General features: G+C 35.3%; 2 protein-coding genes and 2 pseudogenes across 2 annotated transcripts; 2 read left to right on the plus strand and 2 right to left on the minus strand.

Moving 5' to 3' along the window:
• Positions 1-74,909: 74,909 nt before the first annotated feature.
• Positions 74,910-224,881, minus strand: LOC149156293 (protein RETARDED ROOT GROWTH, mitochondrial-like; annotated as a pseudogene).
• Positions 224,882-225,601: 720 nt separating this feature from the next.
• LOC149156294 (uncharacterized) lies at positions 225,602-226,225 on the plus strand. The gene is made up of 2 exons (XM_089444712.1): positions 225,602-225,646; positions 225,731-226,225. Exons 1-2 carry the CDS (start codon positions 225,602-225,604, stop codon positions 226,223-226,225), a joined length of 540 nt encoding a protein of 179 aa, XP_089300838.1.
• A 4,520-nt stretch (positions 226,226-230,745) lies between these two features.
• Positions 230,746-232,499, plus strand: LOC149156295 (GDSL esterase/lipase At5g45960-like). Its single transcript, XM_089444713.1, has 4 exons — positions 230,746-230,998; positions 231,224-231,361; positions 231,446-231,678; positions 232,428-232,499. Exons 1-4 carry the CDS (start codon positions 230,746-230,748, stop codon positions 232,497-232,499), a joined length of 696 nt encoding a protein of 231 aa, XP_089300839.1.
• Positions 232,500-241,956: 9,457 nt separating this feature from the next.
• On the minus strand, positions 241,957-243,174 carry LOC149156296 (importin subunit alpha-1a-like; annotated as a pseudogene).
• Positions 243,175-288,358: the final 45,184 nt, after the last annotated feature.

Here is a 288,358-nt window from a genome sequence, read left to right on the forward strand (position 1 = left end):
TTTGAGAGACGAGATTTCACACTGGATTGGTAAGACTGCTTCCAGGCCGTATACCAGTTGGAAAGGTGTGAACCCGGTTGCATTCCTTACCAATGTTCGGTAAGACCACAAAGCTGAGTATAGGATTAGGTGCCATCTTCTTTTGTGAACTCCAATCATCCTTTGCAGCATGCGTTTGAGGACCTTGTTGATTGCTTCAACTTGTCCGTTGGCTTGTGGATAATATGGAGTAGAGCTGTCGTGAGACAACCCTAGTTTGGCAGCTAATTCGACCATCATGTGATTGCGAAAATGCGATCCATGATCTGTGACTATAGCCTGCGGCACGTCGAATCTGGTGACTATGTGATTGAAAAAGAAGAGGGTGGCTGTTTCACCAGTATTATCTAATGTAGGCATCGCCTCGGCCCATTTGGTAAAATAGTCAACTGCGACTATGATGTACCCATGCCCCTCGGTGGAGGTGGGGTTACATGTCATGAAATCGTTGCCCCATTTGGCGAATGACCCAACAGCAACTATTGGTTGCAGAGGTGCGGGTGGTCTTCTGGTTTTGCTATCGAAAATTTGACAAGCATCGCAACTTCTGACTGCGATTATGCAATCTTTGAACATTGTTGGCCAGAAGTATTCTGCTCGTAAGATTTTTTGTGTCGTAGCATATCCAGATTGATGCCCCCCACACGCACCTGAATGACAATCATTCAGGACTTTTTCGGCCTCCTCATGGGTGAGGCACCTTCTGAGAACTGTATCGATACCACGACGGTACAGTGTATCACCGACGATCATGTAGTCTTTTGCTTGGTATCGAATACGTTTTTGTTTGGAGTGGGAGGTGTTTGGCCTCTATTTTTGCGTTTGGAGATAAATGATTATATCCCCATACGACTCATTTCTGGCAGATATGAGAAACAAACTTTCATCCATGATTGTTTCTTCGGATGTTTCATCATTGGACGACGATGGGAGATCGCACAATAATTTTGCGAAAACTAGAGCTTTCTTTGACTTGGATTTTACAAATTCCAGATCAAAATCTTGTAGGATTGTTATCCATTTTGAATATTTCCCCCCCAGCAACTGTCGCGAAAATATATAAGTCATGGGGTTGCAATCTGACAGAATGGTAGTTTTTCGAAAGAGGACATAGTTTCGAAATCTCTGTATCGCTTGAACAGCTGCGAGTGCGAGTGCTAGTGTTATACCGCGCTTGTTAACAGTTTACATCATTGACTGGTAATCAAGCAATGTCTTTCCATGTTCGACTTCAGAACATTTCTCACATGGATCGACTTGTACTTCGAGTGAAGGTCGGATGAGATTGAAGACCTCGGATCTAGTTTCATCCATCCGGGCTGCAATATATATTCAGGGAAATAAAGACATTAAATTTACAACATTGCAGCACAGATAATCATCCTACCAAAAGGATGATGGCTCTATCAGAATCATCAGTCTACACTCAGACGGTTGTCTGTCCTATGTACATGAAAATGAATTTATAAAGCTGAGCATGGGAATGCCCGCCTCAGCTAGATCATGAAAATATTATGAATATAATATATTGTATTGTATCTTATTGCAAGTCTGGGGCTTATCGGGGACATACGTTTTTACCATTCTACGACAACGTCGCCATTCATGTATATGATCAGATATGTGAGTGGCCGTCGTCTTTTTGAAATTGGTAAGAAATTCTGTTCCCGTTTCGTACCTTATTGGTAACTGAAAATGGGTTAAAGAGGTTGTGGCTAAGGTTGTCTTATCGAATCATCATTTAAGGTGTTTGATGAACACCATAGATGAAAGGTCATCACATGATTCGATGGATCTTCACCCAGATTTCCATTAAATTTAGGAATATCTGATGGAAGTTTATGCAGAATCGCTGGCCACCAAGGGGCGTAAGTAATTGGATCGTTGGTTAACCGGTTTAAATCAGGTAACTCCAAAGTTGCCACAAAGGGTAACTGCTGATTCAGGTTAGGCAAAGCATACCCAGGATAAGATGGGATTGCTTGAGCAGTTGGTCTTTGCATACGGGCATAATGCATTTGATGTTGGTATGTTTGGTAAGGTTGGTGGACATGACCATTGTAAAATGGTTGATTTTGACCGTTTTGAATGTACGACTGTCCACTGTTAGCAAATATTTGTTGCTCAAAACCTTGGTATACTTGTTGGAACTGCGGTTGCTGGTATTGCACCAGCCATGGTTGTGAAGCCATGTGCTATTGCCCTATACTAATAGTTTGACCAAGATGAGGGGTAATTGTACCCGTCTGAACCTGTGTCGTTCCACTAGTCGGCGATTGTGGTTGAGTCGCAGGGTCAAGGGGCTGTTGCATTAACCCCTGAGAAACCTGAGGTTGGCATACAACATGCAGCGCTTGAACTTGCGACACCGTCACAATAGCTGGCGTAGTCGAGATATTCGAAATAGGTACGCATTGTTGCATTGAGTATACAACTCTTGGTTGTTGAGGTAGTATAGGTACCCAACCACTTGAGGTAATTCTAGTATAACCTGAATGTTGTTGTGAACTCCCGTATGGATATCCTCCCAGAGGGGATAATGAAAGGATATACTTCCCCCCATATGGTGGCAATCTAGAACTCAAGGGAATTGTTTGCCCTTGGGGGCCGGACTGCCCAAATTGACCTCCAAATGGATCAATTTGTTGAGACTCAACATAAGAGTTTCCGGATATTATTCTAGATGAACAATCAGGAACAGACCATACTGTCGAAATAGCCTCTGAGTGGGCTCCTTCTAGCGGCTGAGAGCTAGTTGGGACAGATGGTATACCGGCGAACATTGTCGGAGTGATAACAGGGAGTTCTGCCGTCGCTGTGTCAGACGACACAGTCCTAGATGTTGGCGGTTGTTCAGACATTTGTAGTCTATCCAAAATATTACCTAGCGATTGTATAGGAGCTTCCGCTGGTGGTAGACTATCTTCTGACGAAGAAGGGTATAGAGTGATCCCGACTCCAAAGTGCGTTGGAGTACTTGTTTGAAGATCTTCTACAATTTCTTCTATGGTAATTAGACCAGGTGGAAGGGGAAGACCGTTAGGTCTGTAAAATATTTCTGGTGCCGAAGAAGGCGTGAAATCGGCAGCGACAGATGTTTGAAGAGCAAGACTCTCCGAACTGGTTATAGATGGAACTGGTTCGATAACACAAGTGTTTACTCTCAGACCAGGATCAGTATCACTGTCCTTCTGTGGCTACTGAACTTCTTCTGTAGAGGCAGGGATTCCAGAAATGTTTGGAGTAACCAGAGTCTCTAATGTTGTTGGAACACTTGTTCTAGCTTTAATAGGAGATTTGGAACCGGTTAAACGAGTTCGCTTTGTCCGTACTGGCTTCGATTCCGGAGACAAGGAAGGTTGACTCGTAAGCCTCCGCGAACGACAGGGTTTCAATTGACTTTCTTCCACGATTGCAGATTACTCGATGAACTAAAATAAAAGGGGAAGTATGTTTCCGAATTAAATGAATTTTAGACGCTTTGACACTCCTTGTTTTTTCAGTTTTTAAGAGTCGAGAAAAAACAAAAGGTGACTCTAGTCTCCTTCGATTTTTAATGAGCCTGAAGTGACAAGTGCTCAGATGGACCTTTTCCGTTAAGGAGTTTGAAAAGGAACGAAAGGGACTGCTCTGGAATTCTAGTTAGAGGGAGTACCCAACCAATCACAAAACTGCAGAATACTTTTTACGGTACGGCAGTCAATATTCCCGAATGTTGTGTTCAGTGCATTGCGATCGATAGGGTGGCAGACACGGCTTCCTATGGATAAAGGATTTAAGCCTATAGGGGTCTCCCAAAATATACTCGACGGTACATGGGAGCACAAGTCCGTACCAACACTTATCGTCTCAAAGTGGAGGAATCACCCAACCATCAGTGAGAAAAATAGTTACCAGGCTTTACGACGCCAGAATACGTCTTTAGCCTAGACCTCTCAATGTTGTGCGTTATGTTCCAAAGCGTTGTTAGATTCATTGAATTTATTATAAGTTGATCTTGTTTATGAAGTTTGCCTTTTGGGTTCACCACGAGATGTAGATGTAATTCCTAAAATGCAATCTAAAGATGATAAACAAACTTTTTATCTCTTTTGTGCAATGAAAATCCTAGCTACTAGAGAAAAGAAAGACAAAATCTTTTCACAAAGAGCGAAGAGCACACTGTAAATGCACTTTCCTAAATCAAGCCAAACAGAGTGTCTATATGCAAATGCACATGCATGTATTTTTTTTTCGACTTTATTAATATATAGATGCTAAAAAGAAAGTTGATGTACAAATCTGAATTTCTTTTCAAGCGACAAACATAAACAAGCTTCTTTTCGAAATAAAAAATAGAGATGATTACGACACCTTATGATTTTGAAATGAACACTCGTTCTAGACACTAGAAAATTACAAATTCAGACCAAAAGCAATAGTAATAGGATAATCGACCATCAACAGCAATCAAACTTTCTCCTATGATCGAAATCGACACTTGCGACAAATTCAAATCAAAGGACGACAGTACAACTATGCCACTTTTGCAAAGGAAAACTGTAAATGACTCAACAAACACACAAAAACATCTACAGTTCTTTTGTACAAAGGAGGCAGAATAACAGTAAGGAAAAGGAGTTTCAGACAGACATATACTGATCACAGGCAGCAAAATTCAGGAATAGAACTGGAAAGAATGAAGCACAGAAGCCACAGCTGCATAGAGCTAGTCTGATCAGTGCGCCTATAACACAGGGAATCTAAAATGCAGCGCAGGTTGTCCCTTCGGGAAGTGCACTGAAATTCAGAATCTCTGAACAGTACCTACGCTGGGCCAAAAACGAGACTCTGTCCGGGTTCCGGGTCACAGTTTACAGTTCAGTTCTTGGTGGCAAATGCAGTTCGAATGCTACCTGTAAGTTTATGAAACAAACAACAAAGACTGATAAACAAACAAACTAATTATCTCCCCAGCGGAGTCGCCATTTTGTTACAGGGAAAAGTGTCTATATAGAACTGCTCTATCCCACTAAGGTGTGACAGTTGCCTTAGAAACAAATAGAGAAAAGCTACTTTTGTATTTCCTTTATGAATTATAGATAGAGATGAATAGAAAGAACCAACCTCTGTCTTGTGCTAATCCTTTGATCCGATCCCTCTCTTCTTTGACAGTCTCCAGCTACCTGCTCCCTAGCACGCCCAGCTTCACAAAGTACCTACAAGATCACAGAAGCATAGCACTATACGAAGACATGGATCTATATTGATAAACAACTTAGGATCACATTTAAATTGACCATACAAATGTAACAAGAATCAATGATACAAAAGCATGGAGGAAAACTCAAATAGCTTTTATTGATAAACAAGAAAATATCCAAGAGGAGTTACAACCAGTGGTTTCGACCCAGCATCAACCTCCCAGCAAAGAAGCCCCTCTTCACCTCAAAAAAAACATAGATCACCCAACAATATGATGTTTGTCTCTAGAAACCAACAGCAATTCCTTACAATATGCAAAATTCCAGCCTCTGGATCTCTAGGATGAGGGATCCATATATAGATATCTGTAAGGAGGATGAGTCAACTTGTGATTTGATTAGTGTCTTCTCTCTGTCAGTTCTTGCTTCCACTTGGAGACTGAGGGCCTCTTACTCATCCTTGGTCGAATTCAGTGAGGCAAGTGTCACAGGAGAAGATTCTGGAAGCTTCCATTGCCTCACCACCTCGCGGAATGACACTTCCATTTGTCATTTCTCACCCATCGCACCCCACAGAAGGGAGATTTGAAATGTAACGCACCCTCACAGTGAATTTGGGTGAGATGCAATGCACCTAGCCAGTGGAGCAACTGCAATGATCTTGTTTTGACCAATTCTGAGCAGTTTCTGGTGGAGAACTTCTGGGAGAAGCTGTAATCTGTTGACCTTGTTCCTTTAGGGGTTAGAACAACACTTTTAGGGACTTAGGAGCCCTTGGTTTATGTACATTTCATGCTCGGAGTTGTAGGGCACAAAAATGTCTATAACAGTATACGTATGCACACACTTTCATAAGAGGAAATGCATGTATGGGATGGAAAATCAAGAAAATACAAGATTAAAGAATAGAAAGGGTCAATACTATGGTATTAACCCACAATATTGAGCATAGTAACAGTTATTTGATCCCATCTAAGAATACCATAGGTTCTAAGTGATGTTTTGGTCCAAGGTATTGAGAAAGGCTAAAACTATATAATGAATATCTTATGAAGTGTTAGATCGAAAGAAAATATGAATGTTATGGGTTTCTAATGCTTTGCTTGATCTGGACTAAGTATGCACCTTAGTGTTTTGATGATGGATAAGATCTAATGATGGAACCGGATCATAATGAATTATCATTATGCGATCTGATAATGGATAGGCTAGATCTAAATGCTAACGAATGTTTTATCCTTTGTATGCCATGATCTAGGTATGTCTGAAGTATAGAATGGATGCAAAGTTATAAGTAAGTAATTGAAAATATATATGCTGGTTCGACTTGGTGAAAGCGCATATACACACTGGTTCGACATTTTCAAGTAGCATATGCAAAAGAAAAGTCTTTTTTTCAAAGATGATTGATCTATCTAATTGGTACTACTATTTTATTGTTGTTTGTCAATGATGTCTTCATTAGATCTAAAAGTAAAATTGATTGTATAAGGATATTGAGTCTAGTTGATTGATTGATTGATTAAGAAGGGTGATCCTTGCGTCTATCTGTTTATAACTCTATAAATTGACCGTAGATCTTTAGAATGTCATAGATTGGTACAGTTTGTGGTTCAGAGGTTTTTCTGATTAAGTAATTTTGCAGGTATATGTAGGTTTTGTTAAAGGAGGTACTGTATACAAGTAGGTTGGCTTCATTGAAGTAGCGTATACATTTCGACACATGATTTTTGAGGTTACAATTGGTTTTGGTTGTTGATGCAGTGTTTTGGGTTCAAATTTGTGTACTGGTTACAGTGATCTATCTGCTCTGGTTGATTGGTTGAATTTTGATTAATGTTTGAATGAATGGTTGATTCAGTTGTGACAGAAGTTCAATGATTGTTTGATTTAGTGTATCATAGGTTTCAGTGATTGATTTATTCCGTTATGATTGATTCAGAGATTGATGATTGGGTTTCAGTTATATCAAAGATTGATGATTGAGTTTCAATGATTGGTTGATGTAGATGTATTTGATGGTTGTATTACAGTGATTATTGATTTTGAGCTTCAATGTTACTGATGGGTCCAATGTGAAAATTTGATGAAACGTTGCCTTCATATTGTGTTGTTCTGTACCAAGACTATCTAGTATGAAAATTTATGAAACGTGGTCCCTGGAGGATACTGAGGGTTGGGGCCTTTAGTGAGGAAGTCAAAGCTTCCTGCTAGTAGTGGCTAGTGATTAGATCGGGGGGATGGATCTCCCTTCCGGTAGCAGCTGGAGAATGAGTGAAGGTTGGAGCCTTTTGTAAGACGACAACTATGTACTAGTAAACATATCAACTAGTACAAGAGCTAGGGGTTGTAGCTCCCTTCCAGTAGAAGTTGGAGAATGAGAGAAGGTTGTAGCCTTTTGCAGGTGGGTGCCTGCGAATTGGTATGAGTCTACACTGGTACAAATTTTAAATAGATTATTCTTTATAATAAAAGAAGACAAAGACAACATCAGTAGGTGGTTTTTCTCCTGCATTAGGTTTCTACCTTAAATCTTGGTCTTCATGTGTGTTTCTTATGTGTGATGGTTTATTCTCTTATTATTGCACATGGTTACTGTTTAATGTTTAATAGAGTATTGATGCACTGATTAAATATCAACATATGATGAATTAACTGAATCATAAGTTCACTGGATATACGCTGGTTGCAATAACAATAGTTTCATGCACACGCATCATCCCTTCACTGAAGTAGTGTATATAAATATGATTATGGTAATTAAAAAGTTATTGATTTGTAAATATTGATTCACCCCCCTCTCTCAGTATTATTTCCAACAGTTAATGTAGGTGAGATGAAAAGACTAGTGAATTCTAGCAAGAATTTGTGCTTCCAATGATCAAACCAAAAAATGATATTGATAATGAAGCTTTTCAAGGTTGTGACTCAACATTGAAATCTGAATTGGTTGATGTTATTAACCAATATGATGAGATTTTTCAAGAACCAAAATGATTTCCTCCCAACAGAGGAATCCAACATGAGATAAAATTGCAACAAGATAGTCCTCTTCCTAACATTGGCATGTATAGGATGCCCGTGATGGCAAGTGTATAAATTAAAAAGAAAATTCAAGAGTTGTTGGATAAAGGGATCATCAAGCCAATTTCTTCACCATGTGGGTCACCTATTGTTTTGGTTCCAAAGAAGGATGGAACATAATGCATGTGTGTTGACTTCCGTGCATTGAAAAAGATTACGATAAAGAACTGTTACCCACTACCAAGAATAGACGATTTACTTGGTCAATTGAAATATGTCAAGTATTTTACTAAGTTGGACTTAAGGAGTGGAAACCATCAAATTAGAGTCACTAAAGGAGACATTTGGAAGACAACATTGAAGACAAAACAAGGTTCGTTTGAATGGATAGTTATGCCTTTTGGTTTATGTAATGCTCCTACTATCTTCATGCATGTGATGGATGATGTGTTGAGGTCATTTCTTGATGAGTTTGTTATAGTATACTTAGATGACATCTCAATTTTCAGTAAAACTCGTAATGAACATGTCATGCATGTGAGAAAATTAATTGATGCCTTAAAGGAAGAACAACTATATTTAAAGATGTCAAAGTGTGAGTTTGGAAAAATTTCTTTAGTTTACTTGGGTCATATTGTTGGAGGAGGTAAGTTGAAAATATATCCCTCCAAGGTTGATGTCATTTGAATTGGCCAAGGCCTAAGAAATTTATGGAGGTAATAAGTTTTTTGGGAGCAACCCAATATTGGAGGAAATTCATTGCTAATTTTTCTTCCATATCCGCTCCTTTGCATGCATTGAATAGTGTGAAAAATGTTTTTAAGTGGGAGGAAAACAACAAAAGGCCTTTGATGCATTGAAGGAAAAGATCAATTCAGGAAATGATACGTTCTCTTTGAAATTGAGCATCAGAGTTTGTTTCTCAAATCCGGCTCCTAACAATTAGTTCCATGATGAGAAGTATTTAAACGCTTGTGTTGATTTAGCTTGTCCCTACATAGGTACTCTAGATGTCTCCCAGTTAGTCGATTCCATTTGATGATTCAACAATTCCACTTGGTAATAAGGTAGGAGAACATCTTCTTTTCCAGCATTAAGTCACATCAATGAAGTGTAGATTTTTTCACTTAGTGCATGGGCTCGTAACTAGGGTTTTAATTCTTCTCCTTCTCCAACTATCAGTTCTTATGATTCTGAATCCCTTACTAATTTCGATCCCTTGGATTTTGACAAAGAATTCTTCTCCAACTGTGTGGTTATTCCTGATCTTTCTCAAGGGTTATTAGGTTTAGTAAATGATATTTCCTCTTTGAACTTGAGCATCAGAGTTTGTTTCTCAGATCCGGCTCCTAACAATTAGTTCCATGATGAGAATTATTTAAACGCTTGTGTTGATTCAGCTTGTCCCTACATAGGTACTCTAGATGTCTCCCAGTGAGTCGATTCCATTTGATGATCTGAAATCATCCCTAGGTGACCTCAAAAAATTAATGAAGGTATTGGAGACTCATGTGCTGGTGTGTGTGTGTCTATGTTATCTTCTACAATGGATGGATAAGATTGCGAAATACACAGACACTTGAAACAGTAAGAGATCACAGTAAGCAAACATAAACACAACAAAATTTAATAAGGAGTTCACCCAATCCTCTTGGGCTACGTATCTTGGTCCAACCTTCAGTGGTGGCCCTTTTATTATGTTTTTAAAGTAGAGTCTTACAATAAGGAGTTGAATTTGAGTCTCACTTGATAGAGGATGAATAGTAGGATGGCACATGGAATTCCCAAGTCCTTAGAGTTCACAGACTCCCCTTACCGAATTTCGACCTCAATTGGTCTCTGTCTGCTTGATGCTGCCCTTACTTTGATGGTCAGCTTTGCTTCTCTATCCTCTGCAACTTTGTCTCTCTTTCTATGTTTCTCGGCCTTCAGCTTCTTCACTGCTTCTCTGCCTCACTGTTCCCCTGCTTCTTGTCAGCTCGTGGCTTTAAGCCAGTTTATTTGTCCAACTGTTCATTTCTACTTCCGGCTCTCAGGTCGCTTACCTTTGTCCACTGGGACTCCTCTGCCTTGCATCATCATTTCTGTGTAACGCTTTGTAGAGAGGTGGCCACTTGTCTATTTGCAAATTGAGTGTCAGTTCTTCCTGAACGGTCGTTTTTTTCTGTTATTTCCCAGATGCCTGTGAAACGGATCCTTCTGTCGATTCATTGGTCAAATTAGACTTCAAATCTTATGCGTCGTAGTTTATTTATGCCTCGAGTTCAGCCATCCATCGGGTTGAACATCCGTCGTTGACCTAGAGCCCCTAAATCGTACGGTCTTCGTTCCTATCACACGATTGATTTGGTTGACCATTACTCCACGATGTAAGCAGTTTTTCTCTTCTCCCACTGTACACGCATCACTTGGTGTATGGAATCGCTAGGTCCTCGACCAAATCCACTTACTGCCCGAAATTCCTCTGATATTTCATCGGTTTTTAGTGCGAGACCCGCCTTGTCAGTGTTAGCGCTTTCCCACAGTTTTCTAGGTCCCCTTGTGACTGAGCACTCGAGGTATTTCCTTCTCGAGGGGTTTTTCCAAGTGATATAGAAATATCCTCCATTTCCGGATTTGTGCTTCCCAATTGCCATTTTTGTGCCATGCGTGGTATCCATGGGCCAATGGTCAATGCGCTTTGACCGAATGTCCTTGTTGCTCCATGCTGGCTGCAAATTTCCATTATTCAGAGGTTATTTCTCATAGCTATAAGATTTCTTGAAGTCTGTCATTCATTCTTAACAATCATGGAATTGTTTGAGGATCCAATTCGGATCACGGAATTCCCACTGAAAACGATTTTGGACCACCAAAAGTTAGTTTTCAAGCATCGACTAAGTGAGGGTACAACTTTCTCACTTGTCCAATCTCTATCCATATTCCACTACTTGGCTTTGAACCCCTGAGTCCAATTCTGAGGTACTCAACATCTCCCCTGCGCATTGTTCTCACCTTCCAGTCTAGAACTGTGTCTTCCTGCAATTCATTAAGATATTTAGGTAACAGGTCATCAATAGAAGGCAGTTGACTCTGCTCTTTAAGATCTTCAATTAACAAAGGTTCAAATAGTCTCAAGCTGTCTGCATTGACGACTGAGTAGATGTGCATATAAGCTGGCAAATCAAGGCAAAAAGCATTCTCGCCAATTTTCTCAAGGATCTTGAAAGGTCCATACCTTATTGGTTTTAGCCTTTTACCTTCACCTTGCATCCAGTCCTTGCTAATATACAGCGAGACTTGATCACCAACTTGAAAACTATGCTCCATCCGATGCTTGTCATGCCTTGCCTTGTATTTGGCCTGGCTCTTTTCTAGTTGTTCCTGTACTTCCTGATGGATCCCTTGAATTTGTTCAATGAACCTAGTTGCCTTGTCCACATCGCTATGTCCCTCAACTATTGTGTCCTTACCAAAGAGAAAATCCAAGGGAGACCTTGGTGTGAAACCAAAACAGGTCTCAAAAGGAGATCTTTGTGTGGAATAATGTTTGGCTCGGTTGTAAGCATGTTGCACATAACACAAATGTTCATCCCAAAGCTTGGGATGTGTGTTGCAATATCCCCTGAGCAACTCGATCACTGTCCTGTTGACTACTTCTGTCTGGCCATTAGTTTGTGGATGGAAAGTTGTGCTTTTCTTCAGTTTGGTGTCCATCATTTCCCATAGACTTTACCAAAACTTCCCCACAAATCTGGTGTCTCGATTAGATATAATGGAAGTGGGTAATCCGAAATGAACACATACATGTTGAACGAATAGTTTTGTTGTTTGTTCAGCTGTAATCTGTTTACTACAAGGCATCAAAATACACATTTTTCTCAACCTATCCATAACAACATACATATAATCATGACCCTTCCTAGATTTGGGCAGTCGTCCAACAAAGTCCATGGAAAAACTTTCCCAAGGATGAGAAGGAACTGGAAATGGAGTGTACAAGCCTAGTTTCCTATTGCTAGACTTGCTTTTAGCACACATAGTACACCCTCCTACATATCTAGAAACTGTCTCATTCATTTTTGCCAATAACAAAATCTTTGCAGCTATGAAACTGTTTTTCTTACCCCAAAGTGACCTGATATTAGAGAAGTGTGTGCTTCTTGAATTATCTTTACTCTTTAGGTTTGTGGAATGCATAGCTTCCCACAATGATACAAGAGTTGGTCCTTAATATGATAATCTAGTTCTTCTACTCGTTTTCCTTGACTTAAAGTTGCATATACATCTTTAAAGTCTATATCTTGAGCATAATGTTCAATGTAACTTTCATGTAATGTAGAATTATGCTTAAGTATAGTAGATGCATTTATAATGGGTCTAGATAACATATCTGCAACTTTATTATGTATGCCCTTTTCATATCTGATGACTAAATGAAACTGTTGTAGGAACCCCATCCACCTGTAATGTCTTGATTGCTGCAACTTAGTTTGGGAGTATAGATATTGAAGTGGTTGATGATCAGTATGGATAACTGTTTCTCTTCCCATTAAGCAATGTTTCCACTTTTTCACACTCTGTACTAATGCACACAATTCCTTATCATATGTGGGATAGTTAAGTACTGCAGAGTTAAACGTCTTAGAATGATAACATATGGGTTTACCGTGTTGTATCCACATTTCTCCCATGGCATAGTCACTGGCATCTATTTGGATCTCAAACGATCTTTGAAGATCTCGCAGTGCTAGTACTGGTGTTGTACTAATCTTTTCTTTCAAGGTGTCGAAGGCTTTTTGTTGTTTGCCTCCCCACTGAAATACCTTGTTCAATCTTGTTAAAGCATGTAAGGGGGCTGCAATTAAGGAAAAGTTAGAAATGGACTTTCTCCAATATTGTGATGCTCCTAAGAAGCTTCTAACTTCTGTAGTAGATTTGGGTTTAGGCCAGTTTACAGTGACTGCCACCTTAGAGGGATCTACCTTCAATTCACCACCCCCTACTATATGTCCCAAATAACTCAAAGATGTTTTGCCAAATTCACATTTTGAGAGTTTAACATAATGTTTTTCTCTTTTCAAAACATATAGTGTCTACTTAACATCCTCTAAATATTCTTCCCATGTTTTGCTAAATATAAGAATGTCATCCAGATATACAATAACAAAATCATCAAGAAAAGGTCTGAGCACATCATTCATTATTCTCATGAAAGTAGTAGGAGCATTAGTTAAGCCAAAATGCATAACCAGCTAGTCATACAATCCCTGCTTTGTTTTGAAAGTATTCTTCCATGCATCTTGCTCTGCAACTCTAACATGATGATATCCACTATGCAATTCTAACTTGGAAAAATAAACAACTTCCTTTAGCTGATCTAATAGATCATCTATGCGAGGAAGGGGATAACGATTTTTGACTATTATTTTATTCAGTGCTTGGTAATCAATGCACATTCTCCATGAGCCATCTTTCTTTCTCACCAAAACAATTGGTGACCCACATGGTGATGTGCTAAGTCTGATGAACCCCTTCTCAAACAACTCCTGCACCTGCTTCTTGATTTCTGCATTCTCTAAAGCAGATAACCTATACATCCCAATGTTAGGCAATGGAGCATCTTGCTGCAAATTAATATCATGCACTATTTCCTTTTTGGGTGGCAGACCTTTAGGTTCTTGAAACAAGATATCATACTCTGAAACAACTTTTTCTAAATCAGCTTGTTTTTTAGCATCACAACCCTCAAATACGTTGGTTTTATCAAGTTTCTTTTCCTTTACAACCATCAGCAAAAATTGTTTGCATGAATTTACAATTTGTTTCGTCTGCCCTGAGTTTATGAGAGTATAATTATACTTGAGCTTATGAGATATTACAAAGTATTCGATTCCATCTTTAACAAGTAGATACTTCTTCTCAGCTCTATAGAAAATGGCTTTTTTGTCATACAATTAAGGACTTCCTAAAACAATTCCACATATATCCAAAGGAATTATATCTAACTCAACCTCATCTATAAATGTTGACCCAAAAGAAAACTTGAGTTTGCATTGTCTAGTCACTTGTAGTTGTGTTTTATCACTTAACCAACCTAATGGGTATGGTTTCTTGTGAGGTGTAGTTAGTAATCCCAACTTCTTTACAATTGCTTCAGAAATTAAATTTACTTGTGAACCACTATCAAACAAAGTATCAATATTTTGATGTTTGGAAATAACTCGAATATGGAAAAGCTCATGTATTTTTTCTCTCATTTGCTTCATCAATAGTATATTGTGTAGAATTACTAGTAGATGCTTCAGAATTCTTACCTTTTATACCTGTCGCTGCAATGGTTGTTTCATCTCTTGAGTCCGACCCCAAATATTTCTGAATAACTGCAACAGGCTTCTTCTTCTTGCCCTCGAACTTCTTAGGTCTCAGCTCTGGATGCAGAATCCAACAGTGCTCATCATCATGCCCATCCTTCTTATAGTGAGTGCATGAAGACTTTCTTTTCTGTGGAGCGTTGGCCTTACTCTCTTTCCATTTCTGTTTTTTTCCCCTTATTCTTACTTGCAATGGGCTTGGATGATCCTCCAACCTCTGGGTTCCCATTCTTTCCTCTAGCTTCTAGATGCATAGCTTGAACAAATACCTCATCTATACTAGTGGGATTAAACATGAGGATAGTGTGCCTCATGTAGCTATGTAGACCACCGATGTACTTCAACAGAGTCTCAAGTGAGTCTAATGAGGTTCCTAGAATCAAAGCTCTCTTCCTAAATTCTTGGGTGTAACCTTGTACACTTTGCCCTTTCAATTGGAGAAGATTTTTCCAACTCATCATGGCTTGTTGCATGTAGGCCAGTGGATAGAACTGCTTTTTTATTGCAGAAACAAATTCACTCCATATAGAAAGAGTCTTACCATATCTCTTCATGTCAGCTTGGGTCCTGCCTTCCAACCAAACCAAAGTAGTGCCCCCAAGGCATAGGTTGGCTAGCTGAATCTTGCTCTTGTCTAAGTCGATACTTTGCACTCAGCAATAAACATCAATTTGTCTGATCCAATTGTCCAGCTTTTCTTCATTCAACTCTCCATCACATATTAGTAAATCAAATTTAAGATCTAGTTTAATCAAAGATGTATTCTTTTTATGTTCAGGGCTATTAGGAAGTGTGAGAAATTTTTCTTCTTTCCCTTTGCCTTTTGAGTGGTCATGGAGGAGAGACTCTTCTTCTCCTTTATCTTGTTTGGAGCCTGATGATTCCTCATCTTTATGCTTTCTGAAGTCCTTATACATTTCCTCTACCATGGATCTCATGGCCAGGAAACTATCTATAAATTGAGGGTCTGGACCCACAGAACCTTCCTCCAACATTGTCTTCTGAGGGTAGACTCTTCCAATTTTAGGATTAGTTTCAACCAACTCACATTCTCCTAATTTGAGCTTTGATCTAGTTAGCATTCCAGAGCTAAATCCAACACAAGCTTGTCTAACCTTAACAACCTATAGCTGTGATACCACTTGATCTAAAATCACCCCTAGGCGACGTTAGGAATTTAATGAAGGTATTACAGACTCATGTGCTGGTGTGTGTGTCTATGTTATCTTGTGCAACAGATCGATAAGATTGTGAAATACACAGACACTTGAAACAGTAAGAGATCACAGTAAGCAAACATAAACACAACAAAATTTAATAAGGAGTTCACCCAATCCTCCTGGGCTACATCTCCTGGTCTAGCCTTCAGTGGTGGCCTTTTTATTATGTTTTTAAAGCAGATTCTTACAATAAGGAGCTCAATCTGGGTCTCACTTGACAGAGGATGAACAGTAGGATGGCACTTAGAATTCCCAAGTCCTTAGAGTTCACAGACTCCGCTTATCGAATTTTGACCTCAATTGGTCTTTGTCTACTCGATGTTGCCCTTACTCTGATGGTCAGCTCAGCTTCTCTGTCATCTGCAACTTTGCCTCTCCTTCTGTGTTTCTCGGTCTTCAAATTCTTCACTGCTTCTCTGCCTCACTGTTCCCCTACTTCCTATCAGCTCATGGCTTTAAGCCAGTCTGTTCCTCCAACTGTTCGTTTTTTCTCTCGACTCTTTGGGTCGCCTACCTCTGTCCACTGGGACTCCTCTGCCCTACGTCATCATCGCTATGCAACACTTCGAAGACAGTTGGCCACCTGTATCTTATCGAACTGAGTGTCAATTCTTCCTGAACAATCATTTTTTCATTATTTCCCAGATGCCTATGAAACATATCCTTCCGTCGATTCATTGGTCAAACCAGACTTCAAGCCTTATGTGCCATAGTTTATTTCTCCCTCAAGTTCGGTCATCCATTGGGTTGAACCTCCACCATTGATCTGGAGCCCCTAGTTCCTACTGTCTTCGCTCCAATCACACGGTTGAGTTTCTCGACTGTTACTTCGCAATGTAAGTGGTTTTTCTCTCTCCCCACCGGACACTCATCACTTGTTGTATGGAATCACTGGGTCCTTAGCCAAATCTGCTTACCGCCCGAAATGCCTCCGATATTCCACCAGTTTTGAGCGCGGGACCTGCCTTGTCGGTTTTAGTGCTTTGCAATGATTTTCTGGTTTCCCTTGTGACCGAGCGCTCGGGGTATTTCCTTCTCAAGGGGTTTTTCGTATCGGAAACAACCTCCATTTCTAGATCTGAGCTTCCCAATTGCCATTTTTACACCATGCGCAGTCTCCATGGGCCAACGGTCAGCGCGCTTTGACCGAAGGTCCTCGTTGCTCCATGTTGGCTGCAAATTGACATTATTCAGAGGTTATTTATGATAGCTATAAGATTTCTTGAAGTCCGTCATTCATTCTTAAAAATCATGGAATTGTTTGAGAATCCAATTTGGATCATTTGAGAAGATGTTTTCTTGACTAAATTGGTTTCTCAGGTCATCAGTGGCAGTGATGTTTTAACCAAGCTTCCATCTAATGGATGTTTCAATTCTTCCTCTCCCCAGCATGATAAAAATAACTCATCCTTCAAAACATTGATTTATATTGAATCATGTCACCATCTCATGTCTCAATCTGACTCCTCTTTCAGTAGCACGGTCCCTTCAACACACTTGTCAAGTGTTCACCCTTCCCATGAAAACATTAACCCTTCTGACCAGTCTACCATCGAAACTTCATCTCATTCACCTTCATCTTATAACATGTCTGCCATTGACCCTTCCCATCCCAACGCTGACCCTTCCTCTCGTATGCATTCTTCTTCCAACATGACTAAACATCCTCCTCATCGCTATCGGTATTCCCTTTGATGCAGTGTCCATTCATCTCCCCATGTCTCTGTTCAATTGTATTATCACTCACCTTACCTTACTAGCTGTTCCAGACATCCATCGCCCGATCGACAAGTTTCACATTCCTTATCCAATTTTAGCTTTAATAAATAGAATCTTAGGTTTAATAATCAATCATCCCCTTATAATTCATTTTCCAATTGTTTAAGGGACAATTCTAATGAATTGTTATCTCATAATTATTTGATTAATAATGATTGGATTATTAAATATTTGAATAGTATAGACATTCGAAAAGATAGTAATAAGGATTTGAATAATTTGAATTTTATTAATAATCTCAACCTACTTTATAATGATTCAAATAATAATTATAATATTATCACTAACCATAGTAGTAATAATAATAATAACAACAACAATAATAATAAGTCAAATAATAATAATAATAATAATAATAATAATAACAATGATAATAATAATAATAATAATAATAATTTCTCTTCTCCTTTTAAAAATGTTATTAATCTCTCTAGTAAAAATTTTAGTCAATCCGTTTTTAACCTCTTAAATAAGGGTCTTAATTTTTCCCTTGCCCCTAATAAGATTCCCATTAATGACATTATTTGTAACATTGAATTTGGTATCAAAGACCTGCTTGATAATGTTAAGGAGGTTATCAGGCAAGACTATGCTATTGTTCTTAGGAAGGCTAAGCCTCCCAAAATAAACATTAGCAAATATGAATTTCTTGCCCTTAAATCTCTAAAGGAGGACCCTAACATTGTCATCCTTAAAGATAACAAAGGCAGAGTTGTTGTCATTCTTGATTGACCAAAATGATTGACCATGTCTATAATAGTGGTAGTTACATTAAGATTAATAACAATCCTATTTAAAAAGTTAATAAAGAAATTTTAACAGCCATTAATTCCATTAATTCCCTTAAGCCTCTCAGTAAGAATCTTATTGAAAGAAATACCCTTAACCCCAAGATTTATGGCCTTCCTAAGATTCAGAAGGTTGGGGTTCCCATGCGACCTATTTTTAACCCAATAGGTGGGCCTATGTATCTTCTAGCTAAATTCTTAGCTCAGAGGATCAAGTCCATTGTTGGTCGCATTGATTCCTTTGTTAAGGAATCTTCTTTCTTTGTTAAAGAATCGAAGGATATTAGACTAGATCCTAGTCATTTGTTAGTAATTTTTGATGTTTTTTCCCTTTATACCAATATTCCTATTCACGAGGAAATTGATGTCATAAGTCGGATCACTGACAATGAGATTGCCAATTTAGTTGGCCCATGCCTCACTTCTACCTTTTTCAGTTTCTAAGGTGAGTTATTTGAACAAACCTGTTGGGTAGCGATGGGTTCTCCTCTTTCCCTTATGGTTGCTAACTTATTCATGTAATATTTTGAGACTGAAGTATTAGACTTAGCCCAATTTCGCCCTAAGAAATGGAAGAGGTTTGTTGATAGTAATTGTGTCATTTGGCCTCAAGATCACAGAAAATTGGATTTGTTTCTTAACCATCTTAATTATCAATCCAACTCCATCAAATTCACGATGGAGGTTGAAGTGGATGGGTGTCTTCCTTTCCTTGACATCCTTATCTCTAGAATGAATGATGGTTTCATTTCTCACTGAGTCTTTCGCAAAAAAAATCACATGGAATAATATCTTCATTCCATTCCTCATCATTTCCGATGCAAAAATTCAGGGTTCTTAGTACTCTAGCCACCCATGCTTTAAGAATTTTAGATGAGAATCACCTAGAAGAGGAAAAATTTCATCTTCTTAAAGTTTTTGAAAAGAATGGCTATAGCAGATCTCTAGGCCTCAAATATTTTCAAAGGGCCCATAAATTTTTGAGGGTTAAACCTCTGCGTGATGACCCTATCTCTAAGGTACAATTCCCGTTTATCCAAGGGACCAAAGACAAGATTTCCCATATTCTTAAGAGGAATAAAGTTTTTTCTACTTTCAAACCCCTTAATACCATTATAAATTCTCTCAAATCCATTAAAGACCCTATAGACCCTAAAGACATGAAAGGGGTCTACGCGATATCTTGTTCATGTGGGATTCCCTACATTGGGGAAACAAGACGCTCTATTAAGCAGAGAATCCAATAGCATACAACGAACATCAGGCGTAACCAATCGCACTCATCAACTCTTGTGGAGCATGTAGAGAAATATAAACACCATTTTTAGATGGAGGAGGTGAAGGTCATTGCGTGAGTCGATCACTTCCAACACAGGAAGCTAAGGGAGGTGATTGAGAATGAAAAGAATACAATCAATCTCAATAGGGACGATGGGTGGAAACTATGTAAGATATGGGTTCCAGCTATTTCGTCATGATTTCCCACCATTATTACCCTCATCATTTCTTTTTTTACCCCTTAAGTTTTTATTTATAAATATGTGACCTAATATTGATCATAAAATACACTGAAGTAGAATTGATTATTTTCCAATAGTGAATTGATCGTTAAATTTAAGTATTGAATGTGGAATACTGAAGGAAAGTAGTTGATTTAAGACTTAATCAAGAACTTAAGAAGCATAGTTAAACATGAAGTTGCAACAAGAACAAAGATAGAAGACATAAAACATTGATTATGGAGTTCATCCCTAATGGGTTACGTCTCCAAGTCTGCTTTCAAGATGGGCATCTTCTTTATTAGGATTGATCGAAAGAGGTATTTTACACAATAAAAACACTAGAGTGAATGTGCATGCATGGACTTCTAGTCTTTTTCAAAAGAAAGCTCTCTCTCTTAGCTTTCCAATGCATGTCTTGGTTCGCAATTCCGCCTTGAGATGACCAAGATACATTGGAATAATAAGATCCTCCTCAATAAATCCTCTCCACTTGAAAGCTTTTGGACCACAAAAGTTTGATTTAAGAAGATATCATGTGAGGGTACATCTCCCTCACTCTTCGGATCTCCATCCACCTTGCCTTGCCAGGATTCATGCCCTTGAGTCCCACTCGAGATATTCAACATCTCCACGCCTTGAAGAGTGAACCTTCCTGTCCAAGATGGTATCTTCCTACAACTCATTCATATACTCAGGTGCCAAATCATCAACTTTCAGAATCTATGTATCTTCCTCGAGATCCATGATCATCGGGAGTTCATACAACTTTAGATTTTGTACATTTAAAATTAAGTAAATATGAATGTAAGGAGGTAAATGTAATCGAAATGCATTATTTGCAATATTCTCAACAATCATTAAAGGACCATACCTAATGGGTTTCATTTTCTTACCTTCACCTTTCAACCTATCTTTACTAATATACAACCATACCTGATCGCCGACCTAAAAATGATGATAGAATCGATGCTTGTCATGGCACATTTTGTACATGGCCTGACTCTTCTCTAACTGATCTTGCGCTGCTGCATGTATCTGCTATATCCGTTGAATTAACTTAGCTACTTTGTTTGCATCATCATGTTCACCCACTTTATCCTCTTCACCAAACATGAAATCCATCGGTCACTTTGGTAGATACCCAAAACATGTTTCAAATGGCGATCGATTAGTCGAATAATGTAAGGCTCAATAGTAATCATGCTACACATAAGGTAAAGATTCATCCCACAACTTAGGATGTTTATTGTAGTAACCTCAGAGAATATGTATGATTTTCCTATTCACCACATCTATCTCTCCTTTGGTCTACGGATGAAAAGTTTTGTTCTTGTTCAGCTTTGTGTCCACGAGTCCCCACAAAGTGGACCAAAACTCTCCTACAAAATGAGTGTCTCGATCAGAAATAATGGAAGTAGGTAACTCAAAGTGAACCCATACCTATTTGAAGAACATATTTGTTGTCTTTTCAGCTATCACTTGATTTTTGCACGGAACACGAATTCACATATTGCTGAATCTGTCAACCACAACATCCATGTAATCATGCCCTCTCCTGGACATAGGAAGTCCTCCAACAAAATCCATGGAAATGTTTTCCCATGGTCGCAAAGGAACTTGCAAGTGGCATGTACAAAGAAATATTTTGATTGCTTGGCTTTCCGGTCAAACACATCACACATCCTTTAATGTACTTAACGAATGTTTCATACATGCGAGGCCAGTAACAATACCTTTGAATTTTTGCTATTGTTTTTCTTACTCCAAAATGTCCTGAAATGCGAGAAGAATGTGCTTCCTGAATGACCTCGCTCTTTCTGTCTGTGGTATGCACAACTTACCTAGATGATATAACAACCTGTCATGAATATGATAATTGACTTCTTCCACCTATGCACCATGAGTTAGTGATTCATGAATATCTTTGAAATCAACATATATACTATATTTTTCTATATAACTTTCATGTTTTAAAGAACTATTTTGTAGCACTATTGAAGCATTCATAGACAGTTTAGACAACGTATCAGCTACTTTGTTTGTGACACCTTTCTTGTACTTAATTACTACGTGAAATTGCTGAAGAAATCCCATCCATCTGTAATGACGAGATTGTTGCAACTTCGTCTAAGACTGAATCTACTGAAGCACAGACGAGATTGTTGCAACTTAGTCTAAGACTGAATCTACTGAAGCGGCTGATGATTTGTGTGAATCATTGTTTCCTTACCCATTAAATATTTTTTCCATTTCTTAACACTTTCAACCAAAGCAAATAGTTCTTTTTCATATGTTAGATAATTCATTACTGCCTTAGAAAAAGTTTCAGAATGAAAACAAATTGGTTTCCCTTTTTGAAGTGATATTGCACCCATTGCATAATCACTAGCATCTATTTCAATTTTAATGCCTATTGAAGATCTGGTAAAGCTAAGATTGGTGTTGTGACAATTTTCTGCTTAAGTGTATCAATTTATTTTTTTTGTTTTCCTCGCCATTAAAAGGGAAATTTAGAACCTATTAAAGCATGTAATGGTGATGCAATCAAAGAAAACTGAGCAATAAATTTCCTCTGATACTGAACTTCACCTATTAAACTTTAACTTCAGTCACATTATGTGGTCTTGGCAACTTAACAATCACATCGATTTTAGCTGGATCTATTTTCAAAGTTCCACCTCCAACTATGTAACCAAGATAATTTAGTGAATTTTTCCCAAACTCACATTTGGAAAGTTTAAGGTACAATTTTCCCCTCTGCAACACTTCAAAAACCTATTTAACATGTGTAACATTCTCTTTGATACTGGAACTAAAAATTACAATATCATCTAAGTAGATTATGAAAAATTTATCAATGTATGGGCATAATACACCATTCATAACCCGCATGAAAGTTTCTAGTGCATTACACAAACCAAAAGGCATTACCAACCATTCAAATAGTCCCTACCTAGTTTTGAATGCATTTTTCTAGATGTCATTTTCTGCAATGCGAATTTGATGATACCCACTTCGCAAATCTAACTTAGTGAAATAAACAACATTTTTAGTTGATCAAGTAAATAATTTATCCTTGGGAGAGGATACCTGTTTTTTATTGTAATTTTGTTTAAGGCCCTAAATTTGACACACATTCTCCATGTCCTGTCTTTCTTAGGAAGTAAAATTATAAGTCAACCACATGGAGATGATTGGGTCGAATGAAACTTTTTTCAATCAACTCTTGGATTTGTTTCTTTATTTTATTGTTCTCTATAATTGACATGCGATACATTACGATATTAGGAAGTGGGGCATAAAACATCAATTGTATCTCATGTTGTATTTCTCTCTTAGGAGGAAGATGTTTTTGGTTTTTTAAATAGACTTGGAAAAGATTCTACCACTTTAACCAAACTATATTTAAACTAAGACTCACAACTTGAAAAAACATTATGTAGATCCTTATGTTGTTCTTTTACAACAATGAGTACATATTTCTTACTTGAACTTATTAATCGCTTCATCTGATTAACTGAAACTAAATCGAAAAGTGAGTTGAGTTTATGTGCCCTGAAAATATATTCAATCCCATCTTTCTTAAGGTGATATTTATGTTCTTTCCAATGAAAAATTGCATCGCGGTCATAGAGATAAGGACTTACTAGCACTACTCCACATATGTCTACTGGAATCACATCTAAATCCACATTATCAATGTAATTAGTTGTGATGGAAAACTTTAACTCACGCTGCTTTGTGACATTAATCTGAGTTTATTTATTTAGCCAACCTAATGGGTATGGTCTTGAATGATTCTGTGTCTCCAAACCTAATTTCTTAACTAAATCTTTAGATATTAAATTTGCCTATGATCCATTGTCAAATAATGTATCTATTTTCTTGTTCTTAGAAGTTATCCTTATATGAAATAATTCAACCCTTTTATCCTCATTCAGATGATTTATGTTTGAAGAAGGTGCAGAAGTACTAGAATTTGAACAAGTGTCTGAAGTTTTACCTCTCGAAACTGTTGCGGTTATTTTACCTTCATCACCTGAGTTGGAGCCTAGATATTGTTGGATTGCTACTTTAGCATTCTTTTCACCTTTCTTCTTCTGGAACTTCTTTGGTTTGAGTTTTGGGTGAAGTTTCCAACATTTCGATTCATCATGTCCAATCCTCTAGCAATGAGTACAGGTAGGTCTTTCACTTTCCTTCTGAACTGTCGTTGATCTCTCTCCCTTCAAATTGCTCTTCGTCTTGTTGTCTTTGGAATCCTTGATTTTGAATTGTTTGGATGGTTTCTGTGAAAACTTGAATGGTCTCCCACTTGATTCAATATGTATGGCTTGAACACACACTTCAACAAATTTGTTATACTCCTATAGCAATAGGTGTCATATTTCATGATTGACTGGTTGAGCTCTGTAAAATGTTCATCCTTTCCCTACTGTAAAGGTTTCCATATTATCAAAAAATCAAAAAATAAAAAAAATGTAAAGAAGGTATACCCTAAAAGAAAAATCAAAGGGTAAAAAGGATAAAATGGTCAAAAGAAAAAATGAGAAGAGATGAAGCCAAAACAAAGAAAGACCAGGAAAGTGTGAAAGTTTAAATGCCACTACTTTTTCATTTTCTGTAAATAAAGCATTGTGTGCAGCTTGTTGAACTTCATGACACAATTGATGAATGGCCAAACAGCTTAATCTTGGCAAAGTTCATGTTTGAATTTCCTGTTTTAGAGATAGAGAATTAAATCTGACCAAACTGTTTAATCTTGGCAGATAAGTAGATAGGTAGAGAAGTAAAGGAGCTCAAAGAAAGAAGGGCTTGCTAGTCTAAATGCACCCAAAGAAAGAAGGAAAAAATGTTAGGATTAAAGTAGGATGGGTAGGTAGATGGTGTTGCAGAAACATACTTGTGATTGATTTTGTCTCTAAAAAATGTGTTAATCTTATCCCTATCGGAAGTACAAGATAAATATTTCATCTTGGAGCAGCTCAAGCAAGGCAAGATTTTCATAACTAATTCCCCTTCATATTTTCCCCAAATCATTTACTAATTTCCCCCAAAGGTATTAAGATTTTCTTAATATCACTGAAATCACTCATTCCGTTTCAAAGTGATTTCCTAAGTAAAAATCTGTTTTACTTAGAGGATAACCATATTTCTCATTCATAAAACATTTTTCCCCTTTAGAGCCTAAGTTAAACGGCAAAAGACAAATTGTTTTTTAACTTGGCGCTTTCATTTTTCATCTTTTCATATTAAAAATTAACCTTTATTATATAACTCCCATGTAAACATTTCCCTTCCCCGTACTATGTAAATAAATTAAAAAATCCCCAAATATTAATATTCCCGCCCCGCAGTTAACTATAACCCTATTCACTGTATAAAGTAAGGGATTAATAGATTCATTCAAAATTTATTAATGACCTAAACCCACCGTGCGTTCAAAAGGATTAATTAACCTCTGGTTAATTAATAACTAACCATCCCCCGAACAATGAAATTACCCCCGATATGATTTATTAATGTTGATTATATCGGTCCCACACCATTAACTCTTAGCCATCACCGCTGAGCGCCCGCCGTCTAATCTGCCCCTGTTCATCTGACAGCCTACGATCACTTCGCACCACCCTCAATTGCCGAGCTTTAACTCCCAGGGAAACGACGCTTTTTGGCACCGTACCTCTGCCACGCATCGCGCTCCCACTGCTATCATTCACCCTCCGCCCGAAACCGCCCAAGCCCAAAAGTGGTGTAGGAAAAACCATTTACCAACCCCCTCGCTAATGTCACCCTTCCACATCACCTTCTACTGACGTCACTCCCACCTCATCTACCTCGTACTTCCGTTGACGTCACCCATCCGTCAAATCATGTTTTCCACTGAACTACATTTTGTCAAATAAAGGGTAAAAGCGCCATTTTTCTATAGTTTTCTGTATCATGCTCCAGGCGTAAAAGTGAATAAAATCAAATGATCTAGGTTCTCGACCGCCTCCCGACCAGGAAAAAGCTCCAGTAGACCTTTAGAAACATGAATTTCCAAAGAAAGGCGGTGAAAAGACACATTGGCAGTTCTATTTTGCCAAACGGCAGTGAGCAGGGGTTAGTACACAGCCAAAGAAGGTCGGTTCAGCATTAATGAGCATCAAAACAAGTCAAAGAGTATCAGTACAAGCATTGAAGTGTATCAGAGTGGAATTAAAGACATCAGATAAGAGTTAAAGACTAGCACATCAGAATTAATGCATAATTAAGACAAGCAGTCGGCGCGGAGCTACTACAGAAGATAGCTGCCAGCCGAAGTAAAGAGCTAGCCTCTAGCACAACATCAGTTATCTTTCTCGAGCCGCTTCTATGTTACTACTAAACTATTTTAGGTTAAAACTAGATATTATCTCACAACTGTTATGAGATATAGGTTGTACATATTTTGCTGTATAAATACCCCCTCCATGAGAGTTTTGAGAGGTCGGTGTTGTGTAGATTTTCTTAGACTGTGCTGCAATACTAAATATTATTGGAATATAAAGCCGTTGGAACCAACTGTTGTCTGGCCGATTAGATGAAAAATTGAAGCAGAGGACATGTCATAGAATTCTTGAATCAAACTCTGGATCAATAAGTCCCCTATATCTCATGTTTTACAGTTCTCTTGGTTACTATATCATCTTTGTTTCATAATCTGAATGATGAAGAAAATGGTTAATTCAAAATTCACTTGATTGCACTCTGTATTCAGTCTTTATTATTCTCTGTGTTTTCTTCAGAATTAGAATAAACGGTGAATTCTTAATTGCTCCTGTTTCCCGATTCTCTCATGTTGTATATTTGCTAAGGAATTCTTAACTGCTCCTTGTCATTAATCATCCACTTTCCCTCTATTCAATATGTTGAAGTATTCTTAACTGCCCTTCACCTATTTGAGTCCATTCCATCTGATTCCAGCCTTTTATTTGTTCCATGTTTGACTACCTTGCTCTATGATGCCATCCTCTATCATAAACCAAATCCAACAAACCTATCTTCTTTGACTCCATCATGCCCAATGGACTGAACTATTTTGTCTTACATGTCTGTTCTATTGAATTTCACCACCCAAACTCAAAACAAAACCCTTGAACTTCACAACTAGCCTAGTATCTTCAAAAAACAAAGCTAAATCATAAAGAGAGAGCCCTCTCTGGATACAGATTGGCTAGATTTTGTATCTAAAAGATTGTTCTGTGGTTACCTCGGCTGTATTGCCTTTCTTACAGCTTTTGGGAACAACCTAAGTGATAACATCAATGGCGACTCCACTGGGGAACTTGAATAATTGTTTGTTACTATTGTTTATTTCATAAGGTACAGATGGAGCCTGAAGTTAGCTAGGTAGCCTTTGAAATGCTCTTGCTTTGCATTTGCATGAGTAAATGAATGTTGCTTCAGTCTAACTCTGGTCTAGTTTATGTATCCAATATTTGGTTTCAAATACTTAATCAGTTTTTATATTTTATTTTTTTTAAATAAGTCTTTAAGAAAGTTCAAAACTCCCACACATAAAATTTCTTAAAAAAGAACTGTTAAAGTTGTATTGTTAAAACCATTCCAAGAAAAAACCAAAACGATACCTAGAAACTGGCTTTAGAAAAGATTCATTACACCAGATCAAATCCTGATCCAAATCCTCCACCTATGTTTGAAAATCCTAATCTGATTTCTAGGATTCTTAGAAGACAAGAGAGCCAAGAAAATTTTGCTAGTTCACACCTTGACAAACATTTGTAGAACTCCATTCAATTTGAGCTTACCATTGAAAGAACACCAAACCTTTCTGTGATTGCTACAACTTCTCCAAGTTCACTTCAAACTATCCTTTCCACTCCTCCATCTAAAACTCACATTTCCATTGTTATTCCTCCTCCTCCAGTTCTCACATCTATAACTACAACCATGGCAAACCGATATACTCCCCTAAACTTACCTGCCAATCCAGGGCTATGCCTCAAGACGGTCAAACTAAAATCCCTTCTTTTGACGGTACTAGTGCTTACATAGCTCAACAACATACCAAGAAAATGACCAACTATTTTGAAAGTTATGAGATTGATGATGATGATGTTCGGATGAAAGTATTTGTTCAAAGTTTAACTGGAGATGTTAGAACCTAGTTTAGAGCCCTCCCTGCAAACAATATCAATGACCCGCAAGCTCTTTATCAGACTTTCTTGAACATATGGGAAAAGAAGAACGATCCTCTCCACATTTTATCAGAATATGAAAACTTAAGAAGAGGCACACAAGAAACTGTCCAAGATTACTGTACCAGATTCAATAATGTCTATAATGCTATTCCTCAGAATCTTAGACCTCCTCCAGATTTGGCCTTGATCAAATTCCCTGATGCATTTGATTCTGATATGGCATATCAACTTAGGGAAAGATCTCCTCGAAACTTAGAAGAGATGCAGAGCATCGCTGTCAGTGTTGAGGCCAACCTGATATCTAAATGATCTAGAGCCAGAGCTGAAAGGAGGACACCTTTCAAAGAAGAACTTTCTGCCTTTAAATAGAAATTAGATGCAATTATCAAAGTAATGGATAGACTTGGTGATAGAGTAGAAACAATTGATAGAAAATCCCCTTGGGATGGTCAACCAAGAAACACTCAGAGAAATCCAAATTTCAGGAAGAACCAAAATCCTAACACTGGAAAGACGGGGCTCGACCAAAATATTAGGCCCCCATTTGAAAAAAATTATGCTGAAGCCTCAAATTCTGATGAACCAATAGAAGAAACTCAAATTAATCTTATGGGACTCAAAAATGAACAACAAGTTTTCTTGACCCAAGAGGATCAGAAGCTCACATCGTAAAACAATTCCAAACTCAGTCAGGTGAATCATATGACTTTAGGGAGGGATATGACACAACCATTTATGAAGTGCACAAACAATACAATCTAAGGAGCAGAAGGATAGATGCCCCTGAAATCAGCAAATAGAAAGATACCAAGCAGCATAACAAAGGTAAGATCAGTACCCCCCTTGTACATATTCTTGCTAAAACAGGTCCTAACCCAAATAACCCAATTGTTGAAGATATATCAGATGATCAAACACCTAACAGAAAACTTTCCACTTCTGTTCCTTCTAAAGAAAAGGTATAAGAGCCTATAGAAATTGATTTGGAAGCAAATTCAGCCAATCATCCCACTCCTGAAGAAGAGAAAAACGCAGAAAATTCAGCTATCCGAAATACAAAAACTCAGACCGAGAAACCTTTTAACCTTGATACAGAAGTAGGAAAACTAAAGATAGTTGTTCCATTATCAGAATTAGCTAAACATGATGTCTATAGAAGTCAAATCACTAGATCACTCAAAATTTCTATGAATGAAGATTCAGTAAATATTTTTGATGACCATCCTGAATTGATATTCGACCCTAAAGTAAATGCAAAAATAGCAGAGGGAGAAGTTCCTCCTTTCTATGTAGGTTTAAACATACATGATAAAATACTTCACAATGCCATGTTTGATTCCGGCGCTTCCCATAACTCAATGCCTAAATTTGTAATGGAGAAACTAGACCTTGACATCACCAGACCATATAAAGATCTTTTCTCTTTCGATTCAAGTCAAGTCAAATGTTTGGGTTTAATCAAAGATTTATGTGTGTCACTAGTCCAATATCCTACAAAAACGATCTTGATGGACATAGTAGTAGCTGATATTCCACCAAAGTATGGTATGTTATTGTCTAGATCTTGGGGTGCAAAGCTTTAAGGATATCTACAGTTGGACATGTTTTACACCACTATTTCAGTGTTTGGTCAACCAAAGAGACTATACAGAGAAACCTCAAAATTTCCCTATCTACTCAGTACATTTAGATATGGATTCTTTTATCCTTTACAATGCTAAAACTGATCCCCCTCATGAAATGAAAGGTTTAGCAGATAAAATAGAAAAAAGTGCAAATGAAAGGTCTAGGGTCCAAATCCAAGAAATGTTTGAAAATCATGAAACATCAGAGAAATTAGAAGAAACTAAAAAACTAGATCTCCCTATTAAATAAATCCAGGAATCTCCTGATATTAAGTATGAACATGAAATCCTTTGGTACTTAGAATTTGACGGTTCTGTGAACAAATTAGGAGATGGAGTAGGAGTCTGGGTGCGCAATCTTGAGAACAACCATGTTGAAGGTCATGCCTACAGATTAAAATTTAGGTATATGGCTGAATATGAAGCTCTGTTGCTAGGTCTTAAACTGCTAAAGAAATTGCAAGAAACTAGAGTGTTAGTCCTAGGCGACTCTGATTTAATCATTCAACAGATAAAAGGGAAGTTCTTGACGAATTATCCTAGATTGAGAGAGTACAGAGGAACAACCATACAGATCCTCAATACATTTCTAGAAACTCAGCTTGCCAAAATCCCAAGAAAACATAACTTGCAAGCTCATAGCCTAACAATGTTTGTTAGCACCTGTAGATTACCATTTCAACCAAATCATCAATTCACAACAGAAATTAGACATAGGCCAGCCATACCTGACAATGTAAAGAACTAGCAAGTGTTTGAAAGTGATAACCAAATCAACAATTTTTTAACCTTAGAAGAAGATTTTTCCAGCACTAATGTAGATGGAGTTACGGTTAGTGAATTTGGTCCAACAAACCAGATGGAAACAGACATTTCAACAGAAAATGCAACTCAAATGCTTCATCCAACACAATTCACCAAAGAGGAAACACAGGATCTTAAAGAAACAGATGTTGCAGAGATTATTGAAGGAGAATATGAAATTATCAATTTGAAAGACAATCATTTACCCAAAGGATTAACTCCTTTGGAAGATCTCTTTGATTTCAACGATATTTCAAAGAAACCTCAAATGGAACCTCCAGAAGCAGACATTGAAGACTACAACATAGGGACAAAAGAAAATCCAAAAATGATAAAATTGTCCAAATCTTTGCCCCCTGATAAAAAACTTAAGTATGTTGCACTGATCAAAGAATTCTAGGATGTTTTTACCTGGAGGTATGAAGACCTGAAATCTTATGACACCTCTGTAATTCAACATACAATACCCCTCAAGGAAAGTCAGAAACCATTTAAAAAAAACTCAAAAGAATCAACCCTGTACTGCTTCCTCTAATTGAAAAAGAAATCAAACGAATGCATGATGCAGGGATAATTGCTCCAATCATATTTTCAAAATGGGTGTCTAATTTAGCGCCTACCAGGAAGAAAACAGGAGAGATCAGATTATGTGTTGACCTAAGGAATGTAAACAAGGTTTCTTTGAAGGAAAATACCTTTACCTAATATGGATCATATTTTACAAAGGGTAGTAGGTGCTTCTAGGATTTCACTTTTGGATGGGTTTTTAGGTTTTAATCAGATTCTGGTTCATCCCGATGACCAAGAAAAGACTACATTCACAACACCATGGGGTACATTCAAATATGTTAAAATTCCATTTGGACTCAAGAACGTAGGGGCAAACTTTCTATGAGCAATAGAATTAGCTTTTTCAAAAGAAATTCACGATTTTCTGGTTGTATATCTAGATGACCTCACTGTATTTTTTAGATCAAATCAGCAACATCTAGATCATTTGAGACAAATGTTTTTAAAATGCAGAAAATATGGTATTTCATTAAATCCTAAAAAATCTTTGTTTGGTATTTCCAAAATCTTAGGCCATATCATCTCCAAAGATGGCATCAGAATTGATCCTGCTAGAATCGAATCTATCTTGCAAATACCCCACCCTAGAAATGTCAAAGAACTTCAAGCTTTCCTAGGGAAGATTAACCTTTTGAGGAGATTCATACCTAATTTGGCTGAATTAATCAGAGTGCTGAACAACATGTTCAAGAAGGATTCAAAAGTTAAATGGACAGTAGAAGCCAAACAAGCGTTTGAAGAAATTAAATTGGCTTTGACTAGAACACCAGTCCTCACAAGTCCAAAGTTTGATAGAGATTTTATAATTTTCTCATTTGCATCAGAACGCACCATAGCAGTTGCTTTACTGCAAAAATATGATCAAGGATGCGAAAAGCCCATAGCATTTTTTAGTAAAGCACTTAGAGATGCACCTCCGAATTACAAAATCATGGAAAAACAAGCTTATGCACTTGTGAAAGCTATTCAAGACTTCAGAGTCTATATATTGTACTCTCATGTAATAACTTATGTGCAAAATGCTGTTGTCAAAGATATCATGACTCAGGATGGAATTGAAGGCAAACGAGGTAAATGTATAGCTAAAATATTGGAGTATGACATTGAGATAAAACCTACAAAGCTGGTAAAAGGACAGGGATTAGCTAAACTCATGACTGAAACAAACTTTCAAGCCCTGGATATTAATGAACTAGATAACGAACAGGAGATGGAAACTCCACAAATCAGCCATGCCTTCTTAGAATCACCTTGGTATGCTGATATAATTCATGTATTATTAAACTTGTAGGCTCCTACAGCGTTACCCAGAACAAAGAAAATGTTTTTAAAGATGAAAGCTTCAAAATTCTGTATTTTAGATAATGATCTTTTTTGGAAAAATCATGAATGTATTTTACTGAATTGTTTAATAAAAGAAGAAGCTGACAAAGTTCTCAAAGAATTTCATGCAGGGGACTGCGGTGGACACCTGTACTAGAAATCAACTGCAGATAAAATCCCGAGGGCTGGATTTTACTGGCCAACCTTGTTCACTGATGTAAAGAAGTTTGTCACTACTTGCCACAAATGCAAAATTTGAAGGCAAAAGAAAACTGTTACCCTTACCCTTGAGACCTATTTCCACTAAAAAGCCCTTTCAATAATGGGGTTTGGACTTCATTGGAGAAATCCACCCTCCTTCTTCTGGACAACATAAATGGATTCTTACTGCCACAGACTATTTCACCAAATGGATAGAAGCCATTCCTTCCAAACAAGCCAATGATGTAGTGGTTATAGGATTCTTAGAAACCAGCATCTTATCTAGATTTGGTTGTCCTAAAAAAATCATAATCGATAATGTTGTTGCCTTCAAGTCCAAGAAACTGATAAATTTCTATAACAAATACCATATCACTTTAGGCCATTCCACAACCTATTATCCTCAAGGTAATGGTCTAGCTGAGTCCTCTAATAAAAGCCTGATTAACGTTATTAAGAAATTGTTAGAAGAGAACAAGAAAAACTAGCACAAGAAGCTTACAAATACACTATGGGTAGACATACTTACTACAAATAGATCTATTGGAACTAGCCCTTTTCAGTTATTTTATGGCATGGAGGCTGCCTTTCTTTCATTTTTGGGAGTTCCGGTGATGAAATTGCTGCAAGAAGCTCAGATGGAACCCAATGGAATTCAAAGAAGAATAAATTAGACCATCCCTTTGCAGCAGACCAGCGAAGAAGTGCACCAAATATCCCAAGTGTTACAAGAGAAACTCAAGAATATATTTGATAAAAGGACAAAAGCAAAATACTTCTACATTGGAGACAAAGTTCTAAAGTGGGATTCCAGGAGAGAAGACAAAGGAAAACATGGGAAGTTTGACTTCCTATGGAAAGGGCCATATATCATCCATGCATTGCAAGGGAACAATAATTACTTTCTGAAGAGCCTAGATGTTACAAAAACAGAAGAAGGACCAGTGAATGGTGGAATGCTGAAACATTACTTTGATCCAGCTTTTTGATGAATTTTGACTCTAACATGTACATACTATATCCTTGATGATGCCATAATTTGAATGGGATAGTAACTTGCTACAATTGAAGCCTGAAGAGAAGGCCCTAAGCTTCACAAGTGTGTTTTCATACATACAATAAAGCAACCAGCAAAGGAAGATTTCAGAGCAGAGCTAAAGTTATGCAGAAGGCCATCTGACGTAGTGTTCTTAACTTTCCACCAGGGAAAGCCATCCCCAAGTGGATCTAGTGTTATACTCCTATAGGAATATGTGTCATATTTCATGATTGACTGGTTAAGCTCTGTAATATGTTCATCATTTCCTTGCTGTAAAGGTTTCCATATTATCAAAAAATCAAAAAATTAAAAAATGTAAAGAGGGTATACCCTAAAAGAAAAATCAAAGGGTAAAAAGAATAAAGTGGTCAAAAGAAAAAATGAGAAGAAATGAAACCTAAACAAAGAAAGACCAGGAAAGTGTGCAAGCTTAAATGCCCCTACTTTTTCATTTTCTGTAAATAAAGCATTGTGTGCAGCTTGTTGAACTTCATGCCACAATTGATGAATGGCCAAACAGCTTAATCTTGGCTAAGTTCATGTTTGAATTTCCTGTTTTAGAGATAGAGAATAAAATCTGACCAACTTGTTTAATCTTGACAGATAAGTAGATAGGTAGAGAAGTAAAGGAGCTCAATAGTTTAATCTAAGCCCTTCGAAGTAATAAGTGCAGACTTAGGTAGGCTTACCATGGAAAAGAAAAGAAAAGAAAATTTGATGAGGGCTTGCTAGTCTAAATGCACCCAAAGAAAGAAGGAAAAAATGTTAGGATTAAAGTAGGCTGGGTAGGTAGATGGTGTTGCATAAACATACTTGTGATTGATTTTGTCTCTAAAAAATGTGTTAATCTTATCCCTATCACAAGTACAAGACAAATATTTCATCTTGGAGTAGCTCAAGCGAGGCAAGATTTTCATAACTAATTCCCTTTCATATTTTCCCCAAATCATTTACTAATTTCCCCCAAAGGTATTAAGATTTGCTTAATATCACTGAAATCACTCATTTTGTTTCAAAGTGATTATAAGTAAAAATCTGTTTCACTTAGAGGATAACCATATTTCTCATTCATAAAACCTTTTTCCCCTTTAAAGCCTAAGTTAAACTGCAAAAGACAAATTATTTTTTAACTTGGCACTTTCATTTTTCATATTTTCATATTAAAAATTAACCTTTATTATATAACTCCCATGTAAACATTTCCCTTCCCCGTACTATGTAATTAAATTAAAAAATCCCCAAATATTAATATTCCCGCCCCCCGGTTAACTATAACCCTAGTCACTGCATAAAGCAAGGGATTAATAGATTCATTCAGAATTTATTAATAACCTAAACCCATCGCACGTTTAGAAGGATTAATTAACCTCTATTTAATTAAAAACTAACCATCCCACGAACTAATGAAATTAACCCTGATATGATTTATTAACGTTGATTATATCGGTCCCACACCATTAACTCTCTGCCATCACTATTGAGTACCCGCCATTTGATTTTCCCCTGTTCATCTGACAACGTACGATCACTTCGCACCACCCTCAACTTTCGAGCTTTAACTCCCGGGGAAACGGTGGTTTTTGGCATCGTACCTCTGCCACACATCGTGCCCCTACTACTATCGCTCGCCCTCCGCCCGAAACTGCCTAGGCCCAAAAGCCGTGTGGGAAAACCATTTACCACCCACTGCTGATGTCACCCTGCCACATCATATTCTGCTGATGTCACTACTACTTCATCTGCCTCGTACTTCTGCTGATGTCACCCGTACGTCAAATCATGTTTTCCTGCCGAACTTCATTTTGTCAAATAAAGGGTAAAAGCGCCATTTTTCCATAGTTTTTGTTAAGTTATGGTATGTTCTATGCTTATAACAGTTTACTTATTTTTCCTATTATATTTCACCGATTAACAATCACATGTACATAAAGTAAAGTGCAGATAGAACATTAAACGAGCGACAGAAAACAAGCCAAGGCAAGAGACATAAGATGTGGCGGCTAGCCAGGGACAAACCCCACAATTTGTGGGGAAACCCTTTGATCAAATCTTCTTTTATCTTCAATAATTCAGTAGAGAGAAATAGTACAATAAATCTGATTCATATCAGCAGTAGCAAACCCTAGATCAGTAGCATCAGCATTAGCGGCTTCATTATCAAACTAGGGCAGACGATATCTCACAAACCGACCGTCAGATTGACTTCATTCCACCACCAAAAGTTTCGGCTTCCAGAGGAGGTTCAGATGAACCTACAGCGCAGTTCATATGAGGAGATCTTCTAGGCCACGCAAGTCAATCTTTGCTTCTGCAGTTGTAGCTTCAGTTTCAGTAGTTTCTGGCTTCAAACTAGTGCAGTCGATATCTTGCAAACCGTTCGTCGGATTGACTTCATTCCACCACCAAAAGTTGCAGCTTTTAGAGGAGGTTTAGATGAACCTACAACGTGGTTCAGATGAGGAGATATTCTAGGCCACGCAAGTCAATCTTTTCTTCTGCAGTTGCAACTTCAGTTTCAACAGTTTCCGGCTTCACATGTGAGAGAGAGAGAGACCCATTTCAGCGCAGTAGAGAAGAGACTCATATCTGCACAGTAGAGAGAGAGAGAGATGTGATGAGATGAGTGAGTTTAAATGAGGAAAATTCCTCTTATATTTATACACAATGTTGGTGGGTGAATAGATGCGACTGTTGGGCTTCTGAGCCTACATGAGTTGTAGGTTGGCTTGATAATAATTCCATAATCAAAATAAATTCATATCTCCATGAATACTTATCGGAATTGGATGATATTTATATCAATCCTACACCTCTCGACGAGAGGAATCTAATAAAAATATTATTAGCCATGAATAAGAGGACCCACATGAATTTTTTCCCTGGTTGCCAATTTTAACACTCCCTCTCAACCATGGAGAACTTCATCTGCAATCTGTCTATCGGTTGTTACTATTCATCGATCAAATGCACTGCCTTGTACAGCCTGACCCTTTCCCTGCTCTGCTCTATTTTTCCTGTTCTGCTTTGTCTTGTTCTTCCCTGCACAGATCTATACTGTTTTGTTATGTTCTTCTCTGCTCTTGCATTGTTCTATTCTACTCTGCTTTTGTCCGAATTATGAAGAAGAAGAAATGATTGAGGATGTATCATACTGACTCAAAGTCAGTCTCAGAGTATGTACCACTGGTCCCAGACCAGTCTCAACCAACCCAAAGTAAGTGTCATAGTGAGTACAACTCCAATGGTCCCAGACCAATATCATCCTCCACTGACTCAAAGTCAGTCTCAGAGTATGTACCACTGATCCCAGACCAGTCTCAACTGACCCGAAGTCAGCGTCATAGTATGGTACAACTCCTACCACTGGTCGCAGACCAGTATCATTGATCCCAGATCAATGGAGGTCATCCTAGCATAGGGAGTACGGTAGTTACAACGATGTGTCCATCGGTACTACTATGGTCCCTAACTTCATTTCCCTGCTCATTGATCAGATGAGAGGTACTTCCCATGAGTCCTAGACTGCATGGGTAGGATGCCTCGATAGGAGAACTAATCAATCTTGTCCTCACAAGAGAACACATCAATCTTGCTACAATTGCCATGGAGAACACATCAATCCAGGCCTCACAGGAGAACACATCAATCCTACTACAATTGCCATGGAGAACACATCAATCCAGGCCTCACAGGAGAACACATCAATCCTGCTACAATCGCCGTGGAGAACACATCAATCCAGGCTGCCATGGAGAACACATCAATCCAGGGCTCACAGGAGAACTAATCATCCTTCTACACAAGAGAGTGAATAATCCTGTTCCACAAGAGAGCGAATCATCTTGTCCCACAAGAGAGCGAATCATCTTGTTCCAATGTGCACCACCAGGGGAGGGTGAGTCACCCTGTGGTCATAAGTTGCTCCAGTAGGAACCACAAGCCCTCAGAGCTCCTAGAGCTCAATGTATGCAACATGCAAGACCCTTGTACAAGGGTTTCTTGCAGACTCCAAGTCGTTTACGAAAATCACAGATTAGATCTTTCCTCAGGGTTTGACAAGGTGTACCAACCTGTACATCATCTTAATGTGATGGAGCTTCCTTGCTCATCGACTTGCCATATCCCAGATGATGTCTATCTGCTGGAGCAATTGACGAATAAGGGATTCCTCAATAATCGAATCCCACCTCTGGTTGTTATAGAGAATCACAGTGGTATCCAATGTAAATCCAAACAGCTCACTGAAGAGCTTTCGGAACTAGACTGCCTCACACGAGGTTATGCTAGAAATAATATATCCTGCTTCGGCGGTGCTAAAAACCACCGACTTCTGCTTCCTTATAATCTAGGATATCAAAGCAGATCCCAAGGTGAAACAGTACCCATAAGTGCTCTTACGGTCCACCACACTGCCTGCCCAATCAACATCAGTATATCCAAGTAGTCTCACATCTCCGACAGTGTATCTTAATCCATCAGAGATTGTGTCCTGAAGACATCTCAGAAGATTCTTGGCATCAATCCAGTGAGGCTCAACCAAATATGAGCTCACAATGCTAACTGCAAAACATATGTTCGGACGGAGGTTCACCAAGAACATCAATGCGAATGAGTTTTTGAAACTCAGAGGCATTTCCCAAGTCTGGTCCGACATCACTACCATATAACTTCTAAAAGTTAAGATCCTCGAGGTAGTCACAGGCTTGCAGTCCATCATACCAAATCTTTCCAATATATTCACCAAATATTTTCCTTGAGATAGGAAAATTTCTCCTGGATTTTGCCACACTTCAAGTCCTAGGAAGTAGTGCATCAGTCCTAGGTCTTTCATTTCAAATTCAGAGGCCAGCTCCCTCTTACATTTGTGAATTAGAGGGTCTACACCTATTAGAAAGAGGTCATCCACATACAACACCAGTATGAGAGGCTTGTCATCTTCAACCTTAAAGTAAAGGTTAGGATTGGCTTCACTCCTAGTGAATCCCAGCTTCATCAAGTAGCTATCAATCGTCTTATACCATGCTCGGGGTGCTTGCTTCAGCCCATAGAGAGCTTTCTTCAACTTGCATACATGAGATTTTCGATCATAAATCTCAAATCCTTCGGGTTGCTCCACGTAGACCTTTTCTTTGATCGAGCCATGCAGGAACGTAGTCTTGACATCCATCTGATGTAGGTTCCATCCTTGTAAAGCGACAAGGGCTATGATCGAGCGGATGGTCGTATATCTGGAAACAGGTGCAAATATCTCATCATAGTCTATACCTCCCTTTTGGGAGAAACCTCGAGCAACAAAACAAGCCTTATACTTTTCCGTGCTTCCATCTGTTGCATGCTTTATCTTGTAAAGCCATTTGGAAGTAACAACAGTCTTGTCCTGGGGTCTGGGAACTACTTCCCAAACATCATTCTTTATGATAGACTCATATTCTTCGGTCATAGCATCCTTCCATACTTGATGCTTGACGGCATCTGAGAATGACGGAGGCTCATTTTGTATGATCGTGCTCATGATGGTCAGGTATCCTTGATATCTATTAGGTTTCTTACTTTCACGAAAGGTTCCTTGGGGTGCAACATGTCCTTCAGCATCATCAAGTAACCCCTTAAGCCATGAAGGCCTCTTCCTAGAAGAGGAAGGCTCATATGGAGGAGGATCAATCGGACCCATGGGTTCTTCTACATCAGGCATTGATTCATCATCCTTTTCTTTCGGTTCACTGGTGTTGGCTTCTAGAGAGCTACTCAAATTTAGTAGATTGTCCACCTTGCTGAGAGCCATATCTTTGTCAAAGGTGACATCATGACTAATCACGACTTCCCTTTGACCGGTGGTGAAGATTTCTTCAAGAGATTAGGAACCCAATGCTTGATGAGGGCATCAATTTTGTACATATATGGCAGTGATTGTAGTTTCAGCCCATAGAAACTTTGGAAGTCTTTGATCATGTAGCATGGCCTGGACATCTTCCATCATCATGTCGTTCTTCCTTCCTGCCCCACCATTCTTCTCAGGAGTATGTGGTGTAGTAGTCTCCCTCTTAATGCCAGCCTCAGATATGCGTAAGTGAACCAACTATAATATATCGGAGGTCTTGCTTTGGCTTGAGGGGAATGGTCCCCTTTTGAGCATTCCTTCAGTACATCCTGGACATACACCTTCTTTCTCTACTTGGAATTCAGGCATCCCTGTTACCATCTGTCTTACATCAGGTAGAGCTTTGTAATGAAGGTGGGCAAACCTCCGATGCCAAGGTTCGGATTGAAGAGTTGTGTCACAAGACATGACACCTAGCGGACTTCCATCGACCTGATATAATGAATCAACATTAAACCCAAGAGTAAATGCATATTTAACATTATTTTTCCATATACATACCTTGCCATTGCTGAAGGTTACCTTGTAGCCTTTGTCTTCCATTGTTGAGATGGACACTAGGTTCTTTTTGAGGTCAGGTGCATTTAATACATATGGAATTTCTAGCCTTCTTGAATGGTTTTCCTCTTCCTTGATCCGCAGCTCTCGTCTTACCTTTGCTGTTGAATTTGTCATTCCTTTGATTTCCATCAGAGGGATTTTGAGTTGCACCACTGCATACTATACCATGCTTCCCTAATCATGATTATCATCATGCTGCCCATGTCCATGATCTCATTCATCATCATTCTCATGATCTCATACATAATGACTTGCTTTATCGAAAATGTAACATCGTCAATTTCTTCCACCCTTAGATCCAGCCTTTCCTTTTGATTTAGTCCTAGAATTATTTATTTTCTTTGCATGAGAAGAAAAGGCAGCAGGAGGACCTTTAGGCATGGGCATTTCTAGCACTTCTTCCCTTGTTTCTTCTTGAATGCATCTAGCCATTAATTCCTCAAAACTAGGAATTACATTATAGTTCAGAAGAGTAGTCTTGAACACATACCATTCAGATGATAATCCTCCAAGAGTTATGAGTGCCATTTCTCTGTCAGTAATAGTTTCCCCAATAGATAGGAGATCATTCTTGATCTCAGTGATTCTTAAGAAGTATGCTTGCATACTTTCATCTTTACCCTTCTTGATTTCCCTCAACTTATTTCTAAGAAACAAAACTTGATTTGCATCATTAACTTTAAATAAACTCACCGGTCTGTCGTAGATTTCCTTGGAGGTGTGTAGATCAGAGATGTAGGCCACCAAGCGCTTGTCGATAGAGTCCCGGATGATCTTCTTTGTTTTGACTTCTCCATTTTTCCATTTGTTCCAGGCAGCAGAAGATGCATTTGATGAAGGCTCATCAATATTGCCTCTTACATGGTCCAACACTCCTTGATCTTCAAGGGTTAGATCGATAGACATCTTCCATCCATGATAGTCAGCTTTCTCACGAAGCTTGTCTTCGGCAGGACAGAGTGTTGAGGACCCCATAGTTCTTTTAGGATAGCGTTGCCAATCTTCTCTTCAATGATTGCTCTTGCTCTTGCTCGGGATTTTTCTTCACCTCAGCTCCGATACCATGTTAAGTTATGGTATGTTCTATGCTTATAATAGTTTACTTCTTTTTCTTATTATATTCCACCAATTAGCAATCACATGTACATAAAGTAAAGTGTTGATAGAACATTAAACGATCGACAGAAAACAAGCCAAGACAAGAGACACAAGATGTGGCGGCTAGCCAGGGAAAAACCCCACAATGTGTGGGGAAACTCTTTGATAAAATCTTCTTTTATCTTTAATAATTCAACAGAGAGAAATAGTACAATAAATCTGATTCATATCAGCAGTAGCAAACCCTAGATCAGTAGCATCAGCATTAGCGGCTTCATTATCAAACTAGGGCAGACGATATCTCACAAACCGACCGTCAGATTGACTTCATTCCACCACCAAACGTTTCGGCTTCCAGAGGAGGTTCAGATGAACCTACAATGCAGTTTAGATGAGGAGATATTCTAGGGCACGCAAGTCAATCTTTTCTTCTGTAGTTGCAGCTTCAGTTTCAGCAGTTTCCGGCTTCAAACTAGGGCAGTCGATATCTTGCAAACCGTTCGTCGGATTGACTTCATTCCACAACCAAAAGTTGTGGATTTCAGAGGAGGTTCAAATGAACCTACAGCACAGTTCAGATGAGGAGATCTTCTAGGCCACGCAAGTCAATCTTTGCTTCTGCAGTTGGAGCTTCAGTTTCAACAGTTTCTGGCTTCACATGTGAGAGAGAGAGAGACCCATTTCAGCACAGTAGAGAAGAGACTCATATCTATGCAGTAGAGAGAGAGAGATGTGATTAGATGAGTGAGTCTAAATGAGGAAAATTCCTTTTATATTTATACACAACGTTGGTGGGTGAATATATGCGACTGTTGGGCTTCTGAGCCTACATGAGTTGTAGGTCGGCTTGATAATAATTCCATAATAAAAATAAATTCATATCTCCATGAATACTTATCGGAATTGGATGATCTTTATATCAATCCTACACCTCTCGACGAGAGGAATCTAATAAAAATATTATTAGCCATGAATAAGATGACCCACATGAAGTTTTTCCCTGGTTGCCAATTTTAACAGTTTTCTGTCTCGCGCTCCAGGTGTAAAAGCGACCAAAATCAAATGTTCTAGGTTCTCGACCGCCTCCTGACCGGAAAAGCTCTAGCAGTGAGCTCATGGCCTCAGTTAACCCACCATTTCATAGTTTTCCTCCCCTTTAAACATAGTTGAACCATCACCGAGGGACTTCCGAGCTCGAAGAAGAAAGAAACAGAGATATACAGGGATATTTGTTACCCTAGCTAGTAGACCTTCAGAAACATGAATTGCCAGAGAAAGGTGGTGAGAAGACACGTTGACAGTTCTATTTTTCCAGACAGCAGTGAGAAGGGGCTTGTTCATAGCCGAAGAAGGTCGGTTTAGCATTAATGAGCATCAAAACAAGTCAAATAGTATCATTACGAGCATTGAAGTGTATCAGAGTGGAATTAAAGACATGAGATAAGAGTTAAAGACTAGCACATTAGAATTAATGCATAGTTAAGACAAGTAGTCGATGCAGAGCTACTACAGAAGACAACTGCCACCCGAAGTAAAGAGCTAGCCTCTAGCAAAACATCAGTTATCTTTCTCGAGCCACTTCTATGTTACAAGTAAACTATTTTAGGTTGAAACTAGATATGATCCCACAACTGTTATGAGATATAGGTTGTACATATTTTGTTGTATAAATACCCCCTCCATGAGAGTTTTGAGAGGTTGGTGCTATGTAGATTTTCTTAGACTGTGCTGTAATACTGAATATTATTGGAATATAAAGCCGTTGGAACCAACTTTTGTTTGGCCAACTGGATGAAAAATTGAAGCAGAGGACTTGTCACAGAATTCTTGAATCAAACTCCGGATCAATAAGTCCCCTATATCTCATGTTTTATAGTTTTCTTGGTTACTATATCATCTGTGTTTCATAATCTAAATGATGAAGAAAATGCTTAATTCAGAATTCGCTTTATTGCACTATGTATTCAGTCTTTATTATTCTCTGTGTTTTCCTCAGAATTAGAATAAAGAGTGAATTCTTAATTGCTCCTATTTCCCGATTCTCTCATGTTGTTTATTTGCTAAGGAATTCTTAATTGCTCCTTGTCAGTAATCATCCACTTTCCCTCTATTCAATATGTTGAAGGATTCTTAACTACCCTTCACACATTGAGTCCATTCCATCTGATTTCAGCCTTTTATTTGTTCCATGTTTGACTACCTTGCTCTGTGATTCCATCCTCTGTCAGAAGCAAAATCCAGCAAGCCTATCTTCTTTGACTCCATCATGCCCAATGGACTGAACTATTCTGTCTTACATCTCTGTTCTATTGAATTTCACCACCCAAACTCAAAATAAAACCCTTGAACTTCACAACTAGCCTAATATATTCAAAAAACAAAGATAAATCATAAAGAGAGAGCCCTCTCTGGATAAAGATTGGCTAGATTCTGTATCTAAAAGATTGGTCTGTGGTTACCTTGGCCGTATTCCATTTCTTACAACTTTTGGGAACAACCTAAGTGACAACAAAAGTCATCAGGATTAAACATCAATAATGTATGTTGTAAATATAAATGTAAACTTCCAATGTACTTTAATAAAGTTTCACATGTATCTAATGGAATAACAAGCACCAAAGCTTTCTTCTTAAGCTCCTTTGTAAACTCCTGAACATTCTTCCCTTTACCTTGCCTCAAATACTCCCAATCAATAATAACGTGTTGCATGTATCCCAAATGATAGAATTATTTTGTGAGAGCTTTTAAAAACTTAGACCATGAAGAGATCACTTCACCTTTTTGCTTTACATATGTTTTAGTTTTACTTTCCCGCCAGATTAAAGTTGTTCCCCCCATTGTAAGTGTAGCTAACTAAATTTTTGTTTTTTCATCAAAAATGTTCTAAATACGACAATACTCTTCTAACTGCTTAATCCAGTTATCTAGCTTTTCAGGATTCATTTCACCATCATAAATATGTAGCTCAAATTTTACATCAAGTTTCAAAAGAGATGAATTTTTAGGTTTCTTTTCTGTTTCAAAATCGGAATTGGAAGAAGAAGAAGAAGAAGATGATGATGATGGAGATGATGGAGGAGAAGGAGGTTTATCATCCTTGCCTTTTCCCTTGTGTTTCTTCAATGTATTTGAAGAAAAATCTGCATCTCTCACCTTCTTATCTTTGTATAGTTCTCCCAACATCCACTGCATGCTCAAAAACACTTTTTGAAACTATTCCTTGCTCATATTCTCTTCAGGAGTTTCACCTGCATTAGATCCTGTCATTGTCGATATATGAGCGACTTTGCGCGTTCCAATATCTAGATCAAACTCCTCAAGTGTTCCTTCTCCATGTCACCACCTTGTCTCGGTTAACATTCACTGGAAAAAATTCTACAAAAAAAAACATGCTCTGATACCAAATTATATGATCTAATATAGATCATAAACTAAACTAAATTAGAATTGAGTATTTTCGAACAGTGAATTGATCGTTAACTTTAAGTGTTGAATGTGGAAGATTGTTAGGTCCCCCTAATACTAGCGATTCCCCTATTACTATTGTCATTGTATCCCTTATTGTTATTATTGTGCCCCATAGAATCCCACTCTTGTTATTTTTGTGCCTTTATATTCTTATTGTTAGGTCGGCTTGGTTACATCTTGACCCCTTAAACTCCTATATATAGAAAGGAGTTTTTGTCATTTGTATCATCTAATAATTGTTCATTTGTGTAATGTAAAGGAGGTTGCCCCCTTGAAGAGGCTGAATTATAAGCCATTGATCAATCTTTTCTATCTTTTTGTGAGCTGGTTTCATAACATTTGGTATCAGAGGTTTGAATTCTAGGGCTTTGCTGCTTCAAAGAGGTCATTGTGACATTTTCGCTATAACTTTTTTTCTGTGATGTTTTAGAGGTGGAAAAGAACGCATTTGAGATGAAAACTTGCTGAACCTCGGGTCCAAATTTCATAGCTTGTCTCCCTATATTTTCGGAGATATGATCTGAGGAAGTTAGAGTTTGTGCAAGCTCCAGAATTTCATCTAAAACAGGTAATCGTGGAATGTTCGCTATAACGTTTTCTCTACGACATTTCAGAAGCTAATAGAAAAATACATTTTAAAAGAAATTAGTCTGAACGTTGGCTCTGAATTTCAGATCCTGTCTCGCTATATTTTCGGAGATATAATCTGCAGAAATTAGGGTTTTTTCAGATCCTTGAATTACATTCCAAATAGGTCACCTTGGGAAAAACGTCATAACTTTCTCTTTGAGAATCAGATTGAATTTTAGAAAGAATTTGTAGAAATAGGATGAATTGTAGTTGTTTGGGTACCATTTTCATAACCTAAGGTTGAAACAATGACCCGCGACACGTCGTACAAGTTAGCACTACTGAACAAGTCTATACTCAGGTCATCGTGGGAGATTTGGCATAACTCTTCATTGGAGAATCAAATCTTCATCAGACTTGTGGGGCTATAAATATTACTCAGAGGGTTACTGCATGAAGCAATTTCAAGCCTGGGAGACCCAAAATTATAGAGATAAATCAGATTCAATATCAAGCTCCTACAAAGTGAAAAACAATGTGTAGTTTTTTTTTTTTTTTTTTTTGCATAAGCTTGGTTTGAAAAAATTCAAAGGGCATGTTGAAGCATTATTATCAGTAATTGATGCCTCGAAGAGAGAAAATGGAAACACCTAGTAAGAAACCTTGAAGCTCTAGCATGAATCATGAATAAGGGGAATAAATGCAACATGATATATTAAAATTATGAGACCAAGTGCAACAAATTTCACTCACACAAAAAGTAACAGAAAATAAGATGGATTGTTTAAAGAAAGACGTAGAAGCTAAGATGGATGGTTTAAAGAAAGGCATGGAAGCTAAGATGGATGGTTTAACGAAAGGAGTAGAAGTTAATATGGATGGCATGGAAGCTAAAATGGAAGGCGTGGAAGCTAAGATGGATGACGTGCAAGCTAAGATGGATGATTTGAAGATAGATTTGAAGACAAGCATGGAAGATTTGAAGACAGATTTGAAGATAGATTTGACAAAGTTTCTACACAAAATTCTTACTAATGGTGAAAGGGTAGTAAAGGAAACTCATGATGAGAACAAAATAAATGTTAATAATGATTTCATAGACTCTAATGTTGGATCGAAGAACCACCATGTTTCAAAGATTGATATGAGGAAGTTTGATGGCAAGGATCCCAAAACATGGATATTGTAGATGGAGCAATTTTTCGATCTTCATAATGTGCAAAACATACAAAAGGTATGCATTGCAACTTTATATTTGGAACCAAATCAGTTTGTATGGTATCGATGGCTTTTCTCTCGTAAACAAATTGTCACTTGGGCTATTTTTACGGATGAAATGATAACACATTATGACGATACAAAAAGCAACACTTTTTTTAGCCAATTCATAAATATCAAACAAAAGGGTTCAATGATGGAGCACATTGAGGACTTCCAAAAATTTAATATAAGGGTAAAAGATATTCTAGAAGAGCATAGGATTGATCTGTTCATAGGGAATATAAAATATAATATCCAACATGAGGTTCGCCTTTGGGAACCAAATTCATTGGAGAAGGCATTCAGGTTGGCAAGAAAAATGGAAAGAAAAATTATGGTAAAAAGGAAGTCTACCACTCACAATCATAAAGATGGAAGTGTTGTTGCCCCTATCCATCCACAACCTATAAGGTTGACACCACACAAATTGGAAGAAAAAATAGCAAAAGAGCTTTGTTATAGTTGTGATGACAAATACACTAAAGGTCATAAGTGTGCCGAGAAGAAATTATTTTACATAGATTGTGAAGAGGAGGAAGAAAAGAAACAATAAATGTCAAAAGAAGAGGATATACACCACGAAAAAACCCTAGAAAAAGAAGAAATGAATTTGATCATATATTGTAATGCGTTGGCTCAAATTACCACTCCTAAAACTATCAAGATAGAAGGGAATATCAAGAAGAAAAAGGTAATAGTGTTGATTGATTAAGGAAGTACCCATAATTTTATTCATTTTAAGATAGCCAAGGAATTGAATTGCTTCCTATATCCAGCACCAGAGTGTCAAGTGATGGTTGCAAGTGGAGGAACCATAAATTTCTTAGGAAAGTGTCATGATATCAAGCTATCCATGGGAGAATATGTATTGAATAGCCCAAAGCATTCAATTCCAATGGGTGGTGCTGATGTTGTACTAGGAGTCCAATGGCTACAATCCTTGGGTACAATAGCTTTTAATTTTCAAGAACTTTTCATGATATTATTTGCATAAGGAAAGGAGGTTGAATTAAGGGGTATTGCAGGGAAATCAGGAAAGATAATCAGCTCTAACGAAATGACAATTATTCTAAACAAAGAACAATGAGGCATAATCACACAATAATGTTCACTAGATGTTCCCACATCAAAATCATCCATTTCTCTAGATCTCCAAAAAGTCATGGACAAACATTCCAAGGTATTTGAGACTCCCAAAGGCCTCCCACCTTTTTTTGATCATGATCATGCTATCAATTTGATTCCAGGAAGTGTTCCTCCAAAAATTAGGCCTTATAGATATCCCTATGTCCAAAAGAGTGAAATTGAATGTATGTTTGCAGAAATTCTAGAGGCGGGTATAATTCAACCTAGTCAAAGTTCTTTCTCTGCTCCAGTAGTATTGGTTCACAAGAAGGATGGATCATGGCGCATGTGTCCAGATTACAGTGGGCTCAACAAGCTCACTATTAAAGATAAATTTCCCATTCCTGTCATTGATGAATTGCATGGATCGATCTACTTCACCAAGTTGGATCTTCGTTCAGGATATCATCAAATCAGAATGAAGACTGAAGACATTCCAAAAACAACATTTAGAACTCATGAGGGTCATTATGAATTTTTGGTCATGCCTTTTTGCCTTACTAATGCAACTTCTACATTTCAAGGTTTGATGAATTCCATTTTCAAACCCTTCCTTAGAAAATTTGTGTTAGTATTTTTTAAGGATAGGCTAATCTACATCAAGTCTTGGAAGGATCATGTCCAACACATTGACATGGTCCTGAAACTATTGGAGGAGAAACAATTATATGAAAAAATCTCCAAATGTTTATTTGGAGTAAAAGAGGTGGAATATCTGGGTCATATTGCATCTCATGAAGGTGCTAAGGTAGACCCTAGCAAAATTAAAACAATTAAGGAATGGAAAATCCCCACATCCATAAAGCATCTACGAGGATTTCTCGGGTTGACAGGGTATTATCGCAATTCTTATAAGAATTATTGGAGAATAGCAGCACCTCTAACAACATTATTGAAGAAATATGCATTCGCATGGACTCCAGAAGCAATAAAGGCCTTTGAACATCTTACTGAGGCAATGTGCCAAGCACCAGTATTAGCTACACCTGACTTTGCAAAAACCTTTATTGTGGAATGTGATGCCTCAAGAAATGGAATTGGTGGTGTTTTAATGCAAGAAGAAAGACCCATTTCTTTCGAAAGTCATCCAATCAAAGGACAGTATTTACACAAACCTATTTATGAGAAGGAAATGATAGCAATACTACATGCACTTAAGAAATGTCGACCCTACCTAATGGGAAGACACTTCAGACTAAAAATAGATCATGATAGTCTTAAATACTTTTTAGAGCAAATATTATCTTCAGAAGAGCAACAGAAAAGGGTCACAAAGATGTTGGGCTATGACTTTGAAATCATCTACAAAAAAGGAAAGCAAAAAGTTGTGGCAGACGCACTCTCAAGATTGGATGAGGATTCGGAAGCATTTCTTTGTGTCATTTCTATTATCCAATTGGATTGGATAAAAGAAGCAAGGGATGAATGGAAGAATGATGAGGAAGTGTGGGCACTCATTCAAAAGATACAATAAGATCCCAGTACATCTGATACATTTAGCTGGAAAAATGATTCATTATGGCACAAGGATCGGTTATACCTATGTGATAATTCCCAATTCAAACAAAAGATTCTTAGGGAATTGCACACCTCTCCCTTAGGAGGGCACTCAGGATTTCTAAAAACCTACCACAGGGTTAAGAAGGATTTTTTTGGGATGGCCTTAAATTAGATATTCAAAAGTTTGTGGCGGAATGTTTGGTTTGCCAACAAAATAAATTTGAAACAATTAAGAGCCGAGGACTATTATAACCTTTATCGATGCCAAGCCAACATTGGGAGGAGGTTTCAATGGATTTTATCATAGGTTTACCCAAGTCTGAAGGAAATAGTGTTATCATGGTGGTATTTGACAGACTTACCAAGTATGTATACTTTTGTGCATTATCTCATCCATTTAAAGCAAGTATAGTTTCTACTGCATTTATGGAAACAATTTAAAAGCTACATGGAAACCCAAATATTATTGTAAGTGACAGAGATCCCATTTTCACTGGAAATTTTTGGACAGAATTATTTTCTTGTCTTGGTACTCAGTTAGCTCAGAGCTCATCTTATCATCCTCAATCTGATGGGCAAACTGATATGGTAAACAAATGTTTGGAAGGATATCTTTGTTGCTTTGTATCTGATCAACAGACACAATGGGTCAAATGGTTTCCTCTAGATGAATGGTGGTATAAGACTTCCTTCCATACTACAACAAAAATTACCCCATTTATGGGACTTTATGGATATCATCGACCATCCATCACATAAAATTTAAGAGAAAATTATAAGGTTCAGGCAGTGGAAGATCACATCGAGCATCAACAACAAGTTCTCCAACTCTTAAAGGATAATCTCACCTTTGCGCAGAATAGAATGAAACAGTAGGTAGATCAACATCGCAGTGAAAGAAGTTTTGATGTAGGTGATTGGGTATTCCTACGGCTACAACCATATAAGCAAATGTCCCTCAAGCAAGCTAAGAAGGATAATAAATTATCACCAAAGTATTATGGTTCGTACAAGGCGTTGCAAAAGATAGGTACTATGGCATACAAATTGGAGCTTCCTGCAACTTCCCGAGTGCACCCATTTTTCCATGTTTCATGCTTAAAGAAGGTTATAGGTGACAAGATTCTAGTTCAAACAATATTTCCAAAACTTGATGAGTAAGGAAAAATCATATTGGAACCTGAAGTAGTCAAAGAAACAAGAACTCGATAGCTACGAAATCAATCAATTTCAGAGTATCTCATCAAGTGGAAGAACTTAACCGTTGAAGCATCCAAAACTACTCAAGCGTTGAGGAAAACACTTTTTTGAAGGAGAGGGGCATGTTAGGTCCCTATAATAGTAGTGATTCCCCAATTACTATTGTCATTGTATCCCTTATTGTTATTATTCTTCCCCATAGAATCCCATTACTGTTATTTTTGTGCCTTTATATTATTATTGTTAGGTCAGATTGGTTATATTGTGACCCCTTAAACTCCTATATATATATAAAAGGTTTTTTCATTTGTATCATCCAAGAATTTCTCATTTGTGTAATGTAAAGGAGGTTTCCCCCTCAAAGAGGCTGAATTCTAAGGCATTGATCTATCTTTTCTATCTTTTTGTGAGCTAGTTTCATAACAAAGACTGAAGGAAAGAAGTTGATTTAAGACTTAATCGAGAACTTACGAAGCGTAATTAAACATGAAGTCATAGCAAGAACAGAGATAGAAGAAAACAAACATTTGTTATGGAGTTCATCCCTGATGGGCTATGTCTCCAGGTCGGCTTTCAAGATGGGCGTATGCTTTATTAGGATTGATTGAAATAGGCCATTTACATAGCAAAAAAAACTAGACTAAATGTGCATGCAGGAAATTTTGGTCTCTATCAAAAGAAATCTCCCTCTCCTAGCTTTCCAATGCCTATCTTGGTTCCCAATTCCACCGCCGGACGACCAAGATACACTGGACTAACAAGGTCCTCCTGGATAAATATGTTATTATAATTTCATATATATAAACTAATAAATAATAGTTTATTGTTATTAATAAGTAATTTCATATATATATATATATAAATTAAAAAAAGCTATTTTTGAATTCTATAACTAAAAATTAATAAAATATTATATTTATATATTATTATTATTTATTAAGTTATGGATTGATTTATTTATTTTTTATGATAGGTTAATTTATTAATTAATAAGAATATGTTTATGATTTTTTTAACTATATGATAAAATTGTTTATTATAATATATAAATAGTAATTTAATATTATTAATAAATAATTTCTAAACAAATAAAGGCTAGCTTATCATAACTAGTTTTTCATTAAAAATTAACAAATATTATTTTATTAATTAAATAATTAATTCCTAACAGTTATTTTCTAATGGCTAATTCTGGACTCTGATGCATCCTTGTTATTTATTCTTTAGGATCAATGGATTTTTTCACCTTCGTCTTAAGGATGAACCACATTAGTTGGTTCGAAACTCGACCAAATATTAATAATGTGATTAATTTGAAAGGCATTCTTGTGTATAAGAAAGGTATCTACAATAAAGTTGTCGATAAGCTTTCTAGGCCTATTATTAGTGCAAATACTTTACTCCAGCATAATTATGTTTTCATGAAGTGTATATTGAGCAGTATGCATTAGATAATGAATTTCAAGATGTTTATGCAAGAATTATTCAAGGTAACCAAGTAGAGAAATTAGATTATCATTTGCATGATAACTTGTTGTACCATCTTGTTAAGCTTTGTATTCCAAAGGGAGAAAGAGTCAACATCATAAGAGAGGTACATACTTCTCTTATTTCTATTCATTTTGGTGTAAGTAAGATGGTGGCACATCTATAAAGGTATTTTTATTGGCCTCACATGCTTGAAAGTGTGTCACATTTTATTAAAGGATGTTCATTATGTGAAGTTAGTAAGCCTAGAAATAAGAAGTTAGGATTGTACACACTGCCTCCAGTACCTTCACAACCGTGGGAGGGTGTTTCTATGGATTTTGTAGGAGGTCTTCCATTGTCAAAAATAGGTCATGATTATTTGTATGTAGTTGTGGATAGGTTCAACAAAATGTGTATTTTGATGCCATGTAAAAAGCAAATTACAGCTCAACAAATTGCTCAATTATTCTTTTAGAATGTATGGGTGCATTTTGGATTGCCCACATCCATTGTTAGTGATCGAGATTCTCGCTTTGTTGGGCAATTTTGATCAAGCTTGGGGGGATTTATGGAAACCAAATTGAAAAAGAGTACACCATTTCATTCAGAAATAGATGGTCAAACCAAGGTGGTGAACAAGACAATGATACATATTCTTTGTGGGTATTGCAATAAGCATTCTAAGTTGTGGGATGAACATTTGCACTACATTCAACATGCTTACAATCGGGCCAAGCACTCTTCTACTCAAGCATCACCATTTTAAGAATGTTTGGGATACTTGTCTATGTCTCCTTTGGATTTCATTTTTGGAAAGGATGTTGCTATTGATGGTCATAGTGACAAAGACAAAGAAAGAAGGTTCATTGAAAAAATCCAATTTACACACCAAAGAGTTCAAGAACAACTGAAAAGAGCTAAGGGAAGTACAAAACAAGACACGAAAAGCATCTGGTAGATCACAAGTTCCAATTTGGTGATGAAGTTTGGCTTCACATTAGCAAAGAGATAGTCCAAGGAGAAGGTAAAATGTTGAAACCAATTAGATATGGTCCATTCAGAATTATGGAAAATATTGGTGACAATGCCTTCAAGTTAGATTTTCCTTCATATATGAAAATTTATGTTGTTGTTAATGTTGGGAACTTAAGGTTATATGAGCCTCCTTTGATTGAAGATCAAGGAGAAAATGTTCAAATTCCTTCCATTGAGGATTTTTCTCCTAAATTCCTCGATGAACTACAACAAAACAACATTTTTGATAGAAGAACAAGTTCTTCAAAATGAGGGAGTGTGGATTACCTTCGAGTGGTGCTCAAAGGAAAAAATCCTTCAAAATCCGAATGGATTGAGATTGGAAAGGTGAGGAAACTATACCCTCACCTCCTGAACAAATGAAAGTGATATTTTGGGGTCCAAAAGGCTTCTAGTGGGGAGTAATGGTCAAGTGCTTAAAATTTTTCTCAAAATTCAAAGTTGTTAGATTGGTGTGGAACTTGAATCAACGTGCAATGCTCTTCATCTTGAATTGGGTTCAACTAGTTTCGCGTGAAACAAACATTGTATGCTCCCATAATCATGTATTATTCACTTCCCAAAAAGGCAATTTTTTTCAAAAATATGACAACCTAGTCAACAGTTTGTATTGCTGATGTGGCACTAACTGTACATGCCACCGTGGCATGGTGACTGTGAAAATGGTGGGTTTTTCCTCTAGCAAATGGCAAAGTGCTAAGTGGCACAGTTCGATTGGTACAAGATGGTGAGTTTTCATTGCTGCATAGTGTTTGGTGGTGGCCAATAACAAGCTGCCACGTGGCAGGGCTAGGGGCCGCCATGTGGCATCCTGAGGGCCACCAAAATGGGTTGAAGGTCCAAGCACTAGTAGGCGAGGTCTAACCAACGTCCTTCAAGTAAACAACATAGACTCCCACCAGTTGGGTTATCACACGGGTCTTAACATACAATGGTTCTGAATAATTATTATGGTAATGTTGTATGGCAGTTGGGGGAAAAGGGTCAGTGTCTAGCCCCAGTCGTGGTCACCAGGAGGGATGACCATAGATGAGAGGCTAGCCTCGTGCATTCCCCATTATAAGTATTGGCTATTAATAGTAACAAAACTGTGATAGAGGAGTGGGGCCCTGGCCGGTAGGGGCGAGCCATTGGCGTTAGCCCCGGGTACGTGGCCCCCCATGTGGCCACAAATTTCAGAATTGAGGTAATGGCAGGCTTTTAAACTACCCAAAAAAATATCCCTACAATAGGTGGAAATAACACTTGATTAGCGGAAATCTCTGTGAAATTGTGGGTTTTGGTGCCAAAATTTGGGGTGTTTGTAGAGGGAATAGCAGCCAAACTTGGGGAGATCATAACTTGATGAGTTTTTTACCAAATCAGGAGTAGAAAGAGGCTAGAGAGGCATTTTTGGGCATTTTGGAGCCATTGGAACATGTTTCAGAGCTATCTCAGCATTGTAAACTAATTTATTCACACTTTTGAGCATAATAGAGAGGGCCAAGCCATTGGAAGCTGGAACAAGGAGACGTAGCCCAAGCGGAGTGAATTCCTTCATCATGTGTTGTTGTGATACTATTTTGGTGATGTTAATGTCTGTTATATGCTATTGTTTAGTCATTGGTTTATGTTAATTTGCATACCCAATTTACATAAAAACACTCAAAAAATCATGTTTAAACTTGCAATTAACCTCATGAATCCTTAAGAAATTTTACATATTTTGAAGAGGAATTTAGCATAACAAAACTAATTTTCCCATTCAAATTAAATTTCCTTAGCCATAATAAACCAATGAACACCCACACTAGGATTTCTTGCCCAACATTTAGCTTGGAATAAGTGTCCCATCAACTGTGGTTATTATTTTTCCTTTATTAACTTTTATTACATGGAATTTTCACCAAGGCTGTTACAGAACCCTCCCCCTTAGGAGACACCATCCTTGGTGTTCCACCACAACTCTACCTCAACAAAACCATAGAAAATAAAACACAATAACCATGGAGCTTTATAACATAACTCGATGTAGTCTTTACGATGATCACCCTACTAAAAACAAAACCAACATGAAAACATAACAACATGAAAATTTTAAGGACATGATACTCATACCGCTTATTAGAGCTTTATAACATAGCTCATGGTGGTATTTACATCCATATACATATGTACATATACCAAACATCACCAAAACATGTACCTAAAACATATACCAAAGACATATACTAGAACATCCTCTCAACCAGCGAATAATTAAGGATACATAGCCGGCATATGATCCACTATATCTCATGTAGCTTCATTAGGCCAAAATTTCTTCCATTGCACTTTAACATACTTGATTTCTCAGTTCCAAAGCATGAACACCTTTTTCTGCAATATATACTGAGGCTCCAACTTGAATTCTCCATCTAGTTCCACCTACAATACAAACCAGTCAATCACATGATCAACATCCTTAACATACTTCTTAAGAAATGACACATGGAAAGCATCATGGAATTTTATTGTCGGTGGCAGTGCAAGTCAATAGGCTACTAACCCAATCCTCTCAATAATCCTGATATGTCAACATAACTGGGGTGCTATCTTGGCAGATGATCCAATCCGTAAGGAGCTCTTCTTCAGTTTGATGTGAAAGTACAATTGTTCCCAAACCTATAACTCCTTGAACAACCTATTCCAATATGCATAGCTCTTCTTCCTATCATGTGGTGCTTTTAATTTTTTCTTGATTACCTTCATTTCCTGTTCCATTTCCACCAACATGTCAGGTCCAATCAACACCATGTTAACTATATCACTCCAACTAATGGGAGTATTTCAACTCTGCCCATACAATGCCTCAAACAAATTCATATTCAAAGATTCTTGATACCCATTGTTGGAAGTGAAGTCTACCAGTGGACGATACTCTTCCCACTTCCACTGTTGATGCATCAAGAACATCCTAAACATGTCCTTCAATATTCTATTGAACCTCACAATATGTCCATCTATCTGTATATGACAAGTTGTACTGAAGGCCAACACTATGCCCAAACATGCAAATAACTCCTTCCAAATCTTGGAAGTGAACTTTGCATCCCTATCTGACATAATATTCTTCGAAACTCCATGTGATTTGACCACATCTCTAATGAATACATGTGCTACATCGCTAGCTAAGAATGTAGACTTCATTGGAATGAAGTGTGTAACCTTTGATAACCTGTCCACAACTACCATGATGGAATCATGATTCTTGACTGTCCTAGATAATCTTGTGATAAAGTCCATGAAAATGACCTCCTATTTGCATTCTAGAATCATAATCACTTATGGCATTCCATCTGGATTATTACACTCTACCTTCACTTGTTGACAATCTAAACATATAGCCACAAACTCTACTACAACCTTCTTCAAATTCGGATAATAATTAAACTTCTCCACTGCAGTCAGCATCTTTTGATAACCTAGGTGACCTGAATATGGTTTCACATGAAACTCCCTCACTATCACCTTCTTGAGCTTGTTTTTTTTTGACACATATATCATATCTCTAAACCTGACCAATCCATCTTCCATGAGACGATAGTCCACATCCTATACACATGCACCTATACCTATACCTATACCACTACATGTACCTGTACCTACACTATACCTATACCTATACCTATACCACCACCTGTACCTGTACTCTGTTACAACTTGTGCACAATATCCATATAACTAACATCCTGCTAACCTCCTTGCAAGATCGTAACCTGTAGATCAGTCCCATAGGAACTCATAGCTACTAAATGATTTACTTGTATCAACCTGGTAAGAGCATCTGCAACCCTATTCTCTTTTCCATTGATGGACTTGATCTCAAAGTCAAACTCACTAATCGTGGCCAACCATGTAGCCTACCTGGCATTCATATTCTGGTGGTGAAATAAGTATCTCAACCTGATGTGATCACTCATCAGTACAAACCTCTTGCCTAAAAGATCGTGTCTCCACATATTCAATGCATGTATGAATGCTACCAACTCAAGATCATGTGTCAGTGTTAGGTCCCTATACTACTAGTATAACCCATTATTATTATTAGTGAAACCCTCTTATTGTATTATTGTGGCTATATAGTCCCCATGTTGTTATTATTATGCCCCATAGAAGCCCACTACTTTTATTGTTGTGCCCCTACAATATTATTGTTATGTAGGCTCTGATTGTATTAGGACCCCTTAGATTCCTACATATAGAAAGGAGGCCTTGTCATTTGTATCATCCAAGAATTATTCATTTGTGTAATGTAAAGGAGGTTCCTTGCTTGAAGAGGGTGATTTTTAAGTCATTGATCTATCTTTTCTATCTTTTTGTGAACTCGTTTCATAACATTTGGTATCAGAGATTTGGATTCTAGAGTTTTGCTGCTCCAAATAGGTCATCGTGGTATTTTCGATGTAACGTTTTATCTACGAAGTTTCAAAAGATAAAACGAAAACCCATTTCATACAAAATCGTTCTAAATATCGGGTCCCAATTTCAGATCTTGTGTCACTATATTTTCATAGATATGATCTGTGGAAGTTAGGGTTTTTGCAAGTCTAGAATTCCATCGCAAACTGGTGATTGTGGAATTTTGACTATTATTTATATTTTATGACATTTTAGAGTCTGACATTAAAACCCATTTTAGCTGAAACCTTGATGAAGCTCAGACCTAAATTTCAAATCTTGTTTGTCTATATTTTTGAAGATATGGTCCAAGACATTTAGGGTTTTTGCAGGTTCTTGAACTACATCCCAAATAGGTGACTTGGGAAAATCATCATAACTTTCTCTTTGCGCATCAAATTGCAATTTCATATAATGTGATAGACAAAGTACAACCTGTAGTTTTATGTGTATCGATTTTAGGTCCTCATGTGGAAACAGTGACACGTGGCACTTCGTACAACTTTTCTCTATTGAACCAATCTATAATCAGGTCATCATGGGAGATTTATCAGAAATATTCCTTTGAGAATACAATATTGATCAGAATTGCAGGATTAGAAGGAGGCCTCGGAGGGCTACCACAGGAGGTAATTTCAGATCTTGGAGATCCGAAATTATAAAGATACAACAGCTTCAATATTGAGCTCCTACAAAGTGAAAAAAGGTGTGTAGTTTTTTTTTAAGCTTTGCATAATTTTGGTTGAAAATTTAGTTTGAAGGAGTTCAAATGGCATGGAAGCTAAGATGGATGGTATAGAAAAGAAAATTAAAGCTAACATGGAAGATTTGAAGAGATATTTGATAAAGTTGCTACACAAAATTCTTACTAATGGCGAAAGGCTAGTAAAGGAAACTCATGATGAGAACAAAATAAATGTTAATCATGATTTCATGGACTCTAACATTGGATTGAAGACCCACCATGTTCTAAATATCGATATGAGGAAGTTTGATGGCAAGGATCCCGTAACATGGATACTACATATGGAGTGATATTTTGATCTCCATAATGTGCAAAACACATAAAAGGCACACATTGCAACTTTATGTTTGGAACCAAATTAGTTTGTATGGTATCGATGGCTTTGCTCTCGTAAAAAATTTGTCACTTGGGAATTTTTTATGGAATAAATTGTTATGAAACCAGCTCAAGAAAAGATAGAAAAGAAAGATCAACACCTTAGAATTCAGCCTCTTCGAGGGGGCAACCTCCTTTACATTACATAAATGAACAATTCTTGGATGATACAAATGACAAAACCTCCTTTCTATATATAGGAGTATAAGGAGTCCAATATAATTCTGTCGACCTAACAATAATAATATAAAGCCACAAAAATAACAATAGAGGGATTCTATGGGGCACAGAAATAACAATATGGGGGTAATAGGGGCACAACAATATAAATAAGGGGTATAACTACAATAGTAATGGGGTAATCACTAGTATTATAGGGACCCAACATGCCCCTCTCCTTCAAAAAAGTGTTGTCCTCAACGCTTGAGCAATTCTGGATACTTCTGCATAAAATTCTCATCCTCCCATGTGGAATCTTCAGCGGATAAGTTCTTCCACTTGATAAGATACTCTGAAATTGATCGATTTCGTAGCTGTCGAGTTCTTGTTTCTGTGACTGCTTCCGGTTCCAATATAATTTTTCCTTCCTCGTCAAGTTCTGGCAATATTGTTTGAACTGGGAGCTTGTCACCTATAACCTTCTTTAAACATGAAACATGGAAAACTGGGTGCAATCGAGAAGCTGCAGGAAGCTCCAATTTGTATGCCATAGTACCAATCTTTTCCAACACCTTGTACGGACCATAATACTTTGGTGATAATTTATTATCCTTCTTAGCTTGCTTTAGGGACATTTGCTTATATGGTTGTAGCCGTAGGAATACCCAATCACCTACATCAAAACTTCTTTCACTGCGATGTTGATCTGCCTGTTGTTTCATTCTATTTTGTGCCAACACGAGGTTATCCTTTAAGAGTTGGAGGACTTGTTGTTGATGTTCGATGTGATGTTCCACTGCCTGAACCTTAGAATTTTCTCTTAAATATGATGTGATGGATGGTGGTTGATACCCATAAAGTGCCATAAATGGGGTCATTTTTGTTGCTGTATGGAAGGAAGTGTTATACCACCATTCAGCCAGAGGCAACCATTTGACCCATTGTGTCTGTTTATCAGATACAAAGCAACGAAGATATCCTTCCAAACATTTGTTTACTATCTCAGTTTGCCCATCAGATTGAGGATGATAAGATGAGCTATGAGCTAACTGAGTACCAAGACAAGAAAATAATTCTGTCCAAAAATTTCCAGTGAAAATGGGATCTCTGTCACTTACAATAATCTTTGGGTTTCCATGTAGCTTTTGAACTGTTTCCATAAATGCAGTAGAAACTGTACTGGCTTTAAATGGATGTGATAATGCACAAAAGTGTGCATACTTGGTAAGTCTGTCAACTACCACCATGATGACACTCTTTCCCTCAGACTTGGGTAAACCTGTGATAAAATCCATTGAAACCTCCTCCCAACGTTGGCTTGGAATGGATAAAGGTTGTAATAGACCCGGTGTCTTAATTGTTTCAACTTTATTTTGTTGGCAAACCAAACATTCCGCCACAAACTTTTGAATATCTGATTTAAGGCCATCCCAAAAAAATTCCTTCTTAACCCTGTGGTAAGTTTTTAAAAATCCTGAGTGCCCTCCTAAGGGAGAAGTGTGCAATTCCATAAGAATCTTTTGTTTTAGCTGGGAATTCTTACAGAGGTATAAGCGATCTTTGTACCATAACGAATCATTTTTCCAGCTAAATGTATCAGAAGTACTGGAATCTTGTTGTAGCTTTCGAATAAGTGCCCACACTTCTTCGTCATTCTTCCATTCCTCCTTTGCTTCGTTTATCCAATCTGGTTGGATAATAGAAATGGCACACAACAATGCTTCCACATCCTCATCCTTTCTTGAGAGTGCATCTGCCACCACATTTTGCTTCCCTTTTTTGTAGATGATTTCAAAGTCATAACCCAACATCTTTGTGACCCACTTTTGTTGCTCTTCAGAGGATAATCTTTGTTCTAAAAAGTATTTAAGGCTATCATGATCCGTTTTTACCTTGAAGTGTCTTCCCATTAGGTAGGGTCGCCATTTCTTAAGTGCATGGAGTATTGCCAACATTTCCTTCTCATAAATAGCTTTGCTTAAAAACTTTCCCTTGATTGGACGACTTTCAAAAGCAATGGGTCTTTCATCTTGCATTAGAACAGCACCAATTCCATTTCCTGAAGCATCACATTCCACAATAAAGGTTTTTGTGAAGTCCGGTGTAGCTAAGACCGGTGCTTGGCACATTGCCTCTTTAAGATGTTCAAAGGCCTTTGTTGCTTCCGGAGTCCATGAAAATGAATCTTTCTTCAATAATGTTGTTAGAGGTGCTGCTATTCTCCCATAATTCTTAACAAACTTGCGATAATACCCTGTCAACCCAAGAAATCCTCGCAGATGCTTTATGGATGTGGGGATTTTCCATTCCTTAATGGCTTTAATTTTGCTAGGGTCTACCTTAACTCCTTCATGAGATACAATATGACCCAAATATTCCACCTCCTGGACTCCAAAGAAACATTTGGATCTTTTTGCATATAATTGTTTCTCCTCCAATAGTTGTAGCACCTTGTCAACATGTTCAACATGATCCTTCCAAGACTTGCTGTAGATTAGTATATCATCAAAAAATACTAACACAAATTTTCTAAGGAATGGTTTGAAAATTGAATTCATCAAACCTTGAAATGTTGAAGGTGCATTGGTAAGGCCAAAAGGCATGACCAAAAATTCATAATGACCCTCATGAGTTCTAAATGCCGTTTTTGGAATGTCTTCAATCTTCATTCTGATTTGATGATATCCCGAACGAAGATCCAACTTGGTGAAGTAAATTGATCCATGCAATTCATCCAGTAATTCATCAATGACAGGAATGGGGAACTTATCTTTAATAGTGAGCTTGTTGAGCTCCCTATAATCTGGACACATGCGCCATGATCCATCCTTCTTGTGCACCAATACTACTGGAGCTGAGAAAGAACTTTGACTCGGTTGAATTATACCAGCCTCTAGCATTTCTGCAACCATACGTTCAATTTCACTTTTTTGGACATATGGATATCTGTACGGCCTGATGTTTGGAGGAACACTTCCTGGAATCAGATGAATAGCATGATCATGATCACGCATAGGTGGGAGACCTTTGGGAGTCTCAAATACCTTGGAATGATTGTCCAGGACTTTTTGGAGATCTGGAGAAATAGATGATTCCAATGTGGAAACATCTAGCGAACATAATTGTGCAATTACACCTCTTTGCTCCTTTTTTAGAAGCTTTGTCATGCCATTAGAGCTGATTATCTTTCCTGGTTTCCCTGCAATACCCCTTAATTCAACTTCCTTTCCTTCCACAGAAAATTTCATGAAAAGTTCTTGAAAATTAAAAGCTATTGTACCCAAGGATTGTAGCCATTGGACTCCTAGTACAACATCAGCACCTCCCATTGGAATGGAAAGCATTGGGCTAGTCAATACATATTCTCCCATGGATAGCTTGATATTATGGCACTTTCCAGAACAATTTATTGTTCCTCCATTTGCAATCATCACTTGACACTCTGGTGCTGGATATAGGAAGCAATTCAATTCTTTTGCTACCCTACAATGAATAAAATTGTGGGTGCTTCCTGAATCAATCAACACTATTACCTTTTTCTTCTTGATTTGTCCTTCTATCTTGATGGTTTGAGGAGTGGTAATTCCCGCCAATGCATTACAAGATATGGTCGGATTTATTTGTTCTTCATCTAGGCTTTGTTCCTGGAATATATCCTCTTCTTTTGACCTTTCTTGCTCCTTTTCTTCTTCCTCTTCACAATCTATGTAGAATAATTTCTTCTCAGCACACTTATGACCTTTTATGTATTTGCTATCACAATTGTAACAAAGCCCTTTTGCTCTTTTTTCTTCCAATTGTTGTGGTGTCAACCTTGTAGGTTGTGGAAGACTATGGGCAACAACACTTCCGTCTTTATAGTTGTGAATGGTATGCTTCCTAGTTGCCATAATTTTGCTTTCCATTTTTCTTGCTAACCTGAATGCCTTCTCTAATGAATCAGGTTCCCAAAGGCGGACATCATGTTGGATATTATCCTTTAAAGACCCTATGAACACATCAATCCTATGCTCCTCTGGAATATCTTTTACCCTTATGTTCAATTTTTGGAACTCCTCAATGTGCTCCATTATTGAACCCTTTTTTTGAGACTTATCAATTGGCTAAAAAAAGTGTTGCTTTTTGTATCCTCATAATGTGCTATCAATTCTTCCGTAAAAATTGCCCAAGTGATAAATTGTTTACGAGAACAAAGCCATTGATACCATACAAACTGATTTGGTTCCAAATATAAAGTTGCCATACGTACCTTTTGTGTGTTTTGCACATTATTGAGATCGAAGAATTGCTCCATCTGTAATATCCATGTGGCGGGATCCTTGCCATCAAACTTCCTCATATCGATTTTTGGAATATGGTGATTCTTCGATCCAACATTAGCATCTATGGAATCATGATTAACATTTCTTTTGTTCTCATCATGAGTTTCCTTTAGTACCCTTTCACCCTTAGTGACCATTTCTTGTAGAAACTTATTCATATTTATCTTCAATTCGTCCATGTCTGTCTTCAAATCTATCTTCAAATCATCCATCTTAGCTTCCACGTCAATCATCTTAGCTTCTATGCCTTTCTTTAAACAGTCCATCTTAGCTTATACACCTTTCTTTAAACCATCCATCTTAGCTTCTACATCTTTCTTTAAACCATCCATCTTAGATTCTGTTCCTTTTTGTACAAGGGACAGTTGTTGCACTTGGTCTTGTAATTTTGATATATCATGTTGCATTTCTTCCTCTTCTTCATGAGTCATGCTAGAGCTTTCAGGTTCCTTACTAGGTGTTTGCATTTTCTTTCCTCGGGACATCAGTTACCAATAATAATGCTCTACTATGCCCTTTGAATTCCTTCAAAATAAATTTTCAAACCAAGCTTAGGCAAAAATTTAAGAAAATCTACACACCTTTTTTCACTTTGTAGGAGCTCGATATTGCCTCTGATGTATCTCTGTACTTTCCAATCATCTAGTTCTGAATTTGTGATTTGTAGTAGCCTTCTGTGTCCTCTTTCCAATGCCACAAGTCTGACCCAAATTGGATTCTCCAAGGAAGAGTTATGTGAAATCTCCCACAGTGACATGCTTTTAGACTAGTTCAGTAGAGCGAACTTTTATGACTTTCCACGAGTCACTGTTTCAACCTTTGGATCTGAAAATCACATACACGAAACTATAGTTTGTCCTCTTTCTGTAGCTTCCTACGAAATTTCAATCCGATCCCCAGAGAGAAAGTCATGACGATTTTCCCCAGGTCACCTGTTTTGAATGTAATTCAGGAGTCTGTAAAAAGACCAACTTCCTCAGAGAATATCTCCGAAAATTTCGCGCAAAAAGATCTGAAATTCGGACCCAAAGTTCAGCGCGATTTCTTCTCAAATGGGTTTTTCTTGTGACTTTTGAAACATCACAGAAAAAAAGTTATAGTGGAAATTCCACGATGACCTATTTGGAGCAGCGAAACCCTAGAATCCAAAGCTCTGATACCAAATGTTATGAAACCAGCTCAAGAAAAGATAGAAAAGAAAGATCAACGCCTTAGAATTCAGCCTCTTCGAGGGGGAAACCTCCTTTAAATTACATAAATGAACAATTCTTGGATGATACAAATGACAAAACCTCCTTTCTATATATAGGAGTCTAAGGAGTCCAATATAATCCAGCCGACCTAACAATAATAATATAAAGCCATGAAAATAACAATAGAGGGATTCTATGGGGCAGAGAAATAACAATATGGGGGTAATAGGGGCACATCAATATAAATAAGGGGTATAACTACAATAGTAATGGGGTAATCACTAGTATTATAGGGACCCAACAGAAATGATAGCACATTATGACGATACATAAAGCAACACACTTTTAGCCAATTGATAAATCTCAAACAAAAGGGTTTAATGATGGAGCACATTGAGGACTCCCAAAAATTGAATATAAGGGTAAAATATATTCTAGAGGAGCATAAGATTGATGTGTTCATAGGAACTTTAAAGGATAACATCCAACATGAGTATTGCCTTTGGGAACCTAATTCATTAGAGAAGGCCTTCAGGTTGGAAATAAAAATGGAAAACAAAATTATGGCAACGAGGAAGCCTATCAATCACAACTATAAAGATGGAAGTGTTGTTTCTCCTAACCTTTCACCATCTACAAGATTGAAACCACAACAATTGGAAGAAGAAATAGAAAAAGGGCTTTGTTAAAATTGTGATAGAAAATACACTAAAGGTCATAAGCGTGCTGAGAAGAAATTAATTTACATAGATCGGGAAGAGGAGCAAGAAAAGGAAAAAGAAATGTCAAAAGAAGAGGATATACACCAGGAGCCAATCCCAGAGAAAGAAGAAATGAATATCACCATATCTTGTAATGCATTGACAAAAATTACCACTCCTCAAACTCTCAAGATAGAAGGGAATATCAAGAAGAAAATGGTAATCGTGTTGATTGATTCAGATAGTACCCATAATTTTGTTCGTTGTAAGACAACCAAGGAATTGAATTTCTTCTTATATCCAGCACCAGAGTGTCACGTAATGGTTGCAAATGGAGGAACCATAATTTCTCTAGAAAGTGCCATAATATCAAGCCATCCATGGGAGAATTTGTCTTGAATAGTCCAATGCTTTACATTGCAATGGGTGGTACGAATGTTGTACTAGGAGTCCAATGGCCACAATATTTGGGTACGATAGGCCTTAATTTTCAAGAACTTTTCTTGAAATTCTTTTGGGAAGGAAATGATGTTGAATTAAGGGGTATCAAAGGGAAAATGGGAAATATAATCAACTCTAGTAACATGACAAAACTTCTAAAGTAAGAACAACGAGGCGTAATTGCATAATTATGTTCACTAGAGGTTTCCACATCAAAATCATCTATTTCTACAGATCTCTAGAATGATTTTGACAATCATTCCAAGCTATTTGAGACTCCCAAAGGCCTACCACCTATTCATGATCACAATCATGCTATTCATTTGATTCCAGGAAGTGTTCCCTCAAACATTAGGCCTTACAAATATCCATATTCCCAAAAGAGTAAAATTGAACATATGGTTGCAGAAATGCTAGAGGTTGGTATATTTCAACCTAGTAAAAGTTCTTTCTCTACTCCAATGGTATTGGTACACAAGAAGGATGGATCATGGCACATGTGTTTGGATTATAGGAAGTTCAACAAGCTTACTATTAAAGATAAATTTCCCATTCTTGTCATTGATGAATTATTAGATGAATTACATGGAGTAATTTACTTCATCAAGTTGGATGTTCGTTCAAGATATCATCAAAACAAAATGAAGACTGAAGACATTCCAAAAACAACATTTAGAACTCATGAGGGTCATTATGGATTTTTGGTCATTCCTTTTGGCCTTACCAATGCATCTTCTACATTTCAAGGTTTGATGAATTCCATTTTAAAACCCTTCCTTAGAAAATTTGTGTTAGTATTTTTTGATGATATACTAATCTACAAGAAGTCCTCGAAGGATCGTGTTCAACATGTTGACAGGGTGCTCAAAATATTGGAGGAGAAACAATTAGATGAAAAAGGCTCCAAATGTTTCTTTGGAGCATAAGAGGTTGAATATTTAGGTACTCAGTTAGCTCATAGCTCCTCTTTTCATCCTCAATCTGATGAGAAAATTGGGATAGTGAACAATGTTTGCAAGGATATCTTTGCTTCTTTGTATATGATAAACATACACAATGGGTCAAGTGGTTGCCTCTGGCTGAATGGTGGTATAACACTTCCTTCCATACTGCAGCAAAAATGACCTAGTTTATCGTACCTTATGGATATCATCCATCGTTGATCACATAATATTTAAAGGAAAATTATCAGGTTCAAGTAGTGGAATATCACATCGAGAATCAGTAACAAGTTCTCAAACTCTTAAAGGATAACCTCACTTTGGCATGGAATAGAATGAAAGAACAGGCATATCAACATCACAGTGAAAGAAGTTTTGATGTAGGTGACTGGGTATTTCTACGACTACAACCATACAAAAAAATGTCCCTCAAGAAAGCTAAGAAGGATAATAAATTATCACCAAAGTATGATGGTTTGTACAAGGTATTACAAAATATTGGTACTACAGAATACAAATTGTAGCTTCCTGCATCTTCGTGAGGGCACCTAGTTTTCCATGTTTCATGCTCAAAGAAGGTTATAGGTTAGAAGATCCCAGTTCAAACAACATTTCTAGAACTTGAGGAGGAAGGAAAAATCATACTGGAACTAGATTTAGTCACAAAAACAAGAAATCGAAAGATATGGAATCGATCAATTTTAGAGTATCTCATCATGTGGAAGAACTTACCCACTAAAGATTCCACATGGGAGCATGAGAATTTAATACAAAAGCATTGAGAACTACTCAAGCATTGAGGATAAGACTTTTTGAAGGAGAGGGTAATGTTAGGTCCCAAAACTACTAGTGTAACCCATTATTGTTATTAGTGCAAACCCCCTTATTATATTATTGTGCCCATATAGCCCATATTTTTTTATTATTATGCACCATAAAGGCCCACTACTATTATTGTAGTGCCCCTACAATATTGTTTTTATGTAGGCTCTGATTGTATTGGGACCCCTTAGACTCCTATATATAGAAAGGAGGTCTTGTCATTTGTATCATCCAAGAATTGTTCATTTGTATTAAAGGAGGTTTCCCCCTCGAAGAGGCTAATTTTTAAGTCGTTGATCTATCTTTTCTATCTTTTCGTGAGCTCGTTTTATAACAGTCAAATAGTTTTTCTCATGTTCATCTAGTTTCCATGACTCATAGCACACTACCTGTCCTTCTTGCATAAGGACTCCACAAACTCCTCTCTCGGAATCATCTGTACATACTATAAACTATTTTTCTGGATGTAAAATATTTAAAACCAATGGATGTGTCAGCAACTTCTTAGCTGCTCAAAACTAGACTTAGACTCCTCTTTCCATTCAAACTTCTTACCTTCCCTTTGCAATGATGTAATAGGATAAGAAATTTATGAGAAGTTCCTAATGGACCTCCTATAATAACCTTCCAATCCCATGAAGGATCTCATCTCATCTACATTTCTAGGAGTTTTCCACTCCTTGATAACTCTTTCCTCCTTGGCAACAGCATGTCCCAAGTAATGTACGTTAGCCTGAAAGAAACTATAATTTTTGAGCTTAGCATACAATTGTTGCTCTCTCAATAATGTCAACATTGCTACCAAATGATCAACATTCTCTTCCTCATTTTAGAATATAACAATATGTCATCAATGAACACAATAACAAACTTATCCAAATGCGGATGAAACACAGTATTCATCAAGTACACAAATGTAGCTGGAGCATTTAGAATTTCCTGTATATTCACAAGCTCATGCAAATTACTAAAGCAGAGGAGAAGAATCTACTTATACTTTCAATCAATGAAAGCTAATAGATTGATGAAAGCAATATGAACAAGAAGAAGACAAATCAATGTCACATAACACAATAAGTTTTCCTCAGGAAAGCCACAACTCAAAACCCCACCTATTTGTATTGCATTAAATAAAAAATATGTGTGAATATACAAAGCTTGTTCTCACAAGAATAATTCCGGACAGGTATGCTCAAGTCTCTACCTCACAGGTTCGATATTAGCCAATACTTAGCCAATTTCCATTGCCTTCTAAGCCCCAATATCCTTGCGCAATTCCTAGGACTAAAAACTGGTATTTAAAGGGAATTCATCCTTCCAAAACTGCATAGTCCAAACTTAGGCCCTTCTCTGATTGCATGCATTATATTTACAACTCAGTAAATCATACATTTGATAGTACATTGTCCCAACACTCTAGTCTCAACTGGGTCTTTCTCTGAGCTAACATGCATGAGTTTCTGATGAAGGAATCTTCTGTTAACTAGAATAACACTTGTGGATGCACTAGTGCACCAACTGACTATTAGACCTCTATTAGTTCCATAAATAGTTAGAACTAATTTAACTGACCATGAGTCAATAAAGTGAGTTAATCTCCACTAAAATTTAGGGAGAACATATGCATGACTATAGAAATACTTCCAACTCAAAATTCCTAAGCTAATTAATTTAATTAAACTTAATTAACTATTTACAAGTTGCTATGAGAATAGAAATCAATTTTAATTCATTGTTTAATTCAAGGACAAATTAAACTAGAATTTCTTGTTTCCATTTCTCAACACTCCCTCTCAATATGAAATGGATTATCAGTTACCCTGATCCTATCTTTACAAAACTCAAATTTACATCTTGACAATTCCTTAGTCAAAATGCCACCATCTTGCTCCTCCGTGGGAATGTACTCTAACAACATGGTCCACCTCAATAGACAATCTCTCAGATGATGATATTGGATATCAATGTTCTTGGACCTATCATGTTAGGTCCCTATTCTATTAGTGTAATCCATTGTTGTTATTAGTGAAACCTGCTTATTGTATTATTGTGCCCATATAGTCCCCATGTTGTTATATTATGCCCCATAGAAGCCCACTATAGTTATTATTGTGCCCCTATAATATTATTTTAATATAGGCTCTGAGTGTATTAGGGCCCCTTAGATTGCTATACATGGAAATGAGGTCTTGTCATTTGTATCATCCAAGAATTATTCATTTGTGTAATTTAAAGGAGGCTTCCCCCTTGAAGAGGCTGATTTTTTGGTCATTTATGTATCCTTTCTATCCTTTTTTGAGCTGGTTTCATAACATTTGGTATCAAAGCTTTGGATTCTAGGGTTTCGTTGCTCCAAACAGGTCATCATCGAATTTTCGATATAAATTTTTCTCTACAAATTTTCAGAAGCTAAAAAAAACCATCTGAGCTGAAATTGTTCTGAACCTTGGGTCTAAATTTAAGATATTTTCTTGCTATATTTTTGGAGATATGATATGGGGAAATTAGGGTTGTTGCAAGCTCCATAATTCTATCGCAAACAGGTCATTGTGGAATTTTCGCTATAATTGTTTTTTTATGAAGTTTCTGATTCTGAAATTAAAACCCATTTGAGTCAAAATATCGAGGAAGCGTGGGCCCCAATTGTAGACCTTGTTTCACTATATTTTCATAAATATGGTCCAAGACATTTATGGTTTTTGCAGGGTCCCGAATTACATCCAAAAAATGTGACCTGGGGAAATCATCACAACTTTCGCTCTAAGCATCAGATTGAAATTCTGTAAAATGTTACAAAAAGATAATGGTCTATAGTTTTTTGCATTTATTGTAGGTCCTAAGGTCGATAGAGTGACACGCGGAGCTTTGTACAAGTTCTCTCTACTAAAATAGTCTATAATCATGTCATCGTGGGAGATTTAGCATAACTCTTCTTTCAAGAATCCAAACTTGATCTGCCTTCTGGGGTTGTAAAGAGGACTCAAAGGGCTGTTGTAACATGAAATGTCAAGCCTTCGAGATCCGATGTTATAGAGATACAACAGATTCAATATAGAGCTCCTACAAAGTGAAACACAATGTGTAGTTTTTTTAAAGTTTTGCATAAGTTTGGTTGAAAAATTAGTTTGAAGCAATTCAAAGGGTTTGGAAGCTAAGATGGATGGTATAAAAACAAAACATAAAGGCACAATGGAAAATTTGATGACATATTTGACAAAGTTTCTACAATCAATGCTTACTAATGGCGAAAGGGTAGTAAAGGAAACTCATGATGAGAACAAAAGAAATGTTAATCATGATTTCATAGACTCTAACATTGGATTTAAGACCCACCATGTTCCAAAGATGTATATGAGGAAGTTTGATGGCAAGGATCATGTAACATGGATACTACAGATGGAGCAATATTTTGATCTCCATAATGTGCAAAACACACAAAAGGTACGCATTACAACTTTTTATTTGGAGCCAAATTAGTTTGTATGGTATCGATGGCTTTTCTCTCATAAAAAATTGGTCACTTGGGCAATTTTTATAGAATAAATGATATCACATTATGAGGATACAAAAAGAAACGCATTTTTTAGGCAATTGGTAAATCTCAAACAAAAGGGTTCAATGATGGAGCACATTGAGGACTTCCAAAAATTTAATATAAGGGAAAAGGATATTCCAGAGGAGCATAGGATTGATGTGTTCATAGGGACTTTAAATTATAAAATCCAACATGAGGTTTTCCTTTAGGAACTTAATTCATTGGAGAAGGCATTCAAGTTGGAAAGAAAACTCGAAAGAAAAATTATGGCAACAAGGAAGCCTACCACTCATAATTATAAATATGGAAGTGTTGTTTCTCCTAGCCTTTCACCAACTACAAGGTTGACACAACAACAATCGGAGGAAAAAGGAGAAAAAGCGCTTTGTTACAATTGTGATAGAAAATACACTAAAGATCATAAGTTTGTTGAGAAAAAATTAATTTACATAAATGGGAAAGAGGAGCAAGAAAAGGGACAAGAAATGTCAAAAGAAGAGGATATAGATCACGAACCAATCCCAGAGAAAGACGAAATGAATCTTACCATGTATTGTAATGCATTGATAGGAATTACCACTCCTAAAACTTTCAAGATATAAGGGCATATCAAGAAGAAAAAGGTAATATTGTTGATTGATTCGGGTAGTACCCACAATTTTATTCATTAAACGATAATCAAGGAGTTGAATTGCTTCCTATATCCAGCACCGAAGTGTCAAGTAATGGTTGAAAATGGCGCAACCATAAATTGCTCTGGAAAGTGCCATAATATCAAGCTATCCATGGGAGAATATGTCTTGAATAGTACAATTCTTTCCATTCCAATGGGTGGTGTAGATGTTGTACTAGGAGTCTAATGGCTACAATCTTTGGGTACGATAGTTTCTAATTTTCAAGAAATTTTCTTGAATATTTTTTTGGAAGGAAAGGAAGTTGAATTAAGGAGTATCGAAAGGAAACAAGGAAATATAATCGAATCTAATAGAATGACAAAGGTTCTAAAGAAAGAGCAAGAGGGCGTAATTGCATAATTATGCTCACCAGAGGTTCCCACATCGAAATCATCTATTTCTTTGGATCTCCAAAATGTTTTGGACAATCATTCAATGTATTTGAGACTCCCAAAGGCCTCCAGCTTATTCACGATCATGATGATGCTATTCATTTAATTCCAGGAAGTGTTCCCCAAACATCAGGCCTTACAAATATCCATATTCCCAAAAGTGTGAAATTAAACGTATGGTTGCAAAAATGCCAGAGGATGGTATAATTCAACCTAGTCAAAGTTATTTCTCTGCTCCAGTGGTATTGGTACACAATAAGGATGGATCATGGCACATATGTCTGGATTATAGGGAGCTCAACAAGCTTACTATTAAATATTAATTTCCCATTCCTATCATTGATGAATTACATGGAGCCATTTACTTCACCAAGTTGGATCTTCATTCAAGATATCATCAAATCAGAGTGAAGACAGAAGAAATTCCAAAAACAACATTTAGAAACAATGTAAACTTTGAAACGGGAACTATAAACTCAAAACAGGAACTCTAGCCAAAAAACCCCGGAAAACATCAAAAACAGTGCTAAAAATGAAAAGTGTGTATACTGGAACGATGATTTTATTTTTTAGGGGTCAATTTTGAACATGTTTTAAAAATAGCAGTGACTATGAAATTTACTACGAAATTTTCGTGCAAAATATAGCTTCAAAACGAAAGTGATGATACTGGAACAATTATTTTTTTTTAGAGTCAATTATCAAACTTTTTAAAAAATGCTAGTAAAACCAAATTTTTATGTGCCAAACAAAGTTGTTTATGAGGAAAAAAACACATTAATGTTTTTGGAAGGATATCATTTTTCTTTCCAAAGTATAAATTCAACATGTTTTCAACCATAACATGCTAGATACAAAAGAAAAATGATTCCAGGAATTGCCCAGCCACTAGCCGGGTGGGCGGGCGGGTCGCCGGGGTGGCGCCAACCAGGCCACGCCACCTTGGCGGCCAGCCTGCCCACCCGGTTGGTGGCTGGCAAATTCTGGGAATCGATGAGGCACTAGCTGGGTGGGCGGGCAAGTCGCCCAGGTGGCATGGTTAGTGACTGCGTGATTCTCGAAATCGCCCAGCCACGAGGCGGGCAGGCAGGCAGGCAGTGAGTGTGGCGCTAGACTAGGCCGTGCCACCTCGGTGGCCCGCCCACCCGGTTGATTCCCGAAATCGCCCATCCACTAGCTGGGCGGGCGGCTCGTGGCTGGGCAATTCCTGGAAACGCCCATCCACCAGCTGGGTGGGCGGGCGGGCCATCGGAATGGTGCCAGCCCAAGCTGTGCCACCCCGATGGCATGCCTGCCCGCTCAGCTGGTGGTTGGGGGATTCCCGGAATCGCCCAACCACTAGCTGGGTGGGCGGGCGAGCCACCGGGGTGGTGCCAGCCCAGGTCGGGCCACCCCGGCAACCCGCCCGCCCACTCGGCTGGTGGCTGGGTGATTCGCGCCACCCCGCTTGCCCGGCTGGTTGGTAGCTGGGTGATTTCGGGAATCGCCCAGGCACCAGCCGCCCGCGCCCACCTGACTGGTGGCTGGGTGATTCCGGGAATCACCCAGGTGGCTAGAATCACCCAGCCACCAGCAGCCCACCCGGCTGGTGGCTGGGCGATTCCCGGAATCGCCCAGCCACCAGTCGAGCGGGCGGCCGGGCCATCGGGGTGGTGCCATCCAAGGCCGCGCCACCCTAGCGGCCCGCCCGCCCGCTTGGCAGCCACCAACCGAGCGGGCGGGCGGGCCACCGGGGTGACGCCAGCCAAGGCCGCGCCACCCCAGTGGCCCGTCTGCCCACCTAGCTAGTGGCTGGGTGATTCCCTCTGCCTGACTAGTGGCTGGGTCATTCCTAGAATCACCCATCCACCAACCAGGCGGGCGGTTGGGCCGCGAAGGTGGTGTAGCGGTGGTGCAGCCTAGGGTGGCACCACCCCAGTGGCCCACCCGCCCGCCTGGCTGGTCGCTGGGAGATTCCAGGCCACCCCACCCCGGCAGCCCACCTGCTCACTTGGCTGGTGGCTGGGTGATTCCGGTAGGCTTGGCTGGTGGCTGGGTGATTCCCGGAATCACCCAGCCACTAGCTGGGTGGGCAGCTGCTAGCTTGTTGATTCCCGGAATCACCCAGCCACTAGCCGGGTGGGCGGCTGGTTGATTCCAGGAATCACCCAGCCTCTGGGAATCACCCAATAACCAGCCGCCCACCCAGTTGGTGGTTGGTTGATTTCTGGAATCAACCAACCAGCAGCCGCCGACCTAGTTGGTGGCTCCGCTCGACTGGTGGCTGATTGATTCCGGGAATCAACCAGCCACCAGCCGGCCGGGAATCAACCAACTACCAGCCAGGCGGCCAGCTGGTGGCTGGTTGATTCCGAGAATCAACCAGCCACCAGCCGGCCGGCTGGCTAGTGGCTGGTTGATTCCTGGAATCACCCAGCCACCAGCCGGCTTGTGGATGGTTGATTCAACCAGCCATTCCCTGAATCAACCAGCCACGATCCGCCCGGCTGGTGGCTGGCTGATTCCCAGAATCACCCAGCGACCAGCCGGGCGAGTGGGTGGTGGCTGGTTGATTCTGGGAGTCAACAAGCCACCAGCCGCCCGCTCGGCTGGTTGCTGGGTGATTCCGGGAATCAACCAGCCACTAGCTGGGCTGGCTCCTGGTGGCTGGTTGATTCCAAAAATCAGCCAGCCACCATCCGCCCACCCGGTTGGAGGCTCCGCCCGACTGGTGGCTGGTTGATTTCCGGAATCAACTAGCCACCAGCTGGCCGCCCGGCTGGTGGCTGGTTGATTCCTGAATAAAGAAGCCACCAGTTGGCCGCCAAGCTAGTGGCTAGGTGATTATGGGAATCAACCAGCCACCAGACGCCCGCCCGTATGGTGGTTGGGTGATTCTGGGAATCACTTAGCCACCAGCCGAGCCGGGCGGGTGGCTAGTGGCTGGTTGATTCGCAGAATCAACCAGCGACTAGCCGGGCGGCCAGCTGGGGGCTGGTTGATTCTCGGAATCAACCAACCACCAGCCGGGTGGCCAGCTGGTGGCTGGTTGATTCCGGGAATCAACGAGCCACAAGTCGCCTAGCCACCAACTCGCCGCCCGGCTGGTGGCTGGTTGATTCCGGGAATCAGCCAGCCACCAACCGCCCGCCCGACTCCGCTGGTGGCTAGGTGATTCCCAGAATCACCCAGCCACCATCCGGGCGGGCGTCTGGTGGTTGGTTGATTCCCATAATCACCCAGCCACCAGCCGCCCGCATGGCTGGTGGCTAGGTGATTACGGGAATCAACCAGCCACCAGCCCGGGAATCAACTAACCACCAACCGCCCACCTAGCTGGGGGCTGAGTGATTCCAGGAATCAACCAGCAGGGAATTAATGAGCCAAAAGTGGCTGGGTGATTCCGGGAATCAACCGGCCACCACCCGGCCGCCCGGCTGGTTGATTCCCGGAATCACCAAGCCACCAGCTGGCCGGCCGGCTAGTGGCTGGTTGATTCCAGGAATCAACCAGCCACCAGCTGGCCACCCGGCTGGTCGCTGGTTGATTCCCGAATAAAGCAGCCACCAACTGGCTACCCGGCTGGTGGCTGGTTGATTCCCGGAATCACCTGGTTGATTCCCGGAATCACCTGGTTGATTCCCGAATAAAGCAGCGACCAGCTGGCCACTCGGCTGGTGACTGGTTGATTCCCGGAATTAACCAGCCACCAACTGGCCGCCCGGCGCCGGCTGGTGGCTGCTTGATTCCCTGCCTGGTGGTTGGTTGATTCCCGAAATCACCCAGCCACCAGCCGGGCGAGCGGCTAGTGGTTAGTTGATTCCCGGAATCAACTAGCGGCTGTTGGCTGGTTGATTCCCAGAATCACCCAGCTACCAGCCGGGCGGGCGGCTGATGGCTAGTTGATTCACGGAATCAACCAGCCAGTCGCTGGCCAGGATCAACTAGCCACGAGCCGCCCGCAATGCTGGTGGCTAGGTGATTATAGCCGATCGGGCGGTTGGTGGCTGGTTGGATGGCTGGTGACTGGTTGATTCCCGGAATCAACCAGCCGCCCGCTCGGCTGGTGGCTGGTTGATTCCCAGAATCACCCAGCCACCAGCCACCCGATGGCTGGTTGATTCCATTCCCGGAATGAACCAGCCACTAGCTGCCCGCCCGGCTGGTGGCTGGTTGATTCCCGGAATCAACCAGCGACCAGCCGCTCGCTCGGCCTAGCTAGTGTCTGGGTGATTCCTGAAATCACCCAGCCACCAGCCGGGTAGGTGGTTGGGTGATTCCTGAAATTACCCAGCCAGCAGTTGGGCAAGCGGCTGGTGGCTGGTTGATTCCCGGAATCAATCGGCCACCAGCCGGGCAGCCGGCTGGTGGCTGGTTGATTCCCGGAATCAAGCAGCCACCAGCCGGGCAGCCTGCTGGTGGCAAGTTGATTCCTGAATTAACCAGCCACTAGCCGCCCCCCCAGCTGGTGGCTGGTTGATTCCGCCTGGCTGGTGGCTGGTTGATTTTCAGAATCACCCAGCCACTAGCTGCCTGCCCGGCTGGTGGCTGTTTGATTCCCGGAATCACCCAGCCACCAGCCGCCCGCCCTGCTGGTGGCTGGGTGATTCCAGGAATGAATCAGCCATTAGCTGCCCACTCGACTGGTGGGAATCACCCAGCCACCAACCACCCTCCCAGCTGGTGGCTGGTTTATTGCCGAAATCAAAAGCAAAAGGAGAGATAGTTAACATTGATAAAAAACCACAATTATTGGTTAACTATCTTATAGACATCTGTTCAGATGAAGGAGATTGGGTTCTGGATTTATTTTTGGCTCAGGTAAGTTTTATTATATGGAATTGAATTTCAATATGTTATTTTTTAATTAATATGTCATTGTACTAATTTAGTTCATTATTTCTTTTGTGCTTGATAATTAGGTACAACGCTAGCATGTTGCCTTCAAAAAGGAAGAAATTGCATTGCAATTGAAAAAGATCCAGTACAGTGCAATTTCATTCAGCAAAGAATTAATGTTCTTCAATTTCTTCCAGATGTAATGCAAAAAATTGGGTTGAATAAAGGGGACTTTAGTGAATCACGTGTGGCAAAAACGGCAAAGGAACCCCAACCACCATTACATGGAATGTTTGGAAAGACATACATTGGGAGATTCGCAGACATCAAAGGCCCATTAGAAGAGGAAAGTGAGCAAAAGGAAACAGAAAATATTGTGGAAGAAGACAATGATGAAACTCTAGAGGACGAAGAGTTTGGATTACGTGACATTTTTGATTAAATTTAAGTTATGCTTGTAAATCAAGCTTTGCAATGTTTTGAGTTTGACATTTTATGAGAAGAATAAACACTCAATTAGGGTTGTTATACGTTCTATATTTGTAATATGTGATTTTCGCATTGATTTTTAAGTTAATCATTATTTTTTGAAAAAAACAATGATTATTATTATTATTTTGACATGAAATTCATAAAAAAAATATTATTTAACCATTTTTAGTTAAAATTATCGGATAAAAATTGTGATTTTGACATCTCAATTCTAGCAAAAAATTATCAAAACGTGTAGTTTTTTAGTTATATTTATGTTAAAAATGGTTATTTTTATGTCCATTGTTCAAAAAAATTGTTTTTTAGAAACAATTATTTCATGTGGATTGAAAAATTAATTAAGAATGTATAAATATGTAGAATATCGAAAATTCTAAATATCGACCTCCTAATTTAAAAATGCAAAACAATAAAAACCTCACTAAAAAAAAAGTTAAAATTAAAATAAAAAACAAGAAAATGTGAAGAAAACGACCACTTCAAAAAAGATCAAATTTACATAATAATTATTTAAATTTTATACATTAGAAAATTTAAAGCCAAAACACGGGTCTTTTAAAAAAAGGGGGTGATGCAGAATACTCAATTTTTTAAATCAGCATGAAAATCACTACCATTCTAAAATGATTCTAAAACGTAATGTACATAAAAAAATTAAAGTGCCAAAAACTATGCTCTAAAAAAAACATGTTCGTTCTGCATCACCCCTTTTCAAAATCGGGTCACTTTTTTTCTATCTCTATGAAACGGGTAACAATATCAATTCCCATTTCAAAGTTTACATTGTTTAGAACTGATGAGGGTCATTATGAATTTTTGTTCATGCCTTTTGGTCTTACTAATGCACCTTCTACATTTCAAGGTTTGATGAATTCCATTTTCAAACCCTTCCTTAGAAAACCTGTGTTAGTATTTTTTGATGATATACTAATCTGCCACAAGTCTTGGAAGGATCATGTTCAACATGTTGACAGGGCGCTCAAACTATTGGAGGAGAAACAATTATAAGCAAAAAGCTCCAAATGTTTCTTTGGAGTACAAGAGGTGGAATATTTGGGTACTTAGTTACCTCATAGCTCATCTTATCATCCTCAATCTGATGGGAAAACTGAGATAGTGAACAAATGTTTGGAAGTATTTCTTCATTGTTTTGTATCTGATAAACAAACACAATGGGTCAAGTGGTTGCCTCTAGCTGAATGGTGGTATAACACTTCCTTCCATACTGCAACAAAACTGACCCCATTTATGGCACTTTATGGATATCATCCACCATCCATCACATGATCTTTAAGACAAAATTCTAAGGTTCAAGCAGTGGAAGATCACATCGAGCATCAACAACAAGTTCTCAAACTCTTAAAGGATAATGTCACTTTGGCTCATAATAGAATGAAACAACAGGCAAATCAACATCGCAGCAAAAAAAGTTTTGATGTAGGTGGCTGGGTATTTCTACGACTACAACCATACAAACAAATGTCCCTTGAGCAACCTAAGAAGGATAATAAATTATGACCAAAGTATTATGGTTTGTACAAGGTGTTACAAAAGATTGGTACTATGGAATACAAATTGCAGCTTCCTGTATCTTCCCGAATGCACCTAGTTTTCCATGTTTCATGCTTAAAGAAGGTTATAGGATAGAAGATCCATGTTCAAACAATATTGCCAAAACTTGATGAGAAAGGAAAAGTCATTTTGCAACCAGAAGCACTCACAAAAACAAGAAATCAACAGCTACGGAATCGATCAATTTTAGAGTATCTCATCAAGTGGAAGAACTTACCTGCTGAAGATTCTAGATGGGAGGATGATAATTTTATATAGAAGCATCCAAAACTACTCAAGCATTGAGGACAACACTTTTTGAAGGAGAGGAGCATATTAGGTCCCTATACTACTAGTGTAACCCCTTATTGCTATTAATGCAACCCCCTTATTGTATTATTGTGCCCATATAGTCCCCATGTTGTTATTATTATGCCCCATAGAAGCCCATTATTGTTATTGTTGTGCCCCTACAATATTATTGTTATGTAAGCTCTAATTGTATTGGGACCCCTTAGACTCTTATATATAGAAGGGAGGTCTTATCATTTGTATCATCCAAGAATTGTTCATTTGTGTAATGTAAATGACGTTTCCCCCTCGAAGAGGCTTCTTTTTAAGTCGTTGATCTATCTTTTCTATCTTTTTGTGAGCGGTTTCATAACATATCACAAAAAACTAGATTTTGAAAGAGTTTGATACAACTCCGATTATCGCAGTAAATCATAGTTGGATGCATCTGCTGACCAAACAAACCAAGCACGATCTTCCTCATCTAAATGGCCTCAGATGTTTCCTGACTCGCAACAATGTAATCTACCTCTGTCGAACTGAGTGAAGTTGATCTCTGTTTCCTGTTGTAGCAGGAAACTGTGACTAACCCAATACTCAAGATTCTTCCTGATGTGATATTTCTGTCAGATGGACTCCCTTCCCAATCTCCATAAATGAAGCCTTGAAGCTTTACTCCCTTTTTATGTCTGTACCACCATCCATACTGAGAATTTCCCCCGAGGTATCTCAATACTTGCAGCTTTTTCGCCTTCCAATGCAACTTGGTAGGCTTAACCATTTCTTGACTCAGCTGGTTAACTACATCGCATAAATTTGGTCGTGTGTTCGCTAAGTACATGAGTGAACCCACAAGCTATTTGTAAACAATAGCTTCCACTACCTCTCTCGAAGTAGCATCCTCCCTCCTCTAGTTACCAGCTAGAGGAGTCTCTATAGGCTTGGAGCTCTCCACATGGGACCTCTTGAGTATCTCATTGGCATAGTTTCTTTGAGACACAAACAAATCCCCATTACCCTAGCATACCTCCATGCACTGAAAGTAATGCATGAGCCCCAATTCCTTCATCTCAAACTCTCTTGCAAGATTTGATCAGTTGATCATCACCTATAAGTATGAGATCATCAACATAAAGTATAATAATAAAAAAATTACCTTCTACCACTATGTGGTACAGGTTCAAATCTGCTTCACTCTTCATGAAGCCCAACCTATTGAGGTAGTTGTCTATCCTGGTGTACCAAGCACAAGGTGCTTCCTTCAACCCATATAATGCTCTCTTGAGTTAGCACACAATTGACACATGGTCGAACGTTTCAAAACCTTTAGGATGCTCTATGTACACGTCTTCCTCAATCGTGCCATTAAGGAAGGTTGTCTTTAGATCCATCTGATGTATCTTCCACCCCGTATGTGCTGATAGTCCCAATATAGATTTGATCAACAAGTACCTTTCAACAGGAGAGAGGCTCTTATCATAGCTAAACCCCTCTACTTGTGAAAAGACATGGGCCACAAATCTAGCCTCGCACTTCTCCACACTACCATCTGTTGCTTGCTTTACCTTGTAAAGCTAATGGGACCTTACCATAGACTTATCCTCTAGTCTTGGAACCACATCTGAAAAACCATTACGAACTATAGAGTCATACTCCTCCACCATGGCACCAACCCAAACCAGCTTCTACCCTGCTTCCTCAAAGGAAGATGGCTTTGTCACAACACATCCAGTCATAAGAGCCATGTATCCAATGTACATATCAGGATACCTCCTTTCTGTACATTGTGATGTGGGTGCTCCAACATTCTCTCTAGCATCCAACAACAATCTATCCATGTCTCTGGTGTTCTTTCTCCCATCTCTGGAAGACTCTGCCGAAGTGGATGTATCCACTCTTGGAACCTCTGCATGTGCCTACTCCACATCAATCTGAGGCTCCTTAACCTTAGGAGCTAAAATATTCTCAACCGCATGTTATAAAAGCTCCATCTCAAGGGAAACTCGCATGGCCTTCTCCTGATCGAATCTGACATGCCCATGAACAACCGTCATCCTGTAGATCGGCAAGTGCACCTGATAGTTGTGAGGTGTATCAGTGTACCCCAAAAATATCCCCAACTATTTTATCATCTTAAGCTTCTTTTGTGCATCTTTGGTTACTTGGAAATATGCCGATGACCCAAAAATCCTGAAGTGACCAACATCTGGCCTCTTACAGGAATAAGCCTCCTCTGGTGTCTTCATCGAAAGTATTTGATGTGGGCTATTTCTAAACATAAACCACTGTGTTGTAGGCCTAAGTCCACAAGTGTAGTGGGATACCCTAATCATGCAACATCACCCTCGCTTCCCCTACTATGCTTTTGTTCTTGCTCTCCACCACCCCATTCTGCTAAGGGTTATGGGGTTCTCTCAACTCCCGTTTAATCCCTTGAGCTACATAGAAGTTATTAAACTCATTGGAGACATTCTCACCACTATTATCACTCCATAGAGATTTAACCTTCTTTCTTGACTCTTTCTCCACCAATTCTTTAAACTCGCAAAACTTTGTGAAGGTTTGATCCTTTTTCTGCATGACAAATATCCATCATTTCGAGAAAATTCATCAACAAATATAACATAATACATGTGTTTGGCCAAGGATACTATCGAGAATGGTCCAAAAACATCTGAATTAACTCACTCTAGAATAGCCTTTGCTCGATTGCCTCTGTTGTGAAAGGAAGACTTGGTGTACTTAGCCAAGGTACACCCCTTTCATGTAGAAGATATCTCTAGCGTAGCTTTGGGAAAGCCGGTGGAGATTTGCTGCATGATCTTCAAAGCCCCATGATGCAAGTGGCATAATCGCCTGTGCCACAACTCGCCAATGTCTCGGCTCGGCACCATCTCTTCTCTTGTTCTCAAAGCAACACAATCCTCTACCTCTGGTTTATAGAGAATCCTCACCCAAATCCCTATCTTCTTTACTTTTCCCGTCGCTATGTGTCGAAGGAACACCTTTCCTTTCGAGAATATCACATCATAACCTTTATACTTAAGCATGGAAATGGATGCAATTTATTCTTTGTCCCAGACACATACATAATATTCTTGAAGGTGAGTGGAGCCCCATGCTCCCTCTAAAAGGTAACTGTTCCCAATCCAGTAGCATTATACCTCCCATCATCACCCATCTCGATATACATATGGAGATCATTCTCCTCTAGGTCACTAAATAAATCCTTGTCCCGAGTAATGTGGAATGAAGCTCCACTATATAAGTATCATACACTTCCCATCATTGATGACACCATGTATGCAATGAGGGAAAAGTCCAATTCAAATTGAGAGGCCAAAGCCTCACCCACCACTCCTCCTAAGGACTTTGTCTTGGACTTCTTGAGTGGACAATTTGTAGAAAAATATCCCAAATCATGACAATGATAGAACTTCACTTTCATCATGTCTTTCTTCTTAACTCATTGACAAGAATCCAATTTGGAATGGGAAACTTTACCTTTCCTCTTCTTCACCTTAATCGCTAAGGCATAGTTCTCTTCATCATCAATCTTTGATCAAGAGCCATCCTTGGTGTCCCTCCTGATCTCCTCTTGCATCAAATCCAACCACAGTTGTTCCCAATTTGGAAACTTCTCCTGACCATTGAACGAGTCCTGATAACTATTCCAACTCTTTAGGAGTGCTAGAAGCGAAAGAATTACCATATCATCCTCAACAATTGTGATTCCAACACTTCAAATTTCATCACAACATTGAGTGAACTTGGTTAAGTATTTTGGAATAGTCTCACCTTTCTCCATCGCGATTTTTTAAAGATTGTCTTTTAGTGTGAATTTCTTTTGGTCATTGTTGTTCTGATACAAGTCCGTCAATGCTTTCCACATAGCATATAGAGTTTCCTTGCCATGGATATTTGAGACAATGTGGTCTCGAACTCCCTCAAGTATTATCTGCCTCGCCTTCACCACACACTTCTCCCACTCAACCATATTTTGTGTATCTAATGTTGCTGAGTTAGGAATTCCTTGATCAACAAATTCCTTCAAGCCATTATCTTCCAGGATAGCCTCCATTCTATCCCTCCAGGCTATAACATTTGAGCTTCCTTTCAAGGCATACTCGAGCCGCAAACCGTAGAATTCCATCTGCCAATCCTGAAGTATGTATTTCAAATTCGAATTTCACTTGTAACCCAAAACTTAAAACTTCAAAATATCCTCTAGTATATTGAGTTCAACTCTGATACCATGTAGAGTTTCCTATAGATTCACAAGCTCATACAATTTACTAAAGAACAGGATAAGAATATACTTTTGCTTTCAACCAACAGAAGCCAATAGATCTATGAAACAATATGAACAAGAAGAAGACAAATCAATGGCAAATAACATAATAAGATTTTTTGGGGAAATTCACAAATCAAAACCCTGCCTATCTGTATTACATTAAATCAAAAATATGAGTGAAGATACAAAGATTGTTCTCATAAGAACGATTCTGCACAAGCATGTTGAACTCTCTACCTCACAAGCCTACTGTTATCCACACTTAGACTATCTCCACTTCTTTCCAAGCCCGTATTTCCTTGCACAATTCCTAGGATGAATATCCCACATTTAAAATAAATTCATGCTTATGAAATTGTGCAATCCAATCATAGGTCCTTCTCTAATTGCATGCATGATATTTACAACTCAGTAAGTCATACAATTGATAGTACATTGTCCCTGCACTCTAGTCTCAATTCGGTCTTTCTCTGAACTGACATGCATGAGCTTCTCATGAGTGAATCTTCAGTTAATTGGAGTAACACTAGTGGATGCACTAGTGCACCAACTGACTGTTAGTCCTTTATTAGTTCCACAAATAGTTAGAACTAATTTAACTAACCATAACTCAGTAAACTGAGTTAATCTAATTACAAATCAAATAAACTCATCCCGGACTCCTAAAATTTAGGGAGAACATATACATGAATACATGAAGACTTCCAACTCAAAATTCCTAAGCTAATTAAGTTAATTAAACTTAATTCACTATTTACAAGTTCTTATGAGAATATAATTTGATTTTAATTCACTATTTAATTCAAGGACAAATTAAATTGGAATTTCTTGTTGCCATTTCTCAAGAGAGAATTAGTGAAACTGAATGGAACTACAATAAACTCATAATTCCCATACTAGGTCCAAAAAATTTTCTTCTGAATGTCCTCCTTTATAATGCATACTTGATGATATCTAGATCTTAGACCAATCTTTGAGAATATTGTTTCTCCCTTCAACTAATCAACCAAGTTATCAATCCTAGGAAATAGATACCTATTCTTGATGGTCTCTTTATTCAATTGCATGTAGTCAATGAATAATCTAAGAGTAACTTCCTACTTATTCACAAATAATAACAGTGCGCCCCAAGGTGGTACACTTGGCCTAATGTATCCCTTGTCCAACATTTACTTCAAGTGTACCAATTAAGGTGTTCTCATCCTGTAAGGTGCTTTTGATTTTGGAGCTGCTCGTGGCACTAAAACAATAGAAACATCTATTTCCCTGTGATGTGGAAGCTTTGAAATGTCTATGGGAAACAAATCCTAGAACTATTGTAGAACTGAGTAACTTTCAAAAACATCTGTATCCTCAACTTCCTTACCTTTGTCACTAGAAACATGCACTACAAATAAGACACACCCTTTTCTATGACTGTGCTTTGCCTGTATAGTTTTCACCATCCTAACTGATGTGGCTTTCCTCTTTCCCTGTAAGGATCTTGGTTCCCCATTATCATCCAAGCACTCAATGGCCTTGTCATAACAATCGACCTTATTCCTGTGAAGGTACAACCAAACCATACCCAACAACATATTTTATTATCCCAATGGTAATATATTCAAATGTGTCATGATAAGATTACCATTCAAATCAAATGCATAAGCTCTTACCCAGTGATGAACTCACTTCTTTCTAGTTGTAGCCAACTGCACTAACCAAGGTTATGCATGCACTTATTTATTAAAACCACACTTATCCACCAAGTTGGGACTAACATAACTATAATTAGATCCAGGATCAATATGAATATAAACATCTTGATCACAAGTCTTACCATTCATCTCAATGATAGATGGATGGCGGTCTTCCTGTATGTTATCCAATGTTATATAGATGTGAGGAACACTCTAACTAACATACCCAACAGTCAGCGCCTCCCGTGTAATATATATCTAAGGCCTACCACCTTGATTCTATGGACAATCTCTCTTAAGGTATTCCTTATGACATGTCCAACACTCCAACCATATAGTACCATCACCTCTATGTTGGTGTTGTGATCCATGTCCCTGTCTAGTTGTATTGAGCTTCTTTTATGGTTCCAAAGTTTCTTTCTCTGCTATATTATTAGGCCTTCCTCTTTTCGACTTCAATTTAACTTTACCTTTGTCTTTCCCTTTCCATCCTTTCTAATATTCATTATTATTCTTTGACGGTTCATAACAATTCTTCAATTTCCCAATAACTTCCTCAAGTGACCAAGGGTCATCATACTCAATTCGATCTCTAAATGATCATGGAAAACCATTGAAAAATTAATGAACTTTAGCTTTTTAATATTTAATATATGGTACAAACCTCAATAGCTACAGGAACTTGGTCATACACTCTTCATTTGTCATTGATCCCATATTTAGCTCAAAGAATTATTTGGCCTTATTGTCGTAGTACCTTTCTAACAAGTACTTCTTCCTTAAACGCCTCTTGAACTCATGACGACTCAAATCCTCTGCCCTGATGTCTCTAACCTACTTCACATATTACCACTAGATATCTACTATACCTCTCATGTTGAGGATAGCTACTATGGCCTTCATATTATTTGTGTAATCATGAAACTCAAAGAACTTGTTCATCCCAAGTATCCAAGCCTTTACATCTTCTGGTTTCTCCAAGTCCCCATCAAAAGTAGGTGGATTTTATTTCTTAAAATCATTGGGAATGTATCCCCTATCACACTTCTTGTAAGGATGATAACGATGATAATCATGATGCCTATCAGAACCAGAACTCGAATAATACTTGTATCCATAATCTCTCTTATCAAGAGTTTCCAACAATCTGCCATATCTGTGACCACCATGAGACCTACTGCCATATGCCCCATTAGTTCTATCCTCTTGTCTATGGCTGATCCGAAGTGGTCCTTTTCAATTCAATTCTGATAAAATATGAAGTCATATCACATTACCCTATGCTTGTTTCTCTTGTGCCTACATGACTTTGTCGTTGTCCACCTTACAACTCCTTATATATTCCTTCAAGATTCTCAATTTGTCTATTAAATCAGAAGAGTTCCCAACACCATTTTGCTCATCTGATTCATAGGGAGAATCATTGTAGTCTACCATATTGCTAGCCATTTTGATCTCTTTCCTGCAAGGCATACTATGTCAGCTAAACCAAATCACAATAAACCAACGTACCTTAGAAAACGTTCGGGAGGATATCTTGTTTACAATGTCAACCAATGAACATAGTATATGTAAAACATAATCATGAAAGGTTATATACATATACTACATAAGCATATAACCATCATTTTAGCTAGAGTCCAGTCATCAATGCATAACCATATCAACTACACATACCATGACCTCCTGCATGACAACGACAATGATACGAATGTACACTGACAATACACAAGCATAAACAACATGGAATCAATCATACACTCATGGTGACACACTTCACATCAAAAACATCCTCTTTCACATGGCGACGTCACTGCAACCATGATCGACACCATGCATATGCAACACGCATATAGACCACAAGGATGATTAACACACATTCAATTGACATGAATGCATGATTAACACACATCGTTCATCTAGTCCAACGGGCGAACCATGCTCTAATACAAATCTGTTACACTGTTCTCCTACATTTACCCAAGTATTCAAACAACTAGGGTAAAAATGTGACGAGAGGCTACTATGATGGGATCCAACCTTCTATATGACCTTAGGGAAGTGGAATCGATAGAAACACACCATATAGACCTTCCACATTAGTCTCAAGACTCCCAGGAACCATCCCAACCTCTTAGGTTACCAACCCCTAGGTCCCACTAAAGTTGTAGACCATTAAACTCCTAGATGCTCCCTTGATATGGGTGTGCATGCATGTAGAGGGCTATGGAAACTCCCATAATATGGTATGCTAGCATTTAGGGACTTTTTTTCCCAATTTTGTGCTTGCATCTTAGGATTTGAGACACTTTTTCAAACCCAGAGCCCAGATCACTCCCCAAAAATAAATGACACATTCACAATAGAAAGATAACAATGAAACGATGATACAAATGAAATTTATTGAACCAGGGATTGACTACACCGCTACTAGCCATGACAAACATTTCATCAAACATGTCACAAATATGTAATCCATAGGTGTAAATAATAGATCTGAGGATAGGGGTCTTATTCTTATCTAAGGATCGATAAGAAGCATTGTTGCCTTATATCATTAGTTGCATTATCATCTATTAGGTCCTAGATACATTGTTCATGCATTTACAAATCAAAACATTAGGAAAACCATACATCATCACTAACATAATACATGCTTATAACCAACATAATAACAACATAAATACCAAGGATACATCAACCATAGATTCCACATATAAATTAGTATAATACTAATGAATTACTAATAAGAAATAACCTCATATTAATGATGCAAAATGAAACTTAGTATGGGACTACGATGTTCCACTCGACCATAGAATGGGTGAGCCATTTCTCTCTTCATCCATTAACCCTCGTGCCATATTCCAAGCATGAATGTGGGACTCAAACCAGAAAAACCAACCAGGTCATCCTCAGGCTAAACCACCTCACCCTCATCAATAGAAACTAGGCTTTACCACAATCCATCCTGGATCACTAGGCCAACATAATAAACATGTAATAATAGGCTTTACCATGATCTCCACCAGATCACTAGTCTAAAACAAGCATGGATGCCACTGGATCTATCCACATACACCATGAGGAATTTCATGTCTCCTAGTCTCTCATGCTTTACCAAAATCCACACCAGATCACTAGGCCCTAAAATGAGACCAACTCTCCTATGTTTACTGCATATCCCATCCTAGGATTATTAGGCATGATGTAGAGCACCCACCTCTAGTCTTTATCGTATATATGGCCATTCACTGGTAGAGGATTCTTAGGCCCATGGAGGTAACACAAAATTTGGATTTACCACAACCCACAATCTAGTTCAAGGGTTACTAGGCCATATGTTCTATTATTCAGAGATCCACCTCACTTAGCTTCGAATCCATCTGGATAACTAGCTCAGCCAAAACATGAGAACCCCTTCACACCATGACTATTCGAAAATGGTAGGGCTAGGCTAAAAACACTGTCACACCAGGTAAAACCCATGCGATAATAGCAAAGAACCACATGCAATACCATGCATGCCAAATCTAACAAGGAAAACACACATGAAAATCAATACCTACAAAGAATCTTGTTGTAACTACTTGATCCTACTCTTCCTTGCTTGCTCCTTCCTTCCTCTTGCCTTATTTTACTTTTTTGATCCAATTTGAAAGTGCTCCAGGAAAACTCTAAGTGTCCAAGAGTGAGCGAGAGAGAGATAGAGAGAGGGAGAGAGAGAAAGTAATGAGAGAGCTCCAAAACTTACCTCAAAAAAGGTACCAACTCATCCTCAAAAACATTTTTATCAATTAGGCCTCTATTTTCTTCAATTTCCATTATTTTACTTCATTTTGCTCCTCACATGCAACTTGTGACCTTTCAACTTCCTTTTCTCCTATTTTCCATTTTTCATAAATAAATGTCCCAAAAATTCCATTTTTCATTTCCAAAGCCTTAGCCATTACCTTTTCCAATTTCCTTAGAAATAATAAACCAATGAACACCTAGACTAGGATGTCTTTCCCAACATTCAGCTTGGAATACATGTTCCATCAACCATAGTTATTATTTTTCCTTTATTAACTTTTATTACATGGAATTTTTACCAAGGTTGTTACATCATGGGATGTTGATGATGACCACAATGATAGAGTCTAGAATGAAATACCTTGCTCTCCATTTTTCTGCTATGTCAAGGGCACTCCCTTGTCAAATGTGGGGCAAATATTTTGAGCAACAAGTAACATAGGGTGCATTTCTAGTTGTAATTACTCAGGGTGGTATTGTAGACTTTGGGTTTCTCTTTTGGTGATGGGTTGGTTTTTTTTTGTAGTGATGGCTTGACATGCAGTAGAATCCTGGGAGGGTTAGAGTATGGGTTCAAAGGTCTCTATATTTATCACTAGAGGATAAGAAATAACAAGGGGAAACAATATAGGAATGTAAATGATACATCTCTTGTGTAACACCCTCCTTCCACATCTATCCATGTAACATTCCAACGAAGTAAACATGTGACAATAGGCTACTATGATGGGATTTAACCTCGTTGATGACCTTAAGGAAGTGGAATTGATGGAAACACACCATACAAACCTTCCACATCAACAACAATACTCCAAGGAACCATCCCAGCCTCTCAGTTAACCATCCCTTGGGTCCCACTAATATTTTAGACAATTAAACTCCCAAATGCTTCCTTGATATGGGGATGCATGCATCTAGAGGGCTTTGGACACTCCCACAATGTGGTATACTAGTGTCTAGTGACTTTTCTGCCAAGTTTTATGCTTGCATCCTTGGGATTTGTGCCAATTTTTCAAGCCAATAGCCCAGGTCACTTACCAGAACTAAATGACACCTTCAAAACAGAAAGTTAACAATGAGATGATTATACAAATGCGATTACTTGAACTAGGGCTTGACTGGATGCCTACTAACCATGATAGGCATTTAATCAAACATGTCACAAATATGTAATCTATAGGTGTAAACAATAAATCTAAGCATAGGGGTTTCATACTTATCTAAGAATTGCTAAGAAGAATTTTTCCTTATACCATTCGTTGAATTATCATCTATTAGGTCATATATACATTATTAATTCATTTACAAATAAAAACATGAGAAGATCCATACATCATCAGTGTCATAATACATGCTTATAACCAACATAATAACAACAAAAATATCAAGGATACAACAGCCATAGATTCCAAATATAAACCAGTATAATACTCATGAATTAATAAGGAGAAATAACCTCATATTAATGATATAAAATCCAACCTGGAATGGGAATACCACGTTCCACTTTACCATAGAATGGATGAGCCAATTCTCTCTTTAACCATTGACCACCGTGCGATATTCCAAGAATCAATGTGGGACACTAACCAAAAGAACCAACCAGGGCATCTTGAGGCTAAAGCACCTCACCCTCGTCAATAGAAACTAAGCTTTACCATAATCCATCCTAGATCACTAGGCCAACACAATAAACATGTAATAATAGGCTTTACCATGATCTCGACTAGATCACCAGGCTATAACAAGCATATATGCCACCAGATTTCTCCATCTACACCGTGAGGAATTTTCTTGTCTCCTAGTCTCCCAAGCAGTACCGCAATCCACACTGGATCACTAGGCTCTAAAATAAGACCCACTCTCTCGGATTTAATGCATATCACATCAAAAGATTACTAGCCTTTATTGTATATCCTACCATTCACCAATTGAGGATTCCTAGGCCCACCGAGGCAACAAAAAATCTGGCTCTACCACAACCCACAATCTTGTTCAGGGGTTATTGTGCCATGTGTTCTATTATTTGGAGATCCACCTGACTGAGCTTCAGATCCATCTGACAATCCAACTCAACCAAAACTTGAGAACCCCATCACACCATGGCTATCGGGAAATGGAAAGGAGAGGCTGAAAACATTGTCACACCTAGAAAAACCCATGCGATAACCACAAAGAACCACATGAAATACCATGCATGCCAAATCTTGCAAGGAAAACACACATGCAAATCGATACCTGTAAAGAATCCTGCTATAGTTGTTTGATCTTGCTCTTACATGCTTTCTCCTTCCTTCCTATTGCCTTCTCTTCCTTTCTTGATCCAATAATAATGTGCTCCAAGAAAAATCTGTGTGTCCAAGAGTGGGAGAGGGAGAGAGAGAGAATAATGAGAGAGCTCCAAACTGACCTAAAAAAAGGTACCAACTAATCCTCATAATCTTTTTTATCAATTAGGCCTCTATTTTCTTCCATTTACATTATTTTCCTTCATTTTCCTCCTCACATGCAACCTTTGACCTTTGACCTTCCTTTTCTCCTAATTTTCAATTTTTCATCAATAAATGTGCCAAAAATGCCATTTTTCCATTCCAAATCCTTAGCCATTTCATTTTCCAATTTCCTTAGCCATAATAAACCAATGAACACCCACACTAGGATTTCTTACCCAAAAATCTACTTGGAATAAGTGTCCCATCAACTGTAGTTATTATTTTTACTTTATTAACTTTTATTACATGGAACTTTCACCAAGGCTATTATAGAACCCTCCCCCTTTGGGGCATCATCCTCGGTGTTCAACCACACCTATACCTCAGCAAAACTATTGAAAAGAAAACGCACTGCCCATGGAGCTTTTTAACATGGCTCGATGCAATCTTTACAATGATCACCCTGCTGAAACGTAAACCAACATGACAACATAACAACATGAAAACTATAATTACATGACACACATACCACTTTTGGAGATTTATAACATATCTCATGGTAGTATTTACATCCATATAGGTATGTACATATACCAAACATCACGAAAACATGTACCCAAAACGTATACCAAAGACATATACCAAAACATCTACTCAACCAGCAAATAAGGAAGGATGCATAGCCCGCATCTGATCTTCCATCTCCCATGTAGCTTCATCAGGCCCAAAGTGCTTCCACTACACATTAACCTCCTTGATTTCTTGGTTCTGAAGCATGAACACCTTTTTCTGCAATATACACTGAGGCTCCAACTGGAATTCTCCATCTGGCTCCACCTAAAATACACATGAGTCAATCACATGATATACAACGTTAACATACTTCTTAAGTAAGGACACATGGAAAAAATCATGGAATTTTGTTTTCAAAGGCAGTGCAAGTTGATAGGCTACTGGCCCAATCCTCTCAATAATCCTAAAAGGTCCAAAAAAATGGGGTGTCAACTTGGCACATGATCAAATCTGCAAGGATATCTTCTTTGATTTGATGTGCAAGTATCATTATTCCCCAACCAAGAACTCCTTGAACAACCTATTTCGATATTCATAGCTTTTCTGCCTATCTTGTGTTGCTTTCAAATTTTTCTTGATTACCTACATTTCATTTTCTATTTCCATCAACATGTCTGGTCCAATCAACACCCTATTAACCGGATCAATCCAACTGATGGGAGTATGGAAACCTTGCCCATATAGTGAATGAAACAGACTCATCTCCAAAGGTTCCAGATACCCATTGTTGTGAGCGAACTCTAGCAGTGGAAGATACTCTTTGCACTTTCGTTGTTGATGGATCACATAAATCCTCAACATTTCCTCCAATATCCTGTTGACCCTCTCAGTTTTTCCATTTGTCTACAGATGATAATTTGTACTGAAGGAAAACTCTATGCCGAAACCTACAAATAAATCCTTCCAAAACATGGAAGTGAACTTTGCATCCATGTCTGACATAATCTTCTTCAGAACTCCATGCAATTTGACCACATCTCTAATGAATACATGTGCTACATCACTAGCTGAGAATATAGACTTCGTTGGAATGAAGTGCACAAACTTTGATAACCTGTCCACAACAACCATGATGGAATCATGCTACCTGACTGTCTTTGGAAATCTTGTCATAAAGTCCATGGAAATGACCTCCTATTTTCATTCTAGAACCGTAATTGGTTGTAGCAGTCCACTTGGATTCTTACACTCTTCCTTCACCTACTAACAATCTAAACATATAGCCAAAAATTCTACTACCTCCTTCTTCAAATTCGACCAATAATAAAACTTCTCCATTGTGCTCAATGTCTTCTAATAGCCTGGGTGACCTAAACGTGGATTCATATGAAAATCCCGCAAGATGACCTTCTTGAACTCACTCTTGTCTAACACGTATATCATGTCTCTAGACCTGACCAATTCATCTGTCGTGAGATGATAGTCCACATCATGTGCACCTGCACCTGTACATGTACCTATACCACTACCTGTACATGTACCTTCACTTGGTGGTGGTATTGGTGTCAAGTCAGCAAGATGTTAGGTGGTACAGGTGGTGGTACATGTACCTATACCACTACCTGTACATGTACCTCGCAAGCCCACTATTAGACAACACTTATCCAATTTCCATTGCCTACCAAGTCCCTATTTCCTTGCGCAATTCCTAGGATGAATAACCCGTATTTAAAGGGAATTCATGCTTCCAAAACTTTGAAATCCAAACATAGGTCCTTCTTTGATTGCATGCATGATATTTACAACTTAGTAAATATCATGCAAGTCAGCAAGATGTTAGGTATATGGAGATTGTGCATAGGTTGCAACAGAGTACAGGTACAGGTGGTGGTACAGGTGGTGGTACATGTACCTATACCACTACCTGTACATGTACCTCGCAAGCCCACTATTAGACAACACTTATCCAATTTCCATTGCCTACCAAGCCCCTATTTCCTTGCGCAATTCCTAGGATGAATAGCCCGTATTTAAAGGGAATTCATGCTTCCAAAACTATGAAATCCAAACATAGGTCCTTCTTTGATTGCATGCATGATATTTACAACTTAGTAAATCATAAAAATTATAGTACGTTGTCCTTTCACTCTAGTCTCAACTGGTTATTTCTCTGAATGGACATGCATGAGTTTCTCATGAGCGAATCTTCAGTTAGCTAGAGTAACACTTGTGGATGCACTAGTGAAACAACTGACTGTTAGTCCTCTGTTAGTTCCACAAACAATTAGAACTAATTTAACTGACCATAACTTAGTAACTGAGTTAATATAATTACAACTCAAATAAACTCATCCTGGACTCTTAAAATTTAGGGAGAACATATACATGACTACATAAAGACTTCGAACTTCAAATTACTAATCTAATTAAGTTATTTAAACTTAATTAACTATTTACAAGTTCCAATGAGAATAGAATTCGATTTTAATTCACCGTTTAATTCAAGGAGAAATTAAACTGGAATTTCTTGTTTCCTTTTCTCAATAGAGCATTAGTCAAACCAAATGGAACTACAACAAACTCATAATTCCCATACCCGGTCAAAAAATTTGTCTTGTAAATGTCCTCCTCTATAATGCATACTTAATTAAATATTTACAAGCTGCTATAAGAATAGAATTGGATTTTAATTCAATGTTTAATTTAAGGAAAAATTAAACTGGAATTTCTTGTTGCACTTGTCAACAAAGCATTAGTCAAACTAAATGGAACTACAACAAACTCATAATGCCCATACCCAGTCCAAAAAATTGTCTTGTAAATGTCCTCCTCTATAATGTGTATTTGATGATATTTGGATCTCAAATCAACCTTCGAGAATATTGCTGCTCCCTTTAGTCAATCGAACAAGTTATCAATACTTGGCAATAGATACTTTTTCTTGATGGTCTCTTTGTTAAACTGCATGTAGTCAATGCATAATTTGAAAGTACCTTCCTTCTTCTTCAAAAACAATACCAGTGCGCACCAAGGTGATAGACTTGCTCTAATGTATCCCTTGTCCAACATTTCCTTCAACTGCAAGTTCAACTGTACCAACTCAGGTGTGCTCATCCTGTAAGGTGATTTTGATGCTGGAGCTACCCCTCGCACTAACTCAATAGAAAATTCTACTTCCCTGTGATGTGGCAACTTTGAAATATCTACGGGAAACACATCCTGAAACTCCTATAGAACTGGGTGCCTGCTCAAAACATGTGTATCCTAAACTTCCTTACCTTTGTCGCTAGAAATATGCACTACAAATAACACACACCCTTTTCTGTGATTGCACTTTTCTTGCATCACATTCACAATCCTAACTAATGTGGCTTTCTTCTTTCCTTGTAAAACACTTTATTCCCCATTGCCATCTAAGCACTCAATGGCCTTGTCATAAAAATCCACCTTGGTCCTATGAAGGTACAGCCAATCCATACCAAGCAACATATTGTATGATCCCATTGGTAATACATTCAAATGTGTCACAATAGGCATACTATTCAAATCAAATGCACAAGCTCTTACCCAATGATGAACTCACTTCTTTTTACCTGTAGCCAACTACATTAACGAAGATTCTGCATGCGATTCTTTATTAAAACCACACTTATCCACTAAGTGAGGACTAACATAACTATAATTAGATCCAGGATCAATCAGAATAGAAACAACTTGATCACAGATCTTACCATTCATCTTAATGATAGATTCCTGATGGTCTACTTGCCTATTGTCCAGTGTTCCATAGATGCGAGGAACACTCTCACCAACATCCCCTGGCAGTCTGTGCCTCCTGTGTACTATATATCTAAGCCCTACCACCGTTATTTTATAGACAATCCCTCTTAAGGTGTTCCTTAGGGCATGTCCAACACTCCAAATATCTAGTACCATCACCTCTATGCTGTTGTTATGATCCATGTCCCTGTCTAGCTATATTGAACATCTTTTGTGGTGCCACATTTTCTTTCTCTTCTATGTTCTTAGGCCTTACTCTTTTCGACTACAATTTATATTTACCTTTGTCTTTCCCTTTCCATCCTTTCTAATATTCATTCTTATTCTTTGATGACGCATAATAATGTTTCAATTTCCCAAAAACTTCCTCAAGTGACCGGGGATCATCATACTCAATTCGATCTCTAAATGCTAATGGAAAACCATTGAAGAATCGATGAAATTTAGCCTTATCATCTTTAAGATTTGGTACACACCTCAATAGATCTAGGAACATGGTCATACACTCTTCATGTGTCATTGATCCCATCTTTCACTCATAGAATTATTTGGCATTACTACCGTAGTACCTTCATGCCAAGCACTTCTTCCTTAAAAACATCTTGAACTCATGCCAACTACAATCCTTTGTCCTAATGTATCTGACCCTCTTCACATATTCCCACCGGATATCTACTTTACCTCTGATATTGAAGATAGCTACTCTGGTATTCATATGATATCTGTAATCATGCAACTCAAAGAATTTGTTCAACCCAAGTATCCAAGCCTTTGCATCTTCTGGTTTCTCCAAGTCTCCATCAAAAGTAGGTGGCTTTTATTTCTTAAACTCATATTTTAAGTATCCCTTTCACACCTCTTATAAGGATGATAATGATGACAATCATGATGCCTATTAGAACAAGAACTAGAATAGTACTTGTATCCATCACCTCTCCTATCCATATTGTCCAACAGTCTGCCATATCTAACTATGTCTTCTCTATCTGATCTGTGACCACCATGAGACCTGCTCCTATATTCCCTATTAGTTCTATAATCATGTCCATGGCTGATCTGAAGTGGCCGTTGTAATTGCAATTCTGATAAACTTTGAAGGAGAATCGCATTAACCTATGCTTGTTTCTCTTTTTCTTGCATGATTTGGTAATTGTCCACCTTAAAACTCCTTATTTCTTCCTTCAAGCTTCTCAATGTGTCTACTAAATGAAAAGAGTGCCAAACATGATGTTTCTCATCTTATTCATGGGGATAATTTTTGTAGTCTACTACCTTGCTAGCCATTTTGATCTCTTTCATAGAAGGCATACTATGTCAGCTAAACCAAATTACAATAAACCAACTTACATTAGCAAACTTCGAGGAGGATATCTCATCTTCAAGATCAACCAGTCAGCATAGTACATGTATAACATAATCATGAAAGGCTATATACATATAATACATAATCATATAACCATATAACCATCAGTATAGCTATAGTCTAGTCATAAATACATGACCATATCAACTATACATACCATGACCTCATGCATGACAAGAACAACCATACCAATGTACAATAACAAGAAACAAGCATAAACATCATGTAACCAATCATACACTCATGACGACACACTTCACAACAATAAAATCCTCTTTCACGTGGAGACATCAATACAACCATGACCGACACCATGCATATGCAACAAACATATAGACCACGAGGATGATTAACACATGTGCAATTGAAATGAATGCATGAATAAGACACACCACCCATCCAGTCCAAGGGGTGAACCATGCTCTAATACCACTCTGTAAAACCCTCCTCCCACATCTACCCAAGCAACCAAAGAACTAGGGTAAACATGTGATGAGACGCTATTATGATGGGATTCAACATCCTATATGACCTTAAGGAAGTGGAATCGATAGAAACAAACCATACAGACCTTCCACATCAGTAACAAGACTCCCAGGAACCATCCAAACCTCTTAGGTAACCAGCCTCTAGGTCTCACTAATGTTTTAGACCATTAAAATCCTAGATTCTCCTTTGATATGGGTGTGCATGCGTCGAGAGGGCTCTAGACACTTCCAAAACATGGTATACTAGCATCCAGGGACTTTTTTTCCATTTGTTGTGCCTGCATCCCCGATATTTGAGCTACTTTTTCAGGCCCAAAGCCCAGCTCACTGCCCAGAACTAAATGGCACCTTTAGAACATAAAGATAACAATGAAATGATGATACAAATGCAATTACTTGAACCAGGGATTGACTCGACCCCTACTATCCATGACATACATTTCATCAAACATGTCACAAATAGGTAATATACAGGTGTAAACAACATATATGAGCATAGGGGTCTCATTCTTATTTGAGAATCGCTAAGAAGCATTTCTCCCTTATATCATTAGCTTCTTTATCATCTATTAGGTCATAGATACATTATTCTTTCATTTAAAATTCAAAACATGAGGAGAGACATACATCATCACTGGCATAATACATACCTATAACCAACATAATAACAACAAAAATATCAAGGATACATTAGCCATATATTGCACATATAAACCAATATAATACTCATGAATTACTAAGGATAAATAACTTCATATTAATGATGAAAAATCCAATCTGGGATGGGATTACCACGTTCCACCCGAACATAGAATGGTTGAGCCAATTCTCCCTTCTTCCATTCACCCATGTGCCATATTCCAAGCATGAATGTGGGACTCAAATCAAAACAACCAACTAGGGCTTCCTCAGGCTAAACCACCTCACCCTCATCACTAGAAACCATGATTTACAATAATACATCCCGGATCACTAGGAAAACATAATAAACATGTAATAACATGCCTTACCATGATCTCCACTAGATCACTAAGCTAAAACAAGCATGGATGCCACCGAATTTTTCCACCTACAACGTGAGGAATTTTCTTGTCTCCTAGTCAGTCAGGCTTTACCACAATCCACACCCAATCAATAGGCCCTAAACTAAGACCCACTCTCTAGTGTTTATCGCATATCCTATCCTGGGATTACTAGCCTTGATGGAGAGCACCCACCTCTAGGATTTACCATATATCTCACCATTCACTAGTAAAGGATTCCTAGGCCCACGGAGGAAAGAAACAATATGGATTTACCACAAACCATAGTCTAGTTCAGGGGTTACTAGACCATGTGTTGTATTATTCGAAGATCGACCTCAATCACCTTCGAATCCATCTGGAAATTGAGCTCAACCAAAACATGAGAACCCCATCACACCATGACTATTTCGAAATGGTAATGCAAGGCTGAAAACATTGTCACACTAGGCATAACCCATGCGATAACAACAAAGAACCACACGCAATACCATCCATGCCAAATCTAGCAAGGAAAATACACATTCAAGTCAATACTTGCAAAGAATATTGTTGTAGCTGCTTGATCCTACTCTTCCTTGGTTGGTCCTTCCTTCCTCTTTCCTTCTTTTCCTTTCTTGATCCAATTAGAAAGTGCTCCAAGAAAACTATAAGTGTCCAAGAGTGATAGAGAGAGAGAGAGTAATGAAGAAGCTCCAAAACTGAACTGAAAAAAGGTACCAACTGATCCTCAAAATCCTTTTTATCAATTAAGCCTCTATTTTCTTCAATTTCCTTTATTTTCCTTCATTTTCCTCCTCACATGAAACCGATGACCTTTCACCTTCCTTTTCTCCTAATTTCCATTTTTTCATAAATAAATGTGCCAAAAATGCCATGTTTCCTTTCCAAATCCTTACCCATTTCCTTAGCCTTAATAAACCAATGAACACCAAAACTAGGATGTCTTTCCCAACATTCAGCTTGGAATAAGTGTCCGATCAACCGTGGTTATTATTTTTCCTTAATTAACTTTTATTACATGGAATTTTGACCAAGGTTGTTACATCATGGGATGTTGATGATGACCACAATGATAGAGTCTAGAATGAAAGAACTTACTCTCCAGTTTTCTGTTGTGTCAAGGGCACTCCCCTGCTGCATGTGGCACAAATCATTTGAGCGATATGCAACATGGGGATTATTTCCGGCTACAAAAACTAAGGGTGGTGTTGCACACTGTGGGTTTCTTCTTTGGTGAGGGAGATGGTTTTCTTCCACAACCATGGCTTGACACACACTAGAATTTTTGGAGTCTTAGAGTCTAGGTTCAAGGGTCTCTAGATATAGCACTAGAGGCTAGGCAATAACAAGGGGAAATAATAGAGGAATGCGAATGATACAACTCTCGTGTAACACCCTCCTCCCACATCTAGCCAAGTAACCATCCAATAGAGTAAACATGTGATGAGAGGTTACTATGGTGGGATTCAACCTCCTAGGTGACCTTAAGGAAATGGAAATGATGGAAACAAACCATACAGACCTTCCACATCAATAATGAGACTCTTAGGAACCATCCCAACCTCTAAGGTAATTAGCCCATGGGTCCCACTAAATTTTTATACGATTAAACTCCAAGATGCTCCCTTGATATGGGCATGCATGCATCCAGAGGGCTCTAGATGCTCCCAAAATGAGGTATGCCAACATCTAGGGAATTTTCTTCCAAGCGTTGTGCCTGCATTCCTGAGATTTTATCCACTTTTTCAGGCCCATAGTCTAGGTGACTTCCCAGAACTAAATGACACCTTCAGAACAGAAAGATAACACTGAAATGATTATACAAATGCAACTACTTGAACCGGGGATTGACTAGATACCTACTATCCATGACAAAAACTTTATCAAACATGTAAAAAATATGTAATCTACAAGTGTAAATAACAAATCTTAGCATAGGGGTCTCATATTTATTTGAGAATTGCTAAGAAGCATTTTTCCTTATATCATTTGCTGCATTATCATCTATTAGGTCATAGATACATTACTCATTCATTTAAAAATAAAAACATGAGGAGAACCATACATCATTAGTGTCATAATACATGCTTATAACCAGCATAATACCAACAAAAATATCAAGGATACATCAGCCATAGATTCCACATATAAACTAATAAAATACTCATGAATTAATAAGGAGAAATAACCTCATATTAATGATGCAAAATCCAACCCAGGATGGGAATACCACATTCCACCTGACCATGGAATGGTTTAGCCAATTATCTCTTCTGTCATTCACCACCGTGCCATATTCCAAGCATGAATGTGGCAGTCAAACCAAAAAAACCAACTAGGGCATCCCGAGGCTGAACCACCTTACCCTTATCAATAAAAACTAGGCTTTACAGTAATCCATCCTAGATCAATAGGCCAACACAATAAACATGTAATAACAGGCTTTACCATGATCTCCACCAGATCACTAGGCTAAAACAAGCATGGATGCGACTGAATTTCTCCATCTACACCGTGAGGAATTTTCCTATCTCCTAGTCTCGCAAGATTTACCGCAATCCACACCGGATGACTAGGCCGTAAATAGAGACCCACTCTCTAGGATTTATCACATATCATATCCCAGGATTAGTAGGCCTGATGGAGAGCACCCACCTCTAGGCTTTACCATATATCTCGTTGTTCACAGATTGAGAATCCCTAGGCCCACTAAGACAACAAAAAATCTAGATGTACCGCAACCCGCAATATGGTCTAGGTGTTATTTTCCCAAGTGTTCTATTATTTGGAGATCCACCTGACTTAGCTTCGAATCCATCTCAACTGACACATGAGAACCCCATCACACCATGGCTATCATGAAATGGAAAGGCTAGGCAGAAAACATTGTCACACCTAGAAAAACACATGCCATAACAATAAAGAACCACATGCAATACCATGCATCCCAAATCTTGCTATAGCTGCTTGATCCCATTGTTCCTTGCTTGCTCCTTCCTTCCTCTTGCCTTCTTTTCCTTTCTTCATCCAATGCCAAAGTGCTCCAAGAAAAATCTAAGTGTCCAAGAGTGAGAGAGAGAGAATAATGAGAGAGATAAAAAACTAAATTGGAAAAAGGTGCCAACTGGTCCTCATAATCCTTTTTATCGATTAGGCCTCTATTTTCTTCAATTTACATTATTTTCCTTCATTTTCCTCCTCACATGCAACTTGTGATTTTTCACCTTCCGTTTCTCCTAATTTCCATCTTTTCATAAATAAATGTGTCAAAAATATCATTTTTCCTTTCCAAATCGTTAGCCATAGCATTTGCCAATTTCCTTAGCCACAATCAACCAATGATAATGCACACTAGGTTGCCTTGTCCAACATTCAACTTGGCATACGTGTCCCATCAACTGTGCTTATTATTTTTCCTTTATTAACTTTTATTACATAGAATTTGAACCAAGGCTATTACAGAACCTTCCCCCTTAGGGGACACCATCCTCAGTGTTCAACCACACCTATACCTTAGCAAAACCACTGAAAATAAAACACACTGCCCATGGATCTTTATAACATAGCTCGATGCAATATTTACAACGATCACCTTGGTGAAAAGCAAGACAACATGACAACATAACATCATGACGAATATAATGACATGACACCAATAACGCTTATTGGAGCTTTATAACATAATTGATGGTGGTATTTACATCCATATACATATGTACATATACCAAACATCACCAAAACATGTACCCAAAACATATACGAAAGACATATACGAAAACATATGCTCAACCAACAAATAAGTAAGGATACATAGTCTGCATATGATCTGCCATCTCCCATGTAGCTTCATCGGGCCCAAAGTCCTTCCACTACACTTTAACCTCCTCGATTGCTTGGTTCTGAAGCATGAGCACCTCTTTCTTCAATATACACTGAGGCTCTAGTTGGAATTCTCCATCTCACTCCACCTACAATACACACCATTTAATCACATAACCAACATATTTAACATACTTATTAAGCAAGGACACATGGAAAATATCATGGAATTTTCTTTTCAGAGACAGTGTGAGTCGATAGGCTACTGGAGCAATCCTCTCAATAATCCTAAAAGGTCCATAAAACCGGGGTGTCAGCTTGGCACATGATTAAATATGCAAGGAGCTCCTCCTCAGTTTGATGTGTAAGTACACTTGTTCCTCAACCTAGAACTTCTTCAGCAACCTATTCTGATCTGCATAGCTATTCTTCCTATCCTGTGCTGCTCTCAATGTTTTCTTGATTACCTGCATTTCCTATTCCATTTCCGCCAAAATGTCCGGTCCAATCAACACCCTATTAACCAGATCACTCCAACTGATCGGACTATTGCAACTCCTCCCATACAATATCTTCAAAGATTCCAGATACCGATTCTTGTAAGTGATCTCTACCAGTGGAAGATACTCTTCCCACTTCCACTGTTTATGCATCAAGTACATCCTCAACATGTCATTCAATATACTATTAACCCTCTCAGTCTGTTCATCTGTCTGTAGATGATAATTTGTACTGAGGGGTAACTCTGTGCAAAAACCTGCAAATAAATCCTTACAAAACTTGGAAGTCAACTTTGCATCCTTGTTTGACATAATCTTCTTCAAAACTCCATGCAATCTGACCACATCTCTAATCAATACAGGTGCTACATCACTAACTGAGAATGTAGATTTCATTGGAATGAAGTGCACAACCTTTGATAACTTGTCCACAACAACCTTGATGGAAACATGTTGCCTCACTATCTTCAGAAATTTTTTGATAAAGTAAATGGAAATGACCTCCTATTTCCATTCTGGAATTGTAATCAGATGTAGTAGTCCACCTATATTCTTACACTTTGTATTAACCTGTTGACAATCTAAACATATAGCCACAAACTCTACTACGTCCTTCTTCAAATTCTGCCAATAATAAAACTTCACTGCTACGTCAGCATCTTCTGATAGCCTAGGTGACCTGAATATGGTTTCACATGAAACTCCCTCAATACCACCTTCTTGAGCTCACTATTGTCTCACACGTATATCCTGTCTCAAAACATGACCAATCCATCTACCGTGAGATGATAGTCCACATCCTGTGCACCTCGACCTAAACCTGTACCTATACCACTACATGTACATATACATGCACTACTACCTGTACCTATACCTATACCACCACCTACAACTATACTCTATTACAACGTGTGCACAATCTCCATATACCTGACATCTTGTTGACCTACCTACAAGACCCTACCCTATAGATCATTCCCATAGGAACTCATAGCTACTGAATGATTTACTTGTATCTGCCTGCTAAGAGCATTTGCGACCCTATTCTCTTTTCCTTTGATGTACCTAATCTTGAAGTCAAATTCACTCATCATCACCAACCCTCTAGCTCGCCTGACATTCCGATTTGGCTAGTCAAACAAGTATCTCAACCCACTATGATAACTAATCAGTACAAACCTCCTGCCCAAAAGATACTGCCTCCACATCTTCAATGCATGGATGATCACTGCCAACTCAAGCTAATGTTTTAGATAGTTCTACTCATGTTCATTTAGTTTTCATGACTCATAGCACACTACTTTTCCTTCCTGCATAAGGACACCACCATGTCCTCTCTTGCAAGGATTTGTACATACTATAAACTCCCTTTTTGGATCTACAATATTTAAAATTGGTGCATCTGTCAACAGCTGCTTAAGTTTCCCAAAATGGGCCTTAGACTCCTTTGTCCATTCAAATTTCTTACCTGTCCTTTGCAATCATGTAATAGGATAAGAAATCTATGATAAGTTCTTGATGAACCTCTTATAATAACTTTCCAATCCCATGAAGGATCTCACCTCATCTACATTTCTAGGAGATGTCCACTCCATGATAACTCTTACCTTTTTGGGAACCGCTGTAATGCCCTCCTTGGAGACAAAATGTCCCAAGTAATGTACATCACTAGAAACTTCACTTGCTGAGATTAGCATACAACTAACTCTCTCTCAAAAATCTCAACATTACGACCAAATGCTCAGCATGCTCTTCCTCATTTTTGAATATACCAATATTTTATCAATGAACACAATAAAAAACTTATCCAAATATGGATGCAACATAATATTCATCAAGAACGCAAAAGTAGCTAGAACATTAGTCAAACCAAATGGAACTGCTACAAACTCATAATGCCCATACATGGTCCAAAAATTTGTCCTGTAAATGTCCTACTCTATAATGTGTACCTGATGATATCCGAATCTCAAATCAATCTTCGAGAATACTGCTTCTCCCTTCAACTGATCGAACAAGTTATCAATCCTCGACAACAGATACCTGTTCTTGATGGTGTTTTTGTTCAACTACATGCAGTCAATGCATAGTATCAGAGTACCTTCCTTCTTCTTCACAAACAGTACCAGTGTGCCCCAAGGTGATACACTTGACCTAACCTATCCCTTGTCGAACATTTCCTTCAATTGTAACTTCAAATGTACCAACTGAGGTGTGCTCATCCTGTAAGGTGCTTTTGATGTTTGAGCTAGCCCTGACACTAACTCAATAGAAAAGTCTACTTCCCTGTGATGTGCAACTCTTAAATGTCTACGTGAAACACATCCTGAAACTGCTGTAGAACTGGGTACTTGCTTAAAACATATGTTTCCTCAACTTCGTTACCTTTGTCCCTAGAAATATGCACTAAATAACACACACCCTTTTCTGTGACTGCGCTTTGCTTGCATACCTCTCACCATTCTAACAGATGTGGGTTTCTTCTTTCCCTGTAAGACTCTTGGTTCCCCATTATCATCTAAGCATTGAATTGCCTTGTCATAACAATCCACCTTGGTCCTATGAAGGTACAACCTATCCATACCCAACAACATATTGTATGATCCCAATGGTAATACATTCAAATCTGTCGTGATAGGCATACCATTCAAATCAAATACATAAATGCTTACACAATGATGAACTTGCTTCTTTCTACCTGTAGCCAACCGCACTAACCAAGATTTTTCACACACTTTTTTATTCAAAGTACACTTACCCACCAATTCAAGACTAACATAACTATAATTATATCGAGGATCAATCAGAATAGAAACAACTTGATCACAAAACTTACCATCCATCGCAATGATAGATGCCTGATGGTTTGCATGTCTCTTATCCAATGTTGCATAGATGCAAGGAACACTCTGACCATCATCCCCAATAGTTTGTGCCTCCTATGTACTATATATCTAAGGCATACCACCCTGATTCTATGTAAAATCTCTCTTAAGGTGTTCCTTACGGCATGTCCAACACTCTAATTTCCCAGTACCATCACGTCTATGTTGCTTCTGTGATCCATCTCCATGTCTAGCTATATTGAACTTCTTTTGTGGTGACACATTTGCTTTCTCTTCTATATTCCTAGGCCATGCTCCTTTCAACTGCAATTTACCTTTACATTTGTCTTTCCATTTCCATCCTTACTAAGATTCATTATTATGCTTTGATGGTTCATAACAATGCATAAATTTACCAATAACTTCCTCAAGTGACCGAGGTGCATCATACTCAATTCTATCTCTAAATGCTAATGGAAAACCACTGAGAAAATGTTCAAATTTAGCCTTCTCATCTTTAAGATACAATACATACCTCAATAGCTCTAGGAACTTGGTCATGCACTCTTCATCTATGATTGATCCCATCATTAGCTCATAGAATTCTTTGGCCTTACTGTCATTGTACCTTTATGAAAAGTGCTTCTTCCTTAAAAGGCTCTTGAACTCATGCCAACACAAATCCTCTATCTTGATGTCTCTAACCTGCTTAGCATATTCCCACTAGATATATTCTTTACCTCTCAAGCTAAAGATAACTACTCTGGCCTTCATATTATATTTGTAATCATGCAACTCAAAGAACTAGTTCATCCCAAGTATCCAAGCCTCTGCATCTTCTGGTTTCTCCAAGTATACATCAAAAGTAGGTGGTTTTTCTTTCTTAAAATCTTATGGAGTGTATCCCCTAACACACCTCTTGTAATCATGATAATGATGACAATCATGATGCCTATCAGATCCAGAACTAGAATAATACTTGTATCCATCATCTCTCCTATCCAAATTTTCCAACAATCTATCATATATAACCGTGTCATCTCTATGCGATCTATGACCACCATGAGACCTACTACCATACGCCCCATTAGTTCTATCCTCCTGTCCATGGCTAGTCCGAAGTAGCCATTGTCACTGAAATTCTAATAAACTCTAAAAGAGTATCGCATTAACCTATGCTTATTTCTCTTGTGCCTACATGATTTTGTCGTTGTCCACCTTACAACTCCTTATTTTTTCCTTCAATCTTCTCAATGTGTCTGCTAAATCAGAAGAGTTCCCAACACCACACTGCTCATCTGATTCATAGGGAGAATCTTTTTAGTATACCATCTTGTTAGCCATTTTAATCTCTTTCCTGGAAGGCATACTATGTTAGCTAAACCAAATCACAATAAACCAATGTACCTTAACAAAATTCGGGGAGGATATATCATCTTCAATATCAATCAATCAACATAGTACATGTATAACATAATCATGAAAGGCAATATACATTTAATACATAAGCATATAAGCATATAACCATCATTCTAGCTAGAGTCCAGTTATCAATGCATAACCATATCAACTACACATACCATGACCTCATGCATCACAACGAAAGCCATACCAATGTATACTGATAATACACAAGCATAAACAACATGTAACCAATCATACACTCATGATGATACACTTCACAATAACAACATCCTCTTTCACATGGTGACATCACTACAACCATGACTGACAACATGCATATGAAACAAACATATATATCACAAGGATGATTAACGCATGTGCAATGGACATGAATGAATGACTAACACACACTACCCATCCATTTCAAGGTGTGAACCATGCTTTGATACCACTCTGTAACACCCTTCTCCCACATATACCCAAGTAACCAGACAACTAGGGTAAACATGTGATGAGAGGATACTGTGATGGGATTCAACCTCCTATATGACCTTAAGGAAGTGGATTCAGTAGAAAAACACCATATAGACCTTCCACATCGGCAAAAAGACTCCCAGTAACCATCCCAACCTCTCAGGTAACCAGCCCTTGGGTCGCACTAAAGTTTTAGACCAATAAATTCCTGGACGCTCCCTTGATATGGGTGTGCATGCATCCAAAGGGCTTTGGACACTCCCAGAACATGGTATGCTAGTATCGAGGGACTTTTTTTCTAGTTTTGTGCCTGCATCCTTGGGATTTGAGCCACTTTTTCAGGTTCAGAGCCTAGGTCACTGCCTAAAACTAAATGACACCTACAGAACATAAAGATAACAATAAAATGATGATAAAAAGGCAATTACTTGAACCAGGGATTGACTAGACCCCTACTAGCCATGACAGATATTTCGTCAAACATGTCACAAATATGTAATCTACAGGTGTAAACAACAGATTTTAGCATAGGGGTCTCTTGTTTATCTGATAATCACTAAGAAACAGTGTTTCCTTATATCATTAGCTGCATTATCATTTAATATTAGGTCATAGATACATTATTAATTCATTCAAAAATTAAAACATGAGGAGGGCCATATAGCATCACTGTCATAATAGATACTTATAACCAACATAATAACAACAAAAATATCAAGGATACATTAGCCATAGATTCCACATATAAACTAATATAATACTCATGAATTACTAAGGAGAAATAACCTCATATTAATGATGTAAAATCCAACTTGGGATGGGACTACCACATTCCACCAGACCATAGAATAGCTGAAACAATTCTCTCTTTAGCCATTCAACCCCGTGACATATTCCAAACATGAATATGGGACTCAAACCAAAAGAACCAATGAGGGAATCGTTAGGCTAGATCACCTAACCCTCATCAATAGAAACCAAGCTTTACAATAATCCATTCCTGATCACTAGGCCAACATAATAAACATGTAATAATAGGCTTTACCATGATCTCTACCAGATCACTAGGTTAAAACAAGCAGGAATGCCAATGGACTTCGCCACCTACATTGTGAGAAATTTTCATGTCTCCTAGTCTCTCAAGCTTTACCACAATCCACACTGGATCACTAGGCCCTAAACTGAGGCCCACTCTTCAGTGTTTACCGCATATCCCATCTTAGGATTACTGGGCTTGATGGAGAGAACCCACCTCTAGGCTTTACCATATATCCCACCATTCATCGGTAGAGGATTCCTATGCCTACGGAGGCAACATAAAATCTGTATTTACTGCAACCCATAGTGTGGTTCAAGGGTTACTAGGCCATGTGTTCTACTATTTGGAGATCCACCACACTCAACTTCAAATACATATGAAAATCCAACTCAACCAAAACATGAGAACCCCATCATGCCATTACTATCCAGAAATGGGAAGGCTACGTTGAACACATTGTCACACCTGGGAAAACCCATGCCATAACAACAAATAACCAAATGCATTACCATGCATGTGAAATATAGCAAGCAAAACACACATACAAATCAATACATGTAAATAATCTTGATGTAGCTGCTTGATCCTACTCTTCCTTCCTTGCTCCTTCCTTCCTCTTACCTTCTTTTCCTTCCTTGATCCAATTCGAAGCTGCTCCAAGAAAACTCTAATTTTCGAAGAGTGAGAGAGAGAGAGAGAATAATGAGAGAGCTCCAAAACTGAATTGAAAAAAGGTACCAACTGATCGTCATAATCCTTTTTATCAATTAGGCCTCTATTTGCTTCAATTTCCATTATTTTCCTTCATTTTCCTCCTCACATGCAACCTGTCACCTTTCATGTTCCTTTTCTCCAAATTTCCATTTTTTCATAAATAAATGTGCCAAAAATGGCACTTTTCCTTTCCAAAGCCTTAGCCATTTCCTTAGCCATAATAAACCAATGAACACCCACACTAGGATGTCTTTCCCAACATTCAGTTTGGAATAAGTATGTCATCAACCATGGTTATTATTTTTCCTTTATTAAGTTTTATTACATGAAATTTTTTCCAAGGCTATTACATCCTGGGATGTTGATGATGACCACAATGATGAACATTGCAAGAGTGAGAGAGAATAAACTTCAACTGGCTCTCTCGACAACACAGGTTCATGCCTGGTGGGACAATCAAAATTAAGTAATTCTGTGTATGTCTAATTCCTTTGGTTTTGACAAATTATTCACTCATTTTACTTCTATTTTATGGGTGCTGGCATATAGTCCCCTAAGCACTGTGCGGGTGAGTAGTGGTTTTGAGGTTTTTTTCACTCAATGGTTGTTGGACCCTTCCTGAAGTATTCTACTTGCCCCACCTTTGATTTTGGTTTTCATCCAAAGTTGTCACATACCTCTTTGGTAATTTGTGCCCCTTTGGGTTTTTCCTTTTTTCTTGGTTTTTTTCATTTTTAATCCTTTTGGTTTCAGGGTGTTTTGGGTAAGAATTCTATCCTAGCCCTTGGTAATCATGTGTAACATGCTTCGATAGTGAATTCACTATCACCGAGGGTCTTGGGGTAAAGGTCCCCAAGGCTAACCATATGCCCAAGCCCAAGCTCAAGATGCCACAACCATTTTCAACTCCACCGCTCCTCGAGAAATTAAAGAGGAAATTTGTCAACTTTAATTCTTAACCACTAATGATCGACAAACCTATTCCGACTCAGAAATTCGAGTTGAAGTAGACAATTGGGTTGTTTACCCTAGACACACCAGGAGAAGACAGAGCCAATACTTGAACTCCATTACCTTATATTGGCAGATGAAGGCAATCTTGGGTAGGGTCATGAGGGAGAAACATGAAGAGTTCATTGATATAGTCTCCTCCCTAAATAAAATCAAGTGTCTAATGATACCAGAGCTCAGTCTTCCTAGTTTAGATGCTCAACTTGCTCATCTGGAAATCCTTCTCCAATGTGATTTGAAAACAATTGCATGAGCTCAAACCAACTCTCAAGACCCGATCCCAATTACTTCATCTAATTCTTGATGCTATGTTTAGCTAGTGAACAATTTTTTTCACTTTTTGTAGCTCACTTTATGTTAATTGTCATGGACTTTGTAGTGATAGTTGTTATCATTTTGATTTACTGAAATTCTTGTCCATGATCAACAAATTTGTTTTTCCTTCTAGCAAATTGTGACCAAACATAGAATGAACAATACTATTTTCTGTTGTTATATGAAGTAATACAAATCAAATTCACACACACACACACATAAAAATTAAATTTTAATAATAAAAATTATAATTTCAGAGATTATTTAGCTTAAAATTAAAAATGTAATGAAAAGTATTTAAATGTTCCTTATCAATGTTATGATGATAACATGAGGTATACAATTCTCATATAACATTAGGTATATAATTCTCATACAATGAATAATTTTTCCTGGAAAACAATAGAAATTCCCACAGAATTTTGAGAAAATTTAGTAGAAATTTTTGAAAATCAAAGTAATAATTGTCAAAAATATTTTTTTTTGTATCCCATAATTCATGATAGTGTTGAATCAAGTTCCGTAATAAAAAGAATTAAACACTCCCACAATTAAATTTCTTGAAGATTTTTTTACTTTGACAACCTCTATAAATAACGCCATTTTCATGTTTTTATTTTAACGTACTCCTTTAAACATCACTTATTAATTCACATGAACTATGGTATGTCAAGAGGGAATCTTAATGTTGGTATTAATATGCTCGGGTATTCCTCACGTTGTGTGCAACAACACATGTTAATGCTACAAAGTTGCTCATTCTAACAAAGCATGTGTGATTAGGGTTGGAATTTGGATTCCTCTTTACCCGTCCAACAATTTTTTTTGACATTTAGATCTTTATAGTACCTATCAAAGAACGTTATGTTAAAATTTTACCCTTCACTAGTGACGCTTTGATAATAAATTATGCATTCACCAAAAAATTTGAGTAAAAAATTACCCTTCTATAACACAATTATGTTAAAAATTTCACATATTTATCATAACGAAAAATACAAAATGACCATAACACAAATGAGTTTTTGAATCTGATTATTTCCATATAATTAATAATGATAACATATTTTCTATTTTAAAATGTCTTTTTATATCAAAATTTCTCAATAACTAAATTGAAAATCAAATTAATTGTTAAAAATTAAAATAAAAGTGATTCAATGCAAGTCTTGTGCACAAAATTATATAGTTCTTCATAAGTGAATTTTTGGTATTATGGACATTTTTAGACAACCATTTATTGTTTATTTAATTTAGACTTCACCATATTTTTAAATTTTTTTGTACATAGGCATATTATTATTTATACACATTGTTATTATTAATTCCAATTAGACTCAATTAAGTATCATTATTTACCTAAATTGCGAAATCCCAACCCTCATGAGGGCTACTAGGAGGACTCCACCCAACTAAATAAATCAATGCCTTTTGAAAACAAAGTTGCATCCTGTTACACAACCCTTTTGAAAATAAGTTCTATCCCATTATATCTCTTTCCAAAATGCAGCTAGTGAAACTATTAACATATATATACAATTACAAATGATTCATACATCATTAACTTGTAGCAAAAACTAGTCGAGTGAAAACAACCCTAAAATTGATTAAATTAAATTTTCAATTTCCATCGTACATTACAAGTTTATAGATTCTCTAATAATTTATGTCCTTCTTTCCCATACATTAAATAGTAAATCTATAGTCAATAAATACTCTATCCTCTTCCTCATATTTTAAAGTATCCTTACCCTTTACCTTGGGCATGGCTATTGTGTCACTCTCATGTAATTTCAGTCATCTCATGGTGCACATATTCTAATTTTCATGTGAAATTATAAGGTTTGCCTCTACTCCACTCCTAATGTCTCATCCTCAAAGTAACTCCCTTCTTTTTCTTTGTTTTGTGTGCTAATTTCTTATCATTTTAAACTAACTCCTTTTCTTTCTTTGTTTTATGTGGCAATTTATCATCATTTTAGAGCACAAATTGATATACTTCCTCTAAAATGCAACTTATGTAAATTTATCTCATTTTACATCGTAAAGTTTCAACATATTTGGGATGCTGGAATTCTTTTTTACTTGTGATTTTTCTGTAAAATTATATCTCATAAAATGCCATAATATACACTTTATACTCTATTGCTCAAACACATTTTCACTCATTTTCCTTCACTTTCAACTCCTTTATTTCATTTAGTTATTTCTTAGTGATAATTACAACTCATATCAAATTGAGAGTAAATTCAATTTAGAATTTCTTGGCAAAGAAATATTAATTAAAACTATTTTTTTTTTTCCAAAATTTATTATGACATGTTTAATAAACTTTAAATTAAACAATTTACATAAAAATAAAAACCAAAGGCTAGTGAAACTTATCACCTCAATTGGGATTTAATCACAAAATTATAATAAATCAGGGAAACTTAATCATCTCCTCATAATTGGAAGTTAATCATCTCCTCATAATTGGCACTTCACGACAACTTTATGATAAACCATACTTCATTTCAACACAATTAAAAATATGTTAAAAATTTTAATGGTTAAAAGTATAATTTAGAAAGAAGAATGAAAAAAAAATAAAAAAAATATTTGTTTATAGTCTTAAAAAATGAAGTAACAGTTCAATTTGTACTAAATAAACACCTGATGAAATTTATTTTTTATTTTTAATAATAAAAATAAATAATAATTTGCAAAATATTTATAATTAAAATACATTGAACAAAAATAAAAATATATGAGATATTTAAGGCCAAAAAAACACAAAAATCTAATAAAAAGATACCCAACAAAAGTAAAAATACACATGATGTTGCCGGCCAAATATACCAAATTTATCTAAACCATCCAAAGGTCACCCTTTATAAAACTTCCTATCCTAACCACAACCCATCTTTGCTAGTTCCCTCGTTTTGATTTATGTACTTCACTCGTTTTGATTTAATTTTCATTGCTACCAGATTTCGATATTTTTATTGGTTAATTTTTTAGTTAAATGACAATCAATAATGGTTTGGGTAGTTTTTAATTGGTAATAAATGCACATGTAATAACCTAAAGATACATAACTTAAAAATAGTTTTTCTAAGATAGAAAAAGCATAATATTATTTATATAAGAGATATAAAAGAGTCTGCATGATACATTCAGCCAGGATACATATGTGGCTGTGACATAGTAATTATTCATAACGAAGAACAAAACATATGTCCGATATATCAAATTAACCCAAAAAATAATTAAACTATTCATCAATGAAAGAAACAAAACATATCTCCAATACATCACTCCAATACATCAGATTAACCCAAAGAATAGTTAGACTGTCCAAATCCAATATCTCAAATGCTATGATGCGTCACTCGCCTGTCTAATTAATTCATTAGATACAACACAACACAGTGACCGACTTGGATCGCTACCGACTGCTGAAGGGTGGAATCGAATGTAAATTGGGGCATTAATTACATCGAAAAGCTGGAGCCTGCCAGAGCGTGAGAGGACACCTGTGGGAAAATATTGGTAAATAGGTGACTAGTATAAAGACGTTTTTGAAAAAAATTAAACGGTCAAAAAAACGTTCTGTAAGTTTCAAAACACATCCTGTGAAACGGCAATTTAAAATTATTAAACGTATTTTACGGTCAAAATGCCTTCTGACGGGCATTTTGCCCGTAAAATTCCAACCCTGTACAGTGCGATGATTCTACGAGTTAACTTTCCTTCATAGGAGAATTGGTATATAAAACATTCCTTTAATCTATTTATTAATAAAAAGATTATATATATATAAAATCTAAATCTATATGTATTATGTTATAATATAAATATATAATAAAGTAAATAAATATTGTATAATAAATACTATAAAATATAAACATTTTTAATTTATATAAGAAATGTTTTTACTTTTATTGTATTTATATATAAGATTATTAATTATTAATTATTTTTTATTTTTATTATATATAAATACAATATTATTAATTATTAATTATTTTTTATTTTTATTTTATATATATATGTGAGAGAATTTTTTTTTTGTTGTTGTTGGTATAATTAGTAATTAAAATAATTTTGTAATTTTTCTAAATTAAATTTAAAAATATTATAAGTTCAATCATAAAAGAAATATATAGCAATATAATATAATTATATTAAGATGATTAAAAAAATCTAAAGAGGGGAAGTAAATAGTGAGTATGATAAGAAATACAATAGAGAAACTATGATTTGAGTCCACAAAATAAAGAGTATCTTTTAATTGAATCCCCGAAAAAATGATGTGAACCTCCCATTATAAAAAGGAGAAAGAGAGGAAGTAAATAGTGAGTATGATAGGAAATACAATAGAGAAATTATGATTTGAGTACACAAAATAAAGAGTACCTTTTAATTGAATCCCCCACATTATGATTTGAGTACACAAAATAAAGAGTACCTTTTAATTGAATCCCCCACTTGGTGAATGGGAAAAAATGATGAGAACCTCCAATTATTAAGAAGGAGAAGCCTATTGTTTATTGTCGTGGTGGTTTAAGAAATGTCTAGTTATATTTATTGGCAAAACTTCACCAATACATGATTAAAAATGTTCCATGACTAAGAACATGTTATCCTTTACAAAGAGTTCATTCATTGAAAGAAAAAAAGAATGTAAATAAGTATACACATGGATGAGAAATTTTGGAAAAAAGACATATTTTATTCTCAAATGATCATATTCTAAAATGCATACATTTAAGTTTAAGCTTTGCATCCTTAGTGAAGTAAAATGCTACTAAGGATGCTAGACAAATTGTGAAATTAATTGAAAAACAAAAAACTAAACATGTGTTTGGTACTATGCATGAGGGATGACGACAAATACAAATGCTAAGAGATGGATAAGAAATGTCTTAGTAAATGTATACATTGTAGGGAAAAGTTTTTAGAAGGGCACAGGCACAACAAATCTAAAATCATGCCAGTATAGTGTGGAAGGATAATCAAATACTTCTACTAGTGACTCTAAGTAAGATGGAAACATGAAGGAAAGTGATTGGTTAGATGTAGTAAGAATTGGAATCCAAGTGATAGATGCATGCCCAGTGACTCATACAAATGGAAAAATAGAGATGGTTAGTAAGTAGAGGATTCCATTGAAAAAGACATGTTAAAATATAAAACAAACAAGAGCTCACTAAAGGCATCATTAGCAACAACCACTTGCACTAAAATAACCTTTCAAAAATAAGGATTGAGTTTCCTTAACTGCAACTACCTATGCTATAATATATTTCACCTCATATAAGGAACAATTTTACTATGAACACTTTTACTATCCACAATTATGAGGATAAAACCCGTGATATCAATTCTGGAAGTTATAAAACAATGGAACCAAGGACCCTACAACTAAAGGAGATCATAAAGAATAAAAATATCTCAATCCTAGTAGGCATTATACGTGTGCACGATTTCATTAATATTAACCTTGCAAAAAAACTATAATATTGCTAATCCAAATGCCTGAAATATTTCTTTACGGCCTAGGCTTAGGGTCTCTTCTCATAGGCATGTTCAAGGAGCTATGACCTAAAATCCTTCCAATAGATGCATATCACCTCGTAAAGGATACATATCTTTTAGAAAGATCCTATGTGGTGGTTCTAGTCCTCATTGTCCCTTTGGCCTCAAAAGCTACCTTTAGAGCTTAAGGACTAGTTTTCCTCCAACAAGCTTTGTCAAGGCTACTATGGATGGATGAAAGGTTTCCTTAGAACTTAATGCATGGCCTTCTTGTCTAGATCATTTCCAAGGCCCTCAATCACATACCTAAGTATCAAACTACATATTGGTTCCAACATCACTGTTTCTAAGACAAGTACACCCTTAGGATGCCATGCATGGTTGTTTAAGTCATCCGTTTTGGAAGTACATGAGTAGAAGATTCGTTTACACCTTAAGTTTCATGTTTCCTCCCTTGACTGTGATTAAGGCCCCAATAATGATCTATAAACCATCGTGGATATTCCATTGGTTAGTTCATCACTACCACGGGGTCTTCACTGTGGGAGCAATACCATAACATGTGCATTCATATTGGGGATATATATTGAGGAAAAAATGACATGATATATTCAGCATATAATAGGGGTTAAAGTGTTTTTGCATGGTGTATAAAAAATGGAGCTCAAAGTTAGTGAAAATATATAAAAGGAATAAAAAATGTTAATGAAAAAATGGATACCTACAATATTTAGTGAATGTAGTGGGTTTTTAAATTGGAAAGATGTATTGGGTTCATATTGGTAGGGAGTTAAATAAAGATATTTTTAGAGGTATTTTCCAATATGTAGTCGAATTAGGGATATTGTTTAGTATGCCACAAGTGCACTTGTTATGTTAGAGGTTCATTGAGTGAAGCCCCTATGATCATAACAAATAAGATAATTTTATACTAAAAATATGATGTTTATGTCATGAGGGTTATTTTACTTATACTTACGGATTTATTAAATTATTATTTTTATGTATGTGAAATAGAAAATGTAGAACCCACGGGGCTTTGGATTGACGGTGAATGGGTGCACTGTTAAGGCACTCCTTGCGATAGGTCACCGGTTCAAATCCCCCGTGGGTACTTAGGTTAGTCTTAACTAGAAAAAAAAAAAAGAAATAGAAAATGTAGAAATAGGGAGAAAACAAAAAAAGAATCACGTAAAACAATAATAACACAAGATATGACTTAGGAAACCCTTTTTGTAGAAAACCTAGCTAGAAGGTAAGCCTATTATACTCTCTATTTATCTAAATGGAAATGGATCCAACTACAAATAAGTGAGGCCTATGTCCTGTGGGGTAATACAATGCACAAACCATATATATTTTCCCTGTTTTTATCTACTGTTGTCTACTTTTCTCATATACGAAACAAAATGTACTTGAATAGAATCAAATAATTTCCCTTTTTTTGGCCCTATTATAACACATCTCCATAGCCTACTAGTGGTTAAGTTCGACTCCTTGAACTCTTAGCTAGAGTTACAACATCAACTCTTCTATAGTCTTCTTCATTATGATCACATGGTTAGCCACTTTCCAATGAATAATGGGGGATGACATGGCATCATCTCGAATCATGGTTCACAAAATAGGAAGGTCAAATTATATGTGTCATAAATTTTGCATATAGACTTCCATTGATGTGATTCATGCATAATTGCAAAGATACCTATGAACAAAATAATTTTGAGAGCCATTGATGTGATTCATGCATAATTGCAAAGATACCTATGAACAAAATAATTTTGAGAGGCCTGGCATTAAATAAACAAAATTTTATCCCCAAAAAATGTTTTTTATCCATCTTGCTTTTAGAAAATTTCATACCCTATTTTTCCAAACTAAAACACACCAACAAAAACGGTCCTTAATTGATCAATCTTGTGCAGTTGAAGAAAAAACAACTTAACATTAAAAAAAACTTATACATATCAATAAAGAAAATACTTCAACAAAATTGTCCCCAACACGTGATTTCTCAGAGCTCTATCCTCCCACAATGGCTATGGAAAAAGCTGCACTCATGATCTCCATGTGTGATATACTTTTGATCTTGTTCACTAGTGTTATTAAGATATTCATGGATATATATAACAAGATCAGTGGATTCCAAAGTGTCTCCTCTCATATTCTATCGTTTTTTAATTTAAATCAATAAAATAATGTACAAAGTAGGAAAAATAATAGATTGCTTCAGAAAAACGGTCATACCGCAAGCGATTTATAAGGCTTTCTCTAAGTTTAATTCTAGCTTTACCTATTTCTTTCTTTAACCTGAGATGGGTTGGTCAATTGTTCGAATCATGTAGCTCTTTACCAACGATGAAATATTGTACAGAACACAAAAAAATTAAGGAAAAAATTGGTTCAGCGAAAAAAAAATCATAACCCAAACCATTTATCAGGCTTTCTATACTCTTATATTTTGTTTTTTTGTTTTTTGAGCTAAGATGGATGACTCAATCACTCGAATTATCTCGTTCTTTACCAGCAATATAATATAAATAAATAAAGTACTACATGGAAACAATTTTTATTCTAGTTTTGGCCGAACAGATTCTATCGACTGGGGAGTTGAGGGTGAGTTTTAATATCAATGTCACTGAGATACCGCGTACATTAGCAGTTTACCTCAAACGAGGATTGTATATATATAATTATAATGTGTGCCTTCGAGGCGATTTATTAGGCATAAACCTTTACGAACGGCTATTCATTAGGTATAGACCTATATGAATCTCTACTGATGGTAATCGTCGTCTTCTTTCCCTGCGTTTCCCACCATAAAAAGCATACGGCGCTGCAAAGTGAAAGCACATTTCGTATTAATGTAAATGTGTAGATGATAAATAACCCATCCTTCAGATTATTACCTAAAAACCAAGGCCTTTAGCAAAACCCCGTGTCCCTTCTGGTGAAGATTTCGGCTTTGGGAGGCGGAGCTTCAACTGGCGTGACGCAAAGTTCCTTCTTGGCAGCCCTCTCACGTAAGATCCTCCCAGCCCCGCAACCATTATTGTCTGTATCTAAATTTAACTTTAAATTTATTTCCGGTCATTAGAATTGAGTTTATTTTTCTATCATCTAACATAATTACATTTACTGTAAATGTAATTGATAATACATTTAAGGTATATATCACTCACATGAACAACTATATTAGTAAATATGGTGAATAAACATAGATATAACTTAATAATAATAATATTAATATAATTAATTATTAATAATGAGTTAATTAATAATTAATTAGTAAGTAATGATTATAAATTAATTAACAAATAATTAATAATTAATTAATAAATAATAATAATCAAGTAATTATTATATATATATATATATAATCCCTTTATATTAATTATTGTTAATTAATTAAATTAAAGGGATTTATATTAAAATTCAAGGGATTATAAATGAGAGTTGAGTGCGATTTTTCGGACTTTACGGTGCTGGAATCTGGTGGAAAAAATTGAGGTGAAATCCTGATTTATGTTATTTAAACTGGTTTTTGGATTCTATATATGGATTCAACACCCTCAAAATCCCTTAAAACACTTCGATTATGCAAGGGTTACCCATTAAACTTGTGATTTCAATAAATTCCTATCGGATTTTAGAGATATTAGACCAAAAAAACCCACAGGAAAAACTTTCAAAAAGTCACACTAAAGATGCCTCGTTATAAATCGAAGGAAATAATATTAAACCCAAGGGATCAATATTATAAACCCAAGGTATATAAACCCTAAGATAAATATTAAACCCAAAGATTAGTATTATAAAACCAAAAGGTTAATATTAAACCGAAAGATTAATATTATAAACCCTATGAATAATATTATACCCTAGGAATATGAGCCCTTAGATTAATAAACCCAAGAGATTGATATTACAGACCACGGGATTAATACTAAAAACCAAAGGGATTGTAGATACAAGAGAATAATATTAAACCCAAGGGATAAATAGACCCAAAGTATAAAAACCCTAAGATAAATATTATAAACATTAAAATAAACATGGTTGACCATGGTTTACCATCATTGATTTTCATACTGAGATAATCTTTGTTACAATTCAACGTTGGACCATGGTTTCCCATGATTGATTTTCATATTGGTACAATATCTGGCACAATGTGGCATTGTACCATCATTAATCATGGTTAACCATGATTTTAAGAGAAAGGGATTTATCTCAAATGTTAGGATTAATATTATAAACCCTATGAATAATATTATATGCTAGGTATATGAACCTTTAGATTAATAAACCCAAGGGATTGATATTATAAATCGAAGAGAATAATAAACCCAAGAGATTAATTCTAAAACCCCAAGGTATTATAAACCCAAATGAATAGATAAAGCACAAGGGATTAATATTATAAACGCAAATATAAATATTATAAAACCTAAAATAAACATAGTTGATCATGGTTGATCATGGTTACCATGACTCATTTTCATATTGAGACAATCTTTGTCACATAGTGACAATCATGGTTGAACCCTTAGATTAATAAATATGATGGTTTGGTATTATAAACCTAACATGATATGAAACCCAAGGGATTAATACTAAAACCTCAAGGGAGTATGAACCCAAGGGAATAATATTAAAGCAAAAGGATTAATATTATAAACCTAAGGTATATAAACCCTAAGATAAATATTATAAACCTTAAAATAAATATGGTTGACCATGGTCGATTTTCATATTAAGATAATCATTATCACAATGTGACGTTGGACCATGGTTGACCATGATTGATTTTCATATTAAGACAATCTTTGTGAGAACGCGACATTGGAGCATGGTTGACCAACGCTAATTTTCATATAGAGACAATCTTTGTCACAATGTGATGTTGGACCATGGTTGATTTTACAAAAAGGGGTTGACCTTCGTTGACCATGATTGACCATGTTTAACCATGATATTATAAACCCAAGGAAATAAGAAACCAAAGGGATTATAAATCCAAGGAAATAATATGAAACCCAAGGGAATAATATTGAACCCTAGGAATATAAACTCTTAAATTAATAAACCCAAGGGGATAATAAACCTACAGGAATAATATTAAACCCTAAGAATATAAACCCTTAGATTAATAAACCCATGGGATTGATATGATAGACCCAAGGGATAATAAACACAAGGGAATAATATTAAATCCCAAGGGATTATGAACCTAAAGGAAAAATATTAAACTCAAAGGATTAATATTATAAACGCAAGGTATAGAAATCATAAGATAAATATTATAAACCCTAAAATAAATAATGTTGACCATAGTTAACCATGGTTGATTCTCATATTGAGAAAATCCTTGTCACAACACAACGTTTGACTATGGTTGTCCATGGTTGATGAAGATTGAATTTCATATCAACACATTCTTTATCAGAATGTGATGTTGGACCATGGTTGCCTAAGGTTGATTTTCATATTGAGACATTCTTTGTCACAATACAACGTTGGACCATGGTTGGCCATGATTGACCATGGTTGACCATGATTGATTTTATAAAACATGGTTGACCATGTTTGATCATGATTGACCATGTTTGACTATGATTTATCATGGTTGGGCATGACTGGTATTATAAACCCAAGGGATTAATACTAAAAACCTAAGGGATTTTAAACCCAAGAGAATAATATTAAACCTGATGGAATAACATAAACCCAAGGTGTATAAATCCTAAGACAAAAATTATAAACCCTTAAATAAACATGGTTAACAATGGTTGATTTTCATATTGAGACAATTTGTCGCAATGCGACATTGTACCATGGTCAACCATGGTTGAACATTTATATTAATAAACCCAAATGACTGATATTATATACTAAGGGGCATAATAAACCCAAGGGATTAATACTAAAACCCCAAGGGATTATTAACCTGAGGGAATAATATTAAATCTAAGGGATTAATATTATAAACCCAAGGTATATAAACTATAAGATAAATATTGTAAACCCTAAAATAAACATGGTTGACCATAGTTGATCTTGGTTGATTATGGTTGACCATGGTTAACCTTGGATGATTTTCATATGCAACGTTGGACCATGATTGACCTTGGATGATTTTCATATGCAACGTTGGACCATGGTAGACAATGTTTGACCATCATTGACCATGATTGATTTTCATATTGAGAAAATACTAAGATAAACCCTAAGAAAAATATTATAAATAAAAATATATAAACCCTATGATAAATATTATAAATGGTAAAATAAACATGGTTGACCATGGCTAACTAAAAACCCATGTGATTATAAACTCGAGGGAATAATATTATAAATTGAAATGATATAAACCTTAAGAAAAATATTATCAACCCTAATATTAATATCATGAACCTTGTGATTAATATTATAAACCCAAAGGATTAATATTATAAAACTTGGGCTCAATATTAAACTTTGGGAATATAAACCCTATGATTAATTTTATAAAAACAAGAAATTCATATTGTAAACCGAAGGGTTTATAAACCAAGGGATTTATATTAAGCCCTATGATTAATATTATAAACCTATTAATACTATTATACCATAGGAATATGAACCCTTAGATTAATAAACCCAATGGATTGATATGATAAACCCAATCGATTAATATTATAAACCCAAGGAGCTAATAAACACAAGGGATTGATACTAAAAACCAAAGGGAATATTATTAAACCGAAGGGATTAATATTGTAAACCCAAGGTATATAAACCAAAAGATAAATATTATACACACTAAAACAAACATGGTTGACCATGGTTGATTTTCATATTGAGACAATATTTGTCACAATTTGATGTTGGACCATGATTGACCATGATTAATTTTCATATTGAGAGAGTCTTTGTCACAATGCGACGTTGGACCATGGTTGACCATTGTTGACCATGATTCACCATGGTTGAGCGATTAATGTGACGTTGGACTATGAGACAATCTTGTCACAATGTCACCATGGTTATTGACCATTGTTAGCCATGATTGACCATAATTTAGCACAGTTTGTTTTCATATTGAAACAACCTTTGTCGCATTGCAACGTTGAAACATGTTTGACCATGTTTGATTTTTATATTGAGACAATATTTGTCATAATGTGACATTGGATCATGGTTGACGATAATTGACCATGGTTGATTTTTATATTGAGACAATATTTGTCACGATGTGACATTGGACCATGGTTGACCATGATTGACCATGGTTGCTTTTCATATTAACCATGATGACCATGCTTGACTATGATTGAGCATGATTGAGCATGCTTGACAATGATTGGTTTTCATATTGAGACAATCTTTGTCACAATACAATGTTTGACCATGGTTGATTTTCATATTGAGACAATCTTTTTCTAAATGTGACGTTGGACCATGGTTGACCATGATTGACAATGGTTGACGATGGTTACCAATGGTTGAACATGGTGGATTTCCATATTGAGACAATCTTTGTCACATGTGACGTCGAACCATGATTGACCAAGGTTCACCATGGATACCCATGGTTGTCAAAATGTAATGGTATACCAAGAGACAATATTTTTCATAATGTGACCATGATTATTGACCATGGTTGATCATGATTAACCATTGTTGACCATGGATTATTTTCATAGTGAGACAATCTTTGTCGCAATGTAACATTAGACCATGGTTCACCATGATCACTTTTCATATTGAGACAATCTTTGGGACGATGTGACATTGGACCATTCTTGACCATGCTTAACCATGGTTGACCATAATTGGCCATGGTCGACTATGTTTCACCGAAGTTGACCATGATTGATTTCCATATTGAGAAAATCTTATAATAAACCCTAAGATAGGTATTATAAACCAAGATATATAAACCCTATGATAGATATTATAAATGATTAAATAAACATGGTTGACCATGGTTGATTTTCATTTTCCGACAATCTTTGTCACAATGCGAGATTGGAGCATGGTTGACCATGATTGATTTTGATATTGAGACAATCTTTGTCACAATGTGACATTAAACCATGGTTAACCATGCTTGATCATGGTGATTTTCATATTGAGACAATCCTTGTCACAAGTTGACATTGGACCATGGTTGACCATGATTGGTAATGGTTGACCATAATTGATTTTCATATTGAGACAATCTTTGTCACAATGTGACACTGGACCAAAACTCCATGCAATCTGACCACATCTCTAATGAATACAGGTGCTACATCACTAACTGAGAATGTAGATTTCACTGGAATGAAGTGTACAACCTTTGTTAACATGTCCACAATAACCTTGATGGAAACATGTTGCCTCACTATCTTCAGAAATTTTGTGATAAAATACATGGAAATGACCTCCTATTTTCATTCTGGAATTGTAATCAGATGTAGTAGTCCACCTAGATTCTTACACTCTGTATTAACTTGTTGACAATCTAAACATATAGCCACAAACTCGACTATGTCCTTCTTCAAATTCTCCCAATAATAAAACTTCTCCGCTACGTCAGCATCTTCTGATAGCCTAGGTGACCTGAGTATGGTTTCACATGAAACTCCCTCAATACCACCTTCTTGATCTCACTAATGTCTCACACGTATATCCTGTCTTAGAACATGACCAATCCATCTACCGTGAGATGATAGTCCACATCCTGTTCACCTGAACTTGAACCTGTACCTATACCACTACATGTACATATACCTGCACTACTACCTGTACCTATACCTATACCACCATCTACAACTATACTCTATTACAACGTGTGCACAATCTCCATATACCTGACATCTTGTTGACCTACTTGCGAGACCCTACCCTATAGATTATTCCCATAGGAACTCATAGCTACTAAATGATTTACTTGTATCTACCCGCTAAGAGCATCTGCGACCCTATTCTCTTTTCCTTTGATGTACCTAATCATGATGTCAAACTCACTCATCGTCACCAACCATCTAGCCCACCTGACATTCTGATTCGGCTAGTCAAACAAGTATCTCAACCCACTATGATAACTAATCAATACAAACCTCCTGCCCAAAATATACTGCCTCCACATCTTCAACGCATGGATGATTGCTGCCAACTCAAGCTAATGTTTTGGATAGTTCTACTCATGTTCATTTAGTTTTCATGACTCATAGCACACTACTTTTCCTTCCATCATAAGGACACCACCATGTCCTCTCTTGCAAGGATCTGTACATACTATAAACTCCTTTTTTGGATCTGCAATATTTAAAATTGGTGCATCTGTCAACAACTGCTTAAGTTGCCCAAAATGGGCCTTAGACTCCTTTGTCCATTCAAATTTCTTACCTGTCCTTTGCAATAATGTAATAGGATAAGAAATCTATGAGACGTTCTTGATGAACCCTTTATAATAACTTTCCAATCCCATGAAGGATCTCACCTCATCTACATTTCTAGGAGATGTCCACTCCATGATAACTCTTACCTTTTTTGGAACCGCTGTAATGCCCTCCTTGGAGACAAAATGTCCCAAGTAATGTACATCAGTAGAAACTTCACTTGCTAAGATTAGCATACAACTCACGCTCTCTCAACAATCTCAACATTACGACCAAATGTTCAGCATGCTCTTCCTCATTTTAGAATATACCAATATGTTATCAATGAACATAATAAAAAAATTATCCAAATATGGATGCAACATAATATTCATCAAGAACACAAAAGTAGCTAGAACATTAGTCAAACCAAATGGAACTACTAAAAACTCATAATGCCCATACCTGGTCCAAAAAGTTGTCTTGTAAATTTCCTCCTCTATAATGTGTACCTGATGATATCCGGATATCGAATCAATCTTTGAGAATACTGGTTCTCCCTTCAACTGATCGAACAAGTTATCAATCCTAGGCAATAGATACCTGTTCTTGATGGTGTGTTTGTTCAACTACATGCAGTCAATGCATAATATCAGAGTACCTTCCTTCTTCTTTACAAACAATACCAGTGCGCCCCAAGGTGATACACTTGGCCTAACGTATCCCTTGTCGAACATTTCCTTCAATTGCAACTTCAACTGTACCAACTGAGGTGTGCTCATCCTGTAAGGTGCTTTTGATGTTTGAGATAGCCCTGGCACTAACTCAATAGAAAATTCTACTTCCCTATGATGTGCAACTCTTAAATGTCTACATGAAACACATCGTGAAACTGTTGTAGAACTGGGTACTTGCTTAAAACATATGTTTCCTCAACTTCCTTACCTTTGTCACTAGAAATATGCACTACAAATAACACACACCCTTTTCTGTGACTGCGCTTTGCTTGCATAGGTCTCACCATTCTAACAGATGTGGGTTTCTTCTTTCCCTGTAAGACTCTTGGTTCCCAATTGTCATCCAAGCACTGAATGGCCTTGTCATAACAATCCACCTTGGTCCTATGAAGGTACAACCTATCCATACCCAACAACATATTGTATGATCCCAATGGTAATAAATTCAAACCTGTCATGATAGGCATACCATTAAAATCAAATGCACAAATGCTTACACAATGATGAACTCGCTTCTTTCTACCTGTAGCCAACCGCACTAACCAAGATTTTTCACGCACTTTTTTATTCAAAGTACAATTATCCACCAATTCAAGACTAACATAACTATAATTATATCGAGGATCAATCAGAATAGAAACAACTTGATCACAAAACTTACCATCCATCATAATGATAGATGCCTGATGGTTTGCATGTCTGTTATCCAATGTTGTATAGATGCAAGGAATGCTCTGACCATCATCCCCAATAGCTTGTGCCTCCTATGTACTATATATCTAAGGCATACCACCCTGATTCTATGTAAAATATCTCTTAAGGTGTTCCTTACGACATGTCCAACACTCTAATTTCCGAGTACCATCACGCCTATGTTGCTGCTATGATCCATCTCCTTGTCTAGCTATATTGAACTTCTTTTGTGGTGACACATTTGCTTTCTCTTCTATATTCTTAGGCCATCCACTTTTCGATTGCAATTTACCTTTACATTTGTCTTTCCATTTCCATCCTTACTAAGATTCATTATTATGCTTTGATGATTCATAACAATGCTTCAATTTCCCAATAACTTCCTCGAGTGGCCGAGGTGCATCATACTCAATTCTATCTCTAAATGCTAATGGAAAACCACTGAGAAAATGTTCAAATTTAGCCTTCTCATCTTTAAGATACAATACATACCTCAATAGCTCCAAGAACTTTGTCATGCACTCTTCATCTATCATTGATCCCATCATTAGATCATAGAATTCTTTGGCCTTACTGTCATTGTACCTTTATGAAAAGTACTTCTTCCTCAAAAGGCTCTTGAACTCATGGCAACAAAAATCCTCTATCCCGATGTCTCTAACCCGCTTAAAATATTCCCACTAGATATATTCTTTACCTCTCAGGCTGAATATAACTACTCTGGCCTTCATATTATCTGTGTAATCATGCAACTCAAAGAACTAGTTCATCCCAAGTATCCAAGCATATGCACCTTCTGGTTTCTCCAAATATCCATCAAAAGTAGGTGGTTTTTCTTTCTTAAAATCTTATGGAGAGTGTCCCCTATCACACCTCCTGTAAGCATGATAATGATGACAATCATGATGCCTATCAGATCCAGAACTAGAATAGTACTTATATCCATCAGCTCTCCTATCCAAATTTTCCAACAATCTCTCATATCTAACCGTGCCATCTCTATCCGATCTATGACCACCATGAGACCTACTGCCATATGCCCCATTGTTTCTATCCTCATGTCCATGGCTAATCCAAAATAGCCCTTGTCACTGAAATTCTAATAAACTCTAAAAGAGTATCGCATTAACTTATGCTTGTTTCTCTTGTGCCTATGTGATTTTGTCATTGTCCACCTTACAACTCCTTATTTTTTCCTTCAATCTTCTCAATGTGTCTGCTAAATCAGAAGAGTTCCCAACACCACACTGCTCATCTGATTCATAAGGAGAATATTTTTAGTATACCATATTGTTAGCCATTTTAATCTCTTTCCTGGAAGGCATACTATGTTAGCTAAACCAAATCACAATAAACCAATGTACCTTAACAAAATTCGGGGAGGATATATGATCTTCAATATCAACCAATGAACATAGTACATGTATAACATAATCATGAAAGGCCATATACATATAATACATAAGAATATAAGCATATAACCATCATTCTAGATAGAGTCCGGTTATCAATGCATAACCATATCAACTAGACATACCATGACCTCATGCATCACACCTCGGAAAACGCATGCCATAACAACAAATAACCACATGCAATACCATGCATGTGAAATATAGCAATGAAAACCCACATACAAATCGATACATGTAAAGAATATTGATGTAGCTGCTTGATCCTACTCTTCCTTGTTTGCTCCTTCCTTCCTCTTACCTTCTTTTCCTTCCTTGATCGAATTCGAAGGTGCTCCAATAAAACTCTAATTCTCCAAGAGAGAGAGAGAGAGAGAGAGAGTAATGAGAGAGCTCCAAAACTGAATTAGAAAAAGGTACCAACTGATCCTCATAATCCTTTTTATCAATTAGGCCTCTATTTGCTCCAATTTCCATTATTTTCCTTCATTTTCCTCCTTACATTCAACCTGTCACCTTTCATCTTCCTTTTCTCAAAATTTCAATTTTTCATAAATAAATGTGCCAAAAATGCCACTTTTCCTTTCCAAAGCCTTAGCCATTTCCTTTCCCAATTTCCTTAGCCATAATAAACCAATGAACACCCACACTAGGATGTCTTTCCCAACATTCAGTTTGGAATAAGTATGTCATCAACCATGGTTATTATTTTTCCTTTATTAACTTTTATTACATGAAATTTTCGCCAAGGCTATTACATATTGGGATGTTGACGATGACCACAGTGATGAACATTGCAAGAGTGAGAGACAACAAACTTCAACTGGCTCTCTCGACAACACAGGTTCATGCCTGGTGGGACAATCAAAATCGAGTAATTCTGTGTATGTCTAATTCCTTTGGTTTTGACAAATTATTCACTAGTTTTACTTCTATTCTATGGGTGTTGGCATATAGTCCCCTAAGCATTGTGCGGGTGAGTAGTGGTTTTGAGGTTGTTTTCTCTCAATGGTTGTTGGACCCTTCCTGAAGTATTCTACTTGCCCCACCTTTGATTTTGGTTTTCATCCAAAGTTGTCACATACCTCTCTGGTAATTTGCGCCCCTTTGGGTTTTTCCTTTTTTCTTGGTTTTTTCATTTTTAATCCTTTTGGTTTCGGGGTGTTTTGGGTGAGAATTCTATCCTAGCCCTTGTTAATCATGTGTAACATGCTTCGATAGTGAATTCACTATCACCGAGGGTCTTGGGGTAGAGGTCCCCAAGGCTGACCATATGCCCAAGCCCAGGCTCAAGATGCCACAACCATTTTCAACTCCACCGCTCCTCCAGAAATTAAAGAGGAAATTTGTCAACTTTAATTCTTAACCACTACTGATCGACAAGCCTATTCCAACTCAGAAATTCTAGTTGAAGTAGACAATTGGGCTGTTTACCCTAGACACAACAAGGGAAGACAGAGCCAATAATTAAACTCCATTACTTTATATTGGTAGATGAAGACAATGTTGGGCAGGTTCATGAAGGAGAAACATGAAGAGTTCATTGATATAGTCTCCTCCCTAAATAAAATCAAGTGTCTAATGATACCAGGGCTCAATCTTCCTAGTTTAGATGCTCAACTTGGTCACCTGAAAATCCTTCTCCAATGTGATTTGAAAAAAATTACATGATCTCAAACCAACCCTCAAGACCCGATCCCAATTACTTCATCTAATTCTTGATGCTATGTTTAGCCACTGAACAATTTGTTTCACTTTTTGTAGCCCACTTTATGTTAATTTTCATGGACTTTGTAGTGATAGTTGGTTTTGATTTACTGCAATTCTTGTCCATGATCAACAAATTTGTTTTTCCTTCTAGCAAATTGTGACCAAACATAGAATGAACAATACTATTTTCTGTTGTTATATGAAGTAATACAAATCAAATTCACACACACACACACATAAAATTTGAATTTAATAATAAAAATTATAATTTCAGAGATTATTTAGCTTAAAATTAAAAATGTAATGAAAAGTATTTAAATGTTCCTTATCAATGTTAGGATGATAACATGAGGTATACAATTCTCATATAATATTAAGTATATAATTCTCAAACAATGAATAATTTTTCCTGGAAAACAATAAAATTTCCCAAACAATTTTGAGAAAATTTAGCAGAAGTTTTTGAAAATCAAAGTAATAATTGTCAAAAATATTTTTTTTTGTATCCCATAATTCATGATAGTGTTGAATCCAGTTCCGTCATAAAAAGAATTAAACACTCCCACAATTAAATTTCTTGAAGATTTTTTTACTTTGACAACCTCTATAAATAACGCCATTTTCATGTTTTTATTTTAACGTACTCCTTTAAACATCACTTATTAATTCACATGAAGTATGGTATGTCAAGAGGGAATCTTAATGTTGGTATTAATATGCTCGAGTATTCCTCACGTTGTGTGCAACAACACATGTTAATGCTACAAAGTTGCTCATTCTAACAAAGCATGTGTGATTAGAGTTGGAATTTGGATTCCTCTTTACCCGTCCAACAATTTTTTTTGACATTTAGATCTTTATAGTACCCATCAAAGAACATTATGTTAAAATTTTACCCTTCACTAGTGACGCTTTGATAATAAATTATGCATTCACCAAAAAATTTGAGTAAAAAATTACCCTTCTATAACACAATTATGTTAAAAATTTCACATATTTATCATAACGAAAAATACAAAATGACCATAACACAAATGAGTTTTTGAATCTGATTATTTCCATATAATTAATAATGATAACATATTTTCTATTTTAAAATGTCTTTTTATATCAAAATTTCTCAATAACCAAATTGAAAATCAAATTAATTGTTAAAAATTAAAATAAAAGTAATTCAATGTAAGTCTTGTGCACAAAATTATATAGTTCTTCATAAGTGAATTTTTGGTATTTTGGACATTTTTAGACAACCATTTATTGTTTATTTAATTTAGACTTCACCATATTTTTAAATTTTTTTGTACATAGGCATATTATTATTTATACACATTGTTATTATTAATTCCAATTAGACTCAATTAAGTATCATTATTTACCTAAATTGTGAAATCCCAACCCTCATGAGGGCTACTAGGAGGACTCCACCCAACTAAAGAAATCAATGCCTTTTGAAAACAAAGTTGCATCCTGTTACACAACCCTTTTGAAAATAAGTTCTATCCCATTATATCTCTTTCCAAAATGCAGCTAGTGAAACTATTAACATATATATACAATTACAAATGATTCATACATCATTAACTTGTAGCAAAAACTAGTCGAGTGAAAACAACCCTAAAATTGATTAAATTAAATTTTCGATTTCCATCCTACATTACAAGTTTATAGATTCTCTAATAATTTATGTCCTTCTTTCCCATACATTAAATAGTAAATCTATAGTCAATAAATACTCTATCCTCTTCCTCATATTTTAAAGTATCCTTACCCTTTACCTTGGGCATGGCTATTGTGTCACTCTCATGTAATTTCAGTCATCTCATGGTGCACATATTCTAATTTTCATGTGAAATTATAAGGTTTGCCTTTACTCCACTCCTAATGTCTCATCCTCAAAGTAACTCCCATCTTTTTCTTTGTTTTGTGTGCTAATTTCTTATCATTTTAAACTAACTCCTTTTCTTTCTTTGTTTTATGTGGCAATTTATCATCATTTTAGAGCACAAATTGATATACTTCCTCTAAAATGCAACTTATGTAAATTTATCTCATTTTACATCGTAAATTTTCAACATATTTGGGATGCTGGAATTCTTTTTTACTTGTGATTTTTCTGTAAAATTATATCTCATAAAATGCCATAATATACACTTTATACTCTATTGCTCAAACACATTTTCACTCATTTTCCTTCACTTTCAACTCCTTTATTTCATTTAGTTATTTCTTAGTGATAATTACAACTCATATCAAATTGAGAGTAAATTCAATTTAGAATTTCTTGGCAAAGAAATATTAATTAAAACTAATTTTTTTTTTTTTTCCAAAATTTATTATGACATGTTTAATAAACTTTAAATTAAACAATTTACATAAAAATAAAAACCAAAGGCTAGTGAAACTTATCACCTCAATTGGGATTTAATCACAAAATTATAATAAATCAGGGAAACTTAATCATCTCCTCATAATTGGAAGTTAATCATCTCCTCATAATTGGCACTTCACGACAACTTTATGATAAACCATACTTCATTTCAACACAATTAATAATATGTTAAAAATTTTAGTGGTTAAAAATATAATTTAGAAAGAAAGATGAAAAAATAAGAAAAAATATTTGTTTATAGTCTTAAAAAATGAAGTAACAGTTCAATTTGTACTAAATAAACACCTGATGAAATTTATTTTTTATTTTTAATAATAAAAATAAATAATAATTTGCAAAATATTTATAATTAAAATACATTGAACAAAAATAAAAATATATGAGATATTTAAGGCCAAAAAAACACAAAAATCTAATAAAAAGATACCCAACAAAAATAAAAATACACAAGATGTTGCCGGCCAAAATATACCAAATTTATCTAAACCATCCAAAGGTCACCCTTCATAAAACTTCCTATCCTAACCACAACCCATCTTTGCTAGTTCCGTCGTTTTGATTTAATTTTCATTGCTACCAGATTTCGATATCTTTATTGGTTAATTTTTTAGTTAAATGACAATCAATAATGGTTTGGGTAGTTTTTAATTGGTAATAAATGCACATGTAATAACTTAAAGATACATAACTCAAAAATAGTTTTTCCAAGATAGAAAAAGCATAATATTATTTATATAAGAGATATAAAAGAGTCTGCATGATACATTCAGCCAGGATACATACGTGGCTGTGACATAGTAATTCTTCATAACGAAGAACAAAACAAAACATATGTCCGATATATCAAATTAACCCACAAAATAATTAAACTATTCATCAATGAAAGAAACAAAACATATCTCCAATACATCACTCCAATACATCAGATTAACCCAAAGAATAGTTAGACTGTCCAAATCCAATATCTCAAATGCTATGATGCGTCACTCGCCTGTCTAATTAATTCATTAGATACAACACAACACAGTGACCGACTTGGATCGCTACCGACTGCTGAATGGTGGAATCGAATGTAAATTGGGGCATTAATTACATCGAAAAGCTGGAGCCTGCCAGAGCGTGAGAGGACACCTGTGGGAAAATATTGGTAAATAGGTGACTAGTATAAAGACGTTTTTGAAAAAAATTAAACGGTCAAAAAAACGTTCTGTAAATTTCAAAACACATCCTCTGAAACGGCAATTTAAAATTATTAAACGTATTTTACGGTCAAAATGCCTTCTGACGGGCATTTTGCCCGTAAAATTCCAACCCTGTACAGTGCGATGATTCTACGAGTTAAGTTTCCTTCCTAGGAGAATTGGTATATAAAACATTCCTTTAATCTATTTATTAATAAAAAGATTATATATATATAAAATCTAAATCTATATGTATTATATTATAATATAAATATATAATAAAGTAAATAAATATTTTATAATAAATACTATGAAATATAAACATTTTTAATTTACATATAAGAAAGGTTTTTACTTTTATTGTATTTATATATAATATTATTAATTATTAATTATTTTTTACTTTTATTATATATATAAATACAATATTATTAATTATTAATTATTTTTTATTTTTATTATATATATATATATATATATATATATATATAAAATATGTGAATTTTTTTTTGTTGTTGTTGGTATAATGAGTAATTAAAATAATTTTGTAATTTTTCTAAATTAAATTTAAAATATTATGAATTCAATCATAAAAGAAATATAGCAATATAATATAATTATATTAAGATGATTAAAAAAATCGAAAGAGGGGAAGTAAATAGTGAGTATGATAAGAAATACAATAGAGAAACTATGATTTGAGTCCACAAAATAAAGAGAATCTTTTAATTGAATCCCCGAAAAAATGATGTGAGCCTCTCATTATAAAAAGGAGAAAGACAGGAAGTAAATAGTGAGTATGATAGGAAATACAATAGAGAAATTATGATGTGAGTACACAAAATAAAGAGTACCTTTTAATTGAATCCCCCACATTATGATTTGAGTACACAAAATAAAGAGTAACTTTTAATTGAATCCCCCACTTGGTGAATGGGAAAAAATGATGAGAACCTCCAATTATTAAGAAGGAGAAGCCTATTGTTTATTGTCGTGGTGGTTTAAGAAATGTCTAGTTATGTTTATTGGAAAAACTTCACCAATACATGATTAAAAATGTTCCATGACTAAGAACATGATATCCTTTACAAAGAGTTCATTCATTGAAAGAAAAAAGAATGTAAATAAGTATACACATGGATGAGAAATTTTGGAAAAAGGACATTTTTTATTCTCAAATGATCATATTCTAAAATGCATGCATCTAAGTTTAAGCTTTGCATCCTTAGTGAAGTAAAATGCTACTAAGGATGCTAGACAAATTGTGAAATTAATTGAAAAACAAAAAACTAAACATGTGTTTGCTACTATGCATGAGGGATGACGACAAATACAAATGCTAAGAGATGGATAAGAAATGTCTTAGTAAATGTATACATTGTAGGGAAAAGTTTTTAGAAGGGCACAGGCACAACAAATCTAAAATCATGCAAGTATAGTGCGGAAGGATAATCAAATACTTCTACTAGTGACTCTAAGTAAGATGGAAACATGAAGGAAAGTGATTGGTTAGATGTAGTAAGAATTGGAATCCAAGTGATAGATGCATGCCCAGTGACTCATACAAATGCAAAACTAGAGATGGTTAGTAAGTAGAGGATTCCATTGAAAAAGACATGTTAAAATATAAAATAAACAAGAGCTCACTAAAGGCATCAGTAGCAACAACCACTTGCACTAAAATAACCTTTCAAAAATAAGGATTGAGTTTCCTTAACTGCAACTACCTATGCTATAATATATTTCACCTCATATAAGGAACAATTTTACTATGAACACTTTTACTATCCACAATAATGAGGATAAAACCCGTGATATCAATTCTGGAAGTTATAAAACAATGGAACCAAGGACCCTACAACTAAAGGAGATCATAAAGAATAAAAATATCTCAATCCTTAAATAAACGTGGTTAACAACGATTGATTTTCATATTAAGACAATTTGTCACAATGCAACATTGTACCATGGTCAATCATGGTTGAACATTTAGATTAATAAACCTAAATCATTGATATTATATACTAAGGGGAATAATAAACCCAAGGGATTAATACTAAAATCCCAAGGGATTATTAAGCTCAGGGAATAATATTAAACCTAAGGGATTAATATTATAAACCCAAGGTATATAAACTATAAGATAAATATTGTAAACACTAAAATAAACATGGTTGACCATAGTTGACCTTGGTTGATTATGGTTGACCATGGTTAACCTTGGATGATTTTCATATGCAACGTTGGACCATGGTTGACCTTGGATGATTTTAATATGCAACGCTGGACCATGGTAGACCATTTTTGACCATCATTGACCATGATTGATTTTTATATTGAGACAATTTTTGTCACAATGTGATGTTGGACCAGTGTGGATCATGGCTAACCATGATTGACCATAATTGACCATGGTTAACCATGATTGATTTTCATATTGAGAAAATCCTAAGATAAACCCTAAGACAAATATTATAAATAAAAATATATAAACCCTATGATAAATATTATAAATGGTAAAATAAACATTGTTGACCATGGCTAACTAAAAGCCCATGGGATTATAAACTCGAGGGAATAATATTATAAACTGAAATGATATAAACCTTAAGAAAAATATTATAAATCCTAATATTAATATCATGAACATGATGATTAATATTATAAACCCAAAGGATTAATATTATAAAACCTAGGCTCAATATTAAACTTTGGGAATATAAACCCTATGATTAATTTTATAAAAACAAAAAATTTATATTGTAAACCGAAGGATTTATAAACCAAGGGATTTATATTAAGCCCTATGATTAATATTATAAACCTATTAATAATATTATAACATAGGAATATGAACCCTTAGATTAATAAATCCAATGGATTGATATTATAAACCCAAGTGACCGATATTATAAACCCAAGGCACTAATAAACACAAGGGATTGATACTAAAAACCCAAGGGAATATTATTAAACGGAAGGGATTAATATTGTAAACCCAAGGTATATAAACCAAAACATAAATATTATACACACTAAAACAAACATGATTGACCATGGTTGATTTTCATATTAAACCAAATAATATTAAGACAATATATTAAATATTTTAAGACAATATATTAAATAATAAATAACTAGATTCATTTAATAAGATACTCACAAGTCCAATGGAATAAAAAGCGTTTATATTATAATACATAAAAGAAGACATCAACATGTAAATGTATAAGGGCAATGGAATAAAAAGCGTTTATATTATGATACATAAAAGAAGAGATGAACATGTAAATGTATAGAGGCGTGTAGGTATGTCCACGTAAGTGGTACCAATTATGTAAGTCAAAATTTGAAATTTCTTAGGTCGTCGTGCAAGAGATATCCACGGATGCATTATCTTTCTTTCAAAATATGAATCCAGGACGTGTTGAATACAATAAAATTCTGTGTGTCAAACTATAACCGGTGCTTTGGAATCAATTCCTATATGTATTAAACCCTGTGGATAACGCTTGTTTCATGTCATGTGCGGTTAATTGCGCAAGCTGCATGTTGGTGGAAATTATCGTTTGAGTGGCGTTCCCATCACCAACAACAGGTTTTGATGTACTTTCCACTCAAACGATATTTTCCCAGCAATCGCTAAAATTATCGTTTGAGTGGAGTATCAGCGATTGCTTTCTCTCCGCCATTGATATTGCTTGTAACATCCTTCTGGGAAGCCAGAGAAAACCGCACGAGATAATTTGCGGGCGGAGAACTCTATGAGAGGGCATGGACAATAACACTATAATGTTACTTGCAGCTGCTGAAGCACTTATATCTATAAAAAATATGATATGAATCTTATGCTCATCTTCTTCTTACTTGGCCTTATGATTTCTATTGAGATTCTACAACTTCTGATATGGCTGATTAATGCCCTAAAAAACTGCTGAAGGAATGAAATTGATCTCTATTAGAGGAAGGAAACAAAATATTCCTACGCTCTGTTCGCATTGCGTAGAGCAGAGGTTCAACCCATTGTGCGTGCACTCTATGCAGCATAGGATAATTAACTTATACCCAAATATTTCATGACAATAACACGACTTCTTGTACATTCTCCATCGCTTTCTTGCGTGGGTAGTATAAATGTAGAGAATTTTCCTTGTTCATTGTTGTTGTCTTCACTACTGGAATCTATTATAAAATCTGAGCCCTGGTTCAAGAGGTGCCACTATAAGATCATGTATGTAAAACATTGCTTTAATTCAAGAAGCATAATAGACCACGATGAAAATATTTGAAAGTGAGAACGTAAAGCTAAAATTGTTGCAAGCGAAGATTCAGTGATCTTTATTTAATGCTTTTCTAATACTTTTCTAATACTTTTGGTATATACTATGTTCATTCTTGCAGCATCTTTGGAAGCAAACCTCCACATCTCCATTGTTGCAGGCTGGAAACAAACCGCTGCACTCTCATCCTTGCATGTTCGAAATAAACCGCGACAGCACTATCCCACCTGTCAAACAATTGCAACCATGTAAATATCAATGAAGTGGTTTTAGGTTGTCTTATTGGTAGGGAAAACACATTTAGAATGTCAATCTTTCTCGTTTTAAATATCAATGAAGTGTTTTTAGGTTGCATTATTGGTAGGGAAAACACATTGAGAATGTGAATCTCCGGAAAAACGCCTTCCAGACATGCATGGAGGAATGAGTTATTTTCGAAATGTTTGACACTGATCTACTTTGTGGTTATGTGCATGGACGACACCAAATTGAAATGTTAAGTGATAGGCCAGGCGATCTGATTGAACATAAACCGATAAACTATTAAATGTATGCGGCACGCGCAATCGGGCCTATCGATTCAACTATTGATTCAATTAATTGTTTTTAAGTTGTAACGCAGATGAGGAGAGCGTACCCGCGAATCTTAGCCGTAGATGTTACATTCAAACGAAGCATTTTCCCTACAGACTTGTTGAAATATTAAAAAAATAAAATTCAACATGGGCTCATCCACTGACGGTCGAAATAGAAACGCCTTCGGTGAAACATTCGACTGATTTTTCCAGAGGACTTTGTTCTTATAATTTCCGAAGGGCAGGCCTTTGCTTCCTTTTTCCTTGTGGTCTCGCACATTTTTGTGACACATTTTTTTTTAAAACTAAAAAATCCTTTTCCTTTTTCTGTTGATACATCATAACGATAAGAATTATAATCTAGTTGGGAAGAGAGGGGTAGGAGGGAAGAAAATTATAATGTCATAGTTTACTGTCATGGTTTACTAATACCATGGGCCATCTAGATCTTTGATGATTATGTTATGAATATAGGTTTTTAATTATTCTGTTACAATAGCATGTGTCAATACCATGGCTTATCAATACTACATGCCCAAACCATAAGTTATTTCAAAATCAAAATATTTTACAAATACTTTTGAGGTATATCCAAACCATCTATCCTAACTACTACTAACAATATTCCCATAGAGATTAACTCGAAGTTTTAATAAATTAAAAAATGAGCATACTTTTATATATACATATGTGAAATCTATGTGAAATCTATATAATATAAATAATATTACATAGATGCATCTTAAAGGATCCAAGTGAAGTGAGAAAGCAAAGTGATTAACAATGATAGAGAAAAGATAGTGCATGATTCTTTAAAGTTTTTTATTATTGTATTTTCTTTAACATGATTAATCCAAAATATAGGTTTAATATTTTACAACCAATTATGTTTTTTTTGAGTTTAGATACTTTCTTAAATACAATACAATGGGATTATATTTAAGAAAGAGAGTGAGATGGAAGGGGAAATAGAGTAGGGGAGAGAGACATAGAGGTGGGAGAGAATGAGAGAGAGAAAGGAACAGAGAGAAGAGGGGGAGAGATGGAGGGAGAGAGATCGATTTGGAGGGGCAAAGAGAGGGAGTGAAGAAAAAAGACATTGAGAGATAGAGGTGGCGAGAGAGAGAGTGTGTGACAAGCGAGATATGACGATGAAATGAGGGAGAGAGGAGACGAGGGAAGAGAATAGAAACGCCTTCGGTGAAACATTCGACTTTCTAGAGGACTTTGTTCTTCTAATTTTCGAAGGGCAGGCCTTTGCTTCCTTTTTCATGTGCCGTCGCACATTTTTGTGACACATTATTTTTTAAACTAAAAAATCTTTTTCCTTTTTCTCTTGATACATCAGAACAATCACAATTATAATCTAGTTGCGCAAAGAGGGAGAGGAGGGAAGAAAATTATAATGTCATGGTTTAATGTCATGGTTTACTAATACCATGGCCCATCTAGGCCTTTGATTATTATGTTATGGATATAGGTTTTTAATTATTTTGTGATTATTATGTTATGGATATAGGTTTTTAATTATTCTGTTACAATAACATGTGCTAATACCATGGCTTACCAATACCACATGCCAAAAAACCATAATTTATTTCAAAATCAAAATATTTTACAAATACTTTATTTTAATTTAATTTTATAGCAATTTTTAACTAAATCTAAGAGCAAAAATTTTATAATTAGTTTCGAGGTATATCTAAACCATCCATCCTAATTACTACTAACAATATTCCCATAGAGATTAAAAAGAAGTTTTAATAAATTTAAAAATGAGAATATATGTGTGTGTGTGTGTGTGTGTGGGTGTGAAATTTATATAATATAAATAATATGAGATAGATGGATCTTAACCAAGATCCAAGTGAAGTGAGAAAGAAAAGTGATTAACAATAATAGAGAAAAGATAGTTCATGCTTCTTTTAAGTTTTTTATTATTGTATTTTCCTTAACATGATTGATCCAAAATATAGGTTTAATATTTTACAACCAATTATGTTTTCTTTAGCTTAGATACTTTCTTAAATACAATACAATGGGATCATATTTAAGAAAGAGAGTGAGATGGAAGGGGGAATAGAGTGGGGGAGAGAGACATAGAGGTGGGAGAGATAGTGAGAGAGAGAAAGGAAGAGAGAGAGGAGGGGGAGAGAGGGAGGGAGAGAAATTGATTTGGAGGGGGAAAGAGAGGGAGTGAAGAACAAAGACATTGAGAGATAGAGGTGAAGAGAGGGAGAGAGATTGACAGGGGAGAGATGATGATGAAATGAGGGAGAGAGGAGACGAGGGAAGAGAGAGAAAAGGAGAGGATAAAGATAGGGAAAGAAGGGTAAGGGAGAGATAGGGAGACATAGATACGGAGGGGGGAGAGAGGGGGAGAGAGAGAATGAGAGAGGGAGGTGGGAGAGAAGGGGAGAGAGAGGAAGGAAAAAGAGAGAAGGGGAGAGAGAGATGGAGTTGGAGGGGGAAGAAAGACATAGAGAGAGAAAGGTGGAGAGGGAGCGGGAAGGGAGAGATGGAGGGCTAGTGAGGGAGAGTTAGAGAGAAAGAGAGAGAGAGAGAGAGAGAGAGAGAGAGAAATGAAGAGGTAAATATATATATATATATATATATATATATATGGGGAGAGAGAGCGTGACATGTGTTTAGGGGGCTCAGATAGAGAGACATATAAGGAGAGATGGGGACATGTAGATATAGATCATAGGGGGAGAGAGGGAGGGGAAGAGATAGAAGGAGAGGGGGAGTGAGATATACATAGAATGGAAGGAGGAGTGAGAGGGAAGAGGAAAGAGACACACAAAGACGAATACATACATAGAAGTTAGATCTAGAAAGTGATGAATATTTTGGATTTTCACTAAAATAGATGTATTGATTTAAATGTAGTTTTTTATTTCTAATCCTATTTGATCACATGCACTATATGCATTGATTTAATTGTAGATTTCAATTTATAATCCTATTTAATACCTTACACTATATGCATTGATTTCAGTGTAGATGTTGATTTCTACTCCTATTTGATTGCTTGCACAAGATGCATTGGCTTGTAGATATTTATTCCTAATCCTATTTGATCACTTGCAATAGATGCATTGATTTCAATGTAGATGTTGATTTCTAATCCTATTTAATACCTTACACTAGATGCATTGATTTCGACGTAGATGTTGATTTCTACTCATGTTTCATTGCTTGCATTAGATGCATTAGTTTCAGTGTAGATATTGATTTCTAATCCTATTTGATTTTTTGCACTAGATGGATTGATTTTAGTATAGATGTTGATTTCTAATCCTATTCTATTGTTTTCACTAGATGCATTGATTTTACTGTAGATGTTGATTTCTGATTTGATGCAACTAGATGCATGATGTACATTAATTTCAAAGTAGTTAGATTAAACATGTGCATTGATTTGAGTGTAAGAACATCTCTTTCCCCTCTATCTATATCTCTATCTCCCATTGTCTCTCCTTCTCTATATCTCTATCTCACCCCCTAAACATACACACTCTCTCCCATATCTATCTATCTCTCTCTCCCTCTCTCTCTCTGTCTCTCTTCCCGTTCTCTCTCACTAATATTTCTCTCTCCATATATATATCTCTTCCTCCCTCCGTGTCTTTGCCTCCCTCTTCTTCCCTCTCTCCCCCCCCTCCCCCCATCTATATCTCTATCTCTCCTTGTCTCTCCTTCTCACCGCTAAGACATACCCACTCTCCCTCAGCGTTAGCACATAAAAATTATTCATGACATGTATTGACTTATGTGTCATAGTAATTCAACCATAAATACAATACTTGAATTTTCATCCTAAATAAAATGTTTTCTTCTTGAAACTATAAACTATTTATAATTGGCTACATTCTTATTATTCCCATATTCCATTAATCAAAATTATTAATTACTTTGCATTTAACTATGATAATAGAAAATAACTACCATTGAAACTTATTCGGGGTTTAACACTCCATAAGTCGCAATGATTGACTTTGGAGAAAACTACTATTAATATTGGAGAGAAATAGAGAAAGGGTATCTTGTTTACTATAGTAGCTCGAGTTAAATATTTGAATGGTTGGTGATTCCAGCTGCTCTTTTCATATGGTCAATATGAGAAAATGGAAAAACTAATAGGTGTGATAATAAGAACAATAGATGAGAATAGTTTTAGATTAATCACAATGAAGATCGTTTGTAATTGACTATATTCTTATTGTTCACATTTTCTATCAATCAAAATTGTTACATTGACACTTTGCACCCAAAATTTTTATTTCATCAATCTTCATCATGTTACTAACAATCTCTCTCATGTCAACAAACTAAGGTAACTAAGAAAATTTTAAATTAAATTGACCAAATTAATCTTATACATATTTAGCATATTAAAAAAGATCAAAATAATTAGATGTTGATCAAATTTTGTATAACCTCACATGAATGAAACCAACAGAGATCCATCTCAACACCGGATCTATCAAGCACCGAGAGGGATCAAATCCATCAAGGTGCAAACCTTTTCTCACATTTTGCACTAAAAAAATAGGTCTTCATCTTCAGAGATTTGATCTCTCTTGGCGCTTGATAGATCCGGGGTTAAGATGGATCTAGGATAGTTGGAATGAATCCAATCCTTATATATGTAAATTCTTAGAACCTCTACAAAACCCAAATTGATAAGTCCCCGGAGGATTCAAAAATAGATTCAGATTAAGAAACCTATGAAAGTCACTCTTGTATATCAAGAAACATAACAAAATCTCTGTTCATTTATTGCATGGAGTTTCTTCCTTGAGCTCCTTAAATTCCATTTGGTTTTTAGGAGCAAACCATGTGTGTCAGCGATTATGACTACAGGATGATGTTTGCTAATCAACCTTAATGTCAATCTGCAATATGGTAGGCTAGAAATGACTTTTAGCAGGTAGAAAAATAGATTTTTTTAAATTAAATTTTTATTCTTTCATTTGAAACAAAAATCCCATTCAAATACTTTTCATATTATCCATCGGATAATGTATTACTTGAAGAATATTCTCTTCAAATAAAATGTTGCCCACTCATTTATTTAAAAATTAAAATTCATCAATCCCAATTCGAATATAGACCACACCTATGATGTAATTAGAAGGAATTGGTTGAATTATGTTTTCACAAATTGATAGCTAAATGGTTGAATAATTATAAGAAAAATAGATGAGAAGTTAGCTATTTTTTCTTTATTATAAAAAAAATTGATAAGAATTCTATTGTGTAGTGGAGAATAATAATTGGATGTATCTTTAATTTTTCTTTCTAAGTTTTTCACATTTTAATATATATCAATTATTCTTAGTTTTTGTATATTAGGTTTAAACAAACTTTGACATAGACCCAAATTTCCCATATATTCAAACTATTCAAATACAAGTGATTTTATTTGAAATTTTTTACTATTTTTTGTTTCTCCTAATATACAAAATCTTAGTATATTTTCGAAATTCCTCATCATTTAATACCCATACCCCCAAATGCATTTGCATCCCCATATTTATTAATTCTAACTTGATTTCTTTGTGGAATTTTTTGTTCTAAATTTTATTTTCCAATAAATCTGTTATATTTTCTTTAAGATAACCCATATGGTATCTGGGCCAAAGTTATTTGTGGAAAAGTGTTTTACAATCAAATAATTGAATGCCCATATTTTGGGATTTTTCATTATAAAAATCTTAAAGTAAAATATAATAATTTTTTTAGAATTGTTTTCTTCACCACATATTTAGTATTTGGTTCCTTGTGAAATGTCACATTTGAAAATCATTCCAGACTTCTCGATACTTGGATCATCCAAATTTATATCCTGAAATGAGAATTTATTTTGCATTTAATTCAAATGTGATGGAAAATATAGACTTTCCTTAGGTGCTAAAATTCTATTTACTTAGAAATTTTTGGGGGATTTTCTAAATATCATTTAGGAAACCCATTCAAACCTTAATGCACTCAGAAAAATTCAAAATTTAAGAATTTGTTTTTCATTTCCATGTTACAATAACTTAGTTTCTTATAGAATTACTATTACAGAAATCATCATCATGCCTAGTTAGTATCTTGTCTTATTTTACCTACACACTTTCTCTCTTTTTTTCTGTAATCAATCTTTGTATTTTCTTAATGAATTATGGTTTTCTTCTACACAAGAACAATGGGGTGAAGTAGAAAATCCAAGGCTAGCAAGCCTCTTATGCAAAAAATCAAGACAATGTTTAAATTAATGTATTTGAAATCTTATTTATCCAAGGAAAATAAACCTATTTTAGTCTTCTATTATGATACAATGTTTAGAACTCAAAATGGAGAATCTATATCTTGGAGGAAATCTATTAATTTTTTTATAATGATGAATGGAGAAGCACAAAAGGAAATGGATCAGATGAGGATTCATCTTTATATTCCGGTGATTTTGAAGCCATTAAGAAGACTCATGTACATAAATTTTTTATTAAGCCATCAATCCTTCCATACTATGATATGATGAGTTGAATAATTTCTGATGCTCATGTTCAGTAGTAAATCATGTTGGGAATCACGATTGTTGTTCGACCAAAACCCGCAGGTGTTAGTCAATGATCACATCGCCATAGATAAGGATCCATTAGAGGCGGTTATTCCATGTCACCAAACACATGGGGAGATTTTGTTTATCCAATGTCTAACAATCTCCCCCCCAACAGGAATCAGGTGTGTATCGAACTTGTGACCTATGCTCTAATACCACTTGTTGGGAATCACAATTGTCGTAAGACCAAAAGTTGCAAGTGTTAGTCAATGATCACATCACCAGAGATAAGCATCCACGAGAGGCGATTAGTCCATGTTGCCAAACATACATAGAGCGTTGTTTTATATAATGTGCAAAAAATCATTCCAATAATGCCATAGCTTTCTAGAAACTAGAATTGTTACAGTAAATATATAAGCTTAGCCCCCTGAAATCTATCTCAAGAAGGATTATTTAATCAACTTTGAAATGAATGTATTAAAGAAAGAGAAACAAAGATTTGGTTTGATGCATTAAGGAATGGGTAGAGGATTCAAAATGTTTTAAGGCTAATTCAACTAAACTCTACCCAATTGCACAATGTAAAGGGTTCCCTTGGTCCATGGCATTATGAATAATTCTAAAAGTTTAAAATGGGTAGATATTTTGTCATAAAACCTATCTAATGTCAATATAAGATCAAAATCACCCCCACCAAGGTTTTGTCCAAGTTTCTACATGTCATCATGTATAATGGACATAGCAATAGTTATAGTGTCCTTCCTAATGATGGATTGGAATGATTCATAGTGAAAAACTTATTCAACAATTTTGTTCCATACATTGCGAAAGTCATTACAAAAATCAATTCCATGATATTTTTAATAAAATCATGATACATTTTCATCATTTTATTTTTGGGAAATATTAACCAATAATCAATAAAGGAATTCAATCAGGTGTACAAGATATTGGAGACTGGTTTTAGAGGAAAGATTTTATTTTTTAAAAATTATGGTTGTGAGTTTATCCCTCACGTCCTTCGAATGTTCATCCCTAAAAGAATTTCAATTAGAGATATACCTCTCAAATGGTATTAAATGGAATTACTGAGCTTTTACATAATAATTCAAAGAATCTTTGGCCCAATTTTCCTACTAAAATTGGCCAAATGACACTTAAAGATATGGGACATGCAATTGTTGAGGAAAATGACCTAAAACCAAATGGTTATATTCCCTCCCCTTTAACAGATATTACCTTCATACATTGTTAATGTTCATATAAAATATATAATGTATTTAAGGAATTATATTCATCACGACTCATTATTTGAATATGTTTTAATATAGGTTGTCTCTTTGGATGAAGTTGTTTGAAGAGTTTTTTTTCATATGAATCTATAACAATTTTTTTTTATAAGAATTAAAAAAAAATACTTACCTTTATTATCACCAACAAAGGAGAAAAATTTGAAATATTTCTTTATAAAAGTTGTAAGAGATAGAAGTTACAAGTATATCTTTTGTAGATACCAACATTGGACTTGTATTAATGTAGAATTTTCAATCTCAAAAATCTATTCAACAAGAAGATGTGCAAGAATAGATCCATTAGAATTTATTCACTAAGAGGCTCACAAAGACAATCAATAATTTCACAAGGAGCAGCATTATGTAGAAAAGGAACCGAACTAGCGAGTGCTTATAGAGTAACGAGAAAAATAAGTTGTTTGTTCTTTTCAAATGGAAGAACTTGAAGCACAAGGCATCATTACAAACATGAAATTTATTTAGGAAGTTGAAGAATCATAATGTAATGTGCATAAGCTTGATGATAATAAAATTGATGATGAAGCATAAAGGTAGCCAAAAAGGAGGATCAACTTGAAATCCATCAAAAGGATCTTTCCTTAGAAATTTTCCACATTATAGTTCCCTCTCTATAGTTAATTGAAGTAATCACCCCATGAGTGGTAATGAATCCTTTAGCATCACACATTCCATATTTTTCATCTCTACTAAAAAATGTCGATGAGGTACAACGAGTACAAGAGGCAATAATTCCTATCAGGGATTATTTTTATAATTCTCAATGTAAATCTATTGTAAACGGGGTGAGAAAGAGAAAGGTAGAGTCATATATGATAGGGATAATATCAACAATGATTTGACAAGCCACAAGTAACCCAAAAGAAAGAGTAGTGGAGATAACATCAACCATTGGGGCCTTTGCTTCAACAAATTAGGGTATCATACAAGTACTTTTAGATGAATTTGATAAAACCTAGAGCATAGTTAGTATTACAAAATGACTAATTAGTTATTAAAAATGACTAAAATTTGCATATAAATGAAATTTTTTAGTTGGTGACCAATATTAGCTAATTTACAGTATCTTATAATGCAACCAACTTTTAGTCATTTTTAGCTTAGTCATTAATTGGTTGTCTCAATTTTATCCTCTAGTAGTATATTTAGTCATGAATTTGGTCAATAATTTAGTCATTAATTATTGCATTAATTGCCAAATATACAACAAAATATATTACTATATGATTATCCAAGAAAACCAATTAATGACCAAATAAATATGACTAAAATGTTGGTTGCATTATAAGGTATTGTAAATTAGCTACTAATAGTCATATATATGAAAATTTTAGTCATCGTTTGAAACTAATTAATGACCAAAGAATCATGACTAAATTTTGGTTGTGTTATAAGATACTGCAAATTAGCTACTAATAGTCATATATATCCAAAATTTAGTCGTCATTTGTAATAAAAATTTTATCATTTGTAGTAGTCATTTATCTTTTTTTGGTAGTTTCGTATTCATTATATAAACGATTGATTTAGTAGTTTCTATTCATTTCATTAATAACCATTATAAACAACTAATTTAGTCATATATTAATTGTATTTGTGTTCGTCATTAATCAATATAAACTACTAATTTAGTAGTTTTAGATTGATTTTGTGTTCATTATTAATCAACATAATTAATTAGAATGTTTTTGTCACTAAATTAAAAAAAATGTTATACAATGTGCATGTTCATTTAATATTAAAATGCAAAGTTACATATGTTAACTACAATACTAAATAATTTCATATGCAAATATAAATAATTTCGACCACATAAACTTTATTATATAAATTGTCAAATATTACAACATGAGTTTCCAACTTAATATTGGTTGGACTACATTTTACACATGAAATATTGTTTTATCACTTTAGAACATTATCACTATCTTGACAAGACATTGCAAGTGAATTCACCAACTCTGAAAACTTGACCATTAGTCTCTATGTGTGTGTCTTATGCAGGATATTCGCTTTAAAGTTTTCACTGGACCAGTTCTCTTCTCTCTCTTTCTTCATTTGTCTCTCTAGTTTAATTTCTCTCCTCTTTCTTCAATTCTTGCTTCTTACCATCAATATTGAGTTCCTCTCCTGAAAATGAAAGACGATACAATTCCAAGTATAAGACATGAAAGACAATGAATACTTGAATATAAACTGAAATAGGCTATAAAAGATTTATATGACGTACATCTCAACATCAGCAATGTCAATGCCATTTTGCCCCATAAAGCAAGAAAATTGGTCAAGTTTTTTTTATTTGGGAAATAGTGGCCACTATGTCGCCAAATGACCTATATAAAAAAAACAAATAAAACATCACCATAAAAAAGAACACTATAGTAACTTAGTATTCAACCTTTAGAGAAATCTTAGGAACAATCATGTCATCTAAGTTACATGCTAAAAATCTCGGACTGTAGATAAATTCTTAAAACAAATAATATTAGGTGAGATGTCTAATCCTTCTCATTTTATTCACAACAACATTTCATTCTCTAGCGCATGAACTTGGTCAAGTATATAGACAACCTATGCCCAAATAACAAGATGAAAGTAAACATTTTTAATAGTCATGAAAATATTTTAAAACAAAACAACTAAAACTATTTCAATTAGTATCGTTTAATACTAAACTTGTCTTCAAGCTTTGAATTGTTTTTAAATGTACATAATACCAAGTATTTTCAATTTCATAGTTAAAAGAAAAACCAAAATGAAAAGAAACATTACAAATATAATCAAGCAGTATAGAGAGGATATCATGGAATGAAAATTACAATTATTAAATTTTTTTTTTCCTATCCACTAGTGTCTTTTCTAGTATTCCTAAAACATTTGTTTACCCAACATAACCATGAGGTGAAAGAATCACAATATTAAAAACCGCAGGAATCCCTACTAGAAACATTTCCAAATTTGATGGCTCAGGTGCCTGAAGGATCTTAAACAACAAATGAATCATATCCAAAACATTCTCTACATTGTCTCCCCATCCTTTTTCCAATCCCATTTTCGGTAACTTGCCCACACTAGAGTCAAGTAATAATCAAATGAAGGCATTGATATATATATATATATATATATATATATATATATATATATATATATATATATATATATATATATATATATATATATATATATATATATATATATATATATATATATATATATAGATATATATATATATATTATCATTTATATCTATAAATTTTGAATTTGATTTGTTTCAAGAACATATTAATTCATATTTAAAACCTTCATGTCATGAGAAGGTATCAATCAAGGACATCAGAAAAATCAGCCTTAATGAGGTCCTCAAACAATTCCTACAATATCAATATTTTTCTTGTTGTGATATCTTGGGTAGAAAAATAACATATATGCAAAAGAAAAATCCATATATTACTTGTGTTTAAACTTTGTATATGGTGTATTCTTAGGCAGCTTTTTAAGATGTTCCTTTGCCTTTACCAAAGAAGACTGTAGCTTGGTTAAACTCTGTATCCTTTCATTCAACATCAATTTCTGCAAGATAAATGTCATACATTATTATTTCCCATTTCTCAACATGCTACAAATGATAAATTGAAAGTCACATAAAACCAAGAGCAAAACCTTTTTTCTAACCAAAACAAACAAACAGTGCCTCTAATAAAACTTCACACCTCAAAAATTACTATGCCACGTGCTTAGTCTGAAGTTGAGATTATTTGAACCATATTTAGATCATACTTAATGGGATATTCATAAGTTTATTGTGATGTCAATTTGGTGTTAAAATAAATATATAAATCTGGGTTATTATCAGTGAAATTCAAGTATAATTTAGAGAAAATAATAATAATAATAAATAAATAATGTCATTGCAAGGTAGTGGAGAGAAACCATCACATATCTTTGTTAAAAGAAATAAGAAACAACAGAGAAAGGATCAGATGGATGCTTCCCTCGTGCCAATACTAGTCCAAGGATGCTACAATAAGATTGGCAGAGAAATAGAAGTACAGGGAAGAAACCAGGATGGATAGATGACACATACCCAAATATCACTTCAACTTCTAGAAAAAGAGGGAAAGGAAAGCTGTGGTATTAGAGAGGTCGCTAACATCAAGGGCCTAGAATCATGCCCAAAAAAATAAAAGTAATGTATAAGGTAAGCACAAGACTGGTTAGTTGGTCACATTAAACTTCAACTAACCACACAAATTAAATTTCAGTGACAAAGCCCACAACGAGCCACATTCTAATAGCATCCTTACCATGTCATTATGATGAACTAAATTTCCATATTATAGTATTAGTAAGTTGCGTAAAGCCAAATAATCCACAATTATTATGTCAAACACAATATCTTCTATAGTGCCCAAAATCCCCTGTATCAACTTCACTCCAGCACTAGAGCAAGATGCAATTATCATCATGACCCTCTCCAATAATGTAATAATGGCATAAATGTCCATTAGAGTAAATTTTATAGATGTATTGTGGTTAATTAATGTAAAGTGGCCCAATCATTAATAAAAGCCTACTATGATGGTTAATAAATAAAAGTCATTATATTCATTATGTAAGGTCCACTAATGGTGGATTAGTGAAATAATAGCTAGAGTGGTTGTAACTAGTGATGGAGTACTCCTCATGTAATCAAGGGATTTTTATCTATCATGCTTTGGCACTCGTATTGGAGGTCATCCCCTTTGAAGTGGTTGGGAGAGATTGCCCTCACTTGATTAGTGTGGATAATAGAAATCCGTTGATGTCCAATTGTGTGTTCCTTCTATTCTTGTTATTATTATGCACTATCGATCTTAACAAGTAGTATCAAAGCAACAATTTGAGTCATGTGAAATCATTTTGTTTTGTTTTTTGCAGATTATCTTGCGGTAGAATTTATCCTTTCTTGGAAGCCATATTGTAGTTGCACTAAATGTCATCACGTGTAGTTGTGTCACCATTTTTGAAATGGGTTATAATTGCAATTATAAGTCATATCGAGGAAGTTACAACCATTTTAAGTTGCACTCTCAAAACCGTATCCAAAAAAATGAGATCAATTAATTGTTATATTGCGGCGTGACTTTAGTGTTTATTTTCGTTTAGGATCCTGATTGCAATCACACCAGTGTTATCCAAAGCAAATTTTTTATGTCATTTTTATATTGGGTTCATCATAGCAATTTTAAGTAATATTGAGGAATATATACCCTTAAAAAGTCAACTTTATAGCTCTACAAGTTTTGGTTCTCAAAACAAGAAACTTTTCTCGTGGGTTGATTTTCTCTCTACTTGTTAACCAAATTGAGGTCATTCCAATGCCACTTGAAGAGATGCATTAATTTCATTTCTAATTTTGGCTCATCATAGTTATTCTAAGCAATATTAAAAGAGTTGCAATTACTTTATGTTGTTCCATTCAACCACAAAAGCCTAGTGGAAAAAGGAGATCCATTGAATATCAATATATTATTCCCCATCATTGATGAATATTTGGATTTATGGGAAACCTACATGGAAGGAGCCCCTGAAAAAATCTTCTAGAGCTTATGAAGAGTGTAATCAAAAGTGTTTAATATAACTTGAAGAAATGTTCAAGGAGAACCATGATTATTCAAGCATTGAAGTCATTCAAAATGAAAAACTACTTGTCATTCACCCCATTACACAAAGGACATAACCCATGTACTCTAAATTTTAGTGATAGTGAGACAACAAATTTGAAATTTTTAAGTTAATTTCAATAATGGAATGGCATGAGAAAACACTACTTCGAATTCCACCTGTTATCATTTGAGGCTTTTGAAAAACAGAATTAAAGAACATCCTTGTTGACATGAGCTTGAAAACCGCTTAACATGGTCAAAACCCTCTTGACCATCACTACGGTTGCAATGGAAGAAATAAATGACATCTATCGAGGAGTACTCAAGCTAGGAGGCTAAATGAACTTTGTAAAATAAAGTTACGTCTTACATGGTGACTAAGTAATAGGAGACAGCCAAACAAGCGTCATATCTTGTATCCTAGTGTCGAACACCAATACACGAGGATACATGTATGACACGTTTGGCACATGTTTGACACATGCCATAAATAAAAAGGAACCAAATGAAAAATATAAGATAGACAGTCATGGGAAAGAAGGAAATCACGTCATATCCTTCGGTGAGATTCCTGGTATTCCCATGTAAGAAACTTAGAGAGGTAGCAAGGTCAATAGAAACATCCTCATATATTATCAGTGTCAAGACTATCTTGGAGTCTACCAAGTACCCTAGAATGAGCAACAACTAGCCCAATTTCTTAGCTAAAGACATAGAAGTAGGGTAGGTGCAATATAACATCTCATAACGTAAATAAAAGACTGGAAAATTGGAGGAAACCAATACAATGTTGTCCGGGTCAATGATGTGCTTGAAGGAGAAGGTGAGGGAAGTAGAAATCATGCAGAACATCAACCTCCATTCACAAGTTGAGTAGCAAAAAAAATTGGATAGCTAAAATAAAGGAGAAATTGAGCTGTTGAGGAGTTGAACCAACCCATGATAGACCAGATTAGTGAGATCAAAGAGGGCCATGATAAACCCCCACATAATAGAGAGAGTAGAGTGAGTAGCATATGGAAAATCTGCCAACCAAGAAATCATGATTGCTAATCATCATACAAAGCAATAAGCTAGTCATTTCTAATATCTAAGTTGTTTTGTATCTTAGCAAATGTTGGAATTTTGTATAAGGCTCTGCCTTCAGTTTGTCTATATCTTCATCTACAGGAATGATAGTCAAGTAGAAATGGGTTATGATTCCCATCTTGTAGTTCATAGTAAGAACCATAGTAAGTTGCAGGCATGAGGAATATCTATTACAAACAAAGATAGCAGACGGATACATTGGGGAATTCAAGAAGGGGGTTTTCCATATGGAATTACCCTCGCTAATGAGAGTAGAACTCATAAATTGATGGTGTTGGTATCACAGAGAAAAAGGTAATGAATGTGATTAGGTGAATATCGTAACCATTTTGAATTAGTAGAAACCTTTGTGTATACGAAATGAGTATAAGAGCCTGAAGCAAAGACTTAATGTGGAGAAGGGCATGATTTCAAAGCTAGGAATTATGAGATGAAATACTAGCATACAAAAAGAGAAACCTCTATATTAGAAGGATGAGAGGAAAAACTTTAAAGGATGCCTAGTGTTCCAATTAGACATATGTCTTGGAAATGTGAGATGGACTCAGAGAGGATAATCGATTTGTGATATTTGCAATAATGTTTTAAGTATAGAACTTGAATTTCATGTTGTATAATGTCCCTGTGAGCTATGTTGGAGAATTCATGGTTCGATAGTTGAAGAGATTTTGCTTCTGATGTTTGTTGATCACAACAATGAATATGCAAAAACGACCATACAATAGATGTGCGTTGGAGGGAAAATCACATAGTATGTAATTTAATTCGAGAAAAGAGATTGATGTTAAAAATGAGCTGAATGGGTTGAGATCCATTGCAAAATATGTATAGGAATGCGTTGGAATTTTACAATTCCATTATTAAATTGATTTTCTGGAAAGTGTGGCATCTTGTGTTCTCGCTAGACATTTCACCTAATGATTTTGATAACTCCAATTGTTGTTGGAATTCTGAAATCAAAAATGTGTGCAAAGACTTAGAACCTCATTATTTGTGAATTGTGCAAGGGTTGCGCTGAGTTCCAAAGGAGAGGGCATAATTCCTTTTTGGAAATGGGTATGGTATGGGAATTACCTCTGGATATAAATATTTCTGAGGTAAGATGAATTAATATTTTATTGCCTTGGTTCAAACTAGAATACATTGGTTTGTATGAAGACATGGACTTCACGATGTGCCCATAAGGTGGTCTTCTATATAAAGACAACAAGGAAAATGAACAAAACCACTATAGCATGGTTGCAAGCATATCTATGTAAGATGTGAAAACACCCATTTTGAGTGTATTGGAGGGAACCAAGTTCAAAGTGGAATATCAAGGAAGGTACATATGTATAAATGATTGAATGCTAGTAGTTTAAAAATCTTGCCAACGTTTTGGGTAGCATCACGATGGCATCATTTCCTCTTTTGTTTGAGTTGAAAGCTCTCATGTTGGTGCCAAAAAAAGTATTGTGTCCCATCTAAATGTTGTTACAATGGCGTCGAAGATGAATAAATGTGGGTAAAAGATAACTTGATGTTTTCCACGAACCTACTTGGCAATGCCTACTATGTCCTAATTTTGCATAGCAATAGGCCATGACTCACACCTCTAGAAAAGAATCAGTCCTTTGATATAATGTTAATGATAAACACAATAACCTCTACTATGGATGAGATAGAGTTTGGCTCCATGTGGAAAGCTTTAGGATGAGGCTTGGTCTACAACTCAGAGAGTCTCAGCCTTAGAGAAAAGCGAAAAATCAGTTTGAAAGGATTGTCAGGATCTGCGAATGATATAACCCTAAATTTTCCTCCTCTAATGAAGAGGGAACTAAGCCAAAAACCACAATCCACTTCCTACAACAATATTTTAGCTTATAGTTGAATTACAAAAATTCCCTCAAGATGGAAGGAATAGGCTACTGAAGATAAGGGAAATTTGACCTTCTAATAATGATCAAAATTTACTAAATTCATCCCTTCTTAAGAGAGGAACTTGACCCTTCTAGGAAATAGGAGATTTCAGTTTCAATTTATTAATGAAACACATCTAGAACTAAACTTTCTTTTCAATGGTTGCCTAGTGTAGAGTATTGATGATCACAATGCAGGTTCAACAAAAATTATCCTGCACTAAGAAAACTCAAGGTGGACTCATCAATCGAACTCTAGTTAAAAAGAAGCTAAAATCCTTAGAGTAGATGCAATGTTTCCTTCTATTTGTGAATTCCATATTCACCCTTCCAAGGAAAAAAATATTCTCCAAATGCAAAAAAATCGCAAGCTAAATTTCACAAGTCAACATCACTAAAAAGTACAAGCATCCTTTGAGGCATGCTTATGTTAAATTAGCAGAAAAGGTGCACATACACTAGTCTGGAAAAGTTGAATTGATATCAAATTGCACATATTTCACATGCATGAGGATAAAGGATAAACATTAAATGCTAATAATCAGATGACTGTTGACTTCTTTAGAAGAGCAGTCAGAAGTCCTGATCCGATGGCGAACATCATTTACTCAATCAACAACTCCTGGTTTGAAGCAACACCAACACTACAAACACATAAACATGTTCAACTTTTAGAGGTCCAAAATGAAGATGATCAGATTTGCTGTAGATACAACCTATCTTGTTAAAAACAATTACCAATGACCTTTCGGGTGGCTTGTTACGAGATGGAGCTTCTGATGGTATTATTGGAATTTTGGTTGTTCCTCTTGTCTGCTTGTCTTTCCGTGCTTTGTTAAATATAGGGTTGCTTTCACTCAAGGCTCCAACACTAGGGATGGGTGCACCTCTACCAATATGAAACATGCTAAATAACCCTTACATTAATTAAATATATATTTGTTCCTTGGAGAGATTTATTGCTTTATGAAATCTTACGTTACTGCCATGAACATTGTAGCAAATATTCATGGTGCTCAATCAATTTTCTTCAGCAAAGAATCTGCCTAACCAAATATTAATGATTCCTCTCACTTGTCAGATAATAAGCAATAATATTTTAATATTTTCCTAGAAGTATAGGAATAAAAGATATCCATTTTACATATTTTGATGCAAAATTAGGCCCTGCTAGTACCTACTTTAAGAAGGCTTCACAAAGACCTATATTGTCTCATAGAAGGTGAAAAATTGTTGAATTGAGGTTTCTGTGATCCATATCAAGTTTAAGAGAAATTCTTCGGCGTAAATAACAAGATAAATCATTTGTCGATGCGTTTCGAACCAACTAGTGTGGTTCATCATCATGACAATTTGAAGAGACAGATCGAGCTTAGCATGTTAAATAGTTTGAGCAGAGCCTCCAACAACTATCTCGACTAACGGCTACTTTTGACGTTAGGACCAGAGTCAAAATTATTACAATTTAATGGAAATTAGTTATATTAGGTGACCAATAAAAAGTATATAAAATAATTTAAATGGTATTTAAGGTTAGTTAAAAAGGGTATTGTTTGTTAATTAAAAATGATCAATTAGCTAGTATTAAAAGGGAATAAGTTATATACAAGACCTTTCCTTATAATAAATGTATAATTATATGTATATATATCTATATAGATGCAAAGTAATATATAAAAGTTAGTTAGAGTTAATAAAAATAATGGAATGAGAAAATTAAGTTAACCTAAAAAATTAAAAATAAAAAAAATAAAAAATAAAAAATAAGAATACAAATAAAAATAAAAGTAAAAAATTAATAAATTTTTTTACTTTTATTTTTATTTTTATTTATTTATTTTATTTTTATTTTTTATTTTATTTATTTATTTATTTATTTTTTTTTTTTAATTTTTAATTTTTTAAGGTTAACTTAATTTTCTCATTCCATTATTTTTATTAACTCTAACTAACTTTTATATATTACTTTATATTTATATAGATATATATACATATAATTATACATTTATTATAAGAAAAGGTCCTGTATATAACTTATTCCCTTTTAATACTAGCTAATTGATAATTTTTAATTAACAAACAATACCCTTTTTAACTAACCTTAAACACCATTTAAATTATTTTATATATTTTTTATTGGTCACCTAATATAACTAATTTCCATTAAATTGTAATAATTTTGACTCTGGTCCTAAAGTCAAAAGTAGTCGTTAGTCGAGATAGCCGTTGGAGGCTCTGCTCAAACTATTTAACATGCTAAGCTGGATCTGTCTCTTCAACTTGTCCTGATGATGAACCACACTAGTTGGTTCGAAACGCGTCGACAAATGATTTATCTTGTCATTTACGTCGAAGAATTTCTCTTAAAGGTGAAAAATCATTGGAAATTTTAGAATAATGAATTTCAACAATAGATCGTGACAAATGTCTTCAGTCAACCTAAAATCTTTAATTTCAAATGTTATAGATGAAAAGGCCTTTATTTTAGTCAACCTATGAGATTAATAATTTCTCAAATCAGTTGTGTGCAGATTTCGTTCATAAGTGCCTAAGCTTTGTATTCATGGCTTGCAGGATGCTGAAAATTTTTGCATGTCCATTCTCCACAAAGATTGTAATTTCATGTCTTAATTTCTAAAATTTGCATGAATGTAATAGCATACCTTGGTCCTAGACACACAAATTGGGAGTAATATTTATAAAAATATTTATAATAAATTATTTTGTTTAGAAAATATATCTATCAATCCAAGATCATGGCTATTCAAGCCACAAGAAAAAAATCATGCCATTTCCCAGTGTTATTGACAACTTTATCCAGTGACTAATTAGAAAAATTCCAAAATTTTGGCTTATTTCTACATTTGGAACTATTATATTAACATGTATCCTAACATTATAAATTATGGTTTAAATTTGAATTATGTCAGTTTTGACTGAAAGAATTTCACAAGAAGGAAAAACAATGAAATACTTAGAGTTTCATTGGTTTATATATTTCTAGCTTGTGACTCTTGCCTAATTGTTGAAGGTGGTAACATGCGCTCTGCTCCAGTTTTGTTCCCAAATCTTTGGCATCTTAGATCGTCATCGTCCTTGTTAGATTGTTCTTCATGGCCAAGCTTTACACCTCTAACAACATGGGCTTTGTATCTTATTTAGTATTCCATTTCTCAAACTTCAGAACATGTGTTCGTCATTGTTGTAAACAAATACAACAAAAACACCCTAAAAGTGTCAATCTATAAAAACGCATACAAGAAAACAACTATAGATATCAAAGTTTACAAAAGAGAGTGGAACTCTAGAATCCATTTCCTTCACCTTTTAGGCTACCAATGTTGTTTGTTTGTTGTAATCCTTCATGTTCCATGATGTGCTTATTTGATCTATCAAGTATATACGCAACATTTCTCAACGAAAAACAAGAGAGGGAGACCTTCTATGTGACAAAATAATACTTCAAACTATGTCAATGGGACTAGGAGGACACCATTTGACAAAAACAATAAGGAGACCCTAGAGCATCTATTAACCAGTCCTAAAATCTAAGAAGAACAAATGAAGAGTAGCTAATAAAATAGAAAAGGAAGGGAACCCAAAAGAGTATCCCTAGAAAGTGGATTGATAATAGATAATAATTAAGAAAGAAAATCGTCCAAGTCATGACTAGTCCTCTCAAAATCAAAGAATATGGAGGTGAGGAAGAGCAACATCCTTACTAGCATTTGAAAGAAAGAGGATCGATCATCATCCACCACCATAAATGTGTCAATTTTGACACAGTTACCCCTTAGTTTGTGCAAGAAATCACAGGGCTAATTGAAGGTCTAAAGGATTTTTAATATCTTTCATAAGGTGAATGAAAAAAATATGCAAAAGGGCATATGACTCTTATGGTTCTCAATTCAAGTCAAGCAACATCAATGGGTCAAATGTGCATAAGGAAAGTTATATGGGTTTTGTTTCAAAATTGACTTTGGAGTAGCACTTGCAGAGTTTTCATGACATACAAAACTTAAAATTGGAGGAAATTTGAAACTTTGATGCCATAGAAGAATTCAAAGAAAGACTTTATGAATGTGTTCACAAACGTTCTGTGTGCTTGGATCATTTGTTTCGAAGTAGAGGGTGATAATGTCCATATCAAACTAGGATACTCTACAGGATACTCTTACATTAAAAAAAATAGCATTCTTCAGCACACAAGTCAAAGTTTGATAGAAAAGCCCAAAGGCATTAAAAAAACATCAGATTGGAAATGGTGTATATAAAGGCAAGTGACCTATCAAGCACTTGAAAATAAATAAGGAGTAAACACATGAAATTTCACTTGAATCAGTATAAACTTGGTGGAGAAGGACATCTACAAATGGTATCCCAGCAATTAGGAAACAAAAGCTGGGAAGTGGAGTCCCTATGGGGCCTTGGTAAAGACTGCATATGCCATTCATCGAAAATAAGGAATAAAACACAACATTTACTGGAATGGATTATGGAGGATTGCAAGAGCCCTAACTTATGTACAACCCTGGTATGAAAATTTTGATCTAGCATTCACATCTAGATTATACACATAAATATCCTCTCGAGCATATTTATGAGATAGATATCATTAGTAAAAGGATAAGCAAAGTTCCATCCTATGAATATGTTTGTGGATTTTCTCCAAAAGGCTTATAGCATGAAAAATATTTATTTGTAAGCAGGTGTCCTTTTTATCTATCCTTGGATTATTTCAGTGTGGTTGAAGGCATTATATATGCTTTGAGAATGTAAGTTTTAACCCGATACAATTAAGTTTTAACCTTGTACCATTTAGCATTCTAGGTCTTGTTCTAGGGTTTCACAAACCCTTGGGAACAAGATTTCAATACAAGTCATATCCTTCTAGACTTCTAGGGTTTGAAAATTTCATTGACACCCTTTGTTAGTCCAACAAACTTGTCATGTGCATCCTGCTATATTCATGGAACCAATCATTGTTCCCAAAAAATAATTGACATTGATCCATTACAAGATGCCATCATATCATCTCAAACCTTTGAAGATCATTGATCACATTGAGGAATCACTAGCTTATGAAACTGAGAAAAAAAAGGCTTCAGGAGAATGTTGTCCTTTAGAGGCCTCAGGCTACACCAATTGGAGTCCAAGTATGACACTATCATTAATGCTATTTGGGGCATTGAACTGGAAAATGAGGAAGAAATGGAGAAAGATACAAAGGCATAGGAACCAGCAGTGAAAAATGATGTTGGTGTTCTAGCACCAAAGGAAGAAGACTAGGCCAGGGAACCAAGAAACACTTCCACAACTCCAATTGATGTGGATTCAGATTGTTGTAACAAAGTCTTTAAGAGCTAAAATGTAGAATATTTTTGAACTGAACTCCAACTAGGAACCATGCGAATATAATTTCTATTACCATTGTATATGAAAATGGTCTCAAGTGCTTTCTAACTAACAAAGTATGTCCTTTCCACATCTACCTTTACCTCTTTGCAAGATGCAAAGTATCTCAATAATGCAAAATTTTATTACTCCAACATTTCAATTCCATTGTGCCTTAAATTTTCCTGCAAAGAGCTTTGCCTTGTCAGAAGCACAAGTCCCAGATTAAGAGTCTATTCTGAGCCTCTAGATGTTGCAGTTAGCAATAATTAGGCTTTGGGGCACTGGAAACAACATGAGAATCTACCAAGTAGTTATTGGTTGCAATATTGGATACACTGAGAGCTTCAAGATTTGATGCAAGAAGAGGACGTGGACATTGCTATGCACCATGACCTTGGAATTTTTTAATCTTTCCAAAGAAGGAAAACACAAAAGAGTTCGACTGGTGAATTGGAATTAAGACATGCACAATTCGATATGTCCAAGATCTAGTATCTTCGAGTTTGGACCCTAGCTTCAATTTCCCATTCTCCCGATATTGACAACTTAAGCGATTTTTATTTAAAATTCAGACTGATGGTTCCAATTGTTATACATGGATTCAAAGAGAACACACACATGAGAAGTTGTTTGAATACAAGGTCAATACCACCCTTTCTAAACATGGACATCCATAACATTCTGGGCAACAGAATATAGGTAAATTGACACAAGGTATGATGGGGTTTGAACAAGTGTACAACTTTTGGAAACACAGATTTAGCAAAATCATCAGGATGGATCATTCACCTACAATACCCATTTGTTTCAGTTTTAAAGATATATCAACTCTCTCTTTTCAAAAATATTTAGAGTTAAAATCGCATAGACATCCTTCTAGCAAATTGTAATGATCAGTTGAATTAGCGAATCCTATATCTGGACAAACACCATTTTAGGATCCAATGGTCAGAGGAAACTAGGACATGTTGAGATTTGGGGGCTCAAAATATCGAAAGAGCTTATATGCAGGGATTGAAAATCTCAAAAGAGCTTAGGCCCATGCTTTATATATATTAATAGTTTCCCTATTTGCTGCAGAGGGTAGTTTGATAAATTTGTAAAAGGATTTTTTTTTCTTGACAGGAACAGTGAGAAGGCTTATAAGAGTTATGAAATATTGGAAAGGTCTAAGAAGTGAAGGGAAATGATCCAACGAATTTACAAGAGTTTGGGAATTAAGAAGATGGAAGCAGAACCATTGTTCAACTTTTAAAACTATAACATGGATTCAATAGGCACTCATATCCACCATGTAAACTTCTCCCACCTTATATCTTATAGAGGAACACATTTAATAAAAAACATCAAAGCAATTGGCAAAAATTCAGGCAATGTGGTACCTAGGCATGCCTCTATTTAACAACCATTTCTTTTCAAACGAGAAAAGTGTAACAGGCCATGTAACCCATTATTAGTCAGAAGAATTTAGTGCATTTAAGAAACGTCTTAGACATATCCATGAAAGCCACGTGCCTGTTTTCAATCCAATCTCTGAAAACAATTTCCCACAATGAGAGAGATTTACAGAGTTTCCATTAACACCTTGCTGCTCTTAGCATTACCTTGCATGGTAAGGTATATGCAAGTTGAAGGATTCAATTATCTATTAATGTTGGAGTTTCCATTGTTAATTTTTCAAAATTTTAGTAGCATGGAAAATCTTAGGGGCTAATATTCACCGAGTGGGCTAATTTTTAATTATTTTTCCGCAAAAAAGATTTGCCAATTTCCAATTTTTATAAAAGATGATTCGCCCAAATTTTAGAATATAAAATTATCTTACCTTAGAAATCGCCAAAATTATATAGAGACTATATATAGAATAAATATAAATTTGAATAATTTTATAAATATATCAATAAATATTTTATAGTTTGCATATTAGGGATTAGCGACATTCGCCAATGTTTTTAAACTTCCAGACAATTTTCCATCCTTAAAGTTTTCCTTGTTTAGCAATATATAACATCCCATACAAATGGGTTACTAATGAATGGCAAGGACTACTTAGGTGGGCTCACAAGAAGACTTTTAAACTTCATTTCAGACCATAGATTAAGAATTACCATGTCTTGTATTTGTGCAAGAATGACAATTTCCTCTACTCGAAAACTGTGAAAACATTGATAAAACAACATTGTGGACAAGAGAAGTCATTTACATACCATGAACATGGGTGTGAACTGCAACCAGGTGTAATGAAGATCCAAGTAGATAAATGTGCATAGCAAAAGAATGGAACACCATGGAAGAAAACATTGTGTGCCAAGCCTGTTCTACTTTGAGACCCAAAATCAGAGATATGTAGGATACCTAAAATTATAGCGAAGTTGGAGCCAATTACACAATTTTTTTATAGTAAACCAGTTCACTGTTACCAGAATATGTTTTACATCATCGTGATGAAAGCAATACAAAGAAAGGTAGGTAGGAAAACCTTCTAAAGTTGGTGTAATTTTAGGAAATACTAAAAATGGTGTGTCTTGGGAATTGTAAAAAGAGTATAATGTTTGGGATCATGACTTTGTGGGCTAAGTTTTGTATGAAAAATCAAAAAGAGCGGTGCACATTGCAGCCCCACCATAGAAAGCTTTTCTTTACTCTTGAATTTAGCCACCTTCTTTCCCACTACATCCCTATGCTTATCATCTACAACTTTGGCTTGACCTAAGAGATGATTTTAAAAATCTTAATAAAAACATAAATGGTATGTGATATTAGCTTTCGATCGATCATGTTTCTTGTCATTTTAATTTTTTTTCTTTTTTCTTTTTGGAGGGTAATTTCTTTTACAAAATCAATCATTTTATAATTTTTTTCTTAATGGAAGGTATAAAAGGATATGCTTGATGAATATAGGATAATCACAGTTTTCTAGGAGTTCAAGGCGTCGTTCTACTCAATGATTGAACTCACCAGTAATTGAGTTTGAAATAGAGGATTCTCACATGGCTATGGATGGTGGGGGGAAGTTGTTACAAGGAAAGTCATCACTAGTTGTGAGACGTCATATGAGATGGGGTCATCCTACAAGGAAGAGTAAGGAAGACAAGAAGAAGAAGAACTCTGATAATTCTTCACATCTAAGAATGCATTTAGATTTTGTATTTTGTAGTGCTAATATCCTGGTTGTGGAAGTTGAAAGAGGGTGGAGAGAATGTGGTGCTCAAGTTGTGCTTGAAGCTCCAGATGAGAATTAGTGGATGTTGGCTATGAAACTATATGGATTTACAAAATATACCTCTAAGGCAGAAAAAATTATTCAATCGAACACATGCTAGAGAATTATATATTACAGAGCAACGAAGCACATAAAATATATTGCAAAAATACAAACACAGAAAACACATAAAACAAGAGAGACATAGATATATGTGGTTCAACCAATTTGGGCTACATCAATGGAGAAACAACCAGTCCTTCCTTTTATATTATCCAGCAAACTGAAGAGATACAACCTACAACAGATCCAATGTAATTCCCTCTTCTCTCGCTCAATCTCCTCTCTCTTCTCGCTCAAAATACAAATCCACATAGATGCAATACAATTCCCTCATATATAGCGAGGGGTTGCCTTCTAGGGAAAAAAAACCTAAATTAAACATAACTTCTACCCTCATATCTCCACCTAATGAATGACCCATATTGACTATGAAATTACAACATTTTACAAGGAAATTTTACATCTAATTTTAGCTTCGGGGGTGCTTCCCCCAATCCCCCGCTTGGGGGGGGGGGGGGGGGTGGGGCTCCCAAAGATTATTGTTGCCCCCCTGGACCCCCCCTATAGCATATATTTTACGGGTGGCATTGCTGCCACATTACGAATTGGGGTCCAATGTGGCAATACCTCTAAATAAAGAAGATAATCAGGCTCCACACCTATCAATATCCCACTTAAAGACTGATTATAGCAACTCCACCACTGCTTCATTTGCTAGACAATGACTCCACATTGGACCTGGATGCTTCTCATCTTCTTCATCATACTTGAAGACCAATTGGAACTGAGCAGATTCTCAGTTTCTCCCTGGTTACAACTTTTGTTAACATATCTGCAGGATTCTGGCTAGTTTGTATCTTTTCCAGCTTCAACTGTCCATCTTCCAACGCTGACTGTATGAAATGGTACATGAGCTGTATATGTTTAGCCTTGGAATGAAATGCAGAGTTATTTGCAAGATGTATGGTACTCTGGCTGTCACTGTATAACCTGCCCAACTCCCGCTTCTTACCCAATTCATCTAGAAACCTTTGTAACCAAATCATTTCTTTACTATCCTCTATAACAGCAACATACTCTGATTCTCTTCTTGAGAGTGCATCAACACTATGCAGTTTTGAGACCCAAATGACAGTTTTTCCACCTATAGTAAACACATACCCTGTTGTGCTCCTCTTTTTATCTCTATCACCCGCCATATCTGCATCAACATATCCCTGTAGAGCAATGTTTGAACCACCAAAGCATAACACTTGATTTGTTCTACCTCTCAAATATTTGAGAATCCACTTCACTACCATCCAATTTTCTTTTCCTGGATTGTTCATGTACCTATTTACAACTCCCACTACATGTGGAATGTCAGGCCTTGTGTAGACCATTGCATACATTAAGCTTCCAACTGCTAATGCATATGGAACTTTAGACATACGAGCCATTTCTTCCTGAGTCTTGGGACACTCCTCCTTACTTAATTTGAAATGGCTAGTCAAAGGTATACTAATTGGTTTTGCATTCTGCATATTACACCTTTTCAACACCTTTTTTATGTACTCACTTTGAGACAGTGTTAATTGTGATTCTTCCTATCTTTGGTTATTCTCATACCAAGGATTTGTTTTGCAGCACCCAAATCCTTCATTGCAAATGAGTTCAACAATTTTCTTTTGAGCACATTTATTTCCAGCATGTTAGAACCTACAACAATCTTGTCATCTACATACAATAACAATATAATATATCTTCCATCGTTTTTCCTTTCGAGATAAACACACTGATTAGGGTGACATCTAGTATAACTCTGTTCAGACATAAACCTTTCAAATCTTAAATACCACTACCTTGGAGCCTGCTTTAAGCCATCCAGGCTCTTCTTCAACCTACACACTAGTTTCTCCTTCCCTTTTACCTCATATTCTTGTGGCTGCGGCATATATATCTCTTCCTCCAAATCCCCATGGAGAAAGGTTGTCTTTACATCTAACTGCTCAAGAGGAAAATCTTCAGCTCCTGCTACACTTAAAACAATCCTAATTGAAGTCATTTTAACAATCGGAGAAAATATCTTATCAAAGTCTATACACTTTTTTTGTGCAAACCCTTTCACCACAAGTCTAGCTTTATACCTTTTTCCACCTCCATCTTCTTCCTTCAACCTGTAAGCCCATTTATTCTGCAATGTTTTTCTAATTGAAGGAAACTTGAATAAGTCCCAAGTCTGGTTATGTGCTAAGGATTCCATCTCTTCTTTCATGGCTTGCTCCCACTTCTTCCTAGTTTATACCTGCACTTCTTCTTCATAACATTCTGGTTCACCCGAATCAGTCAACAATACATAATATAATCAAGGAGAGTATTGTTCAGGGGGTCTATATATCCTGGTAGGTCTTCTAACACCACTTTTAGGTGCTTGAGGTGCGTGTTATTGTTGTGATAGTTGTCAATGTTATGGCTATTGATCATTATGATTTTCACGCACCATCACGTTTTCTGTGATCTCTTCAAGAATTGTGTATTCTCTATTTTATTTTTCTTGTTTCTTTTCATGCAGCTGATCCTGATACAAAACCTTTTCATTGAATATGGCATCTCTACTCCTAATGATTTTGTGCTTTTCATAATCATAAAAGCGATAACCAAAATCATTAACACCATATCCAATAAAGGCACATTTCTTTGATTTTGACTCAAGATTTTTTCTATTTTCTTTATTAATGTGGACAAAGGCTTCACAACAAATAGTTTTTAAAAAAGAGTAGTTTGCCTTTTTACCTACCCATGCCTCCTCTGGAGGACCACCATCCAAGGAACTTGAAGGCCCTCTGTTTATTAGATAAACATCAGTATCTAGAGCGTCCACCCAAAATTGTAAAGGAAATCCTGCGTGCAATCTCATGCACCTTGCATGATCCATGATTGTCTTGTTCATCCTTTCTGACATACCATTTTCTTGTGGTGTTCCTGCTAGTGTCCTCTCTAAGTGAATTCCATCCTTTGAACAGTACCTATCAAATTCGTTGCTGCAATATTCACCTCCATTGTCTGATTTGAGACACTTCAACCTTTTTCCTGTCTCATTTTCAACCAAATTTTTCCATTTTTTGAAAGTATCAAATACATCAAATTTATTTCGAATACAATAAATCCAGGTCTTTCTGGTTACATCATCAATAAAAGTAACATAGTAATGAGAGCCATCGAGAGATGATACTTGAGTAGGTTCCCATACATCTATATGCACAAGCTCTAATTTTTTTCTCTTCTTTTCTTTCCCAACTCTGAGGAATTAGACACTCTTCTATTTTCCATAAACATAATTCTCACAAAATTTTAAATCAACATGCTTCAAACCTGGCAACAAATTTCTTGAGTGAAGCATATGCATCCCCTTCTCACTCATGTGCCCAAGCCTATGATGCCACAATGCCATATCTTCTCCTGTAGAGATTAAATAATTAATAAAATTAGAAATACCATTGCATAAATAAAATGTACCAATGTTTTCTCCTTTTTCTATTACCAAGGCTCCTTCAGTGACCTTCTAGATTTTATCTGTGAAAGTAGTTATGCAACCTTCACCTCCTAACCACCCTGTTGAAATTAGATTTTTCTTCAGATTTGGGACATGCCTTACCTCCTTCAATAGCCATTGATTTCCATTCTTTTGCTTTATGAAAACTGTACCCATTCCAATGATTTGACAGGGTTTATCATCACCCAATTGAACATGTCCAAAATCTCATTGAACATAATCATGAAAATGTTTCCTATCAGGTGTGGCATTGAATGAGGCCTTTGAATCTACCACCCATGCATAAATAATATTTTCTAATGAAATAGTCAAAGCATATTGCAACACATCACCTATTACATTCCCTTCAAGATTATTTTCTTGCTACGTGTCTCCTTCTTTTCCCTTCTGAGACTTGCAGTCTTTCTTCAGGTGTACTTTCTTCCCACATTTCTAGCACACTATCATCGATCAAGACTTGGATATGCCTTTTATTGACTTACTACGATATCCAGGGCTCTTTCCTCTTTCCATTTTTCTTCCCCTAGTCTCTGCAGTCAAAGCATCACCTGATGTCACACCGGAGCATTTTTGTCGCATTTCCTCACTAAGGATTGCACTGACAACATCATCCAACTTTAAAGTACTAGATCTAGAGACAGAGTTACTAATGGCCATAACTAAACCATTCCAACTTTCTAAAAATGAGCACAGAAATAACAAAGCCCTAGCTTCATCATCAAAAGTTACCCCTACAGAACTTAACTGACTTGTAACTGTATTAAATTCGTTTAAATGATCAGCAACAGATCCACCTTCTGACATCTTCATATTAAATAAATGCTTCATAATAAATATCTTATTTGAGGTTGATGGTTTATCATATAGTTTGGCCAATTTTGACATTAAACCCTCTCTTTTCATTTCCTTTGAAATATTAAATGCGACCAACGCCGCTAGGCACACTCGTATTGTTCCAAGTGCCTTTTTTGTCGAGAATATCACATTTTGTGTCTATCATACTCATTGGCTTCTTTTCCTTTCTTCTCAATGGTTGGTATAGATCTCTTTGATACAGATAATCTTCCATCTGCATCTTCCACTGCTGGTAGTTTTGGCCGTTAAATTTTTTGACCCTAAACCTACCATCTTCCTCCATTGCTCCCACTCGAGCCAGGAACCCTTGTCTCCTGTATGTTTATCAGCCAAATAGAACTTCGGCTTTGATACCAGTTGTTAGAAAATTATATACTATAGAGAAACATAACACATAAAATATATTTCAAAAATACAAACACAGAAAACACATAAAACAAGAGAGACAAAGAAATAGCCAGTCCTTCCATTTATATTATCTATCAAACTGAAGAGATACAACTATAATAGATCCACTGTAATTCCCTCTTCTCTCTCACTCAATCTCCTCTCTCTTGCCGCTAAGAATATAGATCTACATAGATGTAATGCAATATAATTCCCTCATATATAGCGAGGGGTTTCCTTCTAGGAAAAAAAACCTAAATTAAACATAAATTCTACCGTCAGATCTCTGCCTAATGAAAGACCAAGGTTGACTATGAAATTACAAAATTTTACAAGGAAATTTTACATCTATTTTTAGCTTTGGGGGTGCTTCCCCCGATCCCCCGCCAGCAGGGGGGTCCCAAAGGTCTCAGCTACCCCACTCCCCACCCCCCTTTGGACCCTCCCTTGTAGCATATATTTTACATGCAGCGTTGCAACCATATTATGAACTAGGATCAAATGTGGCGATACCTCTAAATAAAGAAGATAATTTGTCTCCACACCCAAAAACACAACAAATTGTTACACCCATGCTATGATATGGAGAGGTGGGCAGGATTGGAGCTTGGAGTTTCTTGATAGCAAGAAATGGGCTCTATTGAAATAATTTCATGAAGAACACCATAATTTGATTTTTCAAGCTACCTTAGTAAAGAACATACCAAAACGTATGTTGAGTTCCAAACTTGCATCTTCCCTATACACATTTTCAGCCTTCTTTTCCATTTAATTGACCCACCAAGTTGTCAAATCATTGCATATTAGTTTAAAAAGAGCTTATAAAATGGTTTCCTAACTATGTCTTGTGATTTAGATTTTTGTTCAATCAGCTGCGGAAACTTGTCACTTTCCACAGCCAGCTCAAGTTTTCGCAACCATTTTGTTGAAGACTATTTTACAGGTGTCCACTGGAGAATCCGGTCACATGGGCAAGCTGCAAATGACATGTACATGGAGTGTGTCCCCTTGGTTCAGCCGAGTCACTCACAAACAGCCATGGTCAAGGACGGTCAAAGGAGTGGTCAAACCAAGAGTTTTGTGGTGGCACGACTCTGTTTTTACCACGTGAAGTTTTGCGTGGCAAGTTCCTCAATCTCCGGAGGTGTGCTAACACGTATGGATCAATCCGTGAACTAAATCGAACAGCCACCATTCCATAGATTTATTTGTCACGGCTACCATACTGCTAGATCTCTGGACGTGGATATTTACGTGTCTGTTTGGCAGCGCAGAATTTAGCAATCAGTTATATCATCTTCAGTTATAAATAATGCGTTATCATACGCTTGATAGTTAACCTTTTATATGTAACCTTGACTATTTTTACAAGCCCACTGTGCCGTCCTATATCTTTATCTTATAACAACATTTTAATATATGAGAAGACAACATTCTTAAGTTCAATTCGTGACTGAGTATTGATTGGCCGTGGTTGCAGAGGGCCCCTGTACAACAAGGCTCTGTATCTATTGTATAGTTTCTTGCTTACTTTCATTATGTTACTGTTTTTATAATCATTTGCTTGTATATATTACACCGTTCTCATATTCATGTTAACTGCTGTCCATCTTTTCTTTTATGCTTTCTCATGATTCTTAACTGATCAATGTTTTCTTTCAGGTTCTTGTAGGCAGCCTGGGCAATTTACATAGTTTTAATGACTAATGACATGAAATCATCTTGTCCTTTCTGCTGATTTATTTTCTAAGTTTTAATTCCATCATTGTCATTTCTTTCAGTTTTGTTTTTCTCATTTAGTTTCATGCAATTTAGATATCATATTACTCCATTTGTTTATGATTACCTCTTATAGCCAAGTGACTCAAATAGTGAGGAATCAAAATATTATTTGATGTAGTATGATTTAGTTTACTTTCCTGCAAGTTAGTGATTAGATTACTTATGTCATTTTTAGGGATTGAAGTATGAATGAGTAGTTTAATCTAAGTTTCATTTTATGCAATTTCATTTCCTGCAATTTAGATATCAAATTACTCAATTTGTTTATGATTACCTCTTATAGCCAGAGCGAGTCGAAAGGTGAGGGGTCAGAATATGAGTTGAAGTAGTGTGATTTAGTTTGCTTTACTTACAGTATTTGAATTGCTTTGAGTTCAGTTTTTATTTTCTTTTCATACAGCAGTAAGGATACTGGGCTTGATTGTCACTAGTTCACTATTTTAGTACCGTTTTATTTTCTTTTGGGAATTGATTTCATCATAGCACGTTTTGTAGCCTTTTTGAGAACTTTAAAGTTTGGAAAATAATTGTAGAAGTCACCATTGCCATCCATACTTGACTTTCAATTATTCCATCTCACATTAGGGAGTCAACAGAAGATAAACCCAAAAACAAACCAAAAACTCAAAAACGACAAAGAAACAAGAAATTTGTTATCTTGCATATACAGTGCACTTCACTTCAGCAGTTTACGAATCTCAAATTTACATTTTAAATATCAATTTAGGACACACTAAATTGACCAAAAAATTTGGCGTCGTTGCCAGCGAAGTGAAACTAGGTAGCCAATTTCTTAAAAAAAACAAGAAAATTTCAAGGAAGGTAAAAATTGATAACTTCTCAAAGTATGCTCTCCTCTTGCACCTAGTGTGATCTGGAGGATCAGAGAAGAGAGTTATTGGTTTAACAATTTCTTGAGTATGCTCTATTCTTGCACCTACAGTGACCTGGAAGATCAGAAAGAGAATTATTAGCCCGAATTGAAGAAAAATAAAAAAAATGACATGCATAGAGCAAGAGATTCTAGGGGAAGGTTTTTAGCTAGGGCCAAGAGTTCGATTTTTACAACTCCATCTACTTCAAGGAATAGACAAGAAACACCTCCATCATCTCCAACTCACACTCCTAGCCTTAGGATTCCTGGAATTCAAGAGGCAGTAGTTGAATTAGGAGACTCTCTCACACTATCCACCAAATTTGAGTTAGGAAGAGACCCTTTCTCTACTTCTACAGGAAAACCCATTGTAATTAAGAAAGTAGAATCACCTGAAGAAGAAGAGGGAGAAATTCCTCCTCATTCGCCATTAGTGGAGGAACCAGAAGACTCTGAAATCTCTGAGGAAACTATCATGGCAGAAGAAGTAGTAAACGGATTTGGTAGAGGAAGAGGTAGAGGAGGAGGAGGGAACAATGGAGGAGGTAGAGGTAACAATGGGGGAAATAGGGATGGAGATAACTCATTCGGATTTCCTATAGCTGATGAGGATTCTCGAGCAACAATGAAAAACATCTCACCATCTGTCCTCCCAAACTTTCATGGGTTACGAAATGAGGATCCTGAAATATTTCTATTTGAGTTTGAAGTCGTGTGTCGAACTTATGATTATCTGGAAGACTCTCAAAAACTCAAATTGTTTCCTTCAACATTGAAGGGATCTACTTTGAAATGGTTCATGGGATTAGTCACTCAATCCATTAGGACTTGGAATGATATGAAACAAACATTTTTGGACAGATACCTGGACTATTGTATGCCCACCAATCATAAGGATGAGGTATTCAAAATGGTACAAAGAGAAGATGAAAACTTGGAGGATTTACTCGAAATATTTCAATACAACCTGAAAGGAGCAAAAATGAATAACTTAGATGAGGAAACCTTGAAAGCCCTTCTATTAAAAGCCATTAGAGATGAATGGATAGATATTTTGAACATGATGGGAAAAGGAGATATATCTCAACTTCCACTTCATGATATAGCAGAGCTATGTGCCAAGGGGAAAATCTAAAACTGGAAAAGGGCCTAGAGATCCTTCTCTCATTAGAGCAAACAAATCTGCAACTAGATCAGTAAGTAGGGCTGAGATTGGAAACATGCTTGATGAATTCAAAAATGATATTTTAGGGAGTCTTAGTAAGCAACTAGACACCCTTAAGATACAAAACAAGCAGAAAGTAGAAGCTGAAGCTTTGGCCATCTTTTGTCCAAAATGTAGGAAGAAACATACTCTAGGGGAATGTCCCTTGGATGCAAATGTTGTAGAAACATGTGTGATTTGTTCAGAAAACCATGAGACGAAGGATTGTCCTTCAATTCCTGGGCTCAAAGCTGTCTTTCAAGAAGATCCAAATTCAATTGAGTCTCTATGTTTTATTGCAAGGAGACCTTGGTAGGGGCAACAAAATCAAGGGTTTAACAACTCTATGAACTTTCAACCCCCACCAAATTGGAATCCTTGGCAACAACCTTGGTCCCAACCTCAAAATCCTTTTCAATCATGGGTACAAGGTATGCAAAATCCTTATGGGAGATTTGCTCAATTTTATCAATATCCTCCATCTTTTCAAAATCAACAAGCTCCACAACTTCCAAATCAAAATCCACAACTATCATTGCCATTTCCACAACAACAAAAACCTTCTCAACAAAATACAAATTCTCAACTCTTACTTCCATTCCAATAGAAGACAAATCAACTACCTTCCCAGCCATTGCCGAACCCCAACAATAAAAACCCTCAAAATTCTTACATGGTAGAAGGACAACAATTTCCTACCTATATTATTGTTCCTCTTAACGATGTACAACTCAAATCTGGTAGAGTTTTAGAAAAGCCTTCTATAGATGCTCAAAAGCAAAGCATTTCTAAGGAAGATTCTCTTGAAGCCAATAAAGGTTCTGAAGCACCTCTTCAAAACCCAAGCACTCAAAAAGAAAAAGAAAAAGAGTCAACCCCTACAACTCCTATACTTGAGCAACCTGCATCTTCATCTACACCTCCTTTTCCTGAAAGATTACAAGTTGATAACGGGGTGGAAAAATAAATCTTGTTGCTTGACTATGAGTTTCTAGATGAATTAAAGAATGTCTGTATCAAGATTCCCTTGTTACAAGTCATTAGAGAGATTCCTATTCTAGCAAAAATAATAAAGGAGTTGAGTCTTAAAAGACTAGAAAGGAAACCAAGAGATACAAGAAGAATCCACTTGGTAGGAAAAATTGCAGATATCATGATGGGAAAAATTACTATGCAGAAGTATGGGGTGGAAATTCCAAATAATTTGATTGATTTAGGGGATGCTATCAACATTATGAGCAGACAGACTATGGAACAGCTAAAACTTCCTAATCTTCTTTTTACACCTACTTTACTGCAACTTGCAGATCGATCAATTATCAAACTAGATGGTGTATTAGAAGACATTTCGGTCTCCTTAGATTCTTGGGAATATCCAGTAGATTTCATGATTTTAACTCCCAAGAGTAATCTAGGAGGACACCCTCTCATCTTAGGAAGACCTTGGCTAGCCACAGCTGATGCTTTTATCAGTTGTAGATCTAGGGATATGTATATTTCTGATGGTAATTCAACGAATAAATTCAATTTGTATCCTCCAGCAAAAGAAATTATTGAAATAGGAGATAATGAGTGGGTTAATGATGAGATACTGTACAACTTGTCTTTACCATTTCTGAAATCAGTGAAGATAGTCAAATTCTGAACACATTAGAAAACTTTGAAACATCTTCAGAATATGGCCACACGCAATTTCAGTTAGATTCTGACATTGAGTATCTATCATCTAGACAAATGTCTCTTTACTCTATGGAAGATTTTTGTAGTTCCGCCATTGAGATCTTTCCAAGTAAAACATTGAATATCAACAAAAACTTGGAAAAATCACAACAAGGAGAGCTAACCAAAATCTTGCAAAAACATTCTACTGCAGTTGCATGGGAGTATACTGATATGAAAGGTATTGACCCTAAGACTTGCATTCATCACATCTACATTGAGGAAAATAGTAGACCAATCAGACAACCTCAGAGAAGGATGAATCCAAACCTTAGGGAGATAGTGAAAGAAGAGCTCCAAAAACTACTCAATGTAAATTTCATTTATCCAATTTCAGATAGCCGATGGGTTTCTCCTTTGGTTATAGTACCTAAAAAGAATGGTAAATGGAGGGTATGAATTCATTACAGGGAATTGAAAAAAGAAACTTTGAAGGATCACTTTCCTTTACCCTTTATCGATAAGGTATTAGATACTTTAGTAGGCAAAAAGTACTTTTCATTTTTGGATGGTTTTAGTGGCTATAATCAGATCCAGGTAGCACCTAAAGATCAAGATAAGACCACATTTACCTATCCATGGGGAACTTTTGCTTACCAAGTACTTCCTTTTGGATTATCTAATGCACCCACAACATTTCAAAGGGCAGTACTAGGAATCTTTTCTGATCTAATCCATGATTGTGTAGATGTTTATATGGATGATTTTACAGTTTAGGTGATTCATTTGAAGAGGCATTAGAGAATTTGGAAAAATTCCTTATAAGGTGTAAAGAAACAAACCTTTCATTGAGTCATGAAAAATGCTTTATGATGTTTACTGAAGGTATTGTTTTGGGACATCATATTTAAAGGGATGGGATTAAAGTTGATAGATCAAAATTTGAAGTCATCTCCAAGTTGCCTATTCCAAATTGTCAAAAAGATGTTAGAAGTTTTCTGGGATTTACTGGATACTATAGAAGATTTATAGAAAACTTCACCAAAATAGCATCTCCACTCTTCAAATTAATTACAAAAGACTGTGAATTCAAATGGGATCATGATTATCAATCTGCATTTGAAACTTTGAAAACAAGAATATTTGAAGCACCTATTTTGAGAGGGCAAAATTGGAAACTTCCTTTCCATATTTCTACAGATGCTTCAGATACAACTCTAGGAGCTGTGTTGGGTCAAAAGGATTTAGTTCCTTATGCCATTTACTACACCAGTAAAAATTTGACTCCTACTGAGTTGAACTATACTATGACTAAAAAAGAGTTCTTAGTTGTTGTTCATGCAATCAATAAGTTTAGACATTATATAACAGGCTATGAAACTTTTGTCCATACTGATCATTTTGTAATTAGATATATAATGAACAAACCTGTTACTAATGGCAGAGTTACAAGATGGCTCTTAATTTTACAAGAATCCAATATTACTGTATTGGATAGACCAAGGAAACAAAATATAGTCGCTGATTTCTTGTTTAGGATCCAAAATACTAATGAAGATTCTCCTGTAGAGGATAAGTTTCCAGATGAATATTTATTTGCAGTAACTAGTAAGACTCCTTGGTATGTATATATTGCTAACTATTTGGTTACAGGGAAGCTACCTACATATTTATTTCCTAGTCAAAAAAGAAGAATTATTCAGGAGAGTTCAAATTATTCATGGATTTCGAACGAATTGTTTAAAATAGGGCTAGATTGTGTGATCAGAAGATGTGTTCGGGAAGATGAAATGCCTGACATCCTCAAGGCATGTCATGATGAACCATGCGGTGGACACTTTACTGACAAAAGGACGACCTATAAATCCTTCCTTTAGGATATTGTTGGCCTTCCCTCTTCAAATATACAAAACAATATGTTAGAAGGTGTGACAGCTGCCAAAGAGTAGCGAAACCAACTCTTTCAAATGAAATGCCATTACAACCACAGGTACTCATTGAACCCTTTGAAAAATGGGCTTTAGATTTCATTGGACCCATTAATCCACCATCTAAACAAAAGAAGTATATATTGGTATGCACTGATTATGTCACTAAATGGGTAGAAGCGAAAGCATTACTTTCTGCTACTTAAAATTCAGTTGTTAATTTTCTTTATGAGGATATTTTTACTCGTTTTGGTGTCCCAAGAGAAATTTTGACAGATCAGGGAAGTCAATTTACATCTAACTTGATGGAGAAGTTGATGGAAGAATACAAAATCAAGCACAGAAAATCTACTCCTTACCATCCGCAAGCAAATGGCCAAGTGGAGTCTACAAAAAAAGTTATTGAGAACATCATCACCAAAACTGTTCATCTACATAGAAGAGATTGGGCAGAAAGGCTTCCTGAAGCCTTGTGGGCCTACAAAACTACATGGAGGAATACAACAAGACATTCTCCCTATGAACTCGTTTATGGGAAAGAAGTCCTGCTCTCCATTGAGTTTCATTTCAAGACTTTCAAGATGGCAGTTCAGTTGGGGATGAATCTATCAGAAGCCCAAAGCACAGAATGGAGCAGCTGAATGAGCTAGATGAGATCAGACGAGAAGAAATTTTAAGAACTGATCTAGTTCAACATCAAAGAGCTAAGTGGCATGACAGAAACATCAAAGAGAAAAAGTTTCAATAGGGAGATTGGGCACTACTGTTTGATTCCAAGTTTAAAGACTTCAAGGGTAAATTTCAGACCCATTGGCTTGGGCCATATGAGATTGACAAAGTCTTTAGCAATGGAGTGGTAAGAATCAAGACCATTGATGAATTTCAAACTCCTCTTATTCTGAATGGCCACAAATTGAAAATTTATCATAAGCCACTCTCAAAAGAGGAATTTGTCAAAATATTTCAAGAGAATTCTGCAATAAGGCTGGTGAAAAAGAATCCTTCTTCCCCACCAGCCTAGCCTTTATTTCTTTTAGTTAAAAAAAGATAATAATTAAAAAAAATAATAATAATAAAAAAAATAAAAAATAAAAAAATTGTATAAGCCTGAAAACCAATCACTGATTGGTGGTCTTATACACAAAATGTAGAGTGAAAATCAGGGACACCCGACACTCTATATTTTCCAAAAAAAAATTCTCCTTCTTTTTCATCATCACTCCACTTCATTTTCCATTCCACTCCATCTCCATTTCATTTTCATTTCACTTCACTCTGCTTCATCTCATTCCATTTCATCAATAAATGTCTCTTTCGAGACCATTTTCACTCAGTTAGTTGTTATCTAACTATCTTTGTTCAGCCAAGTGTTTGTTGTGTCAGTTTCCGCAGCTGGAAGCAGTTTCCGCAGCCAGAAGCAGTTTCCGTAGCCAGAAGCCGTTTCCCCAGCCACCACTCTAATTTTCAAATTTACAGTCAAAATGTTAGTGCAATAATCATGGAAATGCAGGTGTGACTGAGCATATATGCTATGAAGACATGGAGCATCTCCAGAAATCAATGATGAACAGTTGGTTAAAGGCTAATGGACAACAAATGACAAGGTTTCCAAAGGTATGAGCAAAAATTTCTTTCAAATAGCAATTGAAGACACAATTTTGCATAGTTGTCAAACCATAAAAGCTCTACTATGTGCAATGATTATCACGATAGCTGCATTACCCATTACCATGCCACGACATTATTCCGCACAACATGAATTTATTCCTTAACGGTCTTATGATTGATTTTCAGTTTATAACTCATAGTCGACTGCACTTTCATACACCACTTGTAATCATGAGATGTGACCTATTTCACTACGGCTCCTCTCCACCGCATTTTCCACAGCAATTCATTAAACGTGTAACATTTCATACGCATTCGTTCAATTCAAAATCTCGACTCCACTTCATTTCCTTACAATTCTGTTAAAACCATCTTCTTCACATACGTCTGCACTTCATTTTGTGAACTCACCTCGGCTGCTCATCCTCTGTTTCTGCTTGCATTTCCGGAACACACCCGTTCCCTGTTATCCTCCAATTGCAGCCACTGTATCTTTGCCATAAACCCTGCAACCGAACCACCTTACCTCTACTAAACCCTCACATGCAATTGAATTTTCAGTTGAATTTCAAAACAAAGGAAAGGATGGGACGATTACTAAGGGAAGAACCGGAAGGACCTAAATATTTATAAGGTTACCCTCAAGCAAAAGATTTGCTGAAGAAAGCAAAATGGTTACGCTTCATCCAGAAATTTAAGGGCCATAACAAGGAGGTAACGAAAGCCTTTGCACGGTGTTTTGACGACTAGATGGTGGAAATTCGAGACTTAAAGCTCACGGTCACTGAAGCAACAGTAGCAGCTACCACAGACTTGCCCCAGGAAGGTGAGCGATGGTTTAAAAACAAAAGTGTGGACGAACAGGCATGGAGAATTATGCTACGTAACCAAGGTATGGACGTTACATTGTTTACAAAAGGAATTCCTGTTCATGCATTGAAAGAAGAATGGGCCAGCCTACTGTTAATTATCAAAAAGTTTATCACTTGCGAAGGACGCTTTGGTTCAATGTACATGTGCCATGCTAGGTTATTGATGAACTTCTTAGAGAGTCAAACTCTTAATTTGCCTTATTTCTTACTGCTGAGTTTGAAAAAGATGAGTACCACAGTCCAAAAGCACATAGGAAATATAGAACCTCATCTATATCATCATGGACTTGTAAGGATTCTCATTGAAGACCAAATGAAGAAAAACGAAGATACTTGGGAACAATTCTGAGTAAGAAATTACTTTCAAGAGCCATCTGAGGCACCTGAAAGTAGTACACCAAATACACCGAGAAGGAGTAGGAGAAAAGAAAAGAGTGCCATAGTCCAAGACTCTCCTATTACCAAAACTCAAGAATTTGGTCGAAAAGAAAAGGAGAAAGGAACTAAGGACAGAAAATAGAGAAAATTGAAAGGCAAAAGAAACATAGAAAAATTCAACCAATCACCAGATCCATCTATAGAGGATGACTATCAAACATTGTCTGAGAGATTAGTTCATCTTCAAAAACAAACTACTACAGCAAAGAAGAAGGAAAAAGGAAAACAGAGCATAGAAGAAGGGAGTACTAGTCCACCGTATTTAAGAAGAAGCAACAGGCTTAGAGGAAGAGGGATTAAAACACAAGTAAAACGACCCCACTTCATTGACTTGGGTGGGGAAGCACCCGAGAAACCTCCAGCTGGCCATAGTCCATCTCATCCTCAGCCAACTATGGAAGCTAGTCCTCCACATGTTGATGAAAGACCTTCTCGACCAGAGCTAGAAAGCAGTCCTCCTCCTCCCCAAGACTTTGAATTCAGTCCAAGAAAAACACTCGAAATAGATCCAAGTCAACAGGAGGTGTATGAATACCTCGAATCATTAGAAAAGACAACTGTAGGCCCGAGTACCACTCTACCTCACATGACACAAGATGCAAAAGTCCAATCCTTAAAGCAAGAAGTGTTTGAATTAGAGGTTCTAAACAGGCATATTAAGCAAGAAAATGAAGCACTTAAGGAGCAGAGCAAAGTGGACAAAATTATTCATGATAATACTATGCTTCATTTGGGACTATGGCAAAAGAAGAACAAGAAACTAAAGAAAAAGTGCAGAAAGTTGAGCAGAGAATTGATCAATCTCAAATTCAGATGTCTGATAAGGAAACCCAGGATGGTGGTAGCACCAAGATAGAAGAAAATAGGACTCGATGTACTAGCAGAGGCTTCAGAACATATGGATTAAAGGGGAATGACTAAAATTTTTGTTGCATGAGGACATGCAACACCTTCACAGTGGGGGTATGTTGAGTCCCAAACTTACATCTTCCCTATGCACCTTTTCAGCCTTCTTTTCCATTTACTTGACCCACCAAGCTGTCAAATCATTGCATATTAGTTTAAAAATAGCTTATAAAATGGTTTCCTAACTATTTCTTGTGACTACTATTTTATTTAGATTTTTGTTGAATCAGTTGCGGAAACTTGTCACCTTCCGCAGCCAGCTCAAGTTTCCGCAGCCATTTTGTTGAAGACTATGTTACAGGTGTCCACTGGAGAATCTGGTCACATGGGCAAGCTGCAAATGACATGTACATGGAGCGTGTCCCCTTGGTTCAGCCGAATCACTCACAAACCGCCATGGTCAAGGACGGTCAAAGGACTGGTCAAACCAAGAGTTTTGCAGTGGCACGACTCTGTTTTTACCATGTGAAGTTTTGCATGGAAAGTTCCTCAATCTCTGGAGGTGTGCTAACACCTGTGGATCAATCCGTGAATCAAATTGAACAACCACCACTCCATAGATTTATTTGTCACGGCTACCATACTACTAGATCTTAGGACATTGATATTTACGTGTCTGTTTGGCAGCGCAGAATTTAGGAATCATTTATAGCATCTTCAGTTATAAATAACGCGTTATCATACATTTGATAGTTAGATTTTTCTATGTAATCTTGACTGTTTTTACAAGCCCAGTGTGTCGTGCTATATCTTTATCTTATAACAACATTTTAATCTATGAGAAGATAGTGTTCTTAAGTTCAATTCGTGACTAAGTATTGATTGGCCGAGGTTGCAGAGGGCCCCTGTACACCGAGGCTCTGTATCTACTATATAGTTTCTTGCTTACTTTCATTATGTTACTATTTTTATAATCATTTGCTTGTATATATTACACTGTTCTGATATTCATGTGAACTGCTGTCCATCTTTTCTTTTATGCTTTCTCATGATTGTTAACTGATCAGTGTTTTCTTTTAGGTTCTTGTAGGCAGCCCGAGCAATTTACATAGTTTTAATGACTAATGACATGAAATCATCTTGTCCTTTCTGCTGATTTATTTTCTGAGTTTTAATTCCAGCATTGTCATTTCTTTCAGTTCTGTTTTGCTCATTTACTTTCATGCAATTTAGATATCATATTACTCCATTTTTTTATGATTACCTCCTATAGCCAAGCGACTCAAATAGTGAGGAATCAGAATATTATTTGATGTAGTATGATTTAGTTTACTTTCCTGCAAGTTAGTGATTAGATTACTTATGTCATTTTCAGGGATTGAAGTATGAATGAGTAGTTTAATCTTAGTTTCATTTTATGCAATTTCATTTCCTGCAATTTAGATATCAAATTACTTAATTTGTTTATGATTACCTCCTATAGCCAGAGCGAGTCGAAAGGTGAGGGGTCAGAATATGAGTTGAAGTAGTGTGATTTAGTTTGCTTTGCTTACAGTCTTTGAATTGCTTTGAGTTCAGTTTTTATTTTCTTTTCATACAGTAGTAATGATACTGGGCTTCATTGTCACTAGTTCACTACTTTGGTACATTTTTATTTTCTTTTGGGAATTGATTTCATCACAAAAAGTTTTGCAGCCTTTTTGAGAAATTTAAAGTTTGGAAAATCATTATAGAAATCACCATTGCCATCCATAATTGACTTTCAATTCTTCAATCTCACATTAGGGAGTCAACAGAAGATAAACCCAAAAACAAACCAGAAACTCAAAAACGACAAAGAAATAAGAAATCGGTTATCTTGCATATACAGTGCACTTCACTTTAGCAGTTTACGACTCTCGGATTTACATTTTAAATAGCAATTTATGACACACTAAATTTACCAAACAACATGGAGTGCGCAAGATAGATAATTATGATTGCAGTTCTAATTTTGTCTTCTTTACTTCAAGATATATCTCACAATTAGAGAGTGAAGTTGAAATGGCCTTGGACACTTTCTGTGTCATGTATGGCATGGAAAGTGAGGATGAGGAGTGGCTTAGTGACTTAAACAATATGAGGGTTGGTGATGAAGGTTTCCAACCGATTCAAGTATTGGAAGAAACATTTGGGAGAATTATGGATTTACTAGAGAAGGCCTTCACACACCAATGTGAGCTATTGAATAATGATGTAGCTAACTTCTGTTGGGATATTTCACCTGTGGAAGTAGTGAAATCCATTCATGCTCATTGGCAAGAGAAGAGGTGGAAGAAAGGCATGACTTTTGTTCGACATTTTCAACCTGATTCTTGGGAGTTCTACCAGCAAAAAACAAATGAATGTGAGTCACAAATCAGTGAATTACAAAACTCACTAGCATCAAACAAGAATTAGTTAATGCTGGAAAGACCATTATTTTTTGCAATTTTCCTAAAACCTAGAGGATTGGAAATTCCAAACAAGACACAAAAATAGAGACCTCATAGGAAATTCAATGCAAGGAAGTAAATTACTCAAGAGATTAGGAGAGTAGCATTTGCCCATCTACTAGGAAGTAGGGTTGGATGAACATTGAAGAGGACAATTCTTCAAATGAATTGGGTTATCTATATAGCTCCATTCCTCCACACATTGACATTCATTCTCAACCTGGTAGGTATGAACACGATGCTTATGAATTTTCACACACAAGAAGTTGTAAGGGATGCTCAAATAGAACTTGGGGATCTCTACATTGATATATAGGACACAAGTCTTGAGCTTAAAACTTTAGATGAAACTACATAAAATGATAAAATATTGTTTTGTCTTAGATAAAGAATAGAAAGTGTCTTGGAAAGAAGAGGTAAAAATGGTGATCTATGGCACTCTAAATTTCAATACTTTCTAGTGATGGTGGGTGAGGTTGCAAAAAAAAAAGGATGTAAAATTTATAGGTTAGACTCAAACAAACATTAAAAATTCAAGAGGTTTTCCTTCCATCTCTGAACATGCATTGGGTCCACTTGGCCCCATGTGGTCCCACTTCTCAATAAATATTATATTTCAAGGACCATTTGGGAATCCAAGTTTCACAAAGATTATATGGATTAAGAACCTCATTTATAGGCCTATCCTTTCTCCCTCAACCCTCCAATCCTCACTCCTTACCCCTGGTTGACCAAGTCCCTTGCTTAAAGAGAAAGCAAGTTCCATTCCTCAGTCCATCCTTGGGAAAGGGTTTTCAAGGTCACTTCTCACCTATCCATTGACATATACTTTACAAGTGATAACTACACTACTAGAACTCCTCCCATCGGTGAAAGTCCATAAAGAGAAAGGAGACTTAGTTGTGGTTATAATGGGCTAAGCCTCCACTGTTGCCCTTAACCTAGCAGTTGCCCTCTTAGGAACCCCTTTAGATCCCCTGCTGCTTTGAGTGGTAACAGGGCCACATCTCTGAACATGCCTCTTGCAAAAAGCTCTGTCGTTAACATTGTTTTAAAAGCCACTTCTTCTAAAACCATTTCTTATGCTGTATTTATTTCTTCTTCCTCCTGTCATCCTACTTCTAGCTATAATTTGACATCCAACGAGCCTCTAATATATGCATCTTATGTTTGACATGAGTTTTTCTTTGTATCCTTATTATTTTGGAGTATTAAGGATTATCTTTTGGTTTTCTTTTTGTATATTAGGGTTACGAGTTTCTTTTGCACTCCCATTATGTACTTGCACTAATTTCACTAATTCTACTTTTGAATACCCCTAAGTCTTGTGGTCATTAGTTGGAGGTTAAACATAATATTCTATTATATTATCTATAGCTGCATTGCATTGATCTTAGTCGTTATCACTTTAACAAATACTTTAGCACTTATATTCCTTCATGTACTTATAATTCTTTCTCCTTTTGTTCTAGGAAATGTCTTTCACACTCCCACATTGTCCTTTTGTTTGTTGGATGTATTGTTCAGTCCCATTGAGTTACTCTTGTGATCATTTATTAAAAATAAATAAAATCACCTTATTTAATATTATATGGTATTGAACTGTGTGTTAGTGAGCCTAATAGATTCAAGTTAGTTTATGGTAATTCAATGTTAACATAAAGAGTATATTTTCAATTTTGTCTACTATTAAAGAGGAATCAATATTTACTTGAGATAATCGGTTTTCAAAAATACATTCTTCCAATAGAATGGTGCTTTATCGAGTAAAAAATATCAACAACTACGGCTTGGGGAACAACCACGAAACAATCAAAATACTTAAAAAGGAAAAATGGTGTTTGATAAAATTTAAAAGGGCAAGTACTTTATAGGAAAGAAAATAATGAATGGCCAAGGTAGTTGCCTAGGACATTTCCATTTTCAGTTTTGGTAAGGAAAATTGTATGTAAAGGTAGTCTTCAGACTTCATCTAAATAAAGATTCATATTTTGTATGTTTTTGGACTGTTACATTATTAAAAAAAATGTATCACTAATCTGGAAACAAAACGACACCACTCACACTTTATAGAATGTAATAGAGAAACTCCTTTGGAAAAAAATAACCATGAAAGGAAATATCATGAAATAGTGTCCATGAAAAACATTTATTATCCATGTATAAGCAAAAGACACTAGACTAGTTGGTTGAATTAATCAGTGAAACCATATTTGAAACTATCTATTTTGAGGTGAATGGCCTTATATTTCTGAAATCCTACTCACTGTAGTAGTAGCTTCCTATTGGATGGTGTTGGGATAGTAGCTACTAGTGCCTAACAATAAATAAATGTTAACTTTGAAACAATTCATCGTTGAAGAAGTTGCAACTGAAAAGTAAAAAATAAACATGAGGATGGTCAACTTGAATCCTGCTACATGCAGTTCGCGTTGCAATTTCGACTCCTTCACTCTTTGTAGGTTCCTTACCATCACTCATGGTTGGATCTATATTAACATCTACAAACACCGCTTCACGACTGGTGGTCATCCTCAACGTAGACTGAGACTGCACTTATATACAATCATTCCCCCTTGTGCATGTCTTCTACCATGGTCATGCTCTCTTGCACCTTCCTTGCCCTTCTAATTATCTATTTCAATTATTTCTTTCATTGCCCTACTTTTATCCAAATTAAGAAAGTCATAAGCATCCATTGGCTCTGCCTTTATGCACTTTTTTTGCCAAGTCTGCTGTGAATTTTGCCTTGTTTGCCTCAGTCTCCTGGGCTCAAGTGGGTTCTGGAACCCAACTGATTGAATTCCATGTTGTTAAATGGATTGTTGGTGGAGTTTCTATTGATGCAGACCTTATTTTTGGAAGGCCTATTAGTGGGCACTTCCAGAAGAGGGAACTAAGCTCTAAAAATCATTCACAAGCAACACTACACTATCTATATACCTCTCACTACTATAGTTGCTGCTATTATTATTGTTACTGTGGGTCTTTGCCATATGTTGTGCTACGCCATGAGAAGGTGACATACTTGAATTTTGATCCATTAGATGATTATTGGAAGTAGAACAATCCTTCAAGGCACTCATTCCAGAAGATTTCACCCTCTACTGTTGTAGTGAGGACGAGGATCAAACATGAGGGTCCTGATTCTGCGCAATACTGCTATTTTTGGATGCAGATTGTGAGACTCAAAAAACATTGAGGACTAGCTTATCTTTCACCATGACTCATAACCACATCAAATTCATCCACCTCGCCTCACACCAACATCTAAAGAACAACAAGGCCAATTTTCCATAGCTAAAGCCCACATCAAATCATCAAAAAATGTTGACCCAAATCACACAGGGTCCACTTCTGCAATCAAACATGGATTGAAAATGCAACACCACACGAAAAATTTATCATACTTCCAAACATGGAGAGGACCAAGACAGACATAGCCAATGATAGTGAAAGGCTGAAATGATGTTGATGTGGAATTTAAGCAATAGGTAGCTAGAGATATGCCATACAATTTATAAAAAGCAATGCAAAAACCCAAAGAAGAAGGAACTCCAAAGGAAACCACTCTAACTCTTGAGTTTGTCACTAGTCAGTGGCAAAAGTGGGATTCCGAGAAGGAGCAAAGGATCCATACCAAAGATGAGGGTTGTATTGTAGATTAATGCCTTTAGTCAGTCTCCTCTATTCACATGAAGTCCACCACAAATAATTTTATGGGCTTCATTTCTTTAGGCAAAGGTTTATTTAATTTGTCCAACCTTGTACCAGTGGTGTATCACATGAATGAGTTATACTAGAGATATTTCAGTCTCCAAAATAAAGTTATACATTGTCCCGAACAATATTATAGATATAAATAACTATCGCTGCACTTATCAATATTATGATAAGCAACTCCAAGAAGTTAGAATACCTTTTTTTCATTATTTCCAGGAAATAGTGAACATTATTCTCTACAAACATGAGTTTAATGTCAAAAATGCCAAGCTTGCTGGGTTATCTCATATTCATCTCGAAGATACTACCAAATTTGTACATAGTTTGCATTTTTCTAGGAAATATATGACATTTCAAAAATACCAAATTTAAGAATTACATCAACGAGATTGGAATTTTTATTTCCTACAAGTTGAAAGAGTTTCTCTTTCTTCATGGTAAATGCGCGAGTTTTTTCCATTATTCTATTTAAATATATAAACTCTTCCACCATATTATCAACGTGTTGAACAAAATAGTCAAGAGAATTACTTTGTCGAAGTACAATTCCAATGATATGAATTCCATCAATATCAAAACTTTTTAGAGCTATATAGTCTGGACAACCTTGCATCCATGTCTCCAAATATGGCTTCTCCACTATAGCATAATCATTCTTTCTTGCCTTATAAAGTAAACCTGAAGCATATTTTTTAGTAATTTATAAATATCCTTCTTCCTCATGGTCAACAATGTTTAAAAATACAACAGATCCATATTGGAAGACTACCATATAATGGAAATTTCTCAAAGACTCCCTTCTCTCTTCATTGTCATTCACAAGTACATGTGATGTATGGAACTGTAAAGTGCTGCTATACTTGAGTATGGCATAATTTTAATTTCGTGTAGTAGGGGGCACAATGTCAAAAAAGTATTGCTCCACTCGAAAGCTCTTCAAACTAACAGTAGTGGACAAGAAGAAAGCCTTGACCAGAATATATTTAGTGTTTTCTTCGTGATGGACTCTAGTTATGGACTTGCAGCTCAAACGATCAATTTATTCTCTCTCATGGAATCCAGTTCACCTTGTCTGTGGCTAGGAAACAAGACGAGAATCTGACACAGTCGACCCAAAACTTTGCACAACTAGCACTGTAATTTCCCCGACGCAAGGAATAGATGATAGCATCTATGGTGTTGCTTATTGGGGGTAGGAATCAAACCTCTGCTACTGACAGTGGTGGAGAATTTAAAGTGCTTAATCCCTTTGATCCTGCGACATGCGACCAAACGCGTGAGAGAGAAGGCACCAATGGTTGGCCTGTGTCATAGCCTTGTAGAGTAATCAAGGATGGCTTTGGGTTCGCAATGTTGGCCTTCTTCACTGCATATACCCTTTGATGCAAGACGAACATGAACAAAAGGCCTTTGTTAGGAATGCGTTTCACAGGATGCATGCTTGTGCCTGCAAGATCTTCGTTGCATATACCCTTCAATGCAAGAGGAACATGAACAAAAGGACTATGTTAGGAATCTATTTCACAGGATGCATGCTTGTGCCTTCAAGTCATTCAGGGACATTGGGAGTTCCACTGGGAGCCCCTCCTATAGAATAGATTTCAAATATGGTGGGTATGCTAAGCCGAAAGTGGCATCGACCCTCGAGCATTCCAAATGTGCCCTTCCTTCCCCTTCTTCCCCATTGACAAACCTTTCAAATGAAATGAAATGAACAATTTTAATATTTGAAAGAAACAAATCCATGAAACCTTAAATGAAAATAAAATGAAATTCTCTTGTGTTTATAAAGGGAGTTAAATTCCATTAAATAAAAGGTTGAGTCTTTTCTTTTGTTTAATGGGAGGTATTTTTTATTATAAATAATTATTAATTTATGAAAAATTTAGGTTTTTGTGTCACTAAATATCAATTGATGGGGTTTTATTTGATTTATTAAAAGTGAATTATGGTGATATCAAAACAAGTTGTGTGTTGTTAAAAAGTGCAGAAAAGTACTAATGTCATAGTAATGATCAATATTTATTTCCAATTAAATGTTTGGTATAATAAGGATAATTAATTTATAGAGATTTCTTATGATTTTTAATAGAGGGAGTCAACATGGGAAAGGTAAAAATTTGGCTCTCACATGTTTTAGAAAATTTATATCTCTTTGTCCATGAACATTAGGGGTGGAAAAATAACATATCTTCTAGTTTTTTCCAACTTAGCGATATCTTCAACCAAAAATTGGTGTTGACCTCATGGATATGATAGAAATTTGGAGTCTTGTAGGGTAGTATTGTAGACATCAAAATAAGCTTGGTGTGGTCAAAGAGTATAGTGAAGTAGTAATATCATAGGATTAATGATTATTTCAAATGAAATGTTTGTTTTAGTAAGGATAACTAATCTATGGAGATTTTCCATGATGTTAAATATAGGGAGTCAACATGGGAAAGGTGTTAGTTTGACTCCCATATGCTTCAAAAGCTAGTCTCTTTGTCCATAAACATTAAAGGTAGAAAAAAATCCTAGGCTCTAGAGCTAAGTTTGTTCCAAATTAGCTATATCTTGAACCACAAATTGTTGTTGACCTCATGGACATGACAGAAATTTTGTGGCTTATAGGGTAATCTCATCATGAAATAATGTTGTCACTTATTATCTAGTCATACATTTTAATCCTAAACTAAATTGGTCATTTAAGTTAGTTACTTTTAGTTTAGTCACTTATTAGTTAGTCATATATTTTATCCCTAGACTAAATTAGTTGTTTAAGTTAGTCATTTTAAGTTTCGTCACTTAAAATTGCTCAAATTTAGTAGTACGTTACTTGAAATAATTGTGATGACTAAAGTTTTTAGTCACCTAGTCATTAATTTCATCACTGTCTACTAATGAATCAAGTAACTTCAAATTGAACTGGAAAACACTAATATTATCCATGAGAAAGAGTAGAAATCCCATGCCATTGTATTAAGAGAGGGTTTTTCTCTAGCCATGGAAAAAATTGAGGAAGAACATCTAAAAGAGAAATATGAGGTAGAAGAGAAGCATAAGAAAGGAATTTATGTATAGCATAAGGAACATGGTCAACATATAGAAGACTTAAGCCACAAACTCGATAAGTCAAGACACTGAAGGAAGAATTTGAGATAAAAACTCAAACATTTTCTACAGGATTTGAAGCTCACATTGCCTCCATAGAGGAATAAATAAATTGAAAAAGAGACTGTAGAAATCAAAGTTTTCAAAGATTATTTTGTTGTTGTAAATTATCAACTTAAGGAGGTTCAGATAAAATTCTTAAAAGAGTTGAATTTTTTTTTTATAATTTTCATCACAACTTGATTTATTTTATAGATTAGGTTGATATACTAATGAAGGATGAAAATGAAGTTCTTGGTAAGTTTTCTAAAATTGTAATGTGCGAGAAAATAGAAAATTATGGTTCTTTGGGAAAATCTTCTAAGGAAAAAAGAAATTAATGTAGATTTACCTAGATCAAAGGAAATATAAGTGAATTACTATAAAGGAATATATCAAAGAATATTTTGTTTGGTTTGATTAGTTGTGGGACAATGCATTGGATATCATTAAATAATTCACTATGCCTCATTGAGGTGGAATTAGAGAAGCATTGCATTTAACCATTTGCATACAAATGATCCATTATAACATAGAGTCCATTAATGATAAAATTCAAGAAATTAATAACTTGAGCACTAATGATATTATGAATTTATTTCAATTAAATTCCTCACAAAATTTTGAAATTGATTTCCAAATTATCCTCTCAGTACAAGCAGGAGAAGAGGTGCAATGAGAAGTGTATTGGTCAATGAAAGATCATTCTTAGAAATATCGTCCTTATTTATTTGCTTCAGTTATATGAGAGATAAGTTCGATGGGACGAGTACATTAAAGATAAAGAGAAGGAAAGAACTCCCCTAAAATAGTAGAAGATTTAGTTTTATTGTCTCAATAGATGGAGGAAGACTAGCAGCTAACATAGCAAGGATATTATCTAATTTTAGATTAGCAAGATAATTTTTGTTCCTTTTGTTGGCATTGTAGTGTTGGAATTGATGTCAAAACTGTCTGAGTATTGTTTGTCATATGCTTGATGTCACCCTGATGATGGTAGTCCTCATAATTGTGATGAGTGTTCATTGGTTTGTTGTAGAGGTGTTTTGATGTAAAAGTGAAATTTCAGGATGAGGAGGTTGACCAATGAGGTATTCATGTTCCTGATTAGCTCTTCATGTTGATGACATGATGCAAAGGAATTTTGTGTGTTCTTGATGATGCATATCAATTAGAGAATGATCTACACATGATAGTGTTAGTTGGACAGGTGCTAGATATATTGATCCTTGTCACGAGGTTGGAAGACTAGGTCTTCATGTCCCTAACTTGTTGTAGAGATGTATAGATTTAGGATGACATTATTGTTGATGCATAGTAGTTATATGGAATGTTACTGATGTTTTGAAGGTTGTACATGTGTAAGACAAGTTGTGGAGATGTTTGGGCTGAAAGGAGTTAAATTTTGTTACGCTCTACAATAGTCACTAGGAGAGAGTGTCCTAAATGTAGTTGTAGATTTTCAACCATTGGGATGTAGTGTAAAGATTTCAAATGTAGCCAATAATTTCTAGTTCACTACCTCGGATCGTGGCCTAAACTAGAAATTCTTCGCATTCCTCATGCATCTCAAGTATTTTATTGGTTTTTCTGATTGTATTGTTCGAGACGTTTCATTAGAAGGTTGAAAAATGGTTCAATAACTTTTGAAAGATGGTTAAAGTGAAGAATATCTCCCATTAAGTGAAGTTAGTGGAAATATCAAGTCAAGGGGACAAATTTGGATCAATTAAAGTTCATGAATAGAGTTATTGAGTGCTCCAACAACTATAGCATTTATTGATTTAATCATCTCAAAAAAATTATAAATAGGAGGATGCTATGAGGTTATTAGGTTGGTTATTGTGTGTGTATGAGAGCATGCCATTGCGAGGGCATTCAGAGAGAAATGATATAGCTGAAGTTGCTCACACAAATTATCAAAGATGTATTAGATTGATGTATGTAGGTAGCATAGATTAGATTTGATCCAAAATATGAAGATGCTATAACACAGCCTAATTAGAGGGAGATTTAGTATGGAAAAGAGAAGCTACACTATTTTGTATTGATTCACCCTTCCCTCTCAATAGTGCTTTACATTTATAACAATTGGTATCAGAGTGGGGCGCTTGATTGTAGCTTCATCATTGAAGAGTAGATCTAGGGAGTGTTGGCAGAATTTTTACAAACTTTTGGAAATTGACCTAAAAGGAGTTTTAATTCTTCACGAAGGTAAATTTACAACATGGGAGGTGAGATTAAATATGTATTTGTTATCTCTTGTGGAAAATATTTTTCTATTAGTGGATTATGGAATAATGGATGAATTTAACGATATGGCTAAAGAGATTATTTTGCATGTGATTTCAAGATCTGATGATCTTTATGTTAGACATTGTGAGACTACAAAAGATATGTTGGACATGTTCCATATTTGCTGTTAATTTGGAAGATCAGTGACAAATTTCAATCATGGGACTAGATTCATCTTTTGGAGAGGATCAATTTTGACTTTTTAAGAACTTGATTTGGACAAGGGAAAGTGTACTTTTTAATTAAAGACCACATGCACACAAAAGGATAGGTTGACCCAGGAGAAATTGAGCACCTTCAGATGGATATAAATAAAAGTCCAGTGACCCTCATTTGGAAATCATCATGATCATTCTTCTTTCATTGGTTTGGCTCGGACAGGTTTGTGATGGTTCCTAGACATTCACTCGCATAGGTCTGAAATTGTACCATCTCAAGCTTGCACGTGAGATATAGGGTTTTGGTTCCCAGTCATACGGATGCTACATGGTATTTTTGGTCAAACCGCAAAAAGACAAGCTCATACATGCCATTGGAGGGATTCAACCCCACACACATACTCTCTCTACATGTGTTGGAATCTATGGTTTTAATTTTGTAGTTGATTGTAGATTTAGTTAGTTGACCACAGAGTTTGGTAGTTCATTGTAGGATTTTGAATCAAGGTTTTGATTATTAGAATTGTTGGGTCCATCCCTTGGATGTTGATTAGTTTATTTTACAGGATATTGTTTTGGTTGAAGGTATGGATCATTGTACTCTCTCTCTTTGCTGAACATTTTATGATAACGTAATAAGAAGAATAATTTGAAAGGGTTTTCCCCATCGTGAGGTTTTCCCTTGTCTTCGAACAATCCTGTTGCCTCTATGTGTGAATTATTTTCTTCTATTTTTCCTTCAAGTTCCACTGCATTGATGATGATATTGTTATTTCTATATCATTCCATATGTTATTGAATAATGTGGTAAAACTTAATAATGTTATGATGTTGTAGGGTGAATTTAATATTAAAATGAAGAAATGCAATTATCTAAACCAAGGAACAATAAAGCCCTAAGAAATATTAACATGGTTTCAGAGTTGGGATGAAGAAAAGTCATTGACTATCACCCCTATGAAGGCATCATTGATGGAACCAATAGAATATGTAGGAGACATAAAAGAAGGCTAGGGTTTGAAGGAAACCCTAAGATATTTTTATTATTATTGTTTCATAGATATTATGAGGTTAGGGTCTTGAGGAAACCTGATATTATGAATTTTTTTTTAGATATGCTCGGCGATGTTCTAACACTTGTGATAGGTTAAATGTAGCACTAGATGGGATAATCTCAATTAGTTCTGTTTGTTGATGAATGTGATTGAAATATAAGAAAGGAAACAATGTTATATGGACAATGGACAATGATTACTCTTGAATACTGGTTCAAGTTGGAGATGATTGCCTCTCATTGTAGAAAAGTACTTTTTCAGTTTATGTTACTTCTTTATGTCTTTACTTTTGTCTAAATTTATTGATTTGACCATTAACTATACTTCCTACATGTATATTTGAGTATTTGGATACTTCTGACCTCTTGATAAGATGTGATAAGTGGATAATTTTTAAGGATAATTCGAGGTGCAGGAAAAGATAACTAGTGACAGAAGAGAAGAGCTACAGTTTCCCATGACAAGTAAGTGATACAAAGTGAAAATGTATCTAAATATTATAAGGCATGTATAGTATATTTTATCAGCTACAATATTAGATGACAAGGTAAGCCCTAAGGCATTATGGGAATATCAACTTCATGAATGACTCATATATGAATTTTTTATCTATGGTAGATGTGATATATTGGTGCACTTGATGTTTGACAAGTATCTTGCATTTTAAACATGGATTTCTTGATTTGATGAGGCATGCTAGATACACTATTTTTTTATATGTTGTGACTTGATACTATTGTTAATGCTTGTGATAAGCATGATAACCTTGATGATAAAAGTGTAACAATAACATTGATATTGAGGACCTTCTTATTAGGTTTTGAAAAGTTAAGAAAATATGAATAGATATCTTGACTTACTTAAGTGATGTAGTGATTATGACCCTTGAAGTATTATTATACACTTGTCAGCTGCCCTACTTATATGACACTAACCCTTGATGATAGTTTGATGTCATATTCATATGTAATGATAAAGTAGTTGATGCTAACATGTTATTGCCATGATTAATATGTGTTTTATAACTTGATATAGTTTGGTTTCATGATCTAATATTTTTTCTAATGCATGACAATATTATTATAGATAAGTTGATTTTTTGAATGATGATGTCTGAAGTGGCTTCTCATTTAGAGAGAGAATATTTTCATGAGATTTTAACACCAATTATTGTTTGAAAATAAGACACTTGACTATTGGAGGAAGGATTCTAGACATTAATAAACATATGATGTTACGGAAAAAGGTTTTGGCAGGTTCTAATTTTGGTAGGCTCTAATTTTGGTAGGCTCTAATTTTAACAGAGAAGTGTTCTCCTAGTCTAAGCCCCAACCGCACAGAAGACAACTTAAGGGTTTAGTTGTAAGCCTCCCAACCAAATGGAAGAATTCCTATGGGTGTGGTTGTTCCTATAGGACACAAAAATGGAAGTGTTATGCATGATATTAGGAGCACACTAGAATATGAAATTCCTATAAATAGAAAGCCGACAATAGAAAGTCCTATGTGCAGGGAAGTTTGAATGTTTGACTTACTATAGAGAATGTGAATTTGTTGACTAAAATTGTGTTTGCAGGGAATTGGAATATGCATATCAATGTGCTATTTTGATTTTATTATTGAAGCTAGTATATAATAACATTTTATAATAGTTGCAAGTGTTTGACAAAATTTCACCTATCAATTTAATATACATGAGTAGTATTGGAATTTTGATATGATGCTTGATAATTCATAGATATGTTTTGACTTATGGGTTGATTGAATTGACAGTGATAAAAAAATAGGATTTTGATTTGATAAATGATGATTTACATTTATGAAAGTACTATTTGGATATAGTGACTTTGAATGACTAATATTAGTATTCAATAGTGATTCAATGTTTCCATCATTGGATTTGGCACATTGGTTGAAGTATAAACAATTGTGATTCAATATGCAATGGTCTAACAATGAATACATGAAAATTATATGACTTATACTTGATATATAATGACAAAAATTTTTCATATTATGATTATGTGGATGGCATGATGGAGTTTGATATTGCTTAATAACAATTTGCTAACATGACAATAGATAAATTCGTAACTTGGTATTTGAATGTGAGCTCTACCTTACACTTGGTTTAAATAGTTTGTTACAGTGATATTGATAGAAACTTTGGTGACTTTCATATTAGTTTTTATCTAGAATGTAAGGCTTGATTAGATGACTTAGTTGATTTGATTGCATAGTATTGATTTGTGTTAGGCTAATTATATTGGTTTGATCAGTGTAATTTTTGCAGATATAATTGTATGGTTTTTAGCAGGATTCCTAAGCATGGCATGTCTGTATTGAGAGTTACCTGGTGAAGCCAAGAAGGTGTGTCGATCCAAATATCTACTTCAAAGTGGTCGAAGGTATGTCTTTTATTTTTTGTTTTATATTTTGATGATCTATTCTTGATAGGTAACAAGACTTTGATGATCAAAGGAAGAAAGAGATGTCATTTGAAGTTTGAAATAAAGAACTTGAAGTGATGAAGTTTGGAAAGGCGAAATATATCATGAAGATATTAAAGAAATTTCGAGAAAGGTCATCCGGATTAATCACTTCATAAGGAAGGATTGGGTCGACGTTTCGAATCTTGTCCTGTGGATGAACCACATTAGTTGGTTCGAAACATCGACCCAATCCTTCCTTACAATGTGATTAATCCAGAAGAGCTTTCTCTAAATTGATGGATCACAAAAGTATTAAATCTAACATTAATGAAATTTTTTTAAGTGGGAATGCAAATCCTTAGACACCTCGATGGAATTAAATTTAAAAAATTTATGTAGAGATATTGTTGGACCTAACTTGGCAACCCCAAGCAGATTCAAGCATTGATGTTCCTTGTAGCATCCATATAGATAGATGTTTTTTAGAGAGCGACCTGAGTGAAGTCATGATTAAGTCGAGTCACACACATTGGGTTGCCAAAAAGAAAATTTTGAGATATTGACATGCGATGATCAATTTTTTGTCTGAGATATTCTTCCTATGATATATGCCTCCATGGATGTATTGACATTGTTATTGATGAGATGAGCACATCTGGGTAATTGTTTCGTATGAGATCTGCCATGATATTTAATTTTGTAGCTTTAAGCATGAATGAGGTTGAGTATGATGTTGCTAACTGTGAGGAAGATTGAAAAAATTATTTGAGAACTACTTTAAACATGTTTTGGATGTGACAATGATCCGTTGCAATAATAAAGAGTGGGATCTAATTTCGAAAGAGATCCCATACATATAGTTGAGATTGAGGTATCTTTATATATTGAGATAATGTTGTTGTATGAGACCAGGGAAAATTTTAAGAACCACCATAAATTTATATGTATAATAAATGGGCGAATCCCCATGATACATATGAAAAATTGAAGGTGATTTTATCACTAATATAATATGTATGTATGTGTATATATATATATATATATATATATATATATATATATATATAGATATATGTATATGTATATGTATATGTATATGTATATGTATATGTATATATATATGTATATATGTATATATATGGATATATATATATATATATGTATATATATATATATATATGTATATATATATATATATGTATATATATATATATATATATATATATATTGGCGAATCTCTCACCAGATTATATTATCTTCTAAAGTCATGGCGAATCTTTCATTGAATTATAAAATCTTGTAAGATCTTGGAAAATATTTCACTGAATAATAAAGCATTGTGAAGTATTGGTGAATGTTTTGTTAAAAGTATGAAACCATATATGATAATAATAAAACATATTCATTAAACTGTAATATATGAACATATATGTTTGGAAAAAAAAAAAAAAAATTACTTCCTACAAACAATGTTGCAAGTTTTAGTGGCCATGTTTGTCATGGTAGGAGAGATTAATGTTTTCTCTACCACTTTTGTCAAGCTACCACTTTTGCCAAGATATAAAATTTCTTTCTTATTCCATAGACTCCAACTGCAAGATAAAAAAAAAAACACATCAAGTTTGTTACCACGCCAACAAGTAGCAAGCCCCAACTATATAATAACTATATAATATAATGAAGTAGTAGGTATCCCAAAGGCGATGGAAAAAGCCTTCCAATCAATATATAAATATATAAATGTAGATTTATTATTATTTTAATTGGAAATCTTCAATTAAATAATAAAATTTAATTACGTCTCTCCCAATCTAAATTTATTATTAGCATAATTCACTACCTTCATACCATTTTTAACAGGGTTGCAACATGTGGATTAATTTCTTTTTGGTGCACAATCTCCACCTTTTAGAACAATATGGTGCAGTGACCCAACCCCTATAATTCATTACGACAAACTAAGAATAGCAGAGAAGATGAAAGGTTGTACAAACCAGCACATTTTTCAAACAACTAATCCAAGATCAGTACCTTCACTTTTTCATGAAGATATCATACTAAGAATGTTTGAAAAATGGTGGGAACTCTGGGTAGAAACAATCTCTTTTTTGCGAGGGTGATGCAGAAAGAGTTAAGATTTTATTGTTTTGAATTTTTTTTTGTTAAATCAGAAAAACCAATATTAATGGAGATATTGGTATTTTTTACTAAATTTTGTGAAGTGGCTAAATGTAGCTTTAACCATTCACCTTAAGGTTGTTTTTACAATATAATTTCCTAAGGCTATTCAATATCTTCATTATCATAAAAATCAATGTATATCCATCTTAACTCCACATCTACCACACTTAGAGGGATGAAATCTGTTTATCCCTCCCAGCACTTGGTAGACCTAGAATTAAGATGGATCTAAGTTGATAGAATTTCCCCTTTAAATAGTCTATGCTCACAAGAATACCATGGTATTACCATGGATCAATACCATGGGTTATCATAAACTTAGAGCTTAAAAATTACTATTAGTAATTTATAAAAATTAATAAAATTAAAATTGTTTTTTTTTTTTTTAACCAAGTTAAAATGTTTAAGTGACATTAAATTACAAGATCCATTTTTACTCTTGATCTACCAAGCCCCGAGAGGGATCAAATACTTTTTCACTCTATGTTAGTTTTCATGTCACGGTATTTGATCCAGAGTAAAGATGGATCTATGATAGTTTAATTCCCCCCTTTAAATAGGTTCCATGTGAATACCATGGGTCAATACCATGTGCCATCTTTATTTTTATTAATACTAATATTAGGGTTAATAATGTTTTTTTGCATGGTATTAATAATAATTTGGCCCATAGGCTTCACCTAAATATAACACATTTTTTGAGTGTTCATAAATATAAGGTGGCTTATGGAGTAAATATAAAAAATGTTTTATTTATTTACCATACCAATCATTTATTTATATTTTTATTAATTTACCATACCTATTTTATAAATATGGTATTTGGCCCAGAGGATTCAATTAAATAAAACCTATTTTTTGACCCTTCTTAAATAGAAAGACGGTTATGGACTAAATATAGAAAGAGGCTTTATTTATTTAACATACCTCCACTTTATTTATATTTTTATTTATTTACACACTTGCGTGTTCATAAATAGATAGTGACATATGGAGTAAATATAAAAAAACGTTTTATTTATTTACCATACCTCTCGTTTATTTATATTTTTATTAATTTACCATACCTCTTTTATAAATATGGTATGTGGCCCATAGGATTCACTTAAATGAAACCTTGTTTTTGAGCCTTCTTAAATAGAAAGAGGGTTATGGACTAAATATAAAAAGGGGCTTTATTTATTTACCATACCTCTAGCTTATTTGCATTTTTATTTATTTACCATACCTTTGGAGTAAGTATAAAAGGAGATTTTATTTATTTACCATACCTCCATTGTATTTATATTTTTATTTATAACTATCATAAATACATTTTCTTGGAAATGAGGGCGAATGGAAGATTGTAACTTCTAATTTCAAGGGCTAAATTTACTTTTTTTACCCTCTCCATTAAAATAATGTGGGCTAACCTCAATACCTAATTTTTTATAAGATAAATTTGAGGCGATTTGTAACAATGTACTATGATAAAAATATTCGCCCAATAAAAATATAAAACCCCTTAATTTCGACCAAGGGCGAAAATTCACCCCTAAAATTTTCCATGTACGAGACAAACTTAGGCCTGTGGTTTCTCCATCCACGAGAGGGAGGATGAATAAGGTATAATTTTACAATTATATCAAATATATATTTGTGTCTTGGATGAAAAGGAGATTGCTTCTACTTAGACATTATGATTGAACTCTTCAGTGTTTTATTTAAGCTAGTACCATATATGAGCACATTGATTTGTTTAGAATATACAAAGAGCAGGATTGATCAAGGAAATTGAGCCAACTCTTCCCCCCTGTCTAAGCTCCTAAGGTTTGGAATTTAGATAGAGGGCTCTTGGGGTTGAAGGATCTCTAGGAAATAGGCCGTTAAGCCCATGTTTTATGCATACAGTGGAATATTTTGCTCCCATATCTTGGCCTATGGAGAGTATACCTTGACATCATACCTAAAAGTCAGGCTTGTTTGGATTATCACTCCTCGTTTGGCCAATGGGTTGAGAGAGAGCTTGGAGGTGTGTAATCCTTACCTTTAGTAAGTTGTGTATCTTACCTAAGTTGATTATGATGCAATTGTTCTACCACACGACTTCTCAGGGTCATTGTTGGGAAGATCAACAAAAAATAGGATGTTTGTGATCCTTACCTAATATAGCAGGTGGTGTCTCACCCATTGATTGCACAAAGGGATGACTATGATCCTTGCTTGGCAATTTGTATACCACTTATTCCTTAATGAGATGACTTGGGTGAGAGTGTCCCATAAAACCTTCCCCACTGTAATAGACATGAGGTGAGAGTATCCCATAGGTCCTTCCTCACTATCATTGGATTTCAGGCTGATATGTGCTCCCCAATGTGGTTCCATGTTGAGCAAGCCTCCCTAATGATAAGCTGCCTAACGTTTCCTAGGTAATAGCATTGGGCTCCCTGCCAGTAGTGATTATGTGTGGTACTAGTGACTCCACGATGAATAAAGGGTGGTAAATTTAGCTCCCCTCAGATGTAAAATTATTCTTATTTTAGATGTGAGAATGTTCAACATAGAGGAGATAATCAAGAGATAAGCAGAGATGAGTAGAGGTGAGCAATGATGACATTTGATGAAAAGACACTTGAGATACGATATGATTTGGTGAAAGGATTCTTGTGATTATTACGTGATGCCGTAGGAATTTCTCCCTAGATGAGATGGAGTGTTAATTTGGAAGCTTAGTGACAGATTTCAATTATGGGACTAGATTCCTCTTTTGGAGAGGACTAATTTTGACTTTTGAAGAACTTGATGGACAAGGAAAAGTGTAATTTTGAATTGAAGTCGACATGTGCACCAAAGGATAGGCCAATCCAAAAGAGAAATTGAACACCCTCAGATAGTTATAAATAAAAGTCAAGTGACCCTCATTTTGACATCATCATGATCATTCTTCTTTCTTTGATTTGGTTCACATATGTCTTACATGGTTTTTGGAAGTTCGCTCGTAGAGGTCTGAAATTACAGGGTCCAAAGTGCACACGTTAGATATAGGGTTTTGGTTTCCAGCCGTAGGGATGATACAAGGTATTTTTGTCACAACCACGAGCATGTAGGCTCATGCATGTGGTTGGATGGATTCAACCACACACACATACTCTCTCTGCACGCGGTTGTAATTTAGGGTTTGAATGTTGCAGTTGCTAACATATTACTTCAATTGAACACAAAGTTTTATAGTTAACCATAGGATTATGAATCATGGTTTTGATTATTAGCATTTTTGGGTCCATTTTTTGGATGTTTATTAGTTGATTTTTATGGTTAATTTTGTGGTTGAAAATATGGATCATTGTACTCTCTTTCTCTGTTTAACATTTTATGACAATCTAATAAGAATAAGAATTTGAAAGTGTTTTCCCCGTAGCAGTTTTTTCCCTGGTCTTCGACCAATCCTAGCATCTCTATGTGTGAATTATTATCTTCTAATGTTCCTTCAAGTTCTATTGCGTTGATGATGATATTGTTCTTTCTATAGAATTGCATATCTTGTTGAATAATGTGGTATAAATGACTATTTTTATGATGTTGTTGGGTGAATTTAATATGTAAATGAAGAAATGAAAATATCTAAAGCAAAAAACAACATAGACCTAAGAAAAATTAACAGTTTGTATTGTGGAGTAAACTTGGAGATCTCAGAGAAGGGTGAAGGAACCTATCACTTATGTGTTGATAAGGAGAAAAATACAAAGGATTCTACACTTATAACAGTGGCAAATCAAGTCTCCTCACAAGAAGAACATGAAAGCACCACTCACTCACAAGATGAAGATAAAAGCACCAATGATAATAATGATGGATCAAACATTGAACTAAAGGGACAAAAATAATATATCGGAGTGGGAAATGAAGCATTAGCAAGGTTGGAAGAGTAATCCAAGATAAAATCTCTAGAAGAGAAAATTAAAAGGCTCATAGCTGAGAATAAAGATCAATGAATATTATCAAAAACTTTTGATGAAAAGGAGTGTACGTATAAAGAATAAATTTCATAATTGAAAACTTATCTAGAAGAAGGAAAGAAAATTAAAGAAGGAATGAGCAAGTACTATGAAGCGAAGTCATTTCATTGTGAAAAATTGGAAGGAAGTGGTTTCATTGAAATATGATCTAGAGAAGAAAACCACTCAGGTATGTCAAGAAAATTTCACTCAAACATATCCCTTACAAAAAGGAGAAACCAATTTAGAAGCTAGCAAGACAGAAATCAAGAACAAGGGATGTAACCGACGAGGAATGAAGAATAAAAGGAATGTTAAATCATCTAAATAAAAGGAGTAGCCAAAGGAGAACAAACCTCATACATGCATGCTAAGAAGATCAACTTCATCACAAAGTTCATCAATGGTTAGGTGCAATAGTCCTTTTTATGGTTATTGTTTCTTATGTAATTATTTTGGCCATAGGGCTATTGACCATATGGAATATTCAAGGAATAGAAATCCAATTCGCAAAAGATATCAGTCTACTCCTCATTTCCTTGGTCACATAAGGTGTTGTGTGTGTGACAATCTTGGATATAATGCCAATGATTGCAAGTTTCCCATGTATTACAAGAAATCTAGTCAAAGAGAGAATAAAATGCAAGGCCAACCACATAAGAAGAAGGAAGTTGATGTACATGACAATTACAAACCTTTCAAATTTTGGAGGAGAAAGGAGAAACAAGAGACTTCTACCAAAACGTTAGGCCTACATGGTCTCAAGGGAAGCATATGGTCACATCCTGAGTTGCATGAAGACCATTGGAGGTGCATCCATATTAGAAAGATTGCATAAAGACAAATATGCATATTATAAAAAACATGCATGTGTTCAGGGGGAGTTCACGAGGTTTGAAGTGTTATTTTTATTTCTAATCTATTCTTGTTTCTACATGATATTAGTTGGATCATCCATATTCGTTACTGATGACTTTTTAAGCAATTGTTTTTGAGTTTCCATTCATATTTTTGAAGATACACAAATCACGTGTTACTCCTATGCATATGGTCGAGGTTTGATGGAGGATCACACATTCACAGGGAGAATTTTTGCTTCCTAATGGACTTGAAAATTGTTGGCATTGTGCTAATGGTGGAGGAACATCTTATGTTCTTACTTGACACGAGTGTATTATAGGAAAATTGTTGAGTTAGGGTTTGTTGTTGCTCCCACATATTGCTAGAAGGATGAGATAGTATGCTTGCATAAAAAGTTATATGGTGCTAGTACTCATATTTGTTGAACACATTTATGTCATGTATTTCCATGCATGTGAAGTTTCCATGGAAATTATATGATGGTTTGTTGAAGTTAGCTTATCTAGAGTATATATATTATTGTTCATCTTCTATTTCTAGATGTATGATATATGCTGATGTTGAGATATTGTGCATTCATATGGTTGAGTAATAATAAGTTCATGCACTTGTGAGTTGGATTGGAGGAATATTGTTGTTGCTGCATGGAGAGAACTTTCTGATACATGGGATTTATGGGTATATGTATATTATCTATGCAATATGCATATACCCATCTTATATCTATATTATCAATTTTTGGTTCTAATCATTCTTTTGCTTGAGATGTATGTATCAGTCTACGAGGAGATGATGATTTTATGTGCTGCTGATGGTGCTATATTCACAAATCTTATATTTTTTTCGATGTTGCATAGATTAGTTCTCTATTATTGCCTCTAGGATGCATTGTTTATTTGTCCATGTATTGATGATGTTGGAGTGATTTCTTGTATTGGTTCATATGTTTCTAGTGATGTCGTTACTACATACTTATTTGTTGCTCGAAGCTAGAATTGGTGCTACAATGCTATGCTTCTATATTTTATGATCCTCATGGATGATTTGTGATGATGAGAATGTACATGATGCTATTATTAGGTCATTCTATTCATATTTCTCCTGTCAGATGATTATGCTGTAGATGCCTATGTGGAGCATGGTGGTTGTTGGTGGTTATCATGGTGTTGCTACAAAGATTTCATTGTTGGTATTAATGAAAGTTACCCGCATGTTGATGGAAATATCCTTGTTTATGGTTGAGGTGTTGATATTACCCATGAACTACTATATGCTATGTATAGTACTTCTATTATTACTGCTACATATAGAGCTTATGTCATTTCTCATGGAGATTTTGCATTTGATGCACATATCACATATTGTATATTCATTGTTGTTATTATATGGAGCGTATATTTTTTCTCATTAATACCATGCACTTATGTTATGTCATTGTATTGGGCGTGCATAGACGAGAGCGGAATTGTGTGCAGATGTAAGAGCCATGTATCATTATTGTTTTATCTTACTAATTTATTTCTCATGGAGAAACCCATGGTGTCTAGAATGTATTATAAATTTTGTCAAATCAACTATGTATGGGATAATGGGTGTCCAAGTTAGGTCTTTCTATACCATTGATGTCTCTCTATTACATTGGGTGAATGATGTAAGATTGGGTCCTTAGAGTCATTGGTTGGTGATAGGTATGTTTCTAGTGGACTCATATATCATTCTTATGTACTTATCACAACCATGTATTTACTCCTTGAAGCCTTGTATTTGTACAACACTTCATTGTATATCATTTCTCAAATTCATTTGGAGTCCTAATTCATGAGGAGTAGTGTCTTGCACTTGGGAAGGAGGTTTATTGCAGAGAAGTAGATAAGTTGCTACAATAACAAAGAGAGTGTGTTTGTAGCTCCATTACATTCTGAGGGGGAGCATGTTAAGTATGAGAGCATGTTAAGCATGACAAGTTTCGTGGTATTCACTAGATACACGTTTTCATATGAGTTCCTTTTTTTACATGCTTCTCTTGCACAAGTGACATCCTTCGTTTGTACCATTCATGTAATAGCATGGTGTTCAATATGATATGGGGGGTTGTTCTCTCATATGTCACATTATTGTCATTGTCATTTAGTGTTGGAATTTCCATTTTACATTGATGTCAAAGGGGGAGAGAATTTGGATTGTATTGAGATCAGCTTCATAGTTGTAGAGAGTGTGTGGATATTAGCCTCAGAGGTTGAAGATCAAGTTGAGGTTGACATCAATGCCAAAGGGTGATATTATTGGAATTATAGTGTTGGAAATAATATCAACATGATCTTATTACTGTCTCTCATATGCTTGATGTCAACGTGATGATGGTAGTACTTATGATTGTGATGAGCGTTCATTCGTTTGTTGCATAGGTATTCTGATGCAGAAGTGTTGTTTCATGTTGAAGAGGTTGACTAATGAGGTATTGATGTTCCAGATTAGGCCTTAATGTTCAGGACATGAATAAAAGGTTTTCTATGTATTCTTGATGATGCATAACATTTGGAAAAGGATTTACAGGTTTTGTAGTTAGTTGGATAGGTGCTAGAGATGTTGATCCATGTTGAGGAGTTTGGCAGACTAGGTCTTCATGTCCCCGACTTGTTGTAGAGATATCTATCTTTATGATGATGTTATTATATATTTTTTGTAGTTACATGAAATGTTACTGATGTTTTGAAGGTTTTACAGGTGCTCGAGAAGTTTTGGAGTAGTTTGGAGAAAGTCTGGGCTAAAGGAGTTGAATTTCCTTATGCTCTGTCATAGTCACCGGAAGAGAGTCTCCATAGTGCCACTGTAGCTTTTCAGCCGCTAGATTGCAGTGTAAATATATTAGTTGCAGCCAATAATTTCTAGTTCAGTCCCTACATCTGTGGCCTAAACTAGAAATTATTTGCATTCCTCGATCATCTCATGTATTTTATTGGTTTTTCCGATTGTATTGTTTGGGACTTTTCATTAGCAAGTTACACACATGTTAAATAATTTCTACAAGATGCTTAAAGGGGAGAATCTCTCTCATTAAGTGAAGTTAGTGGAAAGATTAGGTCAAGGGGATGAATCGATATCAATTCAAGTGTATGAACATAGTTGTTGAATTGTCCATCACTAGTAGCATTTACTAATTTAATCATCTCAGAAAATTTATAAATAGGAGGATGATATGAGGTTATTAGGTTGGTTCTTTTGTGTGCATCATAGCATGCCATCAAGAGAGAATTTAGAGAGAAATGATATAGTTTAATCTACTCACATAGAATATGAGAGATATATCAAAGTGTTGTATGCGAGAACCAGAGATCATATTTGATGAAAAATATAAAGAGGCTATTACAAAGGATTATTAGAGGAAGATTCAGTATGGTAGAGAGAAACATGATAGTGTAGCTTCTTTTTTGCATGACGCCAACATTTGTGATTGTAGGGGCATAATTTCATTTGAGTTTATATATGTAGTTGATAAGTTTGTGATCACATTAGTTGTTGCAGTGAGATTTTTTTGGAGTGCATGACTCAATGATTGATGTATTGATTGAGGTTGTGATTTAGATTGTGGTATTATTTTGCAAGTTTTGATTTTGTGCTTTGAAGAGATTATATTTGTGATTTTCATGTTGATTATTTCAATGGTTCAAGTCTGAAATATTTTGAAACAAGATCCACATAGAGGGGAGGAGTTGGTGAACTCTAAAACAATCCGTATATGGAGTAGTTTTCTCCATAGCCCAATAATATTTGGGAGAGGCTTGTTGGTTGTGGATGCTTCCCGCGAGTGGTTGTCCACAAAGTCGTGAGTTGACAAATAGACTTACTTACTAGTAGTAGCCAACTGGGATTTCTATGTAATGAATTTGCATGACAGATAATAAGAGATTTTGAGAAGTGCAACAACAACAAGGGTTATTTTTTAACCAAAGGGGGTTGTCTACTAGAAATATTTGTGTTTTATGTGTCGAACGTTTTATGGTTTGGTACTTATATTTTATGCTCTAATCTCTCCCTATGTGTGTTAGTTTTTGAATGTTTAAAGGATTAATTAATTGGTGATAAAATTATAATGAGCTTTATTATTTATTAACTCCCCACTCTCAGTAGTGTTCTACATTTCTAACACCTAAATTTCATTTGTAAGAAAATATTTGTACAAGATACAATGATTTTATATATTTAAAAAGAAAAAAATTGTCTCGTTGTACTATTATTATTTATACAACCCTCTTCATTGGAGAAAGGGTTGGAAATCCTTTGAACTTCAATCAAGCTAATATTTTTAGTCATAGTTGGAGTCAAAGTTTTTGAGACATTGGGATTTTATTTACAAGACATCATTATTCACAGCATACGCTCTGCTTTTATAATTTCTTTATATGCGTTTATGGTTCCATTTATGCAATCTTTTATTCTTCTAATCATTTCTTGACAGAGTATTTGAATGTGTTTTATGCATTTTTCCATTGAAATGATAAGCATAGCAATGTTTTGAGTTATTTGGAATGGTTATATTTATTTTCAACCTTTAAGTAAAAAAATATATATATTTTTAATATTTGAATGATATCTTAGAGACTCACTCTCATTCCTAAGAGAGTTTCACTTTTCCTCCAGGGTATAAGAGAACATTGCATGTAAACAAACTTAAAAACTTAAAATAATATAGAATTAAAGAAAAGGTATCTTAACAAGAGCACATAATTTTCAAGCAGCTGACTAAGCCCATATATTAGTCAGGAACGTTATTACCCCTAACAACTCCATAAATTTTGAAGGACATCATTTGGGTAATTTTTCCTCCCCGTGTTGATTGGATTATATAATCCCACCTAAAACCACATCCATTTGTAACGATTTGGTAATATTTTCTTGTAAATATATATATATATATATATATATATATATATATATATATATATATATATATATATATATATATATATATATATATATATATATATATATATATATATATATATATATATATATATATATGTTTCTTTCATACACTCTCCCTAGTTTAGATTAGTTTTAATCATTTCATTATGATTGACTAGGCCTATATTCATGTGAGTATTGCCACACGAAACAAATTTCAAACCTTGATTGAGTGATATATCCCTTGTTGTGGGAGGAATTTTTCCTCCTTTCAATAGGAAGAAGTAAAGAGTTTGATTTAATGCGATATATTGATGCAGATTGGGAAAGTATCATCAATGATAGGAAGAACACAAGTGGTGCATAATTCTTCTTGGGGAACTATTTGATGTCTTGGGCAAGAAAGAAGAAAAACTATATTTCTTTATCTAGAGATGAACTTGATTATATAGAAATAACTACTTGTTGTACTTATATCCTATGGATGAAGAAAACAGTCAAGGACATGAAGGTTTAATTTGATGATCTTATTCCCATCATGTGTGATAATACTAGTACAATAAGTATTTCCAATAACCCTATTATGCATTTAAAAATGAAGCACATTCCAATTAGGTATCATTTTTTGAGATATTAGGTTGTTGATCATGTGGTTAGACTTGCATTTGTTGCCACTAATGAGAATATTGTAGATATATTTACCAAACTCATTGTTTACTAACCATTTGAATACCTCTAACAACAACTTGTAGTGATATCTTGTTTAGTAAACTGGTTTAATTTGTATGAAGACTAGAAGCTATGAACTTGTTCATAACTTTAGAGCCTTTTAGAGCTTTGTATCATGTCATGGGAAGTTGTATGTTTCAAGGATATGAAGCATTCAAGGGAATATTTTAAATTTCCATTTAGATGGCATTTCAGTCGCACAATTAGATTGCAGGAGTCATCCATGTTTCAAGGGACCAAAGTCTATTACAATTCACTATGCATTAAACAATATGCATGGTTCCTAATTTTGCCCCTATTTGTTTTCAATTGGTTTCATTTGTATTTTAGGGAAAGAATGATCGAAGGGGGAGATTAAAAATACATTGGTGCCTTATAACCCATCTTCCATTCCTCAAATCATATAATTCTATTAGCCAATACCATTTCGGATTGATGTCAAAGGGAGAGAAGTGAAAGAACATTATAGAAAATGGAAAATGTGCAAAGGGGGAGTGTGATCATCCATTAGATTATTAGAAGAATAGGGAGAAAGTGAAAAAGTAGTATCATTAGAGAGTAAGCAACTTACACATCCTGTTAGGGGTAGTGTTTCTACATGATGGTATTTCCATCAACGACCTAGAATGTTTGGTCATGTTGCCATCAATGCAAAACGAGGGGATTATTGAGAAAATTACGAGCTGGTTGTCATTGATGTCAAGGGAATACAAGATCGGGGGGAGTTTGTTGAAGTTGTTAATTATCTAGTTTTGGTATGTGGAGTTTTTTGGTTAGTTATTTTTTATTGTATATATAGATTAATAGCCTATATTTGAAGGTATGTTGTCTACAATTGACTCATTCAAATTCTCTTGCGAGGTGTTTAGTTGGATATTCCTCTTAGATACCTTTCGAAAAGTGTAAGGAACTTGGTATAACCCTCAAGGGATAATAAGTTATCCCACTTTGAAGTTTGAGGAGAGTTCCAAGGTTTATGGTTCCCCCTAGCCATGTCAATGCACAAACAACAATAGTGGGAGACAAGTAGTGATGTGGTAGTGGCGAAAGGTGGTAGACTATGAGTGTGATGACAATGCTTTGGATGTAGAGCTTCCAATCAAGGCAAGGATAGGTAGAAGCGACATCACAAGGTAACATTTTTCGTTTTGGTTATTGTGTGAAAAAAATGTAAATAATCGAAAAACCATTCATTAGTCTACGTAGAAGTAGGAGGGCCCTAGGATAAATAAAAAATGTTTGATCTACAAGAATGATGAGATTTCACGGGAACACTTATAGATCTGTAAGAAAGTTTTTCACACGGGAGAAAAAATTCAGAACCCCCCCCCCCCCCCCCCCCCCCCCCCCGCCCCTAACCCCTCCCTTCGTTAATCATCGTATAGGCAAGGGTCCTTGGGATGATCCTTAGCCATTGATTAAGTAGGGGTGAAATCAATCAATGGCTAACCAATGTTGAATATGAGAATTGATTTTTAAATGACAAAGGCATAGGTGGTGATCTAGCATAGATGGTAGACTGGTCAACATTGATGAAGCAAATTACTCAACAGGATGAAGTGGTATAGATAATAGGATGGTGACACAACAAGACATGTGACATGTAGACCATATTTCAAAAAACACCTGGTGGAGGATGGAAGATGACACATGGCATGTCCAATTGGGATTTTTTGGTGTCCATGTGGGTTGATTACTAGTGACATATGGCATCACCTAGAGGATGCCACATGGCACAATGACATTGTCATGACATCAATGAAATATTTACCCTCAGATAATTAAGGACATGGTCATGTGATGTGGTCATATGGTTGATTTATTAATCGCCACACTTGAAGTTACACCTATGATTTCGGCCTGCAGTTCTATGTGGAAAGGAGTTATTAATCAAGTGTTAAGACCAAATTTTGGTGTTTGGGTGCCATAGAAACGAAAATTAAAATCCATAGGCTAAAGAAAATGAAAGGTCATACATCATCTAAAAATAATATTGTATGAAGATATTGAAATGTGAATTTCCCATGGACAAGTAAGAGTAATAAATAGATATGCAAGCTATTGTTTGTGTGGAGTTAAACATCGTGTTCAATTTGTATAAGAAAATACGACGAGAATTCTGATGCAACGTGAAAATAGTGAGCATATTGATAGTTAAAGAGGCTAATGTTATTGTTGAAGTAAAGAGAGATTGTACCCAATTGCAATGAGTTCCAATGTCGATCTAATTTTTTTTATTCAACAGTGTATTAACTTTTTGTTGTCTATGTTTCGAGTCTAGAACAAGACTCGTCCTCAGGACTGATTTACAAAGAAGAGAAGCCCTAGTTATAAATATGTTTCAAGGAATTGTAAAGTAAAGCCAACTAGTTCAATATTGTTAATTTTATTTTATTTTGATTATTTATTATTATTTTCTACATTATTTTATAAATTTCTCTATTATTTATTATGTTTTGATAATGATTTATTAATATATTATTATATCTTATGGTTATAATAATTGTGTTAGTAATATTCCTTAACTTGTGCTTTTTATTTGTAAGATTGTGTTATTAATATTCTCCTATTATAGCCAACCTCTTTAAGAAAATTTTGAAAAGAAGGCTCTTGGTACCTTCTGATTAAAACCTAATTTTTGGACCAGGTTTGTGGATGACACTAGTGTAGATTGGCCTCATGGGGATGAGGAGCTTAAAAAAAATTTAAACCATCTCAATAGCATGTCAGATGACATCAAGTTTACAATGGAGGTTGAGGAGAATGATTGCATCACATTCCTAGATATCCTCCTCATAACAAATAGTAATGGTTCCCTAGGACACAAAGTGTTTAGAAAAAAGGCACATACTGATAACTACCTTCATGCTGATTCACATCACCATCCAGCTCAAAAGATGGGTGTCCTTCAAACCCTCTTTACTAGAGCTTGTAGGATATCAGATGAGATACACACTGAAGAAGAGATTACTTACTTAAGGAAAATATTTACTAGCTTAGGATACAATAATAAAGACATCTTCAAAGCCATCCGAAAAGCCAGATCTGGAAACAAAAAAGATAAATCTAATAACCCTCAAACTGCTAATGCCTACCTTCCATATATTCGAGGAGTCACTGACAAGCTAGCTAAAGTTCTCATGAAGAAATATATTAAAACTTCATTCAAACCCATGACAACCATTAAGCAAAGAATGAAATCAGTCAAAGACAGCTCAGAACACCTCCAACAAAAAGGTGTGTACATGATCAATTGCTCTTGCGGGGAATGCTATATTGGAGAAATGGGCAGGTCGGTAAATATAAGGCTCAAAGAGCATGGTGCAGACATCCGAAATGAGAGAACTTGTTCTTCACATTTAGTTGATCATGCAGGTAAGACGAACCACCACATCTGCCTCGCAGACATGAAGGTCAATGCCAACAAGAAACACCATTTTAAGCGTAAAGTTGGAGAGGCACTTGAAATCATCAAATATTTCCATAACCCCAATAGGGACGGAGGCTTGGAAATTAGCAGAAATTTGACCTCCCTTCTCAACCCCATTGAATAGAAGGCTCGCTCATTCACATTAACCTTACCAATTTTCGTCACTCTCATCCTCTTAACCCCTTACCTCATTTTTAACCCCTCTCCTCTCAGTTCTCTTTTTCATCTTCATCTTCTCATAACTCCCCACCTTGGAGTTTAATTGAACCTCACTTCTTTGACCCTAATATAGGAGAAACATGTTTCCCCTCTCATAACCTTAATAAAATACAATATAATATCAGCGATTAAGTAAGGAAAATAACTCACTTATAATATAGAAAAAATTAAAAAAATTAACTAGTATAAATAAATAACACAATGTATACTCAAATCTTACTTCAATAAATCAACCCTAATTTAGAACAACATTAGGATTCATTTTAATAAATACCTTATGGCTAGACAATAGCATAATAAAAAATAAACCTAAGTCATATAAGCATTATAAGAATAATTCAACACTTTATCTATAATTGAATAAACCATTATAATCTAATTAGAATATAATTAAATTGCAATAAATTAACTTTATATTAAACAATATAGAGTGACTTTATTTTAAACACCTCACCCAAAATTAAATTAACCATTGAAATTTAATTAAAACATATTTAATTTTAATAAAGAAACTTTATATATTAACCCCTTACATATAATTAAACAAACTATAAAATTTAATTAGAATATAATCTCAATAAATCAAATTTATATAAAACACTTCAATAAATTGTCTTTATATAAAACAATATGAGGATTCATTTATTACCTTAGAAACTAACCATTAACATAAACAAAAATAAATCTTAAACCTATATGTCCTATAATAATAATTTATGACCATAGTTAAACAAACTAATGAAATTTAATTAGAATATAATTTCAAATAAATTAATTTATATAAAACACTTCTCATAAAAATAAAAAATTAAAGAAACTAATCTTACAAATAAAAAGCATAAGGTAAGGAATATTAATAACACAATTATTATAACCATAAAATATAATAATATATTAACAAATCATTATCAAAACATAATAAATAATAGAGAAATTTATAAAATAATGTACAAAATAATAATAAATAATCAAAATAAAATAAAATTAACAATATTGACCTAGTTTGCATTACTTTACAATTCCTTGAAACATATTTATAACTAGGGCTTCTCTTGTTTGTAAATCAGTCCTGAGGATGAGTCTTGTTCTAGACTCGAAATGTAGACAACAAAAAATGAAAATTTTGGAATATTCGAATTCTGAACCTCAGAAGCCACACCACAAAAATCTACAAACCATCAGTGTATTAACTACCAAGAGATCTTAGTATGAAAATGAATGAAATACTAATTTGACTAGGTATTGTACGTCGATACCTATAAATATCAGAGGTTGGTACCCCTAGAAAGTTTGGGCTTGCAAATTTGAGGTTTTTGGTGGCTCTTGTGAGTTGGTTCTCACAAATATTGATGTTACTAGGAGTTGGAGCTAAAATTTACATGATAAACAAAAAACCTTTGTGGTCTTCTCTCGTATGGGTTTACTTGTTAATTATTTGTGTATCGAATCTAATTTTTTGATGTTTTTCTCTATTATTTATTGTATTTAATTTATTATTTGAGAGGAGTGTAAAATTGTATAATACTAATCTACCCCCCACCCCTCTCAAAATTCTTTGATTATCGACAATGAGTTATGTATTTTTGGGCATGTGGTATTAATAAACCATGATATTGTAACAAATCCCATTTATAAGTTAAGAATATATGGCAATGTGAGTATTTTTTCCATCTCTTATGTAATGCATGAGGTGATGAGTTGTGAATGGTGATTTAAGAAATAAAAAAATTTGAAGTTTATATATGAAAAGAGAGATATCGAAAGCACCCATCCACTAATATGAAGTGTAAAATCGAGAAAATTGATGGCCATAATATTAAATGAAAGAATTTATAGCTTTTGTGATTTGACCATGAAACATGGTATGCCTAGATTAGAAGAGGAAACAACATACTAAAAAAGTCACCAAGATGAAAAAATAGCTATACTCCACTAATATTCTTCCTTGATGTAATATCATTTCATTATTGTGTTAAGTGTTGAGTGATAGGTGTAGAGAATGTAATATTGAGATGGATATATCGTTTATCTAGATTGTTTTCCTATAGAACGAGAAAGAACTATGGTTGGGTATCTAGGTGTCTTAATGGATGGAAATATGTTAGGTTGACATTAGAGCTTGAAGAAGAAGATGTTCTCATTCAATCCATTTGATATTGATGTTAATATTGGCTCCCAGTTTATATCGATTCAAGATAAAAGTTCTATAAGTGAATGGAGGAGCATGCACACCTTCAGTTCTAAGATGGAGGTGAGTTGTACTTGTCTTTTTAGAGAAACCAAATTGTTGATCATAAAATTAATTTTGATTTGTAATGGTAAGAAGGAAGGGAAAAATTAATGTCTTGAATACCAAAAAAACCTTTTTCAAAGTTTGGTACAAGAAAATATAGTGGTAGTTCTTGTGGAAATATTATGAAAATATTAGAGATTAAATGATGGTAGAAAATCAATGTGAATTTTATGAGTTGCACCGAATAAGGAGACTTGACCATATGGTATATGATTTTCACTTGACAATTATATAAAGTCTATAATGCCATGTTCTTTTAATGTATTCATCCCATTGAATGATTAATATTATGCCTAGTATCTCTATGATGAAGTATGTTAACTATCTGTACATGTATTTATGTAACATGTAAAGGACATATCATTGTAAGACCTATATTAGCATGGGTACCCCCTTTGCAGGTGTCCTTGATGATTTGTAGCATAGATACCTTTGTTTTAGAGTTCTTTAATATTTCGAGGAGTAAGGCAGTGTGTTGGATGGATAGTTTGTGAATGGACCATGTGGGTTGTATACTATAAAATATGTTCATAAATAATGGGTGCATCAATTCAATTAATTCACTCTTAGAAATTGATAGTGGAATTTTTTTACATTGAGGGGGAGTTCATCAAGAAGTTGAAGGAACCATTTACACAAATAACATCTTATTAGATATTTTGTTGCAACATTTAGGTATCCATGCATATCAATGGACAATTGTTCTTTTATAAGGGCATTGACAGTTTGGTAATGTCAACATCATCAAGGTAGAAGTTGAGAGTGGTTATTTGGACCAAATATGGGCTTTGCTGATAAGAACGTTCTTTGACTCACACAGGAGCATTTTTTGCCAAGGAATTAATGACGATTAAGAATTTACCTGATAAAATTTTAAGATGGGTAGTCATTAAGAGGGTTGTTGGAATGTGCTCATACTTTTCTTATCTATAATTATATTTGTGACATTGGTCATTATTCAGTAGCATTTATCTCTACAAAAATGTATATTTCCATTCTTTTTAAGATGGTAAGAATTAAATGAACTTGAATTTTTTTTGGCCAACTAACTACTTTCTAATTTGATATATATTTAATATAAATTATTAATTCATAAAACCAAAATAATAATGGGTTATCATTTCTAATTTTAAATTTCCTCGATAACAACCTACCCTAGTTTTAATTTTTTACTAAGAAACCTACAATAGTTTTACTTATTTTTCTTTGATCATTCGTAATGTAAATATTCGAGCTTCTCTAAATAACCACATCCTCGATTCTTTAAATAACCACATGAAAATCACATATTTTAAGAGTAACAGACGCACATAAACATAAAATTTCCCATATATCTCATGTGCATGTTAGCTCTTATCTTTTAAGTTATATAATTATTAAAAATACATAAATTTATATGTACAAGGATAGAGTCATCCTCACACATCATTAGGTTGAGTGGGAATTTTCCAGAGTTAAATAAGGTTACTAAAAAGCGCAGTGAAAAGATCACCTTAATTGATATGTAATTGCCACTACAACAACATCTCTCCCTCGGTTTGAAAATGATAATAAAAAAAAAATTTGTTTAGTTGTACACTCATTCCAAAGGTTGAAGATGTATAAATATTCATCCATCTCTATGAATATGAATAAAAATTGAGCATTCCTTTTCGGCCCCTCCCCACCTCAAATCTGAAGCATTACAGTGCAACAAAACATGCATTTAACATGATGTCTCGTTAGAATATAAAAGTATCATTTTAGATTGAATTTTCAATTTTACTGGATTTTCAAAATAAATATATGCATTTAACATGAAGTGTTCTTGGAATATAAAAGTATCATTTTAGTTTGAATTTTTAATTTTATTGATTTTCAAAACAAATGTGATATATCTTTAAAACAAATATGATATATCTTTAGCATTGTTATGTTGGCATGGGTGTTTATTTTTGAATAAGATTTTTATAATTTTAATTAAATTATCAATAATTATTAAGAGATTTATAATACCTTAGTGAATCATAAATATTTTAATTTAATTTTGTAAAGTTACTTCGCACTTTGGGTCATGATATGAATAAGTGATAAACATAAGTTTTTATTTTTCTAAATTTATTTACTAAATATTGTATATGGTCATCCACGAAAATTACACTGGAAAAAGAGGTTAAATGAGAGTTTCACATACCACAGAGTTGGAAAACAATTATTCCTCTCCCTAAGAGATAAATCGTCTCAGTTAGGGAAAAGGGATCAAAGAGTGTGAGAGAAAAAAATATATGTGGTAACCATGTGAACTTGGATCCTAGTTGGAGGGGGGCAAAAAGAGGGAAATGAAAGTTGTTTAGCTTGATTCCCTCAAGAGAGGACATTGTCGATGGAGGTAGGACGCTGTCAAAAGACAATTATTGCACTCGTTGGTAAGTGGAATTCAACACTGAACCCTGTGTGGTGAGTGAAACACTAAGTTGCACGTAGTGTGGTCAAAGAAGCATTTGGTGGACCTGGTAAGATCTCTATCAAAGAAAACGATTATGGAAATGAAACAAGCTCGAGGGGAGTTCTAGTAGAGGTTAGTGGTTCTCGTTGGTTGGGTGGAGCACTCTTCCCCCCTGTGTGATTTTAATGGCAGCCTAGACTGGTTAAACAAATAAGTGTTATGTGTATGTTTTATGTCAGGTATATTATTTCATTCCTAATGTGAAGTTGTTTGTCTAATGTTTTGAAATGTAAACCTTTTCTAGTGAAAATGTATTGTTGTGAATCAATGTAAAGCTGTGTAGTTAGAATATTTATCCTTAACTATGAGTCATGTTAGTCTCTAGGCTAAGCCAGGAAAGTCCCAACAACAGAGTGACACTCCTAAGCTTGAAATGAAAGTATGGAGAGGGCGGGCAGGTCCTGAAACTAGGCTCTACTGAGAGCTTCCAGACCAGGTAAAATATTTAAGGATTATCTTTAAAGAAAACATGAAGATTTTTTAGGCTATTTAATAAATATATGCACATGTAATGAAAGACTGTTCTATACCTATGTATATGTATGTAAAGAAACATAAACTTTGAACATCTAAACATATATATATATATATATATTAAAAAACTGAGAACCATAATGTTTTTCCAGAAAGGAAAATATGGAAGAAATCTCTCTAGAAAATTATAATATAAAATCCGTAAAAGTGCAAGGAAAAGATTAAACGAGTCATGCACTATCTAATACTTTAATACATAGTCGACCCTTAAAGAACCAGGTATAATAACACATGAGAATAACCCGCAAATAATAGATATTGAGACAATCGACATGATCATAGGGTTTGTAAAATTAAACAAGAATACAATAAGCAGAGGTACTGTAAGGGATTAATATGAAAAACTATATGTAAAAATTAATAATCAAAACGAACTGTATATATATACATTACCAAATTCAGCAGTAACTGTAAACATGCAAGATGAACAAGTTTATAAGCTAAAAATCTTATAATAGAATGTATGCTCTCAATACCCCGTAATCACATAGGGTAAGCCTTATAAATTCCAAGGGGGATTCACTCAGCGAACCTTTGACATATCATGTTCACAACATATTAAATAATACCATCAATATTACTACATATTGGAAAATCCCTTTAAAAATCACATTATTTAACTCCCTACCAATAGGAACTGAATACAACTTCTCAATTTAAAAAGACCCTACTTTCACTAGATATTGTACGTATCCATTTTTCATTAACATTTTGTATAACCCTTTATATTTTTTCATTAACTTTAAGCTCCATTTTTTATATTTTCCAATATAAAAACCATTTACCCCATATATATCCTCCAATATATTATTTCATGTTTTCCTTAATATATATCCCCCAATGAGAACCTACCTGCTATGATATTGTGCTCCCCCGGTAAAGCCGAGGTGGTAAATTCAGTATGATATTGCTCCCCCAGTGAAGCCCAGGTAGTAAAGTCTCGAAGACGCAGTGACTTTACCATATGCAAAAGGAAAAGTAAGTAATAAACTAAAAACAAGAGTTTCACTCCTATTGAAATGGAAACCGTGTGACCTCTCAATTAATCGTTGGAGGAGAATATGAAATTAAAGTTAGCAAGAACCTAGACCATAGAAAATTTATGTTTCAACGAGTTGAGATGAGCACACTCCAAATCCAACATGTGAACACTGTGCAAACTCTAACCCACGAAATGTTCGACAACTAGATAGAAACATTAAAACCTTATATGTTGTAAAAGGTTAAGAAAATTTGGAAGCTTTGAACAAATAGGAGTAAAGGAAACAATATGTATACCTATAGTAGTAACAACATCCTATTAAAATGGGCTGGAAACTTGAAACTGGAAGGAAAACATTAGGAAGTGACCCAGGTAATGCCAAATAAGCCAATAGGGAAACATATCCCCTTAGAGTATTTAGTGATGAGGAAGCCCAACATTTCAAATTACATATGTCATGATTTTTTCCCCAAATCCTAAAAAGGGTTGGCTGGTCTCCAGAGAGATGCATTGGGATAACCATAACTCACTGACTTCTCTAAAAGAAAAACCTAGGAGAAAAATTGTAGTCGAATGTGAAAAAAAATTCTAAGAAGAGAGAGGAAAACACCTCAAAAGGGCTATCTAGTTGTTGTATAAAGTGATAAGTGAATTACCTATATTTCCTCTGCAAAAATGTTGGTAGAATGGAAATAGTAGAGAAAATTCAATTAGGGTTGTTGTAGAGCTCAAGCAGAAGGCCGAGAGGAAAAACTACGAGAAGTAAGCGAAGGAAGAGTGGGAAAACTACCATCACGATGCTCACAAATGGAACACCATGAGATCAAAATCCTAATATCTTCACCATTCATCGGATGAAAGCTCATGGCATGAAACCCCATAATCACTATGTCGAGAGCCATTGAAAATATTAACCCAAGACATGTAAACAATTCGAATTTTGATTAATGTGGCCACCCCAATATCATTCAATTTTGCAAGGGATCGACCTATATTTATTAAAACATATATGGCATATATAACATTCAAAATATAGTAGATAATCTAGGTAGATGATATATCGATCAAATCATCATAGAATATTATAATGTTTCATACCATTACCCCAAAGGGTTCAGAACCTCCCAAACCAAGAATTTAAGCCACCATATTTAGTGTATAAGTGTGTGAGCCTCGCTAAAGACCTATATTTAGACATATTACCTCACAGTTTAATAAGTACTCTATAAACATTTTATTATGTAAAGAAGTATACGAAACAAGAACTTATTAGGAACACTTTGTAATTAATAGTAAATGTGTCATCAATTAAAAAAAAAAATTGAGTAAGGTGGTAGATATGTTACATGAATGATAAAGATTTAACCTACACGAATTGTTTTAGAATATTTGTAATAATAATCACATATGAAAAGTTGATATTTTATCTCAAAACTAGTTATGTCCTATCTATCCCATATCATTTAAATAGATTAATTAAAAAAAAAAAATGTTACCTAAACAAGTGTCAAATGAAATGAGTTATGGTTTTTTGGGCATGTAGTATTGATAAATCATTGTATTGGCCCATATTTTTAATAATAATGAGATATCAAAAGTTGATATTTCATCTCAAAACTAGTTATGTTTTATATATCCCATATCATTTAAATGGATTAATTAAAAAAAACATTTTACCTAAACAAGTGTCATATGAAATGAGCTATGATTTTTTAGGCATGTAGTATTGATATTTCATTGTATTGGCCAATATTATCATAACAAAGTCTATTTTCAAGTTAAAAATATGCATGGTAAAATGGCATGAATCTTCATGGTTAAATTTATTTTTTCACATCTTTTTAAATATATATATATATATATATATATATATGTTTAACTCATATATTAATTATATTTATAATTATACTAATAACAAACTTGAAATTTAGTTATTTTTTATGATTTTTATTAATCTTGGCAATATGAGATGTATACTGAAGTAATTGTTTTGATTTTCATCATACATTTATAACTATGAATAATATTTACCAACAATTTGATGATTTAATTTATATGACTATGCTAGTTTTTATGATTTCTTTTAATTTTGTTAATATAAAATGTATCTTAAAATAAGTGTTTAGATGTTTCTTATGAGCCAATACTTATATTATTTATGAGCCATTTAATATATACAACAACCATATTCCAATAATTAATTATAATAATTAGATTGTACAAGTAACTCTTTGGAGCCTTTAAACTACATCTCCCCGCCACACATGGCATGGCATGCATGCATGTAGCAATATTAGGGTTTATATACATTGGGTTTATAATATCAAATCCTTGGGTTTAGTATTTTTCCCTTGGGTTTATAATCCCTTGGGTTTTTAGTGTTAATCCATTACTTTTATTAGTCCCCTTGGTTTATAATATCAATCCCTTTGGTTTATTAGTCTAAGTGTTCATGTTCCAAGGGTAGAATATTATTCATACATCTTATAAAATTAATCCTAGGGTTTAATATAAATCCCTTCGGTTTATAATCATGGTCAACCATGGTTAATAGGGGTCCAATGTCACATTATGACAAAGATTATCTCAATATGAAAATCTACCATTTTCAGCCATCATCAACCATCGTCAACTATGGTCATTAATGGTCAACCATGGTCCAACATGACATTATAACAAATATTTTATAAATATGAAAATCAACCATGGTCAACAATCTTCAATCATGGTCAACTATAGTCAACTGTCACATTGACAAAGATTGTCTCAAAATGAAAATCAATCATGGTTAATCATGGTAAATATCAAAATCAATCATGGAAAACCATGGTAAACCATGGTCCAACATCACATTGTGACAAATATTGTCTCAATGCGAAAATCAACCATGGTCAGCCATGGTTTATCATTACCAGCCATGGTCCAACATCGCATTGTGACAAAGATTTTCTCAATATGAAAATAAACCATGGTCAACTATGGTCAATCATGGTCAATGATCGTCAATAGCCATGGTCACATTGTGACAAAGATTCTCTCATCATCCAACATCACATTTTCAGAACCATCGTCATCCATGGTCAACCATGATCGACTATGGTCCAACGTCGCATTGTGACAAATATTGTCAATATTAAAATCATCCATGTTGAACCATGGTCCAATGTCACATTATGACAAATATTCTCACAATATGAAAATCAATCATGGTCAACCATGGTCGATCATCACATTGTGACAAATATTGTCTCAATATGAAAATCAACCATGGTCAACCATGTTTATTTTATGGTTTATAATATTTATCTTAGGGTTTATATCCCATGGTTTTACAATATTAATCATTTGGTTTTTTGAGTTTTTAGAATTAATCCCATGTTTTTATTAGTGCCTTGGTTTCATAGTATTAATGGTTTTTTGAGTTTTTAGAATTAATCCCATGTTTTTATTAGTGCCTTGGTTTTATAGTATTAATGGTTTTTTGAGTTTTTAGAATTAATCCCATGTTTTTATTAGTGCCTTGATTTTATAGTATTAATCCCTTGAGTTTATTAATCTAAGGGTTCATATTCCTAGTGTATAATATTATTCATAATGTTTTTAATATCAATCTTATGTTTTAATATAAATCCCTTGAGTTTACAATCCATTGTGTTTATAATATAAACCCCTTGGGTTCATAATATTAACTATAGGGTTTATATTCCTAGGGTTTAATATTAAGCCTAGGGTTTACAATATTAATCCCTTTAGTTTACTAAATGTAGGGTTTATATTACTAGGGTTTAATATTCATCCTAGAGTTTAATGTTATTCCATTGGGTTTATAATCCCTTGGGTTTTTAATATTAAACCCTTGGGTTTATTAATCCATTAGGTTTATAATATTAATCATAAGTCTCATGATACGAATATTCAGGTTTAATGTTTATTTTAAGGTTTATAAAATTCACCATACGATTTATATCCTTTTAGTTTACAATATTAATCTCTTGGATTTAATATTATTCACGTGGGTTTATAATTCCTTGGTTTTTTAGCAAACCGCTTATGAGTTTCTTCTATTTTCCACAATTTCAATAAAGTTGCTCCCTATCATGAAAAGGGAAATTACATCCTCTTCAACCCCTGAGCTTCCACTCCAGAGAAATATCTACAATTTTGTCACAATCAAGTATCAAAGTATCAAGCATCAGGACAACCAACTAGTACCATCTAAATGTTCTCTGTTTCAGAGTCTCCACTGGTTCATTTACAGGTCGGGATTTACTCCTTCGCAACATCCTGCCAATTGTCCACACACCTTTCTTTCTATCTTTTCTACTTCGAGACACAAGAACCCTTTTTCCCGTTGAGATCCCTCTTTTCTCAAGGAAGAAAAAGGTAATTGTCATAATTGTCTAACAGTTGAAATTCGTTCCAGATCAGCACTGAAGAATTACAGAATTTATAATCGAATAATCATGATTGAATAAACAAATGTTTAAACCAAAACTCTACTCGCTGCCACGAGCCCCAATTACTATGGTCTGAATTAATTTGGTAATGTGAATGTTAGTAAATTGGTTTCAACGACGGGTGTTACAGAAATCAATTGAGATGTAAACTATTCATTTTGTTTAATAAACTTACTCAAATCTAATCTAAATTTATTCAATTGATATAATTCGTTTTAATTTAGAGATACATATACATGTTCCTTTTAATTTACATACGTGTTTTAAATCCACACATTTCTTTTTAATTCACACAATTCCTTTTAATTTACATAGTTTAATATTAATATCAATATTATATTAATCGTAATAGTAATTCGAATATCAATATAAATATTCATATTATACTCATATTACATAATATTCTAAATAAAATTAATATCAATGTTAAATAATAGTATTGTAAATAATATCAATATTAAATAATATTCTAAAATAAATGTCACGGTTCTAATAAAAGAAACTTTATCAAAATATATAGCACAAAAACATAATATGAAACAACTAAATTAAATTATAAATTATTTAAATAAGATTTTTTTGATTAATTATATAATTATTTCAAAATAATTCAAATTCGTTATTCTTGGGTTTTTTATATTAATATTTTGGGTTTATAATATCTACGGTTTATTACTATAAGATCAGAATGGTACAAAAATGTATCCAACATCACATTGTGACAAACCTTGTCTCAATATGAAAATAAGTCTAACAATCATTGTCACAATGTTACATTATATTGTGACTTATTCAATGTCGCATTGTTACATTACAAAACTTGGATTTAATACAAGGTTTATAATATTAAGGCCTTTTAATATTTTATTTATAATATTAAAGTTTAATATTAGGTTTATAATTTGTAGTATTAGAGTTTATAATATTAATCTTTGGGTTTACTATTAACCCATGGGTTTATCAACCCTTTGGGTTTTTAATATTAATCTTTTGGGTTTATCAATCCCTTAGATTTATAATATTGTCAGCCTTAGTATATAATCCATTGAGTTTATAATATTAGTCCCTTAGGTTATTAATTCCTTCGATTTATAATATTAATCTGTTGGGTTTATAATATTAATTCCAAGGTTTATAATATTAATAATAGGATTTATATTCCTAGGGTCTAATCTTATTGCCTTAGGTTTAAAATAACTTTGCTTTTCAATATTAATCCAATGGGTTTATTAATCCCTTGATTTTATAATATTAATCCTACGATTTCTAATATTAATAATAGGGTTTATATTCATAGGTTTTAATATGAAGCGTGTGGTTTATGATATTAATCTTAAGGTTTATGTTCCTACGATTTAATATTAGTATTTTAGGGTTTACTATTAATCCCTTGGGTTTATCAATCACATAGGTTTATAATATTAATCTTAGGCTTTATATTCCCAGGGTTTAATATTAATCCTAGGTCTAATGTTATTCCCTTGGATTTATAATCCCTTGGTTTTTTAATATTAATCTAATGTGTTTATTAATCCCTTGGTTTTATAATATTCGTCCTAGGGTTTCTAATATTAATCATAAGGTTTATATTCCTAGGTTTTAATATTAAGCCTATGGTTTATAATATTAATATTGGGGTTTAATATTAATCCAGTAACTTTATAATTCCTTTTGTTTATAATATTAATCCTTTGGTTTCATTAATCTTAGGGTTTGTGTTCCTACAATTTGATATTAATCCTAAGGTTTAGTGTTGTTCGATTGCGTTTAAAATATCTTGGGCTTTTAATATTATCACTGCAGTTTTTATTCACATACGTTTCTAATGTTAAGCCTAAGGTTTATAATATTAATCTTAGGTTTTAATGTTTATTTTAGGGTTTATATCGCTTTAGTTTATATAAATAAATCCTTGTGTTTAATATTATTCCAATGAGTTTATAATCCCATGGGTTTATCACTCCCTTGCGTTTATGATATCAATCCATTAGGTTTAATAATCTAAGGGTTCATATTCCTATGGTATAATATTATTCACAAGGCTTATAATATTCATCCTAGCATTTAATTTAAATACCTTTGGTTTATAATCCATTCGGTTTACAATATTCTATGAATATGAAAATCAACCATGGTTAAAGATAGTTAATCATGTTTATTTTAGAGCTTATAATATTTATCGTACAGTTTATGTACATTCGGTTTTTAATATTAGGTCCTTGGGTTTAATATTATTCCCTTTGGGCTTATAATCCTTTGGGTTTTTAGTGTTAATCCATTGCATTTATTACTCCCTTTGGTTAATAATATCAATCCCTTAGGTTTATTAATCTAAGGATTAATATTCATAGGGTGTAATATTATTCATAGGGTTTATAATATTAATCCTAGGATTTAATATAAATTCCTTTGGTTTATAATCACGGTCAACCATGATCAACTAGGGTCAAATGTCACATTGTGACAAAATTTTTCTCAATATGAAAATAAACCATGTTCAACCATTGTCAACCATGGTCCAACATCAGATTGAAACAAATGTTGTGTCAATATGAAATTCAACCATGGTCAACCATGGTCAAATATCGCATTGTGATAAAGTTTATATCAAAATAAAAAACAATCATGGTAAATATGAAAATCAATCATGTTCAATCATGGTCAACCATGGTCCATCATCACATTGTGACAAGTTTTGTCTCAATATGAAAATCAACCATTGTCAACCATGGTTAGCCATGATCAATCATTACCAACCATGGTTTAATGTCACATTGTGACAAAGATTGCCTCAATATGAAAATCAACCATGGTCAACTATGGTCAATCATGGTCAATAACCATCAATAGCCGTGGTCACATTATGACACATATTGTTTCATGTTCCAACATCACAACCATGGTCCAACATTGTATTGTGACAAAGATTGTCAATTTGAAAATCAATGGTCCACCAAGGTCAATCATGATCAACCATGCTCAACCATGGTCCAACATCACATTGTGACTAAGATTCTTTCAATATGAAAATCAATCGTGGTCAACAATGATCCAACGTCGCATTGTGACAAATATTGTCTCAATATGAACATCAACCATGGTCAACCATGCTTATTTTACGGTTTATAATATTTATCTTAGGGTTTATATAGCTTGGGTTTACAATATTAATCCTTTGGGTTTACAATATTAATCCCTTATTGAGTACATAACAATTTCTCTAGGGATGATGAGATTTTGATGGAAATTTTGGAGAGGAGGAACAAGCGAAAATTGCAGAACCCTAACCCTAGCATCGATACTGGCTCGTTTCTCTCCATGGCGATGAACGGTCTGAGTGCAGGAATCACGGACCATTGACTGGCAGCTACATGACAAGCATTCCACGGGTTTCTTGGCACTTGGGTTACTTTGCGGTCCCCTTCCATCCGTCATCCCAGCACACAAGTTTTCCTTACTTTTCGTCGGGCGGTCCCCTGGTCGGTCTTTTGGGGCATCTCTGTATTGACAGGCAGTATGGGTGAAGAGGACCTCATGGACTGCGAGGCAGGCCCCATGCCTCACCAGGACATCTGGGCATATAATAAATGACCTTCCATGAAGCCCCAGAGTATTGAGCTTGCTTCTGAGACAGCTGCCTCATCCTTACACCCGCAACTGTCGCACTCAGGGAAGAAGAAACCCTCGGACTTTCATCTGGCCGACCTTCCCGCCCTCGAATGCCCGCCCCTTTCACCAGCAACGCTCCATCTATTGGGTTCATGTTTGCAGACCTCGCCTTCATTTGATTCACCGCTACAGAACCCTTCTCAACCCTCCTTACCGACCCCCCCTCCGCCTCCACCGTCCTCACATCCTCCCTCCGTCTCATTAATGCTGCAGAACCCACTGGATACATTGCGTCCCCCCCATTCACTGCTCCCGGGCACAAGCAGTTTTGGCCCTCGCTCCCCCATCTGCTCGGGCTGTTTTAACACTCCGTTGCTCCAAGTTCGTTCTGCGGGATCCGCACAGCACAGCTCATCTGATCCGTGCCGCAAACTTCTAAAGGATATCACATTTGGAAAGCACTCAGAGAAACTGAAAAAGGCAAGAGCCTTCGCGCTATAGATTCTGATATCAACATCACATTTGGCGAAGACGCTCAGATGGCGGATGCTTTGGAAACTGCCCATAAAGTCTTGGTCGGTGGGGTAAGCGGTCGTACCTACTTGGTGGAAAGACTCAAGCTATGGATGGAGGAGATATGAGGCACTCTTCTAAAAGAACTCTCTGAGATCAGGGTCCTCGCGAGGGGCTGGTTCGCATTGCACTTCCACAGGCCTGAATACACCCAATGGATACTCTCCCAATATTGGAATATTGAGCTGGCACCAGTCCTGCTAAAGCGTTGGGATCCTCTTTTCGACCCGGAGTGTGAACAATTGGGGGCTAGACCTATCTGGGTTCGTCTTCCTGGATTGCCCATGCAATTTTGGACCCTGCAAGTCTTCAAGAGAATTGGCGACGCTCTGGGCACTTACCTGGAGCATGACAAATCCTATGAGAAAACTAGAATCATGACAATGGCTCACATCGTCATTCATCTTGACACCAGGCCGGGACTGGAGGAGAAAATCACACTGCATCACAGACATTTCTCGCGCAAGCAGCTACTGGACTACGAAGGTGTACCATTTCGATGTCGACGATGCCATAAAATTGGCCATCTCTACAAGGACTGCCCTCTGATTTCGGGGGTGACATCCGAGGATACCAAAGGCCCCAGATAGCAGCCTATAGTGGATCAAAACATAGGAGTAAATATTCCTATGGAAGGGGAGCCGACTCAAAATGAGACTCCAACAATGGTGGCCACTGAAGGAGCCAAGAAGAACACCAGAAGAAAGGCTACATCTATGCCTGCCCCGCCGCGCACCTGATCCAAGACGGCGGAGACTGTTTCATCTCATCCGGGGAAAGAAATTTAACTGCTGACTGGCTCTCGAAAGAAACGGCGGATCGTCCTTTAGGAGATTTGCTGATCGAGGAACACAAACAAGATGGGATGAACAGATTCTTCCATCGTCCATATATTGATGGCCTCCCTCAGGGTGGCGATGCCCCCATCTAATTTTTGCTCTTCTATGATATTTATTGTATATAACAGTTACAGCTCAGATGTTTTTATTGCACCTATATAGTGGATATACTTTACAAATCTGTTTATTGTTTTGAGACAATGCACTTCTCTGCGGGATACAGAACCACTGTATCCCTGTGGGTACTTATATGTAATTTTGTTTTTTGAACAGTGGTGAACACCACACTATAGCATATGCCAATGGCATCAACATCATGTAATTTCTTTTAATAGAAATTATGAATTCTCTTTCTTCGGAAAAAAAATATATTAATCCCTTATTTTTCTTATTTCCGTACGTTTATAATATCAATCCATTGGGTTTATTAATCTATGATTTCATATTCAGAGGGTACAATATTATTTATAAGGTTGATAATATTAATCCCAATATTTAATATAAATCCCTTGGGTTTATAATATAAATTCCTTGGGTTCATAATATTAATTATAGGGTTTATATTCCTAGGGTTTACAATATTAATTTCTTCAATTCATTAATTTTAGGGTTTATATTCCTATGGTTCAATATTCATCCCAGGGTTTAATGTTATTCTCTTGGGTTTTTAATATTAATCCATTGGGTTTCTAATATTAATGCATTGGGTTTATAACATTAATCGTAAGGTTAATGATATGAATCTTTAGGCTTAATGTTTATTTTAGGGCTTTATCTTACATTCTATAGTCCTTAGTTTTTTAATCTTAATCCCTTGGGTCTAATATTAGTCCCTTGGGTTTATAATCCCTTGGTTTTTTAGTATTAATCCCTTGGGTTTATAATACAAGCAATATGATTTATAATACTAATCTTATGGTTTATATTCCTAGGGTTTAATGTTAATCCTAGGGCCTAATGTTATTCCCTTGGGTTTTAGTATTAAACCTAAGATTTATAATATTGGTCATACAATTTATATTCCTAATGTTGAATACTAATCCTAGGGTCTAATGTTATTCCCTTGGGTTTATAATCCCTTGTGTTTTTAATATTAATCTAATGTGTTTATTAATCTCTTGGGTTTAATATTAATCATATGGTTTATAATATTAATCCTAAGATTTATAATATTAATCTTAGGGTTTAATGTTTATTTTAGGGTTTATATCCCTTTAGTTTATAACATGAATTCCTTGTGTTTAATATTATTCCCATGGGTTTATAATCCATTGGTTTATTGCATTTATGATATCAATATGTTTGGTTTATTAATCTAAGGGTTCATATTCCTAGGGTATAATATTATTCAAAAGATTTATAATAGTAATCCTTGGGTCTAATTTAAATCTCTAGGGTTTATAAACCATTGGGTTTATAATACAGATTCCTTGGGTTTATTAATCCCTTGGTTTAGAATATTATGTTAATGTTATACTTTGAAATATAACTATTAATATAATATTATATAAAAACATAGTATTATATTAACATATAGTATAATATTTATACAGGCTTTTGTGATCCATAATGAATTAAGAAAAGTCTTTCGATAGAAATCACATAAGAAAAAAATTTGACCGACACATTTCGAACCAACAAGTGTGGTTCATCATGACGACCACATGAAGAGGCAAACCATGGCAATGGCTTTAAAACTTAAATAGAGAGCAATGTAGAGACAAAAATATTTCAAGTAATGACTATAATTGAACAATAATATTCAAATTATGACATTAATTTACTAATATATTAAAAACAAATATTATTAAATAACCGCAATATTAAATGGTTAAGTTTTGAAAAATAATATTTATGTTATGATATTAGTTTATTAATTTATTAAAAACAAATATTAATAAGTAACGTCAATATTATTTATATCATTATTAACAATTACAAATATTTATTTTTTATAACTACTTTTACATTATATACCAAATAATTATTAATGCCTTTAATATAAACTTATGAAATTTATCTACCACATTTACTAATCTAGTTGTAAGTATACTTTAATATACACCTATCTAAATATATCAATTACATTAATAAATATAATTATACTAATATATATAACAACCATATTCTAATAATTAAAAATAATTAATTATAATTTATAACTGTACTAATATATATATATATATAGATATATATATATATATATATATATATATATATATATATATATAACAACCCTATTCTAATAATTAATTATAATAATTATATTGTACAAGTAACTCTTTGGAACCTTTAAACTACATTTCGCCATCACACATGGCATGGCATGCGTGCATGTAGCACTCTACATTACGCTATTGCGTGAGTCGAAGGCAGGAACGAGTTACGGAAAAATTGTGGCGTTGAAGTTTGAGTCATTTTCAAACTTAACTCGCCGTTTGAAGTATAAGGTAATTTAGTTGAGAGTCAGCAGAGCAAACGACGAAAAGTTTTGTGAGCGCAACGCCATGTTCAAATTTACGTCCATCATTTATGAAAGCTTTATATAGGAAAATACCATCTGTCTCCCTACATAAATACGCTCGGTTTACCTATGTACTATGTGGGATCGCCAAAAGCACACAACTACCACGTAGAAAATATGGCTACTTGTTTTTACATACATTTTTATTAAAATAGACAAGTGATGCTTTCTGGATGGAAGGTTATATGGTAGTTGCTTTTTCACAGATATTATTGTTCTTTGAATCCGAGAGGAATTCAACAGTAGTAAATCTCAGTTTTCGTAATGGCTAAATCTTTAGTTGTTTAGGTATTTTTACCTTTTTATAAATAGAACGTAACTTGTTTACAATGAACTTTAGATTTCTTAAAACTTTCAAATTTTATATTATTTTCATCACTAATTGAATTGCTCTTAAAATTTTAGAGTTATCTTGAATATTAAAAAAGAAATAAATAATTGAACTAGAAAAAATATATAATAATAAATTTTATAAATATTATATACATTATAATTTATAAATATTATACTAAAAATAATTATATTTTTTTAAATAATTCAATTGAGTTTAACATTTTATTTACATGATTAGATTACTTGCTTGACTAAAAAGTTAATATGTATTTACTCTTCTGAGTATCCCCTGACATAATGCATTATCAAAACACCATACTTAATACTTAATGTATACTTTCTATTACTTTTTTCTATTTCAAAATTGATATTCTTAATTTAAACTATCCAAATTGTTGTAAATAATAATACATATATTTTGATTTTATTTATATTATATAATTAATCATAATTAATAGTAATTTTATGATAATCATGTTGATGGTGGTTAACCCCCACTCACACTAAACTTTGGTCTATCGGATCTAAAGAGACGAATTATTTAGTTTGAGTTAAGATTTTATTCCTATGCTCAAAAACTTTGGAGAGAAGCCTCACGAGCTCACTCTAATTTTGACAACATAGGTATTGCAACAAAGATTTTAAAACCAAGATCTAATGTAGTTATACTCGAGATACTCTAAGAAAAAGAGATTTTCATCCTCAATAATGTTTCGTATATATATCATTTATTTTTATTTTTAATTTTAGTAAATTATATTATTTTTCCCAAAAATACGTTGCTATTAATTTATAAGTGAATATTTGATTATGGTGATACATATATATTTAAAATTTGACTAAAAAATTATAAAAATATGTGAAATAATAATGTCTTTTTATTATCCCTTCAATTTTGATAGTTTTAAATTTCGTTTTGATAATTTTAAATTCTCACGAAATTTGATAATAGTGATTAAACTCTTGTACATGTCATATAACACTGAACTTGCAAACCACAAATGAAGTCGCCCAACACTGCATGTAAACCTAGGTAATCCCTGAGGAATAATATAAAAAAATAATTGTTAATCTTTATAAACACAGCCCACTTTGTTTCCTCCTTTACTGCCCGTTGTTCCTATGTCTTTTCCCACGAAAAATTCACAATTGCGACTGGCAACATAGTGAATATGGACAGAGACGGTAGTTTAATAGAAGAAAGGAGGATCGAATGATTCCTGACCATCACTTTTGGAGGATCGAATGATGCTTTATAACAGATTTCACATAACCTTAATTAACCCAGGCTGGCCAACATTGATCGATGAAGTAGCATGGTGTAAATAATGCATATCAGCCAGCTATTATTTAAAGTGGTCGCGCCACTCTAATTCTCCAACCATCTTTGAGAAGTCCAGGCAAAGTATTGACCATGGAGGGGTGTCTGAAAGTTTGTATTGTAACATATCTCTATATTGTCTTGGCATTCTGTGAACCAAAGTTAGCGTACGCAAAGCCTATGGCCATAGCTCTGTACGTATTTGGAGATTCCACTGTAGATCCTGGTAATAACAATGGGTTTGCAACGATTGTGAAGGCCAACTTTCGTCCCAATGGCAGAGATTTCGTCGGCAGAAAACCCACTGGTCGATTTACGGACGGAAAATTAGTGACAGATATAATTTGTACTTTCTTTTTGCTTTACATAGTGAATAGAATGAAAAAATATCGTGGCTAGGTTTGCAGAGATCGATTTAGAAACTAACAGTAAAATAAACACAATTCTAATATAGTTGTTATTCTTTAGTAGCAACGCTTATGTCTAAGTTTTCAAATTATAGTATTGTTATCATCCCTGGGAAATAATATTCATGTTTAGCTTTTCCAATTGTATAAAGCTGGATTGTTAGGCCTACCTGATACAGTTCCCGCATATTTGGATCCTGAATTCCGAGGGCCACGGATTCTTAAAGGCGCCAGCTTTGCTTCTTCTGCTTCTGGATACGATGATTCTACCTCATTCTCTGTTGTTAGTACACTGTTTACACGTGATGGTATTGAGGATATAGGGATTTAGATATTTAGAAAGGCATTTCGTAGCCCAGATATAATTTGTGCTTGATTTCGTGCAGAATGTTCTAACTGTGAGGCAGCAGCTGGAGAATTTGAAGCTTTATCGAAAGCAAATTGTGAATATGGTAGGCGCGGAGAATTCCAGCAAGAAAATATCGGAGCCTTGTTTACGGTAAGTGCGGGTACCGATGATTTTGTCAATATTTATTTTCTCAATCCCCTTACTCGTGGACAGTATACTGTTACCGAGTTCCAAGATCTTCTTCTCCGCTCTCTCTCGGAATTTATACGGGTAATCATATGGTCTCTGCGTTGAGAGTGACGTTTCATGCTTCCCGATTTATCAATATTTTAGTATATGAAGCATTATAAGGAATTGGTTGAATTGTTTTTCCCAAATTGACAATTACATGGTTGAATTGTTATGAGGAAAAAAAGGTAAGTTGACAAATTTCTTTTGATTATAAGAATATTGGATGAAGATAACAGAATTTTATTGGGTGGTAAAAGGAATGATGGGAATTCAAAATAAAATGATTGTTATTCAGATAAATTTTGTTGTAATGACTTCACACTTTGTTGTAATGAATTTCAAACCTTGTTGTAATGAATATTTTAGTATATGAAGCATTATAAGGAATTGGTTGAGGAATTGGTTGAATTGTTTTCAACAAATTGACAATTACATGGTTTAATCGTTATGAGAAAAAATGATAAGGAGTTGCCAATTTCTTTTGATTATAAGAATATTGGATGACAATAATAAAATTTTATTGGGTGGTTAAAAAGAATGACTCTGTTTATTTTGCATAGTTAAGAATGATGGTTTGTTCTTTAATTATTATTTTTAATTTAAAAATTTTCGTCAAAATTTTGTTAGATGGGAAAGAAATGATTATTATCTTCCTTATATGAAAACAAACTTTGTTGTAATGACTTTTAAACGTTGTGATGGATTATACCTTGTTATCTATTATTGTCGATTAGAATTATCGATTATTCTAATAAAATTGTAATTGGAAATGACGATCTTTGTGACAGACCATTTACGAGGAAGGTGCCACCTTATTTGCCCTCGTCCGTCTGCCTCTTTTCGGCTGTTTTCCTCCATAAATCACTCTGCACAACTTGACCAGTAAAGCTTGAGTTGACGAGTTTAATGACGTTGCCATGTCGTTTAATCACAAGACTCTATCATTACTAGAGGCATTGTACCCATCAGTTCCTGGACTTAAGCTTGCTTATATTACCGTATATGATAAGGTGCTGGACTTCATAAAGAATCCCAGAGGGTATGGTAATATTCTCTTTCCTCTTGATTCGTTCACGCTTTAATAAGTTTAACAGCTTTTATGTGCAGAAACGGAGAGGTTGCTAACCATTGATAACTTATGAATAAATGTGTGGAAGGCTTTGAAGCAGTAAAGAAAGGTTGCTGCTGAACGGGTTTGCTGGAGACAGGTATACTGTCCAACCCCACGACTCTGGTGTGCCGCGATCCATGCAAATACGTATTTTGGGAATCTTCTCATCCAACGGGCAAAGCTTACAATATCCTGGCGCAAGACTATCAGAGAACACAGTAAACACTCAAAGCTGGCTCCTTTTATTACTAAACATTGTAATTTATATACATTTTTAGCTACAGACGTACAATAACTCTGCCAATGATATCTATTATCTGTTGACTCTAGCCGACTATGTTGACTACTTAACGTTGATTGGAGTCATCTGAACAGTGAGCTTCGTGGTTAGTGATTGACATCTTCCATTAATCACAATCTACATGTTAACTGCCCTGCTTCTCTTACAACATCACAACTTACTTCTACACATTTCAAATTTAGGCTTTCCAAGAGGCTTCGTGAATATGTGAGCCACATTTTCATTTGTATTACAATATGATAAGTCAATTTCTTTTGATTACACTTTTCCCCTTACAAAATGATGTTGTGTGTCAATGTGTTTTTTCCTTGCAATATATAAAGGATTGTTTGCCAATTTTATAGTGCTTGATATAAAGGATTGTTTGCCAATTTTATAGTGCTTTGACTATCATATCTGATTAGTTTAAGTGCTTGTTGTGTTTCTCCAACATCTTCAAATATCCTTCTAAGCCATATTGCTTCACATATAGCATTGCATAATTCTTTATACTCATGGATGACAAGGAAACAGGTGGTTGTTTCTTAATGCTCCATGATATTGGTCCTCAACCGATATTGAACATGTATCCAGTAGTAGATTTCATGTCATCTAGATTTCCAGCCCAGTCAGAATCAGAATAACCTCCAAACTTAACATCAAATTCATCAATATACATAATACCAAAATTAACTGTTACTTTCAGATATCAAAGGACTTTCTTTGCTGCTTTCTAGTGGCTTTCACAAGGCTTAGACATGAAGTGACTAAGTATGCTGACAGAATATGCTATATTTGGCCTAGTAGTGGTGAGATAGTTCAAACTTCCCACTAGTTGACAATACAAGGTTCCATTCACCTATTTGGTTCTATCATCACTGCACAATTTGACATTCTGTTATAAAGGAGTAGATATTGCCTTACATTCAATCATTTTGAACGATTTAAGGATTTCCCTTGTATATTTTCTTTGTGTGATTAGTGTCTTACCAATTTCCCTTCAAACTTCAAGACCTAAACAATAATGCAATTCACCAAGATCCTCCATCTCAAATACGTGTGACAATTGAATTTTAATTTCTTCAATCAACTTGCATGCATTCCCTGTTATGATAAGATCATCAACATATACAAATATCAAAGCAACATTCCCACCTTCATCTTCCTTGATGTACAAGTTAGGATAATTTTTGCTTCTCATAAAACCTTTCTCATAAAAGAAAAAATCAATTTTCACATACCAAGATCTTGGTGCTTGTTTCAAACCATATAAAGCTTTCTTTAACATGCAAACGAGATGCTTATGTCCCTGTTTTACAAACCCTTCAGGCTGAACCAAATAAACTTCTTCTTTTAACTAACCATTCAAAAATCTATATTTGAGATCTACCAGATGCATTTTCTAATTATATTTTGTAGATAACGTAATCATGATTCTAATTGTGTTCAACTCAGCTACAGGTGCAAAAGTATATTTATAACCAATTCCATCCTTTTGTGAATATCCTTTTGCAACCAATCTAGCTTTATTCTTATCAATACTTCCATCAACATTAATCTTGGGTTTATACAGCCATTTGCATCCTACGGGAATTTTGTTTTTAGGCAATTCTGTTAATTCCGATGTGTCATTCTTGATTATAGAGTTATATTCTTCATTCATTGCATCTCTCCATTCTTCATATTATTTAGCTTCCTCATAGCTTGAAGGTTCTACAACATTCATAACAAGAGATATTAATACATAATCTTTATACCTTATAGGTACTTGACTCTGACGTGATGACCTTCTTGGAGTTTTACTTCTTTCATCTTTCTTTCTGCTTTGCGAAGTCTCCTCTCCCCTTCTTGGAGTGTCATGACTGCTTGATGCTCCTTGCTGTTGAACTTGTACATGTTCCTGATTCCTGTTTCTGTTCTTTTTCAACACATGTATCTAATTTGACATAATCATCAATATCATGCCATACACGAGTATTATTCATTTTATCACCTTCATTTGCATTCTCATGAAACACCACATCCCTATTTGCAAGAAATCTATGAGTACTGCGATCAAACAACTTGCATGCTTTTTGATCATCACAATAACCAATTAAGATGCACTTAATTGACATTGCATCAGGTTTTCTTCTTTCATCTTTTGGAATATGAGCAAATGCCTTGCAACCAAAAACTCTTAAATGACTCACTTTTGATTTGTACCCATAAAATGCATAAAAAAGTGTTTTAAGCTCTAAAATTTTGGTTGGACTCCTATTTTTCAAATAAACAATAGTTTTAATAGCCTCAACCCAAAACCATTAGAAATGTTTTTACCTTGAAGAATACTACGTGAACATTCAACTAGTGTTATGTTTTTCCTCTCAGCAACTCCATTTTGCTGAGGTGTATGTGGCACTATAAATTTCTGTAGAATCCCATTGCTTTTACAATATTGATTAAATTCTCTTGATTTATATTCCCCCCCTAATTAGATCTTAGAATTTTGATGCAATTACCAGTTTGTTTTTGCATCGTACTCTTAAACTCTTTAAAGTACTCAAAAACATCACTCTTCTTTCTTATTAAATAAACCCATGTATACCTAGATCTATCATCCACAAAAATAAGAAAATATCATGCTCCACTGATATATCTAGTTTGCATAGGCCCACATGCATCAGTATGAATTAGTTTAAGTATTTCCTTTTTCCTTTTTCCCTTATGTATAGGAAATTCCTCCCTACGTTGCTTGTCAAGTAGACATGATTCACGTTCAACATGATCATTATTTAATACATGAAGACCTTAAACCATTGTTTTCCTTTGAAGCAATATTAAATCATTGTGAATTACATGTCCATACCTTTCATTCCATAACTCTATTGTTGATATTGTTGTAGATTCCAACGCTTGATGACTTTTCCTTGTCACATCCAACATCTACAAGCCTCCAACTCTGGTATTTGTGGCAATAACCTTGTAGTTATCTTGAATGTATTTCACTACACACTGTGATTTAAAAAATTCGTCATTCAAGTCTTGGTCAGCAATAGTAGAAACATAAATGAAATTCTTTTTGATACCAGGAACATACATCACATTATGGATCTGTCTCTCTTGTCGATTAGGAAAATTCACACCTATTACTCCATAACCTTGAACTTTAAGTGATCTGTTATCTCTTAGACAAGCATATGTTTCATCAATTTTTTCATAATATTCATCAAACCACTCCTTATTACAAGACATATGGAGTGATGCACCAAAATCAATGAACCAAACATTCACATCATCATTTTCCACAAACAATGCACCATCAGAGACAAAAAATTTAAAATTTTTAAATCCGTCATTGATTGAGGTGCCTTTGTCCACAAAATTTCCATTATGCCTTCTGTTGCTTTGCTTAGACCCATTATATTTCCTTTTATAGCAATATTTAGAATGATGCCCAGGTTTTCCACAATAATAACAATCATCATTTCTCTTATCATGGATTGGAAATTTAGATTATGTCATACCTTTCTGTTTTTCTTGAAACTTGCCTCCTCTGTTCTTGTCCCATGGCATCCCTCTGTATGGATGTGTACCCTTGGCTACCAATGCCAAATCTGAACAACTCGAGCCCAAATTAAAGCTCTTCATCCTCTCCACCTCTTGTAGAAGAATTATTTTCAATTCATCAAATGTAGGGGGCTTCAATCTAGCTGAAAGGCTTGAAACAAAATTTTGATAATCTTGGACTAAGCCATTTAATGTGATGGTGACTAAGTCAGTATTAAACACATTTTCACCAATATCTCCTAACTTAGCACTTAAATATTTGACACAAGATATGAAATTGCTTATATTTTCATTTTCTTCCATTTTTAGAGATAAAAGCTTAGTCTTCGAAAACAAGATCTGGTTGGTATTTGTTATTTTATACAAACCCTTCAGCACATCCCATGTTTCCTTTGATGTTTGCAATCTCTAATGTGAGGAAGAATGTTCTCCTTTACAGACATACACAACAACACCCTTTGATTTTGTCTCCCTTTTCTCCCAATATGGAATAGAAACTGAAAAAGTGGGTTTAGGCTCATCCCCACTCACAATGGACCACAATCTATAACCTTCTAAAATAGTAAGCAATTTCAATTTCCAATTCACATAATTTCTTCCATAAGTTTGGTGGATTCATTCAAATAAGTATCAACTAAAAAATTTGGCATGATAACAAAAAAAATCTTTCTTCAATCACCAAAATGCAATCAAATCCACCAGATCTAAAGCCAAATGCGCCGAAATTCACCAAATCTCAGAAAACTTTCATCAGACATGCACCATAAAAATCTTTACTAACTCCTTTTCACTATTAAGCATTTCCACCAACGCTCCTTTTTTTTAAAAGACCTTTCACCACTTTAAATAAAAAAAGCAAATACTTAAAAACCTTATCACTCCTTATGAATATCTTCAAATTAAAAACAAACACACCATTTTTAAAATTTTGCTCACCACTTATTCTTTCCACCGCTTAAAACAAAAGTGAATATTGAAAAAACCTTATATCTCCATAAATAGAAACAAACTCAAAATTTCAGTTGCCTTCCAACAAAAATTTTGGTTTTAATAATAACGTCAAATTTTTAAAGTAAAACAACGGAAGGCACAATGCTCCAACGAATTACTGCCACAATTTTCACGTTGGGTGCTCATAATATCATAGAAGGGCCAATGCTGTCGAACTAAAACACAACTACTTCAGGTTTAAGCAGAACAACTACAAAAAAATTACAAGTAACTACACTTCTACCACACATCAATACCCACCTCAAGAATCACGGTTTCCACAATAGACTCTCTCCACAAAGCTCTTTCACACAATAGTATCCACCTCAGGAATCATGCTCTGCACAGCAGACAAGCACACAACAAAGCCTTCACCACATTTTTGATGCAACTTTCACAACAATGACAACCTCACTTCTGCAACCCTCAAATTTCAATCGGACTTCACACTTCTTCACTATTGCAACCTCTACACGAGCAATCCCTCACCCTCTCGCTCTGATACCATATTAGAGAACACAATCAACACTCAAATCTTGTTGCTTTCATTACAAAACATTGAAATTTATATACATCTTCAGCTACAGGCGAACAATAACTGTGCCGAATGATATTTATTATCTACTGACTCTAGCCAACTATGCTGACTACTGAACAGTGATCAACATCGTCTTAACATTGAGTGGCATCATTTGTGATTAATATCCTAAAAAAAAGACATGTTCTCAAAGGTTTATTTGAGTCTTTTCGAGCAGTACAACTGTGAGCAATTCATGCAAAAGGACAAATTGTGATAAGTCAATACGAGATAAGAATCCAGTCTAATAAAAATGGAAGTCAGAAAAGAATCACTGTGTAATTAGCTCCGCATTACTATTAGGTACTATTTAATTGTAATCGGGGTAATTTCTGAATATACATTTACAAATTTTATCATTACGATCTAGTATCTGTATCAAGGGAGAAATAACAATCCAATATATGATCTTTCGTAGAATAATTCCACAACAATGGGTCTCTGAGATCTATTCTAAGATATTGCAGGGAGAGAACTTCGCCAATTGAGTTTTATTTCCCAATTAATTGTCCATAATGACCAAACACAGAGAAACTGTGTTTTGGGAGAATTGGACAACACCATAATGAGGTCCATGTGATATAAAGGCCAGCGAGTTGACATGCGAGTCTATGAGAATGAACTCCCAAAAAAAAGTTGGATAAATTCAAGCTCACTATGGGTACCAACGTAAAACAGTCTTCCGAAATGGAAAAAGTTGATTTCTGTTAAGGTTTAAAATTGGGTTTAGTCTAACAAGGTGTTTTTTTCCAAAGAAAACTTCTCTGGGTTGCTTCGAATTTAATCACTATATTTTGGGGGAGAGGGTGTTTTGTTATTTAAATTGTATTTTTTTTGGGGTTCTAAATCTAATTACTGTAATTATTGTATTATTATAACATACATGGGTTTTAAGATAAGATTTGAGACTATTTTAAGGAGATTTTAAAACAATATTTAAGACATTTTTTAGGTAAATTGTGATAACTTCAAACAAAAACACTTTTATATAATCTTAAATATTGTCTTTATGGGAGTGTCTTACATTATTGTCTTAAAATTTGTCTCTATCAAGACAAGAGCCACATGGTGGCATGTCACTGTATTTTTGTATAAATGAATTTTGTGTATATTTACTTTTTAAATACAATGACATTGTACACTATTCCAAAAAAAAAAGTCACGTCAAGTTGGAAATCGATGTATTATTCAAATAAATGAATTATTCAAGAGGAGCATCTATAACAATGATCACTGGATTAAAACTTTATGGATCCATGTATTGAGCACTTAATTTGCCTGAAGGCAAACATAGATAAGAAAATGAAGGAAATATTGAAGGGAAGCACATACAACTAGGATCCATGTAGTTTTTATCAGAAAATTTCTACATTTAAAATTAATGGATCCAAGTATTAAGTATTTAATTGGTGCCACCAACGCCAACAAAGAAAAATTTTCATAATAGGAAAAGATAGGAATAATTGACATAAAATAGTAATAAATGAAAGATAAATAGTTGATTACTAAGGAGGATTGGGTTGTACACAAAACAATTCCATTAATAAGCAAGAAAATGTGAAACTAGATGTAGCTTCTTTAGTGCAAGTAGTGGATAACATTTATGCAAATTTTGCAAAACAAGTACATGTAATCATATATTCTAGTTGCAAAATATTCAGACACAAAATGCCGCATGTATTTCCCCCATAGCCAAGAAGATGGTTGAAATCAAAGAAGTTGGGATTGGGTTAGGAAAAACTGTATGATATAACATTGAGTTGTGTGAACCGTGTTGAACGTTGTTGATATAATTGCAACACAAGGATTATTTTGCTATGATGAAATCATTGGATGGTCTTTTCAGAAAGTTCCAAAACAACTAGAATTCCTTGATACAAATATGTACAAGAGACAACTAATTAATGAAAATGAACATATATAACTATATCAAAAAATGATTTGAAATTTATACAAATAGTGCAAAAGGAAAATTCAGTACCCCAAATACTCTAGCAGAAAATAAAGCTCTAGTAGTTTTCACAACTACTTTAAATCATAGTAATCAGTTTCTCGATTGCAATAGCTAAAATTATTGAAATTTTGTAGTGGTATATATGTTAAAGCAATGTAATACTGAAAACAAAACCAACAATTGAACCAATGTTTATAGCTATAAAACATAATTATACCTTTTCAACCAAAGGTGAATCCACCAAGAACCATTGGTTGATTTGTGCCAAAATTGAATGTTGGTTCAACAACTTCTCTACTAGCAGGTATCTTATGGCCATCATCATCTTCTAACCAATAAATTTCAAGAATTTGTACTTATTTCTCATAAATTTCATTATTAATATTGAGCTTTTGCCGAGGAGTAGTATTATTTTGGTTGGAAGCAGTGCTTGATCAATATTTACAGATTGTCCCAACTCCTAAAGAGTTGAGATTGTCATCACATAATCTTCCAAACGTATCTTTAGGAACAAAGATGGAACATGCTTCCTTTCCAAGACATGGCTGCCCAAAAAAAAAACTGAGTTAGCAGACCTGAAGTTTTCTCCTTGAAATCAAGATCATGTAACAAATGATTACCTCATGTAAATAACTTTAAACATCTACCCTATCTACAATGGAATTTAAATTCACTATGTGGTAAGAGCCCTTAATGGAAATTTCACAAAACCCACTTGGATTTTGGAAGTTTGCGAAGGTTATTAATGATATGTGTTCCCCGGAGAAGCATTGGAGCCAAAACTAGCAATGCCAATGTGTTTTATTCTTCAGACTTATGAGTGCAGAATTTGTAAATATAACTTGCAGTGAATGAAATTCTAAGGGGATCACCGCCAAATCCTTCGAGAAGTACTAATGTGTTATTTGTTGGATACATCCATGAGCTACAATTATTGTGTTTGGACACACTTGAATATCACATAAAGGCTTAATGCATTCCTGATTCAAAATATATTTGTAAACAAAATCAAGAATCAATGTTTTGTCTGATTGCATCAATTGACACAAGTTCTTGAACATCTACATCACATTGGTTGTTATCATCAAACACATCTCATTATATCTCATTTTGTAAGTTGACCTCTTTGTTAGATAACTCATTTTAGCAATGTTTGTGTTGATCATATATATTCATTAAAGACATATTTGATTTGATCATGTGTACCAAAAAAAGTAGCATTAGATATAGTCCATGTTGTTTCTTTCTTTCTATCAAACTCAATAGTTTGCAACAATTGTACAAGATTAGGAATGATGTATACATTGGTCACATTCTGTAAACCAATGCAAAATCAGGATACGTGAACTTAGACAACATCTTATAAGTAATAATATATTCAATGAAATGTATTTTTTTAACTATAAAGGAGTAGGTAAGGAACATGTATTTGATCTTTGTCTTCTGCATTTATGTTTCAGATGGTTCAAGATGCTTCCTTCTTGACACCTTTCTTATGATTATGGGTCAATAGTGCTAAGAGGAAGGGATGTGCCTGATTGTGAACATAATTTAACAAATAAAACATAAGTATTCATCTCCAATTACAGTATTTTTGAGAGGGAAAAATGTAGGGATAAGAATAGATGGAGATGGATGGCTCTAGAGGCAAAAGATGTATAATTGAAATTTTGAAGTGCCTTATAGAAAAATAATAGCACTGGAAAACCTGTAATGTTTATCTAAAGACATAAATATAAAAATAATATAACACATTCTTAACCATAACATTAATGTCCAACGCAAAATAAATCTATCTACAACGTTAACAATAGGTAGAAATTCAAAAAATTTCATCAACTTTTGACTATTTATGCTTATTGTAGAATCTCAATCATTCTTCGATAGACACTAGCCTCAATCACAGTGTGAATATTATCATATGTCCGGTCAGAAAGATAAGACAAAGCCCAACAATAATTTGTTAAGACTTGTCAATCATTCAAATGAATCAGATATTCAAGTGCTAGTAGTGTTGGCTTTGTCGGGAAGAAAATGATTTATGAAAATTTTAGCCCTGTAGAATGTGTTTCTATGGACAAGGATGACAAATTGATAGAAATAGAAAAGAAAAACTATTTAAAAAATCAACAGTAAAAATTTCCTACCTAGTCGAATGCATCTTGTGTCTTTCCTTGACATAAATTAAACAAGATACGAGTGGCATTTTTCAACATAGAAATCCTAGGGTGCTCATTCAGTTGAGCAAGGAGTGGCATTATGACAACATGGATGAGAACTATATATATGCATTTGGGAGAGTCACTGGTCAAATTTCCCAATGCGCGAACAACCTATTAATGTAAAAGGACAAGATATTAAACAAAAATGGAATTATAGGCCCAAATGTAGAGACGAAAACATGGACTAAATTTCTTGGAAAAATGCTCTACTGTAGAACAGGAATTAGATAAAAACCTTATATCATAAACAAAGTAAACAAAGATTAAAAAAGAGTTGTCTAACATGCTGACAAACATAATTACTTAGCGAACCAAGTAGTTGTAGAAATATTGGCATAGCTCCACAGTCAATGACAACTCGTGTATGCTATGATGTTCCTAAATATATGTTTGTGAAGGCCTATGCTACTTCAAACTATAATCAAGAAGGAAAAAAGCTACAAATCAACTTTCATACCACCGAAACATTATTTCTTATAAGAGAAAGAAAAAGGAATTTCTCAACTGTCTCATGAAATAATTGGTGAAGTACATTTCTCCTTTCTATCATGTATAGAAAAACAATTAGGGCGTTCACCTGTAGTTGTGGAAAATCATGTCTCTCTTGTAGTTCAACAAGGCGAGGAATAATGCTTGCATAAATAACTTTTTGTATAGGGGGTGTACACTCTGTCAAAAGAAAAAAACAAAAGGTGAGCTACCTGATGGAAAAAATAGACACAAACAAAATGACAGTTCATTGACAATTAATACATAATATTTGATGTAAATATCAATTAAAAGAAACTTTTAGAATTCGATTGTTTCTTCAAGTTGGAGGTTAGGTTCATCAAACCATATTCCTACAACCATAGCAAGAAGACTCTCCAACTGCAAAAATAGAAGGAAAAATAAATGTAATCAAGAAAGGAAACAAAAATGTCAAATAAGGTCATAGATGGCATGATATAGTGGTATATATTCCTCTACGTACAAACTTTTGAGGTTCATTTATGTAATGGTATGAGAAAAAAAGTCTAAATTAACACAATAGGAAGATCCATGGGGATACTAATCCCAGATCTTTCATTTACCCCATAATCACAACATGCTTGACCATTTTGAAGATTCAATGTTGACAAATAGGACTATAACTTTAAGAGTAGATATCACAATCTAGGGGTACAAATTCCATTGAGATTTAATCCTTAAAACAAACTACCTAGACTAATTTAACTACAGTTATCACAAGATATCACAACAACTGAATAGGGTGTCTCACAAAAATTGGATGTATTAACAAAACAACATATTCTAAGGGGGATTGGTGTCGATTTATCACTTGATCACATCTAGCTAGACCATGTTGGGTTGAAAACAAGATATAATATATGGAATAAATCATCTAAACATATTAAACTAGATTTATCACAACATATTGTAACATTTTATCTAGGCATATTACAACAATTGGCTACATTAGTAAAAGAACATTCTAATGGGGTTTTGTCTCTATTTACCACTTGACCACATGAAGCTTGACCATCTTGGCTTCAAGACAACTAAGTGGTATCATGATAAAATTCATTTACCAGGAAAGAAACATGCCAACCAAACTCGATTTCACAAATTTAATCAAGGTGGAGTCACTGTCATGAAAATACCTAGAGAAACATATTGAATGAGATGGAATTAGCGATAACTAGCAGCATGAATTTCAGGTTTTTTTGACTTAACATGTTAACAATGCTTAATGCTACAAAGAAAAGTTCAAGGAACTATTAATAATATTATTAACCGGCTAGAGAATGACTAAGGAATGCTTGACACATTTATTCTTGAATCTTGGATGCATAGGGCATGTGTAGATTTATTCCAAGCATAAAGAATTGAATTTCCATTCTAAGAGATTCTGATGCATGGAGATCCAAAATGTCAGAACTGTGAAACATGGAATGGAAATTTGAAAGCAAAAGATTCGAGAAAGAGGTTTACCATATAGGAGCTCCTGGTAATTGATGATTTTGATGAGCCTGTTGGGACAAATTTTTGCATGTGGTGCCAAATAAAAATGCTTGTAACTTCTCCTCTACAAAATTGCACAAAATTACCAAGAGGAAGTGCTCTCTTGGTTTCAATATTCCTTTTTTTACTTGATCAACAATTTTAACGTGGATGTTTCTTGAGAAATTCTAAATGCAAAGTTCAACCCCAACATTGCAACATTTAGATGACTCAAACATTTTACCATATTAAGTCCAAAATTTTTAGGATACAAAGATGTTTCTATTAAATTGTATAGTGAATGCCATATTTGCAATTACAACAAGGAGTAGCCTGAATAGCCTAGTAATTTCGAAATGTAGACATTTTATTCAAGTTATGTTTGCTGAAAGTTTTTTTTGTTCATTTAAACGAGTACAATGGTCATGAAACTAAGTTACAAAAAATATTAGCACATATACTAAATGACCATAAAGAAATAATGTCATATTGTCAGCTTTCACACTGAAAGTATAAAATTTGGAATGCCAACAAAGATCAGAAAATCACGTTTAAAAGTCTTTGATTCGAGGCTTCTGTGATTCACGATTTAAGAAAAATCTTCCGAAAAAATCACGTTGACAAATTAGGGTCGACATGTTTCAAACCTCTAGTGAGGTTCGTCATCGGGACAAAAATGGAGAGGGAGATCCAACATATCAAATATTTATAGTAGAGATGCAATGTTAAACGAAAATTATCTGTCGCTAAGTTAAATATTATAAAATGAAAAATAGAACGTTATAGGATTCTAGAATTAATTAAAATAAACAAATTTTAATTTAATGAATTAATAATCTAATTTTTGACAATTCCTAATTTATTTATTAATTTTTTTTCTATTTTTAATTATCTAATATCAATTACTATGGTTATTTAATAAACATAATACCTATTCATAGCTCAAATTTTAGTATAATAATAAAATTCAACAATAATCAAAATTAACTAATAAATAGAAGATATAAGTAATGAAATATATATATATATATATATATATATATATATATATATATATATATATATATATATATAATCGAATGATAAAATCAAAAATAAAAATAAATAATATATATATATATATATATATATATACATATATATATATATATATACATATATATATATATATATATATATATATATATATATATATATATATATATACATATATATATATATATATATATATATATATATATATATCAAATTAGATACTAGCATGGAGAAAATGGAAAAATGAATTACTAGAAAATGAATAACCATGACAAGACAAGGATAAAAAACAAAAGAGGATTACGAACAAAGGGAAGGGACGCAAGGACCATTAATACTCCATCCATCATCCCTATTAAGAGTATGAATTCTCTTCTCAATTTTGATGCCTTCCCTTAATTTACAGTGATGGAAATGGTCAACCCTAGCGAGGACCTTGGAGTCCTCTAAACAAATATGGTGTTTAGTATTTTGGGCATGTTCCTCTAAAGCAGAGGAGTGAGGATTATAATATCTAGGGTTAGCTATGTTCTCTTGAGTCCTCTAATATATGTAACGACCCCTCTATCCAATATAGGGGGTTCCACAGAAGCATGGAATCAAATAAAAACTCTTCATATCTTCACGATCCACATGGCCTTTGACCAATATTAAATATCCACAAATAGTTTTTAAGGGTCTAAAGTTGGAAACGACCTTATGCCTACTGAGAATGCTGGAAATATTGTCCATAGTCCCTTGGATAAAGGGAAGCTTGACAGTAGAGGCCACCTCAATTGACATTGACCCTAAGTTGTCAATGTGATTTTTTCAGAAGATTTTTCTTAAAGCATTTAAATGACTATGGATCTTATCTATTGTAAGAAAAAATGTTATAGTTTATAAAAAAGAAGATGAACAATGGAAAAATAAGTTTCAGGTACATATGGTGCTTGAGTTCTTTCTTTTGCAAGTTTCTTTTTGTAGGGAGGAAAATCATTAACATTGTGAACAATCAAGGAACTTTTTCTCTATTGACAAGTCAATCAATATAAAAAATTTCAAATGAAATTAGAGAACTACAAAGAGATAATGATATGCTATTGGCTATTGTTACAACTAAAGCATATAGCCTGAGATCACACATGTCATTAACTATTTAATAAGATAAGCATAGAATATTTCACAATAGAAAAATTATCTTTATCTAAAAGTTGACAATTGTGTAATAAGTGACACTAGCTATTGTGTACTAGGGAAACAATTGTATGGTATACCTAATAACATTTTTCTTTTAAGAAACAAGAGACCTACATTTTGGAAGAATTCACAAAGAAACTTGAATTGGATACTCTAGGTCCAGGTGTTACACTAAGTACACAATGCATTTATCCTTATGCAATTATGAACTGAATAAATAAGGGAAATAGAACATTTATTTATATAGAGACTTCATTGGTTGTTTGTCATTTTCCATAGTGGAACTTATTTTTCAAATATATTCTGCTTTCCATTATTTGAAATTAAGATATTTTTTAACAAAAACTCACAATTTTTTAGGTTGGAGTGAGGTGAATCTTGTGGGACATGTGATTATGGGGATTTTCATGTCTAGCTATACATAATTTAATGTGACGTGAACCTTCTGTTTTTGTGGTAAATTTTCACATATCTAAGGTTGGATGACATTCTAACCAAGAAATCAAAGTTTCAAGACTTAAGCAGAAAATGGGAGTGAGCTTGGCTCCTATTATGCACAGAATGGGAGTGAGCCTATGTCCTATTATGTTGACATACTAATAGTTTCCTAGGATCACATATTCAAACTTGTAGAGTATAATCTCACATAGAAAAACTTTCCTTCTTGCCAATACAGCAGGAAAGAATTATGTGTTCGACTGGAGCTTGTGCATTGTCACTTCAAACTACTTGAGTGGAATACCATGATAAGAAAGAGAGAATAAATATTGGAACAATGTATCGTTGTTATAGTAAGCCCTATATTACTTATTGCAAGGGGTTTATAGATCTTACAATTGTGATTCTACTAACAGGGGGCAAGGTGGCACAAATTAAATTTCCTAGATTTAGATATTCAATTTAGATGCTTATGATTAAGGAAAGTTGTTGAATACCTTCAGTAGTAGAAGCAGAGTTGTTGGATCTTATTGTAGTAGCAGGTGAATTGTTGCATTCATGCGAACTTACTTTTTAACTATTTTCGTAAAATAAGAGAAAACGTTTATTTATACAGAGATCTCAACAATCCTTTGTTTTTTCTTATAATAGGACTTTCTGTTCAATAAATACTCTATTTCCTATTATTCAAATTTAACATTGATTGTTATCCTAATATTGACATTGCATTTCTTGGGCATTATCAAGGTCATTTATACTTACAATCAGTTCTAGAGGGCTTGGAACATTAAAGTCTTATGCCCCCACTACAACATAGACAGGTGCAGTCTCCTCTATACCTTCAATACAATTTGTTTTGTTAAAATAAAATACACATATTTTAAGCAGGAGAGGGATGAATCTCTTGGGACATGTCATCCTAGATATTCTTAGGTACAGTCATGTAGAATTCACTGTGAATTGCACCTTATTCCATTATGATAAATTTTGATAGCTCCAAGGGTGGATCACATTCCAATCAATAAACCAAAATTAGAAGTTGTAAGGAGAAAATTGCAGTAGGAGTTTTCCCTATAGCACATGGTCATGGCTCCCCAGGGCCATAGATTCAAACTCATTGAATATGATCTCACACATAAAAAATATATTTTCATGGTAATATAAGACAAAAGAATTGTGCACATTTGTTAGCTATTACATGGGATTTTATATATGACAGTTGTAGTGATACTAAGAGAAACCAAGATTACAATGGTCAAATTTTCTAGATCTACATATCCAATGTAGATTCCTATGATTAAGGGAAGTTGTTGAATTACTTAAGCAATGGTAGGGCAACTATCGCACCTTATAGAGGCTAGTCAACATTTGCATTTATTCTCACCTTCGTTTCAACAGCTTTCATAAAACCAAGGGAAAATATTTATGTATATATAGTTCTCAGTATTGGTGTGTCCTTGGAGATAAGAGGACTTGTTGTACAATAAATACTCTATTTTTCACTATTCAAATTTTACACTGGTTCTTTTTCTAATATTTCCATCTAGATTCTTTGGGCATCAGTATGGGAATGTATAGCCACAACAACTTCTCGAGGGCTTGTGACATTAAATTATTGTGTGCCTAGTACAAGTTTCCTAGGTGTAGTGTTATCTAGTTTTTCAATACCTATGGGAAGGCCTATAGTGCCTACATCAAGGTATAATTGTGATCATCAAAATCATTGTGTAAACCATTCACATATAAAAAATCATCTTGTACTCTAAGCCTAAGCCAGAGCAGCTATTTTCCTACTGTTCTCCTTTTTTCTATTAGAAAAATATCTTACGTGATCTGTAGAAACTTACAAGGCTCTTGAGAAAATTAGTTGTCAACAAAACTACAATTATCCTAGTTTGCATTGGTACGTGGGTAATGAATAATATATCATCTACATTATTTTGTGGGAATAGCCCTCTTTGTTTAAAAACATGCACAAAGTGAAAACATTGGTTTACACAACTCTGATTTCATTGATGTAACATTCTGCGATTTTTTCCAAAATACTTTTTCTTAGATGATGGTAGAACATTTTGGCTGTCTCTCATTTCTACCTCGAATTGTTGACAAGGGTTGCTTTTAACAATTGAAAAACTCCCATGCCTAATGAATTTATTCTTCACTTTGATTCTAGTTTACATATTATAAATGCATTCTTCCCGAGAAGTATTTTTTACTTACTGACCTTTCTCTATCCATACAACTTCTGGTCCTTTCACTTTTGAATTTCAAGCATTCATACAATGTATCTCCAAGGAAATGAAATCTATGAAAATATAGTTGTCTCAACTTTGGCTTCGAAAAGTGATTCTTAATATATTGGAATACTAAAAGAAATGTTATCTTGCATGTCAATTAGTACCCTAGTGTATTGCTTCACCTACATCAATGTTTCCTACTAGATGGCTAGTATAAAAATGGAAAATCTTGCTCAAATCATCAATAGTATATCCTCTACATTCTTTTGTAGCAATAGCCCTCTTTGTTTCAAAGCATGTATAAAGTGAAAGAATTGGCTTAGACAACTAATTTTAGCATGGAATTCTTGTTCAACAACAATTTTCATTGGTTCCTTTGGCCCCACTCTTGCTACCGAAAGGAAACTAGCATTGCACATGTTAAACAATCGGGTCAACAATTGTGTACAATGAGACATGTCCTTTCTCAACACAGTGAACACTATTCCAAAATGTTTCTATGTGAAAAATTATCTATTGATCATAAAAATTACCCCTCAGTGAGATTTAACACAAGCATGCGACAAATGTACTTTTATCGAAGAGTTTGTTTAGCCAACGAGAACTTTTATTGTTACACTATTATTTCTAATTTAAAAAAAAAAAACTCCTAGGCTTATATTTCTCATTAGCACGTGGTATGCTTTTTTTTCTCATTTTTATTACATGCTTGTTGTTATAGTTTGTTAAAAATTTCTCTTTCGTTCATCAATTATATCTCATAGAAAACCAATATGTTAAGCCTGTGTCAGATCCTTGAACATCATTACAACATAATGTTTGTACTTCAATGATTGTGATTCTTTCACTTTTCCAAAAAATATAATTTTTTAGTCTCTATTTTCCAAATGAAAATAAACTCTGATCTGAATGAAACAACCTCAAGAACTGAACAATCCTTAAGCATGCCCTTTGAAACAAAAGTAATTCAAACTATCACAACTTGGAAAGAAATTCAGAGGTAGCTACATGCATGAAAATAGCAGAAGCATTATAATCTATTTATCAACATTGCCCTGAAACACAATATCATGAATAAAAGAGTTGTTGTTATGAGACTCATTTATTTCATAACCAAAGGACAGTGATAATATATAAAATATGTCTATCATCTGTATATTTATTTTGAATTATTCATATTTCTGAAATAGACTGCCAATGGATGAACTGTCCATCCACTGTTGGACATTGACACATGAATGCCATCTCAAGTTAACGCAATAAAGCAACAAAGGAGTAATGGGCATGAAAACAATTGGCTCTCAAATCACAAGCAAGTTGTAACAACACAACTCTTGTAAATATTAGACAACTCAACAAGAAAACACAATCATCACCTTAATTACTCAAGATCAATACTTAATGACTCAAGCTCCCTTGCTCAATGACTCTATTCTTCACCTTGATTTTTGCTGTCATCTTGCCTTCTCTTAGTATGACTATGATTGTAATATGTAAAACTCCCTGCAGCAAGTAATGTAGCACTTATTATAACAATAAAACCCAGTTTGTTGTTGCTTTGGCTTTGCAAACCATCAACACAGTAAACTCAACAGCATGGGAAAAATACACAGAAATATTTGTGCATCCCACACCTCATGGGGCCTTAACCCTTAAGCTCTTAAGATACAAATTTGCAAAATTAGGACCCAAGTTTTTTTTAACATAAGAATCACATAGTAAATCACAATATGATTTATAATATCAAATAAAACACATTGAAAATACTGCAATGGGAAGAAACTAAGGTGACAATATTAAATTTCAAATCATACACATAATAGGTCAATCCCAAGTAAAAACAATGATAGATTTATTCCCATTGATTCCTTAGTTATACTACTTGCTTTAATAGAGCTTCTATGAGTTAAATACTTATGGATATTGTATTGCGATAATAAGGATATGCAAGATTATTATCTTTGTTTGATATTAGGGGAATTTTAAGGTCTAAAATGGGCCTCCTAAGAAAAATGTACAACCAAAATAAACTTTATAAGAATGAATCAGATTCAATATGATGACGTCAACCATGGAGAATGATTCACAATTTTTGGAGTAAAAAAGTAAAAAGAATAAAAAATAATAAAACTATATTTTCAACTTATATCCCTAAGGTTTTACTCAAATTTCGAGTGGGAGTATTTGTTGGATGAAAAATGTGATTCCTCATCCAAGGAGTACCCATGTTACATACTTTTGATGGACCCTGTTACACAAAAAATGAGGAATACATGAAAACACGTGATTGCAATCAAGTTTTTCATGTATTTCTCATTTTTCGTGTAGCGGGGTCCATCAAAAGTACGCAAGACGGGTACTCTTTGAATGAGGAATCAAATTATGTATCCAATGATTTTTTCCGCTTGAACTTTGAGCAAACCCATAGGGAGATAAGTTGAAAAAATAGTTTTTTCTTTTTTCACTCTAAAATTTGATGATATAATCTAATCTTATTTTATTATTTCCACTATTATTTTATAATCTCCTTAGGAGGTCCATTTTAGACCTCAAAATTCCCCTAATGGTAAGCTCTCTACAATCAATAGTATATTTTATCTTATCATGTTGTTCCAATGAGCTATTAACGTTGAATCCTACGATTAGTGATCTTCCTTTGTTATGCTATTGATAATGTGGAATTATTTACGATAAGGTTTGTACAATCCAATCATGTATGCGTAATACAAAACTTAGTAATTACAACTAGTATTATTACCCTTAATTCCTGTGATTAATTAGGTAATGAGACCACCAATGATGATTACTAAACTTCATATGCCCATACCTATGCTAATCACCTAAGTAATAAGAAATCACATTACTCCATATAGTTAAGAGGAGTAATACAAATAAACAATGACATGCCACCAATACATCAATGACACTTTACAATTCCCTATGACAGCCTTAGACACGAGCTTCAAATACCTTGGTTTTTAACTAAAGGCCAATCTATACCTCAAATTTAATTGGTAATGGATTAATGTCAAAACAGAGAAAAAATTAAACACTCCATGCAATAGGTGGCTCTCCTAGGGTTCACACTTGGCCCTGGTTAAGTTTTATCCTTGAGGCCAGTTGAGTCCAGTTGAATATAATTTATTTTGAATGAAATTACTCAGATGATTTTCACACAATATTCCATCAACAAATTTTGTTCAGTGGATGCTTGTTTACTTATAGAGCCCATAAATTCATATGTGTGTACTCATACTGACGAAAAAAAAACATATGTTCACTTTAAGATTATTTTTGAAGTTTTTTGTTATCCATGGAGGATAAGGCAAGCACTCAGCAAAGTGAAGCTAAATTAGAAATAACAGTTAAAGATAATTTATTTTAGGGCTCAAAGGAGAACAAATATTTTTGTTGAGAAAAAGGCTTCAGTGAATCACGACACAAAATAACATTTTCTAGGTAATGGCATTCGAGTGCAAGGCTTGCAGAAAACAAATATTTTTGTTGAAGAAAAACATTTAATTCATTTATAGTTATAGGTCTAGAAAGGAAAAGAAAGGTGTGAGTTAAAAAAAAGGAGTTGCATTGGCACCCTTGAAAACGCTCACCATAGCCCTGGAAACTACAAGACACTAATGATCAACTAAATATATGAAAAGCCTACTATGAATTAATTGCAGACTAACTTAACAAGTATACTAGCTCCGCCTTGTCCATCTAGTTTAATTAGAACCCAAGGAGCATCAGACTGTGTGGCCATTTGGAGGGGATTGGCTCTCTGGAACAAACTGCAGACAATTTTTCCATTTGGAGGGTATTGGGGGGAGCCAGTGGAAGAAATTCACTAGACTACCTAGAAGAAGGCCCCAATCCATCACCCAGGCCCGAAAACATGACACAAAACTCAACTAAAATCTCCTACTCTTGTTCCCAAAAGTAAAAAAAATCCCCATACCACAGAAGAAAACTTCCCTCCACGACTCTCGAAGAATCCCAATCACCCGACAAAGAATTCAAAAATGAAATTATTGTTCTGACTATAAACAAATAGGAATAACGAAAATTACAAATATAGTTTTTTTTTAATTATACTTTGAAACTATTCAATTGTGAAGCTCTTAATTTCCACATACTCGTAATTTCTGGCTTGAGTACCTTTCATGTTCAACAACAATTTTTGGCGCAGATTGGCCGCTTTTAGCCACTTCAATTTGTGAAATGGAAAATTTTTAATTCCTGAAGTCGAGAAGACTCAATAAGTACCTTTCCATCAACCCTACTAGATCACCTAAGAAACAATGTTAACATGCTCCTCTCCATTGCACTCAACGCAAGTCATCTACTCAAAAAAATAAGCACCGACTATTTATGAAGTCTTCACAAATATGAAAAGAGACACATTTCGTGTGTTTGATAGTTTTCAAAGAAGGTTTGTTTTTTTTTCAAGAAAAAAGACCCTAGGAAAATACTTCCCTAATGTCACATACCCCCTTAACAACTTAAAAAAAAACACATACTATTGGTACATACCTCCTTGATACTATAATAATAACCACATAATATGTTCCTTCACTAAATTTAATTTTGATTAAATTTATATTCAATAGTTATCCCATGCATCCGTCTATAATCATCCCATAAGAAAGTTAACAGAGGCAACTATACACATATGCTAAGAGATTCAACAACATAAAAATTAAGAAGTCAACATATAAAATATCCACGCCATTAAACCACATTAACTGCAAGGACTATCACTTGGAAAACCGAGCACCACCACCCAACCTAGAACTGACTTCCTCCAGTTCACCCCCGAGCTGAGAGTTCCTTCCATGGATTAACTACCTCTTGTTGATCTCTTCAATGGGTATTTAATAACCTCTTCCATGATATGGTTTCCATTAGTGGCGTCTCACTTTTATGGATTTTTTTATCCATTTACCTATGCTTTTCCTAGAAAATCTCCCCTTTATCTCCCACGAGGCTTATGCTCATAAAAGCTTTCCTTTATCTCCCCTAAGGATTTTACGTTTTTTCTTAACTTAGCATCTTTCTCTAGCTAAGTAGCTTAATGGATATTTATCTCCAAATCCATTAAGATTATCTAGATTTGGATGTAGAAGTCTTATCATGGAAGAATTATCCATTCCCATTAACCAATGGGATTTGGTAGGAATCTCATCTCTTGGTGCCTTTCTTTTCCAGGTGATTAAATTATTTTATTTAATAATAAATTATTTACTTTCATTGTTACATATCAAACCTAGATTTTCTTAGCTTAGGTCAATAGAGTGTTACATACAAACAAGGGGTGTTACATACTCCCCCCTTTAAATTTACATCGTCCTTGGTGTATTACAGCATCTTGCAATTTATTTCCTCATCCACAGGTAGTTGTTTTTGATTTTTTAGGTTCTTGTGGCCTTGCCTCCTGAATCAGATCTTCTGATACATCCATTATAAAGGATTTCTACCAACAATTTCCTTCCATCACTACCTATACGTTTGTTTCAATCAATTTGGTGAGAGATTTTCATATGAAAAAAACTCATTTTTGTTTGTTACATAAGCAACCATGGGTTAATGTTTCCCGCCCTTTAGCTATGATTCCTTAGTTTCGAGCTTATTTAATATTAAGAAGAAATGCATATTCCTCCAATGCATTTGTGTTCTTGCTGAACACTTACTTCCTGTCATTTCCCTGCATTGGTCACAACAAGTCAAACTAGCACATTTGACAAATCAACACGTATAAAATATCATAACAAGTTAGCTCACACACAACCATGAAAGTCATAACCCTTATGTAACCATCATAAATCAGGATCATATGTCATATGTATAATAAGACTGAAATAAAATATTGATACTTATCCTTAGTTTCCACCTTTTTCTTTCCTTTGTACGCACTCTAGATCGATTTCCACACTAAGCAATCATCCAGTGATTTCTCCTCAACCATGTGCACCTACACATGGTGTGTATGACACACATATGCAATACATGTCATATATGATCCTGCACTTCATGCATTCATACCAGTACCATATGTATCATTTGTATACAGTACCACCTGTACAGTTGTACCCAATATCAAATTCCCATAACATCACCTGCACAACATATACTTCATCCACATGCTTTCAACCATGTTAGTAGTATGCTAAAAATTTCTGTAATTTTTCATTCACACTACTTTTAGGTAAGTCCAATCAAACCATGGTTGGTTTGTCGATTGGAGAATAAGGAATTCATGGACTCGTTCGACTTCTGTAACCAGGGCATAACTGAAATTTGTTTATGTCGAAGTATTCAAGCGCTTTTATTTAGCTCATATTTTTCATGTATCTTGTGGTTGCAAGAAATTTTTAGCAAATGATAACATGGATGCATAATACAATTTTACAAAACCAATAACCTTGAGTTTTTGGGATTGAATCTATCCCATAGACAAGGTTTTAATAAAAACAGAATATGACCTTTGCTTGATCATAAGGAAAATTATTGACTATGACAGTTACTCTAGTATGGAATTCAATGTTATATTTGAGACTCGTAACCTTACCTTTGTCTTTATCCAAGAAAATAATCGTTTGGTACACAAAAGTACTCCACATATAAATTGGTTATGTCATATGATTTCATGTTTTCTCTTTTTAACACCACTTCCAACACCTTATTGGTTGTGACTAACTCAGTGTATATTCAAAATCAATCAAACAATTAGTATGTAAATACACACACGTCTTATAAAATAGTTTTGGTTGAAGGTTATAATGCTTTCACATTCCCCAATCTCTTACCTCCCACGGTAATTTGTATATCAGGGTGTAATCTTGAGCCCTTATCATGTGGATACCCCACCTTAACACTAGATCCTGACTTGCTAGAATGAAATTCATTTTCTTGGAAACAAAGTCAATTGTTAAATTACTTAAATAAAATTATTTATGCAATAATTTTTATATTGTCCTATTCAAACCTAGACAACACTATCAATACAATCTGACAGGTAGAATTTTCCCATATTTCTTGTTTTCAAATTGACAATTGCTAGATATCACTTTTTTGAAATCAATTATCTTTGTACAACACATTCTTGTTTACGAATACCACTTAGCCATCCAATATGGTTAAAGCATCCTAATGATTTAACAATGAGTTGTTGCATCGTTTATTATTGTCTCTCTTCTAGAACCTTTTATATGTCACACATTATCTGGTGCATGTATTATTTTATTACTAGCATAAGATCCTTAGATCATCATAATATGTATTAATGCGAAAGTTTTCAGGTTATCAATAATTTGTCTATTAATTCATACAATCATGTTCTGAATCTATTGCATAATTCTCGTTATTCATTAGGCTTCTCTAAATTTCTCTATTTCTACTTCAACTGCATTTAGCACCACCACATCAGATTTGTTTATCATTTCATAAAGAATGTATACTTTGTTTATATATAGTTGAAACAAATACATCAATTTAATCTTATCAATTACCATAAGAAGTACATTTTCAATATCTAAAATCCTTCTACAGATTTGAAAGGTTCCTATTTGTGAGGTATTAACAGAACCCCATCTATATATGGATGGATATGTACATTAAGGTACACCTTAAGTTGTAATTTTTCACCCATTAGAATTTGAATGAGCTGTTGGGATGGTACTCTTAAACTTAATACTGTCTTTCTGCTTGTTGTGGCCACAACCACCACCCTATCAGAACCTACCTTGGTAGAAATTTTGAATGGGTCCCCTAAAGTTGATCTTTCACCTCTTCGAATGATCTGTTTTATCCCAGAGAATTAAACTCATTGCTAAGTCAAATTGTCAATTCCTAATGGTTGAGCCCCCCTCTTTGAATATCTGCCACATGATTAATCTCTAGCCCTTCCTAACCCTCCATTCATTTCCTCCATCGAAACCTTTCCAACCCTCACAAACCTTCTATCTCATTTTATTCCCATTGTAACCCTTTACAATGGAAACACTTCACAAATTTGCATAAATCACCCCTTTTTGGCCTATCGCAATCAACACTATGCACTTCTCTCTTCCAGACCTGACGGCATCATCAACCCAAATTTATATATTTCGTTTCAAGAGCCATATCGCACATCACTATCGACAGGTCTGGGACTTATATAAAAGGCGCACCACTATACTCCAGACCTGATGGAATTATTAACCATAGTTCATATATATCGGGTCCGGAGCCATATCGCATATCGCTATCTGTGGGGTCCGAGGTCTATATATAAGGCACACCACTATCACCCAGACCCAACGATGATTATAGATCTAGGCATATAATATTTCAACTCTAGCCTAGTGGCCGAAAGTGGGTTTTTCCGTATATTCTTTTGTTTTTCAAAAAATGTTGAAGTCCCAATTTTTCAAAGGCATGCCTATTATTGTGGACCCGCTGGTAGTATTAACACACACACACACACACACACAGATATATATATATAGACATGTGGGGTTCCAATCCCTATCGTGTATCGCAATCGTCAGGTTCTAGAGCTTGTATATAAGGCAGAACACTACATACCGGACCTGTCGATAACTATCAATGTGGGTGCATAAATTTTCAAGTCTGGCCCTTAGGGTTCGACCATTGTTTTCCTATGTTTTCTTGTGCATTCGATAATATGTTGTTTGCTAAGGTTTTCGAAAGGGAAAGCTTATGTTGCAGATCTGAAGGGATTATTAAATGGGGCTCATAAAATTTGAAGTTTGGCTGAATGGCCTGACTATGGGGTTTTCTATGTTTTCCTATGTCAAGTCCCTCCACCATTGATCTATCCTTCATGGATCCAACAGTCCATGCGGATTTTGGGTGAACAAGTTGCTTGAGGAATACCCACCCGAAAGGTGGTATCCTCTTTCATCATAGCTGCCACGTGTCGCTTGAAGAGTGGAATCGTAGGATTCCTCGCAATATCGATTACCACTTAGACCCCTTCCAAAATACAACTTGGGGTATGAGAAACCACTTCCTCCCTATGCCGTTAATCTTTTTCTTTTCGATAGATTTACTCTTAAACACTAGTCTCTCTACTCTTCACTGAAGTAATGTGTTGCCTAGAATATTTCAAGTCCGTGTTTCAGATCCAGTTATGTGTTATGCAATGGTTTTCAGTGTAAATTGGATTTTCTCTTGCGGGACTTAATCAATGCATGAGTTAAAAACCAGGGGGTGATTATTTCACGCTTGTTCCTTTTGATGTTATAAATGCTTAATGAAGGCAAGATCTGTGTTTTTTAAGCATTTTTGTCACATTCGCATAATCATAGCTGATATTAATTATATATGTAGGTAAATTCGAGCAAACCCAGTAATGGATAAATGTAAGTTATATCTAGATGACACCTCCCCACCACCAGTGTCGATATTGCAAAACAAACTTTGCAAAAGGGAATACAGACTACCATAGTGCATAATGGAGGAACTCCCTCAGTTCAGTAGAAGCACTCATGACATCGCTGATCTATCAAGATGTCATCACTTCCAGATACATCACAAAGCATGCCAGATGTGGGATGATGAGTGCAACATCTTTAGTTTCCTTCAAGAAATGATAGAGAATAATAGCCACTCCACACGCGTCCAAAGAAATGATACACAATCTCTCTCTGTTCCAAAGGCATCCATTCATTCCCCTAGGAAGTAGAATGCTCCACCAAAGGTGACCTTGACGTGTCAGGAATTTCACCGATCGTTCTCATCTGTATATGCTGATCTGTGTAATGAAAAGAGGGGAAATGAAAGGTCATGGAAGACTGAGGGTCATTCCCTACTGCATAAGTATTACCTCCGAATAGGAGAGTAGGACTTTTTGTTTGGAGAAAAGAACTTTGATTTATTATGAATAAAGAGGATTGTTTGGTTCAAGAATGAGCCGGTTGTTTCAGATTTATTTCCCTTTTCTCTCATATGTTTAGAATCAGTGTGTTGTTGCTGGTACAAATACAAATGTGATTTTCTTTGTGCATATTGATAACTAGCAGTTCATGGTTATTCCTAGTTATTTGAATGTAATTCAATAGCATTGATAATTCATGAAAGGTCACTGATTCCAGACTTTGTTAAACATCAATTGTATGTGTTATTTGTATGGAAAGGAATGTATATTCATGTATAAGTAATTGGATTTTGATTAGGATTTAATACAACCTTGTTCTTATGTGGACCAGTAATTGATTTGTTTGGACTTGGGATTTATATATGATGTTTAACCTCCTTTTCTTTTGATCCTGCAGGATAGATTAGGATAGTTAGGACTAGATTAGAGTATCTTAAGTAGTTTAGATAGGATTTGGTACATATAGGCTAGTTGTTTCCTTTTGTTGATTTAATTGAAGTCTTCCTCCAGGAAGCAATCTCTCAACATCTATAACAGTTCATGGGGTCCTTTAAAACCCGTTGGAATTAGCCACTCCAAACGAAAGTAGATCTAATTGGGGTTTATGATCAGGTTAGTTCCCCTTTTTGGTATAGTGAAAATTCCCCATGTCAACAAATTGGCACTAGAAGGAGGGGGGCCTGAACCACCATCCACAACATTTTATGATTTCATCTATAAATGTTGTGCATGGACTCGAAAAGATTAATGCATGGATCATGAAGGTCGAAAAGACCCTTCCTCTAATTTGGAAAAGACTCATTTCGAAGAAGAGACACTATGGGAGTATCTTGTCACTCAGGAACAACCAGTCAGAATAATTACTTTGGCTTACGCTCGTTCCCTCTCTCAGCTCCCCATCTTTGACTCTTTACCTCCGACAACTAAAAGAAAGCCAAGGATTTGTTCCATAAACGAAAAGACATCTATAGCCCCGTCTCTTGAAGATATTGTTCTTGAATCCTTGCAAAGTATTGACACTCCATGGGAAGAAATTCCTGAAGATCCACTCTTTGAAGGTAATCCCTAGCCCGATTTAGGAAATCGTAATAAAGAATGCCTCAAAGAAACCTTCAACCAGAACATCCCTATCCACAATATGGCTAACATTCCTCTTCCAGGTGGGAATCAACTTCAATCGGTTGGAAACCAACTCCCACCTCCTCTGGGAGCACTCCCTCCTTGGCTCGCTCAGGATGCCGTAGCAATACTTGGGTAGTAGCATCCCTTTGTTATGAAACTAGCTCAAAAAAAGATAGAATGGATAGATCAACGCCTTAGAATTCAGCCTCTTCAAGGGCACAACCTCCTTTACATTACATAAATGAACAATTCTTGTATGATTCAAATGACAAAACCTCCTTTCTATATATAGGAGTCTAAGGAGTCAAAATATAACCGAGCTGACCTAACAATAATAATATAAAGCCACAAAAATAACAATAGAGGGATTCTATGGGGCACAATAATAACAATATGCGAACGATAAGGGCACAACTACAATAATAATGGGTAATCACTAGTATTATAGGGACCTAACATGCCACTCTCCTTCAAAAAAGTGTTTTCCTCAACACTTGAGTAGTTTTTGATGCTTCTGTATAAAATTTTCATCCTGCCATGTGGAATCTTCAGTGGATAAGTTCTTCCACTTGATAAGATACTCTGAAATTGATCAATTTCATAGCTATCAAGTTCTTCTTTCTGTGATGCCTTCCGATTCCAATATAATTTTTCCTTCGTCGTCAAGTTCTAGCAATATTGTTTGAACTGGGAGCTTGTCCCCTATAACCTTCTTTAAACATGAAACTTGGAAAAATCGGTGCAATCGAGAAGTTGCAGGAAGCTCCAATTTGTAAGTCATAGTACCAGTCTTTTGCAAAACCTTGTATGGGCCATAATACTTTTGTGATAATTTATTATCCTTCTTGGCTTACTTGAGGGACATTTTCTTATATGGTTATAGCTATAGGAATACCCAATCACCTACATCAAAACTTCTTTTTCTGTGATGTTGATTTGCCTGTTGTTTCATTCTATTTTGTGCCAACACAGGGTTATCCTTTAAGAGTTGGAGGACTTGTTGTTGATGTTCGATGTGATGTTCCACTGCTTGAACCTTAGAATTTTCTCTTAAATATGATGTGATGAATGGTAGCTGATATCCATAAAGTGCCATAAATGGGGTCATTTTGTTGATGTATGGAAGGAAGTGTTATAACACCATTCAGCCAGAGGCAACCATTTGATGCATTGTGTCAGTTTATCAGATACAAATCAATGAAGATATACTTCCAAAAATTTGTTTACTATCTCATTTTTCCCATCAGATTGAGGATGATAAGATGATCTATGAGCTAACTGAGTACCAAGACAAGAAAATAATTATGTCCAAAAATTTCTAGTAAAGATGGGATCTCTGTCACTTACAATAATCTTTGGGTTTCCATGTATCTTTTAAATTGTTTCCATAATGCAGTAGAAATTGTACTGGCTTTAAATGGATGTGATAATGCACAAAAGTGTGTATACTTGGTAAATTTGTCAACTACCACCATGATGACACTCTCTCCCTCAGACTTGGGTAAACCTATGATAAAATCCATTGAAACCTCCTCCCAACGTTGGCTTAGAATGGATAGAAGTTGTAATAGACCCGGTATCTTAATTGTTTCAACTTTATTTTGTTGGCAAACCAAACATTCAACCAAAAAAATTTGAATATCCGATTTAAGGCCATCCAAAAAAAATCCTTCTTAACCCTGTGGTAAGTTTTTAAAAATCTTGAGTGCCCTCCTAAGGGAGAAGTCTGCAATTCCATAAGAATATTTTGTTTTAGTTGGGAATTCTTACAGACGTATAAGCAATCTTTATACCATAATGAATCATTTTGCCAGCTAAATGTATCAGTTGTACTGGAATCTTGTTGTAACTTTCATATAAGTGCCCACACTTCTTCATCATTCTTCCATTCCTCCCTTTCTTCTTTTATCCAATCTGGTTGGTTAATAGAAATGGCGCACAACAATGCTTCCACATCCTCATCCTTTCTTGAGAGTGCATCTTCCACCACATTTTGCTTCCCTTTTTCGTTGTTGATTTCAATTTCATAACCCAACATCTTTGTGACCCACTTTTGTTGCTCTTCAGAGGATAATCTTTGTTCTAAAAAGTGTTTAAGGCTATCATGATCCGTTTTTACCTTGAAGTGTCTCCCCATTAGGTAGGGTCGCCATTTCTTAAGTGCATGGAGTATTGCCAACATTTCCTTCTCATAAATAGCTTTGTGTAAAAACTTTCCCTTGATTGGACGACTTTCAAAAGCAATGGGTCTTTCATCTTGCATTAAAACAACACCAATTCCATTTCCTGAAGAATCACATTCTGCAATAAAGGATTTTGTGAAGTTCGGTGTAGCTAAGACCGGTGCTTGGCACATTGCCTCTTTAATATGTTCAAAGGCCTTTGTTGCTTCTGGAGTCCATGAAAATGCATCTTTCTTCAATAATGTTGTTAGAAGTGTTGTTATTCTCCCATAATTCTTAACAAACTTCTGATAATACCCTGTCAACCCAACAAATCCTCGCAGATGCTTTATGGATGTGGGGATTTTCCATTCCTTAATGGCTTTAATTTTTCTAGGGTCTACCTTAACTCCTTCATGAGATACAATATGACCCAGATATTCCACCTCTTGTACTCCAAAGAAGCATTTGGATCTTTTTGCATATAATTGTTTCTCCTCCAATAGTTGTAGCACCCTGTCAACATGTTCAACATGTTCCTTCCAAGACTTTTTGTAGATTAGTATATCATCAAAAAATACTAAAAAAAAAATTCTAAGAAAGGGTTTTAAAATGGAATTCATCAAACCTTGAAATGTAGAAGGTGCATTGGTAAGGCCAAAAGGCATGACCAAAAATTCATAATGAACCTCATGAGTTATAAATTTTGTTTTCAGAATGTCTTCAATCTTCATTATGATTTGATGATATCCTGAACAAAGACCCAACTTCGTGAAGTAAATTGATCCATGCAATTCATCTAGTAATTCATCAATGATACGAATGTGTAACTTATCTTTAATAGTGAGCTTTTTGAGCTCCCTATAATCCGAACACATGTGTCATGATCCATACTTCTTGTGCACCAATACTGTTGGAGTAGAGAAAGAACTTTGACTAGGTTGAATTATACCTGCATCTAGCATTTCTGCAATCATACGTTCAATTTCACTCTTTTGGGTATAGGGATATTTGTACGGCCTGATGTTTGGAGGAACACTTCCTGGAATCAGATGAATAACATGATCATGATCACGAATAGGTGGGAGATCTTTGGGAGTCTCAAATACCTTGGAAATATTTTCCAGGACTTTTTGGAGATCTGGAGAAATAGATGATTCCAATGTTGAAACATCTAGCGAAAATAATTGTGCAATTAGACCTCTTTGTTCCTTTTTTAGAAGCTTTGTCATACCATTAGAGCTGATTATCTTTCTCGGTTTCCCTGCAATACCCCTTAATTCAACTTCCTTTCCTTCCACATAAAATTTCATGAAAGGTTCTTGAAAATTAAAAGCTATTATACCCAAGGATTGTAGCCATTGGACTCCTAGTACAACATCAGCACCTCCCATTGGAATGGAAAGCATTGGGCTATTCAATACATATTCTCCCATGGATAGCTTGATATTATGAAAATTTCTAGAGAAATTTATCGTTCCTCAATTTGCAACTATCACTTGACACTCTAGTGTTGGATATAAGAGGCAATTCAATTCTTTTGCTATCTTACAATGAATAAAATTGTCGGTACTTCCTGAATCAATCAACACTATTACCTTTTTCTTCTTGATTTTTCCTTCTATCTTGATGGTTTGAGGAGTGGTAATTCTATCCAATGCATTACAATATATGGTCAGATTCATTTCTTCTTTATCTAGGCTTTGTTCCTAGAGTATATCCTCTTCTTTTGACCTTTCTTTCTCCTTTTCTTCTTCCTCTTCACAATCGATGTAGAATAATTTCTTCTCAGCACACTTATGACCTTTAGTGTATTTGCTATCACAACTGTAACAAAGCCCTTTTGCTCTTTTTTTTTCCAATTGCTGTGGTGTCAACCTTATAGGTTGTGGAAGACTAGGGGCAACAAAACTTCCATCTTTATAGTTGTGAGTGGTATGCTTCCTGGTTGCCATATTTTTGCTTTCCATTTTTCTTGCTAACCTGAATGCCTTCTCTAATGAATCAGGTTACCAAAGGTGAACATCATGTTGGATATTATCCTTTAACGTCCCTATGAACACATCAATCCTATGCTCCTTTGGAATATTTTTTACCCTTATGTTCAATTTTTGGAACTCCTCAATGTGCTCCATTATTGAACCCTTTTGTTTGAGACTTATCAATTGGCTAAAAAAAGTGTTGCTTTTTATATCCTCATAATTTGCTATCAATTCTTCTGTAAAAATTTCCCAAGTGATAATTTATTTATGAGAGCAAAGCCCTTGATACTATACAAACTGATTTGGTTCCAAATATAAAGTTTCAATATGTACCTTTTGTGTGTTTTGCACATTATTGAGATCGAAAAATTGCTCCATTTGTAATATCCATGTTGCGGGATCCTTGCCATCAAACTTCCTCATATCAATTTTTGGAATATGGTGGGTCTTCGGTCCAACATTAGAGTCTATGAAATCATGACTAACATTTCTTTTGTTCTCATCATGAGTTTCCTTTACTACCCTTTCACCATTAGTAAGAATTTTTTGTAGAAATTTTATCAAATCTATCTTCAAATCTGTGTTCAAATCTTCCATGACTGCCTTCAAATCTATCTTCAAATCGTTCGTCTTAGCTTCCATGCCATTCATCTTAGATTCCACGCCTTTTATCTTATATTCCACTTGATTTATATTGGATTCTATTAGCTTTTGTGAGAGTCACATTTGTTGCACTTGGTCTTGTAATTTTGATACATCATGTAGCATTTCTTCCTCTTCTTCATGAGTCATGCTAGGGCTTTTAGGTTTCTTGCTAGGTGTTTGCATTTTCTTTCCTCGGGGCATCAGTTACAGATAATAATGCTCTACCATGCCCTTTGAATTCTTCAAAATAATTTTTCAAACCAAGCATAAGAAAAAAATTTAAAAAAATCTACACACCTTTTTTCACTTTGTAGGAGCTCGATATTGCCTCTGACATGTCTCTGTAATTTCAGATCATCCAGTTCTAAAATTGTGACCTACAGTAGTCCTCTATGTCCTCTTTCCAATGCCACCAGTCTGATCCAAATTGGATTCTCCAAGGAAGAGTTATGCCAAATCTCCCACAGTGACCTGATTATAGACAAGTTCAGTAGTGTGAAATTGTACGACGTTCCACAAGTAACTGTGTAGACCTTTTTCTCTGAAAAATATATAAAAGAAACTATAATCTGTCCTCTTTATGTACCTTCTAATGAAATTTCAATCCAATGCCCAGAGAGAAAGTTATGACGATTTTCCCTAGGTCACCTGTTTGGAATGTAATTCAGGAGTCTGCAAAAAGACCAACTTCCTCACATCATATCTCCTTAAATATAGCATGAAAAGCTCTGAAATTTGGAGCTGAGGTTTAGTGTGTTTTATTCTAAAATTTGTTTTTGTTTTACCTTCTAAAAAATTGCAGAAAAAAAGTTATAGTGAAAATTCCATGATCACCTATTTGTAGCAGCCAAACCCTAGAATCCAAAGCTCTGATACCAAATGTTATGAAACCAGCTCAAAAAAAGATAGAATGGATAGATCAACGCCTTAGAATTCATCCTTGTCAAGGGGGAAACCTCCTTTACATTACATAAATGAACAATTCTTGGATGATTCAAATGACAAAACCTCCTTTCTATATATAGGAGTCTAAGGAATCACAATATAACCTAGCTGACCTAACAATAATAATAGAAAGCCACAAAGATAAAAATATAGGGATTCTATGGGGCACAATAATTACAATATGGGGAGAATAGGGGCACAACAATATTAATAAGGGATACAACTACAATAGTAATGGGGTAATCACTAGTATTATAGGGACCTAACACCCTTACCCAAGAATGCAGAAAGAATACTGCCTAAATTCGACCCTAGGAAGGGAGACACCGCTGATAACAATATTCACTCTTTCTTCTTGGCTGTGCACATGTAAGGGGTAGCCAATGAAGTTATAGTATGTTTACTATTCCCTTTTACTCTCATTGGTGCAGTCTCCACATTGTACTTTAGCTTGAGAACAGGATCGATCACCTCATGGGCTACCTTTCAACAGGCCTTCTTAGACAAGTATGGCAATGACAAAACACTTGCGGCCTTAGTTTTAGAACTATCCCATTTGAAAATGGAAACCAAAGAAAAGGTTAAGGATTTTAACATTTGGTTCAACACCCTGTTAAACAGAATATCAGGAGACATAGTATCCCTGTGCCCTTCAGGCCCCTAAACACCATTCGTTCGTCCCTCAGATCGGTAAAGGATCCCATCGACCCTAAAGATATGAAGGGTGTTTATATGATCCCTTGTTCTTGTGGGACCCCCTATATTGGGGAGACTGGTCGTTCCATTAATCAGAGGATTTGCGAGCACGCAACGGATCTGAAGCATAGGAGATCTAGGTCTTCCTCTTTGGCTGAACATGCTGAGAAAACCAATCATCATGTTTGTATTGAAGAAGCCAGTGTCATTGCTAAGGTTTCGCATTTCCATCATCGAAAATTCAGGGAAGCGCTTGAGATCGAAAAGAGACCAAGCAATCTCAATAGAGAGGATGGCTGGAAAGTCAGTAGGTGTTGGGTCCCAGCCCTCTCCTCCTAGTCATTTTGTCATCCTCTTTGGTTTTTTGGTGTTCTTTTATCTTTATTTTTACTTATTTATTTATTTTATTTATTTAGCGTGTATATATCAACCTATTTCTTCTGATTCCCTTTTTCCATTCCTTATTTTATTGATTATTTTATTTAAGGGCCTCCGTATAACTAATTTCCTTTCTAATTCTTTACTGCTTATATTTTTAACTAATTTCCGATGTATCTTATCATCCTTTGATTTTCTTTATTACCTTTATTAACACACAATTTTTATAATATTTTTAAATAAAATTAATTTTATACATTACTCTATACATCTAATTTTTCCTTTATTATTATTATTTTTATTTTTATTTGTTTATTGTTATTTATTTTATTATTATTTATTTATTATTTTATCTATTTTTATTTATTTATTTATTTTTATTTTTATTATTTATTTATTTTATTTTTATTTTTATTTTATTTGTATTTATTTTATTCATTTATTTATTTATTTCATTGTTATTTACTTTGTTATTATTTTTATTATTATTTATTTATTTATTATTTTTATTTTTATTCATTTAGTTATTTTTATTCCCTTTTTACTCGTATTCACATTTTATTTTATCTTTTTATTTTATTTTTATTTTTATTTATTTATTTATTTATTTTTATTTTATTTTATATTTTTATTTTTATTTTATTCATTTAGTTATTTATTTATTTTATTGTTATTTATTTTGTTATTATTTTTATTATCATTATTTTTATTATTATTTTATTCATTTAGTTATTTTTACTCCCATTTAGCTCAATTTATTCATAGAAGCGGTCCTCTGCATCTAATTTTCCTTTTAAAATATTTAACCTATAATTTTTAACTATTTATTAATCAACTATTATCACTAATTTAAATGATTTATTGGTCTCCTATATAACTTATCTCCTTTTTTTTATTAGAAATGTTTTGATCCCGGTCCATTGGTCAATATTTACGGTTGGTCAAACTAGCCGTTGGAGGCTCTGCTCGGTCTATTTAACATGCTAAGCTGGATCTGTTTCTTCAACTTGTCCGGACGATGAACCACACTGGTTGGTTCGAAACGCGTCGACAAATGAGATTCCATGTGATTTTCGCCGAAATCTTTCTCTAAAATGCTAGACCTACTGAGTAGGTGCTCATGGAATTCTACATCACTGCTCTCCCTGTCCCTACTATGATGTGGGTCAAAAGAAGTAACGCACAAACCTTACAGGGTGCTATCGATGAAGCAGTAAAAGTCGAGAATAAAATGATCAGTCTCATAGCATTTCATCAGACAACCAGAGAAAAGAAAGCCTCTCAGTCATCAAAGAAGAATAATGTGAGTGATAAAAAAGTGGCTGAGGGCAAAGAAAGGGACATCACAGATGTGGAAGGTTTGCATCAGATCATTAAGAAGTTGACAAACACAGTCATTGATATGAAAAGGAATTCTGGAGATAGTACAAGTGGGAGAGGAGGAGAGTATAACAAGAAAAAATATTTCAAACCTTTCTATCGTAAGAAGACAGAAGGTGGTCATGCTGCACTTGCGTTGCCTGCTCCACCCAGTGAAGGGAATTTAAATACAGAAGAGCTGGCTCTTATCGGATCGCTCCTTAACCAAGAAGAACCTATAGTGGAGCTAGAGCCAGAACAAGAAAATGAGGAAGAATACCAAGTAGAAGAACCCTTGGATGAATAATCTCAAATCAATGTATTGTCGGATTTTTACACAAATGAGAACGATGACGAGGAAGGAGATAGTATGGCAGAAATCCACACTAATGACATCCATACATGAATTAAAGGGCCACTTTTAGGTGTGATGAGGCTTGTAGACTAGACAAAGAAAGATGTTCACCCTTTGAAGGCACCCACTCCCAAAGTTCCTATTGAGAAGGGTAGACCTAGTGGTCAATCTTGGAATACCCCAGTGCCAAACAATCCATAGAAAGATAATACACCTCCCACCGTGATGAAGGTGACTCAAAATGGTAAAATACCACCTAAGAACAACAAAACTGGTATGTTTACTCTACCCTATCCTATTTATAACATTGATTACAATATTGTGGATGATTTTAAGAAATCTAGGGCTAATATCACATACTTTGATTTACTAAAATTAATGCACCAAAGAGATTTGCTCTTGAAAGCTATGAATGAGCAGAACTGCAAAATTCCTACCATCCCAAGCAGCCAAACCAGGAAGGCGGACTCTAGACCTATCAACACCTCCATTACAGCCCAAATTCCATTAGCTATGGAAGCCACTCTGTCCAAAATGAATCGAAACCCCCAAGATGCCAGTGTAGAAATGATAGGGAAAAAATCAAAATCCATGAATCCAACTTTCCTTACCACATTTGAAATCCTCAACATGAAATTACACAATTGCTTAGTAGATTCTAGTGCCTCGTCCACTGTGATGCCTTACGTTGTTGCTAAAAGACTGCATGCAATACCCAAGAAAATTGGGACTCAAATTATGCAACTAGACAGGACAACTGTGAAAGTAATTGGGGAACTGAAAGCTATGTTGATTTAGATGGCTGCTAAACCATAATACACGAAAGTCATTGATATAGTGGTAGTCGATCTACCGGAGGCTTATGTAATGCTGCTTAGTAGGGACTGGTCAGCAAAAATCAATGGATATTTCTCAACTAATTGGTCCCATCTCTTGCTGCCTTAGAAGGGAAAGGGTGATATGCTAAGAGTTGATCATGAAAGATACATGAAGTATGTGGTGATGGAATTAAACGGCTCCAATGAACCTATAATGTTTACCAACTCTATCCTTGGGAGTTATAGTTTCAATGTTTGTGCCACAGAAACCTGTTTTGGAGAATTCCATGCAGAAACAGTTGAAGAAACTGCAATAAACACATGGTTGGAAACTCTCCCCCATAGTCCAACTGACAAACCACCCTGTAATATAGTAGATGATAGAATTAGTCTCGTTGGAAGAAATTCAGTTGATGTAACATTAGACTCTATATTTTGGACACTCTATTTTAATGGCCCTAATTGCCTTGAAGGTGCAGGTGCTAGGAGAATTCTTATTAACCCACAATGGAACCAACATCTGATGGCCAGCTAGTTGGAGCTCGTGTGCATCGACAACATGGCAGAATGTGAAGGCTTGTTGCAGGGCCTGAAAAAATCCATTCATCTAAAGGTAAATTTTTTTAAAGTTTTTGGTGATTCACATATAATTGTGGACTTGGTAAGGAAAAGGATACACTGCAATGTGCCACACCTGGTAAGGTACTAGCATGAGGTATGGAGCTTAACTCACAGTATTGATTCTTTTAATATCACATACATACCTTGAGAGCAAAACCAAGATGCTAACCTAATGGCTGGTATGGCTGCAAAACGTTTGCCTGATTTTAGATTAAAGAAGAATAAATGTTATGTTGAATTGATTTCCAGACCTTATGTACCTAATAACATCTCAAATTGGTAGGCATTTGAAGGTGACGAGCAGATCCTTGAACTCTTGCATTGCGAAAGGACATTCAAAAATGCACTCATTGATGAAAAAGAGCATGACAGACCTGTGAATGAGAATGGAGATGAGGTAATATCTTTCATGGAGAAATTTATCGTTAACAGGTTTGGCATGCCTGACATTATCATGTTTGATAACGCTTCTTATTTCTCATCACTAAAGTTGACCGAATTTGCTATCGATAAATCAATTCACATAAGGCATGGATCAAGTTATTACCTCAGGGAAATGGAGTTGTAGAGTCCTCAAATTAAAACCTCATCCGCTTAATCCATGAATCTCTTGCTGACAACCAGAGGAAGTGGCTCAAAACTCTAACAAATGCTCTCTGGGTTGATACGGTCACCCCAAGGGGTAAGCACGCAAAACTTAAACACTTATTGTTGGGCCAATTCCAAGTTGAGGAAAAAATTGGTCATGCAAATTACAATTCAAAAAATTTACAGGGAGACACTGAGAAACTCCCTGTTAATGACCAACCTCTTTAGAAATACTTCCAAGAGCCACCACATGGTGGTTACCTCCTGAGTGCTAGAATTCATTTTTCTTTTGCTATTAGTTTAGTTACATTTCTGTCTTGTCCTTTTTGTTTTTTCTGCAAAGTTTATTTTCCCTTCTATTTTGAATTGCAGTCCATTTCAACCAACTGATTTCGGTCCTCCAATATCATTTTACCTTTTTCAAATTGTCCCCATTCAACACCTTCTGCTTTTGCCTTCCACATTAACCTGCTGATGAGTCTGTTGATTCTAGATCCATCGTTGCCTTGCAAATCAAACAAATTTTCAATCAGCCCATGAGAACTTGAAAATCAGCTGCGGAATTCAAATCAAATCAACTCATTGGCATCTGTTGGGAACTGGGTAAGATCTGTTGATAACTTGGATATCTGGAGTGTGGAGGGGCATCTTTATAAAATAAAAAATGTGTAACTACGGCTAGATTGGAATGGAAGAACACTACATTTTGAATAAATCCCACTCAAACCTAGCCTATACTTGCCTGTGAGGTTTGCAGTCATTCTCCATTGGTCCCATCCACCGCACTAAATTGTCAAATACCTGTTATCTACAAGTAAATTTCCTTTCATGCACTAAACTCATTGTCATATACCATGTGGCAAATCCAATTGTGCTCTAGTCCTTGTGCCTGAAACTAGAAGGACTTATGTAAAACAAAATGAAATGTCAAGTCCTTATGCCAATCTGGAAGGACTGGTTGTTTGAGAAGCCGGTTAGAGTAACGACTGTCACTAGGATTAGAGTACCGGTTGACAGAACAAGCCCAACCTTGCTTAAGCATTTTAAAAATATGGCATGATCCTTGATTGTGCCCCATTCAATTATATGAAAATATAGCACTGAAATTATCATATAAAGTGCAGATAAACATATCTACATCAAGTTTGATGAGCAATAAAGAGCTGAGGTACACACCTAAACAGGTATTGATAGACCAGTGATGGTCCCGAAAGGAATTTTGAAAGTAAGAAACAGGTAAAGGAAAGTTAGTAAATCCCATAATACTAGCATTGGAGAATGCCTATCAAAACCCTATCAGTAAGTAGAAGCTATTTTTCTCTATCCCACCTAAAGCAGTTAGTGTTGAAGTCGAGCCCATGCCTATCCATCTATATAGTTTGCATTTCGAGTTTATCTTAACACCCTGATGTTCTAGTGATCCAAGGTTTATTTGGAAACAAAGATAACTAGTTCACCCAGTGGTTCACCATTTGTTGTGGCCACAACCACCACCCTATCAAAACCTACCTTGGTAGCAATTTTGAATGGGTCCCCTAAAGTTGATATTTCACCTCTCCAAATGATCTGTTTTATCCCAGAGACTTTAACTCGTTTCCAAGTCAAATCGTCAATTCCTAATGATTGAGCCCCCCTCTTTGAATATCTATCGCATGGTTCATCTCTAGCCCTTCCTAATCATCCATTCATTTCCTCCATTGGAACCTTTCCAACCCTCAAAAACCTTATATCGCACCTTATTCCCATTATAACCCTTTACCATTGAAGCACTTCACAAATATGCATAAATCACCCCTTCTTGGCCTATCGTAGTCAACACTGCACACTGCTCTCTTCTGGACCTGACGATGTTGTCAACCCAAATTTATATAGTTCAAGTCGAGAGCCATATCGCACATTACTATCAGCAGGTCCGGGGCTTATATAAAAGGCATGCCATTATACTCTGGACCCAATGGCATTATTAACCATATTTCAAATACATTAGGTTTGAAGCCATATCGCATATCACTATCGGTGGGGTCCGAGGGCTATATATAAGGCACACCGCTATCACCCGGACCCGCCAATGATTATAGATCCAGGAATAAAATATTTCAAGTCCCGCCTAATGGCCACATGCGGGTTTTTTCGTATATTCTTTTGTTTTTCGAAAAACATTGAAGTCTCGATTTTTCAAAGGCAATCCTATTATTGCAGACCCATCGGCGATATTAACACACACACACACACACACACACACACATATACGTCAGGTCTAGAGCCCTATTGCTTATCACAATCAGTGGGTTCTGGGGCTTGTATATAAGGCAATCCACTACATACCGGACCCACCAATAACTATCAATGTGGGTGCATAAATTTTCAAGTCTGGCCCTTAGGGTCTGGCCACTGTTTTCCCGTGTTTTCCTGTGCATTCTATAATATGTTGTGGCCGGCGTTTTCAAAATGGAAAGGTTATGTTGCAAATCTGAGGGGATTATTAAACGTGGCTCATAAGATTTGAAGTCCAGCTTAACGGCCCAGCCACGGGGTTTTTCGTGTCTTCCTGTGTCAAGTCCCTCCATCATTGATCTATCCTTCATGGATCCAGCGGTCCATGCGGATTTTGGGTGAACAAGTTGCTTAAGGAATACCCACCCGAAAAGCGGTCTCCTATTTCATCATAGCTGCTATGTGTCGCTTGAAGAGTGGAATCAAAGGCCTTCCTCGCAATACAGGTTACCACTTAGACCCCTTCTGAAATACCACTTGGGGTATGGGAAACCACTTCCTCCCTACACGGATGATCTTTTTCTTTTCAATGGATTTAATCTTAAACACCAATCTCTCTGCTCTTCACTGAAGCAATGTGTCAACTAGAATATTTCAAGTCTGGGTTTCGGATCCAGTTATGTGTTATGCAATGGTTTTTAGTGTAAATCAGATTTTTCGCTTGCGGGACTTAATCAATGCATGGGTTAAAAACCAGTGGGCGATTCTTTCACGCTTGTTCCTTTTGATGTTATAAATTCTTAATGAAGGCAAGATCTGTGCTTTTTAAGAATTTTTGTCACATTTGCATAATCATAGATTATATGAATTATTTCTGCAAGAAAATTCAAGCAAACCCAGTAACGGATAAATGTATGTTATATCAAGATGACACCTCCGCACCACCAGTGTCAATATTGCAAAACACACTCTGCAAAAGGGAATATGGACCACCACAGTGCATAATGGAGGCACTCCCCCAATTTAGTAGAAGAACTCATGATAATGTTGATCCATCAAGATGTCATCACTTCCAGATACATCACAAAGCATGCCAGAGGTGGGATGATGAGCGCAGCATCTTCAGTTTCTTTCAGGAAATGATAGAGAATAATAGCCACTCCACACAAGTGCAAAGAAATGATATGCAATCTTTCTCTATTCAAAATGCATCCATTCATTCCCCCAGGAAGTAGAACACTCCACCAAAGGTGACCTCGACGTGTTAGTAGTTTCACCAACCGTTCTCATCTGTATATGCTAGTCTATGTAATGAAAAGAGGGGAAATGAAATGTCATGGAAGACCGAGGGAATGGAGATAGGAGAGTAGGAATTTTTGTTTGGAGAAAACAACTTTGATTTATTGTGAATAAATAGGACTGTTTGGTTCAAGAAGGAGTTTGTTGTTTCAGATTTATTTCCCTTTTCTCTCATATGTTTAGAATTAGTGTGTTGTTGTTGGTACAAAGACAAATGTGATTTGCTTTGTGCATATTGATAACTTGTAGTTCATGGTTATTCCTGGTTTTTTGAATGTAATTCAATAGCATTGATAATTCATGAAAGGTCGCTGATTCCAGACTTTGTTAAACATCAGCTGTAAGTGTTATTTTTATGGAAAAGAATGTATGTTCATGTATAAGTAATTGGATTGCGATTAGGATTTAATACAACCTCGTTCTTATGTGGACTAGTAATTGATTCATTTGGACTTGGGATTTATATATGATGTTTGACCTCCTTTTGTTTTGCTACTTCAAGATAGATTAGGATAGTTAGGACTAGATTAGAGTAGCTTAAGTAGTTTAGATAGGATTTGATACATATAGGTTAGCTATTTCCTTTTGTTGATTTAATTGAAGTCTTCCTCCAGGAAGCAATCTATCAACATCTATAACAGTTCACGGGGTCCTCTAGAACCCGTTGGAACTAGCCACTCCAAACGAAAGCAGATCTAATTGGGGTTTGTGATCGGGTTATTTCCCCTTGTTGGTATAGCGAAAATTCACCATGTCAACACTGCTATTAGTCAAAATGCACTAGGAGCTTCATTCACACTCCCATTCTCTATTTACACTAGATGTACCTTTGGTGTCAATCCCATTGACCTTCTTATTAGAGTCATAATTTATTAATGTACGATGTCTTCTCCAACATGCATGTATTTGTTGATTTGGGGTAGCATTGAATGCGCTCTAGCCATGAAAATTGGTCAAGAGGCTGAAGCACATGAGATCTCTAAGACTGAAAAATGGTTTGGACAGATTGTACCTGGTTTGGGAGATATTAAAATAATTAATATTTTTAATGGAGTTCCTAAGTCTAAACTTAGGAAGAATAAAATATTAATGGGTATTGATATAAAACTAGGTTAGAAGGTTTGAAAAGTCATGGATCGAGCCAAATATAATCTTAGATGTTGATTAGATATTTAATCTCGGGCGTTGAAGGACCAATAGGAAAAGAATAAGAAGAGGCTTGAGGGTCAGTTGGAAGATATAACAAAGTGATCAGTCATTCAATCTACTAGAGTGAGGTTTGCTAATTAAAGTGGAATCAGTGATCAATAGCGAGGGGCAGCGAGTACTAGATAGAGATGTAGAGATAATGCTGAGAGACCAGCACAAAAGCATAGAGGCGGACTCAGAAGCGAGCGTAGGCTACGCAAAGCCCAATAGAGATAGCTCAGAGGCCAGAGAACCTACATCATCCACACAGAGGGTAGAAGGAGTAACGTATAGGATCCCAGAGGCTACGCGGCGCATCAAAGGCCTGACATAGAGGGTTCTGAGGCTGACACAAAGGCCGGAAGGGCCAGCGCAGTGCTTCATAGTTGCTGGTGAGGGTTTTGTGGAACAGTTTTTCTGAATATCTATTTCCAAATAGAGAGGTATTACTGCCGATTGTTTTTCTCTATCAGGTGAGCCGATTTGGCACATAGTTTTACTCAAGGAAATACTCCATAATAATATAACCCTTAGAATTGTTGTGCCTATTTTCCTGCATTAGGTTTTTCCGCAGACGAGTTCTCCAAAAATAGTTGTGTCACTTGTATGTTTTTTTCTTTGAGATCTTGATATGTAGATGTTGAGATTGCATTGTGTTTATTTCATTATTTATATGTTTAAAATAAATTGTTTAGAATTAACAAGTAGAAGAAATAAACCAGAGGAATACAAATTAAATTTTTAACGGATAGACTTAGAAATTTCAACATGGTATCAAAGCATGGTTTCAGATCACAAGAGAGCTGAAGGCATCATCTGAAGCAAAGCATTTGTAGTAGAATCAGTTGTTCCAAGAGAGAGAAGATGATCCTTGCATAAAGCAGTGGAAGAAGGGTTGCCGGAGAGGGACTACGTCATGAGTCTGGGCTAGAGAGAGGCGAGCATAGTGGCTGAGGAGGGCAGAAAAGGCTCATGTAGAGCCACAAATAGACCAGGAGGGTTGATGTAGTTGGCTGAGGGAGCAGTTTTTCCAGTGTTGGGATTGCGCAAAGCCTACAAGCTCAGTCCTTCAGTTGTTGGGGCATAGGAAGTTATGGGCACCTTGCGGGAGTGAAGACGGTGGGGTACTGTGGGTAGAACAGTACCTAACAGGGCAAAACCAAGGTAGAGGGAGTTGCTACCGAGGTAGATTTTGAGCCAAGGAATCTGGATCTCTATTGCAGGTGCACAGAAGATTAGAGAGGTGTAACTTGACTATTGGCAGGAGGATTTCCAGAAGGGAAATTGAGACTCAAAGGGAGTCGAGTAGAGAACTTCCAGGCTAGAAGTAGAGAGACTCAACAAGATTCGAAGAGAGAACATCCAAAGGCAAGTAGAGAGACTCAGAGGAGTTGACAAGACGACTAGAGAGATGGCCATGAATGGGCTGAGGGATTAGGACAGGCTGGATGGGGAGTCCAACTTTGTGGTCTGGAAGGCTAGGATCCTGTCCATTCTAGATAGACATCACATCAAAACCTTCACCTTGAGAGCAATGGTGATCCCAGTTGAACCAGCTGATAATGAAAAGTACGAGGAGGCAATTGCCAAGGCGAAATGCATCATCCTTGATGGGGTCAAGAATCATGTGGTCCAACATATTGCCGAGAAGGAGACGGCAAAGGAAATGTGGGATGTCTTGGAGGACTTGTACCATCATACTTCCATGCAGAGGAATATGTTACTTGAGAATCTGGAGTGGTCATACCATACACAAAAGGAGGAGCAGATAGATCACTTCCTCGGTCAGTTGAAGGAGATACGAGACCAACTGACTTCTATAGGGGCCAAACCGGATGAGGAGATGTTGGTGAGAACCATGCTTAACGCAGTCTCTGAGGAGTGGGAGACATTCCTCTAGAGCATATTGGGTAGGGCAGATATTCCATATTGGGAAGAATTGTTGGTGGCTCTTCGACAAGAGTAGATCACAAGGCTGAGAAAGACGGGAAGTAGCATCAAAGGAGCCCAAATCAAGAAGGAAGAGGAAGAGGATGTAGCTTTAGAATCTATGGGAAAAATGGAGAAGAGGAAGAAAAGGGACCTCTCCAAGCTCAAATGCTTCAACTATGGAGAACTAGGTCATTATGTGAACCAATGTACAAAGAAGAAGAGTAAGGGAGATGCGTCTGACTCTAAGGTAGCGCCAATGAAGGTGGAGAAGGAGGTTGAGGAGGAGGATGATTTTTCCATGAGTGCTCATATACCTCTAGAGAAGAGGTTGTGAGACATGGAGTTGTAGTCAAGAAGACTACGGGCGATGAGGGGCAGGATCCTTGAGGTACTTAATCTCTTGGATTATACCTTGCTACGGGAGCCCCGAAGAGAGAGTAGCAGGATTGGTGGAGGTCAGTAGAGATGGATGAAGATGAAGTGACAAAGAGTGTTATAGTGTAGGAGTCCCTGAGCAGTGTGAGGCTAGCGGGCTGCAATAGTGCGAGAGGCATGGAGAGTGTTGCAATAGTGCAAGATGGCACAGAGAGGTTTGCAGTGGTGCGAGCTGAATGGAGTTGTTGTAGCAGTGCAAATGTTAGTAGAGGGAGCAATTGTTAGTGGCAGAGAGAGATTCAAAATTGAGAGTGTTTCTAGCCTAACAGGCATGTTAGTTGTTGGGTGGATCAGTTACTTACTTCTTGGTAACTAAGTTGCAGTGCAGTAGCAGTTGGCAGTATCACGATGGAGCATGATGAGAGGGGGTTGTAGTGTAGATGCAACATTGGTAGAAAGGACTAGCAGCAACATGGATGCAGAGGGAGCTACCATACAGATGCAGTAGCGGCAGAGTTAAAGCCATGGGCAACAATACAAGATGCAACAATGTAGAGGATGTTCGGTGGGGAATCCTAACATCAGCACATGTACTGGTGCCATATAATTAGAGTAATGCTCAGTGAGGAGTACTACTAGAGTGCAGTCCTCGCTAAGTGGGAGTGTTGATTTGGGGTAGAATCAGATGTGCTCTAGCCATGAAAATTGGTGGAGAGGAGAAAACATAGATATCTCCAAGACCCCGAAATTGTTTGGATAGATTGTACCCAATTTGGGAGATATTAAAATAATTAATATTTTTAATGGAGTTCCTAAGTCTAAACTTAGGAAAAATAAAATATTAATGGATATTAATATAAAACTGGGTTAGAAGGTTCCAAAAGTCATGTATCAAGGAAAATCTAATCTTAGACGTTGATTAGAGATTTAATCTCGATTGTTGAAGGACCAACATGAAAAGTATAAGAAGAGGCTTGAGGTTGAGATGGAAAATACACCACAGTGATCAGACATTTGATTTACTAGAGTGGGGTTTGCTAAGTAAAGTCGAATCAGTGATTAGGAGTGAGAGGTAGTGAGTATTGGATAGAGAGGCAAAGATAGTGCTGAGAGACCAGTTCAGAAGCAAAGAGGTAGGTGAAGAAGCTAGAGCAGGCCACAGAGAGCCCAATAGAGATAGCGCAAAGGCCAGAGGGCCTGTGTCATCCATGCAGAGGGAAGAAAGAGTGAGACAAAGGGACCCATAGGCTGCGCAGTGCCTCAGAGGGCTAATGCAGAGGGTTCAGAGGCTTACGTAGAGGCCATAAGGGCCAGCACAGTGCTTCAGATTTGCTGGAGAGGGTTTCGTGGGATAGGTTTTCTGAATTCCTATTTCCGAATAGAGAGGTATTACTGCCAATTGTTTTTCTCTGTCGGGTGAGCTGGTTTGGCACCCATTTGTAATCAAGGAAATACCGCATAAGAATATAACCCTCATAATTGTTGCGTGGGTTTTCCCGCATTGGGTTTTTCTGGGGACAAGTTGTCTAAAAATAACGATGTCACTTGTGTGCTTGTTTTCTTTCAGTTGTTGATCTCTAGATATTGAGACTGTATTGTGTTTATTTCATTATTTATATGTTTTAAATAACTTTTTTGGAATTAGGAATTAGAAGAAACAAACTAGAACAATACAGATTAAATTTCTAATTGATAGACTTAGAAATTTCAACAATAGTGACTTGTATTACATTTGTGCATTTCCTTCACAACTCTGACCCTAGTTGCATTTATATTGGAATCTAATTTGTACCTCTTATCAGCTTTAGTTACTAATATCTTGAGATTTTCTTTACTCAAAAGAAACTTATAAGTTCCAAACTATGCATGTCAAATTGCATATTGAATAATAACCTAGTAAGACTTAGTTCCATTCAATAGTGTATATTTGAAGCATTTTCCCAATAAAGTGAATTAATGGCTCAACCAGTGGAAAAACAACATTCAAAAATTCATTGCATTATTAATCAACACAACCATATTAAATCGATAGACAAATTTTAAAAATACTTAGTCTCATCAAAATAAACTTTTGTTCATGTTGATACTATGTCATGAACCTCTTTCACAACTACAAGCACACATGCTCATACATGCCGATGGAGGGCTTCAACAACACATACATACCCTCTCTACATGACATTGGAATGTAGGGTTTAAATTTTGCAGTTGACTGTAGATTTTGTTAGTAGACTGCAGATTTTAGCAGTTGGCCATAGGGTTCTAAATCAGGGTTTTGATTATTAGCATTGTTGTGTCCATCTCATGGATGACAATTAGTTGATTTTACTAGATAGTTTTATGGTTGAAGGTATGGATCATTGTACTCTCTCTTCATTGAACATTTTATGACAATCTAATAAGAATAAGAATTTGAAAGGGTTTTTCACTAGCCTCTGACCAATCCTGTTGTCTCTATGTTTGAATGCTTTTCTTCTATTGTTCCTTCAAATTCCACTGCAGTTATGATGATATTGTTCTTTCTATATAATTTCATATGTTGTTGAATAATGTGGTAAAGTTGAATAACGTTATGATTTTGTGGGGTAAACCTAATATGTAAATGAAGAAATTAAATTATCTAAATAAAGGAGCAATAAAGCCCTAAGAAGAATTAACTTGGTTTTAGAGCTGGGCTGAAGAAAAGTCATTGAAGATCACCCTTATGAAGACATCATTGATGGAAGAAACAAAAAATGGAGGAGAGCTAAAAGAAGACTAGGGTTTGAAGGAAACCCTAAGAAATTTTTTTATTAGGGTTTGATGGATATTATAAGGCTAGAGTTTGGAGAAACCCTGGATTATGGAAAATATTTGAGATATGTTTAAAGATGTTCTAGCACTTTTGATAGGTTTAATGTAGCACTAGATGGGATAGTCTCAATTAGGCCTGGTTGCTGATGAAGTTAGTTGAAATATAATGAAGGCAACAATGTTATATGGACAATGGATAGTCATGATTCTTGAAAGTTGGTTCAAGAGGGAGATTATCACCTCTTATTGAAGATAAGTAGTTTTTCACTTTATGTTACTTCTTTATGTCTTTACCTCTGTCTAGATTTATTGATTTGACCATTGACTATACTTCCTACATGTATATTTGGGTATTTTTATACGTCTAACCTCTTGATAATATGTGATGTGGATCCTTGTTAAGGATCATCCGAGGTGCAGGAAAAGATATCTAGTGCGGGAAGAGAAGAGCTACATTTTCCCATGATAAGTAAGTGATAAAAGTGAAAATGTATCTGAATGCTATAAGGTATGTATAGTATATTTGTTTAGCTACAATTTTGGATGAAAAGGTAAGCCCTAAGAAATGATGGGAATAAACCCTTCATGAATGAATCATATATGCATTTTTTATTTATAGTACATGTCATATATTGGTGGACTTGATATTTGACAACTATCTTATATTTTAAACATGATGGATTTATTGATTTTATGAAGCAAGCTAGATACATTATTTTGTTTTTTATATATGATGACTTGATAATATTGTTAATGGTTGTGATAAGATTCATAACCTTGATGATACATGTGTAACAATAAGATCAATACTCAGTACCTTCTTGTTAGGTTTTGAAAAGTTTATAAATTATGAATGGATGCCTCGACTTTAAGAAGTGATGTAGTGATTATGATCCTTGATGTATGATGATACACTTGTCAATTTCCCTACTTATATGACACTAAACCTTGATGAAAGTTTGATGTCATATTCATATGTGATGATAAATCAGTTGATGATAACATGTTATGACTATGATGAATATATGTTTTAGAACCTGATATAGTTTGATTTCATTATCTAACAATTTTGTTGATGCATGACAATATTATGATAAATAGGTTGAATACTGTCCCTTTTCCATTTGGAGGAAGGATTTTAGACATGAGTGAAAATTCGATGTTGTGAAAAAATGTTTTTAAAGGTTTTGATTTTAGCAGACAAGGGTTCTCCTAGTCTAAGCCCCAACCGCACAGAAGAAATCGTAACGGTGTATATGTAAGTCTCCCAATCGCATGGTGCGGTTGTGCTTGTAGGACACAAAAACTGAATCCTTATGCATGAGATTAGGAGCACACCAGGAGTATGGAAATCCTATAGATATGGAGAAGACAATAGAAAGTCCTATGATCAGGGATTTGAATGTTTAACTTACTATAGAGAATGTGAATGTGTTGACTAAACTTGTATTTGTAGGGAACTGGAATATTCATATCAATATGTTATTTTGATTTGATCATTGAAGCTAGTATATGATAATATTTTATAATAGTTGCAAGCGTTTGAAAAGATTTGACTTATCAGGTTAATATATATGAGTAGTATTATAATTTTGACATGTTGCTTGATAATTCATATATATGTTTTGGCTTATGGGTTGATTGAATTCACAGTGATAAAAAAATAGGATTTTGATTTGATAATTGATGAGTTGTCTTGATGATAGTATATATGGGAATAATGACTTTCATGACTAATATTGGTATTCAATAGTGATTTAGTATTGGCATCATTCTCTTTGGCACATTGGTTGAAGTATAAACAGTTGTGATTCAGTATGCAGTGATCTCACAATGAATGCATGAAACTTATATGACTTATACTTGATGTATAATACCAAAAAAAATTCATATTATGATTATGTGAATGGCCTCATGGAGTTTGATCATGCTTAATAACAATTTGTTGACATGACAATAGATAAATTCATAACTTGGTATTTAAATGTAAGGTGTACTTGACACCTGGTTTGAAGAGTTTATAACAATGTTATTGGCAAAAACCTTTATGACTTTGATATTAGTTTTTATTTGGAATCCAAGGCTTGATAAACTAACTTAGTTTATTTGATTGCATAGTATTGATTTGTGTATGGCTGATTATGTTGGTTTGAGCAATATAATGTTTACAAATAGCATTGTATGGTTTGAAGCAAGCTTCCTGAGTCTGGTATGTCTGCATTGACAGTTACCTAGTGAAGCCAGGAAGATGTGTTGATCCAAACCTCTACTTCAAAGTGGTCCAAGGTATTCCTTTGATTTTTGGTTTTATGTGTTGACAATCTATTCTTGATAGGTAATGAGACTCTTATGATCAAAGGAAGAGGGAGATGACCTCTGAAGTTTGAAATGAAGAAATTGGCATGATGAAGTTTGGAAAAGGGAAATATATCATGAAGCTATTAAAGAAATTTTGGAAAGTGGGAATGAAAATCCTTAGACACCCTAATGGAATTGAATTTCAAAAAGTTATGTAGAGATATTGTTGGACTTGACTTGGCAACTATTAGTTTATTGAAGCATTGAGGTTCCTTTTAACATCCATCTAGATATACGCTTTGTAGAGAACAACCTAAGTTAGGTCATGATTAAGTTGATTCACACACATTGGGTTGCCAACAAGAAATTTTTGAGATATTTACATGGGATGATAAATTGTTGGTCTGAGATACTCTTCCTATGATATATGTCTGCATGGATGCACTATTGTTGTTATTGACAAGCTGAACAAATATGGGTTCTTATTTTGTATGATATATGCCATGACATTTTGGATGAGAATTTTGTAGCTTTAATCATACATGAGGTTGAGTACAATGTTGATATCTGAAAGGAAGGTTGAAAAAATTATTTGAGAACTATTTTGAATAGGTTTTGGATGTGATAGTGATACATTATAATTATAAAGAGTGGGATTGGATTGGAAAAAAATTGCATATCGATAGTTGGGAATGAAATATCTTCATATATTGAGTTAGTGTTGTTGTACGAGACAAGATTAGGTTTGTGGTTGCTTCCTTCATGCGAGGGAGGATGAAAAAGGTTTCCTTTTACAATTATATAAGTTATATAATATTTGATTTGATTTCCTCCATGAACATGAGATTGCTGCTACTGAGACATTGTGATTGAACTCTTCAGTGAGTTGTTTAAGCTAGTACAAGATATGAGCATGTTGATATGTTTCTGATATATAGATAGAAGGACTGATCGAGGATACTGAGCCATCTCTTCCCCCTTGTCTAAGCTCCTACGGTGTAGAATTGATATAGAGGACTCCTGGGATTGAAGGATATCTTGACAACATGGTATTACCCTCATATGTTACCCATACGGTGGAAGATGTTGCTCCACTACCTTGGCCTATGAAGAGTATACCCATGTTGGCATTATACCAAAAATTTAGGCTTGTTAAGATTATGCCTCCCCGTCTGGCCAAGAGGTTGAGGGAGATCTTGGGGGTGTGTACTCCTTACTTTTAGTAAGTTGGATATCTCACCCAAGTTGATTATGATACAGGTGTTCTACCACATGACTCCTCAGGGTCATTTCTCGAAATATCAACAAGAAATAAGATGGTTGTGATCCTTACTTCATATGGAAAGAGGTATCTCACCCATTTATCACACAAAGGGATGTGATCCTTACTTGGTAATTTGTATCTCACTTATTGATCAATGAGATAAATTGGGTGAGAGTGTCCCATAATACCTTCCCCACCCTCATAGACATTAGGTGAGAGTATGCCATAGGACTTTCCGCATTGTCATTGGATTCTAGGTTGAGTATGGCTTCCTGATGATAAGCTTCCTAATGTTTGCTAGGTATTACCATTGGGCTCCCCAATGACAGTGATTTTGATTGGTAGAAGTGGCTCCTCGATGAATAGTGGGTGGTAGCTTAGGCTCCACTCCGATGTCAAATTCTTCTTCTTTTAGATTTGAGAATATTCAACATATGAGAAAAGATAACGAAGAGATAAGAAAGGATGAGCGGATATCAGTAGTGATGACATTTGATGACAAGATACTTGATATAGGATATGATTTGATGACAAGATTCTTGTGTTGATTATGATGTAGTAGGAATTTATTCCTAGCTAAGAGGGAGTGTTAATTTGGAAGCTTAGTGACAAATTCCAATCAAGGGTCTAGATTCCTCTATTCGAGAGGATGAATTTTGACTTTTGAAGAACTTGATTTGGACAAGAGAAAGGGTACTTTTGAATTGAATCCCACATGTGCACCAAAGGACAGGTTGGACCAAAAGAGAAATTGGACATCTTTGGATGGTTATAAATAAAAGTCAAGTGACCCTAATTTGGACATGATCATGATCAATCTTCTTTCTTTTGTTTGGATCGCCCATGTCTGAGATGGTTCATGGAAGTTCGCTTGCACAGTTCCAAAATTGCAAGGTCTGAAGCGTGCATGTGAGATCTATGGTTTTGGTTTCTAGCTGCAGGGATGCTACAAGGTATTTCGGGTCACAACCACAAGCACGTATGTTCATGCATGTCGTCGGAGGGATTCAACCACATGTACATATTTCTCTGCATGCGGTCAAAAGGATTCAAGCCCATGTACATATTTCTTTGCATGTGGTTGGAAACTAGGGTTTGAATTTTGTAGTTGATCAGAGATTTCGTCAATTGACCACAAATTTTGATAGTTAACCATGGGATTCTAAATGAGGGTTTTGATTATTTTCATTTTTGGGTCCATCTCTTGGATGTTTATTAGTTGACCTTGATGGATATTTTTGTGGTTGAAAATATGGATAATTCTACTCTCTCTCTTTGTTGAACATTTTATGACAATCTAATAAGAAGAAGAATTCGAAAAGGTTTTCCCATATCATTATGGGAATTTTGAGGTCTAAAATGGGCCTCCTAAGGAAATTATAAAATAATAGTGGAAATAATAAAATAAGATTACATTATATCATCAAATTTTAGAGGGAAAAAAAAACTATTTTTTCAACTCATATTTTCAACTTATCTCCCTATGGGTTTACTCAAATTTCTAGCAGAAACACAAGTTGGTTGCAAAATTTGATTCCGCATCCAAGGAGTACCCATGTTCCATAATTTTTATGGACCTTGCTGCACGAAAAATGAGAAATACATGAAAAACGTGTTTGGAATCACGTTTTTTCATGTATTTCTAATTTTTTGTGTAGTAGGGTACATCAAATGTATGCAACATGGGTACTCCTTGGATGAGGAATTAAATTTTGCATCCAATGAGTACGCTCGCTCGAAATTTTAGTAAAACCTTAGTAAGATAAGTTGAAAATACAAATTGAAAAAGTAGTTCTATTATTTTATTATTTTTTAGTATTTTTACTTTTCAACTCCAAAAATGGTGAATCATCCCCCACGGTTCACATCATCATCTTGAATCCTATTGGTCCTTATAAAGTTTATTTTGGTTGTACATTTTTCTTAGGAGGCCCATTTTAGAGCTCAAGATTCCCCTAATGTGGGGTTTTCCATGGTCTCCCATGAATTTTGGTGTCTCTATGTGTGAATCTTTCTCTTCTATTGTTCCTTCATGTTCTGTTGCATTGATGATGATATTGTTATTTCTATATAATTGCACACATTGATGAATAATGTGGTAAAACTAAGCAATGTTATGAATTTATAGGGTGAGTTTAATATGTAATTGAAAAAATGCAATTATCTTAAGCAGAGAACAATATAGCCCTATGAAAACTTAACAATTTGTATTGTGGAGGAAACTTGGATATCTGAGAGAAGGGTGAAGGACCCTATCACTTACATGTTTATAAGGAGAACAATGCAAAAGATTCTGCACTTATGTTAGTGGAAAATCAAGTTTCCTCACAAGAAGAAGATGAAAGCACCACTTACTCATAAGATGAAGATAAAAGCATCAGTGATAACAATAATGGATCAAACATTGAACTAGAGGGACAACAAGAAGATATCATAGTGCAAAATGAAGCATTGGCAAGGTTAGAAGAGTAGTTGAAGATAATGGCCCTAGAAGCGAAAATTAAAAGACTCATAGCTGAGAATAAAGATTAATGAATACTATTGCAAACTTTTGATGAAAAGGAATGTGCCTATAAAGAAGAAATTTCATAATTGAAAACCCATCTAGAAGAAGGAAATAAAATTAAGGAAGGAATGGGGAAGCAATATGAAGAGAAGGCATTTCATTATGAAAATTTCGAAGTGGAAGTGGTTTCATTGAAATTTGAGATAGAGAAGAAAAGAACTTAGGTATGACAAGAAAATATCACTCAAATAGATTCCATCTTACATAAAGGAGAAACCAATTCAGAAGGTAGAAAGAAGGAAATCAAGAACAAGGGACTCAACCGACAACCAAGGAAGAAGAAAAGGAATGTTAAATCCTCTCAATAAAAGGAGAATCCAAATGAGAAGAAACCTCATGCATGCATGCCAAGTAGATCACATTCATCACAAAGATCATCAATGGTTAGTTATAATAGTCATTTTTGCGGTTATTGTTAATCATTCAATGATTGTGGCCACAAGTCTATTGACTACAGAGCATATGCAAGGAGTAGAAATCAAATTAACAAAATATATTAGTATATTCCTCATTTCCTTGGTCACATAAGGTGTTGTGTGAGTGACAATATTGGTCATAAGGCCAAGGATTACAATTTTCCCATGTATTACAAGCAATATAGTCAATGAGAGAAGAAAATGCAAGGCCAACCACACAAGAAGAAGGAAGGTGATGTACATGTCAAATATCAACATATCAAAGTATGGAGGAGAAAGGAGAAACAAGAGAATAATACCAAAAAATGAGGTATGCATGGTCTCAGGGGGACCGTATGGTCATATCTTGAGTTGCATGAAGACCATTGGAGGGGCGTCAATATTGGAAAGATTTCCTGAAGACAAATATGCATATTATAAGAAAGATGGATGTGTTCAGGGGGAGTTCATGAGGTTTGAATTGTTATTTTTATTTTTTATCTATTCTAATTTCTAGATTATATTAGTTGAATCAACCATATTTGTCACTAATGTCTTTAGGAACAATTGTTGTTGAGTTTCCATTGATATTCTTTTAATATATGTCAGTCATGCGTTGCTCCTATGTTTATGGTTAGGGTGTGATGGAGGATCACACATTCAGGGGGAGCATTTTTGCTTCCTAATGGACTTGCAAACTGTTGGCATCATGTTAATGGTGGAGGAACATGTTATATGCTTACTTGGCATGAGTTTATTGAAGCAAAATTGTTGAGTTAGGGTCTATTGTTGCTCCCACATATTGCTGGTAGGATGAGATAGTATGCTTGCATGGAAAATTTATATGGTTCTAGAATTCATATTCCTTGAACACATCTATGTCATGTATTTCCATGCATATGAAGTTGCCATGGAAATCATATGATGGTATTTTGAAGTTAGCTCATCTAGAGTATATGTAATGCCCCCTAATAATAATAAAAAGAATAATAAATAAATAAATAAAATAATATAATATTAAAATATAACAAAATAAATAATAAACAAAAAATAAAATATAATGATAGTAAATAAATAGAAAACAATAAAATAAAGATAATAATAGTAAATAATAAAGAAAATATAATAATAGTAAATAAATAATAAATAATGAAGAGAATATAATAACAATAAATAAATAAAATAGTAAACAATAAACTGGATTTCTACATATATATGTATAAAAGTAAACTATAAAAATAGTAAAAATAAGTCAAGTTAACAAAAAGTAAAAAGGAATAAAATAGGAAAGA

The sequence above is a fragment of the Pinus tabuliformis genome, chromosome 9, assembly GCF_031772625.1.
Source record: "Pinus tabuliformis cultivar Carrire ecotype Pingquan chromosome 9, CPIR1, whole genome shotgun sequence".
NCBI classification, from domain to species: Eukaryota; Viridiplantae; Streptophyta; class Pinopsida; order Pinales; family Pinaceae; genus Pinus; species Pinus tabuliformis.

What these genes read in the sequence shown, in the direction of transcription:
- LOC149156294 (XM_089444712.1), top strand. Translation starts at nt 225,602, where the DNA reads ATGGCGGATGCTTTGGAAACTGCCCATAAAGTCTTGGTCGGTGGG. An exon ending in ATAAAGTCTTGGTCGGTGGG is followed by an intron (nt 225,647 to 225,730) that starts GTAAGCGGTCGT and finishes GAACTCTCTGAG; the next exon opens with ATCAGGGTCCTCGCGAGGGG.
- LOC149156295 (XM_089444713.1), top strand. Translation starts at nt 230,746, where the DNA reads ATGGAGGGGTGTCTGAAAGTTTGTATTGTAACATATCTCTATATTGTC. An exon ending in ATTAGTGACAGATATAATTT is followed by an intron (nt 230,999 to 231,223) that starts GTACTTTCTTTT and finishes CTGGATTGTTAG; the next exon opens with GCCTACCTGATACAGTTCCC. An exon ending in TGTTAGTACACTGTTTACAC is followed by an intron (nt 231,362 to 231,445) that starts GTGATGGTATTG and finishes GATTTCGTGCAG; the next exon opens with AATGTTCTAACTGTGAGGCA.